At 41.1% G+C, this 246110-nt stretch overlaps 15 protein-coding genes and 3 long non-coding RNA genes across 24 annotated transcripts; 11 read left to right on the top strand and 7 right to left on the bottom strand.

Moving 5' to 3' along the window:
- Window positions 1-2686: 2686 nt before the first annotated feature.
- Window positions 2687-9816, top strand: LOC124145119 (NPC intracellular cholesterol transporter 2-like). 2 transcript variants are annotated; one of them, XM_046514809.2, is made up of 5 exons: window positions 2687-2792; window positions 3521-3596; window positions 6765-6872; window positions 7778-7947; window positions 9608-9816. In XM_046514809.2, exons 2-5 carry the CDS (start codon window positions 3521-3523, stop codon window positions 9692-9694), a joined length of 441 nt encoding a protein of 146 aa, XP_046370765.1. In that variant the 5' UTR covers window positions 2687-2792; the 3' UTR covers window positions 9695-9816. The 2 variants fall into 2 exon arrangements, with proteins under 2 accessions (XP_046370765.1, XP_046370760.1); XM_046514804.2 differs by lacking the exons at window positions 2687-2792; window positions 3521-3596 and adding an exon at window positions 5498-5657.
- A 6269-nt stretch (window positions 9817-16085) lies between these two features.
- On the top strand, window positions 16086-40936 carry LOC124146270. Its single transcript, XM_048403388.1, has 14 exons — window positions 16086-16276; window positions 17943-18050; window positions 19592-19761; window positions 20037-20099; window positions 24619-24715; window positions 26121-26237; window positions 26793-26906; window positions 30425-30541; window positions 31406-31516; window positions 31680-31846; window positions 33948-34116; window positions 39598-39702; window positions 40185-40360; window positions 40637-40936. Exons 1-14 carry the CDS (start codon window positions 16201-16203, stop codon window positions 40808-40810), a joined length of 1764 nt encoding a protein of 587 aa, XP_048259345.1. The 5' UTR covers window positions 16086-16200; the 3' UTR covers window positions 40811-40936.
- LOC124145097 (NPC intracellular cholesterol transporter 2-like) lies at window positions 26054-27793 on the top strand. Its single transcript, XM_046514783.2, has 4 exons — window positions 26054-26237; window positions 26793-26906; window positions 27047-27213; window positions 27655-27793. The coding sequence occupies exons 1-4, from the start codon at window positions 26156-26158 to the stop codon at window positions 27739-27741; spliced, it is 450 nt and encodes a 149-aa protein (XP_046370739.1). The 5' UTR covers window positions 26054-26155; the 3' UTR covers window positions 27742-27793.
- On the top strand, window positions 30363-32316 carry LOC124145108 (NPC intracellular cholesterol transporter 2-like). Its single transcript, XM_046514793.2, has 4 exons — window positions 30363-30541; window positions 31406-31516; window positions 31680-31846; window positions 32191-32316. Exons 1-4 carry the CDS (start codon window positions 30460-30462, stop codon window positions 32278-32280), a joined length of 450 nt encoding a protein of 149 aa, XP_046370749.2. The 5' UTR covers window positions 30363-30459; the 3' UTR covers window positions 32281-32316.
- Window positions 40937-41764: 828 nt separating the features above from the next.
- On the bottom strand, window positions 41765-42297 carry LOC124145137. The gene is made up of 2 exons (XR_006862517.2): window positions 42166-42297; window positions 41765-41951 (listed from the first exon to the last, which is right to left on the bottom strand). It is a non-coding gene; the product is annotated as an uncharacterized LOC124145137 (long non-coding RNA).
- A 2595-nt stretch (window positions 42298-44892) lies between these two features.
- Window positions 44893-68529, top strand: LOC124145088 (triokinase/FMN cyclase-like). Its single transcript, XM_046514772.2, has 16 exons — window positions 44893-45256; window positions 46074-46184; window positions 48651-48835; window positions 52359-52437; window positions 52989-53078; window positions 54811-54845; window positions 55320-55404; window positions 57159-57248; window positions 57956-58072; window positions 58996-59133; window positions 63189-63323; window positions 64766-64884; window positions 65353-65456; window positions 66438-66471; window positions 67093-67179; window positions 68013-68529. Exons 1-16 carry the CDS (start codon window positions 45052-45054, stop codon window positions 68163-68165), a joined length of 1767 nt encoding a protein of 588 aa, XP_046370728.2. The 5' UTR covers window positions 44893-45051; the 3' UTR covers window positions 68166-68529.
- Window positions 68530-68595: 66 nt separating this feature from the next.
- LOC125384495 lies at window positions 68596-72083 on the top strand. The gene is made up of 2 exons (XR_007223296.1): window positions 68596-69792; window positions 69826-72083. It is a non-coding gene; the product is annotated as an uncharacterized LOC125384495 (long non-coding RNA).
- A 3560-nt stretch (window positions 72084-75643) lies between these two features.
- LOC124145076 (triokinase/FMN cyclase-like) lies at window positions 75644-95900 on the top strand. Of its 2 annotated transcripts, none has more exons than XM_046514761.2 (16): window positions 75644-75817; window positions 77435-77674; window positions 77951-78061; window positions 80204-80388; window positions 80720-80798; window positions 81702-81826; window positions 83111-83195; window positions 83443-83532; window positions 85117-85233; window positions 86516-86659; window positions 87281-87415; window positions 88330-88448; window positions 89619-89722; window positions 90707-90740; window positions 91842-91928; window positions 94220-95900. In XM_046514761.2, the coding sequence occupies exons 2-16, from the start codon at window positions 77467-77469 to the stop codon at window positions 94364-94366; spliced, it is 1770 nt and encodes a 589-aa protein (XP_046370717.2). In that variant the 5' UTR covers window positions 75644-75817; window positions 77435-77466; the 3' UTR covers window positions 94367-95900. The 2 variants fall into 2 exon arrangements, with proteins under 2 accessions (XP_046370717.2, XP_046370708.2); XM_046514752.2 differs by lacking the exon at window positions 85117-85233 and adding an exon at window positions 84374-84490 and having other exon boundaries at window positions 75645-75817.
- LOC124145061 (5'-3' exonuclease PLD3-like) lies at window positions 95368-111984 on the bottom strand. 3 transcript variants are annotated; one of them, XM_046514733.2, is made up of 11 exons: window positions 111787-111984; window positions 110888-111116; window positions 105552-105640; window positions 102655-102838; window positions 101613-101736; window positions 100614-100744; window positions 99294-99482; window positions 98091-98230; window positions 97247-97415; window positions 96788-96887; window positions 95368-96304 (listed from the first exon to the last, which is right to left on the bottom strand). In XM_046514733.2, the coding sequence occupies exons 2-11, from the start codon at window positions 111092-111094 to the stop codon at window positions 96132-96134; spliced, it is 1506 nt and encodes a 501-aa protein (XP_046370689.2). In that variant the 5' UTR covers window positions 111095-111116; window positions 111787-111984; the 3' UTR covers window positions 95368-96131. The 3 variants fall into 3 exon arrangements, with proteins under 3 accessions (XP_046370689.2, XP_046370697.2, XP_048259928.1); XM_046514741.2 differs by lacking the exon at window positions 111787-111984 and adding an exon at window positions 111510-111750; XM_048403971.1 differs by lacking the exons at window positions 105552-105640; window positions 111787-111984 and having other exon boundaries at window positions 110888-111025.
- A 2399-nt stretch (window positions 111985-114383) lies between these two features.
- On the top strand, window positions 114384-116652 carry LOC124146547. The gene is made up of 3 exons (XM_048403499.1): window positions 114384-114717; window positions 115560-115621; window positions 116193-116652. The coding sequence occupies exons 1-3, from the start codon at window positions 114693-114695 to the stop codon at window positions 116451-116453; spliced, it is 348 nt and encodes a 115-aa protein (XP_048259456.1). The 5' UTR covers window positions 114384-114692; the 3' UTR covers window positions 116454-116652.
- Window positions 116653-121103: 4451 nt separating this feature from the next.
- On the top strand, window positions 121104-123198 carry LOC124146543. The gene is made up of 3 exons (XM_048403500.1): window positions 121104-121226; window positions 122012-122058; window positions 122635-123198. The coding sequence occupies exons 1-3, from the start codon at window positions 121202-121204 to the stop codon at window positions 122893-122895; spliced, it is 333 nt and encodes a 110-aa protein (XP_048259457.1). The 5' UTR covers window positions 121104-121201; the 3' UTR covers window positions 122896-123198.
- A 6123-nt stretch (window positions 123199-129321) lies between these two features.
- Window positions 129322-142806, bottom strand: LOC124145053 (5'-3' exonuclease PLD3-like). Of its 2 annotated transcripts, none has more exons than XM_046514721.2 (10): window positions 142384-142806; window positions 139368-139598; window positions 136257-136440; window positions 135594-135717; window positions 134379-134512; window positions 133065-133274; window positions 131408-131547; window positions 130525-130693; window positions 130184-130283; window positions 129322-129979 (listed from the first exon to the last, which is right to left on the bottom strand). In XM_046514721.2, exons 1-10 carry the CDS (start codon window positions 142398-142400, stop codon window positions 129780-129782), a joined length of 1509 nt encoding a protein of 502 aa, XP_046370677.2. In that variant the 5' UTR covers window positions 142401-142806; the 3' UTR covers window positions 129322-129779. The 2 variants fall into 2 exon arrangements, with proteins under 2 accessions (XP_046370677.2, XP_048259927.1); XM_048403970.1 differs by lacking the exon at window positions 142384-142806 and adding an exon at window positions 142181-142293.
- Window positions 142807-145400: 2594 nt separating this feature from the next.
- Window positions 145401-158770, top strand: LOC124145044. 2 transcript variants are annotated; one of them, XM_046514697.2, is made up of 11 exons: window positions 145401-145461; window positions 147977-148522; window positions 149068-149252; window positions 150473-150503; window positions 150770-150856; window positions 151497-151623; window positions 152990-153020; window positions 153338-153446; window positions 154108-154227; window positions 154499-154579; window positions 155377-158770. In XM_046514697.2, the coding sequence occupies exons 2-11, from the start codon at window positions 148018-148020 to the stop codon at window positions 155577-155579; spliced, it is 1479 nt and encodes a 492-aa protein (XP_046370653.2). In that variant the 5' UTR covers window positions 145401-145461; window positions 147977-148017; the 3' UTR covers window positions 155580-158770. The 2 variants fall into 2 exon arrangements, with proteins under 2 accessions (XP_046370653.2, XP_046370663.2); XM_046514707.2 differs by having other exon boundaries at window positions 145461-145548.
- Window positions 158771-162236: 3466 nt separating this feature from the next.
- On the bottom strand, window positions 162237-169129 carry LOC124145035. Its single transcript, XM_046514684.2, has 6 exons — window positions 168717-169129; window positions 167566-167722; window positions 166326-166496; window positions 164955-165070; window positions 163190-163307; window positions 162237-162739 (listed from the first exon to the last, which is right to left on the bottom strand). The coding sequence occupies exons 1-6, from the start codon at window positions 168992-168994 to the stop codon at window positions 162653-162655; spliced, it is 927 nt and encodes a 308-aa protein (XP_046370640.2). The 5' UTR covers window positions 168995-169129; the 3' UTR covers window positions 162237-162652.
- Window positions 169130-170579: 1450 nt separating this feature from the next.
- LOC124146263 (claspin-like) lies at window positions 170580-207434 on the bottom strand. Its single transcript, XM_048403968.1, has 30 exons — window positions 207282-207434; window positions 204032-204152; window positions 203132-203190; window positions 202832-202975; window positions 201553-201622; window positions 200656-200735; window positions 200244-200277; window positions 199671-199699; window positions 198721-198769; window positions 197073-197212; window positions 196467-196566; window positions 195612-195729; window positions 191164-191895; window positions 190506-190618; window positions 185015-185277; window positions 183791-183983; window positions 182876-182989; window positions 181776-181882; window positions 181069-181241; window positions 180537-180658; window positions 179089-179218; window positions 177806-177917; window positions 177193-177311; window positions 175724-175897; window positions 175363-175484; window positions 174317-174444; window positions 173520-173592; window positions 172782-172876; window positions 172194-172349; window positions 170580-171607 (listed from the first exon to the last, which is right to left on the bottom strand). The coding sequence occupies exons 1-30, from the start codon at window positions 207318-207320 to the stop codon at window positions 171482-171484; spliced, it is 4035 nt and encodes a 1344-aa protein (XP_048259925.1). The 5' UTR covers window positions 207321-207434; the 3' UTR covers window positions 170580-171481.
- Window positions 192357-194724, bottom strand: LOC124153021. The gene is made up of 2 exons (XR_006863600.2): window positions 193908-194724; window positions 192357-192480 (listed from the first exon to the last, which is right to left on the bottom strand). It is a non-coding gene; the product is annotated as an uncharacterized LOC124153021 (long non-coding RNA).
- A 4006-nt stretch (window positions 207435-211440) lies between the features above and the next one.
- Window positions 211441-215205, bottom strand: LOC124145028 (GTP cyclohydrolase 1 feedback regulatory protein-like). Its single transcript, XM_046514672.2, has 3 exons — window positions 215082-215205; window positions 214038-214132; window positions 211441-212966 (listed from the first exon to the last, which is right to left on the bottom strand). The coding sequence occupies exons 1-3, from the start codon at window positions 215115-215117 to the stop codon at window positions 212804-212806; spliced, it is 294 nt and encodes a 97-aa protein (XP_046370628.1). The 5' UTR covers window positions 215118-215205; the 3' UTR covers window positions 211441-212803.
- Window positions 215206-217666: 2461 nt separating this feature from the next.
- LOC124145020 (regulator of microtubule dynamics protein 1-like) lies at window positions 217667-231937 on the top strand. The gene is made up of 9 exons (XM_046514659.2): window positions 217667-218025; window positions 221074-221233; window positions 221842-222014; window positions 222422-222497; window positions 222695-222772; window positions 224162-224260; window positions 226231-226284; window positions 228175-228255; window positions 230406-231937. The coding sequence occupies exons 1-9, from the start codon at window positions 217748-217750 to the stop codon at window positions 230457-230459; spliced, it is 1053 nt and encodes a 350-aa protein (XP_046370615.1). The 5' UTR covers window positions 217667-217747; the 3' UTR covers window positions 230460-231937.
- The last annotated feature ends 14173 nt before the right edge of the window (window positions 231938-246110 follow it).

Genomic DNA, 246110 nt, shown 5'->3' with positions numbered 1-246110 from the left:
GTTTCAATACCACAAGTAGTCATATACCCCGTTCACATGCACCTCTATACATATGTGTGTATATGTGTATACGTGTGTAGCAATACATACGTGAGTATACTGGTCATGTGAACGCGTTTACTCATGTGTGTATATTTACACCAGGAGCAAATTTGCATCACGTCTGGAGCAGGTGCAAATGTAAATGTAAATTTGCACTGTGTGTATATGTTGCAATGTGAACGTTTATGTCAACGTAAAAGGATGATCTAATTAATAACTTTTCTTTTGCCAACGCCCATCTTCCCGAGGCAAGGGAGTTAACTGACTATAAAACTCCAGTTTTCCCCCTTGCCGAACTAGGCTGGTATTATGGTGTTAAATTTTGGCTGGACTAACGATGCTATGCATAGTTCAATCAAAATCGCGCACCGAAATCGAAATCAGGTTTGTAAACTGTCATGCAAATTTCGGTCGATTGCAGGATTTGTACAGCATGTGCACCAGCAACTCGTTGTCAACAGATATTTTCCAAATCTTTTCAAGTTTTTAATCATGGTGCTCACGTGATTTGATGCATTTCGCGATATAAGACCCGTTTTCTCACACTATAGATCGTGATTGTCGAAGCAAATGCAAGTGATACGAGAGGTGGAATCTGATTGGTCCATAGGAGAGGCATAGAAGGGACTTAACTCGTAACAGCCACTGGTGGCGCTATGATCGAGCCCAGGAATTCCAGCCTATTTCGGCAAGGGTGGAAACCGGACTTTTAAAGTTAGTTAACTCTCTTGCCTCAGGAAGATGGGCCCTCCAGATTCAGGGGCTAAAGGACAGGTCGCCACTGATGGCTCTACGTAGATAACATCACAGGCTAACATAATAAGCTGTTGTTCTCAGTGACGTCCATTATCACTATCACTAGACTTAAAACTCCGCTCCTTGATGAGTGCAACATGCAAACCATGGGCGGATACAGCTTTTTTTAAAAGGGGGGGGTGCACAATTAGGATCTATTTATTGTCTTTGGTGGTAATTTATACACCCCCCCTCTCTCTCTGTATCCACCCATACAAACGCTGGGTCACACTAACACATGCATTTGGGCTCAGGTTGTGGAAGATTAGTACATAGTACTGTGTCGATATTGACGACTCACCCTGTCCTTAGATTGCTGTCCCCTGTCACAATTCCAGCCTATTTCGGCAAGGGTGGAAACCGGACTTTTAAAGTTAGTTAACTCTCTTGCCTAGGGAAGATGGCCAACACCAGCCAAATTGTCAACAGTTGCCAATTTTTATGCGTTTATACAGAGTTGAGCGGACGGTGTTTTCTTTTGGTTTCAAGGAGTCAAACTTTGTGTACAAATTAAATCAAACACATGTTGCTTCACGCGCAAATTTTCGGTGAAGTAACTCTCTTCTCATAATATTTTGATTGGAAAACAACCTGTTTTGTGTTGAAAGTCGTAAACAGACCGCGAACATGTGTGCCTTACACAATTTACATACTTTATTTACACACCTAAGATGCTTTTCATGTGAACGTATAGTAAATTTACATATACGCACGTACACTCTCCAAAAAAGAAACGCACAGGTAGAGTTTTAGTAAATTTATTTTACCTAATAAAGTCGATATATTTAATACAATATCTTAGATACAAATATGATATTTTGGAGCTCGATAGCCACATGTTGTCGTTGAATAAAGGCATTGAAAACTGTTCATTGTCATGTCACATAAGGCCACAAGCTTGCGCTGAACTCAGTTTCTCGTGTGACCGTCCCGGGCAGCAATCACGGCTCTGCATCTCATCGGCACTGACTGGATAAGTGTACGAATTCTGTCCTGAGGAATTCTGCGCCATTTTGCTTGTAACGGGTTGGCCAGTTGTGGGAGTGTCTGCGGCGTGTTTTGACGTTGACGTACTCGTCGATCGAGTACATCACAGAGGTGTTCGATTGGGTTGAGATCTGGAGATCTCTACGGCCAGGGCAAGACACACCATGACACTAACGCCACCGAAATTTTGACAATTGAATGACAAATTATTGGCTTATGCTTGCCTTTTCATAGCAACTGCCACGAGTTACGAATGCCATAACTTGCACGTGCATATTGCTTTACTGTTTTCCTCCATGACATTTTGGAACAAGTGTGAAAACAATGCCGTTTAAGACATTGCAAATCGTTTTGACGCACCGTTTGTCGAATATCAAGCCACCAACATTTTCCAATCACATATATCCAATCTATATCCAGGATGTTTTGTGTATTCGGATTCAATGAACTACATACAACCCGTGCGTTTTCTTTTTTATTAATTATTTTAATAAATACTGACGTCAAACATTCTGGAAAGTCACCAACTTATATCAAGAATCCCCTCACAGCGTGTCCAAATTCTATTACCTTTATTCCCACAGAGATTTGTATACACCACTACCGTAAATACACCGTCAGGCGGACACACACCACATTGTCATTGCTAAGCAACCATGGTACTTGTTAATAAAATGTGATATTCTGAAAATCAAATTATTTTGTTGTACGTCTGCTGCTGGGAAAGTTAATATGGCCACAAATTGTTCAGCGTGTGCATATACACCCAACGTAGGTTAATAAAACCAGTGCTAATTGACACAGGTAGAAAATGAGTAACCACGACATTATTAAAACGATTATATAACAGCTGTTGCCATAGCGTCGAGATCCACAAACCCAGATCACACTCACTGTTTTATTATATAGTCTGTCAGCGCGAGACGCATGTAAAGTTGATTTCCCGCTCCTCCTCTCCAACCTGAAAGGTAAGCCACGTATTGTCGGGGCGCAGGTGTGGCCACGTTGCCTATGGCGTCGCAGGTCTTGCCAGAAAACCCATGCCCATGGGTTTCAAACCCAGATTCGCATTGCCAATATATTTCTGTAGGTTTGTCAGCAAAATACCCCTGCTCGTGGATTTTACCAAATTGTAAAATTCAAACTAGACCTGCATCGACTTGGGATTTCTTCCCACATTAAGCTGACATGCTGTGTTATAACCCAAATATTGTTAAAAGCGACATTAAACCAGATTCACTCACTCATGTAATCCCGTGAAGACCTGGGATGGGGACACTATTGAAGGTTGTGTTTTAATGTTTGTCTGCCTGTCTGACATTTAGAGAAAAAGACATTTTTTTCCAAATTATGTTAAAGGAAGCCATCGACCGGTACCCGAAGACTGCAAGCAACACATGGACTAAATGAATGAACGAGTTTCTGCACACGCCCCACATGTTACATCACCACTACAACGTCTTGATTTGACGTAACTCGTGACATTTGGACTAATATTAGAAAGACCCTGTGATACTTAAGATGGCTCAAATAAGTACGTCTTGTTTTTGCATAAAAAGCAGCGATGAGATTGTACGCTCAATGTGTACCTCTAAACACGACCGAAAGCTATATACACAACCAATTATAAAAAAACATGCATAGTAAGTTACCATTTGCGATGATGCATGTATGGATTTACGTTCTGATATTGCAGATGTTGCGGTGTGTCATTCTCGTTCTTGCGGCGACATCAGCAACGGCCGATATCGTCAAGGACTACAAAGATTGTGGTATGTAAAGAATACTATAGACCCACAGGTTATGCTCTGTCGCGCGATTTCATGGGCTACATACATATTTCGACAGGTGAAATATTGTTTAATAAACAGTGGGGCAAAAGAAACTTTACCTCTCAGTTGATTTTATCCTACGTTTGATTTTCAATTGAAAATATGTTAAGTTACCGATATCATATAAAAACAAAAATAAATGTGCTTAGTCAGCACTAAATTAATACTTAAAGGGGTAGGGCTTTTAGACACCTTATCCTTGACAATCAATAAATGTGATTTTTGTCGGTGCAAATTTACAATATTTGATAGGGGTCATATGCTTGTAATTCATTTCTTTTCCCAGACTTCATTTAAGTTTACGCAAAATTAACCATTTCTTTCAACTTTTAAATACACAACAAAAACAAGCTGTATACTTTCTTTTGCCCCTCAGTTTATAACGTATGTATGGTGAGGGTGATAGGGAAGTATTGGATATATTTATTTTCAGTTACGATTATATTATAAAATAAAACCCGAAAATAAACATTTGTTTGAAAGTGTTCACGGTACACTCGCCGTTAAGTTAAATGATACCGAATTCCACCACTCAAACAAGAAAGGAGCCCCAGCAGGTTAGGTGAAATGGAGTTTCATGTCGCGTTCAACATTAGTGACATATATGGCGACGTGTTTGCATGCATGAGCGCGCGCGTGCGTGCGTGTGTATGCTTGTTTGTTTGTTGTTTAACGCCACACTTAACAATATTCCAGCTATATGACGGCGGCCTGTAAATAATCGAGTCTGAACCAGACAATCCAGTGATTGACATCATGAGCATCGATCCACGCAATTGGGAACGATGACCGTGCATCAACCAAATCAGCGAGCCTGACCACCTGATCCCGTTAGTCGCCTCTTACGACAAGCACAGTCGCCTTTTACGGCAAGCATGGGTTGCGGAAGACCCCGTATCTTCACGGGTAGTGTGTGCTTGTACTAGTCCGGACTAATGCCGGTTTTATATTGCAGTTTAGTATGGATAGCCCACTCACACACAGTATACCGACTTCGATCCGACCAGTTCTTGTTTTATCCCAATAATGCCAGGCAGGGTAACAATAGGTACCATCTTTTAACGATTTACGGTATAACGCGGCCAGGGAAGCGAACCATCGACCTTCCGCTCCCGGGGCAGACGCTCTATCCACTACGCCGCGGCGGCAAGTCCCAGGCAAGTGTACTTGAAGTCGATCAAGTACCACTTTTTAAGTAAATTCAAATTTAACGATGTTCATGAGTATCCTTATTACACACAATGTCTCTGTTTGACGCTTGTCATATAATAGCTGTCTGAACCGAGACCAAGGGTAGAGCCCCCCCCCCCCCCCCCCCCCCCCCACACACTTTGTCTTTTTATGAACTGTCATTAAATATTAACATCTTAAAGTCTTACAGGGTATGTGCCTTGATCTCCGATTGACCTCAACACACCTAAGTCAACCCAACAATTATTGTAAGCAGAGCTCATAACATTTAGCAAGTCATCCACCCTCGTTTTGTACGGATGGATGTCAAAGTTCGTAACATCCTGAATTACACACTGGTCTTGAAATATAGGCCAATGTGTAATTCAGGATGTTTAGACCTTTGACGTCCATTCTGTCCCGCTGTCGCACGAGACTGGACGAGTTCATTGTAACACTTAGGGAAGTCAATATACTACAATCATAGACAATCATAGAACAAAGAATTTATGTCAGTTACTATGAAACATGGTCGGCTATGAATGGTAAGAATTTGGACAATGGTACTTATGAATTATATGGACCTTTTGCGAAATCGGGATCTTGAACGACCCATTACCCATGACCCCTCCCTACCTGTGGTAGATGCACCGATTGGTATGACACTCGTGAGCTCCTATGCTCGTGGCTGAATTGAACTGGCAGGAGGACAAGACAGACAGCTTGTGTGATTTATTCCGTTATATTCATCCAACATGATTCGAATTTTCTTGTTAAGTGTAGCTGTGTATGCGGCTATTGCAGAGGAAGTAAAAGACTTCAAGGATTGTGGTGAGACTGTTTGTATACACGCTATATCGGACTTAGAACGCGATTCGATCGTTGGTAACTCATATCTCCATCTAATACGTTACGAGCAGAGATGTAAAATATGTCATTTCTCTATAATAATTGAATCGTGTTATTTCACACTATAACAGAATGGAGTTTAGCTATCACAAACTTACATAAGCATATATACATTGTAAATAAACATTTCAATCTTAGGGTTTGTTTATTGATAACAAACTCGTTTGGTTAAACCTGCTTCGATTTTGAAGAACATTATTACCCCTGACTAGAAGCGTCATAAATCATTTATTACTTAAGGTTAGGGATGAGCTGCCCGAACCCAGGCAAAAATTGAAGCATGACTTACCTGAGAAAATCTTTCACTGGTTTGTGTATCAATATTTAGTAATAGAGAAATATCTCGTTGATTACCAAAGTAGATGTGGGCGTGTATCAGCGTGACGTCATCATATTATGGTTCACTCGCGTGGTGACCGTATTCCCTCGTCCGTTCGACCTGTGTTCATATCGTTTACGTCGCTATATGGCTGAAATAATGCCGATGCGACGTTAAATTTTAACTCATTCACTCATATCATTTACCATACTCTGGGTGTTTATGTCTTCATGGTTGAATGTTGTGTTTATCGTCGGTTGTGTATGTTGCAAGCTACTGGATGTTAGATGATGATGTACTTTATGATAAAACTCCCAAACCATCTGTCGCATGAAGTGTGCTCCCCGGGAAGCTGACTGTGTGCACTGATTCATTAATATTATTTTGCCGCCATGAACACGCTTCAGGGCATGTATACTGCTCCAAATAAGCATAATGTGTGTGTCTGTTTAAAAAAAAAAGATTTATGTTATTTATGTATTTTGTTACTTATTAATTTATCTTGTTATAAAAGATTTGTTTAAATTTGGTATAATAAATTATCATATTATTATTTCTTTGTTTATGTATTTATTTTATTATTATCATAATAATCATCATCGCATATTTGTCTCAAGGCCAGTGGGCTGTTTCCAATACGGAAAGTCGTTCATCGCGATGATTGTACTATTCGTCAGTTTACATATTCTTGTATTTTCTGTATGTTGCAGGTTCTGTCAGCGGAAAGATCAACACCCTTGACATCACGCCATGTCCCTCCTTCCCTTGCCAGTTCCCCAAGGGCAAGAACGTCACCGTCTCCATCACCATGACAGCGAGTAGTGTGACATTTAATGGATCTGAACGAACCATCCAACTCCCGTCCTTTCATATACACCATTTGTCTCCCTAGAGAATAAATAAAAAAGGAGTCCAACTCAAGTCTAGAATGATTTAGCAAGTCTACATTGCCTCAGCTCTCGGCTGAGTCCGAAATTAAGGATTGTTCTGGGCTCCATTTGGATATTATTATTTTTATATTTTGTAGATATATATTTTTAAATAAGACAACCTATTTTTGGAACGAGATGTCGGTCTTATACAGCATATATAGTGGTCATGTACTTCATCGACATTGGTAAATTCTCCATAATTTACTTGGCATAGTTGCGCCCTTTGGTGCCCGGGGTAGAATAGGTCTTTAGCAACCCATGCTTGCCGTAAAAGGCGACCATGCTTTTCGTAAGAGGCGACTAACGGGATCGGCATCAGTCCGGACTAGTACAAGTAGCCACACAAACACACACACGTACATGCACGTCGCTATATAAGTGCAATAATCTTGGACGCGACATTTAACCCCATTTCACCTCACCATTTAATCTTCACCATTTATTTTGCCTTTTACGCCCAATGGAATCTCGGCAGATAGTTGAGACTGATTATTCTCTGTATTATAATGTCATACCAGGCCCGTTAAGCTGAGTCGTTAATGCACTCAGTACGTTAAAAGCCATTCAAACTCAATTGAGGCATAAGATATACTATAGCGTGTAGAATTATATTTTTAGAAAATCTACTGTTACGTTTTTTGAAATATGAAATAACGCAAGTATACCTCTTTAAAAACACGATTAATTAAAATATGATGTCAATAATAATCTTTTCTTTAGCTTTGAGTTTCTAAAACGGCTACATGTGAACAACATTCCAGTCTTATAGGAACTGTCTCTTGTGTGCACAGATGCCAAGCTGACGGAGGCTAAGACCGTTGTCCATGGCATTATCGACGGCGTCAACACGCCCTTCCCAATCAGCCAGCCGGACGCCTGCCAAGACATGACCTGCCCCGTTAACAGCGGGTCGGAAGTCACATACACAAATTCCATATTCGTTCGGGAGGTCTTTCCTAAGGTAATGTCTTCGGCCATACAGCCCTGTGGGGAATTCAGGTCGGAACATGTCCCCAGTATGTTATGCCTGTCGTTCATGGGGGGTCAGGTGGTGAGGTGACTTGACTGGTTATGTCATCGTTCCCCGACAACGTGGGACGTTGCTTATGCGAAGAGATTAGTTTCACCTCACCTATCCTGGTCATTCTCCGACCGGGGGCACGGGTGGCCCAGTCGTCTCAGGCGCCGCGATTTTCTGTGCAGAGTTGCGTCCCTTGGGCACGCCAGAAACCTATGATTGTAGGTTCGAACCCCGGTTCGCCCCGATTATGTTTCTAGGCACCATGTCAGCACCATACCCGTGCTCGTGGGTTTCACCGAAGTGGTAAACGTCTGAGACATGCGTCACTTCGGGCTTTCTCCCACATTAAGCTGACACGCTGTGATATAACTGGAATACTGTTAAAAGCGGCGTTAAAACCAACTCATTCACTCACTCACCGCTGTGATAATTACAGCTGAAATAGTTTTGGCCTGAAACTACCAAAACATTCACGTGGAATCTATCATTTAAACACTGAAACACACACATAGACCTGCTATACAGAAACAGACACGTTGAAATGGAATGACCCTATCTCACATGATACATTTCACTAAAATCGGTGTGACCTTGTTATTCATTATTGGGGTTGTGTTGTGTTGTGCTCTTGCTGTAGGTTGCCACTGTGATGAGGATCGAGTGGTCAAAATAGCTCCCGGGTATGAATTTGCGAAATGTGACACTCGCAATTGGGCCATCCTTGCCTGAATTGAACCTTCCGCGTGTAAACCATGTGAGGAGCTTATTATTTCTGATCCCCCGCCGTGATATGGAAGCGGTCTAAACATAACTCACTCATTGTGTCAAAGACAACTGTGTACAGCTTCCAGTTGGGTGAACTGATGGTAAAGACCCCAAAATCTTTGTTGAAACGTTGCTATAACACGTTAAAACCTTTTCACTCACTGACCTCTCCACAGTAAAAGGGGCGGTCGGGTAGCCTAGTGGTTAAAGCGTTTCTCGTCACGCCGAATGCCCAGGTTCGATTCCTAACCTGGGTACGATGTGTGAAGCCCATTTCTGTTGCCACCACCGTGATTTTGCTGAAATATTGCTAACAGTGGCGTAAAACCACACTCACTTACTCCCGTGACCCGTGAAGATCCGGGGTAGAATAGGTCTTCAGCAACCCATGCTTGCCGTTATAAGCGACTATGCTTGTCGTAAGAGGCGACTAACGGGATCGGGTGGTCAGGCTCGCTGACTTGGTTGATGCATGTCCTCGTATACCAATTGCGTGCATCGATGCTCATGATGTCAATCACTGGATTGTCTGGTCCAGACAGCCCGCTGTCATACAGCTGAAATATTGCTGCGTGCGGCGTTAAACAAACAAAACTCCACAGTGGAAACAATCACACGACATCAAGTATCATAAATCTACACTATCCATCTGTTGTTGTGAAGGGTTGAAATTCAGACTGCTTCCTATTCCAAGGATGTTGACAGAATGTTATGTGATGTCATTAAGAATATTGAAAATACAATGTAATCGTGACTCTGGAATGCCCTAATGCCATTTGTTGCAAAATCGTTTTTCTTTTAAATCAGCACTCTGACTGGATGCCACGTTTTTCAGATCCGCCTGGTGGTCAAGTGGGAGATTCAAGACCAATCTGGAAAGGACTTCATCTGCTTCGAGGTTCCGGCGGAAATCACCGACTGAGCATGTGCAATATACGTCACGTTTAAGCATGTTGTATTTTTACAGGAATTTGTGTCTGATTCCATTCTTGAAGTGATTGTTAAGTTTGGTTTGTTGTCGAAACACTAAACTGTTACCGCTGTCATGTGTTTTGCGTTGATATTCGACCTAGTTAGAATATTGCCGTTTGATCGTTCGCTTGTAGAGTCGAGGGTTCGATTCCGAAGTATGTATCTGGTGTTCATCGCCTCGACATTGCTGTGATATTGCGACGAGCAAATAATCAATTTGTGGTGACCTTGTAAGTGATGTGTACATGTACAAGACTCCGCAACCCATGCTTGCCGTAAAAGGCGACTATGCTTGTCTTAAGAGGCGACTAACGGGATCGGGTGGTCAGGCTCGCTGACTTGGCTGATGCATGTCATCGTATCCAAATTGCGTGGATCGATGCTCATGATGTCAATCAATGGATTGCCTGGTCCAGTCTCGATTATTTACAGACCGCTGTCATATAGCTTGAATATTGCTGAGTGCGGCGTTGAACAACAAAGAAACAACCTTGTACAAGATGATGATGTGAACAGTACGTTTTGACAGTGTTGTCTTCACAGTATGATTTACGATGGAAGACAACGCTGACACCACGCAAAACCCAAACCGGTGAAGTTTAACTCACCTATAATGACATAGGGATCACCCCCGTGGTCAAGTGGATAGAGCGTCTACCCCAAGATCGGAAGGTCGGCGTTTCGACCCCGGCCATGTCAAACCCTGACTCAAAAACGATGACAAGCCAGGATAAATGCAAGGGCACTGTTTGTATGAGTGAGTGAGTATGGTTTTACGCCGCTTTTAGCAATATTCCAGCAATATCACGGCGGGGGACACCAGAAATGGGCTTCACACATTATACCCATGTCGGGAATCGAACCCGGGTCTTCGGCGTGACGAGCTAACGCTTTAACCACTAGGCTACCCGACCGCCCCCTGTTTGTTTGAGCGACATAAACATTGCCATGATCATATATATATCTTCTAAAAGCAAGCGTCAATTATGATTCATATCATAAGTATGTGATTATTAATTACTATGCATTAGTGATGATACCAGGTGTGCGTATCCTGTCTCCAGAAACACATGCAAAGGCAAGGTAATTCTTCACCTGAACAAACAGGGGAACATGTGGCACAAGTCAAAATAGGGAACTGTATCGGACATAATTTTGATCACCTGATGCGTCAAGTTTGAAAATGTCCTCCACATGACTGCAACAAAACGTTTTCAAACTGTAACACTGTTCAAACATCTTTTTAGCAAGAGTCGTGTAATGCTCTTTGAAGTGTTTGCAGAAAGGGCGCGTGAGTTGGGTTTAACGCATCTTTTAACGGTATTCCAGTTATATCGCGGCGTGTCAGCTTAATGTGGGAGGAAAGCCCAGAGTGATGCAGGTCTCAGACGTTTACCACTTCGTTGAAACCCGCGAGCACGTGTATGGTGCTGACAAACCTAGAAACATAATCGGGGCGAACCGGGATTCGAACCCACAATCATAGGTTTCTGGCATGCCCATGGGACACAACTCTGCACAGCGAATCGCGGCGCCTTAGACGACTGGGCCACCCGTGCCCCCTCAAAAGTCGTGAAATGTAGACACCAAAGGCGGGAGCTGCTGGAATATTGGTTGACATGAAGGGAAGGTTGAAGTCATCCCTTTTTGTGCCGTCTTGTGGTAACTTGTCTTCATGCAATGATCTAAATATGAAACAGACGAGGCAGTTTCCCTGGTCTCTTATTTCTAGTTTTGATGGATGAATTAGTGGAAGGGTTATCCGCTTTTGGACAATTATTGAAAAATATAAGATCATCGCTATACCTGAAGCTTAAGTTCCCATGTTTTGATTTTGCCACCACGAGCAGAAATGCTGGTTCATACGCATAAAGACATAGATCAGCTAGCAGCATATTTGGTCCTCTGGGATGCCAACTTTTGCCTAAATGTCCTATCTCCCAATTTCAGAGAGAAGTCCAGCATTTCACATATTGTGTTCTCAGTAAACTTGGGTGGTAATTGCTTTTATTTTTGATTGTCTTGTTTACCCTGAACCCTTGAAGATAGAGATGTGACACAACCTATTGGCAACACTTTTAATGACAAATGTCCCATGGATGAAGGAATCAAGTTTTTCCTAAGTTTGTCGCGTGGAATTGTGATTTATAAAGCTGCCAAATCAACTTTTGACATAACTGAACTTCGTTCTTTTCTGAGATTTCAATAACTCAAGAAATACATTTGGGGTTTTGAGACTCCACCTGATCTTAAAATCCACTTGCCTCAAATAATTTCTGGGAAAATAAAGATAGTTCTTCCTAATTTGCTGTATCTTCACGAAGCAAGGGAGTAAACTGACTCTAAATGTCCAGTTTCCACTCTTGCCGAATTGGACTGGATTTTCCAGGCTTGATCGAAGCGCACTCAGTGGCTATTACGAGTTACGTCCCTTCTATGCCTCCTATTGACCAATCAGATTCCACCTCGCGATCTGATCGATGGTCAAGATCTATATTGTTATAAAACGGGTCTTACCTCGCGACGTACATCAAAACACCTGAGCACCTTGATTAAAAACATGAAAAGATTTGCAAAATATCTGTCGACGCACAGTTGACGATACACATCCTTTGCAAATCCTGCAGTCAACCGACATCTGCACGTTGAAATCCATGTGTACGAACCGGATGTCGATTTCCTTACGCGATTTTGATTCGACTATGCATTGCCAAAATATAACTCCATAACTATAGCCTAGTTCGGCCAGGGTGGATACAGGACATTTATACAGTCCGTTAACTCCCTTGGCTCGGGAAGATGTGTTTATGTTAATCCTTGAGACAGTGATTTGGTGGTACAATTGCTGGACCAAGCAATATAAATCTCTTTATTAGAATGTTATGAAACTTTGGAGTCCATTTCAAAAGAGGAATGGACATGTTTTTCCACAAAAAAACATGTGCAGCAACACCGGACTTCTTACCTCAAACGTACCAAAACAGAAGCGTAACGCCACGTGAGAACTGCGGGATCGATGCAAGTGCTTGTATTGCAGGTGAGACGCTATGAATAGGGCCATAAAAGTGGGAGTCTGTGAACAAACTGAAGCACGGTGGAACAACATCGTCGTTGGACGTCTGGAAGCAGGAGAGCTGTAGCTATGGTATTCTATGTGTCCAGTGGTTAAAGCGTTCGCTCGTCACGCCGAAGACCCGGGTTCGATTCCCGACATGGGTACAATGTGTGAAGCCCATTTCTGGTGTCCCCCCGCCGTGATATTGCTGGAATATTGCTAAAAGCGGCGTAAAATCGTACTCACTCACTCACCATGTGTCCGGACGGCCTTTACGTGGTCTGGTGGTAGAGCGGCCGGCCTGAGAGCGGAGGGTCCAGGGTTCGATCCACACTTAAAAGTCGTTAAAAGATGGTTCTTCTTGTTGCTCTGTGTGGCATTCAGCATTAAGTGGCTAAAACATGGACTGTTTGGCTCGGAGTCAGTACACCATGTCTGAGTGGGGTATTCATGTTAAACTGTGGCATGGTATCTGTCACGTATTGAATCAACCACAAACGCGAATTAAGTTTTGATAAAGATTTATTCCCTCCCTTAAGTTAACTTTAAACCCCAATAACAATACTTAAATGCATACTAATTCCAAATTAACTAACACAACTAACCAAACTAGCTTAACTTATCCTATCCTACTTCTATTACGAATGTCCCCCTGCCAACAATACTAATATCTACTACTACTACTAATATCTTACTACAAACAATACAAATATCTACTACTAACAATACAACTATCACGAAATATCTACTTCTAACAATACAACTATCACGATACTACTATACTAATACTAATAATCTCATCTAACAATACTAACACAACACTAATACAAATGTTCTAATAACAACACAACTATTACACATTAATAACATCATGGATATACATAAATTAAAAAAAACAAAAAACAAAACAAAGCCACTCCACTGTCACTTTCCCATCAGCTATATACATAAACTCAAGAATTTCTGATGTCACTGTACAGTTCACAAGAGGATACTTCCTCGTGATAGGGGGCGGTCGGGTAGCCTAGTGGTTAAAGCGTTCGCTCATCACGCCGAAGACCCGGGTTCGATTCCCGACATGGGTACAATGTGTGAAGCCCATTTCTGGTGTCCCCCGCCGTGATATCGCTGGAATATTGTTAAAAGCGGCGTAAAACATACTCACTCACTCACTCCTCGTAATAGGGAATGGCGATCTTCACACCCAGGCGATGTTTTCCCCACGGGTCGAGGGTGCCTGTGTTGCTTTGATGCCATGGCTGTGTTCATCCTATGATATGCACTGCAACGGAGATACTCAGTGGGCTACCACTATAAAATCGGCATCAGTCCGGACTAGTACAAACAGCCACACACACACGTGCATGCCCGTCACTATATAAGTGCAATAATCTTGGAGGCCACGTTAAACCCCATTTCACCTCACCCATGTCCCAGCGCACCATGTCTAGACTTCCGTATCGTTATAAACAGCATAATGTATGAAATAGGAACCTGTGATACAACGGCAGCGCAGGACTGCTTCATGCGACTACGTCATGACAAAGGTGTACAAAATCATCATCTGCAGCAATTCCAGGACTGCGGAAGATGTCTGACCAGACTGTACGGAACTGCATTAACCAGGCGTGTCCCAGACGGCCTGTGAGACAACGTCGTCCAGAGTATGTTTAGTTTGTTAGTTTGTTAGTTTGTTGTTTAACGTCGCGCTCAGCAATATTCCAGCTGTATGACGGCGCCCTATATATAATGCAGTTGAGACCAGACAATCCAGTGATTGACATCATGAGCCACGATCCATGCCGTCGGCGTTCTATGGCACACTATCAACCAAGACTCCGAGCTTAACCTCCCGATCCATTAAGTCGCTTCTAACGACCATCATACGTTGCTAGAGAACGATCCTTATCCCAACGGGCGCATGAGTAAGTAATAATAATTACGCGATTTAGAATGATTTGTTTGAGCAACGAGTCACATATGTGTATGCCTCACTGATGCCTCTAAAATGTGATCACAAAATGCGGATCCGATTTTTAAACATGTCCGCCGGGGCAGCCATATTGGAATCAAGCCTGTCTAGTTGTACTGCATATTCGACATCTCAGACACCTCCGGCTTTTTTAACTTTGTGATCTCAGCAATGTTGTATCCAAATATGCTCACAGAACATTGATCGATCTGAATTCTCACATTGGAAGTGTGATATTCACCCAGTGTGTCATTTGTTTTACTGTGCAATTTAATGAATATTATGTGGTGATGTTTGTTTAGCAGAGACAGTTATCTATCTGCATATCCTTGATCCAGCGGTCTAAGGCACTGCGATTCGCTGTGCAGAGTTGCGTCCCTTATTCGTAGTTCTCGGTATGCAGTTCGTGGGTTCCAGTCCCATCCACATTCACTTCGACATTGATTCGTGGTGTGTCAGCACCATATCCCTGATCGTGGGTTTAAATTGGTAGCGGACATTAAATTGAAATTTGAATGGCGCATTACATTGTAATTTTAAAAGACACACAATTCTATATCTACCTAGCATATTAACTGTCTTCTTTAAACAGCTTCGGAGCGGTCGGGTAGCCTAGTGGTTAAAGCGTTCGCTCGTCACGCCTAAGACCCGGATTCGATTCCCGACATGGGTAGAATGTGTGAAGCCCATTTCTGGTGTCCCCCGCCGTGATATTGCTGGAATATTGCTAAAAGCGGCGTAAAACCATACTCACTCACTCACACTCCTTAAACAGATTAACTCTTTATACACTGGAATGTTTTGTCAAATCAAAATATTAATGGGGTATTTACTTTTAGCAGCGCTTTTGTTTTATTGTTGTTTTTTCTAGTGGTCTCACTTTGACTTAAGTTCCAATCCTACCTGTATTTCACACGATTTCAAGTGAGTATTTTGACATAATCTGGTTGCAAAACTAGGGCATGGTCTACATAATCTAGTACACTGACTAGATAACGGATTATCACTCAACCACCGAGTTATGGGCTGATAAGGACCAAGTACGGGACAAAAGCGGACTTGACCTTACACACAGACGAATGACCCTTCCATTTACCAACCTGGAATTAACCTTCGCATCATACGAGAACAGACTCGTCCACTTTTATAGGGGGTTTGGGCATGACACTCACGTCTTTCGGCTTTTGACCCAGTATCGTGGCCCCTATAACAAAGACATATACAGGAATGATTTCAATACCTTCATAATTAGATTCAGTCTACCAACGTGTTGCATCTGTTGAATAATATTCTCCTACGAATGCTTATTACCCCAGAAATGTGGACCATGCCAAACGACTGCGTGTTCCGGCCGTTCCTTTTAATGTCGGACTGGCCGGTTGATGCAACATTGTAGTATTTGATCATTTTATATTTGTAACAGCTAACCATGCTTCGCGCTTGTGTGTTATGCGTGATTGTCGCCGTGGCCCTTGCCGATCCGGTTCCTGACTTCAAAGATTGTGGTAAGCTTTGGCAATACCATACCTTGATTTCCATCAACTTGTGGATCTAATATAATACATTGGCTGTACTCAATATACCCCGCCCAGCTGTGTGCTCATGTAAATCTGAAGCACTGAACGGCAAGGGATAAATATTATAGGAGACTAAGCAAATTGGGGTCAAACTAGTTTGATATCAGTGGTTAAAAAGCGCACTTATTCTGGCTACCCAATTCTATGATTTATGAAATGGTTTATACAAGCTATGAATAGTCAATGCCTTTCGGGATTTTTTTTGTTCCATCCGGGATTCGAACTCACACTCTCAGAATAAGGCACCTAGTAATCACCAGCACGCAAAGTCAGCAACCTAACCCGCTCAGCCCCATGGCAGCTGGTAGTCTAGATCACGTACTTTGTGTACCCCTCTGATAAGTGTGAATTGACATAGCGGAAAGCTATGAATAGACGATGCCCCTCCCGGATGGGACTCCACCCAATACTAGAATTTGTACCTAACTAAGAAAGTGAAGTCCCAAATACAACATATGGTATATCAATCTAGCTGAGACAAAGCCTAACTTTCACATATCACGGCTCACAGCCCCCTTTCAAAACAGCTGAGCACATGCTTATTTAGACAAATTGTCGGTCTTCCTCATGAAGATCCGGGGTAGAATAGGTCTTCAGCAACCCATGCTTGCCGTAAAAGACGACTAACGGTGTCGGGTGGTCAGGCTCGCTGACTTGGTTGATGCATGTAATCGTATCCCAATTGAGATGTCCTCAGATTTTCACGCAGAGGTATCGTTTCGGAGTAAATGAATTATGAGATCCGTATCAAATACATCATCATCAAATAACCATATCTTGTTGTTTCTTTTTAGCCACCATCAAACATGAGTGTATACTTTCTTTGCCTGGCGACCGCCTCCGTGGTCTTGTGGTAGAGCTTCCGCCCGGAAAGCGGAAGGTCCGGGGTTCGATCCCCGGCCGCGTCATACCAAAAGACGTTAAAAGATGGTACTTGTTGTTACCCTGTCTGGCGCTCGGCATTAAGGGGCTAAAGCAAGGACTGGTCGGCTCGGAGTCAGTATACTGTGTCTGAGTGGGGTATTCATGTTAAACTGTGGCATGGTATCTCAGTGAGCTAGCACTATAAATCGGCATCAGTCCGGACTAGTACAAGCAGCCACACAAACACACACACGTACATGCACGTCGCTATATAAGTGCAATAATCTTGGACGCGACGTTAAACCCAATTTCACCTCACCTCACCTTCTTTGCTTGGCAGTTTATCGTCCGGATTTAAGAGGTTTTATTCTTTATATACCTGATTCCAGATGCCATGTTCAATCGAACCGTTCCCGTGAAGATTCCGGGATAGAATAGGTCTTCAGCAACCCATGCTTGCCGTAAAAGGTGACTATGCTTGTCGTAAAAGGCGACTAACGGGATCGGGTGGTCAGGCTCGCTGACTTGGTTGATGCATGTCATCGATCCCAATTGCGTGGATCGATGCTCATGATATTAATCACTGGATTGTCTGGTCCAGACTCGATTATTTACAGACCGCTGTCACATAGTTGGAATATTGCTGAGTGCGGCGTTAAACAACAAACCAACCAATCATTCAAACCGTTCCTGTTTCGATTGGGCCTTTATGATTCAGTGTATGTTGCAGGTTCTGTCAGCGGAAAGATCAACACCCTTGACATCACGCCATGTCCCTCCTTCCCTTGCCAGTTCCCCAAGGGCAAGAACGTCACCGTCTCCATCACAATGACAGCGAGTACGTTGACAAGCTGACTCCTTACCAGAGGGACATTGTAGCTCATTCAGTTATCCGAGACGCCACATTTTGCTTTGCAGAGTTGTGTCCCTTAGACTTGCCCAAATACCTATGATCGTGGGTTCTGATTATGTATCTTGTGTTTGTCAGCACATATACTTGCACGAGGTTTTCACCAAAGTGATAAACGCCAAAGGCTCGCTTTCCTCCCACATCAAGCTGACACGCCGTGGAATAACTGGAATACTGTTCAAGGCGGCTTTAAACCCAACCCAATTCTCGCAATTAGACCCTGAAGTGAGTGAGTGAGTTGGGTATAACACCGTTTAACATAATTCCAATTATATCACAGCGTGTCAGCTTAATGTGGGAGGAAAGCCCGAAGTGATGCAGGACTCAGACGTTTACCACTTAGGTGAAACCCACTGCACGGGTATGGTGCTGACAAACCTAGAAACATAATCGGGGCGGACCTGTATTCGAACCAACAATAATAGGTTTCTGGCGTGCCCAAGGGACGCAACTGTGCACAGCGAATCGCAGCCCCTTAGATGACTGGGCCACCCGTGCCCCTGTTAACAAACAAACGGTTACATGGTATTTTATGTAATACAAAGGGGCCCTAAGTATCTCTTAAGTTTAAAAAAACCCTGATGACATTCAAACTTGCTAACCTACATACGCGGATACTGCAGAGGGGGTGGGAGGGGCACGTATCCCTCATGTTAACGAATGACGAAGTGTGTTTAAGTGTCTTTCTGACACAGGCTGCTCTCTCCGAGTCACACATGAAACTAACTCCGCTAAAGGCGATGAGTGAGTGAGTGAATATGGTTGTACATATCTTTCAGCAATGTTCAATCAACATCACAAAATGAGGACACCAAGAATATCCAAAATTGTACCCATGATGGGAATCGAATCCGGGTCATTAGTATCAGATGTAGGTAAGACGAGCGAACGTTTAACCCACCAACTACCGCCAAACCAAATATAATAAGTGAGTGAGTGAGTGAGTTGAGTTTTGCGCCGCTTTTAGCAATATTCCAGCAATTTCACGGCGGGGGACACCAGAAATGGGCTTCACACATTGTACTTTGGGAATCGAACCTGGGCCCTCAGCGTGACGAGCGAACGCTTTTACTTCCAGGCTATCCCACCGCCCCCTAATATAAAGATGCGGGGGGAGGTGTGTTTGTGGTGTGGTGTTACACATCCTATGTGAAGCTGAATACGGGGGATGGAGAATTGTGTGAGATAGGTCCGATTAAGCCTATGAAATAATATATACGCTCTTAAATCTCCGGGCAGGTGTGTAGCGTAATAGTCGTTATATAAATGTAAGTCCTGCCGTGGGATTTCTGCAATGTTGCAGTCACCCACTCACTCAATACCTCAACTGCATTCGCCACCGTGGTCAAGTGGACACAGCGAGAGCGGAAGGTCCGTGGTTCGATCTCATATGGGTGCAATTATCTTGAACTTCCAATTTCACCTCACCTCTTTGCATTCAAAGCCTATCGATGACATCTATTATTCAGGTGCCCAGGTGACGACAGCCAAGACGGTAGTCCACGGCATCATTGCTGGCATCCTGACCCCCTTCCCCCTGGCCCAGCCCGACGCCTGTCAGGACATGACCTGCCCCGTCAACAGCGGCGTCGACGTGACCTACAGCAACAACATCTTGGTGCAGGAAGTCTACCCTAAGGTACACGATCGTCAGGGCAGAAATAACACCCATGTATGTTATGTTTCACGTTATACCTCCCGAGACTGGTAATGTAGCGAACAGGCTCTGCACATTTCGCACAATGGCTTATTTTATGATGAAGCTCTTCATTTAAATCACGAATGAACATAATTTTCAATATCTTGAAGTGTCATATGTGCTTGGTGTAAAAGACTAGATACACCGTGTTCTTCATGTTTGAATATCCGTCTTGAATTTTTTTGATGTCATCGTACATTGGCCCGTTGTTGCAGATCCGCCTGGTGGTCAAGTGGGAGATCCAGGACCAATCTGGACAGGACTTCATCTGCTTCGAGGTTCCGGCGGAAATCACCGACTGAATGTGTGCAGTGTTCGGTACCGGAAATGCTTCAGGGTCGTAGAAACTGTTGTTTTCTCTGAATTTTGTTCAGAGTTGGTATCATTTGGTTCACTAACTGTGTGGGCTACTGATACCAGTGGTTTCTGTATATTAAAACGTGTAGATGAGTGCGCCATTGTTGTTGTGGTATACATACTCACTCAAAGCTTTTCACAAACCGATTGTAGCGCTACGATCACCGTAGCCCCGTCTGTTTAAATGTCTACTCACGATAGTTGTAGCGCTACGATCATCGTAACACCGTCTGTTTAAATGTCTACATACGACAGTTGTAGCGCTAAGTGAGTGAGTGAGTGAATAGGGTTTTACGCCGCTTTTAGCAATATTCCAGCAATATCACGGCGGTGTAGCGCTAAGATCATCGTAACCCCGTCTGTATAAATGTCGACGTACGACAGTTGTAGGGCTACGATCATCGCAACACCGTCTGTTTAAATGTCTACTCACGATAGTTGTAGCACTACGATCACCGAAGCCCCGTCTGTTTAAATGTCTACTCACAATAGTTGTAGCACTACGATCATCGTAACACCGTCTGTTTAAATTTCTACTCACGATAGTTGTAGCACTACGATCACCGTAGCCCCGTCTGTTTAAATGTCTACTCACGATAGTTGTAGCACTACGATCATCGTAGCCCCGTCTGTTTGAATATCTACTCACGATAGTTGTAGTGCTACGATCACCGTAACCCCGTCTGTTTAATTGTCTACTCACGATAGTTGTAGTGCTACGATCATCGTAACCCCGTCTGTTTAAATGTCTACTCACGATAGTTGTAGCGCTACGATCATCGTAACACCGTCTGTTTAAATGTCGACGTACGACAGTTGTAGCGCTACGATCATCGCAACACCGTCTGTTTAAATGTCTACTTACACAGTTGTAGAGCTAAGATGGGGACACAGGTGCGGTGTGCTCGTCAAGTCGAAGGATTCGATTCCAACATGGGTCATTGCAATAGTTGCAACCATTCACTGTATGCCATGGTATGAGTATCCAAAACATCGCGATGTGTATCGATACACATAGGAACACAGGTATAATCTTAAGGATGACGGTATGAAAATGGTATATCAAACACTTTTCAGGACGGCTTAAACAAACGTCAAGATGATGTTAGATAAACGGATATATATATATATACAAAATACACTTGAAAATGAAAAATCACTCATGACCGTGTCTGTTGATGACCTAAACCAGTGCATATGGACGGCATATTTAAACATTGTGAGGTGCCCATGCTAGGCGTGCAAGGTCAATTGGAGCGCTGCTGGTGCAGCCCAGTTGTTGGACTAACATATAAGTACGTAGAAAGCAAATAAAATTAGGGGTAGGGTTACACGGCGAGAAGCCGGAGGTGAAAAGGAAATAAGTATAGCTGCTAGATTGGTTGGTTGGTTTCTTGTTTAACGCCACACAATATTCCAACTATATGACGGCGGTCTGTAAATAATCGAGTCTGGACCAGACAATCCAGTGATTAATATCATGAGTATCGATCCACGCAGAAGAGAAGAGGGTAAGTATAACTGCTAGAGCTGAGAGGGGGGTATCTATAGCTTCTAGAGTTCAGAAGAGGAGAAATATAGCTCCAAGACCTGAAAAGGAAATAAGTATAGTTGCTAGAGCTGAGAATATGATGACTACAGCTCATCAAGCTGAGAAGGGGATAAGTATAACTGCTACAGCTGAGAAGGGGGTATCTTCAGCTTCTAGAGTTCAGAAGAGGAGAAATATTGCTCCTATAGTTGAAAAGGAAATAAGTATAGCTGCTAGAGCTGAGGGATGGGTATTGCTGCTAGAGCTGAGAGATGGGTATAGCTGCTAGAGCTGAGAGATGGGTATAGCTGCTAGAGCTGAGAGATGGGTATACCTGAGAGATGGGTATAGCTGCTAGAGCTGAGAGATGGGTAGAGCTGAGAGATGGGTAAAGCTGCTAGAGCTGAGAGATGGGTATAGGTGCTAGAGCTGAGAGACGAGTATAGCTGCTAGGTCTGAGAGATGAGTATAGCTGCTAGAGCTGAGGGATGGGTATTGCTGCTAGAGCTGAGAGATGGGTATAGCTGAGAGATGGGTATAGCTGCTAGAGCTGAGAGATGGGTATAGCTGCTAGAGCTGAGAGATGGGTATAGCTGCTAGAGCTGAGAGATGGGTATAGGTGCTAGAGCTGAGAGATGAGTATAGCTGCTAGATCTGAGAGATGAGTATAGCTGCTAAAGCTGAGAGATGAGTATAGCTGCTAGAGCTGAGAGATGAGTATAGCTGCTAAAACTGAGAGAATGGTATAGATGCTAGAGCTGAGAGATGGGTATAGGTGCTAGAGCTGAGAGATGGGTATAGCTGCCAGAGCTGAGAGATGAGTATAGCTGCTAGAGCTGAGAGATGGGTATAGCTGCTAGAGCTGAGGGATGAGTATAGCTGCTAGAGCTGAGAGATGGGTATAGCTGCTAGAGCTGAGAGATGGGTATAGCTGCTAGAGATGAGGGATGAGTATAGCTGCTAGAGCTGAGAGATGGGTAAAGCTGCTAGAGTTGAGAGATGGGTATAGCTGCTAGAGCTGAGAGATGGCATAGCTGCTAGAGCTGAGAGATGGGTATAGCTGCTAGAGCTGAGGGATGAGTAGAGCTGAGAGATGGGTATAGCTGCTAGAGCTGAGAGATGGGTATAGCTGCTAGAGCTGAGGGATGAGTATAGCTGCTAGAGCTGAGAGATGGGTATAGCTGCCAGAGCTGAGGGATGAGTATAGCTGCTAGAGCTGAGAGATGGGTATAGCTGCTAGAGCTGAGAGATGGCATAGCTGCTAGAGCTGAGGGATGAGTATAGCTGCTAGAGCTGAGAGATGAGTATAGCTGCTAGAGCTGAGAGATGGGTATAGCTGCTAGAGCTGAGAGATGGGTAGAGCTGCTAGAGCTGAGAGATGGGTATAGGTGCTAGAGCTGAGGGATGAGTATAGCTGCTAGAGCTGAGAGATGGCATAGCTGCTAGAGCTGAGAGATGGCATAGCTGCTAGAGCTTAGGGATGAGTAAAGCTGCTAGAGCTGAGGGATGAGTAAAGCTGCTAGAGCTGAGAGATGGGTATAGCTGCTAGAGCTGAGAGATGGGTATAGCTGCTAGAGCTGAGAGATGGGTATAGCTGCTAGAGCTGAGAGATGGGTATAGCTGCTAGAGCTGAGGGATGAGTATAGCTGCTAGAGCTGAGGGATGAGTATAGCTGCTAGAGCTGAGAGATTGGTATAGGTGCTAGAGCTGAGAGATGGGTATTGCTGCTAGAGTTGAGAGATGGCTATAGCTGCTAGAGCTGAGGGATGCGTATAGCTGCTAGAGCTGAGAGATGGGTATAGCTGCTAGAGCTGAGGGATGAGTAACGCTGCTAGAGCTGAGGGATGAGTAAAGCTGCTAGAGCTGAGAGATGGGTATTGCTGCTAGAGCTGAGAGATGGCATAGCTGCTAGAGCTGAGGGATGAGTATAGCTTCTAGAGCTGAGAGATGGGTATAGGTGCTAGAGCTGAGAGATGGGTATAGCTGCTAGAGCTGAGAGATGGCATAGCTGCTAGAGCTGAGGGATGAGTATAGCTGCTAGAGCTGAGAGATGTGTATAGATGGGTCATATATACAGGTCCCATCAAACATGACGTTGAACGTCCTTAAGTGAACTGACATCAGCAAAATCCGAATAAATAGTCGCAAAATATATTTTGCGAGGGTTGTGTTTTTGGATTGCGCATTTTCCAACCTCGATGAGTGAACCTCGATCCCTGGTCGAATGTCCATCAGTTGTATCTCAGTAATTGTACCATGCGCAATATGACCCCCAAAACAATACCCTACTGTTAAAGAAGAAGGCGACACTCGGAAATAACTTAAAATTTCTTAAATTGTAAGAGAGTGAGTTGGTTTTAATGCCGCCTCGAACAGTATTACAGTCATATCACGGCGCGCCAGCTTAATGTGGGAGGAAAGCCCCAAGCGATGCAGGTCTCAGACGTTTACCACTTTGGTGAAACCCACAAGCACGGGTATGATGATAACAGACCTAGAAACATATTCGGGGCGAACCGGGATTCGAACAACCATGGATTTCTTGCATGTCCAGGGGACCCAGCCCTGCACGGCGAGTTGCGGCGCCTTAGACGACGACGCCTACCATGCTCCCCGCCGCTGCCCGTCCTAATTGTAAGAAATATTAGTTTATAGTAAAAGAAGATAATAATAATAATAATGGACGAATTAGGAACACGTTACAACTGGTAGTGAAGTATGAAAGTGGATGTTATGACTGCCACCGATCTTGATGGACGAAAGGGTAAGATTGGAAATTTCAAAGTTGACTTTTTAGGATCAGTAGTGCTTAATACCGTCACGACTTGTCAACAATTCATTCACTCGACGAGGCATACTGCGTATGAGTCTCCCAACGGCGATTTGAGTCTGTCCCACTCACCGTGCAGCGCCTGGCCAAGTTCAACCAGGGTGGTCGGCGGCATATGACGTTGAGGCACACGTCTCCCTATCATGGCCCATGGTCCCTATCACGTGTTAAATTGGGTAAAGATCTGGGTTCATTGCCGGCCATGGCATTTCTATGGATGTTGTGCTGCTGTGAGCAATGACGATTCATGCACGGTGAGCACGGGCGTTGTCGTCCTGAAAGCGAGAAATATAAACGTCAACACACACGCCTTGCATGCAAACTTTAAGGGTGTTAGTATGTTGTCCCGATAGTACTGTCCAGTGACCCTTCTTTGCACAATATGGTGTGGGGCTCCCTCAGTCACAGTGATGCCATCCCACGCCATGACCGATCCATCGCCAAATCTGTCACACGGTCACAGGTAAACGTTGGGTTGACGTTCATTTCGACGTCGCCAAACACGACCATGACTATCAAGGAAGTGCAAATTGAATCGAGACTCATCTGAAAACATGACACGTGACCAGTGCCGGTTACCCCAGTTTCGACGTTGTCTACACCATTGACGTCTGTTGGCAATATGACGATTTGTAAATGGAGATGATCTAAATGTAGACGATTTCCAATCGTCGGACCCGTAACTCGTACTCCAGTAGCGTGAAGAAATTTGAAGCAGTTTCATTTGCCGTTTGAGGTCGATTTCGTAGAGGCTGGTTTCGGATCAATTCACCCTGTACTCTTCTCGTTGACCTGGGACGCCCTGAACGGGGTCGATCATCAACATTTGGGTTTGTTCATACCTGTTCCATAGTCTGCAAATCGCAGACAGTGAAACAGAGAACGTATTGGCCCTGCACGCTGGCTTCTGTCGGGTTCCAGAATGGCAACAGCCCATACACGCGCGTGTTGCAGACGTCGATGCGCTAGTTCATACTGAAAAAATAAATAAAATCAAGTAAAGCACAATGCCAAGCAGAATCAATGAGATTGACAGAAATAATGTTCCACAGAGATTAATCGACCTTTCTTGAAAGTGTCAAAATCACGAAAGACACCGAGCCACGTGTGTATCGCTACTGCGTGCGGCACGTGCTCAAGCAAAATGTAGAATGCGTTTTGGTTTTACAGACATAAACATGTTTTGGTTTTACAGACATAAACGCTCTCCCAGAGGACGTTTGTCAAAATGTATATTTCATGTTTGTTTGTTTGTTTATTTGTTGTTTAACGCCGCACTCAGCAATATTACAGATATATGACGGCGGTCTGTAAATAATCGAGTCTGGACCAGACAATCCAGTGTTTGACACCATGAGTATCGACCTACGCATTTGGGATACGATGACATGCGTCAACAAAGTCAACGAGCCTGACCACCCGATCCCGGTTTATTTCATGATCCCCTGCTATTTTTGAAGAGTATATACAAGAAATAATGTAACCACATATACGTCCAAATGTGAAGGTCGATAAGAAGATAAGAGACCATGGCTAGTGTGCTGACCAAGTTTGTACACTGACATTAACCTCGTGGTTCAGGTGAAGTCGTGTTGGACCTGACTCAACCCTTGAATATGTTCCTGCATCTGGCGGCCATCCTGATTCTCACTGTGGGGTCATGCTCGGGAAATTCCGTGACGGACTTCGGAGACTGTGGTAAGTGACGTAATGGTCGGAATAACACCACGTGGGAGTCACGAACGAGCACCGTGACTCCTATCTAGACAGTGGACAAAGGGTTCACAAAAATCGTAATTTTGAAAAAAACATACATGTTTTGAACACATACTATGTTGACGTTTTACCATGAAGTGAGAAAACTATGCGGCAGGCAATCCTATAGTTTTACGTAAGAAAATTTAACATATCCGTTTTAGTCAACTCAAATCTAACGATGCATATAAATCTATAGCATTATCTATGTTTTTGGTTGGTTGGTTTGTTGTTTAACGCCGCACTCAGCAATATTCCAGCTATATGACGGCGATCTGTAAATAATCGAGTCGATCCACGCAATTGGGATCATGACATGCATCAACCAAGTCAGCGAGCCTGACCACCCGATCCCGTTAGTCGCCTTTTACGACAAGCATAGTCGCCTTTAAAGGCAAGTATGGGTTGCTGAAGATCTATTCTACCCCGGATCTTCACGGGTCCATTATCTATGTGATTACCCTTATACTACAAATGGCACGTATTTTCCTCTTGCAGGCTCGAGTGTTGGTGAAATCAACAACATTGACATAACTCCTTGTGACCACCCCTCCTCCCGGTGTAGAATTCCCCGGGGCACCAACGCCACTCTCGCCGTCAACTTCACCGCAAGTACGTCATGCAGGGTTCCCCGAATGAACAACTCGTCATCGAAACCTTGAAACATACTTTCCTAGCTATTTATTAAATACACATATACAACTTCCTGTTTAACCTGTCATTTAACAGCTTTCATACATTCTCTGTTGAAGATGGGCAGATTACTTCAGCTAAAACCTTCATATGGGGAATTGTTGACGACAATATGTACCCATTTCCGGTTCCGCTGGATGCGTGTGAGCACATGAAGTGTCCTTTACAGAGCGGAAGCCAGGCCGTCTACAACAACGTATTCTTCTTATCTGCAGTGTTACCACCGGTACGACCAAAACACACGGGTGGCCCAGTCGTCTAAGGCGCCGCGATTCGCTGTGCAGGGTTGCGTCCCTTAGGCACGGTAGAAACCTTTGATTGTGGGTTCGAATCCCGGTTCGCCCCGATTATGTTTCTATTTTGGTCAGCACCATATCCGTGCTCATGGGTTTCACCGAAATGGTAAACGTGTCAGACCTGCATCACTTCGGGCTTTCCTCCCACATTTAGCTGACACGCCGTGATATAACTGGAATACTGTTAAAAGCGGCGTTAAACCCAACTCACTCACTCACTAATCGCTTGATGGTGATGTGTAATCTCTTAATGGTAATATATAATCTCTTTATTGTGATGTGTGATCTTTTAATGGTAATATGTAATCTCTAAATTGTAATAGATTACTTTTTAATCCTGCACATATCAAATCCCTGTATTGACGTTTCAGATAAATGCGACGGCCAAGTTCGAGCTGGTTGATCAACTCGACAGACGAATTATCTGTTTCACTGTTCCCGTACTGCTCGCGTGGTGATGTCACCGGGTGGCCATATCATATATTTATAGTTAATAAAAAATTAAATGAAGCAAACGAATTTTAATGATTTAACAGCATCGTTGACGATATGACCTATCATTATCACATGGTCACTATATATTATCACAATGAAACTTACTCGACAGGGTTTTCACCACTACATCATTACTCCAACTTAAAAAGTATGTTTAGAAGGGGAGTGTTACAGGAGTGAGCGTATCATTGATATACGAAGCTCAATTACTATTACTATCACATAATGGAATTGTGATATCATTTTCAAAAATTAATATCCTTCCAGCTTTAAATAAATACATTATATTATATATTATAATAAATATATTACCAATTCCGTGAATGTTCTGACTCCCAGAAATACCACATGTACAGGAATTGACTGCGAATGAGTGAATATTGTTTTACGTCAGTCAGGAATATTCCAGCCGTATCACCCAATACTATTTGAACGTGAATTTAAAAACTACATTTTGTCATGCCGAAACTGTGTCAGAACTGCCATCTGCCTAATCTCTATATTTTTTCTTCTTTATATTTTTGTTTTTGCAAACGTTAGCTATGGAACACAAATAATACAACAGATATTACATCAGAAATATATTACTGAATGCCCGTCAAAGTACAACTCGGTCTTACATGTCTATGTTTCACCCTGAAGTATCCTGCTAAATGAATCATTAAGTATGAACAATATAAACATAGCTTATCGGCAGTTGTAGCAAGTACTTGAAACACTTCGCTGTGCACATCTGTCTCAGTTTCGCGCATTGCCCTTATTTTGTTATTGTGTGTTTGTTGAACAATTTAACGCGGTACTCTGCAGTATTCCAGCTATATGACGGCGGTCTGTAAACAAGAGAGTCTTCATATGATAAGATACATTAATTATTTTAAACTTCTCAAATCCAGTTTAACTTGCCAAGAAACGTTTAAACATCGCATTTACGGTAAATTTAAACGTTGCAAGATGTCCACGCTATGCCCTATGTTTACGTCCGAAGACTTAGTGGTAGAACTACAAGTGCAACTCAACTGTTATTTATAAAGAAATTTAAGTCATGTATGTGGTTAAATATATATATTTACATATATATGAAGAAACATAGAGTATGAGGTTGGTTGTATTAAATATATATTCTGAGGTAAGTAAATAAGACCCACTAAACTGTCAGGGCCTGTGAACAAAATTGAACAGAGAACACTCCCGTGACTCCGCCATGAAGGCCGGAAAATACCGGAAGTGTAAACAGGTAGTTCTGGTTGTAAATCAACTACCTGCCTTGGGTGTTGGAGAGGAAACCGTTGCTCCCGGCTGAGCCACTGCAGTGTGAGTTAGCATAGTAGTATTGTTCGCATCTCCAGGACAATACTGAGACGTACATAAACACCTCGTAAATGTTTGGTACATTCATTACCGTGGAAATGGAAAACAAATGTTTTGATTTGATCATACATGCAGTATATCTGTTACATAACCATTACCGATGTGGGTGTAATCGCCATGGCATGTAATTAAAAAGTAAGCAATGATCATGGTGTTGTTTATCGTCCAATAAAACACTACAGGGAGAAGAAACCATGCGGGGAGCTGCCAACTGTCTTATAAAAAAGTGTGACGTCATAGATTGCCTAATTAGAAACAATTACATTAAAGATTGAATATAGTTTGGAATTGTATTTATTTCAACGTTCTTTTAGCTCCAAAAACATTCTTCTTTTCATGTTTAACATGTTTTCAAAGAGGATTGATAAGAAAAAATGTCGTTCTGTGAATTTGATCTGCATCCTCAATTCCCAGGTACATTAACATCTATTATGGACATATATATTATATATATAGCAAACATTAAATGAAAGTACACAAAAAATTCAAACAGGTTGGCTCTTGATAAAGGTGCTCTTTGGTCCGACACAGCAGTATATCTAAAGAGTTTTGTCATCGGCAAGACCTCCAAAAAAGTGAACTAAAATTTTTAAAATTCAGAATTAATATTCGCAATGAATTTATTATTGTGTAATGTTCGCAAGAAGGTTGTAGCGTGGGATCGTGGAACATTGTCCCTGTTTAAGGCTATGTTAAGGTCTGCTGTTGCATGGAAGTCTACTTGGCAGTCTCGATCGTGTCTCGTTCACCGGAAAGATCGTTATGCGTCGCTAATGATCTGTCACGTGTCATCTACATATAACGAGAAGAGTAACTCACACGTTAAAGAGTTCCCGGCAATCTTCCGTCACCCTCAATCATCTCCGGTCATCTGCTATCAGGTCACTGGTATCAGGTCAATGGTCTTTTCATCTCTGACCTAATCGAAACCACCCCACAACATGAGTTTGCATAGCATGTGGTGTGAAATCATCTTGTAACATTTATGAATAGGTACTGACACAAACATCTTTAATTTCTAGAGAAATACGTCTCAGCCAAACTTTATTATGATAATGCTAATCTTTTCAAAATATATATTTTGCATTTTCCGAACTCGACGTGAAATGCAACATGTCGAATATCCATCAGTTGTACAACATCACTTACACCAGGACCATTGTCTCCTTGACATTTATCTGAAACAATGTCAGCACATAAACGTCCAAATTTGAAGGTCACCATGACGATAAGATACCATGGCTAAGTTAGTACACCGACATTAACCTTGTGGATCAGATGAAGTTGTGTTAGACTTGACGCATCCCTTGAATATGTTCCTGCATCTGGCAGCCATCCTGATTCTCACTGTGGGATCATGCTCGGGAGATTCCGTGACGGAGTACAAAGACTGCGGTTAGTGACGTAAATACTCTACATTTTCGGAATAACACCACGTGAGTGTCACGAACGAGCACCGTGACTCCTATCTATAAAGTGGACATAGATTGCATGAATTCTTTTTAATAAAAACATAAATTTAAACATATATTGAAAAAAGCTTAATGCAGACGATTTGCTAAGTAAAGGATACTATATTTTAAGTGTTCATGATGAGTTTTACAAATGTTATTCAAAATTATCCTATTTAGTCAACTCGGTGGTTTTAAAACGATGTATATTAGTCTATAACAGGTTTGATTACCCTTATTGCACAGAGATAATGTCTCAGTTTCACACAAGGCAGCAATTACAACACTTAGACGTTCAGTGCAAACGGGCAGCGGATTAGTTTAATGCAGATTGGCACCCACCATGTCTTTGTTTATTTGTTGTTTAACGGTAAACCTAGCAATATTACAGGTAAGTGGCGGCAGTCTGCACACAATCGAGTCTGGATCATACAAACCAGTGATTGATATTATGAGCACCGATCCTTATACAACCACGTCACCAAGCCGGACCACCCAATTTATAACTTCGCCTCTTACAACCAGTATAGGATGTTTTGGACCTACACTAACCCATCTTTCCGAGGCAATATATAAGCTTAATATATATGGACCTTTCTACCAAGTTTTGCTGAAAAGGCTAGTTGACGGTCTTGCCTCGATGATACTAACCGGCATTCCTACGTCCCTTATAAAGACTGACAGAGTACAACGTCAGAGATGTATACGCCCTTTCCCCAACATTTAGTAAAAGTTAATAACAGCTGGCAAAAGGGCAAATATACCTCGTGTATGAATTATCAGTATTGGGCGTACTTTCCACTTGCAGGCTCGAGTGTTGGTGAAATCAACCGCATAGACATTACTCCTTGTAAGAGCAGCGTCAGGTGCGGCATTCCCCGGGGCATCAACGCCACTCTCGCCGTCAACTTTACCGCAGGTACGTCATGTAGGCTTCCCCAAACGAACAACTTGGAATCTGAACATTCGACTTGAAACCTACTTACCTGAACTCCGATTTAATATACTTACGCTTTCCTGTTTAACTTGTTTCTCGACAGCAATTGTGATCTGACAGCACACATATGCATTCTCTGTTGAAGCTGCACAGATTACCTCAGCTAAAAACTTCATATGGGGAATTGTTGACGACAACATGTTCCCATATCCGGTTCCGCTGGATGCGTGCGACCACATGAAGTGTCCTTTACAGAGCGGAAGCCAGGCCGTCTACAACAACGCATTCTTCATTTCTGAAGCATTTCCTAAGGTACTACCTACACACAATATCATTAGAATGAGATCCCTTACTCAGTAAATGTAACGAGTAAAAGTTAATATAATAAAATCTAATTTTAAAGATCGACCGTATACAAATCGTTGATTCTTACAGCAACAACATAGGTCACCGTAGTTTTTTAGAGTTGCGTCGTATGAGGATAACAGATGTGGTTTTGATTAAACTGGAACTATACTGGTGGTTGATTCGTATACCTGCCTCACAGGTAGCTCTAAATACGTGTGCCCTTCTCCCGTTCTCTTTGTTTTTGCCTTAAAACTTAATTGTGATATGTAATATTTTAATCCTTAACATAGCAAATCCCTGTGTTTCAGATAAATGTGACGGCCAAGTTTCAGCTGGTTGATCAACTCGACAGACGCATCATCTGTTTCACAGTTCCTATACAGGTCTTGTGGGGATGACCACATGTATTTATAGTTAATACAAATCTATACGAAGCAAACGTGTTATAATGATTTAACGTGAGTGAGTTGGGTTTAACGCCGCTTTTAAAGGTATTCCAGTTATATCGCGGCGTGTCAGCTTAATGTGGGAGGAAAGCCCGAAGTGATGCAAGTCTCAGACGTTTACCACTTCGGTGAAACCCACGAGCACGGGTATGGTGCTGACAAACCTAGAAACATAATCGGGGCGAACCGGGATTCGAACCCACAATCATAGGTTTCTGGCATGCCCAAGGGACGCAACTCTGCTCAGGGAATCGCGGCGCTTTAGACGACTTGGCACCCGTGCCCCTAATGATTTAACGAGTCCTACAGAACTGTTGACGTAAAATCACGTAATGCAGGTATCATTGTCACATGGTCACAACATTATGTTGGACGGCTTGCTAATGATAAAGAAGATAACATATCTTTACTCCAAAGAATCATGAATGGAGACAAAGAGAGTATCATATTATTTTTGACTTAACTCGCGTTCAATCGTAAAATTAAGAACGAAATATACTGGTTGGTAAACATACTGTGACACCCATTTGAGTGTTATCTTTGGATCGCATGACCACTGTATATATGACATACATAATACCATCACCACGCGCTGCCTTCTTGAAAATGTCACAGGATCACTTTGTGAATTTACGTAACAGATTAATGTATCATTATATATCGAGGCAGTCTGTAAGTTATCAAATCCGTGCCAGGTCTTGATAACAACAGCAACAGGTCATGGCTTCAGCATGTCACATAATCAACCATGTAGGTCACTGTAACCACAGAATCCTAATTTTGTGTCAGCTCTGACGACACACCAGGGCCTTGTTTCGCGAAACGATTATAGCACTACGACTGTTGTATCTTAACATACAATCACGACAGTCTTAGCTGCGGTCGCTTTGTAAAACGGGGCCCGCTAACTGAAATCCACTAACAAAACACGAGGACGGTGTGGTAGCCCAGTGCATAAATCGTTCGCTCATCACGCCCACGGCCCGAGTTCGATTCCCAAAATAGCCCAACTCACACAATCTGTAGATATACATTATAGCCCAGCATTCAGTTTGATCATGATTAGGAATAATATGGGAGACACCACAAGCACAAATAATTGCGCCATGCGTTTGTCCTGGGTCGGATACCCGGATGAACCCTCTGGCATTTTTCCTCTTAGCGGTACATTCTGCTATACGAGTGCAGTTATCTTTCCCCTCACCTTACAGCCCTCCCAACGGCCAATCAACAACGCTAAGAGTTACTAGTTTGTTTGTTGTTTAACGCCGCACTCACAATATACCGGCTATATGACGACAGTCTGTTAATAATCGAGTCTATACTAGACAATCCAGTGATTGACATCATGAGCATCGATCTAAGCAGTTAGTATACGATGACATGCATCAACCAAGTCAGCGAACAACACAGACAAGGTGTTAGATGAGAATGTTACTCGCGTATAATCAGTGGATAAATCCATTGTCATGTGCAGAAGCTCATTGAAACCAATTGACCAATACCACCGATCTACGTACTAGCCTACATCGAGTTTATCAGCAGGACTAGGATGAGATAAATAGCCAGTGATGTCGAGTCAGTACTGAGTCAATAGCTTCATGACCGTGACGTGAACGATAAGATTTAGTGTCATCAACACCGACGCCGTGGAATACCGGACTTCTGATCTTGTAAGATTTGGCCAACTGCAAACACACACCGTCATGAACGTACTCGCCCTCGTCGCTGTCTTTGCGACTTTGATGTTCATGGGCCAAGCGGAGCCCATCAATTTCAAGAACTGCGGTGAGAGCATTTTATTTTCTACTGTCGTCCTTTAACGCGAAAAGACGCGTAATTTTAACAGGGCGTGACAAGATACCTTAGCCCAAGGCATATTTGCGAATAATGAGAGCTCATAATGTATTTGCACAAAGCGATCTCAACGCTTCAACTGTCGCAGCTCCCAAAACAGTTTTACTCGATGCGAAATCGTAGCTAAGTACTTATCCACTTTTACTTTTCGACATCTGCATGTCGCTAAAAAAACAATTGTAGATACTAGAGTCAAAAGTTTCCAAAGTCAGCAAGGAGTAGTTCTGAGAAAAAAGTGAAAACGTAAAAAGTCCTTTCCGTCCATATTCTCAGAAAATAAGTCAAATATTTAAATGTCTAAAAGAAACAATAAAAGGCTTGAAAATTATGATGCCAAATTTGGCTTTGTTTTTTGTTGTTGTGTTTTTTTGGGTATGGTAGAAAACAAAATCTACTAACTTAAAAGAGGCCAAAGTAGGACTATGCATGTTTATGTTTAATACCATATAATAATGTTCAATAACAGTGTTATTTTTTACCGAAAAGGGTTTTATGGGGTTCGTCAATAATATAATGACAACAGTATGTCTACCATGTACAGATTAGCCTTATTATAATGTGTCTAAGTGACAGAAATACACAATCCTATGCACAAACACTCCAAGTAAATTTATTTCAGACATTATGATAACTTTGTGTAAATGAATACAATGGAAAATAATATACTCTGTTCATACCTTTGACTTTGGCCCTAATGGAATTGTACCTTGGCCCTTTTTACAAAATTTTAGTTAACTATAAACTTGAAAGTCGGAACAGTACTATAAATTTATAGGACGTGGAGCCATGTCCAAGCATTTAAAATATGACACAAAAGGTTGAAACGTCCAATAATGACTTTGGCACCTTTTGACTGTGGTAACTGCAATTATTATTAGCGACCGGGACCCCGTTCCACAAAGCGATCGTAGCACTAAGTCGACTATACTCTGATACTTTAACATAGTCTCAAGTACAGCAGTAGTGGGGGCGGTCGGGTAGCCTAGTGGTTAAAGCGTTCGCTCGTCACGCCGAAGACCCGGGTTCGAATCCCGACATGGGTACAATGTGTGAAGCCCATTTCTGGTGTCCCCCGCCGTGATATTGGCGTAAAACCAAACTCACTCTCACTCACTACAGCAGTAGTGGCTCTACTATCGCCTTGAGGAACGGGCCACAAAATATTTCACGAAGTAACAACGGAGTTCTACAAAGCTACGATTTAGCAGATTTTACAACAGTCGAATCACAAGAATCGCTTTGTACAAGTCGGTCCATTCAGAGCGTCACATGAAAGCTAATAATGTACTTATCTTTATTTAGTGATTGTAGAAAAAAACATGAAGAAAATGAACACATTGCGTCATATTCACGCGGGCAATACAGCCATATTGTCCTACTGCGACCTTTCTGTACTTAACACTACAGTACACCGTGTACTGATATGGGACAGTCGAGGGGCACCTGACCTGTGACCCCAAGTAGATGCAGCTGATATCACTTATTATTATCACATTGTTTGTGTAGATCGCAAATACGTGCCAGCTATTTATGCCATATCTGCATTTAATATACTGAACCGCAAAAGAAACGTCACCCCAAGTAAAATTGCATGAAAAGTAGTCATTTCAATATCTGGGTAATTTTTGTCAAATTGTCCTCAATTTAACATAACCTTGTCCGGAAAAATGAAATTTGATGATAAAAAAACAAAGCAGGTGACAATAAAACCGATCGCCCAAACGCATCACGGCAACGGCAAGCTGGACAAACCGCCCGGCAAGTAGACAATGCATTTCAAGTCCACGCAAGGACCATATACAGGCTCCAGCAACGGTACCAGACCACCAACACTACATATGACGACCACGTAGTGGAAGACCAAGGGTCACCACCCGACGACAGGATCGTCAGATTGTGCGACAGCATCTTCAAGGTCGCTTTGTTACTGCTGCGGAAACTGCTCGACAGACCATGGGGACACACCAGCGACACATCAGTGCAGACACCGTGCGTCGACGATTGACGAGCAGACACCTCCACTGTCACAGGCCACACCGAGGACCCATTCTGACACCACGTCATCGCCGGGTCCGTCTTCAGTGGGCAACACAGCACCAGCATTGGCGCCACCAGCAGTTGAAAAGAGTCCTCTTCTCAGACGAGAGCCGTTACTGTATCTCAACAGTAGATGGCAGAGAGAGAGAGAGACAGAACTGGCGAAGCCGTGGGGAACGTTGTTCGGATGCTTGTGTTGTTGAGAGAGACTCGTGGGGTGGTCCGAGCATCATGTTGTGGGGTGGAATTGGTCTTGCAGGGTCGGCCCTGTGGTCTTCCAGAAAATCGGTCACAGCAGCTCGGTACATTCATCAAGTCTTGAGACCACACGCCATACCTCATTTGGCACGCCGCCGCAACCACGAGTTTCAGCATGATAACGACCGTGCCCACACTGCGAGAGCAACACGAGACTTCCTCCAGCAGAATGGCATCAGAACCATGCAGTGGCCTGCCCTCAGTCCCGATTTAAATCCCATTGAGCACCTGTGGGACGAGATTCAAAGACGGCTGAATGACGGCCGACCAAGGCCGACAACTGCAGCTGAACTGTGACAGGCGTTCCCCAGAGTGTGGGCTCAAGTGCCTATGGCCTTCATCAACCGCCTCATCCATTCCATGTATCGACGTTGCACGGCAGTCATCAGTACACATGGCTGACACACGAGATACTGACTTGTGATGCCATTTTCTCAGAGACTAGTGTTGTGTTTCACTTTAAGACCATTTGACACTTTAGTTTCAACCTTGATGATCAGTTTTGCCAAGTTTCGTCTTTTTAATATGTCTCACAGGATGTTTACAGTGTTTGGACAAATAAGGTTCCTCATATATCTATCCATGATGACGTTTCTTTTGCGGTTCAGTATATTAGGAAATGAATGTTTTTTATTCATAATCGTCCATTCATTTGTAATGGAATACCTCGTGAACCTCCGTGTTAGAACTACCCTTCAGCAACCCATGCTTGTCTTTAAGCACCATATACACGTGCTCTTTGGTGATACAAGTCTACGAGACCCGTGAAGATCCGGGGTAGAACCCTTGCTTGCCGTAAAAGGCGACTATGCTTGTCGTGAGAGGCGACTAACGGGATCGGGTGGCCAGGCTCGCTGACTTGGTTGATGCATGTCATCGTATCCCAATTGCGTCGATCGAGGTTGATAATGTCAATCACTGAATCGTCTGGTATAGACACGATTATATCTGAAATATTGCTGAATGCGGTGTTAATTATTTTTAGAAGCTTATAGCGCTATTCTTTGTCAGATTGTTTTTTAAACTTACAACAAATCTTCGCATTACATTACATATACATTGAAGGAATCTTATGGGGAAATCGCTATTGGTGAAATATGTCACCAATATTCACAACCCTATTTCATACATGTCTGTATCATTAACACTATGTAGAACTATGTATTCCAACAGTAAGATTCACATAGGAATACATCCAATCTTTCTATGTATTTATATTCATGCATACCAAGGAGGCGAAAATTTCTTCTTACACACCATTAACCCATTTCCGAATCACAGCTTGTTTCTTTGTTGTTTAACGCCGCACTCAGCATTATTCCAGCTACATGATGGCGGTCTGTAAATAATCGAGTCTGGACCAGACAATCAAGTGCAGTGATTGATATCATTAGCATCAATCCACGCAATTGGGATCGATGGCATGCATCAACCAAGTCAGCGAGCATGACCACCCGATCCCGTTAGTCGCCTCTTGCGATAAGCATAGTCGCCTTTTACGGCAAGTATGGGTTGCTGAAGACCTACTCTCCCCCGGATCTTCACGGGTCTCCGAATCAAAGACCAGGGTGCGACACTGTTCAGTGGGCGAATGAGTTGGTAATGTTTGCTCAACGAAGATGTCATCTTTATCAAAGACGTTGAAATTAAAAAAGACAAGTTTTAGACAAGGTACTCTGGTACCTATATTTCCTATTTCGCAGAGTTTGTCCGATGTTTGGCAGCCTATTGTATTGTCTGTTGAGTTGAATAGCTAAACTATATAAATGCGACTAACGTGGATGTATGTAAGGACAAAGTGGGAGGTGGGGTAGCCTGGTGGATCATGCTTTCGTTCGCCATGGTGAAGGCCTGGGTTCGATTCCACACAGTGGTACAGTTGTGTACACATGCTGGTGTCCTCGGTTGTGATATTGCCAGAAAGTTACTTAAAGTAACAAGGACGTGTGCTTATTCTAGATGTATTCTATTTCCACTGCTTCGTCAAACCATGCGTCTTTAGTACAAGGCAATCACAATAAAAACAGATCTGAGTTCTCGCATCCGCTAAACAAAGATCTGATGACATCCCATTACTGCTCACGTCAGAACGACCTTTCGGGAACAATATGTTGAAAAAGTTCTCGATTAAAAATTTCAAAACTGAACAAATGAACATTTCTGGAATGTTTTATGTATGGTCAAGACTGTATGTCAGTGCTCCCTCGGGTTATACAACGTCTCTTCCGTTCAAATGTCCATCCCTTTGAAGAGAGAGAAAGCGATGATTTTGACTTAATCAGTCGTACAGCCCGTAACTGCCGTTCGGAATACCCCGTGTTAATATTTTCGAGGTGGCATGATTATTGTCCGATTGTCACTTTCTTGATCTGGTAAGCGACGCTCTGATTGGTCGGATGAAAGGTCGTTTTGACGTGACTCGTAATGGGACGTCCTCAGATCTTTGTTTTGAGGTAGAGCGTAGGGCTGGGACGGGTAACTCGGGTCCCCGAGTCCCCGGGTCGGGTGGGTACTGAGTAGGACCCGGGTACCCACAGGACTTCCCGGACCCGTGGTTACTCACGTGATATATTGTTCAATGACAAATATTATCTAGAACTCTATGGTTACACTACAAGTCACTAATGTTCACATTTCTTTCTGACTGTGCACCCATTCCTTCTGATTTTTCATATGGTTGAATAAAGATATAACTTAATTCAACTTCAGTGTATGAATGACCAGATTGTTTAATACATGTTTCTAACTACTTTTTGCCAGGGCTATGCTAAAATGTTCCCAATCGGACATTTTGAGACACCTCCTGAGACCTACAGTGGGTACCCGGGTAGGGTCGGGTAATAGGGGGGTGGGTACCCGGGTAGTAAATTTGGACTCGTCCCAGCCCTAGTAGAGAGAACTATGATCTGATTTAATGAGATTGGTACAAGCAACCACTCCAACGTAAGAATCAGTTTCACAGACATTCACAAGGACATTTAATATAGGATAGGATAGGATAGAACTCCAATATTGTTCATGAATAAATATGGTTATGATCCATAATAACATAACGATCAATGTATGTAAATCTAAGTTTCACATCATGTTTACAGTATCACGTGTTTCTGATTCCAGATGCCAATGGTACTGTGACGTCAATGGACGTCACCCCTTGTCCCGTGCAGCCGTGTGCCTTTCATAAGGGCGACGATGCCAAGGTCAAAATCTGTTTCAAGTCACGTGAGTCATTTTCTTTAATTGTAATATTATTCTTCTATTAGATATTATTAATATTTGGTGGTGTTACTAAGTTACGTTGTATTCTAGAAGTGGCGTAATGTTTCATGAAACAAGGGGCGGTCGGGTAGCCCAGTGGTTAAAGCGTTTGCTCGTCACGCCGAAGACCCGGGTTCGATTCCCGACATTGGTACAGTGTGTGAGGCCCATTTGTTGTGTCCCCCGCCGTGATATTGCTGGGATATTGCTAAAAGCGGCGTAAAACCTCACTCATTCACTCATGAAACAACCGATGGGTGATGGTACTTTGTTTGAGACGTAATATTTATTGATTATTCAGTCATTGCTTCGTTATTTCTATTATATGAAGTGAGAAGCCTCATTTAACGGTGGTGTGCCTATGTTTATTTGAATACATCATACCAGTATCAGCTTGACAAACACAATTTTTAAATTATGTAAACCTGAAAAAATAACGATTTCAGCTGCGTCGTCAAGTAACTTGACAGCCGAGATTGACGGGATCGTGGCAGGGATTCCAGTTAAATTCCCCATGCCTAACCCTGACGGCTGTTACCAGTCAGGTATCGGGTGCCCCGTCTCCCAGGGCCAGACCTACTGCTACACCAACAACTTGGCAGTGCTGCCGTCATACCCCACGGTAACTGAGGATACTCCTTACATCATCTTTCATACCTTTATATACCCAGTCATATAAAACGTATATATACATAAAATAAATAAACACTCCTATCCACGGGAATAGAACGCCTTACTACCCTTCTATCCACGGTTATGGGGCGCATTACTACCCTTCTATTTCCGGGTATAGAATTCATTATTACGGTCCTATCCACGGATAGGTAACGCATAACTACCCTCCTATTGACGGGTATAGAACGCATTGCTACCCAACGTATTACACATATTGTTCCAGATCCGGCTTGTGGTTAAATGGTCTCTTTCTGGGGACAACAAGGTCCCTCTATTCTGCGTTCTCTTCCCCGTGGAGATAGATGATGCTGAGAGGGCGGGCCCTCTGTCCGTCGGGGACACACCCACAGGGGAAGAGGTTGACACGTTCAGTCGTGACGACGGAAGTACTAAGTGACTATTCCACCTGCAGCTACAGTCCTGGTTCATCCGCATCACCATGGTGACGACGCAGCATCAGTGTCCTCGGGAGCCTCACACTTCTTGTCTACGCCGGTAGTTGCTGCGTTTGCATCTTCCCGAGGCAAGGGAGTTAACTGACTGTAAGGTGTAGTTTCCACGTCAGTTAACTCCCTTGCCTCGGGAAGATGCTGCGTTAGTAGCTCAGAAGGACATTGTGTCAGCGTTATGGGTTTTGTAGATCGATGCTCTCGGTTCCATTTCATGATGTTTTTGTGTTAACCTAACAAGTTTGGAATGTATTTGTTTGTGTATGTGATGTTCGATGTTCTACGAGGCAAGGGAATTAACTGACTGTAAAAGTCTAGTTTCTACGTCAGTTAACTCCCTTGCCTCGGGAAGATGCTGCGTTAGTAGCTCAGAAGGACGTTGTGTCAGCGTTATGGGTTTTGTAGATCGATGCTCTCGGTTCCATTTCATGATGTTTTTGTGTTAACCTAACAAGTTTGGAATGTATTTGTTTGTGTATGTGATGTTCGATGTTCTACGAGGCAAGGGAATTAACTGACTGTAAAAGTCTAGTTTCTACGTCAGTTAACTCCCTTGCCTCGGGAAGATGCTGCGTTAGTAGCTCAGAAGGACGTTGTGTCAGCGTTATGGGTTTTGTAGATCGATGCTCTCGGTTCCATTTCATGATGTTTTTGTGTTAACCTAACAAGTTTGGAATGTATTTGTTTGTGTATGTGATGTTCGATGTTCTACGAGGCAAGGGAATTAACTGACTGTAAAAGTCTAGTTTCTACGTCAGTTAACTCCCTTGCCTCGGGAAGATGCTGCGTTAGTAGCTCAGAAGGACATTGTGTCAGCGTTATGGGTTTTGTAGATCGATGCTCTCGGTTCCATTTCATGATGTTTTTGTGTTAACCTAACAAGTTTGGAATGTATTTGTTTGTGTATGTGATGTTCGATGTTCTACGAGGGAAGGGAATTAACTGACTGTAAAAGTCTAGTTTCTACGTCAGTTAACTCCCTTGCCTCGGGAAGATGCTGCGTTAGTAGCTCAGAAGGACATTGTGTCAGCGTTATGGGTTTTGTAGATCGATGCTCTCGGTTCCATTTCATGATGTTTTTGTGTTAACCTAACAAGTTTGGAATGTATTTGTTTGTGTATGTGATGTTCGATGTTCTACGAGGCAAGGGATTTAACTGACTGTAAAAGTCTAGTTTCTACGTCAGTTAACTCCCTTGCCTCGGGAAGATGCTGCGTTAGTAGCTCAGAAGGACATTGTGTCAGCGTTATGGGTTTTGTAGATCGATGCTCTCGGTTCCATTTCATGATGTTTTTGTGTTAACCTGACAAGTTTGGAATGTATTTGTTTGTGTATGTGATGTTCTAAATGGATGTGTATAATCATGTGTGAGAACCTATACATCGGGTGGTCAGGCTCGCTGTCTTGATTGATGCATGTCATCGATCCCAATTGCGTGGATCGATGCTCATAATATTAATCACTGAATTGTCTGGTCCAGACTCGAGTATTTACAGACCGGCGTCATATAGCTTGAATTTTGCTGAGTGCGGCATTCAACAACAAACCAACAAACCAACTTTGTGTGTTGTAGGTGCGACTTGACGAAACGTCCGTCAAAGGCAAACCTTTCCGTTACATTAAAAACGAAAGAAACCCAAATTAAATTATCTGAGCTCCACACAAATATAAGACGCGTGTAGCATGGTCACAATTCTATTCACGGAAGGGAGATTTTGAACATCCATGGGGAAGTAATGTAATGGTGGTCAATCAGTTAGTCCAGTCACATGTACTCTTCATTTGGTTCGTGGCCACCATTGATAATATAGATGTATTCCCGGCTGGCTAAACCTTGCGTGTGTATTCAAGTTAACGCCGATGAACGCCGCCTATATCATGTATATATTCAAAAATTCATGTAAGACGTTAGCCTGTCCCCCAGACCCTAGAGAATAAATTAGAAAAGGAGTCCAACTCAAGTCTAGAATGATTTGGCAAGTCTAGATTGCCTCAGCTCCAGGAAATTAAGGATGGTTCAGGGCTCCATTTGGATATTTTATATTTTATAGATATATATTTTTAAATAAGATAACTTTATTTCTGGAACTAAATGTGATTCTTATAAGATTTCTTTATACTCCCTGCTATGATCCAACTATGCTAACGGGAAGACGTAAGTATACACTTGAAACTTGGATTTAACACAAAAAATTCAAACGTTATCACAACATTACTCGGTCGAAGCGGCGACTAACGGGATCGGGTGGTCAGGCTCGCTGACTTGGTTGACGACTCAATTATTTACAGACCACCGTCATATAGCTGGAATATTGCTGAGAGCGGCGTTAAGCAACATACGAACAAACAAACTACCGTATTTCCTCTATTAGACGCCGGGTCTCTAATAGAAGCCGGGTCAATTGTTCAGTGCAAAAAATAGAAGCCGGGCCTCTAATAGACGCCGGGTCGATCAATTGATACAATTAATGATCGCTTTCATAGTGAAATAGGGGCCTCCAATAGACGCCGGGTCAAAGGCCACTGCAAACAAAAGGTCCAAAACACAACTATGATACCCGTATCAAATACATCACCATCGAATAACCATTTCTTGTTTGTTTCATTTTTAGCCAACATCAATCAATTTACCTATGCTTGGAGGCTGAGCGTTCGCCTCCAATGTGTTATTTTTTATGTTTACTATGTATATATATTTGAAATAAACAATTACCGTTGTGACAAAATGAGAGTGTGGTTTATCTATTTTATATACACCACAATTAAGATGAGTTTTCATCACGTGGCTTATAGTTTTTTAAATGACTCGGAGATATGTTATCTCCAGGTGCTCTGGGACTCAACCATGTCAACATCGTGACATACTCCATTAATGGCGAGCAATACGCATACGTGTAACATTAATTTCTGGAATATTGCTAAAAGCGGCGTAAAAACATACTCACTCACTCACGTGTAACATTGTGGGCCTCGGACTTGGAAGTTCTATTCCACTAATCCAAGCTGTGGACATAGTTGGTCAAGTTCCCCCTCGGGTCCACTGGTCTTGGGGTCGAATCCAAGATCCAGTGAGCATTAGTCTTTAAGCACCATATACACGTGCTCTTTGGTGATACACGTCTACGAGACCCGCGAAGATCCGGGGTAGAACCCATGCTTGCCGTCAAAGGCGACTAACGGGATCGGGCGGTAAGGCTCGCTGGCTTGGTTGATGCATGTCATCGTATCTCAATTGCGTGGATCGATGCTCTTGATGTCGATCACTGGATTGTCTGGTCCAGACTCCATTATTTCCTTACCGCCGTCATATAGCTGGACTATTGCTGAATGCGGCGTTAAACAACAAACAAACAAAACAAACAAACACGTCTACGACCTGTGTGGGTTTTCCTCCGACATCAAGCTGACACGCCATGAATTAACTGAAAAAAACTGTTCAGAGGGGCTTTAAACACGACAGACTCACTCACTCACCCACCCACCCACTCACTCACTCACTCATTCGTGTCAGAGTTTTCAAGTAGACATTTTGTGTTTTAGATTATAATCAAGTTCAAAATGAATGCCATTAAATTCGTGCTTTAAATTATTATTTTTTCATTACACATGGGTAGTCCATATGCATATAAATCCATTTCAAGATCGGATACAATATGCTATAATACATTGGCGGAAACACTATTTCAATGGAAAGGTTTAGCTGTTATGAAAGAAGCTGTCATTTTTTTTTATCAAAAAGAATAAGAGTATAATTTTATTCCTACACAATAACATAACGTCATGAACATGGTACAATGATTTTTAAAAAAAATAAACATTACAAATTTACTCTGAACCGAATAGCTGACAAAAACATTCACCGACTCACCATTGCTAAGTTTGAAAATGTATGTAAATATAAATATTTTTATGTGCCGCTCGAGGTTTTATTGGGGACGAAACGGTTCCTTAAAGTACACAGCTTAAATAAAATTAACATGTCAAATGTACACCCTAAATGATACCGCAACTGTCTTTAGTTACAAAGAAGGGAGGTAACTGCCATTAAGTTGTGTATAGCAGCTTGTCGGATCTAAATGTGTCATGTCTACTTTTCATGTTTACGAGTAACAGATCGTAACTGAAAGGCTGTCATCTGATACATTTTCTGCAAACTCTCACCAAAGCATCTATACATTACTTCAGCACAATGTCGTCGTCTGGCAAGAAGTTGATCAATAAGGTTGATGCATGTGTAGACGAATGCCTGGATGGGTTGGTGGCGGTCAACCCCGGCCTGAAGAAGTTATCCGGACACAGAGTCATTGTTAGATCGGACATCGACTCGGTCATCAGCAAGGGGCGGGTCGGTCTACTCTCGGGGGGAGGGTCCGGCCACGAACCCGCCCACGGAGGTAGATATAACATTTATTACATATTTGTATGTGCACTGTTCATAATGGATTCAAATATTCTTCTTCTATTAATCATGTGGCCTATGTAAGATCATCCCCGTTTACCTGTATTTATCACTGTTAAACAAGGCAAAGTAGACACAATTTATGGATAACAACTTCTTTAATACTGTAAGGGTGACGTTTCGGTATAGATCCTTATACCGTTGTCAAGCAAGACTGAATGAGGAACATTGTACAGAATATATATAGTAGATGGAGGATTAACAGTAGAGTAACAGTAACAACAAATGCATACATGAGTGTTTGTTTGTTTGTTAATTTGTTGTTTAACGTGGCACTCAGCAATATCCCAGCTATATGACGGTCTGTAAATAATCGAGTCTGGACCAGACAATCCAGTGATTGACATCATGAGCATCGATCCACGCAATTGGGATACGATGACATGCATCAACCAAGTCAGCGAGCCTGACCACCTGTTCCCGTTAGTCGCCTCTTACGACAAGCATAGTCGCCTTTTACGTCAAGCATGGGTTGCTGAAGACCTATTCTAACCCGGGTCTTCACAGGTGCATAAATGAGTGGGATAACATGAGTAGGTATATAATGACAATCCGAGATAAATGCCTGTCTTTGCAAGATCAGAAATCATATGTCTGAACTTGGACCTCCTCATTGAAGTTAGGGAAGAAATTGCCTCCACAACCTGCTTTCTGGAACACCAGACTTGCCAAATACAATTTACAAGTTATTGTGAAAAGTGAATGAGTAGCATATACTTCAGTTAAATGTAGTCACAATGTCCATCTTGCAGGATACATTGGTGAGGGGATGCTGAGTGCTGCTGTTGCTGGCGCTGTATTCACGTCCCCACCCCCCAACAGCATTCAGGCGGCTGTGAGAGCCATCGGCAAAAACAACCCAGGTGAGACAATTGGTGTAAAGTGTTGATGCCTTCTGATAATTTATCTGATGCCTGTATTCTTCAACTGAGCACAGGGGGCACGGGTGGCCCAGTCGCCTAGGCGCCGCGATTCGCTGTGCAGAGTTGCGTCCCTTGGGCACGCCAGAAACCTACGATTGTGGGTTCGAATCCCAGGTTCGCCCTGGTTATGTTTCTAGGTTTGTCAGCACCATACCTGTGCTTGTGGGTTTCACCTAAGTGGTAAACGTCTGAGACCTGCATCACTTCAGGCTTTCCTCCCACATTAAGCTGACACGCCACGATATAACTGTAATACTGTTTAAAGTGGCGTTAAACCAAACTCGCTTACTCACCCAACTGAGCATGCTGGGATGATTTTGTGTTCACTTCAAAATTCAAACTGTTGTGTAGCCAGAGTTCTGTAACGAGGTACTTAAAGCCAGTCTATTGAATCTAAGTAACATAGACTAAAATTCAAAAGTTTAGAAAACTGAAAACATTGCTCAAGAAATGTTTTCGCACAGTACTGGGTCTACCTCAAACAATAAGAAAGTCATGATAATGTAGACATGAAGAGTATTAAATTTTGTATCTGACGGTGTAAACATAATTTCAAATATGAGATTGTTTTAGAAAAACAAACACTGCACTAAGGTATGTTTTGCGTAAGAAAACCAGCAAACGTTTAGTTGTACAGTGACAAGAGTGCTGGGTAAAGAAAATGTTTTGACAGCTTTACGTAAAATGTGAGTGAACAAAATACTGACTGACAAAATAATGTCGGAAGGATATAATGATATATCAAATGGATTTGTATGCTTACAAATGAGGTTACACATTCTATATGACACCTAATACAATGTGTACACCTCGACGAGGCATAGACACCCCCTGGGATCCAGATAAGCTGTGTATTGACATCAAATACGAAAAAAGAAATCATACTTCTCCCCATTAGTCTGGACCCAAGGGAGTTACTATATACTGAATACCCAAGGAAAACTCTGAATACCCACTGTGAATGATAACACTCAATCGCTCAGTAAGATATGTGGAACCCTGTAGGGCTGGGGCGGGGAACTCGGGTACCTGGTTCGGGTGGGTACTGAGTAGGACCTGGGTACCCATGGGACTACCCGTACCCGTGGTTAGTCATGTGATATATTGTTAAATGACAAAAATTATCTAGAACGCTATAGTTGCACTAATGTCACTTATGTTCGCATTTCTTTCTGACTATGCACCCATTCCTTCTGATTTTTTATATGGTTGAATAAAGATATAACTTAATTCAACTTCAGTGTATGAATGACCAGATTGTTTAATACATGTATCTAAATACGTTTTTGCCAGGGCTATACTAAAAATGTTCCCAATCGGACATTTTGAGACATATCCTGAGACCTACAGTGGGTACCTCGGGTAGGGTCGGGTAATAGGGGGATGGGTACCCGGGTAGTAAATTTGGACTCGTCCCAGCCCTAGAACCCTGCATCCTGTAAGTCGTATGATGATACACCACCCAAGGGAGGATCAAGCATTTTTTAAAGGGATGGGTCCAAAATATCAAAATCTTCTCTCTGATAATTAACTGCCTACAACATACTACATTTGGTTTTCAAAAGGGGAGGAGGGTCAGGACCCCCTGGATTGTGAGTTCCCCTACATTTGCACAGTATTGACCACGGTATTGTACACATACACCTCAAACAATACCTACATTAGTTTTTGTCATCTTCCCAAGGCAAGGGAGTTAGCTGAATATAAAAGTCCAGTTTCCATGCTTGACGGAATTTCCAGACTCAATCATGGCGCCTCCAGTGGTTATTATGAGTTATGTCCCTTCTATGTCCCTCCTATTGACCAATCAGATTCAGCCTCACATAGTCTCAGTCTCTCAAAATAGCGGCACCCAGTCAAGACAATCTGATCAATAATCAAGATCTATATTATAAGAAATGGATCTAACCCCCTGAAGTGCATCAAATCACTTGAGCACCTTGGTAAAAAAACTTTAAAAGATTTGGAAAATATCTGTCGATGCCCAGTTGCTGGTACACATGCTTTGCAAATCCTACAGTCGACCGAAACCTGCACATTGAAATCCATGTTGTTTATAAACCAGATGTCTAGTTTGTTACGCGATTTTGATTGGACTCTGCGTAGACTTGTTAGTCCAGCCAAAATGTAACTCCGGAATTCCAGCTTGGTTTGGCGAGATGATTTTTTGTCAGTAGTGCATATATATGACAACCTCCCGAATTAGTCCATTTGTATAGCATAACTGTTGAATTTGATGTTTGACATTGCCGCTAGTCTTAGACAGTTTGTATTTCTCTCAAAATGGAGTAACAATAGTAATACGAATTGTGGGTGAGTTGAATTTAGCCCATGGTGTCTCCTTGGGACCAGTATCAGTCTCAGGGTTAAAGTTGTCTATAGTTAATCCAACACCTCATGTGACAGGTGGGGTGTTGATGATCGTGAAGAACTACACTGGCGACCGCCTCAACTTCGGACTGGCTGCCGAGAGGGCCAAGGCGGAGGGGATCAGTGTCGATATGGTGGTGGTGGCGGAGGACTGCGCCCTGACATCCACAGACAAGACAGCCGGCAGGAGAGGACTGTGTGGGACAGTCCTTATACACAAGGTAGGAAGCCTCCTGTCAACCACTGTTAGCCTGACCCGAACATGCCTGGGCAGAGTAGTCCCTTCAAAATTAGACCGCCTCCGTGGTCTAATGGTAGAGCGTCCGCCCGGAGAGCGGAAGGTCCGGGGTTCGATCCCCAGCCGCGTCATACCAAAAGACGTTAAAAGATGGTACTTGTTGTTACCCTGTCTGGCGCTCGGCATTAAGGGGCTAAAACAAGGACTGGTCGGCTCGGAGTCAGTATACTGTGTCTGAGTGGGGTATTCATGTTAAACTGCGGCATGGTATCTCAGTGTGCTAGCACTATAAATCGGCATCAGTCCAGACTAGTACAAGCAGCCACACACACACATACACGTGCATGCACGTCGCTATATAAGTGCAATAATCTTGGACGAGACGTTAAACCCCATTTCTCCTCACCTCACCTCACCCTTCAAAATTCATGCATATCTGCTGAGGACAAGTTAAAATCCAATGATGGTTGTCCTCATTGTCCAGTTTCATTTGAGGGCTATAATTCTGAACCAGTCCTCAGAGCGTCAATTTTGCTACAATTTGGAGCTGAATAGAACTGACAGAAAATGTAAATGTAACGAAACCCCATGTGTGGCATGTGGGTGTCATACAACTTTGGTCCTATGTCCCTGCACATCACTTCTCAAGGGGCAGCGATATATTTGTGGATTTGTGTTGGCGCCATTGTGAAATATACAGCTATTTTCCAGATGTGGAAGACTTACCATCCCTATATACTATATAAATGGTCGACCTCTGTTTTTATGACAGTCTCCCAAAAGCTGGCCTGCTGGGGGTTACACACACATTATTGTCGACAGGCACATTTGTCGGGGCCTGTAAGGTGATTATAGTGTCACTCACTCAGCTATTTTCTAGTGCTAATTGAAGAGCTGATGTTGGATTTTCTGTTGTTGACTTTGTCATGTTCCACGCCCATGTGGTGTTTCACCCAGATGGTCAATGCTCGTGACTTCTTCAAGGTATGGTTACACATTTGATAAGATAAACCTGTGTGGCTTATTGTGTTGAGTCTGCCAAGGAGTGAAATTGCCTGCTTCTTTGTTTGTTATATGGCGTGAATTGTACCAGATGTGTGAAATGATAGTGAAGTTGTAATGCTGACAAATGTCTGTAAAATTAGTTTCAGGCGTGTAGATCAATGTCTGGTGTGTCCATCATGTTGACTGATACATGTACGACACCTTAATGGCATACTGTGTATTAACTTATTTGCATGTGTGCCCTTTGCGTTGCCCGCCATACTGCCTAAAGAAGCTGGTTGGTTGGCTTGTTGTTTTACGCAGCACTCAGCAATATTCCAGCTATATGACGGCGGTCTGTAAATAATCAAGTCTGGACCAGACAATCCAGTGATTAATATCATGAGCTCGATCCACGCAATTGGAACGATGCCATGCATCAACCAAGTCAGTGAGCCTGACCACCCGATCCCGTTAGTCGCCTCTTACGACAAGCATAGTTGCCTTTTACGGCACCTAAAGGAGCTACCCCAAAGGAGCTACCCCAAGCTGGGCCACATTGGTGGGTGCTGGGTCTTTGGCGTGAACTCTCAACCCAAGAACATCCCACAGATACTCTATTAGGTTTGGACTTAGCGGGCCAGTCCAATGTCCATATGCCTTGTCGGAGATAATCAGTAATGTCCTGGGCCTGATGTGGTCTGCCCTTTTCATCTTGCATTTCAATACTTCTGCTGATAATTCTAGCGAATGGGACGACAGGATGCAAAATTTCATCAACTACAGTGTAATCTTTTTCTGCGCATAATATTCAATTTTTTTCCACAAAATACTGAATCAGCTAGAGGGGGGTGCGCTTTATACTTTGGTGCGCTTTATACTTTGGTGCGCTCTATACTCCAGAAAATACAGTATTGCTGTGCAAATGTCCACTCACAATAACCAAGTCAGTTTGCCTGTCATGTGTGATGCCGCCCCACTGCATGACACAACCGCGCTTATACTGATCATGGTCAAGAACTGTTGCCCTGGTAACTGCATGTCGCTACATCGTCAACAACGATTTCTGCAATCTGTGAATCTGAGGCAAAATATTGATTCGTCTGTAAACATGATGTAATGTTATTAGCACACAGCCCGTCCCTGATGTTGTCTAGCCCACCCCAATCATTGCCAACTATGGTATGCTGTTGGGATCACACCCTTCACGGGACCCCATGCTTTCAGGCTGGCTGCATGTAACTGGTTTTTAACGGTAGATGTTGACATTCACTTTCCTGTTATCGTACAGAATTCTCCATTGATAACAGGAGCAGATTTGAATCTATTGCATTGTGCAATTTAGGTTATGAGACAATCTTGTCTATGTGTTGCCTTTTTAGGTCATGCCCAGATCTCAATGCACGCCCACCTGTTTGATGATACTTGTCCTACAGTCGAGACATACACTGTTTGATTATCCAAACATTCAGGCAACATGGATGTTGTCTTCCCCCATTCTTACACACACTTTTACTTCTGTGTGCACATGCATCACATGCTGTTCATGCATGATGCATATTTTCATTGTGATTAGATGTTGAAATATGTGCGTAGAAATTAGTGTGAAACCAACAAACAACCAACAAGTGGTGTACAATCATCAAATTTGTTACAAAATTCACTAAGTTTACAAATCAATACAAATTACTGCACAGCTATTACAGTGATAGTAAACAATAGAGTGGTAGTACAATATTCAATGGCAATAAATAATATGATGGCAGTGATCAGTATCAAGTACAAAAATACAGACGTGCTAGCAAAAGTCAGTGATGATAATATATATTCACCCAGTTGCAACAGTGGTCAAGCTTCCGGGATGGGCTAGGCAGGGAATCGGGGATGATGAGTGATCCTCACATGAAAGCTGGTTCCAAAGTGATGAAATGTGTGAGAGATATGTAAACATGCAATTGACCTTATATACAACCTAACAAACTACTGGAAATTCTCTACCATGCCCTCACCGCATAGAACATGACAGTAATTTGGGTAACATACGATCACTGTCCGCGGAATACTGGACCAGAAGTTTACACAACACACTAGCATCTTAAAATAGTAACTTCCTGACGACTGATCACTCTCCAAACACAATGCAATTAGCGTCTACCGAATCCCAACAGAAACAATGCAACACAGTTCCAATCATTGTAAAACAGTAAGATACACTGCCATATACCAGTATTCATTGCAGGGTAGGGGCAGTCTGGTAGCCTAGTGGTTAAAGCGTTCGCTTGTCACGCCGAAGACCCGGGTTCGATTCCCGACATGGGTACAATGTGTGAAGCCCATTTCTGGTGTCCCCCACCGTGATATTGCTGGAATATTGCTAAAAGCGGCGTAAAACCATACTCACTCACTCATTGCAGGGTAGTCCCTTTAGATTGTTTTTCTACCCTGTCAATGGTTTGTCTGAACCAGATTCAATTTTGAAAGCCTACACAGCTTTGAATAACATCACGTGTTCCTTGTTACAGATAGCAGGTGCCCTTGCTGAAGAGGGGAAGTCATTGGCTGACATTGCAACCATTGCCAGAGATGCTACTACCAAAATGGGTGCGATATTTAACCTCTCATTAACAATTCATTTGTGTAATGAAACTATTTATTTCCCAGTAAGGGTTTTGTATGTGTGGAATATAATGTATTAATGAATTTTTTTATTTATTTATATGCATTTGTGACTGGTCATATCTTACAGTGAACCCCCCAAATACAAGTAACATGGTTCCTTGCCCCCCCCCCCCCCCCCCCCCTCCGCTGTATCATTTTTTTCATGACAAATTTTATTCAACATGTTCATTCCGAGATGCATGAGGGAATGATAATCACTTTTAGAAGAAATAATTGTGTAAGATACCTGACCTTGGTAAAAATATTCTGTCCCTTCACTTCAGGTGAAGTTTTTGTTGGAACCAGTGGAAAAGAACAGATGTACTCAAAATGTTAATGTTGCTATTCATTTTTCGCTAAACGAATACAAGACACAATAACTCCCCATTACCTACTTTTGATTGGGGATGAATCCGATGGGGAGTGGATAAAACGTGGCAACATGTTATGACATTGGCCAGACATTGACTTAATACCCCTCTCTCTCTCTCTAGGGACTATTGGACTGTGTCTGTTTCCCTGCAGTGTACCTGGATCCGGACCTTCCTTCCACATCCAGGATGACGAGATGGAACTTGGCCTTGGTTAGCGCTTTACAATCTTTTTCTTCGACGTAACAAACAAGTGACTCAGTGAGCACATCAGTCTAGGGAGCGGCAGCTTGCTGCGCAGAGTGGTGTCCCTTTAGGGTACCAGGATTTTATCCTGCTTGAGCTGCATCGGAGTTTGCTAGTGTCGTAGCGAGGATCTTCGTAAACGATCATGTAGTCAAACTCTCTGACTAACTCAATGTATACTGAAACACTGAGTTTAAGATTAAAGGGTCTAAATGATGAGAAAGAACGCTTCTGTATGTATCCGTACAAGGGAATTCCCAAGGGTTTCCCCAGGAATGTGGAAGTAGTCCGTCAGTGTTTACGTCATTTCAAGAACACGGTCTCGTGAAAAAATGTATGAACGTCATATTGTGTCGTTCATACACTTATGAACGTCAATTTCACGGTAATGTGATGATCTCTTGTCCAATGGAAAAGCTGTATATCGTGTAAACTTCAATTAAAATAATTATAATACGTTAAACCTCATTCCTTGCACTTCTGAAGAATGTTTCCCATTGACATAACATTTATGACATATCTCTATCTTCCTGGATGTAGCCTGTGAAGATCCAGGATAGAATAGGTCTTCAGCCAGCCATGCTTGCTGTAAAAGGCATCTACGTATTATGACGTCATAAGAGGCGACTAACAAGATCGTGTGGTCAGGCTCGCTGACTTGGTTGATGCATGTCACCGTATTCCAATCGATGTAGATCGATGTTCTTGATGTCAATCACTGGATTGTCTGGTCCAGACTTGATTATTTGCAGAATGCTGTCATACAGCTGGAAAACTGCTGAGTGCAGCGTTAAACAACAAACAATACCAATCATTGTTGACTTTGTGAGGAGTTATTAGCGAGTACAATTAGTAGCAGACATGTTTATGTTTGTGTCTACATATGTGTAGCAATGGCATTTAGTCGCCACAAGATAATTTCAGACAAATTGAAATTTAGGTTGCATTGGCGACTGTTTTAGTCGCAACTTTGAGACTTGTTTGATTGTGTGCCATCACACCAAAATTGCTTTGGATGCTGCTCATCATATCAACCACTAGCTTGATTATTTACGGGCAATCATTGTATAGCTGGATCATATCAACCACTAGCTTGATTATTTATGGGCAATCATTGTATAGCTGGATCATATCAACCACTAGCTTGATTATTTACGGGCAATCATTGTATAGCTGGATCATATCAACCACTAGCTTGATTATTTACGGGCAATCATTGTATAGCTGGATCATATCAACCACTAGCTTGATTATTTACGGGCAATCATTGTATAGCTGGATCATATCAACCACTAGCTTGATTATTTACGGGCAATCATTGTATAGCTGGATCATATCAACCACTAGCTTGATTATTTATGGGCAATCATTGTATAGCTGGATCATATCAACCACTAGCTTGATTATTTACGGGCAATCATTGTATAGCTGGATCACATCAACCACTAGCTTGATTATTTACGGGCAATCATTTTATAGCTGGATCATATCAACCACTAGCTTGATTATTTACGGACAATCATTTCATAGCTGGATCACATCAACCACTAACTTGATTATTTACGGGCAATCATTGTATGGCTGATCATGTCAACCACTAACTTGATTATTTACGGGCAATCATTGTATAGCTGGATCATATCCACCACTTACTTGATTATTTTTATTGTACCATAATATATGTGTCTATATTCTCAAGGCATCCATGGGGAGGCTGGAGTGAAGAGGACTAAGGTAGGGATCTTTCAGTCACATTATAGGTTAATGACATTAGACCGGTCCCTCAGGGTATATGGTGTTGTGCACCCTGTGTGTGCACACACTAACATAGGATTACACACAGGGTACATCAAACCACACACTCCAATGGACCAGTTGACAAGAATTTATCTTACCAGCAAAATTTGCTACGTTATTCTTAAATCTCATCATCAGTATGGCTAGTGAATTTTTTCACTGACATCTTGACAGCTTTCATATACCACAATACTAAAATATCAAGCCTGCACTTCATTAATAGTACAGGTGTACTTATGATCTTTCCCTTGTGGATGACTTAATTGCTTTGGATTTGAACCTGTTATTCTAGCATAGCTAAGGAACGCATCTCTGCCCAGAAAGTACCTCTGGGCCATCATAGTCCCTGGCCTTGTATTTGTACACTGGTGTTTGTCCTAGTTTCATTAACCTCAGTAATATTTTCTACAGCTGGTGAGTGCAAAGGAGGCGGTCAAGCTGATGCTGGACCACATGACCAACCCCAAGACCACCACTCATCTCCACCTGTCCCCAGGTAAACCTTGATGACCCCAGTGCTGTCCCCCCCCCAGCATTTTTCCTGCTGTCCCCAGTGCTGACCCCAGTGCTGTCCTGCTGTCCCAAATGCTGTCCCCAGTGCTGTCACCTGTGATGTCCCCAGTGCTGACACCAGTGCTGTCCCCAGTGCTGTCACCTGTGATGTCCCCAGTGCTGTCCCCCCAAGTCTTGTTCCTGCTGTCCCAAATGCTGTCCCCAATGCTGACCCCAGTGCTGACCCAAGTCTTGTTCCTGCTGTCCCAAATGCTGTCCCCAATGCTGACCCCAGTGCTGACCCAAGTCTTGTTCCTGCTGTCCCAAATGCTGTCCCAAATGCTGACCCAAGTCTTGTTCCTGCTGTCCCAAATGCTGTCCCCAATGCTGACCCCAGTGCTGGCCCAAGTCTTGTTCCTGCTGTCCCAAATGCTGTCCCCAATGCTGACCCAAGTCTTGTTCCTGCTGTCCCCAATGCTGACCCCAGTGCTGACCCAAGTCTTGTTCCTGCTGTCCCAAATGCTGTCCCCAATGCTGACCCAAGTCTTGTTCCTGCTGTCCCAAATGCTGTCCCCAATGCTGACCCCAGTGCTGACCCAAGTCTTGTTCCTGCTGTCCCAAATGCTGTCCCCAATGCTGACCCAAGTCTTGTTCCTGCTGTCCCAAATGCTGTCCCCAATGCTGACCCAAGTCTTGTTCCTGCTGTCCCAAATGCTGTCCCCAGTGCTGACCCAAGTCTTGTTCCTGCTGTCCCAAATGCTGACCTCAGTGCCAACCCCAGTGCCGACCCCAGTGCTGTCACCTGTGCTGACCTCAGTGCCGACCCCAGTGCTGATCCCAGTGCTTTCACCTGTGCTGACCTCAGTGCTGACCCCAGTGCTGTCACCTGTCATGACCTCAGTGCCGACCCCAGTGCTGTCCCCAGTGCTGTCCCAAGTGCTGACCCCAGTGCTTTCATCAGTGCTGACCCCACTGCTCTGATACTGGTTGATGTGATGGAGCTGAAATTTGGCTTATAGGTTCCTGCTCATGAAGAAATTTTCTCCGTGATCAATCAATTTGATTTTTCCAAAAACCTAGCATCAATCTTTCTATATATAAACTCACCATATATGTTTGACCAATGTAAGGTTGAAGTATCACAAAGTCATTTCTCACAAGTCAGATACAACTGCAGACAGAGCCTTGTGGCTCTAGTTTCTTTCCTTGACAATCTCATTCTGTCAAATCAGTTGATGGTATGCACTGAGATCCTGCACCAAATGTCTTTGAAATGTTCAATGAAAGAGACATGTCAGTTGTTTCGGCCATCATCAGAGTGTCATGACCTGCTGTGTCTTGTCACAATGTGAGTGAGGGACAATGTCAGACATTGAATGACTTGGGTTCCTTTGCAGATTTTTAAAGTTTTCAGGCAATATCATGTCTTTGAAAAATTAATTGACCAAGATGCTGTGCACACTTCCAACCACACTCCACTTGTCTGTATCTGCATCCAGAGTTGCATCCCTTGGGCACGCCAGAAACCTATGATTGTGGGTCCGAATCCCGGTTCGCCCCGATTATGTTTCTAGGTTTGTGAGCACCATACCCGTGCTCGTGGGTTTCACCGAAGTGGTAAACATCTGAGACCTGCATCACTTTGGGCTTTCCTCCCACATTAGGCTGACACGCCGCGATATAACTGGAATACTGTTAAAAGCGGCTTTAAACCCAACTCACTCACTCACTCCCTGTATCTGCATCCATATTTTGCAGGCGACCGTGTGGCGTGTATGGTGAACAACTTGGGGGGTACTTCAGTCCTGGAGCTCACAATTGTCACACGAGAGGCACTCTGCTACCTAGGTACAGTTGATGAATAGAAGTCTCACCAGAGAGTCTTTTCATGTCAAATATATCAACAAGCCAGTAAAAGGTTTAAGCTCTGAAGTTTAAGAAGGAGTTCTAAACAAGTGTTTGATATTTTATATCAAAGGACAAGAGGGTGAGATTCTGTTTTTTATCCAGCATCATTCTTCCAACTTTTTCAGTTTGTAGACAGTAATTACCAGTGTTTTGAGTGTAAAAAATAAAGCTGGTACAAGGGTGTAGCGGTAGTGAGCACTGATATCAAATTTTAATGAGATTGCAAAATTATTGCACAAGTTAATGACTCTACCTGCCCTAAGTTTATGTTACCCGTGAAGATCCGGGGTAGAATAAGTCTTCAGCAACCCATGCTTGCCGTAAAAGGCGACTATGCTTGTTGTAAGAGGCAACTAAAGGAGATCCCATGATCAGACTCGCTGACTTGGTTGATGCATGTCATCGTTCCCAATTTCGTGGATCAATGCTCATGATGTCAATCACTGGATTGTCTGGTCGAGACTCGATTATTTACAGACCGCCGTCATATTGCTTGAATATTGCTGAGTGTGGCGTTAAACAACAAAACAAACAAAATCCTAAGTTTGTGTGAAACAATGATGTTGAGTCTTATTAGAATAGTTTGAATACCAGTAGTTTGCTGCCCCAGGTGGCGCTGTCAATGTGCCAGTGTGCTTGTGTTGCAGAGGGCAGAGGACTGAAAGTTGACCGCATGTACTGTGGGACGTTCATGACGTCGCTCCAGATGGCGGGCGTGTCGATCACCCTGCTCAAGTTGGATGACACATTGTGTCGCTGTCTAGGTAGGTAACGCAGTCTCACCATGTGGCTTGATAAATTGTGTTGCTGTCTTAGTATGCTGACTGAAAGTCAAGTGGCCTGTTTCTTGATTTCAATCCAAAATTGATACGGAAGCCATATTGAAAAAGCTATATTTGACAGTTTTCTGTTTAAATTTATGAATGTTTTGTTAGTTGTGTAATTCATCACATACTTATTAAGTTCTGTTTTGTTTTGTGCATTTTTTAAAATGTTGACCATGCTCTAATATTCTCTGAAAATTCATATTTGCTCCTGTAAACGTGCCAGACTGAGAGAGATGAATTTTTGCATGTATATTTCATCTAATGATGACATCATGTTTTGTTGAAATCATTACCGGTAGATTCTAGTGTCAGTCCTCAGCATGTATGCAGACCTTATTTGAATATCAATGCTGCAGCAACCTTTGTTAAGTAGCTGTCTTTGTTTTGTCTTTTTGTCCAGGTGAGCTACAGTGTCATGGCACTATTATTATCCTTTATGTTGTTATAAATGAATTCTGCAGGTTATATCAACACGTGTTGGCAGAGTTGGTCACAGACAGTTGAGTTTATGTAATAATTTGACATCTTGCCTTCTGTCGTCATGGTAACTCTTTTTTCTGTCCTTGTGATAACTTGAACAAATATTGGAAGATTTTACCCAGTATCATGTTTAGTGAAAGTTATTCATGAAACACATTTCATGCTTTGTGGTCGGGCAAAGAACCATGAACTTTGTACACAGTTTGAAAATTTCTACGGTTGATGTTGATCCTATGCTTGTCTCATGGTTAGTTATGGAGTTTTACTGGTCCCAATAAAAAAGTTGAGCAGAGTTCCGACACTTATTCTGTTTACTTAAATTCAATCAAGTTCTGAGTCTGTAGATTAGATGTAACTGGTGTGGTTGATTGTGTCGCCAGATGCTCCAACCTCCGCACCAGGGTGGTCGAAGCCGTACCTGCCCCGTGGAGTGACAGACAGACAGACACCAGGAGAGATGGCCTGTGATAACGCCAGCACTGTGGTCAGTGGTGGGGGGTCAGTCACCTTGTCAAAAGGTATGTACCCTCTGTTAGAAAGGAGATCAAGCGTTCCAGGATGAAAATGTTCTCATCATCAAATGTATATGTAAATATGAGTACATGTGACTGTATTAGCTGGTTGTGATATATACCAGAATTAAGTGGATGAAATATGTTCAGCCCATTTTGGCTGACTAGAATGGGCGATCTTTTTGTCCCAAAGGGCAATAACTCTCCTTTTGAAATGATATAAGCGACGGTCCTAACTGTCGCTTCCGGTCTGGTTCCCGGATCAATGCGCGCTGCGACAACTTCTGACATGTAGAGACGGAGCCAAGCTAAAGAGTTATCCTGTTGCACCTTCGTTCAAAAACGGTCGTTTACAACTGAATATTTTTAACTAGCACATATTTTGTAGTGATTATTAGTTTATAATATCAACATTTGTTGAGTCTTCAACTGCAAGACGAATTGTCACTTTGAAATATAGCGGGAAAAACGTCATGAAAAATGGTATATTGCCACGGTATTTTCTACGTCAGAAAACAGCGAGGCATTCTGTCAGTCTGGGCTAACATATTGCATCCATGAAATAATGCAAACTCATTTTATTTATCAGCCTTTGTGTTATTTCCCACAACAATTCAAGCATTCAAATTTCAACAAATACTACCATGGACTTCAATTTAATAAAATTAGTGATACGCCAACATTTGCAGCACACAGACATCTTTGACAGGCCTTTACCAATGATCTATATAGTAAGTATACATCCGTGCCTTTACAAATATTTTAAGAAGAAATAACGTTCAAAATAATAAAACAACTGATTTTAAATGTTACTTTTTATATCAAAATTAAAGTTGCATCTGAATATTTAAATTTAAATTATTATTTTAGAAATAGCCCAAATGAACATCTACCATGCATCTATTAAGCACTCAGTTACTCAGTTGCAATATACATACCAGTCATCATACATTGAAATAAGAGATTTTATTATTCTGCCCCTTATAACATGTGTCCCATCATTAAGTGCTCTGAGTCATCACAGGTGTTAATTCATTGATCCATCATTTCTTACAGAATTCTGATACTCATGCTCTTAAAAAAGTAGTTAATTACCGAGATGTGTCCGAACAAACAACAAATCATACTGACTAGCCCACAAAATGTGTATGATGCATAAATAGATCTAAATCATAGTTTTTATCTTCTTGTTTTAGTAACATTATATTTATTTTAATGTTGACAAATTATTTCCCATACAAACCCACACACTATCCTGCTGTATCTAAGTATCCTGATTTTCATTCGAGAGTGCTTCAAGACACCTGTAGTATAAAGTATATTTTGTAGATATTATTATCATATAGCAAATATGAATTTTATATGTAAATATGAATATGAAAGTTTATCATCAAATCTTCTGATGGTTAAATAAATGCAAATTAAACCCCATTCATTCCATGTAGATAAATGGATTTATTTATGTTATTTGTTTTTGCATATAACAGATTATACTTACATATGTTACTGTCAGTGTCTATAATCAGGCCCAATATGTATTTTGACTGAAAATTTCAGTCAATATGCATATTGACTGATTCACTCAGGTAAGGTATATATTTTCTTAAATTTTTATTCATTTATTATTGCCTGAAAAAATGGACCGGATTTTAGACAGACTGGCTGAAATGAATAAGACTGCATAATTTAATCTCCTCTATTTAATTTGAATCTATTTAGATCTTATCAAGATCAAAGTAACTTTTGTAAGAAATTAAATATGTTTTCACAATGAATTGATTGATTCTCCAAACCTGGAACAATACCAGAGTCGCTTTTTTATGTTACTTATCATTATTAGCATAATATTCAGTTCAGAAACAGATGACAGCTAAAAAGTAATGCACATGTAATCAAATACTAGTACACATGCACAAGTGCGCCAAGTTATTAAATAAAATAATAAGAGTCATTGTGCAAGGCAGATATCTTTTGGTGTGAAGAGAAAAAAGAATAACATTAATAATTTGTTTATGTTGGAATTTGAAACATCAGTTTAGAACAAGGAAACATAAAAAGCAAGGCCAAATGAAGTTAAGAATCAGCTTTATCTGTGTCACAATCATATGATTATTGTCAATGCAAACTGGATGTAGACACTGCATTGTTAATACCATCAACATTATAGAGATTGGCAATTAGTATGAATATATTGTTTTATTTTATATAAATTGTAGTTGGTACAAATACTCTTGAATATGTATTTTAACTAATATATAGGGTCCTCTGTGTCTGAATTTTTTTTTCTACTTTCTAAAATTAAAAAAAGGCCAAAAGAATATATATCTTTCATTGATCATATTGAAAAATAATCATGGTAGTATCTGGCAACAAACAGCTACCATTCATATACATAAAATCCTTGTATACAACATGCACCAATTAACCTTAAAATATCAAAACAGATTTCAGTGATTTCCATTTCTTTTATTTTGAACATTGTATCATGATATCTAGTTGATGACGTAATTGTACAGTGCCTGTTACTCTTACAATTTCTTGAGAACATTTCTCATTGCTCTCTGTTATATATCTGACAAATACTTACACGTGTTGCTGTCAATATTCACAACATTGAGGCTACGGGCAACGTTGCATAAGACCTTCACATTTCGCGTACCGTATCGCCTCACCGTTGTACATACTGAAATGCATGTATATGATGTAGCCTGCTCGGCGATGCTACAACAAAGATATAGGAACGTATACAATAATCTACTTAATTTTGATATTCATACATCAAGGGCAACACTTTCAGTACCGATTGCAAAACGCCAACAAAGCGACATGGGATGAACGATCAGCTGATCTCACCGCATCGCTTCGAACGCCTATCTAGTGGATAACTATACAATATAATCAGTCGTGGTCATCCCTGATGTATCATTAAATCAAGGAACATTTATTTCCGGACATGGCAATAGATAAATCATTGTTTAGGCGAAAAGATATGCTGTCCACACACAAGCGTGACCGTTGCCGACAGAGGTGAAGGTTATACTAGTTAACTGTCTATAGGCGTCATAGTAACATGTAGTGCTCGTATCGCGCATACCACATGCGCCGTCAGTTTAAGGTTGGACCGTCCGGGTCAGCGCACCTAGCGGGTTAGTGAAGGGAAGATAAATTGAAAAAGATCGCCCATTACCCCATTTGTAATCAGCACATAAAATTACAGCCATATCTCTGTACTTGATGTTGTTATTAATGCAGAATAACAATTTTTGTGTGTAATAGTAGTCAGTTGTATAACTTCATATATTTCAATGATGATTTCTTAATGTTTTTAACAGTTAATAAGAGATAATTTAGTGGATTACAAGTCCTCTTACATACTTGTAATTGTCTTAAGATATCATTTTGATGTGGAAGTCCATGTCAATCTAATTAAAATCAGATCTTAATTCTTGCTACCACTAAGCAAAGATCTGAGGACATCCCATTACGGGTCACGTCAGACCGACCTTGCGCGAACTTTGACCGACCACTGGAATGACCAATCAGAAGACAGATTTCTCATGCTTTACGGCACTAATTTCAAATTGGCGACTACGCTTCGAAACATATTTTGACAAATTCTCGATTACAAATTTGAAACCTGAACAAAAGAACATTCTGGAATGGCTAATAGATAGTCTAGATTGTATGGATGTAGTCGTTAAACCTGTAACTATCGTTCGAAGTTTTCGAGGTTGCATGATTAGAAATCACATTCCGACTGTCACTTTCATAATCTGGTAAGCGATGGTCTGATTGGTCGGATGAAAGGTCGTTCTGACATGACCCCTAATGGGATGTCCTCAGATCTTTGTTTAGCGGTAGTGAGAACTGAGTTCTCATTTAAATGAGATTGAAGTCCATGTATGGTTACCATATTTTTCAGAGGAAGGTGGTATGGTAGCCTGGTGACTGTTGCTTTGACTCATCTAGCCCTAGACTCTGGTTCTTTTCCTTGCTTTGTGGGAAGCCAGTGTCCCCCAGAATGATGTAGTGAGTGAACCCTTCCGTCTCTTTGGTTTCAGAGGAGGGTGGCGTGCTGTATGACGTCCTGGCTGCAGTGAGTCTGTCTCTTATGTCAGCAGAGAGTCAGCTCAACTCGCTGGACCGGGAGGCTGGGGATGGAGACTGTGGGACCACGGTCAGTCGGGGGGCTAAAGGTGAGTCTTGTGGGGGACAGGGAGACTTGGGGGGAGCTACAGGTGAGTCTTATAGGTGATAGGGTGAGTCGGGGGGCTAAATGGGTCTTGAAGGTGATAGGGTGAGTCGAGGGGCTATAGGCAGGTCTTGTAGGTGATAGGGTGAGTCGGGAGGCTATTGGTGAGTCTTGTAGGCCATAGGGTGAGTCAGGAGGCTATAGGTGAGTCTTGTAGGTGATAGGGTGAGTCCGGGGGCTAAAGGTGAGTCTTGTAGGTGATAGGTGAGTCGGAGGGCTAAAGGTGAGTCTTGTAGGTGACACAGTGAGTCTGGGGGCTAAAGGTGGATCTTGTAGGTGATAGGGTGAGTCGGGGCTATAGGTGAGTCTTGTAGGTTATAGGGTGAGTCAGGGGTCTATAGGTGAGTCTTGGAGGGGACAGGGTCTGTCAAGGGGCTATAGGTGAGTCTTGTAGGGGACAGTCAGTCAGGGGTCTATAGGTGAGTCTTGGAGGGCTAAAGGGTCTGTCAAGGGGCTATAGGTGAGTCTTGGAGGGGACAGGGACTGTCAAGGGGCTATAGGTGAGTCTTGTATGTGATAGGGTGAGTCAGGGGTCTATAGGTGACTCTTGGAGGGGACAGGGTCTGTCAAGGGGCTATAGGTGAGTCTTGTAGGTGATAGGGTGAGTCAGGGGTCTATAGGTGACTCTTGGAGGGGACAGGGTCTGTCAAGGGACTATAGGTGAGTCATGGAGGGGACAGGGACTGTCAGACGACTATAGGTGAGTCTTGGAGGGGACAGGGACTGTCAGACGACTATAGGTGAGTCTTGGACGGGACAGGGTCTGTCAAGGGACTATAGGTGAGTCTTGGAGGGGACAGGGACTGTCAGACGACTATAGGTGAGTCTTGGAGGGGACAGGGACTGTCAGACGACTATAGGTGAGTCTTGGACGGGACAGGGTCTGTCAAGGGTCTATAGGTGAGTCTTGGAGGGGACAGGGACTGTCAGACAACTATAGGTGAGTCTTGGAGGGGACAGGGACTGTCAGACGACTATAGGTGAGTCTTGGACGGGACAGGGTCTGTCAAGGGACTATAGGTGAGTCTTGGAGGGGACAGGGACTGTCAGACGACTATAGGTGAGTCTTGGAGGGGACAGGGACTGTCAGACGACTATAGGTGAGTCTTGGACGGGACAGGGTCTGTCAAGGGTCTATAGGTGAGTCTTGGAGGGGACAGGGACTGTCAGACGACTATAGGTGAGTCTTGGACGGGACAGGATCTGTCAGGGGTCTATAGGTGAGTCTTGGACGGGACAGGGTCTGTCAAGGGTCTATAGGTTGTCTTGGACGGGACAGGGTCTGTCAAGGTGCTGTTGGTCTTGAAGATAAAGAATTTATTATGTGAAAATTTCACTTAATATCCCATATCAATTTGTTAATCCATTATGATGTATATGTTACAGCCATCCTTTCCAAGCTCGCTACGAAGAACAACCCAGGGCTGCCGGTCACGAACCCATCTTACCTGGCCCTGTCTTTGGCAAACATTGTGGAGACGAACATGGGGGGTTCGTCGGGAGCCGTAAGTTGAGCTAACCACCCCTTGTGACTCTGTGCATAAGTCAGTCTAAGCTAATGTTCTTATATCAAGAAAAATAAGTCAGTCTTAGCAAATGTTCTTATACCAAGAAACGTGACTGTGTATAAGTCAGTCTCAGCAATATTTCAATATTTTTTCATCAAACTTTGCAGGTCTGTCAGGTACATGCTGAACTGGTGCCTTTTGCTATTTAGAAATTTTAGAATTTTTTTACATTTCTATGGCAACAAGATGGTCTTAGGTTCCAAACCCTTCTTTTTTTTACAATTTCCAAGACAAGTTCCACCTTGGTTAAAAAAGGTTAGGGTTTGTTTAGATTTAATTATGTCATAAAATTCTGCAACAGGGGCAGGGGATATAGCCACATTAGTGGCAAACTCTTGTTATTATTATTATCATCATCATCATCATCATCATCATCAATATCATCATCATTATACCATTTTGCAGCTGTACAGCTTGTTCCTGACAGCTGCGGCGAAGTGCCTGACTACATCAGCAACAGCTGCATCATGGAGCGAGGCGCTGCACCAGGGCATTCAGGCAGTCACTAGGTCAGTTCACCTGGTACATTGTGATGGCAGGATGACAACAACCCCATTACAGACACCAGTCTCATACTCACAGCCTGCTGGAATATTGCTCAAATAATATATTCACTGTTAATTTCTGACATGTCATTAATGTAATAGTGCTATAGTTGTTTTCGGACGTGATCAAAGAAACATTCATTTATTTGTCAATAAAACCCATAAAGATCCAGGTTAGAATTGTTTTTCAGCAACCCATGCTTGTCTTACGAGGCGACTAATTGGATCAGGTGGTCAAGCTTGCTGCCTTGGTTGATGCATGTCATATCCCATAGATTGATGCACTTGATGTCAATCACTGGATTGTCTAATCCAGACTCGATTATTTACATACAGCCATCATATAGCTGGAATATTGCTGAGTGCAGCATTAAACAACAAACAAACAAACAGCATTTGTCAATAAGTGGGACTTTCAGGATAGTTTGCACTTATGGTATGTTATGTAATCCTTCAGTAGGAGAAGAAGAAGACGTTTATTTGCATGAAGGCCTCAGGCCCATATACAAAGCCAAATACACACAGCATCTGCAAACATTATACCATATATAAATACAGACATTATCCTTCTGTAATTCAGGAAGATACGTTTGAGAGGCTGTAAGGTTGTGGAGTAGGGTAGTGATTCAAGTGTGTGCTGGTCACGACGAAGGCCTGGACTTGACTCCCACACGGGTACAATGTGTGAAGATCATATACACCTTTATATGGCTGGAATATTGCTAAAAGTGGCATAAAACCCAACTCACTCACTCACTCACTCACTCACTCACTCACTCACTCACTCACTCACTCACTCACTCACTCACTCACTCACTCACTCACTCACTCACTCACTCACTCACTCACTCACTCACTCACTCAGAATTTTGTGGAATCAAGTAAGTGTGTGTGAGTTTGCTCCATAGTGTTAGAGTTTTGATGTTGTGTTCTTTTGTGTGGCAGGTATGGAGGAGCAGAGCCTGGGGACAGAACCATGGTAGGTCCACACATTTACAATAACATCACAACCATCCTCAAAATCATCCACAGCCCGGTTTGAAAAACTGGGGATTATAGCGATTTCCATGTCCGTCCGTCTGTCAGACGTTTCTAGAGCAGAACTCCAAAACTGTTAAACTGTTATTTCTTGTTGAAACTTTCTATATAGATGAGTCTAGTTGGGAACTGGGATTTTTATTCCATTTCTTTGTTTTGTTTTCATGATTTTTCAGGATGAAAACAAGATGATTTCCGTTTACTGAGCAGAACTCCTAAACCGTTGAATATTTATTGTTGAATCTTGCTATTCCATTTATACACGATTTTCCAATTGTACCAGACCAGGGGGATATGTCATCTCCTGATGACTCTTGTTGACTTTTAAAGTTTTCAGAAGAGTTTTAGAAGAGGTGAGGTGAAATGAGGTTTAATGTTGTGTTACTATTGCACTTATACACATGGATGCACAAACATGTGTGGCTGCTTGTACAGGCGGACTAATAATGGCTTTATAGTGATAGCCTACTGAGATACCATGTATCACTTTAGCATGAAAACCTAACTCCCTTTAAAGTGATGTAGGTGACAAAACATGACAAGCTATTCTTTTTGTGTACAGCTTGACGCCCTCTACCCCGCCAGTGTGACCTTGAAGGAACAGCTGCCCAAGTTGCCTCCCCTGGAAGCATTTGCCAAGGCTGTCCAGGTACTGGTCACATTAAGTGTAGCGAAGTGTTCTCACTAGGACTGAGACGGGTAACTCAGGTACTCGGGTTGGGTGGGTGCTGAGTAGGACACGGGTACCCACAGGGCTACCTGGACCCGTGGTAAATCACGTGATATATTTAATGACAAAACTTATCTGGAACTAATATTTGCATATCTTTCTGACTATGCACCCATTGCTTCTGACTTTTATATGTTTGCATAAAGATAAAACTTCAGTCAACTTCAGTGTAGGCATGACCAGATCGTTTTATACATGCTTCTAAATACATTTTGCCAGGGCTACTGTCAAACTTTTCCCAATCAGACATTTTGTACCAATCTGTTGAGACCTACAGTGGGTATCCGGGTAGGGTCGTGTAATAGAGGGGTGGGTAGCCAGGCAGTAAATTTAGACTCGTCCCAGCCCTAGTTCTCACTGTCATTGTGTTATCATGGCCACGCCATGTCAAGAGATTTATTTGATTATTCATCTCAGGATGAAAGTCGTGGTGCCTATGTCCTTTTGGGTGTCTCCTCAGAAAGAAGAAGTCAAGGGTATCTAACTCGCTTACTGACTTCCAATCCAATTTTTCACATCATCAGGCATATTCGCATGTATCATTACAAATTTGATATTTAGTAAATATGTTGATATATGGAATTGCACACATAATTTCGTATATATTTTGATTTTTGACCATGCTTTTTGACTGAATATGAAATATTGATGTTTAAGAAATATTTAGGTGAGCTACAGAGACATGTGTCTTGTGTTTTGTGATTCCATCCCCAACTGCTGACACTTGACCATGCAGTGTGATGTTGTTACAGGCAGCGCAGCAAGGTGCAGATGCTACAGCCAGGATGAAGGCAGGGGCGGGCAGGGCCAGCTACGTGGAGGCGTCGAGACTCACCCAGCCTGACCCCGGGGCTGTTTCTGTCACCATCTGGCTGAAGGCAGCACTCGACAAACTCACACCATAATGACATAGGAAACATGCCAATGATAAAGATACAGTCGTATTAATGTGAAGTATTATATTATCAGGGGTTAAATATGATCCAGTGCTTTTTATTTCAATATTTTGGGATCCCATTTATTTTTTGCATTTATACCAAGGAGAAGTCTCTACCTGGGTGTAATGTACCAGGTGATTATTGGAGACCTAGCACCAAATAGTGTCCAGGCTATTATTTGGAGCTTTCTTCAGACTGGCACTTATCATCTTCCTGAGGCAAGGGAGTTAACTGACTACAATAGTCCAGTTTCCACCCTTGCCGAACTTGGAGTTCCATATTGGCTGGACTAACGAGTCTATGCATAGTCCAATCAAAATAGCACAATGAAATCGAAATCCGGTTCGTAAACTGTCATGCATATTTCGGTCGATTGCAGGATTTGCAAAGCATGTGCACCGCCAACTTGTTGTCAACAGATACTTTCGAAATCTTTTCCTGTTTTTTATCAAGGTGCTCACGTGATTTGATGCATTTTGCAGTGTAAGACTCGTTTTATCAAAATATAGATCTTGATTATCAGTTAGATCGTATTGACTGGGCGCCGCAGCCATTTTGTCAGGAATCTGATTGGTCCATAGGAGAGGTACGGAAGGGACATAACTCGTAATAGCCACAGGTGGCGCTACGATCGAGCCCAGGAATTCCAGCCTAGTTCGGCAAGGTTGAAAACTGGACTTTTAAAGTCAGTTAACTCTCTTGCCTCGGGAAGATGGGCACTTATTGGAGGAAATATGGTATGCTGCTTCTGGTATGACTATGTTGCTCTTAGGTGTGTCATTATGTAATCAGTGATGCTGGTCGTGATATATGTACATGTAGGATCGTGTTTACTTCTGAAGATCAGACACATAATTTTTCAAAAAATTATTAGATTATCAAATATATTTTGAATGTCAGTGACCTCATTTGTCAGTTTCCTTCAGGCAAATCTACAAAGAAGGAGCTGTAGATTTAGTACAGAATCAGAGTTAGAAATCTCTTTGTGAGCATGTTAATGTGTGGCCACATTGCCAGTGTTATGTTCTTGAAGGTGACCTGTACTTGTTGATCTGCTGTCAAAATCACTGCCATTTTCCATACATCAAAACTAATTGTATGTTTTAATCAATATCTTTGTTAAATAATGTATTACATTTAAATTACTTGATATTGGATAAGGTTGTTTCATAGTTGTCACACTCCTGTACTGTTCACGATCACTCTTCATGATGACTTCTGAATGCTTCTTTTCTTAAACTTCAGGCATATCAATGATCTGATAACGTTCAATAATGGTCGAATAGCCAAGTCCCTTTCTCTGATTTACCCACCTGAACTAGAAAGTGAAGAATTGCCACTGATTGGTGAATAAGAAGGAGAAATGTGTCATGCTTCTCATAAATCAGTGCCTAAGAGGGTTGTATGTCATCACAAATTTCAAATGACTGATTGTATAAGAAGGATGAATGTCCTCTTTCTTCTGATTCAGTGAAGGAGGACAAATGTGTCCATCAACTTCTGATTCTATGTGCAAGAAGGACCACTGTGTCTATCTTCTGATTCAGTGTATAAGAAGGTTGAATGTGGCAGCTCTGATTCAGTGTATAAGAAGGTTGAATGTGGCAGCTCAGATTCACTCAAGAAGGTTGAATGTGGCAGCTCTGATTCAGTGTATAAGAAGGTTGAATGTGGCAGCTCTGATTCACTGTGTAAAAGGTTGAATGTGGCAGCCCTGATTCACTGTATAAAAGGTTGAATGTGGCAGCTCTGATTCACTGTATAAGAAGGTTGAATGTGGCAGCTCTGATTCACTCAAGAAGGTTGAATGTGGCAGCTCTGATTCACTGTACAAGAAGGTTGAATGTGGCAGCTCTGATTCAGTGTATAAGAAGGTTGAATGTGGCAGCTCTGATTCACTGTATAAGAAGGTTGAATGTGGCAGCTCTGATTCAGTGTATAAGAAGGTTGAATGTGGCAGCTCTGATTCACTGTACAAGAAGGTTGAATGTGACAGCTCTGAATCACTGTATAAGAAGTTGGTTACAGTAAGACTATTTCTCCATTGTCTCCCTGTGACAGACATGAACATTCCCTGATTACAGAGCTGGACTTGGGGTAAACCAATGATATGTTTTAGACCTTTACTTGTTTACATTTACCTGATAAGGGTTATTTGTATAACATGGTGCTTTTTCATGTATGGTGTTATTACATCGATATGGTTTTGGATGATGTTGATGTTCTTCTACTGGTGTTACATGCATCTTCAGTATCATTCAATGAATAATTGTTAATCCTTTGTTCCATTCTCTCTGACTGCGGAACTGATGATCTTGTCAGGCTTGTGGTTAGTGGTGATATATGCTACTCCACTTTTGTTAGGGATGTTTTCATCTTTCAATGATCCACAAAACTGATTGTCAGCATATGACATATCTGATTATCCCTATCAAAAGTTGAGTAGTATTGTTCGTTATGTTATTATAACATTCACTTAGATATTTCTCCAAATGTGCACGCTAAAGAAGTACATTCCTAATAACAGATTGTGATTGTGTATTTTGATTTTGTTGTTTTTGATATTTCTCCAAATGTGCATACTCAAGTAGATAGTACATACCTAATAACAGATTGTGGTTTTGCATTTTGATTTTGTTGTTGTCAGCAATATTCCAGCTGTATCATAGAGCAGTCTGTAAACAATCACATCTTGGTCAGCCTGAAAAGTTGTTGAGATCATGTTCAGTATTCCATGCCTCTGACTTTTGTCACCACACACCTCTTTCCATAACCTGCAAGAAGACACGTCCCCCAATCGATGAATGTTATGTGCGAAAATACGACAAACCAATCAGAATGCGCGTATGATTTCAAGTTCTTCGTCAAAGAATCCCTCAGAATATTTTTAAATTTTACATATGTCTTGCATTTAAAAATATACCCAAGACACAGTTATATGTGTTCAATCATACTGTAAAATTCTGCAGTCCGGATGTGCTTTGAATTGCATCTGAAATATGTATCATATGTGGGGAAATATATGTAAACCATTACGCAACTATTTGACAAATGTTTTAGGTATGCCCGTTTGCACTCAGACGGAACCCGGTCACAAAATAGGACATGAGAGGAGCACGAGTCGCTATTCTGCTTGTCCCGGAATAACACGAGTTGGTCACGAAAATGCCTCTGAGTTACAGTGACAATGAGTCAAGTCACACATGAACACCTCCCCACAGTTAGTGGGTGTTTGTTGTTTTACGCTGCACTCAGCAACATATTCTAGCTATATAATGGCAGCCTGCAAATAATTGAGACTGGACCAGACAATCCAGTGATTGATATTATGAGCAATGCTCCAAGCTGTCGGGGTAAGATTACATGCCTTCAACCAAGTCACCAAGCCTGACCACCCAATCCATTAAGTAAGCTCTTGTGACTAATTGTAACCTTAAATCCCCACTGATGCCCAGTTAGTAGGCTCTTATGACAAGGGGCTGCGGGGTAGCCTAGTGGTTACAGCGTTCGCTCATCACGGCTAAGACCCCGGTTTGATTCATCACATGGGTACAATGTGTGAAGCCCATTTCTGGTGTCACCAGCCGTGATATTGCCGGAGTATTGCTAAAAATGGCATAAAACCATACTCACTCACTCACTCTTATGACCATCATGAGGGACTCGAGGCCTACTCTGATGACCGTGCATGACCACAGAGGGTTTCTCGTTGACTATATCAGTTGTTGCTGTACCTACTGTATCTACCAGTATGTTTTGAGGAATGCTTATTTCACACAGTGCACTAACTTGAATGTATTTGCATTGTTGATGATATACATGTTCAGATGGTACATCAGCCTGCTACAATACTATGCAATATAATAAAATAAATCATTTTTTTTTTTATATGCTTGTATGTTTTGTTTTCTTTCATTTTGTTTGTTTGTTGTTTAATGCTGCACTTAGCAATATTCCAGCCATATGACGGTGGTCTGTAGTTAATCAAGTCAGGACCAGACATTCCAGTGATTGACATCATGAGCATCAATCTATGCAATTGGGATACGATGACATGCATCCACCATGTAGATGTCTGGCCAATTTTAACATGGATCTTCACCTATACTAAGAGATACTAACTGCAACACACCAAACAGTTCTTGTAATTTCGTAAACCGACTATGCTTGTGGTAAGAGGCGACTAATGGGATTTGGAGGTCAGGCTTGCTGACTTGGTTGATGCATGTCATTGTATCCTAGTTGCATGGATTGATGTTCATGATATCAATCACAGGATTGTCTGGGCTCTTATTAGAATATTATTTTGGTGGAAAAAAAACAGAGTTGAAAGATAAATTTCGTGGTTGCTGACAGCCTGAAATGTTTATGTTCGATAGATATATTTTTCTAGAATTTAATCGCCCATAATTAAGGGTGCATATAACACACGAGTGCGTATTGTACGGGAATAAATAAGTCTTGTGAACATTGATCAATCGGAAGGGGTGCTAATTGGGATTGTTCACTAGCCAATATATATGCAATTACCGCCGTAGGCGCTTATTACGTCGAATACGGTATATGACGTCAGCCTGTAATCCAGTGATTGATAATATGAGCAATGATCCACTTTGGAGTGTGATGACATTCGATCAACCAATTCACTGAGCCCAGCCACCAAATCTTAAAAGTTGCCTGGTACCACAAGCATAGTTCTCTAGTTACCAATTCTAACCATGATTCCCCAGGGGGCGTCTTGTAACTGTTTGAACTGGTGGGCCAACGACTGCAGCATCTTACTCTGTTAAACATGACTGGTTGTGTTAGGTCTGTTCTAAAGGTTAGATAACCGCGCCCATCACTCCATCAGCGATCAGCATATGTTGGTAGGGGCCTATTCAAACCTGGAATCTCCAAGGGGCCTCTGTGTTCAATGGAAAGGTCAACACATGTAAGGTGAAGGTTAATGTACCATTCCTGGAAGTATGTAGGACGTCCATCCAGGCAAACTCAATCTTTAGGCTTTAAATGTTTGTGTCCAATGGATGAGATGCGGGAGGCAACGGTCTCGCATATTGCTTCCCTCAAAGGTTGAAGCGATTTCCATGAAACTATTTCAGTTTGAAATGACATGATGTGTGTAAGAGACGTTAAGAGGTTCTGAAGTGTATTTGGTCTCAGCAAAGACTAGTGAGTGAGTGAGTGAGTGAGTGAGTGAGTGAGTGAGTGAGGTTTTACGCCGCTTTTAGCAATATTCCAGCAATATCACGGCGGGGGACACCAGAAATGGGCTTCACACATTGTACCCATGTCGGGAATCGAACCCGGGTCTTCGGCGTGATGAGCTAACGCTTGAACCTCTAGGCTACCCGACCGCCCCTCAGCAAAGACTAAATATTAAACGTCAACGTCAGAGAACAATTAATCTAGGTCATCTGCCGAAACAGAGTAAACGGCAAGAAAGCGGTGAAATTTACATGAATCATCACTGAAAATCAGTTATCAGACAGTTTATTTCAGTAATTTAGGCATCAAGGCCCATAGTACGATGCAGATTGGATATTAACATTTGTCACGTGATGTAAATGATCAGATTTTAAATCAAGTTACACATTCCTCCATTATAAAGACATGTTTTAAGAATACAGAAACTGCATGGATCATATCAGGATTTTCAGAGTTTAGCAGATTTATCATTAACTGACGGTCTTTAAAAGTACCTTGCAACATGGGGAGAAATTTATACCTTAAATGGGAATACGTTTCACATATAAGTAAGACATGGTATTCATCCTCTACTTCTCCGAATGAACACTTTGTACAAATATAGTTCACAATATCACCGTCTTTGGACCTGCGACATATATTTACATTAAAATTATGTAATGAAATTCTTAGTTTACAATAAGCTCTGATTAAACGTTTATCATTTAAACAAGTTAAATATCTTTCAGTTTGTAAGAATGATTTTACTTTGCTGTAATTGCTAAGATAAAGTGATTCAGAAATACTTTGGTCCCACTGTTGACAAAATATATCCTTCAGTCTTGCTTAAATGAATATAAAAATAACTGTGGATCTTCCACATCTTGAGAAATCCATACATATGAAAATCAGTAATGACACCAAGTGTTCGCGAAAATGGTATGCAGGACCTGCTCCACGCGAAGCACCCACCATTAACACAATTTGCATCCAAAGTAGCTGCCTGTTGCCTGACGCCACGCATCTATCAAATACGTCATGTCCGTCAAGTGTTGCGTGTAAATACCCATATGTTTAGGTTTAAGGGGAAACGTGTTTATCATCCAAAACTGGCTCCCACAGGAGATATCGCTTGGATGAGATCAAGCGATATCTACACTGTAGATATCGCTGCAATGAAATTACATCACAATGCTTTGCAGACCATTGTGACGTCACTGATTACCATGACGTCACAATCAAATGACATCACTAATGGCTCTGCTACTGAAGCTGTGAGCAGTACTTTTTACACTTAAGACACTGCTTATTACTTTCTACAACTTGAAAAAGTAGGAAGAATGATATTGGATGATAAATAAAATCTCACCCTCGTGTCTTTTGATATCATATGTATCAACACTCGTTGATAAAGTGGCAAAAATCCTCGGCAAGCCTCGGAATTTTTCCACTTTTATCAACTTGTGTTGATATATTTGATAAAAAAAAAAAGAGGGTGAGATTCTCTATGTATCACCCAAGGAGTTGGTGACCGCTGTTGGACCAGGAGGTATCCATCCCTGCCAGCTCGTCTGGAAGCAGACCTGCCTGGGTGGCTACGAGTGCCAGAGCTGCATATTCCTAGCAATGACCATGGCTGTTGTCTTGGATGTTAAACTCTTTAAACGTTGTGACTTGTGATCCCAGATACAAACGGGAGTTGTTTGTGGGGTGTAGTTTTTAGCAAACGTTTGCTATTGCAGTTGTCAGTTTCAGTTCATTTAGTATTTATGGCAGCCCTGGATATTTGAAATTACCAGTTGTTTGAGGGAAATGCGTTTAAGTTTACTAATAACAGACCTCTGTGGAGAATCTTGGTTAATATAGATCCCTAGCAACCTAGATATGCTGGTCCTAAGGGGCAACTTAATGGATCGGATGATCAGGCTCGGTGACTTGGTTGGTGACGTGGCATCGTACCTCGACGGCGTGGATCGTTGTTCATAATATCAATCACTGGATCGTCTGGTCCAGTTGCTGAATGAGGCGTTAAACTCCATGCACGCACACATAGGCACACTTCTAAGAGATGGACACTATCACATGGACTGTGCCAAAGGGATGTAAAAGTACTCTTTAACACGTCCATTTTCAAAAAGTATTTGCGTAGAAATGAAACACCACCTACATGCTGTAGCTTATCTTTCGAGTTGTATTGTAACTGGATGACACTGACTTAGACATGACAACGCATCTTGTTATCAAAACACCAGCTGGAAGATACACAACTAGGTTAAGCGACGTCTGTGGCATCGACACTCTCCCCGGCCTTGACCCACGACTGACTCGTGTTGAAACGTGCAGTGACACATACCGTACACCTGGGTACAGAGAGTGAGTAGCCAGGCCAGGGTACAGTGCAGTGTGACAGGGGACAGCAATCTAAGGACAGGGTGAGTCGTCAATATCGACACAGTACTATGTACTAATCTTCCACAACCTGAGCCCCAATGCATGTGTTAGTGTGACCCAGCGTTTGTATGGGCGGATACAGAGAGAGAGAGGGGGTGTATAAATTACCACCAAAGACAATAAATAGATCCTAATTGTGCACCCCCCCCCCCCCTTTTAAAAAAAGCTGTATCCGCCCATGGTTTGCATGTTGCACTCATCATGGAGCGGAGTTTTAAGTCTAGTGATAGTGATAATGGACGTCACTGAGAACAACAGCTTATTATGTTAGCCTGTGATGTTATCTACGTAGAGCCATCAGTGGCGCCCTGTCCTTTAGCCCCTGAATCTGGAGCGCCCATCTTCCTGAGGCAAGAGAGTTAACTGACTTTAAAAGTCCAGTTTCCACCCTTGCCGAACTAGGCTGGAATTCCTGGAATTTTGCTCGATCGTAGCGCCACCATTGGTTATTACGAGTTATATGTCCTGCTAAGCCTCTCCTATGGACCAATCAGGTTCCACCTCTCGTATCACTTGCATTTGTTTCAAACAAAAGGGCGGCGCCCAGTCAGGACGATCTGGTCGATAATTAAGATCTATGTTGTGATAAAACGGATCTTACATCGCGAAGTGCATCAAATCTCGTGAGCACCTTGATTAAAAACATGAAAAGAATTGGAAAATATCTGTTGGCAACGAGTTGGCGGTGCACGTGCTTTGCAAATCTTGCAATCGACCGAAATCTGCACGAAAGTTTACAAACCGGATTTCGATTTCTTTGCGCCATTTTGATTGGTCTATACAAAGACTCGTTAGTCCAGCCAAAATGTAACTCCATTATACCAGCCTAGTTCGGCAAGGGTGGAAACTGGACTTTTATAGTCAGTTAACTCCCTTGCCTCGGGAAGATGGGAGCGCCGGACAGGGTAACAACAAGTACCATATTTTAACGTATTTTAGTATGACGCTGTATCATTGGACCACGGTGGCGGTTTCATACTCTCTTGAAATCAAAGAAGATATGAAGCATAGCATATAAGAAACGGTTCCTTATATAGAAATTAATTTAAAACCAATTCGGTTGGCATTTGAACAAGCAATCAAATACAGCGAAACATTGTAACTCGAAGACATTTGGACAGTCGAAAATATGAATTGAAATATCCGTAATTAAAATAAGAAGAAAAGAATGGAAGTATCGATGTTTGATGGCGATAAGGATTTTGTCATGTTAATCGCCATGTCGAGTTAATGACATTCGAGTTGATGAGCTTTCAGTCTGTAGAAAACTTTCGACGACACACAAATTTTAAGTCTATTCATTTAATTATCTCCAATTAACGCGTTGTTTCACATACGGAAGGTAGAGTTGGAAAGTCAGAGTTGCGACCCTTAGGCGTAGCAGACACCTATGCTCGTGGGTTTGAATCTCAGATTCGCTTTGATTATGTTTCCATGTGTGTCAGCGCCATACCCGCTCCTTGGTTTCATCAAAGTGGTGAACGTCTAAGGTATTTGGCTTTCCCCCTTTAAGCGGACACGCCGTGACATAACTGGAATACTGTTGATAAAAACAGCGTCAAACCAAACTCACTCACTCATTTTACCACCTTCTTCAGTCAGCACTAGCGCCCACAACGAACACTGCAGTATGAGCGGAAAAGGGAGCAAGAAGCTGATCAACGCCGTGGAGCGATGCGTGGACGACATGCTGGAGGGCTACGTGGCCGTCAATCCCGGGGTGCGTCTACTACACGGTCATCGCATCGTGGTCAGGGCCGACGTCGAGGACTACGCGAAGTCCGGCAAGGTGGCTGTGTTGAGTGGGGGCGGGTCGGGGCACGAGCCAGCACAGACAGGTGAGAACAAACGGATGCAAGTATACTACTCAAAATCAGCTAAAGAACATCCATATTTGGAAGGCAGTGTGTTGCAATAACCACAAGTATATGACAGATTAACTAGTCATATGAAAAACTCGGGTGTCCCTTAACTTAGGCATAATATATTTCAGTTTCGATATGGAACCCTGGATAAGGTTAGGATGTAAATTAAGATTGCAAACTGAAAATCGGTTCTTAATCATCCCAAATAAAGACGATACAATTAAGTGGGATTTTTTTCCCTGTGTCCAGGGTATGTTGGGCGTGGCTACCTGACGGCGTGTGTGGCAGGGTCGGTGTTCGCCTCTCCCCCACCCCAGGAAATACTTCCGGCCATCAGAGCTGTGGCCAAACGGAACAAGGGTATGCGTGGTGCTCCGTCTCTAAACTTGATAACTACCTGTGTGTAGCGTTGTAGTAAGAGTTGCTACTTTTCATTAACTAAACTAAGCGGCAAAAGAAAGTATAGGTTGGCAATTTGTTATCTTCCTAAAAACAGCGATAACTAGTGGAAAGTGGGTATTGGGAATATGACTGCCCAGGAACAGGTACCAAACAACACCTCACCCGAACGCGCCACCTTTGACGGCGCTCGTGCGGTGACAAAAAATGGTGAAACAGGTTTCCCGCCTATGGCATAAACTGCACGTGCATGTTACCTGTATAAATGCGTTCGTCTGCAGGGTATAACCACACGTGATGAAAGCACACAAAAGAAATGCCACGGCTGTCACAGGAGCAGAGAGAGAGAGGGAGAGCCATCGGTATGGCCGAAATGGGGGCAACATAGGTCCAAATTGCAAGAAGGTTTGGTTGTACACCATTGACAGTAGCCAGGCTGATTCAACGGTACAGGCAGACAGGGAAGACACAGGACAGGCCTAGACCCGGACGACCCCGAGTGACAACACCACTGGAAGACGGTCAGATTCGGCTTATTCCCCTGCGAAACAGATTCGTAACGGCGACGGCGAAGGCAGCAACATCGTTGGGACATCCCATTAGCCAAAGTACAGTACTACGACGACTTCGTGCTGCTGGAATCCGAGCGTATCGTCCTTTCCGAGGAATGGTACTGACTGCTCAACATCGACGCCTGAGACTGCGATGGGCGAGGCGAGGCGAGGCGAGGTTCGACGCTGGCAAGTGAGAAATTGGCGTCGAGTGCTGTTTACTGAAAAAAGTCGGTTTAACTTGTTTCGAAATGACGGCAGAGAACGAGTTTATCGACGCAGAGGGGAACGTTTGGCTCAGGCGTGTATTCGAGAGGTCCATCCATTCGGCGGGGGAGGTGTCATGATGTGGGGCGGTATTTGTGGAGATGAGAAGACTGATTTGGTGATTATACAGGGAAACCTGAACGCTGTGCAGTACAGAGACCAAGTGTTGCAGCCAGTTGTGCTTCCGTTCTTACAAAACCAACAGCAGGGGATATAGTTTCAACACGACAATGCCAGGCCCCATACTGCAAGACTGACTCGGAACTTTCTAAACCAGCAGAATGTTGACGTTTTGCCCTGGCCTGCCCACTCACCCGATATGAATCCTATTGAACATCTGTGGGACCATCTTGACAGACAGATTAGAGCACGCCATCAGCCTCCCGTCAACAGACAAGAATTGCAGCAGGCCCCGAGAGACGAGTAGCAACAGATTCCAGTCCACGTCTTCAGAAGACTGACGTCATCGATGAGGCGGTGTATCACAGCATGCATTGAGGCAGCTGGAGGTCATACACGCTATTGAAGGCAACTGTGTCGACAATGAACTTGTAGTGTGTCTGACACTTTTTAGTTGACATTTCAGACAACTTTTGAAAATGAAATTTCTTACCCCACCATTGTTTACCTTGAGCTTACATTACCTGTGATTGCACAATTTCACTCAAACTGTAGTTGATCAATCATTTGTTACCCCTCCCTAGATTATATTATAATTCACAACAAAACCTCTTCTTGTTATTTTTTTTATCGATCATGGAACTCGACCTATACTTTCTTTTGCCGCCCAGTTTATGAAAATTAGAATGTGTACTTAGACATTCTCTCCATCCTATCCTTTGTTCTCCATCTGAAACAACGAAGTTGATGTCGCAATGATGTGGAGTTCTCGTTAACGTCGTGCTTGGAGATAGGGATAGAACATCTTTCTCACAGTGATAGTCATAACGGTCCCCAGCAACACATGCCAGTTGACTAGAAGAAGCATTATTACAATTTGACCTGGGCCCCGTTCCACAAAGCAGTCTTAGCACCAAGGCGATCGTAACTCCCATACTTTAACATAGACTTAGACAGTCGTAGTGCTACGCTCGGTTTGTGGAACAGGGTCCTGGCTGATTTGTGTCATCATGCACCGACGGCGTGGATCTATGCTCATGCCATCAACCACTAGTTTACCTCAGTTATATGTAAAACATCGTGATCTGAGTAGGAAAATCAGATGTCAATAATTCTTAATTTCCTGTGCTATTCTCCGTTTTTTTGTCACTGCGTCTGTGCACAGGCGGATGTCTGTTGTCCGTATCCAATTACACGGGGGACCGGCTCAACTTCGGCTTGGCCTATGAGAAGGCTCGGCAAGAGGGTATCAAGATCGCTATGATTGTTGTGGGCGAGGACTGCGCCGTGACGACGAACGACCGCACCGCGGGCAGAAGGGGACTGGTCGGATATATCGTTACAAATAAAGTACATACAAGTCTTTTATCTTGTCTCAGCAACCTGACCACAGACGTCAGTCTTCCGGCTAACCATACTCGTACAATACTCATTCACATGAAAACAATGAAATCGAAATAAATTTCGTTTCTGAAGTTAACGCGTTCTGGAATATGAAATAAATAACTGTGGCAATACGTGTCATGTGTTAGTGGCTTGTGGAAACCCGTGTTGAAGCCCCTTGTCTTGATTTGTCTAAGCAGTTGTAACTCTATGGCCCAAGCATTATCCTTATCAGTAGCGTGGTATCCATGTACTCCAAATGGTCCACATTGTATATAATATGTTCATTGTTTGTTAGATTGCTGGAGCTTTAGCAGAGATGGGTCGGAGTCTGGAGGACATCGTTGAGATTACCACTGCTGCCATCAAGCAGATGGGTAGGTGGAGTGAGGTGACACATGTGTGGGGGCCATTTGTAAACACGTTTTCATGGCCACATTATAAGTTGTAGCAGGATCACGAAGGGTGCATGGGGTTTTGTGCGTCCCTCGTTAGGTTTCATATCACGAGTCCAATCACGAGTTATCTTACGGGCATGTTTAATGTGACATTGTAAAAGAATAAACACTTATTCAAAATTGATAGAAAACAGCTTTTCGATTGCGCTGAGGTTAACTTGTGCTATGTCACGTGACTTCCATTGACTCGCAAAAAGCGTGCGGCCTTTTGCTTTGAAGTGGGGTATAAGGGATTTATTCTGCCTATCAGAAATCCACGTGCAGCCTGTATTGCTAGTGGCGGTGTATAAGAGATTTATTCCCCAGCTGACAAATTTATTCCCCTCCAAGGCGGGTTACACAGTGTTTTATCAAGATATTGTGGACAAATCAGATATCATTTTCACACAGAGGTGTGATAAATACCCATATTCGCCAGGGCGAATTGAGAATGACTTGCAGTACTCATATTTGTATCGCGCTGTCACAAGTATTACAGAAACAGTCCAACCAAATAGAAGGACAAATTCAAGAAACTCAAGAATCATTATGTTGCGATGATGACACCATGTGGTCACGAAACACGTACCGCCATGGCTATACCATAACAGTGTATCTTTTCTCTATGGCCAAATCATTGATCTAGACGACACCCAAATTGATTAGTCAGGCCACCTTACCACCATAGATGCATGTGTTCATGCATAGACGGATCCAGGGAGTAGGGAGTAAAATTGACTGAGGATTTTCATATTTTGGACCCCTACCTTTAGAAAATGCTTGATTCGCCCTAGTTAAGAAGCAGTTGTTAAACCTTACTGACTCAGTGACTCTCTTACCCAGGGACTATCGGCTTGAGCTGGAGTGCGTGTTCTGCACCGGGGTCTGGCCCCACGTTCAGCCTCGGAGAGGATGAGATGGAGCTGGGGCTCGGGGTGCACGGGGAGGCGGGCGTGAAGCGCATGAAGGTGAAGAATAGGGCACAGCTTATGGAGGGATGCCATGTCAGACTACAGCTGGTCTCCAAGGCGATCTAATAGTTAGTAAGATTGAGGGATAGACGTAACGCTAAGATCGCATCGCGAGACCGGGCCCTGGTTGACAGAGTATGCCACAATCCATCGCAAACTAGATGAGCGATTTTGATTGGACTATGCATAGACTCGTTAGTTCAGCCAAAATGAAACTCCGGAATTCCAGCTTAGTTCGGCAAGGGTGTAAACTGGACTGTTTTAGTCAGTTAACGCCCTTGCCTCGGGAAGATACGATTTCGGTCGACTGCAGGGTTTGGAAAACGTGTACCGTCAACTGGGCGTCGAAATATATTTTGAAGCAAATGCAAGTGATATGAGAGATAGCATCTGATTGGTCATGAGGGGTGAAATTGAAGGGACATAACTCGTAATAGCCACTGGTGGCGCTACAATCGAGCACAGACCCGGATGTCTGGTTCGTTAGGCGATTTTGATTTGACCCTGCATAGACTCGTTAGTCAAGCCAAAATGTAACTCCGAAATTCCAGCTTAGTTCGGCAAGGGTGTCAACTGGACTGTTATAGTCAGTTAACTCACTTGCCTCGGGGAGATACGTGGCATTGGGCATGGAAAGAAAACTGAGCTATCACAACCCTTTACCCTCCGTGGAAATTTAGGGGAAAACATAACCCCCGCCTGTCCTGAGAGCCAATTATAACGTTACTTTGTACATGTGTGGCTGCTAGTGTACAGTCGAATCCTAAGGGCGGTGGTCTCTGTTATCATCCACTAGTGTGCCTTACCACGGTTGGCTGTTGTATGGAATCCTAGAAGGGACATGGTCACATTGTCGCCCTTACAAAAACAAGACAAAAAGTGTCAAAATTTACCAAAGCGCCACAAAGCGACAACGTGACATTTTGGCCATTTGTTGCATTGTTGCGCTTAGATTCACTTACAACACATGCGCTCTATTAATACATAAGGCGACAACGCGACAGTGCGACAATGCGACATTATCAATATGCCGCTTGGTCGCGCATCTTAACGCCTTTTTGACACATTTTTGATGGGGCGACAATCCGACATATTTTGACGTTGACACTTGACCTATATTTTGACACTTTTTGCTTGTTTTTGTTAGGGCTAGAATGCGCCAACGCGACAATGTCCCTCCTAGGATTCCATACTGTTGTCATCCTGTAATATAGCCGAATATGGAGTAAAACACCATTCACTCACCCTCTCACTGCCACTAAATGAGGTTCCTGTTGATAGATGACGAGTGCCAAGGAAGCAGTGAAGATCATGATAGACCACATCATCAACCCAGATAACCCCACACACCTCAAGGTTACCGAAGGTGAGAGTCACTACGATGTATTTTCCAGCCGTAACGTGATGATATTGCAACTCCCAAATTATCGCAATTAAATTATAAACAATATTATAAAACTGACAAACGTGGTTACGCACATTGGGTCTCTGAAATGCGGCCTCTAACATTGAACTGTCTTTGCAGACCAATAGGAGTCCTCTATAAAAATGGCGGCCATTGTCTTCAGTATCCAGTGTCCAAATAATTTAACAATTCCTAATCCTCCATACAGGTGATCGTGTTGCTGTCTTCGTCAACAACCTCGGTGCCACCACCGACATGGAGATGAACATCGTCGTGAGAGAAGCCATTCTGTACCTTGGTGAGATTCCTTATCTATACTACTCAACAGAAGTTAAGGACCGGCCGATACTTTCATATCACTATGGTTGAGCTGCCATGCCAGATTAACGATAGTAATATGAAATAATCAGGTTGTCCTTAACTTCTTTCAGGTAGTAAATGAAAAGGGTGAAGTCGGGTGTTGATTGCAGTTTGACCTATATAAGCGTGCCGCAGATGAAAACATCCACTCTCGGCTTTGCATTTTGTCTTACAGCATATATGATGAACCCGTGAAAACCCGGCTTAGAATAGGTCTTTAGTAAACCATGCATCTTGTAAGAGGCGACCAACGGGATCGGGTGGTCAAGCTTTCCGACTTGGTTGATGCATGTCATCGTATCCCAACTGCGTGGATTGATGCTCGTGATATCAATCACTGGATTGTCTGGTCCAGACTCGAGTATTTACAGATCGCTGTCATAGAGCTGGAATATTGCTGTGTGCGCCGTAAAACAACAAACAAGTATATATGATGACAACTGTGAATAAATAAGTAATGACGAGGTGCACCTACCTGATAGTAGACCCATGAAGTTCAGGGGTAGATGATATAATATATGTCATCAGCAACCCATGCTTGCCGGAAAAGGCGATTATGCTTGTCGTAAGAGGCGACTAACGGGATCGGGTGGTCCGACTCGCTGACTTGGTTGATGCATGTCATCGTATCCCAATTGCGTGGATCGATGCTCATGATGTCAATCACTGGATTGTCTGGTCCAAAGTATTTACAGACCTCCGTCATATAGGTGCAATATTGCTGAGTGCAGAATTAAAGAGCAAAGAAACAAACCTGATAGTAATAGGACATATTACAGAACACATTGGTGCATTGGTTGAGCGATGTTACTGTCACAACTTCTTGACGTCCATGGAGATGGCGGGAGTCTCCATCATGCTGCTGCTGCTGAATGACACTCTCACTCAGTGTCTGGGTAAGCTTGGTGGCATGACGCCTGCATGATGAAACCAATGTGCACGCTTAATTCCTGGCCTCCAATATTACCGTACATCCACCTTTCGAAGTGAGTTGAGACTGACGCCCGCTTTAGCAATATCCCACCAACGTCACGGCGGTATCCTTCTCAGACATAGCTGATATATTTCTGACTGTGGCATTTACCAATATGCACTCAGTCATCAAGCGCCAGTTCCAAATAACCCTCCCATGACGGGAAGTAAGTTACCTCGGGTTTGTTTCAAGGGCTTTCGTGTGACCAGGGCCCACTTGTACAAAGCGATCTTAGCGCTAAGACGATCCTAACTCCCATACTTTAACATAAGCTTACGATAGTCTTAGCGCTAAGTTGCTTTGTGCAAGCGGGCCCAGAGCTTCATGTCCAACAAAGAATGACCAAAAGACCTGGGTCCACTTGCACAAAGCGATCTTAGCGCTAAGATAATCATAACTCCCATACTTTGACATAGGCTTACGATAGTCTTAGCGCTAAGATTGCTTTTTGCAAGTGGGTCCTGTACCTAAAGCTTATGTTACCTGGCACGATTTATGATAAATATGTATATGCATGCAAGAAGCTACCTCCCAAATCTGGCTTTGTAGAGAGTCTGTGCCTGCATGTGGATCGCGCCTACAAGAGCCCCTTTAAAACCTCCCTGGAGATGGCTGGGATCTCACTGACCCTGCTTCGCCTGGATACCACACTAACACAGGCTCTCGGTAAACCGACATCCTTCATTATCCAGTGTATTATATATATCCAGGCCTACAGAAAAACAACCAACAGAGAGCTACCATCTGCGTGATTCAGTGTGTTGGTTCCAGTGAAACCGTACCGGGTTTTCCCCATCACGCTGAAAATAGCCGTCCAATCAAATTGCTCTAAAGCGAGAGAAAGGATGAACTGGGTTTGAGATTTTGAAATGTGACGTCATTTCCTAAACGAAACTTTGGTGGTGAATAGGCACAGGGCGCTTATCAGAATAGAATAAAAATTTGATACACTGGATAATCGAGGATGATAATGTGATTACTGGGTGTCGTTGTACAAAGCGATCTTAGCGCTAAGGCGATCCTAACTCCCATACCTTGACATAAGCTTCAAAAGCCGTCGTAGCGCTAAGGTTGTTTTGTACAGCGGCACCAGGTCTCTAACGTCGGTACAGTGTAACCTCGTTAGTCTGGAAACCCACCTTCTGGACGATGACATTTTGGACGTCTATATGTGATTTGTTTAAAGTACAACGTGCCCATGAATCGATAATACGACATTTGTTATTCCAAACGAATTCAAAGGCAATGGTTCCGTCCAGATTAATTAGGTTTCACTGTATGCAGCTGGGTTGTCACGGTACACCTTGTTGCGATACGTCAACCATGTTCAGCGTGATGATGACATTGATATTCAATGCACAATATTCACGTAAATTTACATTATAAATTTATTTTAAAAAACGGCAAAAAATAATATAGTTTGTAATCTTGAATCGTTTTTTTACGTAAGAAGTACATTTAAAATAATTTTCAGACCATATATTCATGACCTGCTTAATCATAAAGAAATCGCTTGTACATTGATGTTTCATTGTATCTCCCACCTTAATACTTGGGTGAACAGTGTTTGTATACTGGCATGTCAGCTGTTATGTTTCTTTACACTATGAATTTGTGGACGCAGGATATATATCATGGTAAAAGTAACAGGAATGTTCACTATATATTCACTATATACTAGTATTCAAATATGTACCATTGTAGTTTGAGAGCGAAGGGGAGTATCTGGTTCTGGTCAGTCATAGCATCCATTTCAGTGGCCGTTAACGGCAAATTTAATTTTGTTCTTTAATCTAGAATAGACATCAATTTGTTTTTATATTGTACATAATAATTATTCAAAGTCTCTTCGTTAAGTGTGAGCAATTAACGCGTTGTTTATTCTTGCTAAGTAATGAAAGAAATTCATGTATCCGATTGGAGAAGTCATCACATTTGTCTCGTGCAGATGCTCCAACAGACTCCCCACATTGGCCACGCCCACTTCTTCCATGTGGGGTGTCCGACAGAAAGACTCCGCCTCGTCTGGTGTTGGACTATGTTGAGGTCACGCCCACTACTACTTTGGTGGGCGGGGCTGTAGTAGAGCCAGGTACGTGATAGGATGGTTATCGAAGTCATATAAATATTGGTATTGAATCTTTTATGATAAATAAATGTAACATTGAAATAAGTGAGAAATCAGGTCCAACTAGTGGCAAGATCGAAACCAATAGATTTCATTTATTGTTCCTAAAAAAAACGCCGACTCGTGAAGATCCGGGTTAGAATAGGTCTTCAGCAACCCATGCTTGCTGTAAAAGGCGATTATGCTTGTCGTAAGAGACCACTATTGGGATCGGTTGGTCAGGCTCGCTGACTTAGTTCATGCATGTCATCGTATCCAAACTGCGTGGACCGATGCTCATGATGGAAATCACTGGATTGTCTGGTCCATATTTACAGACCGCCGTCATATATCTATAATATTGCTGAGTGCGGCGTTAAACAACAACCAAGAGAACAAACAAAAACCGTCATTCTGTAGTATATGCCTGGGTCCTAGCACTGTGACTAGTAAAAACCCGTTACATATTCCAATCAAAGGCAGCATCTCGTCACTCTATTTCCCACACCTTGACAAATTTTTATCGTCACCGGTCTGAATACCATATTCCTTAGCATGTGTTCGTATTTACGTGAGTTTGACAGTTGTCACTTCTACCCATGTCAGATTACGCAGACAAACTGTTCGACATTGTCGCGCACGTGTCCGAGAAACTTATTCAGAACGAGGCTCGATTGAACCAATTGGACACCGAGGGCGGAGATGGGGACACGGGAAGTACGTTAGCACGAGGAGCGCGAGGTGAGTGCCTGGCAACAAAACAAGAGTGATTAAAAAAGAAAACGAAAGAACGTCTCTATTAGATTGGTGCGTTGAATGAATGCCAAGTAGGAGAAAGCGTTGTGGTTTGAGAAATGGTAAGTAATGTTCTTACCAGCTGCTGTTACAGTAGCGAGGGTGCCAACCCCTTCCTCCTCTGAATCCCGAATACCATCTACATTTTCACTCTGAATGTCATTGCTCACCGTTAAATCCCAAATACTACTCAACACAAATGTCAAACGCATTGAGAAAAGGTGCGATTTGAAATTAAATTACTGAAAAAGTATCGAAAAAATAATATATTATGAGGGATAATTTTAAGTACACCATTAATTTATATATAATGCGTGCCAAATACGATTTTATTTTCGTCCCACGTACCATACTAGTGAGTCCCGAATGCCGTCTGAATCCCGCGTACCAAAATGGGGTTGGCAGCCTCAGTAGCCCTGAAATACCTATCTCTTCAAGGTGGACTTGGCTCGGGCAATTTTAGCATTCCCAACAAATTTGATTCAGATCATTCAAACACTACTTTATGTGTATGGTACACTCCTCCCCTCCCCTCCCCTCCCCTCCCCTCCCCACCCGTGGAGATTCTGGGTCAGAATGGGTCCCCAGCACATTACGTTGGTCGTATCAGTGGCTGTAGAATGGATCGGGTAGAGAATAGGTCTTCAGCATTCCATGCTTGCCACAAGAGGCGACTAGTGGAATCGGGTGGTCAGGTTCGCTGACTTGGTTGATGCATGTAATCGTATCCTAATTGCGTAGATCGATGCTCATGATATCAAACACTGGATTATCTGGTCCAGACTCGGTTATTTACAGACCTCCGTCATATACAAACAAACAAAATAAACAAATTGTAATGATCTGATGTCTCCCTTCAGCCATTTTAAAGCAGCTTGGTAACAAAGATAACCCTGGATTGCCTGTTGATAAACCATGGTCCCTGGCACAAGCCCTAGCGTCCACGGCTGAGAACCAAATGGGCGGCGCGTCCGGCGGAGTGAGTAGTTTAGATTTAATAATGATAAATGCACAATTCCATTCTAATTCTAAATAAAAGCGCCCAAACAAAGTCCATTGTACGATTCCGACTATATGATAAGCACATGTTTATGAATCACTATCAAAACGTGATGACACCAGGTGTTCGCGAAAAGGTGAGCGTATCCTGCTCCACCTGTGGCATCCGTCACAAACACATGCAGAGGCAAGTGTCCACCTAAAAAACCCACAGGAACACGTCAAAATAGGGAATAGCATCATGCATAATGTTGGTCATTCTGTTGTAATGGGCCGGGGACGTGTAGATCCCCATTACCCTATGTCTGTCACAAGAGTCGGCTAAATCGGGTGGTTAGAATGTGTTGTTAATTGTGTTATCGTGCTCCGACGCGGGTAGTTGCTCATGCTATCAACCGCAGTTCAACCAAAACTCAATTATTTGCAGGTTGCTGTGATATAGCATACATATTTCTGAAGCAAAAGGACCTGCAATGTCATCAGAGTACCCAATATTGCAAGACGTGATTACAAACACGAGGGACTTCTTTATGGCTGATTCTTCATATATACGGAGTTGACAGAATCTAATTAACGGGTTCTTTTTAGGTTTTTTTTCTGGAATATATTAATATTGTTCATGCGGCAACGTACTGCAATTGCCGCACATTGTTGTCAACGAAGGAAAAAGACCTTGCAGAATAATACATTACAGACTAGATTGAAGTACTAGATTGAAGCCGTGTCGATGATATGAGGAGCTTGGGTGGCCCGGTTGTCTAAGGCTGTCTTAGACGTGCCATAATGTTATGAGCGTGGGTTCGAATCCCAGAATCGCCCTGGTCATGGTTTTGAGCATGAGAACCAAAGTTGTCAACTTCTAAGACCTGCATCACGTCATTCTCTCCTCCAACTTTACTCAGACACGCCGTGATATAGCCGGAAGTATGTTTAAAGCGGCGTTAAACTCATTAACATTGTAACGCGGGGCGGTGGGGTAGCCTTATGGTTAAAGCGATGGCTTGTCACGCCGAAAACCCCGGTTCGATTACCAACATGGGTACAAAATGTGAAGCCCATTTTCCGGTGTCCCCTGCCGTGAAATTGCTGGAATATTGCAAACAGCGGCGTAAAACCATACTCACTCACACTGTAACGCTCTTCACTACAGCTCCACAGTCTACTGCTGACCTCAGCCTCCAGCAGTCTGAAGAACGCCGTGACGGCAACAGCTTGGTGTGACGCACTCACTCACGGCATAGACACTATCAGAAGGTGAGGCCATGACATTCCCTTACAAATTCTGTATTTCTTTTATTTTGTTGTCACCATTTTATTGCCTAATACACAAATGATTCTCTAAATCTTTATTTTGCTTTATATATTTATATGCTATATGATCCTTCAACATTTAGCACTTTCTTGTTACACAATAAATAAAGGTTGACATCCGCATGGGGTGACTAGTGTCTGATTTAATATATTTCAATAGATGAAAGCACTACGTATACCCAATACAATGACAAGAGGTGATCCACTGCTGCAAAAGTATTGTGGGGATCTGTTGAGTTGCTGTATCATTTCTTAAGATCGTGTTAAGTGTTTGTTTGTTTGCTTGTTGTTTAACGACGCAATCAGCAATATTACAGCTACAAGACGGCGGTCTGTAAATATTCGAGTTTGAACCAGCCAACCAGTGATTGATATCATGAGTATCGATCTACACAATTGGGATACGATGACATCAACCAAGTCAGCGAGCCTGACCACCTGATCCTGTTAGTCGCCTCTTAAGACAAGACCTGTTATAACCTGGATCGAGAGTGTTAGAGATTTCCTTTGGGAGTAAAGGGAGGTAGCTCATTATATAGTCTGTAAAGTTATTACCATTTACTGATCAGTATGTACTAGCTGTAGAAACGAATGTTAAAGTGTATACGACTATATATATCCTAGGGGGTTTACATTGCAGATATGGTGTATATCACTATATGCTAAATGGTGTACATTGCAGATACGGTGTACGTAACTATATGCTAAGTGGTGTACATTCCAGATATGGTGTACGTAACTATATGCTAAATGGTGTACATTGCAGATATGGTGTATATAGATATATGCTAAATGGTGTACATTGCAGATATATAACTATATGCTCAATGGTGTACATTGCAGGCATGGTGTATATACCTATATGCTAAGTGGTGTACCTTGCAGATATGGTGTAAGTAAATATATGCTAGATGGTGTATATTGCAGGTATGGTGGCGCTGAGCCCGGAGACAGGACGATGGTGAGTTGGTACACAGGCTCCATGTGTGAAACTCTTTCCTACCTGCAATACATTATCGATCATTATCAATATATTATATTAATCCCCCGCCATGAAGTGGAAGGGGGATATAGGAATTGGTGATGTCCGTCCGTCCATCCGTCACGTTTCGTTTCCGGAGCAGAACTAAAAATACATGAGAGATATCTTGACCAAACGTGGCACATAGGTAGGCCTAGTGGTGAACTGGTGCCTTTTAATAGTTTGGGAATTTTGGAAAATTTATTTTTCGAGTTTCCATAGCAGCCGGACTTGTCATATTGGCGGGGGATATGAATATTTCATGCTTGTTTAGGAACTGAATATCACTTTGTAAGTTCATTGGATTATGAGCCTTAGACTGAGGGCCAAACTGTATGGACGTCGGAGCGTGCGATACAATGCACACTCCATATAGGTTGATACTTTGAGAGATTCAAACAAAGTGAATGCCAATTCCTATAATTTTTAATTTATTATTTTATTCCTTGAATGTATACACAATTATATAATTATATTTAGTATGTGTGACTTCATGTTTACAACCAGCTGTGTCGCGGAAACAAATAATTCATCAAAAGGAGAGGTGACATGAGCGTGTATACTCTGATGTGACCGGCCAATCATTCAATGGAAAAGCCGTATAATGGTGTAAACGTCATATTAATATAGACTACTAAACGAGCTCCCGTGTAATACCAATTTTATGAAACGAGTGAATAGTTCTGGTATCTGGCGAGCGAAAGCGAGTCAGATACCACAACTATTCACGAGTTTCATAAAATTGGTTTTACACGGGAGCGAGTTTAGTATTCTATATATATTTGAAGTTGATTCAGAATGTTGTTGAAGACAGTGTTCTAAAAGAAGCTCTCAATCGGTATATGTCCTATTCAAAATAATAATTACAATTCCCATGATGGAATTCAAAATAGATACTTTTTGGGGAGGTGTGTAAAATAATCAGGCATGTTATTGTTAGGATATCAAATGCCTTTGCGAAGTTTGATGCAGAAATCATTTGGACATGCACCAGATTACCAGTTGCTGACGTTAACTGTCCCCTCACACGTCTCTCCATAGCTGGACCCTCTGTGTGCTGCGCGAGATGTGCTGTTAACAAGATTGCAAGAAACAGCTCCCGTTCAAGCCTTCACAGAGGCGGTTCAGGTAGGTGATGGTTTAGGGGTCTTGATGGGGAAATTATCTGATGTATATATATGATGTATTTTCATACCACTCAAGGTTGGGTCTTAATTAAATAAGCGAATGGATATATCGGTTCTCATAATATAACTTATTATTACTTGTGTGAGCGTGTGGCTGACGCGCTCCTACCGCGGCCTTCAAATGAGTGAGTTAGGGTGTTTTAAGCAGCCTTTAGTTATATTCCAGCAATGTCTCGATGGGAGTCAAAGAGCTTCACACGTAGCACCCAATGGCAACGTTACCTTAGTCTCCGGCATTAGGAACGAAAACGATTTAATCACAAGTTACCCGTCCCACATAATAATAATAGGCCTGAAAAGTGAAACAGAAGGCTTTCTGTTTGCTGCTCAGGACCAGTAAACCGTAAATGTGTGATTTTGCATGAAAATGTCTATATGAAATGTAGATTATGCAATGAATTTAATGAGACTGCCCAACTCATTGTCAGTGGATGCTCAGCTTTGCCACAAACACAGCATCTTAAGCAACATGATGGCGAGGCTCGATTCTTTTCTTACCGTCTTCGCTTTGTTTGTGGTTTTAATTCATAGGTCCATCCATGGCACGACCCAGAATATGTTGAGGGCGTCATGGAAAATGATAATTATTATATTCTTTGGAATAGGCTCGTATACAGCCTCAGACCTACACATGCCAACAAACCAGATCTTGTTCTTTATGGGAAATACAATGAAATCATTTATAGCATTGTATTCTCTATCCCTTTTGATACTAATGTAATTGGCAAGATTCAGGAAAAACATGCCAAATATGCGGACCACGCTTGAGAAATGTCACGCTTGCATCCCAAAGTACCAAGTTGTCCGACTCCCCATTGTTCTCGGTACCTAAGGTTTGGTACCTCCCAATCTGTTGACTGACATTGGGAGAGTACCCGGGTTTGTTGCCAGGAACACAAGCCTTCTGACACTCTGGGTAACGCAGAAGACTGCAGTGATGGGGAGACTTCACATTCTTCGAAAGTTGGTTTGACTAGGCAGCACTTCCTGGGAGAAGTCCCATTCGCAGTCTGAGCTGCGTGTAGAGGGGGCAAGGGCCCTGAACTGATGATGAGCCTGACGGTGCCAGGATTACCCCAACCCTCTTTTCTGCATTTATTAATTTTTTATCTGTAAAATATAATAATTGAGTGTCTAGGGTGATCAGCGGCGATGACAATGTAAGAGACGATATACAGAACAGGTTTGCCCGGCCAATGCGGATGGATTACTGTGATCTCACATATAGGCAGGCGGTAAAAAAAAATAAATAGATATAATTCTGGAAGAAAGAAATTTTAAAAAGATGGGTTTTTACAGCTGTCTTGAAAGCTGCCTGAGGAGATTGTCCTGATGGAAATTGGGAGATGTTCCACAGGGCTTGAGCTGCTGCAGCGAATGCTTAGCCTCCCATGACGGTTCTGGTGGTCAGCTGGGCCCAACGATAGGAGTCCCCAGATCGAAATGACAATATGGGACAATGACTCTCATTGCTCACCCCTGAATCCCGAAAACCACATAACACAAACCTCAAAAGCATTGCGAAAAGAGTGCGATTTGAAGTTAAATTACTTAAAAATTAAAATACATAAAGGACATTTTTACGTACACCATTATTTGTTTTTACATGTTGGATCTGCGTACCAAATATGACTATACTTGCGTCCCGCGTGCCACACGGCTGAATACCTCCTAAATAGAACCCCGAATCCTGCGTACCAAAAGGTTTGCAGCCTCATTTATACATTATGTACGTTTTTTTTATATGTATTCATGTACTGTTTTACTGCCATGTCCTATGGGCCTGTTGCCTAAGACTAGAGTGCTGCCTCCGTGGTCTTGTGGTAGAGCGTCCGCCCGGAGAGCGGAAGGTCCGGGGTTCGATCCCCGGCCGCGTCATACCAAAAGACGTTAAAAGATGGTACTTGTTGTTACCCTGTCTGGCGCTCGGCATTAAGGGGCTAAAACAAGGACTGGTCGGCTCGGAGTCAGTATACTGTGTCTGAGTGGGGTATTCATGTTAAACTGCGCATGGTATCTCAGTGAGCTAGCACTATAAATCGGCATCAGTCCGGACTAGTACAAGCAGCCACACACACACATACACGTGCATGCACGTCGCTATATAAGTGCAATAATCTTGGACGCGACGTTAAACCCAATTTCACCTCACCTCACCTCACCTAAGACTAGAAATAAAGCGACATTTAACAATGGTCTCCGATTTATGTGTGCATGTGTGTTCTGTCGCAGGCAGCCGAGAAGATGGCAGAGGCGACAGCGACGATGAAGGCCTATGCTGGACGGGCTAGCTACGTCAACCCCGACCGTCTCACCCAGCCGGACCCCGGGGCCACGGGGGTGGCTATCTGGCTCAGGGCCATACTGGAGAAATTGTAAGGAGCAGCTGAGACTATTTGAACTAAAACGGATTGAACAAACGAATGTTACTGTCGCCATTCAACACTTATTCCCATGCCGTCCAGAGTTCTGCTATTTTCATGTGTATGAGATGTGGCTCGTTCAGATGGACATCACCACAAAGTACACAAGAAATCTTGCAGTGTGACCCCTCTGTCCTGTCTAATCCGTTTTCCTTGTTAAATTGTTATTTTGACTCGTTCAAATTCGTTACGTATGTACTAAAGTACTGTCGGAAATGCTAGAAAACTGCTTTTTGCCTGTTAAAAAAGGATATAATTTTTCACAGACTGTTGTTATTGAAATATCGAGTTACTACCGATCGCCCTACCCGTGGTTTGAAGTATTTCAGTCACAAGGAGTCCTATCGACAAGTTTACAGGAGACAAATTCGAACGAAAACCGGAAGTTCACATTTATTCTAAGTCCAGTGATGACAGTCTGAAACGGACTATAGAAATATGCGCACGTGACTCTATTATAATGATAATAATGTAGTCTTCATAAAACATCTAACCCATAAAAATCATTTTGAGAAAATTCTACATGTGCATCTTCTAAAATGACAAAATGACGCTGCGTTTTGGGGGTTGACATTGCTCCCATGATTTTTCACTTGCTTGATAACGGTGTTGGAACCTACACCGAAACGTCGCTCTTAATTGTAATAAAGAAGTTGTTCATCCATAAATTCTTATCCTTCCTCAGTCAGTTAGGACAGGCTAGATTAGGACAATTCGCGTTATTTTGATGTATGCTCTTTTTATAGTCCTATGACTCGTATTTATTACATAAAGCCAGAAAAGCAGTTTTCTAGCATTTCCGACAGTACTTTAATATACCGAGTTCACGGCTATCCTATGTTTATATGAAAAAGGACACGCCACTCGTCCAAGGAAAATCGTCTGAATTGACAATTTTCCAGGTAATCGTTCCCAGCAGTAAATGATTGGAAAGCGTGTCAAGTCAAGACAAGAACATTTACAAGACAAGAACATTTACAAGACCAGAACATTTACAGGACACGTTACTGCCAGTTGGGATCATTATTGCATCATAGTAATAAAGCTGACCGGTGTTCCATAACGTTCCTCACATTGTATACACCGCCAAAAGAAACGCGAACTCTAGAAACATATGGAGCCTTGTGTACGTTAAGTAGATATGTTTTGAATGTGTACCACTTAATGACAACACTAACAATCAGTCAAGTGTTACCACAGAGTGTCTGTATTCTTATCATGATGTGCTGCACGTGATGTCCAAGCTTTCACACGCTAATCCTGCACAAGACAAATACTGCATCTTTAGTCATGGATCAATGACGTGAAATGTGATGCGTTCATGAGCGTCGGTTCACACGAACCAATCTAAGATATCTTGAATAAGAGTAATTCTTCATATATTAACCAGCATGTATGGTATTCGCGATTCTTTTGGTGGTGAGTATACTACACGGAATACACCAGGAATACCGAGGGATAAAGTATTAAAGTTTACATTATTTGCATTCCACTGTTGTTGTTGTTGTTGTTGTTGTTGTTGATGATGCAGTTATTGTTACATCTTCAATATCCAGGAAGTTTCACGGAGCGATGTAGGAATCCAGACGCCATTTTGGTATCAACCTTGACCTTGATAACTCTTACTGCAGCCTCTTGACATCTTTCTAAACTCTGTGACTGCAGCACTGAATGAAATGTCTTGTCCTGACACACATATCGCATGGCTGTGTTTGGCTGGACTAGTTAGTTGAGTAGGAGAGAGGATGGGAGTAGTTCGAGTTCCAGTCGCGGAGGAATACATTCTCCAGCTGATGGCGTAAGGACATGGTGTCGTTGTCAGTCTGTGGCTGTTCCATTATGAAACCTATCCCCGCTGTATATACAAAGTACTCCCCTGACCAGTTGGAGGTTCCTACAAGAAAAGTTGTTTTTTACAGCGTGTAGAACAGTTGACAGACTTCATAAACGAAATCAGTAGCTGTATTTGTGTCTGTACGTATACTGATATCAGAACTTGTATGAGTTGATTCACTGTCACTGATCAGATTTATAATATATATGTGCCGACATTTAAAAGGTGATCCATATGTTGGTTAAAGTCTACATCTAGACGTTCTACTTCTGCTTAACGTGTGAAATTGTTACAAAATTGTTGGGTCGTACAAGTGACCAACTCTCCTAGCCTTGTTCCAAGGCTACACCGAATCAATGGACGTATTGTAATTCTATCCTATTAGTATTAGGCAAATAGGAAAGCGGGCACGCCTGTCTTTTATAGGGACAACATCGTCTTATTTTTTTTAAATCTAGAAATTAGGATAATAATCATTTCCTAAGAGACTTGTGCAAGTCTACACGTCCCCCTCCATTAATGCTGTATATGCCTCGTTCTCACCTATATATGCGTGCTGATCTGTGACCATATACTTGTTGTGGTTCACCCGTGTATATGGAACCTGGTTCTGATCAGGGTTGGCTGGGAACTCGAATAATCTCTGATGGAATAGAGAAAGGTGGAGCATTTATTAAACACTGCACACATACCAATACTGGTCTTAATATATGGCGTTGTTTTGGTACTTGATCTATTATCATTTTTACGGGTGTTCAACGTATAAGTTAACAATACTACGTTACATTAGAAGCGCATTTAAGGTAACACCTTTTTTATTTTCGATTTAGTAATTGACGGACAGGAGTAAGGACAACAGAATGATTTATACTTTAAGTAATTTTTAGAATCTCATCCTACCGGGTACCCATTCACTGCTGGGTGAACAAAAGCATGTTTCGAACAGTCTCCTGTCTAAGGAGACACCAATGGGACACCTCATTTGATGTTATTACTGCTCACCACTTCCAAGTCTACCCGTGTTTGCACCGACTGGCCGAACGTCTCTAGGGAGCGCAGGTACAGGAACATGTCGGGGTTGGAATGTTGCCAGCGACTGGCGAGGAGGTAGACGGTGACGTTGTGGTCGTAGGCGGCAGTCTTCAGTGCGTCATTCAAGACCGGCCAGTACCTACAAGAGGCAAAGTTTGATGTAAGATACAGAGAACGAGTTCAACATTGGTTTGTGTGTTTAACGCGCACTCCAGCAATATTCCAGCTAAATAGAATATGGAATTGACAATCCAGTGATCGATATTATGATCAACATCCAATGCCGTCAGGGTCCAATAACACGCCTTCAACCGAGTCTTACCACCTGATCCATTAAGTCGACTCTTGCGACTAGCACATCTTGCTGGGGAGCAATTCTAACAAGAATTCTGAATTTCTACATTTGTATCATTCAGCCAGGAAACCCATCATGACATTTGGACCCGTGAAGATCCGGGATAGAATTGGTCTTCAGCAACCCATGCTTGCCGTAAAGGTGCGTATGCTTGTCGTAAGAGGCGACTAACGGGCTTTGGTATCCCAATTGCGTGGATCGATGCTCATGACGTCAATCACTGGATTGTCTGATCCTGACTCGATTATTTACAGACCGCCGTCATATAGCTAGAATATTGCTGAGTGCGGCGTTAAACAACAAACAAAAAACGGTGTGACACACACATACAGCCTGATCACAGAACAACGTCGGTCTTCACCGGGTACTGTCCATGTTCAGTACCTGTTCTAGGCACTGTGAACACATCTATTCCGACACCACTGACGTACTTCCCAAGACGCAAGTTTGCCCATTCACCTGTTGTGTGCGTCGAGTTGTATAAAGGGCATATAATCCATGACGGCGATGTAGATGAAGTCCCTGGCCTTGCTTATGACGTCCAGGATGGCGTCAAGGTCAGTTGTTCGACCTTCAGGGCAAAATGATGGTGGCGAGCTCTGGTGTAGAAAATGTATCATATATCCCATGTTCAAAATATATTTAAAAAATTATAATTTAAATATATTTGGTATTTACTCCAGTTATATGTTTCATCAAATGTATTATTATTATTATTATTATTATTATTATTATTATTATTGCGTGTATCGATGCTCATGATGTCAATCACGGGATTGTTTAGTCCATACTCGATTATTTCCAAACCGCCGTCATATAGCTGGAATATTGCTGAGTGCGTCGTTAAACAACAAACGAACAACGGTGTAACATACACCCAGCCTTATCACAGAAACGTTCACTCACTCGAACGACGCGACGCTGTAACGAAACGACACACATGTTGGAGAGACATTCTTTTGGAAGTTACTGATATGATAGACCGCCTCCGTGGTCTAGTGGTAGAGCGTCCGCCCGGAGAGCGGAAGGTCCGGGGTTCGATCCCCGGCCGCGTCATACCAAAAGACGTTAAAAGATGGTACTTGTTGTTACCCTGGCTGGCGCTCGGCATTAAGGGGCTAAAACAAGGACTGTTCGGCTCGGAGTCAGTATACTGTGTCTGAGTGGGGTATTCATGTTAAACTGCGGCATGGTATCTCAGTGAGCTAGCACTATAAATCGGCATCAGTCCGGACTAGTACAAGCAGCCACACAAACACACACACGTACATGCACGTCGCTATATAAGTGCAATAATCTTGGACGCGACGTTAAACCCCTTTTCACCTCACCTCACCTACTGATATGATACGTGGAGATTGTGACGTTCCCTCCCAAACGAAGCTATGTCAGAGAATGGGTCAAGAGCGTACATTATGAATCCACACACGTCGTCTGACAGAGGGGTGCGATAGGGGTAGTGTGTGTTTAATTACCAAACAAACCTTCTCATCTTTCATGGGCATAAGGGGTGGTCGGGTAGCCTAGTGGTTAAAGCGTTCGCTCGTCACGCCGAAGGCCCATTTCGATTCCCACATGGGTACAATGTTTCTGGAGTCCCTATATTACCGGGATATTGTTGAAAGCAGCATAAAACTTCACTCTAACATTCCCACTACTGACCGAGAGATACACCGCTCCCGTGTCGACAACATGTGGATTGCCCTTCTTGAATGCTGGTGAGAAGTCACGTGACCAGGAGGCTGGGACGCTGGCTTCCTGTGAGGCCAGTTTCCAGTAGATCTGGAAGATCTTTTCCATGTCGTCTGCTAGACAACTGCAGTTTTGCACTAACACTCCCAACTCTTTCACCTAAAACAAACACGAGAAGTCAGTGCACGTCTATATTTTTCCACTGCAGGGTTACCAACAAATTTGTTTGTTTGTTGTTTAACGCCGCACTCAGCAGTATTACTGCTATATGACGGCGGTCTGTAAATAATCTAGTCTGGACCAGACAATCTAGAGTGCATCGATCTAGGCAACTGGGATACCATGACATGCATCAACCAAGTCAGTGAGCCTGACCACCTGACCCGTCTCTTACAAGCATAGTCGCCTCCTACGGCAAGAATGGGTTTGCTGAATTATCTATTCCAACCCGAATCTTCACCTGTTCAACACGTTCGTACACGACATGGCAACTCTCACCTGAAACATTAAAGTTGGAGATTTGTTAAGCCATGATGATAAGCATACGCCTGCAAGTCAGCCTTTGAAATTCAGACTAGTCCGCTAGCCCGAGGCAACTAAATTGTGCTGAGAACAAGTAGATGGTGGTCGTCTTCATTGACTTGTAGCATTTGATTGCTATAATTCTGAACCACTTCTCAATGCTTGAAGTATTGTGCGAACTGGAAAGCAGCTGACAAAATGTAAACATAGTAAACAGGCAGGACAAGTAACAACATCTGAGGACAAATAAGGTCTACACTAGTCCTCTGTGGTGGGTGCTACCGGTAGGGAAGGACATGCGTCCTCACTTTGCAATTTTTGTCAATACTGTAAGTAATATTCCGGATTGGGGGAATGGCTTGTTTTTAAAATTGTCCGAAAAGAGGTGGGGTAACAAAAATAAGTCTTCAACGTAATGGACAAAGGGCATACACATCTAAAAACAAAAAAGTTCAATGACACGTCGCATAAATAGTGTGTATGACCAGACCCTCTGCTCTGTCAATAACTGTCCTCGGTATTCCTTGAGCCCTGAGTCGCCAGACCACTGTCTGTCGACTATCCATATGCCCTAAGGTGTTCGTCGCTGAAGATGTCATTGTCAAGAATCGATTCCGGAGATGCAAAGTACGCAAGTAACGGTCTTCCTTCGGCGTAGTTACCCTGTTTGGACGATGTGTTTTTCATTGATTTCGTTTGAACTTATGTTTATAAATCTTTGCAATTTCATATTTAAAGTGGTAAAGTTTCGTTTGGCCGTCAGTGTACCTGGGTGTAGGATCTCCAGTCCATGTTGGCGCTGCCGACATAGAAGTGTTGTTCATCCACCAGCCACATCTTGGTATGGAGGATACCGCCTCCAACCAGCCGGGTGAAGTTGATGCTCCGCACGTCCGCACCTTCAACACAGACACCACACCTGCACCACAACAAGCTCACGTATGTTCTCATAGATCGTAGCAAACAACAAAGAATCACTCACACGCCCACTTTTCCAAAGGGGTATTAAATTGATCCTTCCTTAGAGTAATATGAGAGAAATTGTATGTACGTTACATATATCGACATGCACAACGCTTGGCAACACACATAAGGAGAAAACGGAGGCTAAAGATACACAACAGTTTTGAAGAAAAGGTTAAATCTGATGAACGTTTCAGTCTCAGACAGGCGTGCATGTTTTTTTGCGGAAACAGAAACAGTCCGTACGTGAATGCGTGGACGTAACGCCGCTTTAAAACACGCTGTCGGGTTAATGGGAGGAACATCCAACGACAAGCATGTCATGATCAACCGATGAATACTTGAAAATTTGCGAATCTTCCAACAAGCAGACCTTGACAAGACTTAGAAGCGTTGTTGCGCCATGAACCACGCAAGCCTATGTTGGAGAAATCACTGGAATGTATTGATTTTATTTTCGAGATTACTTTTCGAGGGATTTCATGGATTCAAACATGCTATGATGGATATACAATTTCTCTATAAGTTTGTATAATGATCTATAGTTTCGTCAGTTGTTCTTGTTAACATTGGCTCAGAATCAACTGCAACAACAACAGCGGTGCGTAACGTTAACCATGAAGATTCTTGACATACATATGTACAGTGGAACCTCCATAAACTGGACTTAAACATTTTCGCTGAAATCGTCCAGATTAAAGAATCATGGGTACGAGTAAGTTTACCTTGCATACATTGCCAGCAGTAATCGTCCTGGATTTCCGGAAAAAACAGGGTTCAGATTATTGATTATTATTATCAAACCTGCTGCGGCAAGTCTCTCTGTGTCGACGTCTGGATACTCTGCAGATGGCTGATTCTGTACAATTTGAATTTTCACTTGACCTTGACTACCAATGTCATACAGGGCGTCAAACACAGCTTGTCCCTGTAATGACAAAAGAGTGCTCAGACCGACCTAACGCCCGTGTGTGTCAACCAGAACAAGTCATTCTCAAAACCACGTGGGATTCCGGGCAGCAACTTGTGGAAGGAGACAACTGAATAAATCTAGTGGTCTGACTCAGTGATTTGGTAGATTGCAAGTCATCCTCCACCGAACTCGTGGAGATCCGGGTTAGAATAGTTTTTCAGCAACCCATGCTTGCCGTAAAGGGCGAATATGCTTGTCGTAGGAGGCGACTTACGGGATCGGGTACTTAATTGATGCATGTCATCGTATCCCAATTGCGTAAATCGATGGTCATGATGTCAACCACTGGATTGTCTGGTCAAGACTCGATTATTTGTAGACCGCCGTCATGTAGCTTGGTGCGGCGTTAAACAACAAACAAACAAACAAACATCAGACACCGACGGAGTGGGACGTTGTGTATTTAATTTATCACTGGATTGTGTGTTGAAGATAGATTATTTACAGACCGCCCTCATATAGTTGATATTACAAAGTTGGAATATAATATCAAACATCCCACGATATGTTTCACAAGGCTTTCTAGTAGCGCAATGACTGCCGTACCTTAACAAAGATCTACGACAGTCGCAATGCCAAGAATACCATGAGAAACGAGATCTTGGTTTGAGAAGCCCGAAACAGTGAGTGAGTATGGTTTTATGCCGTTTTATGCCGCACTATTCCAGCAATATCACCGCGGGGGACACCAGAAATGTGCTTCACACATTGTACATGTCGGGAATCGAACCCGGGTTTTCGGCGTGAACGCTTTAACCACTAGGCTACCCGACCGCCCCGCCCGAAACATGGTTGAGCAGCAGAAGCATTTATGTATATTGTGCTGTATGAGATACCTCTATCCTTGTTCAGTGGTCGTGTGCCCCTGCTCACCTGTCTGGAGCTGGGGTCCATTGGTGTGGTGTCATTCTTCTGCAAAGTCCAGTAAAAAGACGCCACGGATATCGTCTGCTCTGCGCTCTGGATCAGATCCAAAATGGTAGGACCCGTGCTTGGGTGTGGCTGTTCATCGTCTTGGTAGTGGAGACTCTCAGGAATGGACTCCACCAACGTAAACCTGCAAAGTTTCCAATTTCTCGTTCTTGTTGTAGTGTTCCATTGCACATTTACGACAACAAGATTATGAGAGGCTTAGCGTATTAGACTCCTGTGCATTTCGCCGAACATGTCCCTATCTGGAAGGATCTTTTTTGTAATACAACCGCCAGCAGGTCAGTAACGTGTGGCCACAGACACTCCAGAGTTCCTCACCTTTTGCCGAGCGTTCCCCAAGGCAGTATCATGTAACAATATGGTACCTAGCCTGTGTGATCGACTCGGGATTTAGGGGTAAATTTATATAAATTAGAAACAAAGTGGAGGGTTAGTTTAAGGGAATGGGGTTGTTCTATAATGTTCTAATCTCCAGACAAAATCCCAGACATTCGGTTCGAAAACAATATGGATTTCAACTTTCGGATATTTTCCCATTTTTCATGTTTTTAATCAAGTTGCTCAAATGATTTGATGCACTTTGCGAGGTAAGACCCGTTTAATTACAATATAGATCTTGATTATCGATCAGATCGTCTTGACTGGGCTCCGTCCTTTTTGTTTTCAGCAAATGCAAGAGATATGAGAGATGGAATCTGATTGGTCAATTGGGGGGACATAGAAGGGACATAACTCGTAATAGTCACTGGTGATGGCGGCGCTACGATCGATCCACGAAATTCCTCGGCAAGGGTGGAAACTGGTCTTTTATTGTCAGTTAACTACCTTGCCTCGGGAAGATAGACACAACTATACAGCTGAAGAGCTAAAACAGGGGTTATTACATTACTTGAATTTCCCATACTCCCTGCGAATTTCAAAGAAGTATAAAGCGGAGACAAATATAACTAGGTAGTTTCTATTCGGAACCATATTGACTTACACAAATGAGGTTTCGTCGCTCATTAACATACATCTGCATTGAGCCAAAAGCATGTCCGACCACTTTCTAAAATAACACGTTTAGTTACCATCACCCAAATATATCGAGAAAAAGTAAGTCTTTGGAAGGCATTTAGAAATGATACACATAAGGAAGAGAATTTATGGATGTTAACTTCTTTATTATGAGGAACACAACGTTTCAGAGTATATGCTTACTCCTTCATCAGGTGAATGAATGATTCAGAGAGCATACATATGTACATGTAAGCAAAAGTAATAACAAAAGGTGGAAACTTCACAAGGGATGCCAACACATAATTGGCGCTGAAAGGTGATTAGCAATAGACAATGGGAGCCAAAAGAATTCTTCCTCGTGAGATAAAATAGTTATTATAAGTACAAATTAGGTTACTTCGGAAACGCCATTTCGAGGGAACACCACTACAAATCAATATAACGTTATAATAATAGGCTATTTATATTGCGCATATTTCCACACCACTCTGAAAAGCGCTATTATAACCCCGGTCAATGGATCAATGTGCACTCAAGAATCATTCTCAGCTTCCTGGGGAGTATACAACCCAAGCTGCCTGTCAAGCGCTAGAAGGTTACCAACCACATTGCCATCTCATCCTACCGGGTACTCAATCACTGCTGGGTGAACAGAGGCACATTTCGATCAAAGTCACTCGCCCAAGGATACGCCACGTGTTACATGTGCATCAATGTGGGGCAGGAAAAGAAGTCCTAGAAACTCTCAGGAGCCAAGCTGCCGAAACTCGGTCCAAGGACACTGCGCGACCGACTTTGCTTAACTTCACCTGATTTGTGACCTGTGCGCTGTGCACAGGACCACGTGCCACCACGTACAATATTACAAGACATCGGTAGCGCTATATTCAGAGGTATTAAAATATAGTTTTCTAATCTCTCAATTTATAAAAAATATAGCTTTACTGGTTCCTTTTCATGCAACATTTAAAGCTATTTGTGCTTTCTGTTCGAAAAATGTTAGACGGCAAAAGCGATTTCAACATAGCGGATCTCCCCGCAATTTATCCGCACGGGAGCTCAAGGCTTGTTGGACATGGTAACAGTATCCATGGTAGACGTGACTTCGTATATCTATCTACAAAATAAAAAATAATAATATCCAAATGGAGTCAAGAAAAATCCTTAATTATAGAGCTGAGGTAATCTAGACTTGTCAAATCATTTTGTACTCCTTTAATATATTCTCTGGTGTTAAGGTGAATTGGGGTTTAACGTAGCGTCCAAGATTATAGCACTTATATAGCGACGTCCATGCGTGTATGTGCGTGTGTGTGCGTGTACTAGACTGGACTGATGCCGATTTATATTGTTAGCTCACAGATACCATACTGCAGTTTAACATGAATACCCGTCTCAGACACAATATACTGACTCCGAGCCGACCAGTCCATGTTTTAGCCCCTTAATGCCGAGCGCTAGAGAGTACCATCTTTTAACGTCTTTTGGTATGACGCGGCCGGGGATCGAACCCGGGACCTTCCGCTTTCTGGGCAGCCGCTCTACCACTAGACCACGGAGACGGTCTTATTCTCTGAGAGACCCACTAAAGAAAGTATACACTTTAAGATTGGTTTTGAGCAAAAAGTTATCAATACGTTACTGCATACTTAAGGTCAAGTAATGATATCCGTATCAAATACACCGTCATCGAATAACCGTCTCTTGTTTGTTTCATGTTTAGCCATTACCAAATATGGGTGTATACTTTCTTTTGCTTGGAAGTATATTTGAATGTTTCGTCTAGACATGTGTTGGATCATCAGACCAAGACACAAATGGATGAATATACTACTTGCCAACATTGGTCGCTGCATCCTATGTCTGAGTGTGCAGTAGTGACCTCCTCGGCTGTCTGGGTACTTCCGTTTTGGTGATCGGAGTGAAGCTACACAGAGAAGGTGGTACAATCTCAGTAGTATAGAACGGGTCGCCAGCAACCCCCTTTTGGTTGATCCGGTTGATCCAGGCGCATCCGAAGGTGATTGGCTGATCCAAGTCGCGTGATCGGATAGGATGACTCATGCATCAACAGCGCGTCGGGAAAGAGGGGGATGAAAGGTGTGTGTTTATAAGGCAGAAAAGAATTCGTAAGAAAACAAAAGTAAAAGGTTATGAATAGAGCTATGTGTATAGCGTGCTGCCCTAAATAGACAGACCGTACCCGTCAGCCCAGTTTGAATTGAGCGCGCTTGACAACTCACGTGGACCTATATTCAAATAACCCGCGCTCGCTAGAGCGTGCGACCTGGTTTGATGAATACAGGGTGTGTGTTGAAAGTACATCATACCACAATAGAGACGGGTTATGTCAACACGATATACGCCGGGTAATGTAGGAATAAAAAATGTACGTCTAGCTGGATCAAATTCATCTTGTACGGTCTACACGTTGTATACCATGAACGTTAGACAACCTGTATGGAAAAAATATAGACAAAATAGATAAGACTTCACAATCAGCAAGCTAGCAGTGTCGTTTAATTACATTTAGCGCGCAACAACGAGGTAGTCACGTCACCCTGCATTGACTATAACGCTGAAGGCAGCCGGATTTCGAATCACCCCTCGCTGCGTACTATTGTGAACCATTTGTAAAGAATTATTCAGCCCTGTCCCGACTTGCATAGTTGATGTTTCAATGCTAGCGTTTCCATTTAACGTGATGACAAATAAGCCCTACGGTTTGAGTTTTAACCGTGTAACATGATGTGCACAGTTTTACTTCAGAACGTGCTATTTTGAAAATAGATAGAAAACTGATAAGTACATGTACCCGTGTGACGGCACGAAGCTAGGTTTGTTGGGAAAGTGATGGAAGCAATCTATAGGACATTTTCATGTTTACAATACTCACCCTTAATTCGAAGAGAGAACAGAGTTTATCATGGAAAATTGTTTGACGAGGAAAATGTTTTATTGGAAATATATGTCGAAGTAGGTTTATTCATAGCTAATGTATAGCAGAGAGACTAAGCGACCGACCGCCCATAACAATGTCAACATACCCCGGCCTTACAATTAATGTCAACATACCAGCCTCGCCTGAAGCTTCCCATTCATAAATTGTGTGAGCAGTGTCCCGTATTCATGATATGTCAGGGAAGATGTGTTGTACATTTGTTATTTTTAAAGGGAGTTATTTCAGAGAGGCGGGACTGACCAACCGATCCCCGTCAGTCGCCGATAAGCATGGGTTACTGGGCCTGCTGCCTGTGGAAGCCAAAGGTGAAGACCATCAAGGATTATTTACCAGTGTGTATTGTAAAACCAAATTAAAATACACATACTGATCGCTTTTTTAACATACTCACAAGTGTGCTGTGGAGAAAAGAGTGTCTTCCAAGATTCCCTGCACGTGTAAGACAGTATAAACTCTACAGTAGTGTAGCCCGACAAACAGTTTTACTCTCGCCAGCAAACGTATTGGACGTGAACAACATGAAGAAAGCATCAGAGATTAGACTTGACCCTAGAGATATATTTAGGAAGACTACGTTGAGAAAATCACAACAGAGAAAGAAACCACAAGCAGCACAAGAAGTCGACGCTGAAGACAAAGAAGAGACAGGTTACACCTAAAATGAAAACGATGACAACCAAACAGGTATCGAAGAAAACACCCCAACCCGTGAAAATACAACATGTGTCGGAGGTGAAGGCTGTGGTGGAACGGGCACTTGCTGCCTTGAAGCGTCAACAGAGTCAAGGGTATAAACGTAAGCTTCATACCCTCTAATCGCACACCATATTGGATCACCATGGGGGTTGCCACCTGTCCGGTCTGTGAAAAAAAGTTTTCAAGGAGAGATGTCATGTTACGACACAGGAGAAATAAACATAGCATACCGCCTCCGCCGTTACAAGCCCACCCACCGCCGCAAGTCCACTGGCCAGCGGCGGCGGCGGATGTGCTTGTAACGGCGGGTTGGCTTGACGCAGCGGCGGCGGTAGCGGATGGGCTTGCGGCGGCGGTGGCGTTAGCGGGTGGCCTTGTAATGGCGGGTGGATTTGCGGCGGCGGCGGCGGATGGGCTTGCGGCGGCGGCGGTAGCGGGTGGGCTTGTAATGGCGGGTGGATTTGCGGCGGCGGCGGCGGCGGCGGTAGCGGATGGGCTTGTAATGGCGGGTGGATTTGCGGCGGCGGCGGCGGTGGTAGCGGATGGGCTTGTAATGGTGTGTGGATTTGCGGCGGCGGCGGTAGCGGATGGGCTTGCGGCGGCAGCGTTAGCGGGTGGGCTTGTAATGGTCGGTGGACTTGCGGAGGGGGGGTGGGCTTGTAACGGCGGCGGTATGCTATGTTTATTTCTCCTGTGTCGTAACATAAAATCTCTCCTTGAAAACATTTTTTGACAGTCCGGACAGGTGGCAACCCCCATGGTGATCCAATACGGTGTGGGGCGGTCGGGTAGCCTAGTGGTTAAAGCGCTCGCTCGTCACGACGAAGACCCGGGTTCGATTCCCGACATGGGTACAATGTGTGAAGCCCATTTCTGGTGTCCCCCGCCGTGATATTGCTGGAATATTGCTAAAAGCGGCGTAAAACCATACTCACTCACTCACTCACTCCAATACGGTGTGCGATTAGAGGGTATGAAGCTTTCTTTTATACCCTTGACTCTGTTGACGCTTCAAGGCAGCAAGTGCCCGTTCCACCACAGCCTTCACCTCCGACACATGTTGTATTTTCACGGGTTGGGGTGTTGTCTTCGATACCTGTTTGGTTGTCATCGTTTTCATTTTAGGTGTAACCTGTCTCTTCTTTGTCTTCAGCGTCGACTTCTTGGCTGCTTGTGGTTTCTTTCTCTGTTGTGATTTTCTCAACGTAGTCTTCCTAAATATATCTCTAGGGTCAAGTCTAATCTCTGATGCTTTCTTCATGTTGTTCACGTCCAATACGTTTGCTGGCGAGAGTAAAACTGTTTGTCGGGCTACACTACTGTAGAGTTTATACTGTCTTACACGTGCAGGGAATCTTGGAAGACACTCTTTTCTCCACAGCACACTTGTGAGTATGTTAAAAAAGCGATCAGTATGTGTATTTTAATTTGGTTTTACAATACACACTGGTAAATAATCCTTGATGGTCTTCACCTTTGGCTTCCACAGGCAGCAGGCCCAGTAACCCATGCTTATTGGCGACTGACGGGGATCGGTTGGTCAGTCCCGCCTCTCTGAAATAACTCCCTTTAAAAATAACAAATGTACAACACATCTTCCCTGACATATCATGAATACGGGACACTGCTCACACAATTTATGAATGGGAAGCTTCAGGCGAGGCTGGTATGTTGACATTAATTGTAAGGCCGGGGTATGTTGACATTGTTATGGGTGGTCGGTCGCTTAGTCTCTCTGCTATACATTAGCTATGAATAAACCTACTTCGACATATATTTCCAATAAAACATTTTCCTCGTCAAACAATTTTCCATGATAAACTCTGTTCTCTCTTCGAATTAAGGGTGAGTATTGTAAACATGAAAATGTCCTATAGATTGCTTCCATCACTTTCCCAACAAACCTAGCTTCGTGCCGTCACACGGGTACATGTACTTATCAGTTTTCTATCTATTTTCAAAATAGCACGTTCTGAAGTAAAACTGTGCACATCATGTTACACGGTTAAAACTCAAACCGTAGGGCTTATTTGTCATCACGTTAAATGGAAACGCTAGCATTGAAACATCAACTATGCAAGTCGGGACAGGGCTGAATAATTCTTTACAAATGGTTCACAATAGTACGCAGCGAGGGGTGATTCGAAATCCGGCTGCCTTCAGCGTTATAGTCAATGCAGGGTGACGTGACTACCTCGTTGTTGCGCGCTAAATGTAATTAAACGACACTGCTAGCTTGCTGATTGTGAAGTCTTATCTATTTTGTCTATATTTTTTTCCATACAGATTGTCTAACGTTCATGGTGTACAACGTGTAGACCGTACAAGATGAATTTGATCCAGCTAGACGTACATTTTTTATTCCTACATTACCCGGCGTATATCGTGTTGACATAACCCGTCTCTATTGTGGTATGATGTACTTTCAACACACACCCCGTATTCATCAAACCAGGTCGCACGCTCTAGCGAGCGCGGGTTATTTGAATATAGGTCCACGTGAGATGTCAAGCGCGCTCCATTCAAACTGGGCTGACGGGTACGGTCTGTCTATTTAGGGCAGCATAGCTCTATTCATAACCTTTTACTTTTGTTTTCTTACGAATTCTTTTCTGCCTTATAAACACGCACCTTTCATCCCCCTCTTTCCCGACGCGCTGTTGATGCATGAGTCATCCTATCCGATCACGTGACTTGGATCAGCCAATCACCTTCGGATGCGCCTGGATCAACCGGATCAACCAAAAGGGGGTTGCTGGCGACCCGTTCTATACTACTAATCTCAGAGACCTCCTAGATGGACCTGTCGGTCGCGGTACAGTTGTAAGTTAGTCATAACATATCAGTGAAACATGTATCAATAAAATAGATTTTTGTGTTTATAATCAAGTTGGTGTGCAGTGACGCCTTCTTATTGTTAATAGCCATTTTGGAGACATAAATGCGAAGTTTAATTATTGCGAGCAAAGGCCACTCGCATTTTTCGCATTTATTTCACGCTCGCGTTATTTTCAAGATTTATAGTATACATATCAAAAACTGGAAACGAGAACAGGTTCTGAGTTCGGGACAGTGAGGTAGACTAGTGGACACTGCTTTTGTTCGTCATGACGAAGACCCGGTTTCGATTTCTTACACGGGTAGAATCTATGTTTTAATCCCGTTCTCGATATCCGTGATACCGATGGCAAAATTCCACAGCAATGTAAAAATAAATCGGTTTATGGTTTCTGATTGGACCACACCCGTTAAGATCCGGGTTAGAATAGAACCCATGCTTGCCATAAAAGGCGACTATGCTTGTCTAAGAGTCGATAAACGGGATCGGGTGGTCAGACTCACTGACTTGGTTGATGCATGTCATCGTATCCCAATATAGCGTGGATCGACGCTCAGGATGTCAATCACAGGTTTGTCTAGTTCAGTTTCGATTACAAACAGACTTCCGTCACATAGCTGGAATATTGCTAAGTGCGGCGTTGAACAACAAACAAAAATGTAACTGGACCTACTCACATTAGGCGGCGCGAGAAAGTGGACAAGAAGACCGCTAGTGAAAGCAATACATAGGACGATGGCCAGGACAAGGAACAGCACGATCTTTTGTGACCTTGTCATGTCTGACCTCTCCAGACCATCCTTCTCATTCTGCTGGTTAGACTTAGTAGTAGGCGTCTCTCCCTTAGAACGCTCTTCAAGGCTGTAGCTCTCCTCTCGGCCCATGGCTCAGTACTGGATCTGTTTCCTAGGTGAATAAGTGAATGCTGGTTAACACCGCAATCAGCAACAAAAATATACGGCTGCCCGTAAACAATCGATTATGAGCCAGACACGCTGGAGTACGTGGAATGATGGCGTGTGCGACATCGGCTCCACAGGAAGCGCTCGTCAAATCTCCATCATCATCATGACGGTAACCACACGATCCCAATAAGTCCCAACACGATGAGGCCAATCGTTGGTGTGTCTGGTCCCGACTCCATCAAGTAAAGAAATGTACAGGCCGCAGTCATATACCTGGAATATTGCCGAGTGCGACGTTAAACCACAAACATACACTGTCATAATCTCTATATCTTTAATCTAATCAATATACATTGTGTACCCATTCACAGAAGGACAATGCGTACTGAGATACCTTGCCTATGTCTTGTGGTAGTTAAGTCATTAGAGAAGTCACCCGGTCTTCCTTTGCTAGCGTGATGCAACTTGTGTATACCATATGTAGAAAATGAAGGCATATGGATCGCTTTAACACCACAGTGGTTTAATCTTGAGGATTGTCGGGGAGGTTCAGTAAAGAGGTACGGCCAGGTGTGCTACATCTTCCATCGTTGCACTGAAGCTATTTGAGTGTATCACGAATATATTATCGCTTTTAAATGACTACTATATTGTATTACAGTGTAACGTACCTTCAATGTTGTTTAGAGGTTCAACGTATATGCTGCAGCTCACGACTTCCCTGTTTGAAAACACTTGACGCTGATAAAATCTGCGTTGTGTTATCGGAGTCGTTCGGAATCTAAACAACACAGGTATACAAAGGAGCTGATAACATATTGACGGCATTGCCTAAAAGTCGGGCCGGGCCGGGCCGGGCCAAGACGGGGCAAAGTGTTATTGGCTAATTACTTCATTATCGGCGATCATACCTACATATTATTGATGCAACATACACACATGACATTACTGAACAATAACCTACCAAAAAGTGCACCATAATTAAGTTATTCGGAGTAAATCACTTGAAAACCAGAAAGTGGAGCTGTGTGTTAGCGTCGCTGATCTAGGTAACATGTAAAAGAGCAATCGTTCAACGAAATATGATTTGACACGTATCAAATACTTCTAGCTATCTTGATACAGATTTCCATCTGTCGGCATAACGTTTATATTTTTAGGATAATACTATATCTAAGTAAATACCACTTTATAATGTCACTGTTCATCGTATTTAAAGCAGACACGTTGGTTAAAGTAGACCTCTTCTCCCTGTACTCTCAACAGTCACACAAGTGTTCGGTCCGACTTGGCCCGGGCTGTCAAAATCAACTTTAAACTCGCATATGTATCATCAAATGGATTGACATCTATAAACTAGTATAATATCTACCAAAATACCACTTTATAGTGTCTCAGATCGCGGTATTTAAAGAAAACAAGGTGCTCTAAGTACAGCCCTTTTCCCTCTACATTCTCAACATAGTCTCAATCAGAAGTGTTTGGCTTGTGTTGGGTCCGCTTGGCCCGGGCTGTCAAAATCTACTTTAAACACACAGATGTATCATCAAATGTGTTTACATCTATAGATTAGTATCAAATCTACCTATATACCACTTTATAATGTTATCAAACATCGCATTTAAAGAAAACTGGTTCCCGGCTCCCGATGCCCAACGTCAGTTGACCTTTAGGTGGTAACGCACCCATCCAAAGAGTTACTTCCCTTTGACCATAGAAATTATCATCATTTCACTTTCTCACAAAGGCATGCAGGTGCACCATTTGAACAGGTGTTTAACCTATCTAATTCTGGAAAGAAATTGGCATTCCAAACATCCCATCCACCCACATACTGAGCAGTTTACACGGACATTACTTAATCTTCACACTAGGTTTTTTAGGGCAATAAATATGTGAAACTCATGAGTTAGTGAGTCCACCTTTATGACTCTTGAGGCATTTGTTACAATATTTAGGAAATATATTGATTGCAAAATGTTTGGTAATAATCAAATCATGGAGTAGAAAGTTGTACCACGAACAATACATAACTTCTGACCACCATGAGGAAACAATGCATGGAGTGTGGCAGACGTTGTACCACAAATCATTTTGTCGAGTTCTTTCCTACACCGGATTAATGTCATGGCCCCACAGCATTGTGTTTCCAAGGCTCCAAACATTTGTTACACGCACGCACGCACGCACGCACGCACGCACGCACGTACGCACACACTGTACCATGAACACACAGAGTGACAAAGATGAATAAATCCTCTGGTTGCAACTTTTGTTGACTAAACGGTCTACATTTTGGTACAGTTGCAATATGTTTCATCTTTGACAACCAGGCTATTCCTGGTAGGCCCAGGATACAAATCAAACATTTAAAATGAATTTAAAACGAATGAGTGAGTACGGTGTTACGCCGTTTTCAGCAATATTCCGCAAATATCAGTGCGAGGGACACCAGAAATGCGCTTCACACATGTACTCATGTAGGCAACTGAACCTGGGTCTTCGGCATGAGGAGCTAACCCTTTAACCAATAGGCTACCCACCGCCTCCTATTGAGAAGGAGATTATCCATCTCTGGCAGTCTGTGTTCATGTTTCAGAGTGGTCAATAATATTTTGGAGGCTTGGGAACATTTTGTCATAACATCCTGACAATGATTAGAATAGATGCAAGAACTCGTCTAAACGGTTATGATGCAACGCCTATCATATTTCATACAGACATTTCAACATTGATATCACCTTGGTGAGGTGAGGTGAGGTGAGGTGAGGTGCGGTGAAACGAGGTGAGACGAGGTGAAATGGGGTTTAACGTCGTGCATATTGCGACGTTAATTCACGTGTGTGTGTGTGCGTGCGTGGCTGCTTGAACTAGCCGGTTTTACAGTGCTAGTCGATTTACAGACCGTTATATAGCTGGAATATTGCTGGGTGCGGCCTTAAAGAACAATTTAATGTTTTAAGTGTGTTGCCATGGTTAGGTCATGCATGTCAATCCAAGTCAGGGTACTCCAGTAGACAAGTATTGCTGAACATGCCCCTGGTCATGACCTGAAACTAGTGTACCAACCATGCAGGGTCTGCTGATGGTACCTGACATATCGATATACCAGTCCCCGTGGGTTCCCGGTCAGAATAAATCCCTAGCATCCCTTATATTGCTGGTTATGAAAATGGTCATAGTATGATCACTATAGTCACTGTCGTACCATAAATTTGACGGACCCTTACAAGCTGCTGGTTGAATAGTAACTAGTAACACCCAGAATCGTGACTGGAGGAATTATTTCAGCTCATAATTAAATTTGCTCCATTTATATGATGGCTCGACTTAACTTCTCTCCTCAAAATACAGCCGAGCTCCTTCTCTATAACACCCCAGTGCAAGCGCAAATGAAGTCGGGAGCCAGTTCACGTTATTTTGTAATATCGCGTGATTTTACGAGACTTCATGTCTTCCTTGACGACGGTTGTCACTTTGATGTTACATCGACGCCATTTTTGATGCTAAGTCTGCACTTTGCTGTTCTGAAAGCGTTATTTCCCTAACCTTTATTGCAATTCCTGAACCTGTCACCATGAATGCGAGCACTTATGTTCAAGGTACAATTCTAATTACGCTTCAGTAGATTCCGTACCTACACGTTGGTATATTAGTGTTGATGAGGCAGTGTGTATCATGGCTCCTGTACTGACCTTCGAACACTGCATGCTGGGGCTAAGATGTTGAATGTAGGGGCCCTTGTGTACCTTGAACTTGTAAACATTATTAGAAAATGTGGGTTCTTGTTTCTTTTACATCTCATGACATTCTTTAGGCGCCTTTCCTACCATGGTAACATGTTGATTTGGTTGTAAAATGAATTCCGTTAATTTATTAATAGTGGTTTACATGAAGTGTTTGTGAGCCTTGGGGAAGTGTTTTGGGTGGGAACTGCCCCTACTGAAGTTACAAATAGCCCAAGTGGAACACACCCTGTCCCCGACTCCCTTTTTTATAAACCTGGATCTGCCCATGATTTCTTATAAAACTCTCAGAACTGACACAGCAGTCTGAGCCCAAATCAGTATTTTATTGCTAGGCTGAATCCCTTGTATTTTAGCAAATAGACTTAGTTTAGCAGTGAAAGGTATTCTGTAACTTATTATCCCTTTTATTGTCTGAGGGGTTCAAGTTATAAAGTAACAGGGAGATATACTTTGCAGTGTCTAGGCTAGCTGTGCTTAGCTCTTACAATTACTCTTTATCCAAAATAAAACTGGAACATTTTGGAAAAGGGGAACCCTTAAAAGATCAGCGATATACCACCTATCTGTCAGTACAAATAATTTATTAACTGCAAAATGATATATTAGTTGCTAGTCACCAGCCAAAGGTTAGGGACCACCAACATACATTCTGGGCGTTTAATATCCTGTATGTTTATTCTTCTGTTTCCCCACAGTTGATCGGATGATCTGGTTCCTCCAGCCTCTGTCCCAACTGACTTATCCTGCCCCTTGCCATGTAGGTGTCATAAAGGCTTGTCTTTAGCAATGCCTGTTTAGCACTTCCAAGAGTTTTCACTGATATGTGGAACACCTGTGTACTGGTCCCTGTTTTCATAAAGCTGTAACTGAATGTTTATACTATTTTCCTACCTTAAACCAACAGTATGCAATTAATAAAACCCTATTATGAATGTTGAGAGTACTTTGATTCAAAGGCTTCAGTAATTCTGTAAAGTTTGTCACATTTGTATTTCCAAGAATATCCTTCATGTTATCAACTTTACTATAGATGCTCATCATGTCAATCACTGGATTGTCTGGTCCAGACTCGATTGTTTACAGACCGCCTTCATGTAGCTGGAATACTGCTGAGTGTGACGTTTTTAAACAACAAACAAATATTTACCTTTCGGTATCTACTATATATATCATCTTTATTTACCATGTTTCTTTTGTCACACCTTTTCTGTCTTTACCACCATAATCTTTTATTTGCTGCAATAAAATTCAATGATTGAATAACCTTTTCCATCTACATAATATTCATTCCTCACACTAGATTCTTTCCACTACCTCCCTATCTATAGCAACCCACTTCAAAGTCCCTGACCATCCCTGCCCACTTGTCCCACCTGCCCGTCCCCCAGACCCTTCGCCCAAGCACTGTCCCCTCTGTGTCCCTCACCATCGCTGGTCAGTACATCGTGGACGACACTGACTTTGTTGAAGTAGATCTCGTGGATGAGGAGATCATCCAGCCAACCCACTCCTTCCTGAAGGCCTTGCTATCCAGGGTAGCCAACTTCTTCAGAAGAGTCAAGAGTGTGTTTAAGAAGAAGGATGATTAGGCAGTGAACTCTTAACACATATGTATATACTTATATACAAAACATTTATGAATCATTTTAGGACTGTTGAGGCATTTGTTACAATATTTGGGAAATACATAAAATCTATCTCTGTTTGTTTTTGGCTATTTCTTTTATGTTAATGAAATACATTATTTGTTACAACATTTTGTTCTGTTTTTATTTGTTCCTTTTCTGCTATTTTCTGGCTGCGTTCTAAACTAACGGGGGGCACGGGGGGCCCAGACGTCTACTAAGGCGCCGCGATACGCTGTGCAGAATTGCGTCCCTTGGGCACGCCAGAAATCTATGATTGTGGGTTCGAATCCCGGTTCGCCCCGATTATGTTTCTAGTTTTGTCAGCACCATACCCGTGCTCGTGGGTTTCACCTAAGTGGTAAACCATTGAGACCTGCATCACTTCGGGCTTTCCTCCCACATTAAGCTGACACGCCGTGATATAACTGGAATAACTGTTAAAGGTGGCGTTAAACCCATCTCACTCACTCACTCTAGACTAACGCATGGTGATCACACATGTAGTCCATAAACAGCTGCTGTGGGACGGCACGCAGGTGCACCATTTGAACAGGGTCCACTTGCACAAAGCGATCTTAGCGCTACAATTATTGTAAATCCTTAAGATCGCGATCTTAGGTTTCGGCTACAATCGTCATCCACTTGCACAAAGCGATTGTAGGCTAAGATCATTGTAAGCTACAATCGAAACTTACAATTGGTCCGGACCAATCTTAAGTATCTAAGATCGTTGTAGTCCCTGAATAAACTTGACAAAATGGCGTGCAAGGCTTAGTCTGTTTCACATAAATAATCTGCTTTACGTTCAAACATTGCCTCTCTTTTTTTCTAAACTTTATCATTCGAATCGACACTTTAACAACATGAAGAACGCACCACAAATTTAACGTCAGAAATATCGTTAATTACCATAGTTAAATACGTAACTATCGAGTCGATAGCTAAAAGGAATATTCCCATCCGACTCAATATTGAAAGAAATATAAAACAACATACCTTTTCGCTAAACAAGGGAAGGATAAAAACCTAAGTCGTCACGCAAGCGATTTGCAACGTCCGTGACCTTTTCGATAACTCAAGGGCAGCTAATCTTAGTTTATACTCTAGATGGGAGTGGTTTCCCTTTGTATAAGCCCGTAGAGTACAATCTACCTTACCCAGTGTATCAATGTTGTTGAATCGCTGAGCTTCCCCTATATATTTTTGGGGTCATATTCGTGTCAGTTATTTTGTCGTTAGTTTATCATGAAATTAATCTACAAATAAATACAAGCTGAAGAGCAAATCATACATGTTTAAATCTAAAATCAAATGGGACGGGGACGAGCGGTTAATCAGAGTTTAAAAGAAAAAAATACAAGTATTCATCAAACAAGCAAATATACATGATGAAACATTTGATTTTTTTTGCAAAATATCCCATAAATAGCAAAAATAAAATTCACATTTTAAATAAAAAAAATTTTAATTAATACCTAGGGAATATATATTAACAATTGCTTTCTCGAAACATTACTCATTATTCTTATTTCCTGTCTATGCGTTTTTGAAAGTTCCCGTCTTTCTGTGTTTTGAAATGGTAGTCATAACATCCTTTGTTGTAGCAACGAAACGAAAACATGAAGGATATATTTAGGATTTTACGAAAAACTCCCCCAAATAGATGACGATCATGCATTTACACGTTGGGTTTGAGGAAATATTATTATTATTTATTTTAATTTTCATAATAATTGTGTTACTAAATAATGTATTTATTCGCATTTCAATACTTTGAATAAAAACATGAGTAGGTATTTCTCTTGTTGAAATAGAAAACAATTCCTAAATCACGACAGTATTAATGCCGACAAGAATATATGCCTTCATTCTAGTAATCGTTTCCTTCAAATAATTGGGAAAAGTGCGATGGAGGGAGGTACGTGTTGCGTGTCGTTACCGGTTCCACTTATTGTATGCGCAGCAAACTATGCCCGTTTGCAGACAACTATAGACAGGAGTCGAGTTTAAAATATTCGTACCTCCACAGTTGAAGATTTCAATCTTAGCTAAGATCGCGATCTTAACTCCAAGCCGTCTAACAATCGCGCTAAGATTGTTCTGTGCAAGTGGAATAGGACAATTGTATGGTGATTGTAAAGTTGATTGTAGCCGCCTAAGATCGATTGTAACTAAGATTGTTCTGTGCAAGTGGGCCCAGGTGTTTAACCTATTTAATTCTGGAAAGAAATTGACATTCCAAACATCTCATCCACTCACATACTGAGCAGTTTACACGGACATTACTTAATCTTCACTCAAGTGTTTTTAGGATAATAAATATGTGAAACTCATGAGTTAGTGAGTCCACCATTAGGACTCTTGAGGCATGTGTTACAATATTTAGGAAATATATTACTTGCAAAATGTTTGGTAATAATCAAATCATGGAGTAGAAAGTTGTACCACGAACAATACATAACTTCTGACCACCATGAGAAATTAATGCATGGAGTGTGGCAGACGTTGTACCACAAATCATTTTGTCGAGTTCTTTCCTGCACCGGAATAATGTCATGGCCCCACAGCATTGGGTTTCCAAGGCTCCAAACATTTGTTACACGCACGCACGCACGCACGCACGCACGCACGCACACACTGTACCATGAACACTGTACCATGAACACACAGAGTGACGAAGATGAATAAATCCTCTGGTTGCAACATTTCTTGTTGACTAAATGGTCTACATTTTGGTACAGTTGCAATGTGTTTCATCTTTGACAACCAGGCTATTCCTGGTAGGCCCAGGATACAAATCAAACATTTAAAATGAATTTAAAACGAATGAGTGAGTGAGTACGGTGTTACGCCATTTTTAGCAATATTCCACGAATATCAGTGCGGGGGACACCAGAAATGCGCTTCACACATGTACTCATGTAGGCAACTGAACCTGGGTCTTCGGCATGAGGAGCTAACCCTTTAACCAATAGGCTACCCACCGCCTCCTGTTGAGAAGGAGAGTATCCATCTCTGGCGGTCTGGCTGGTTTTATGTTTCAGTGTGGACAATAATATTTTGGAGGCTTGGGAACATTTTGTCATCATATCCTCGGCTAAACGGTTATGATGCAACGCCTATCATATTCCATCCATACATTTCAACATGGATATCACCTTGGTGAGGTGGGGTGAGACGAGGTGAAATGGGGTTTAACGTCGCGCATATAGCGACGTTCATGCACGTGTGTGTGTGCGTGCGTGGCTGCTTGAACTAGCCGGTTTTACAGTGGTAGTCCACTGAGATAACATGCGGCAGTTTTACATTGACACCCCATTCAGACACGTTATACTGACCCCGAGCCGACCAGTCGTTGTTTTACCATATTTTAACGTCTTTGGTATGATGCGGCTTGAGATCGAACCACTCACCTTCCTCTCTCGGGTCAGACGCTCTATCCACCAAACCACGGAGGCGATATTTCGGTCACGCCACTCCATGAGATAAACATGTTATTTGATAAGAAAGGACAAATATCCTCTTTCCTTTACCGTTATAATAAACTAACAAATCATTTGAAATTATGTTTCACTTTTTTACTATTTACGTAACAGAAGTAAGAAAGAATGCTTGAAAAAAAATAAGTATTTATTCGAATTTCTTATCCATCATTGATTACCAGTTTTAAATTTTTAACGAAGCCCCAACATTAATTTTATATTTCCTAATCTGAAATATTCATATCATGATTTTTTTTTCATGTTATATCTTTTCTTTAATGAAATAATATCTGATCATCTGATAAAATATCAATAAGATGTTAAAGATTATATATTCTTAGCTGTCTCCTACTTAATGTTTTAACCCGTGAAGGTCCGGGTAGAGTAGGTTTTTATCAACCCATGCTTGCCGTAAAAGGCGACTATGTTTGTCGTAAGAGGTGACAAACGGGATCGGGTGGTCAGACTCGCTGAATTGGGTGATGCATGTCATCGTATCCCAATTTCATGGATCGATGTTCATGATGTCAATCACTGGATTGTCTGGTCCAGACTCGATTATTTACAGACCGCCGTCATATAGCTGGAATATTGCTGAGTGCGGCCTTAAAGAACAATTTAATGTTTTAAGTGTGTTGCCATGGTTAGGTCATGCATGTCAATCCTGTTTAAGCAAGTCAGAGTACTCCAGTAGACAAGTATTGCTGAACATGCCCCTGGTCATGACCTGAAACTAGCCTACCAACCATGCAGGGTCGGGCTGATGGAACCTGTCATCTCGATATACCAGTCCCCGTGGGTTCCCGGTCAGAATAAATCCCTAGCATGCCTTATATTTCTGGTTATGATCACTATAGTCACTGTCGTACCATAAATTTGACGGACCCTTACAAGCTGCTGGTTGAATAGTAACTAGTAACACCCAGAATCGTGCCTGGAGGAATTATTTCAACTCATAATTAATTTTGCTTCATTTATATGATGGCGCGACTTTAACTAATCTCCGCCGAGCTCCGTCTTTAACATCCCAGTGCAAGCGCAAATGAAGTCGAGAGCCAGTTAACTTTATTTTGTAATATCGTGTGATTTTACGAGACTTCATGTCTTCCTTGACGACGGTTGTCACTTTGACGTTACATCGACGCCATTTTTGATGCTACATTTCCACTTTGCTGTTCTGAAAGCGTTATTTTCCAATCCTTTATTGCAATTCCTGAACCTGTCACCATGAATGCGAGCACTTATGTTCAAGGTACAATTCTAATTACGCTTCAGTAGATTCCGTACCTACACGTTGGTATATTAGTGTGATGAGGCAGTGTGTATCATGGCTCCTGTACTGATCTTCGAACACTGCATGCTGGGGCTAAGATGTTGAATGTAGGGGCCCTTGTGTACCTTGAACTTGTAAACATTATTAGAAAATGTGGGTTCTTGTTTCTTTTACATCTCACTGACATTCTTTAGGCGCCTTTCCTACCATGGTAACATGTTGATTTGGTTGTAAAATGAATTCCGTAAATTTATTAACAGTGGTTTACATGAAGTGTTTGTGAGTCTTGGGGTAGTGTTTTGGGTGGGAAGAATCCCTACTGTAGTTACAAATAGCCCAAGTGGAACACACCCCTGCCCCCACTCCCTTTTTTTTAAATCCTGGATCTGCTCATGATTCTTATAAGCTCTCAGAATGTACACAGCAGTCTGAGCCCAAATCAATATTGTATGGCCAGGCTGAATCCCTTGTATTTTAGCAAATAGACTTAGTTTAGAAAAAAAGGTAACTTATTATCCCATATTTTGTCTGAGTGGCTCAAGTCATAACGTAACAGGGAGATATACTTTGCAGTGATTATTACCATTAGTCTTTATCATTTTGGAAAAGGGCAACCCCTAAAAGCCACCTATCTGTCAGCACAAATAATTTATTAACTGCAAAATGATATATAATTTACTAGTCATCACCCAAAGATTAGGAACCAGCAACATACATTCTGGGCGTTTAATATCCTGTATGTTTATTCTTCTGTTTCCCCACAGTTGATCGGATGATCTGGTCCAAACTGACTTATCCTGCCCCTTGCCATGTAGGTGTCATAAAGGCTTGTCTTTAGCAATGCCTGTTTAGCACTTCCATGAGTTTTCACCGATATTTGGAACACCTGTGTACTGGTCCCTGTTTTCAATAATGCTGTAAATGAATGTTTATACTATTTTCCTACCTTAAACCAACAGTATGCAATTAATATAACCCTATTACAAATGTTGAGAGTACTTTGTTTCAAAGGCTTCAGTAATTCTGTAAAGTTTGTCACATTTGTATTTCCAAGAATATCCTTCATGTCATCGTCTTTACTATCAATGCTCATGATGTCAATCACTGGATTATCTGGTCCAGACTCGATTATTTACAGACCGCCTTCATGTAGCTGGAATACTGCTGAGTGCAGCGTTTTTAAACAACAAACAAATATTTACCTTTCGGTATCTGCTATATATATATATCATCTTTATTTACCATGTTTCTTTTGTCACACCTTTTCTGTCTTTACCACCATAATCTTTCATTTGCTGCAATAACATTCAATGATTGAATAACCTTTTCCATCTACATAATATTCATTCCTCACATTCCATTCTTTCCACTACCTCCCTATCTATAGCAACCCACTTCAAAGTCCCTGACCATCCCTGCCCACTTGTCCCACCTGCCCGTCCCACAGACCCTTCGCCCAAGCACTGTCCCTTCTGTGTCCCTCACTATCGCTGGTCAGTACATCGTGGACGACACTGACTTTGTTGAAGTAGATCTCGTGGATGAGGAGATCATCCAGCCAACCCACTCCTTCCTGAAGGCCTTGCTATCCAGGGTGGCCAACTTCTTCAGAAGAGTCAAGAGTGTGTTTAAGAAGAAGGATGATTAGGCAGTGAACTCTGAACACATATGTCTATACTTATATACAAAACATTTATGAATCATTTTAGGACTGTTGAGGCATTTGTTACAATATTTGGGAAATACATAAAATCTATCTCTGTTTGTTTTTGGCTATTTTCTTTATGTTAATGAAATACATTATTTGTTACAACATTTTGTTTTGTTTTGATTTGTTCCTTTTCTGCTATTTTCTGTCACCGAGCGAAAACGCCACCGATCGGCGAAAATGTCACCTCGCATATTGACCACAACACGTGGTCCAGTTCAGCTTAACAAGAATAAATTGAACTAAACAGAGTAAAGTTGTTTTGCCCTCGTTGGGTATAGATGTTGATCACACATTATGTTTTTGTCTGTTTGTTGTTTAACGCCGCATTCATAAATATTACAGCTATATGATGGCGGTCTGTAAATAATCGTGTCTGGACCAGACAATCCAGTGATTGTCATCATGAACATCGATCCACGCAATTTGGGTACGATGACATGCATCAACCAAGTCAGCGAGCCTGACCACCCGATCCCGTTAGTCACCTCTTACAAGCATTGCCGCAAATTATGTGTATCTAACCTATACTTCAGTTATATACTCAGGAGGTGAGGGGAAGAGGGTTTAACGTCGCGTCCAAGATTATTACACTTATATAGCGACGTGTTTGTCCGGACTTATGCCAGCTTCCCGAGGACTGGACTTCTATAGTCATGTTAACTCCATTGCCTCGGGAAGATGGACATTGCCAGTTTTACAGTGCTAGTCCACTGAGATACCATGCGCAGTTTAACAAGGATACCCCACGCAGACACTAGATTTATTTTATCCCCTTTTTGCCGAGCGCCAGACAGGGTAATTACACTGAGAAAGAAAGGTAGTGAGTGGATAGTTTTGCGCTGCTGGCATCACTATTCAAGCAATATCTAACAACATTGCATAATATTAACACACTCACTCCAGTTATATTGCCACGGTCTGTGAATAGTTGACGCAGGACTTGGCAAAATATGACTAAAATCACGAGTAACAATCCAGTAGTCATCGGGGACCATGACACACAATCAGCAAGAGTCCCGTTCCAACAAAGCATATCGGCGCTAAGACAATCGTAACTCCCTTAGTTTAGCATAGATTTGCGACAAACGGAATGCTACGACGATCGTAACTCCCATACTTTAACATAGACTTGCGACAAACGGAATGCTACGACGATCGTAACTCCCATACTTTAACATAGACTTGCGACAAACGGAAGCTACGACGATCGTAACTCCCATAGTTTAGAATAGATGTGCGACACGTTGCTTACAAGTCACATGGCAGGTTTCATAAATTAAAAAAAAAATAGCTTTCTATAATAAAGAATCTAAAGCATGTCGCAGGAGTCCATTTGAGACCTGAAAGAGTGAATCTGTTGGATGTGTCGTTTGAGAGACGTATGGCTGCCAGTGCAGCAATTTTGGACCATAGAAGATGGGCTAGAGGTTTGATCTTTGGATCTGCATTCGATTTGTAGCAAAAATAGTTTTCATAAATTGAAATATTGCTGCCATATTTGATTGTGGACTTGCACACAAAACATTTAGAAAAGAAAACAACGTCCATGACATATCATCCAAGTTTCAGTACCAGTACTGTAGCTTCAGCCTTAAATACATAAACACACATGGATGCTGCTGTGGACGTTCTGAAGATGGTAATAAACTGTATCACTGCACATTCCTCGGGTTTGCACATTTCCCAAAGATCACAGATAACTGCTTATTTTACCTTGGTACAACGAAACAATTTGCTCAGTTGACTCAAGTTCTTGTGGATATACCTCATCATCCTCATATGGTGTAATGTCCACAACAAAACGTTTCACTATTATGCAGTTCCTGCTATGTGAGGCTCAGAACTAATCCATCAACCCCCGTAAGTACTATCTCAGTAGTCTGGTTCCCAGTTCAGCACCAGAGCAGCGTACACAGGAAACCATGTTATGAGCAACACCACACAAGGTTGAGATACGATGACTCCCAATAAGCCATGCCCGACCAATCCAGTCACTTTTACAACAAGCAGGTCACTTTGGCCTGATTCATCCCCAATCACCAGGGTTTGCTTACCATGAAGATATCTCATTTTGTTGATCAATTTGTTAACAAGTCGGCAAAACAAACAATAACCCATTTTGAGAAAAATGGAAAAGTTTATTGAAAATATATTTTTATATAAACATGGTATTTTACAGATCATAACTTCATGTGAAATTCTGAGATGGTTGATGTTGTGTTTGGACCATGCGAAATAGATTGCCTTGACATAATCTATGACATCTGATCTGCATTGAAGGCCACTTTAGACAAAAGTAAGAGTAAACTGACAAGAAAACATTGTTAGCGAGATTATACAAGTAATGACATGCAAACACTAAACACACAAAATTGTACATCGAAATTCCTGCTCCAATAACACTCATAAATATGGATACTATAAAACCTAAACCCAAATGTACACCTTAAACATGTACACAGCAAAACCTGTTCATACTCAGGTAGAAGCCAAACAGTATTTCCTGTTAGGCCTCACAAAGCCTGATATCAAATAAAAAACATGATACCTTGTGCAACTTATCAGGCATGTTGGACAGAAACACTATGTTTTCTGACCCATGAAGATCCGGGGTAGAATAGGTCTTCAGCAACCCATGCTTGTTGCAAAAGGCGACTATGCTTGTCGTAAAAGGCGAATAACGGGATTGGGTGGTCAGCCTCGCTGACTTGGTTGATGCATGTCATCGATCCCAATTACATGGATCAATGCTCATGATATCAATCACTGGATTGTCTGGTCCAGACTCGATTATTTACAGACCGCCGTCATATAGCTGGAATATTGCTGAGTGCAGCGTTAAACAACAAACAGACAAAACATAATGTGTTTGGCACTCACCGTCTTAGGGACCTGGGTGCAGTTGTACAAAACAACCATAGCGCTACGACTGTCGTATGTTTAGGTTTGTGAGTTACCTTCAGGTTAGGGCTAAGATCGCTTTGTACAACCTGGTACCATCATTATTTCAGGCAATAATGGAGTGAGCATTTTTCGTTAAATGCTGCAAACTGATAAATTCAAGCAGTGTGATGTCAGTCTGTAAATAATCAAATCTGGACCAGAGAAACCAGTGATCGATATTATGAGCAACGTCCCATGCCGTCAGGGTACAATGACAAGCAATCAACCAAGTCATCGAGCTGGCCACCTGATCTATTAGTTCACCAATGACGACCAGCACATGTTGCTGGGGACCAATTCTGACCTCAAATCCCAACAGGGTGGTGAGCAATGGGGTTACATTTAGAAATGTCCCTTCATTTCCAACTCTTATGTTAATCACAAATACAGACAATGACAATACCCTGTGTAAGTTTTGTTAAGTTTCCCCCTGAGTACTGCACGCAAAAATTCAAACCAATGCCTGACCATTCTTTTTTCATATACACATGTGCCTTCCCTAAATGTAAGTGCCTTAGTGATAAACAGATATCCTGACAAACAAAATCCTGTGTTTCACTTACTGGTACATTTGGGTTGCATCCTCCAAGAAAACAAGAAAGAAAAAATGGTCTGGGATAACATACAAATCACAGGCGGATCTGGAGCCCCCCACTTTTAAAAACCAAATGTAGTATGTTGTGGGCAGTAGAATTGACAGAGAGGATTTTGGACCCCTCCCTCTTAAAAAAACTTGGAAACTGAGAAGGTATTTGAGCAAGGAGACGAACTAACTACAGGGATGGGAATGAATTTTTTCCTTTTCAACTGAAACTTCTATGCACCAGAGCGCTGTCTTTAATTTGGGGGTGTTTAGGGGGAAACCATCAGATTTTGACAAATTTGTGGTCACTAAAATTTGCGGATCCACGGAAGATCCTCATCACTGTAACTACAACATACTTCTACGCATACCACATTTCATACCTAACAAATATCTTAGCATGTTCACTGACCGTCAAATCCCAGTTTGCTCATATTTGCATGTAAACAGCATTTAATCATTAACTGGTTGTTCTTTCACAAAATGTTGGAATGCCATTGTGATAGTCATGACAAGTGTTGTGAGGACAACAGCGTGAGGAGACTAACATTATAGGGTATACTTTACAGATATGTTGTCAATAACATGGGAGGCACTTAAAGGGCAAGTTCACACGGAAATGAACCTATTTTCCTTGTACTTTTTCCACATTAAAAGTGTTAACCTAGAGGTGTCAAAGACAAAAATATAAAAATATCACAATTAATTAACATATTTTTCGCATTAAAACGATTTATATTTTTCACATTTACCAAGTGTTCTATTTCCACAACAAAAACACCATGGCTTATGCCCCTTGCAATATGACGTCATTGGTGCCAATTGATAAACATTATGACGTCATCATGCTTTGTTAGAGCAGCTTCACGTGGTGTAGGTCCAGGTGTGTGATTCTAGCGTCTCAGATGCCAGCCAGCATAGTGTTATGCTGAGTCACCACTGCGCCGGATTGTGTCGTAGGCCATGTTGTTTTACCGCAAACTGGTACTTGATATCTTTTGCGTTGAAAATAGACAGGGACCCAGTTGAATTGGCACCAATTACGTCATAATCTAAGGGGGATAACTCAGGCATGTTTAGCTCGAAAAACGAAGGCCTCATAACGGCATATCATTTTCACACTATTGTGAGCTTCCTACTTTCACTGTGAAAAAATGAGTGTATATTTTCAAACACAGATACTAATTAATTCTAAAATTGCGTTTTGTTTAGAAAAAGAAAGAAAGTGATTTTTGCGTGTACACTTCCCCTTTAATGACATGGAAGGCACTAAATGACATGGGAGGCACTTAATGACATGGGTTGCACTTAATAACATGGGAAGCACTAAATGACATGGGAGGCACTTAATGACATGGGTTGCACTTAATGACATGGAAGGCACTTAATGACATGGGTTGCACTTAATGACATGGGAGGCACTTAATGACATGGGAGGCACTTAATGACATGGGAGGCACTTAATGAAGCTAAATATTCTATGAGGTAGAAATACTATAAATATGAGATGTGACATCATAATAACACAATAAAAAACGATACTTTCAATGGTGTTGTTTTCTTGATACATTTAATATGTTTAAACTTGTAACTTGTAGATGAAAGAGAGTGTCATTTGTGTGTATTGAATACCAGCACCAAGGCTCACTGGTGTTAAAGGTGATGAAGTTGTTATTAATTTCAATATGAATATCTCTTCTATTCAGTAATTCTGAAAATTATTTCATTTGTTTAGTTTCTCTGTGTGGTCAGTTTTATCAATTTCGGAGAGAAATAAACTTTGAACATTATTTTTGCTAAACACAAACCACTTGGAGACAAACACCATTGTGTGGAACTTTCATGTGTGGAACTTACAGTTGTCTCGAAGCAAAAGCTTGGTCCCTGCGTATTCATTCTTTATTCATCAACTCAAAAGTATGTATGTATGTGGATCCCTTCAACTGTGACACAACAGAGTTTGACTGTACATACTTATGGTCTATAAAGTTTCATCTGGCTGTGCCATTTTCCATAACTGAGGTGACATGAAAAGGGGTTTAATTAACGTTCATGATTATTGCACTTATATAGAGACATGTGCGTGCGTGTGCTCTTGTTCTAGTGTGGACTAATGATGCAGATATAGTTCTAGCCTACTGAGATACTATGCCACAGTTTAACATGGATACCACCCAGACACAGGATACTGAATCTGAGCCAGTTAGTCCTTGTCTTATCCTTTAATACACCAAACACTAGTTCGAATAACAAGTACCATCTTTTAAGGTCTGTTGCTATGGCGAGGCCGGGGATCAAAGTATCGCCCGGGGAGACTGTATCCACTCAACAACAGAGAGGGTCTTTTTCATAAGTAGTTGTGCCCCATTTCAGTAACATCATGATTGACCAGGTCAAGGACATATTTAAATTGTAAACAATTCCGTGTACTTGTATACCTGGTAGGTGAGGGAACATTATCTACAGATACTGGCATACAGTCTTAAGTTTGGGGCCGCCTTTCATTATAAGGGATAACTTGTAATTATGATATTGCCATATGTTGTCATACTTTGTTATGCAGCCATGTTAACTAATAACCCACTATCTTGATACACTTTGAAAGACAATATCCCTTTACAGCCCTGGTAGGATCCTTATTGGTGCTATTTCTAATATTGGCACTCCATTTGTTCTGAACTATGGGAAACTCCACACACATTCTACAGTAAACTGTTATAACGAACTCAAAGGGACCACTAATTTTAATTCATTTTAACCGTAGTTTGTTATAAGCATATATACAGCATATATGCAGCAAATGGACGGGCCCCAAAACAGTTTGTTATAAGGGTGTTTGTTATATCCATCAGTTTGTTATAAGGGTGTTTGTTATATCCATCAGTTTGTTATAAGGGTGTTTGTTATAAACGTAGTTTACTGTATGTCACAGAGTTCCATTTAGAAATATAGAAACATGAGAATACTACCGAAGAAAGTTACAGGTAAGTGTAAAAATTTCGTCTCTGAAACAAATATTTTATAAAGATTTTGTTGTAATTAAACTTTGTCTTTGAATACATAATCATGTTTATAGAAAGGAGCCTAGAAAATGTAATAATTTTCAAAAACAGAATAAAAATGATATCTAGCTGTGCCAAAGAATGTAGACTTGCTTTGGCATTTTGGGACATTTTTCTTTCAGAGTCTGTATAAGACTAAGCTGCAATTACATTCTTCATGTGAACAAAGGATGAGAGAGAGAAATATTAGCATCTTCATGAGATCCAGTTTCTAGGCTTGCTTCTGTTCTTCTTCAACATCGAGGGTCGGAGCAGTTCTTCGGTGCAACACCCTCCAACGGTTTAGAGTACTGGGAGTTCCAGTCTCGGAGGAAGACATCCTCGAGTTGCTGGCGGATGTCGCCCATGTCCCTGCTGCTGCTGTTGCTGGGTGTGAGGACAAAACCTATGCCTGCTGTGTACTTGAAGTAGTCACCGTACCAGTTGGATGTACCTGGGGAACAAAGGACCATCTCATCATGGACAGAAAACATCTGTAGAGGGGTGTTGCTGAGGTGAGCAATGATCAACCCCACTGGGATGCTATGACACACTATCCTCAAGGTCATAAATCAAGATGACTCTTGTGACAGGCAATGGGACCTATTCTGACCTGAAGCCTCCCTGGACTAAACTGACTCATATGTGTGATACATACCTATATAGGCATGCTGGTCTGTCACCATGAACTTGTTGTGGTTGACTCGGGCATAAGGAATCTTGGCCTGGGCAGGCGTTGCTGGGACCTCAAACATTTTCTGAAAATTTAATTAACTTTAGACATCATCATCATCATCATCATCATCATCATCCCCATCATCATCATCATCATCATCATCATCATCATGCAAATAGGCACTAGCCTGCTAGGCAGAGTTTGTCTAAAGGTACATTGAGGGGCCTAGCAAGATTTCCATCTTTTTAGGGTGAGTCCTTCTGTATCTTAACACTATTCCGGCTTGTAAATCTTTTCTTGTCATTGGGAGATTTCCAGCCTACCACTTCCAGCTTGATATGTGGGCAACACACGTCGCTCACAGTCAGTAGAGACCTGAGGAAGGTGGGCATGTCCTCGTCAGTGTGGGCCCACTTACTCCCCAGCATCCGGACTGTCACGCCACGGTTAATGGCTGCATAGCGTAGCTCATCGTCAATTATCGGCCAAAATCTGGAGAATAAAACAAAAACAGCGCAGTGTATGGTAGAGCATTATATATATCGCAAATCGGTAACTAAGGTAACCAAATGAATGTCCAATGATGTGGTCAGAACTAAGTAAAAGATCTGAGATTCACATTAAGAAAAGCACTGACCGCCAAAAAGATGCTGACCAATCAACTGTTTAAAAGTATGTAACTTAAATTAAACATACACACATCAATAACTGTCTGAGTAGTGGAAAAGAATACATCCATTTTCAACATAATCACACAGCTCATAGGTGGTTCAGAAGTATGTAAGGGGTGGTCGGGTAGCCTAGTGGTTAAAGCGTTAGCACGTCACGCCGAAGACCCGGGTTCGATTCCCGGCATGGGTACAATGTGTGAAGCCCATTTCTGGTGTCCCCCGCCGTGATATTGCTGGAATATTGCTAAAAGTGGTGTAAAACCATACTCACTCACTCACTCACTCACTCACACACTCACTCACTCACACACTCACTCCTCACACACTCACTCACTCAGAATTAAAACGTCAATGCCTCAGACTAACAAGTTTCAACTGTCTGATGAAAAGATTCCACAAGCCATAATAGGCAAAAATAATGATCAAAAGTATGAATGGCATCACTGAAAACCAGTGACAAGCAACTCGTATGTCACCCTTTGTGGCATCAAGAGCATGAAGAATGCAGCAAGAATCAAACAGTATTTGTCCTTACTTTCTCGGTGTAGAATATGCAATCATGGGCAGATAATCCATGACAGCCACATACACAAATCGTCTTGCCGCCCTGATGACAGCTATAATGGCCTCGATGTCTACCGTGCGCCCCTCAGGACAGAACTGTGGTGGTGAACTCTGTTGAAGAACAGACAGTCAAAATTATAGAAACAAACCCCAAATTTACCCAACACTACACAAACTGTGATCAATGAAAGTGTGTACGTATACCCTGTACTATTCAATGTCGTTAAAGAACACCTGATTCTTTCATATTACTACAGGAAATCTGACATGTTTGTTGTTTAACACCGCTCTCAGCAATATTCCTGCTACATGACAGCAGTCTGAAAATAATCTAGTCTGTACCAGACAATCCAGTGATTGACATCATAAGTATTGATTTATGCAAGTGGGATAAAATGACACCAACTACGTTGGCGAGTCTGACCACCCAATCCCGTTAGTCGCCTCTTACAACAAGCATAGTCGCCTTTTATGGCACCATGGGTTGCTGAAGACCTGTTCTATCCCGGATCTTCACGGGTCTTATAAGAAGATAAGTAACTGCCTGAAAAGGTAGTAAATAATTTCTTGTTTTGTCTTGTATATACTACTCAAAAGAAATTAAAGAACACTGGATTCTTTCATATTACTAAATGTCTTTGTAAAGTTGATTCTCATATTGTTTGGGTTGAGTCCCGTCCAGGATTCGAACCCACACTGCCAGAGTGAGGCACCTAATCACTAGCACACAAAGTCAGCAATCTAACCCACTCAGCCATCAAGGCGTCCACAAAGATAAAATCCGACAACTGGTAGTCTAGATCACGTACTTGGTGTACCCCTCTGACAAACGTAAATTGGCACGGCACCCATTGCAAAAGTTATGAACACACAATGCCATTTAGAAAGTGGTCAAATGCAACAAATGTTATATTTTGGATAACACTTTCTGAGTAAAGTACAGATTCTCATACCAAAAAGAAATTTGTACTTTACAAAGAAAGTGTTATCCCAAACATAACATTTGTTAAATTTGACCACTTTCTTAATGGCATTGTGTGTTCACTGTATTTACTGCTTGGTTGTCAGTTGGCTCTCATTAATAAAATAAGCTTGGTGACTAAAATAGTTAGATACTGAAAGGAACTGGAGTACAACATCACTTGTCTATATGGACATCATGACTTCCCTGTTTAGGGTGTAGCGTAACTCCTTACAGTGATACTGGAGTCTGTCTTGCTTCTGATGCTATCATCTGTAATACTACATGTTTATGTATTCCCGTGTTCAAATCACAGAAGGATAGTTTGACATGTTTTTATGAGCCATCTGTAAGTCAACCTGTCCATCACAGAAAAAGGCAGCAGTTTTGGGTAATTGTTCAATGACGTCCTTGTTGCAGCAAGTTTTCATATTTTGTTGTTCAGACACATTAGGACAATTGGAATATTTTCAAAACAGTCTTGTCTTATTATTTAATTTCTAAAAATATTAATTTGTTTGTAGCCTAAATAAATGTGGCTCCTTAAATTTTAATGTGGCTCCTTAAAGTCTCAAATGGGCCCCAGAAGACAATCTAACCTTGGAGTGCTGGACAAGCAGACGGACAACTCTCTAACTGACACCAACTTTCTAAAAGCTCTACTCACTGACATGTACACAAGTGCTTGGGTATCATTGCCACCATTGTAAGAGACCACTTCTGGAGTTTGGCCATTGATGTCGGTGTTGTATGACGCTGGCCAGGTTCCGGGTATTGTCACCTGGTCCTGTGCCAGGTACCAGTAGGCATCAAATATCTTCCCGATGTCAGTCGCCAGACAGCTACAGTTCTGCACCAGAACACCCATCTCTTTCACCTGGAGCATCGGAGAGAGGGAATGAATAATGGAAAGAGGGAGGGTGTGAAGTCGGGTCAAATAGGTGTCAAAAGGAATCGCACGCGTCATGGAAGTGGCCATTTGTTCATATAAAAATAGGATTTCCAAAAACTTGGATTCAACAGGAATCAGGTTGGCAAAAACAGAATCGGAATCAAGGCACTTCAAACACTTTCTCACACCGGAGTGAGGGATTGAACATTGATGGAGGGAGGGAATGAGTGATGGATCGAGGTGGAGAGTAATGGGTTGAGTGACGATCAAAGCGCTGAATTATTACTCTGGTTGATCAGTATATTAATTTTTCATTCTCAGCTCCCTGGGGAGTATACAACCCAAGCTGCCTGTGAGGTGCTGGAAGGTTAATAGTCACATCACCATCTCATCCTAGCGGGTACCCATTCACTCCTGGGTGATCAGAGGCATATTTTGAACAAAGTCACTTGCCCAAAGAGACACCACATGTGTTACATGTACTTCAGTGTGGAGCAGGATGGATGCCCTAGAAACTCTCAGCATCAAGGTGCCTAACACAGTCACTCAACCAACTACTCTCCATGACCAGCGTTTGCATAACTTCACCTGATTTGAGACCTGTGGGCTGTAAACAGGACCACGTGCCACCATGTGATTGGGCAACAATCAAAGACCATTTACTGTAGTTTTATTGTACGCATCTTCAGGTACTGGATGTATGCTAGGGGTCAAACGATACAGCAAGGTCATGATATGATACGTATCACGATACAATACAGATCACAATACGCATATTTACGTCAAATCGCATGGAAACTTCTTGACAATAAATATTTCAGAAGAGGTTCAAAAGGAAAAGCTAGCTGTAGACACGTTTGTAATGGCTATTTTTAGCAGTGAACTTTAACACATTTTGTGATATCTGACTGACAAAAACGCCAGGGGTCATTAAACGAGTAGTGAGTAATATATTTCAGCAAGTGTATCGTCTTGTATCGATACAGGAAAAAATTAATCATATATCGTATCGTCACATGAAAACTCACGATGCACTGGTGCACCTATGTATCGTTTCATGCCTGCAGTTATGATACTTGTCGAACCGACCTGTGTGAGTGACCGCCAGTCAGTGTTGGCGCTGCCCACGTAGTAGCTCTTCCTGTCAATCAGCCACATCTTCGTGTGAAGGATCCCTGCCCCCACCAGACGGGTCACGTTGAGGTTGCGAACCTCTGCATGTGCTGGCAAAAAAATTTCTTTATTTTATATAATTTTCGTATGAGTACACATAAAGTGACTTCTGCTTAAAAACAGAGGAATTTGTTGTCGTCCCTGGCAACACAACAGCAGGGAATACTTGCATGTCAAGGAAATTCAATGCAGGGATTTACCTCGGATTCCAGCCCAAGTGCCCTTGGTAGGCAAACAGGGACAAAATCGAGATATTGTTCAAAATTTAATTATTTTAACGAACCTCTTTTCTTAAATTCTGAGGAATTGGTAAATAACTAATTCAAATTGGGTATTTTTTACCCTGTAGCAAGCACATTACAAGAAGTAAAATCTTTTTATGAAACTGAACTCTGTGTGTGTGTGTGTGTGCGTGCGTGCGTGCGTGCGCTCGCGTGTGCATATTTGTCTGTGTGTCGTGTCTGTGTGTGTCTGTGTGTGGGCAGATGCTCTATCAACTAGTGTCCATAAGGTATTGACAAGGGATGGGTATTGGAGGTTTAAAGTGTATCAGTATTCACAATATTTTGCAATGAACAAGGCCATATTTTTAATTCAGAATCAATCTGATACATTAAGGAATGAAATGGAACAAAACAAGATGCTTGTACAACATAATGTTTACTCATTCAATAAATACGCAGCCATCTTGGGTCCCGGATGCTCGCGCCTGGGCAGCGAAGACATTTGGCAAGTATATAACTTTGAACACATGAATAAAACTCCCAATTTGAAATCACCAGACATATCGAGCGTGAAAAAAAGATATTGTGATACGTATCGTGGAAAGGATGAACCTCAATTTACTGATATACCGGTAATACCGCACACCCTTAGAATTGACGACAAGGCATTTTCTGTGTTAATAGGGTACTGACTACTACTGGCATTGTCTACACGGCAGTCTTTCTGTGTAAATAGACTGCTTGTTTAATACACAAGTATATCATAACATTGCAGTTAGCAAACAAGGTTGGTGTCTGAACGCCTTGAATCAAACATCCCAGGACTGCCTAACTGAGTTAGTGGTCATGACCCCATATGGCTTGTACTAGCCCTGCACTCTCTACATCAGCAACACCGTCAACTCACCATACTCCTTGAGATATTCAGAATCATGCTGAGGTTGCGATTTATCAGCAATATTCTGTACAATCTTTATCTTCACCTTCTGTTCCTTTCCAATTTTCATCAGTGTGTTAAACAACAACTGACCCTGAAATAATAGTAAAAACAATGTTATTATCCAAATAAGAGATGGAGGGAGGAAATTACGTCATTTGGACCTTGAAATTAATCTTTGATTACCGTTTTCGACGTAATAAGCGCCGCCCCGCTCTAATAAGCGCCCACGGCGATATTTTCAAATATATTGGCTAGTGAACAATCCCAGTTAGCACCCTTCCGATTGATCAATGTACTCAATTTGTGTACATTTATACGTGTATAATACGCACTCGTGTGTTATATGCACCCTTAATTACGGGCAATTAAATTCTGGAAAATATATCTGTCGTGTATAATACGCACAGACTTTTCTTTTGAATCATTTCAGGCTGTCAGCAGACACCATAAAAATTTACGATCTTTCGACTCTTTCACCAAAATTATATTCTAATAAGAGCCCCCTATTTCTAATTTCAAGAGCGCCCTGGGCGCTTATTACGTCGAATACGGTACTTAATTATCCAGAACACTACTCCACGACTGAGATAAAACTTCAAGCACTTCCCAGCATGCCATAGTGTCACTCACCACTCTGCTGCTGTTATCATGATCGGGCACGTCGTTAGTACGGAGTGTCCAGTAGTAAGACGCAATTTCAATGGTCTCATTAGCACTAAGTATCAGCTCCATCAACGCCTCGGCTGTGGGCAAATGGACTGTCTCATTGGCTGGGAATGTCAGGTTCTCCGGAATGCTCTCCACCAGTTGGATTCTTAAATAGAAGAACATTTTGTTTAACATTACTGCACATACATAGAAACTTGCATGCACATGTGTGTGTGGCTGTATGTACAAATCCAGGCCACTGAGATACCATGCCGCAGTTAACAAGGATATCCCACTCAGACACGGCATACTGACTCCGAGCCGACCAGTCCTTGTTTCATTCCCTCCCATATTTGCCGAGCACCAACCAGAGAAACAACAAGTCCCATCTTTTAATGTCTTTGGCCAGGGGACTGAACCACCTCCCTTCCTCTCTGTGTGCATGTGGCCAGAGGCTACATAACATATTTGTAACAAATAACAATGCAGGGAAACATACTCATCAGTGTTCCCGCTGACTTCTGAAACTGCCAGTCATGGTGGACTGGCAACTCTGCAAATTACCAATCCCACCTAATTTTCGTCAGTCCCGACTTTCAACAAGTAAATAAACATAAAAATTACCTTGTTAATTCTTTCAACATCATGTTCAATGTAATGACGTCATCTGAAGTAACTTACTTAGATCTACATGTCATTTACACAGAGTTCAGTTTTCTCTTTACCGTATTCGATGTAATAAGCGCCCCGCTCTAATAAGCGCCCACGGCGATATTTGCTAATATACTGGCTAATGAACAATTCCAAATAGCACCCCTTCCGATTGATAAATGTACACAAGACTGTTTATTTGTGCATAATACGTTTGTTATATGCACCCTTAATTATGGGCAATTAAATTCTGGAAAATATATCTGTCGTATATAAACATTTCAGCATAAACCACAAAATTTACGCTCTTTGAACTCGGTTGTTTTTCACCAAAATAATATTCTAATGAGCGCCCCCTTTTTCTAATTTTGAGAGCGCCCTTGGCGCTTATTATGTCGAATACGGTATTTTGAATATTTAGAGTCTAAGTTGCTCTAAATATATATTTAACATCAAAGCAAAGCGAAATGTTATTTCTTCGCACTAAAAAGGGGAAACCCTGATGGTAACAGACAAGCTGACTTCATTGAAGAAATATACTTAGGTTTATGAGGTACTTTATTACATGAATTACCCAATCTCATTAAAATCAGATCTTGGTTCTCGCTGCGGCTAAACAAAGATCTGAGGACATCCCATTACGGGTCACGTCAGACTGACCTTTCGCGAACTCTGACCAACCAATGGAATTACCGACAAGAAGTTGATATTAGCCAATCAGAAGGCAGCTTTCTCGTGCTTTACGGCACTAATTTCAAATTGGCGGTTACGCTTTGAAACATAATTTGACAAATTCTCGCTAAAAAAATTGAAACCTGAACAAAAGAACATTCCGAATGGCTAATATATGGTCTAGATTGTATAGATTCAGTCGTTAAGCCCGTAACTATCGTTCGGAATACCCCGTTTTAATGTTTTCGAGGCTGCATGATTAGAAATCACATTCTGACTGTCACTTTCATGATCTGGTAAGCGACGGTCTGATTGGTCGGATGAAAGGTCGTTATGACGTGAATGAGCAATGTTTAGCGGAAGCGAGAACTAAGATCTGATTTTAATGAGGTTGATGAATTACCAGTCAAAGCCTAATTTTACTGGTAAAAAAATGGTAATTACTGGTAAACAGAAACACTGACTCATATATATAGTATTGCGCACAGTCAAACAAGTTTTTAGGAGTCTGGAGGTGGGGTAGCCTAGTGGTTCAAGCTATGCTTGTCTTGCCAAAACCTCAGGTTTGATTCTCCACATTGTCACAATTTGGGAAACCCATTTCTTGTGTTCCCTGTCATGAGATTGGTAGAATAATGCTAAACATGCTAAAAGCAGTGTAAAAGCAAACTCACTCACTTTAGAAATCCTGATCATTTAATTGATTCTGGAGGAATACCAACTAGAATTACAAATCAAATCAGAACAATACACTACCGGGTTACTGTTATACAGGAAAGGGTGAGTGAGTCAGTTGGGCTTAACGAGCATTTCAGTCACACCATCATGACCACGGCGTGTCAGCTTAACGTGGGAGGAAAGCCCGAGGTGATGCAGGTCTCAGGCATTTACCACTTTGATGAAACCAACAAGCACAGGTATGGTGCTGACAGATTCTAGAATCATAACCCAGTATTTCCGCTGGCTTTTGAAACTCTAAAAAAGAACAGTCCCCCCTAATTTTTGCCAGTCCCAACTTTCAACAAATAAAAAAATGTATGAAAATTATTTGGTTTTAATTCTTTCAATTTCATGTTCAGTGCAAAGATGTCATCTCTGAAGTAACTTAGTTAGATCTATACGTCATTCACACAGTCACAATTTTCTCTTTGTTTTTTAATATTTTGAGATGAAGTCGCTACAAACGGATATTTGACCTAGAAATAGACAAGGGGTAACAGACAAGCTGACTTTGGTAAAAAAATTAATATCACTGATGTTTTTTGTTCAACAACAAAGATTTACAAGTACTTTATTTGCCAGACCACAGGGACTGGCAGTCACATGAATTACCGGTCCAAGGCTAATTTTACGGGTAAAAAACTGGTAATTACCGGTAAATGGGAACACTGATAACCAAGATTCAAATAAACACTGGATCCACGAAGATCTGGGTTGGAATAGGTCTTCAGCAACCCACACTTGTCGTAAGAGGCGACTAATGGGATCAGGTCGTCAGGCTTGCTGACTTGGTTTATGCATGTCATCGTATCCGAATTGTGTGGACTGATGATCATGATATCAATCACTGGTTTGTCTGATTCAGACTCGATTATTTACAGACCCCCATCATATACCTATGATATTGCTGAGTGTGGCACTAAAAAACAAACGAACAAACAAGCAAACAGGCCGATGTCATATAGCTGGAATATTGCTGAGTGTGGCGTTAATCACACCCAAACGAAAAAGGCATAAAGAACCAAATTAACTCTCTATTTAAATTCTCACCTGCACTGGTCATGGCAGACATGGTTGACATCATGTTCGAACCAGGCGTACGTGATGATGAGGCCAGCTACGATGGAGGCAAGGAGCAGCAACGCCAAGATGAAAATAAGGCAGATCTTGGCAGGGCGACACTTGGAATCCTTGCCTGGATATGTAGTATTCCTTCCAGGCTTAGAAGCAATAAGAGGAGCTGTTTCCTGCTGTACACTCATTGTACCTTGTCTGAGATTCCTGACAACAGTGGAAAATAAAATGGAATTTACGAATAATTCAGAATTTACAATTCAACGATCAGTGCACAAAGTGCAACAAACCAAGAAGTCTAAATATATGACTACATACACTGCCTGAACAAACCTTTCAATTTCAAAAAGATAATTCAAACTAACTGATTTTTATCACTAAAGAATCATTCTTACTGAACATGCTGAAAGTAGGTCAATCTATCAACAACACAATCTGACCCTAGTCAATCTGTCTTCAGGCAATCTGCCCCATGTCGATCGCTCCCAAGACGATCCTTACCTTGTTCATCAGTCCCTAGACGATCCCTCCCTTGTTGTTCCCTCCCTAGACCATCCGTCCCTAGTCCATCCACCCCTATTCAATCCACACCTAGTCGATCCCTTCCTAGTCGATCCCTAACTTGTCCATCCACCCCTAGTCGATCCCTCTCTTGACGATTCCTACCTTGTTAATCGATCCCTAGTCGATCCCTCCCTAGTCCTTCCCTCCCTAATCCATCCATCCCTAGTTGATCTCTCCTTAATCCATCCATACCTAGTCCATCCCTCCCTAATCCATCTGTCCCTAGTCAATCCCTCCCTAGTCCATCCCTCCCTAATCCATCCCTCCCTAATCCATCCATACCTAGTCCATCCCTCCCTAATCCATCCGTCCCTAGTCCATCCCTCCATAATCCATCCCTCCCTAGTCCATCCCTCCCTAATCCATCCATCTGTCCCTAGTCAATCCCTCCCTAGTCCATCCCTCCATAATCCATCCCTCCCTAGTCCATCCCTCCCTAATCCATCCATCCCTCCCTAATCCATCCGTCCCTAGTCAATCCCTCCCTAATCCATCCATCCCTAGTCGAACCCTCCCTAATCCATCACTTGACGATTCCTACCTTGTTCATTAGTCCCTAGTTGATCTCTCCCCAATCCATCCATCCCTAGTCCATCCCTCCCTAATCCATCCATCCCTAGTCCATCCCTCCCTAATCCATCCATCACTTGACAATTCCTCCCTTGTCCATCCGTCCCTAGACAATGAATCTCCACCTAAATTTCACTTTGAATGATCCATCCCAGATAGCAGTCTGTACCAAAACCTTTGGAGTCTACTCATCCAAAGTTGGCTGTAAGGATCATTTAATGTTCTTTTTGATGTCATTAGAATATTACAAGCTGTGCTTATTATATCTTACACAATTTTAATAGACTCGGGCTTTGAACTAGTCACAAACTGAGGTGGTAAAGTATGCACTGGATGGTCCATCTACAGAAAGTAAATAAGTATAATGCTATGTTGTCATGGTTACATATAAGTAGTTATTTGAATATAAATGACAATAACTTCAGCGTCTAATGACCATGTTGACATGTTGAAGTTAGTAGTACTGTAGTTGAGATGTAGCAGAGTTTTGTGTATATGAAGTACTAAACAAAGTAGTAAACATTTGTCATAAAATGTAAGCAGGGTATTTGTGAATGGAACATACAAAAATACCACAACATCAATATAACATTACCGACACTGTAAAGTGGAAATGTTGCTCAGGGTGAGGTCAGGTGAAATGGTGCTTTACGTCGCTTATATATTACTGTATGTGTGTCTGTCTGTGTATGTGTGTATGTGCACACGTGTGTGTGTGTGTGTGTGTGTGTGTGTGTGTGTGTGTGTGTGTGTGTGTGTGTGTGTGTGTGTGTGTGTGTGTGTGTGTGTGTGTGTGCATGCGTGGGGGCAGGCAGGCGTGCCTGCTTGTACAAATCCGGACTAATAGTCCGAGCGCCAGGCACTGTAACAACGAGTAGTTAGTAATTTATGTTTTCAGGTATACAGAAAAAAATGTACCATGTATTGTATCGTTGCATGAAACTCAATATATTGTTTCACCCCAAATAGAAATGAATGAAAAATAGCTGTTTTTTGTCATATTTTGTTTATATTAATGAATATTTTTCATGATTTTAATCATGGTGCTCACATGATTTGATGCACTTCGTGTTTTAAGACACGTTTTATTTCAATATATATCTTGATCACTGATCAGATCATCTTGAATGGGCACCACCATTTTCGTTTGAAGCAAAGGCAAGTGATTTGAGAGGTGGAATCTGATTGGTCAACAGGAGGGACATAGCAGGGACATAACTTGTAATAGCTAGTGGTGGAGCTAAGCTAGGGACTAGAAATTCCAGCCTAATTCGGCAAGGGTGGAAATTGGACTTTTAGAGTCAGTTAATTCCCTGGCCTTGGGAAGGTGCAGTTTTCATGCCTAATGTTCTCTGCAGTTCTCTGCATTTTTCCAAGAAAACTGATCTCTGAGGAGACATTCATTAACAAATTGTGTAATGTTAAACACAAAAATATTATAACTACACATGCTATTTACAAGGTTTCACAAAGCTAACAGTTATTTTGGGTTATCTGCATCAAAGGTCTTTCTCCAACGTGTGGATGGATTATCTCAATATGTGTGAAAAAATCAACCTGTGACACAAATCCTGTGACAAACCAACTTGTAAACAGCTCTAGATCTTGCCGACAGCCATGATAGGGCCCGAAAGTAAAGACATGATCCTACATACCTTGGCCCCATTCCACAAAGCAATCTTAGCGGTACAGTGATTGTAACTCCCAGACTTGAACATAGCCTTACGATCTTTGTAGCGCTGATATTGCTGGGACGGATCGACTTGGGGATGGATCGCATTAATACTAATACTGATATAGCATTCAGCTTTAGAGGTTTGGGCCACTTGCTATCACTAAGCCATGTTGATACCAGTACCTTTGTCTAATCGTCATGACAGCTTCCTCTGTTATCAGTTTCAGGTATTATGGATAGTGAAAATTTTCAATTGAAACAGTTTCCCGTGTAGTCCAAGCACTTTAAATATTACTGTGTTGTTTCTTCCTCACACATAGACGTCATTCTTCACCCGTTTGTGAAACATGTCAATACCAATCAATGTTGGACATAATACCATGTCAACACTTTCAGATGAAACAGTGTCAACATGGACACATATCGATCCATGTTACATATTTCCATATCACACATTGTTCTCCATTTCATGAAACAGGTCATTCCCAATCGGCGTTTAACAAATATCATGTCAAAACACGGCGACAACGAAAGAAGGAAATTTGCATTCTTATCATGATAACTCTTATCGTCTTGCCCTGGCTTGAATAGACCTACGTAGAGCCGACTTGTAGATTTATTGTGCTTACCTTTAAAATAAATCAATATAAAAAATAAGAATCAACCGTGTCTATTATTAAACATGATAACGCTTACCAGATAACACCGTTGTAGTTGCGAATGCAATATATGTACAATAACAGGTCTGTCACGAGACACCAGAACAAACGGGGGCGCCCGCAAAGGTAAACTGGGTTCCGTCTCTTCATAACACCTAGCTTGCGCACGTTGACGACACGCATAGAGAGAGCGCAACCAGCTTACTAAACGTACATGATGTCAGCTTCACTCTGATTGGATAGTTTGGGGGAACCCGCGTAGAGTGTCCCGAAAGATATATTAAATATAACTAAGGATGTACAATAAAGATCAGTGATTTGCAAACAATTGTATTATCCATATAGGTACATATTTGTAAGATTGTCACTCTAATAGAGTAACATTTCATAAAGGAGCAAGATCAGAGTCAAGCATCGACGGGTTTTCTAAGTATTTCGAAAAGAGGTGTTGGTCACCCAGGCACTCAGCGCGTGTTCTTTTCAGAAAGCCTGTATTATAATTAGGTGGAAACTAACCTCATTTATTTATTTATGTATTACAATAACAAGCTACCAAAGAGCTTTTACAGATTAGAATTATATCTTTGATATCGTGATTGAGATAAACATGTAAGCTAGTTACAACAACCAATAATTAAACTACTGACTGAGGGAGAACAGCCCTATCCTTTCTTTTATTGTTTGTTGTTACAGTGCGTGAGGTTTATTTATTTGACCGCTAGTTCTTCGTATAGTGCACGGAGAAACATGTTGGCAATATAAGGGAGGGGGTCGGCACCACCAGGTAGGGTTGTCCCCATTCACTGATGCATCTGAATTTACACCTGACGATATCATGCACGTCACGCCTACCCACGTTGTTTTAATGCTGTATCGATTTTCAACAAGTTACATTGTCTACGTTTTGTAAAAACTCGGCCTCATAACTATTTGGGCTGGTGTTATTAATATTCTCCACCATTTTATAAATTGTTGTTCGTTAATATATTGAAACAGGTAAGATGTACGGAATCACTGATCAATAGCCCAGAGGCTCGTGGAGGAATAAATTAACATGTATGTTTTTACCATGTATTGATGTTCCATCTTGTCCATGGTCTCGGATGACACTCTAGTATGTAGACATAATAAAGTTAAGCAGGACTGATTTATTCAAAGCAAATTTACAAATTTATCTAAATCATAAACAAAAGTATGACATGTTCCAATTACTGCAAGAACGTGCAGATATTGCCAAAGGTAATAGCATATACTTTATATGAAACATAGTATATACATATATAGTATACCCGTGATGATCAGGGGTTGAATAGGTCTTCAGCAAACCATGCTTGCCGTAAAAGGCGACTATGCTTGTCGTTAGAGACGACTAACGGGATCGGGTGGACAGGATTGCTGACTTGGTTGATGCATGTCATCGTATTACAATTGCGTGGATCGATGCTCATGGTGTCAATCACTGGAATGCCTGGTCCATACTCGATTATTTACAGACTGACGTCATATAGCGGTGTTAAACAACAACAAACAAACAAAACATATAGTAAACGTTGCTTACCCGAGTGAATCAACAGTGAATTTAAAGGTCAGGCTCACAGTGAAGAATGACTGAATGACGTCCGTATTTATGTACAGGGGCTATTCCATAGCACAATGTGGATAATCTCATTTTCCGATTACAATGGCGATGAAGTTGTTATCGCAAACTTTAGTGAAGCTATCTCGACTGAATCGTATCATTTAATTTGACCGATGCATTGATGATAAAGGTGATTATATTGTGTGAAATTTATAAGGTTTTTGTCCTTGTGAAATCCGAGGCAAGTTATGAATTTTACCCTTGGCAAGTTTACGTAATTGGAACGTGTTCGGTAAATTGGTAATACATCCACTCATCCAGGGAACTATAGCGTCATAAATTATTGTAAAACCTTTTTCCATTGTTTCCTATGTTAAAATCGTGGATGATGTTAGGGATCATGATTGTTTTGGGGGATATTTTTTTGTAGTGAAGACTCAGCGCACAATTTCACAAAAATATGCCCCAAAATATTCATGTTCCCTAACTTCCTTTGTTCAGTATATTTTGTGTGTGTCTTGGGGGGCCTTTAGGCTTCTATATGGTATACACAGCGCCATATATCGATACCAATTGGTATGTAGTCTCTGGTGGAGATCAGTCAAAAGACCATCTAAATCAATCAATCAATCAATCAATCTGGGAGATTTAACGTGCGCTTTCCGACTAATGCGTATCTCGCACACGGTCATCTAAATCCGCCTGCATTCACTTAAGTACCATACAGCAAGGCCCCCTCGCATTTAATCATGAATTAGTTTCAAACAATAATTAACAAAAAATTAGTCTACGCCATGCATGTGCCGCACCCTTTTCACAGCTTTTTGTCAATCATATTGAAATATCCAATAGTAATCATCTGGGCTGACTGTATTTACTCTTGACATTTTTTGTTTTCTTTTCTTTTTAAAAAAACAAACAAAACATAATTCGTTTCCTATTCATTAACTTCCGGGTCGCAATTTGTATTAACCGGAAACTACCGGATGGCGTCTGTGGTTTCGGTCGTGACATGCCCACAAGGTGGGTGAACGTGATATGCGGTGGTGTTATACCACGTTTTCGCTCTTTCGTTGCTGAATAGATAACACATCATCTTATATCCATGAAGTAATTGTTAAAATTTCATAGCCGTACTGAATTTTGTTGATACTAGCGAGGTAAAGTTCATGTTTGAAGTTCCCATTTTGAGTTGAAATCTCGCACAGTCAAGCTCGGCTCCACAGTGATGTGATTTGTAATTTGTATCTCGAAAAGGCACATCAACTTATGTGGTGTAGACTGTAGTCATGTTTACAAAAGAAAAAGGTTTAAATGGGTTAACGCTCACTGGAATTAGCTGTTCTTTATCCCAAGGGTGCAGCTGATCTTCATAAGCATAATCCTTTCCTTGCCATGTTTAGGCCTATCCCAAAGACGTATATAGATGTATATATGTTTCCTGTAGGCTGTACCTTGTTTGTATGTGTGTTTTCACCAAAACTCTATTAATCATGTCCATAAACCGTGTCACTGCAGGTTTTCTTTTCACAAACAGCAAATAAGTATACAGTATATATGTAGAGTAGTTAACTAAGTAAAATTGCTGGTGGAAATATTGGGGTAAGTAAAAGGTTATTCTGGTCCCTAATAACAACACCCTCACAGTATTTTACTTATGTCATTGTTGGCAGGTTGTGATATTTTTGTAACTGAAACAAAATTTGTATGCTTAGAAATTTTGTTCCCCAATAATGTGTTACCCTTAAAATAAGAAACTGTCTTAACCCTTTTTCGTATTTCTAAATATTCATTTATAAGACTATATTATCATTTATTAGGTTTCAAAAACGACTATTCATTCATAACACAATATTATCGTTGGATTATGGGTTTCCATCATACTTTTTAGATAGCCATGTTTATCACGATTTCTCTCATGATAACGAGTTGTATGATGTTACAGTGGAGCAGTCCATTCTTCGCATAGGTAATATATTGTATACTGCAGAAACGGTGCTGCCAACCGTCACATACATTTATCACTCTGAAGTGCTTGCTTGCACCTCTGAACTTAAATATCACATACGGTACATTGTCCATTTTTCAAAGAAATTGAATGTTTTTTGATATTTTAATTATATGACGGTGCCCAGTCAAGATGGTCTGATCGATAATCAAGATCTTTAGTGATAAACAAAACTGGTCTCACCTTGGGACAATGCTTCGAAACACTTGAAAATGTTTATTCTTAAAATTTACTAATGCAGATTTCACTCTATTTAGCTTTGGAAGGGTATTAAAGAAAGTTATTTTCATCAACGACAAGAAGAAAGTTCTATTTATGTAGAATGTTTCAACATGTTTAATGCATTGTTGATGCAAGCGGTGCTCCAGATAATTTTTTAACCAAATGAGTACAGTACTGCTCCTTTGTCATGTTTGTAGAATTAACAAGTACTGGTATGATATTGTGCCGCCATCATTCAAAGACTGTGTGTACTCCCTTTGGATTTTGGTGCCAAACTAAGTAAATAATACTGAGACGAGATAATTTGAGTGTGATATTATTAGCTAATGACAATGCAGGATTGGGAGGAGATCCATTTGCTGCTAACACGAAATGACATGTTCCCGTTTAAGCCGAAGGTAATGCCCGATTGATAAACAGAAGTTAGCCACTGTTTTGAACAACGATAATTGAGCATGTTGAGTATAAATAGGCAAGTTACATTGGCAATTAATCATGACAGTGTATAGTATTTTTTCCCCATGTATTAGATACGGTTGTAATTTGCATTCCGTCTGTAATTGACAACTTTTCATCCTGATAAAACACCAATACAGCAACTGTCTGAAGCACTGTGCAAGACTAAACTACAATAATCAATATTATTAATTGCCCTGACAAAATATCATCCCTTTGCTTCTATCTTGGTTAAACACCTGAGGTATTAATGATATGCAACTTGTTATTTAATTGTTCAATAACAAGATAATTATTGTTTGATGAAGTCTATTAATGTTTCATTCTTTGCACCTGCTCACACACATGTTCTTGTGCTGGTGATCATGGAGATAATACTATTTATACTTATGACATATATGCATCTGCATAATTAAAATAGTTTATATATATAAATAGAGTATTTCGCCTGTAACTATGGTAACTCCAGTTAAATACATTATGCACATAATTCTTTCGAGAGCTGGGGGCACGGGTGGCCCAGTCGTCTAAGGTGTTCGTTCGTTCGTCGAGGTTCGCTGTGAAGAGTTGCATCCCTTGGGCAATTTAGAAACCCATGATATTGAGTTCGAATCCCGGTTAATCCCGATTGTGTGTCTAGATTTGTGAGCACCATACCCGTGCTTGTGGGTTTCACCCAAGTGGTAAACGTTGACACGCTGTGATATAACTGGAATACTGTTCAAAATGACGTTAAACCCAACTCACTCACTCACTCTTTTTACCATCGAATGGGTCCGGTCTTTGCTTTCACATACTGACCTCATCAAGAGCAATTATTTGTATTATACTTATTGTTTTCTCTCTGGATAGTATCAGTGTGGAGGTAGGAACAACCAGAGAGAGCTGGAACAATGTCTGAAGATACAACTGAAGGTGAGGGGCAGCTGTTTGGAGAGAGCTCGGTTGACTTGACTACCACTCCCGTTACAAAGACTGAGGGTGAAGTAGAACAGATTAAAGGGTTTTCATCAGAAAACAGGGAGAAAGAGACTACTGAGGAAGCAGACCATCAAAGGGGGAGCGGGGAAGGCGGTGACAGTGAAATTCTCAGTGTTGCTGATGATGCTGGAAGAGATGAAACTGTGGATGAAGTTCAGTGTGATGGCGGCCATGTAGGAAGTACCATCACAAAGGATGATCATGATGGTGGTAAGGTGGATAATGATGCAAATCAGTCAATGACCAGCAAGGGAGCTGAGGCTTTGACAGATGAGACAGGAAGTGGGGAAAATATGGAAGGGAGTGCAGTAGATCCACAGCCGCCTGAGGATGATAAACAGGAAGTAGCTTCAGGGGTGCGTACGCAGAAGGAAGGAAAGAAGAAGAAAAAAGATAAACAAACTGTCATTGACAATGGTATGTTTGTTTCTCGATGAAAATAACAATAGTGACAACAATGAATCTTTGAAAAAGCTTTGAAGAAAAATATGTACATACTACACAGGAGAAAGTCATGTTTGTCCAAATTTGACTGTTTAATATATTTATTTCTACAATTATTTTCATGTTATTTGATGACAAGTCCAGTGTAAATAACTGTATGTAAATATGTTTACACAGATCTCGATTAAAATTTGAAAACTGAACAAACGCACATTCCCGAATGTCTAATATATGGTTGAGATTGTATAGCAGTTCTGGAATACCCCGTGTTAAAGTTTTAGAGGTTGCATGATTAGAAAATACATTCCAACTGTCACTTTCATGAACTGGTAAGCGATGCTTTGATTGGTCGGATGAAAGGTCGTTCTGATGTGACCCGTAATCCTCAGATCTTTGTTTAGCAATAGCGAGAACTAAGATCTGATTTTAATGAGATTGGGGACACCCCTAAATTTCCTACACTACATAATCAATGTTAATTATGTCAACATTTCAAACTTCTTGGTTTCATATCTCAGATGAGGAAGTAAATGTTGGAGATTTATCCCAACTGACAGAAGATTCTCGCAACATTCTGTTTGGCCGCGCCTTGGTGTATGAACGTGACAGCAAGAAGAACTGTGCCCTAAAGTGTTACTTGGCCTGCCTGTCCCACCTGACTCCTCAGTCCAACTTTGTTCTGCTGCCACAGTGTCTCAGAAATGTCAGTACACTTCTATTCTGCATGCCTCTGAAGATGTAGGTTAGAAATGTTTTTTAACAACCCATGCTTGTCATATGAGGCGACCAATGGGATTGGGTGGTCAGACTTGCTGACTTGGTTAATGCATGTCATTGTATCCCTATTTCGTAACGGATGCTCATAATGTCAATCACTGGATTGTCTGGCCCAGACTTTATTATTTACAGAAAGTTTTCAGTATGCTGGAATATTGCTGAGTGAGACGTTAAACAACAAACAAAACCAACATGTTTAAGCAGTTCTCATGTCCATATGTTGTGAAGGAGTTATGTCATGTGACAAGTAGGCACATTCAGCATGTTAACTGTTCCATGAAGTGGATGAAATAACTAATCAGCTGCTAATTGATATAGGAAATGCCCACACACATAATGTGAACTCTCAACATCTACTGAATGCCGTATTGAATCGTAGACCATTCGTTGTGTGCTATGATGAATAGATAAACCACTAAACTTGTGAAGTTCACTTAATAATTTTCAAACAATCCTGATAGTTCAACACGTCAGTTTTAAATCATACATATTCAAGTACACACACGTCTTCTCATGTCTTCACATTCAGCCGCTAACCGCACAGGCCGCAGACACCTAAACGAGTCTACTGGCGGTAATGAAGGCCGGGAATCAACCAAGCGCTAACGGTGAAGTGACACCAATACAAAGGATATTCAAAGTCCTTTTACACACGCTTCAGTGACTTTGCCCACCCACGCGAAAAACGGGGTCCTGCAGTAGGAATTGAAAATCCACATCCCAAAGAGGCCACCCTGACTCTTCAGAAATTGATCATCTCTCTATTTTGAACCAACAAAATGTTTGAAAACTTTCTGAATACTTCATGTGTCTTGTCAGCTATTGTAAAACTTTACTTTCCGAAATTGTAATAACAATACCCATGACACTAAGCATGCTAGGCAATAAACATGTTGTAGAATACTAGTATTTTACCATATTACCATCATTAGTGGCAGTTTGATGGACTATAGAGTCAAGTGTGTTGGTGTGTCCCAGAGTGAGTACACAGATAATTTATTTTCACAAGTCCTTGTCTATGAAAATAATCCCACTTAATCAATTTCTGGTGTTTTGAAGATTGTTAAAGCGTGTATTACCAGTATTAATCATCAGGTGGTAATTATGCTTTTTATGAAAAATATTATCTTGTTTCTTACGCTACAGATTGCTGATCTTTACTACAGAAAAGAAGAATGTATCCTTCAGACTGATCACGAGGATTGATTTATCTGACTTAGAACCATGTATTACTCCATTTTGTATTTTTTATATGTTCAAGCGTAATTTGATGTGGAGAGTCCACATGTCTACAATCTGATTTATGCTTGGTATGTGTGGCTTGTTTCCACTTAAGATTCTATCAAATAATTATACTTGGTAACCAGGATAACACAATGATCAAAGATATATTTATCTCCCTTAGTTTACTGACTTTATGTTTCTCCTTAACCACTACACAAGATGAAAAGGCAATTTTGTTTATCCAAGCTGAGAAGCTCTTCTATGAAAATGCCTTGGTTGATACAAATGAAATACAACAGAAGATAGGTGAGTGACAGAGTCTTGCATTATCATTAACAGGATCTATCAGACAGATGTTAGACCACATTAAGAAATAGGTATGAATTCAATGAGTAGACATAAACAAATCTGTAATATATGATCATGATGACTTTATCGTTGTTTTGTTGGGTACATATTTTTAGAAAGTTTATTTGTATGTGTTTTTAGGGTGAGTACAAAGTGTGCTACATGTATATGTGAGAAGGGTCATTTTGGGGATTGTCCCCTGTAAAGATCTGAGTTAATTGGTCTTCTGCAATCCATGTTTGTTGCAAGACGCGACTAAGAGTATTGTGTGGTCAGACTTGCTGACTTGGTTGATGCATGTCATCATGTCCCCAATTGTGTAGATTGATGGGCATGATATCAGTCACTGGATTGTCTGGTCCAGACTTGATTATTTACAGACCACATATAGCTGGAATATTTCTGAGTTTGATGTCAAACAACAAACAGACAAGCATTTTGAGGATTGTGTGAGGATGAACTGAGAAACTTGCCTTACAGGCAGGCTTTTCTAGGACATTCATGTGTGGGAATGAAATTATTATCTAATCTTTACAAGATTATTAACATGAATTTATGTGGTAGGAATTTTCATCTTCATCATTGTCCATATCCACAGAGTCGTTGCGTCAAGGGGCAGGTAACTCTGATTCATCCCGATCTAATGAAGATGCTAAGATAGCTGCTGACTCACTTCGGGCAGATGAATATGAACATTTGGCCAAACTCTGTGTTGATAAGAAACAGTGAGTATATTGTAGTAAAAGTATTTTGTTTAGGTTTAAATATACTGGTACATTCAATATTTTGGACAGATAGGTTTAAACTTGAATGGTACTTGGCCTGTTTTACTGGTAAGTTACACAGAATTACCAGTAAATCTTAGCACTGAATATAGGAGGAATACTGAGAAGGGTTTGAAACATTGTTATAAGCCTGAACATGATAGTTCTAGTAGAACTGAAAAAGTGATCTGTTTGACATGGCATTGCTGACTGAGTGACCATGAAAACAGCAATGGGACGTTTTTAGACTTACGTGTGTGTGTGGAAAGGACAAGGGGGATGTGTCAGTGGTCACATTTCACTGTGCAGAGTTGCATCCCTTTAAAAGCCATACCCAAAGCTCCTCACACATGTCACAGTGATAACCTGTTCACAGAGCTCTATATATACTATTGTGTCTGCCGGTCAGAACTCCTCACTGTACTAGGGTTCCTACAACCATGCATGGAGTTGAACTTGCAACAGACTGGTATATTTTCAAACAAGTGATGACTGTCATGTTGTGAAGTTGAATACTCTCCCCACAGCTAAATTGTTTTGTTTGTCCAGTTGAATGTAATTAGATTAGTTGACCATGTTAGTGAGAATACAAGGAGGATGTTATGTCTTTTACGTAAGTCTGCAATCTCGATCCAATCTGTTTAAACAAACAAATGTGAATTTGTCTGGGAAATGATCAGTCTGTCCTAAGACTTTTCTCAATTGACTAGTATGGCATTCCCAAAGACATAGACAAAAATATTAATAATTTATTAATTAATATATATTTGGGTTGGAGGGAAACTGTTCAAGATTCTTGTAATGGCCGCTTGCACACTGGTGGTAGGCTATGATACTAGGTGGGTAACGAAAGAGTCACTCGCTGGGAAGCAGCATGGCCGTACCATTGAGGTTTAAATTCTCACATTATGATCCTTACAGCCTCTGCAGCACTGTACCTTATATACTGTGATCCAACTTAACTACTTCATAAGCAGTATCAAACCACTCACTCACTCACTCACTCACTCACTCACTCACTCACTCACTCACTCACTCACTCACTCACTCACTCACTCACTCACTCACTCACTCACTCACTCACTCACTCACTCACTCACAGTAATATTCATTGTACCAAATATTCTTGAAAGAAATATAAAATCCCTGTAATTGAAGTCATTATCAAATGTTACAGTACAATACACAATTTAATTATGTGTTATACATGTTGTATGGCGAAACAGTCTTTGATTATTTTTTATTCTGCTGCAATTTATAAAGAATAAGATGGACATGCATATTAGTTTTGTCTAATTTGCTATAGACTGCTTTCATATATTTTCAGGCCCCAACTGGCTCTTGAGTATGCTGGAAAGGTGAGTTTTGCCAAACAGGCAAATGCGAACTACATGAGAACATTTTTTATAGGGAAACATTCCACTGTTTCTAGATACATGTAACATTAATATTTCAGTGATTTATCTAGACCTGTTCAGAAGTCTGCAACAAATGTCCAAACTGGAAATAAACCTTTCACAACTCATAATATTCAACTAATGTTACAGCATTGTAGAGGTGACTTGTATTTTACAGGTGACAGGGCTAGTAATGGTATATGCTTTTTATTTAGTTTTTATGACATTACATTGACAAGGTCTTTTACAAACTTACCAAGAACTTTCATTTATCTAAGGCCACAAAGCTGCGGCAGAAGATCTATGGAAATGATAATCCCATCACCAGGGAGAGCCTGGACTTTTTTGCCACATTATATGCTGAGGTCGGCAAGCAGCAGTATTCAGGTTAGTGCAGACTGTTAGTAAGGCCAGGCAAATATGCTGGTCAGCTGGCATGGTCACCTTGATAAAATGCTAGAATTGCTCCCCAGCAACTTATGTAGGTTGTTAAAAGTAACTTAACGGATTAGTTGTCAGACTCAGTGACTTGGTTGATTATGTGTCATCGTACCCTGTTGGCATTGATCGTCGCTCACAATGTCGATCACTGGATTATTTATAGGCCACTGTCATGTAGCTGTAATATTACTGAGTGCAGCATCAAATAAACAAAGCTGGCATGGCAAGACAAGTTCCAGTGAAAATCAATCAGGACCCGATGATTTATGATTAATGTAGTCTAGCTGTAGTGGAAAATATCAGTTATATTTTTGTCTACCATACACAGAATGAGAGGCCTTTATGGACAGATGTGAAAGTGTGAAATTTCATAAACTTCAGATTGATCAGGGTTTGGATTACTGGGGGTCCTTGAGGTTTGCTACTCTATTATTTGAATCAAGGAAGTGCCTAAATCTTTACCTTTCAACGCTAGGGCTAGAACCCCTTGACCTTCAAGTTTAATTTCGAACACTGCTGATGTTTTGCAGTTGTCTGGCAAAGTGAGATTTATGTGTCTTTTTGTATGAGACCTACAGCATGTACAGTGTTTGATATATTAATACAGATTCCATAACACAACTGAATGATTCCGAGGGGAGTGAGGGGGCATCTGTAAGTCCAGCCGTGACCCCCTCCATGGAGCGCTCTCCATCCTCCATACTGCGCCAAAGGAGAACAGGAGATGGTGAGAAAATACAGTGGACATCAAGTCATTCAAACACCACTGAAGATATTATAATTGTGAAAATGATATGTAAAGATATCATGTAGAAATAAAAGTCTAAAAGTTCTTTTATCCATTATGGTTGGAAACCACGTTGCTTTATTATATTCCACATGAGTTCAAAAGTAAATATGAATAAAAGTTTGGTGTGGTTAGTTTTAAGCACTTCAGTGTACAAGTATGTAAAGTTTGTGTGTTTTCATAAGAGAGTCACTTGTTTGTTTTGTTACAGACAAAGAGAAAAAGCAGGTTCGTTTCCAGGAGCCAGAGGGAGGGTCATCAAGCACGGGATCAGACAGCACCAGGGAGCAAGGTATGTAGCGATATAAGGACGGACCTCTGAACTAAGCATATGTATGTCCACAATAGGATGCGGATTAAAAGTTCACTGAGGGGAATCTTAAGTTATCAAAGGTCCGCAGCAGCCTATGCTGGTCGTAAGAGGTGACCAAATGGATCCTGTGGTCAGACTCAGTGATTTGGTTGATTGTCTAAGTACATTGATGATGTGGATCGTTGCTGGCAAAATTGATCACCGGTTGTTCACAATATCGATCACTGGATTGATTATTCATGGGCAGCCATCATACAGCTGGAATCACATGACCTATTGCATAACACAAAAGTAAATATACAGACAATTAACGCTCACCCGATTCCATGATGCTGGTTTGGGCTGCATCATTTACAGCATATGTGTACAACAACATTTTTTACAACAGCAGCCATTCAAGAATTGTGAAGGGATGTCAGTCCAGACAGTGTGAACTTGAAACTAATGGTTGATACACAATATTTTAAGTTCTCATATTAAGTGAATTGTTTGATAGGCATTACTTGGAAGTTAACAGATGACCAAGTAGAGACAATCTATGGACAACAACTTCTTTATTTACTGTTAAGGGGATGTTTTGGTATAGAACCTTATACCGTTGTCAAGCAAGGCTTGCTTTTACAGTAAATGAAGAAGTTGTTGTCCATAAATTGTTTCTACTTTCCAATATTAAGTGTGCAGTAAATGTGTTACTTCCGACCCACATGGTTATGCATTTCCCATGAGTATACGATACTGATAGCACTGACAACCTTTACGTTGTTTCTGTTTGACAGAGGAGTTCATATCCCACACTCTGCTGTGGGTGCTGTTTGCCATCTGTTTCCTGTTGCTGTGCATCTTGGGACTGTGGCTGCTGTGCTCCATGTCGGACACCTTGGCCTGTCAGTGGGTGAAGGGAGAACTGCACTATTTCTACATGCGCATCAAGTACTACTACTACCAGTATGCCTCAACCAAGAAGATCAAATATGCTTGACTTCATCACGTTGAGATGATTGTCAGTGAGTGTTGAATCAAAATATTTTTAGGTCGTGACACTTTAAAGAATTTCTGAAATATTTGAATAGGACGTATAACATGTATAGAATAGCTACTGATCAAACTTGGACAACTAATTCAAGGTGACTAGATGCTATTTGAAAAAATGTGATAAGTACAATTGTACTGACGACAAAGATATGTTTTGCATTGGGTTACCAGATGGGTATTTATTTCTTCTGCTGCATTGGTTGTCAGAAAGAGAGATTAATAACCGAGTGTGTTTCTGTCATATATCATAAATATCATATATTAGGAGTATACATTGTATTCTGCAAACCTATGGCAAGCATAATATGTGTTTTGTTATTCCTAATATATAATATTTATGATACAGAAACATGTATGTAACATTAAAATTTTGAAATACTGTAACCTATACGACCCATTATATGTTGGTAATTTTTGTCATTCTTTTTTGTGCCAAGTGTATACCTGGTCCAGTCACCAGCACTTAAAAAAGTATCTTTCTTTCTGAAAGGTAACTGAGCTTGCTGAACAGATCGTTTACAATTTTAGTTGAAGGTATATTTATATTTAATCACTGTTTGTTGTGAGCCTCCAAAGGTATAACTAAGTTTTAATATTTTATTCATTTTGAAAAAGTTTGTCTGACCATGTGAAAAATGCCTGTACTTAACCTATCGTAAATATTTTGCAGCAATAAGTAGCTTCTGTTCAGCACAAATCAATATATATTTTGTCGTATTTTGTAGTATTACTGACTTTTGACAAGAAATTGACATGATTCAGCTAGTCACACATTTTACTTTTCTTGTATGGTTGTTCAGGCGGATGAAATGTGTAAAGGCAGATTCTTTTTATGCTGTTACATATCTCCATACAAAATGCAGGCAGTAACCAGAAGAGATGTCTGAAGTCTGTTAATGGCCATGTTGAAGGTCTGTCAGAAACATCAATAGGCTGGTGATCTTTGAGGATGTTATGAGTATGTTATCATAGTCAGGGGTGAGTATCTTCTGCGGATTCGCGAATTTTAGTGACCACAGATTTGATAAAATCTCATGGCTTCCCCATAAACACCCCCAAATTATGGACCACGCTCCATTGCAAAGACGTTTCAGCTGAAAAGGAAAATACTCTTTCTCATCCCTGCATAGTGATAGTATTGCTAAACATAAAAGTTTTAAAACAGAACCTTATGAAACAGGCATGCTTTAGTGTTTGTGGCAATTTTCCCATCACTACCAGTCGAAACTACTATCGCCATACTTTTATTAGTGGAATGTTGACTACCTTTTATGATTTTTTTCTTCTTCTAATTACCTGCATGTCTCAAACTGAATGGTGTAGAAAATTGTTAGTACTTTTTCCTGTTCATTTAAACTATTGATAGTGTAGCGTATCCCTTTTAATATTTGATATTTTAACTTGTCATTGTTTGAAATTAGGAGAGCCATGGGGTCATTGAAGATTGCTGCAATATGATTTGAACCCTGTACGTTTGAATCTGTACGTTTTAACATCGGGGTTATGACAGGGACCCCTTCAATATCATGCTTAACCTTGGACGCTGTCATTGATGTATTGTACATCAGACAATGTTAATTGTCAACAGCTTTATGGAATAACAAATGGTTTATACTACATTTCTTTTGGGATATGTGTTTAGTGTCACAGGATAGGTCATGGCATGATATTGCTGGAATATTGCTGGAGTATTGCTGGAATATTGCAGGAATATTGCAGGAATATTGCTAAAACTGGCCTCAATTCTCTCTCTCTCACAAGATGTCTGTCAGTATTGGAATATGAGCTGGTAAGGGCTGTATGGATGGAAACACCTACGTTCCTCTTGAGAATCTGCAACAGTACTGTTACATTAATATTCTTTTATTCACACAAAGAAATATTTTTGTTTAACTATGTCAGAAGCTTGTGTTATCATGTTTAGACAAAAGGTCACAAGGCAAAGTTTTTGCAAATGGAGCAGACATCCCATAATTCTCCAGCATGATCTTAAGTGATTTTTAGGAAAGCACTGCCAAGTCAGCCCATGAGATATCGTGGATGATATACAGATTTAAGATCAACAATGATTTTCTTTTTGTTGAAGCCTCGGCTGTACAGTTGAAAGATAATTCATAGATTATCATCCCTTTGAGAAAATACAAATGGTCTTTTTCATTATGCTTATTATCATAAAAGGAAGACTGACGAAAGTGGAACAAAGAATATTTATCATTCCACAACCAATATTAAAATTACTATTGGTAATAATTTTTGGGAATCCTTCAAACAGTGTTTCATTAAAGCATCATTAATAGCAACTGAAGGTGTCACCAACAACCAAGCATTGTTTGTTATTAATTTGATTCCTTTTGAAACAAGATGTATGAAGCACAGTATCGAGGCTATAGTTTCATTAAGATTGTTCCAATCTCAATTATTGCATGGCTGCAATTTTCATGCCTTTGTTCAAACATTCCTACAAAACTAAATGATGTTTCACACTGTCAATATTAAGTAACACTATATGTGATAATACCTACAGTATTTGATAATCAAATATTTTTTTATGCTTGTAATTTTTATGATAATGTTACCCATGGTGTTGTTCTTACACTGTCTGTGAGAAAACATGCTGATGTAGTTACCCTATTGTTATTTATAACATTTTTTACATACTATCTTATTGTATTGTTACCCATGTCCTGTTCTTTGTAACTTGTTACCATGGTTACACATTTACATACCACAGTTTAATGACTTTTAGTTGAAAATGTTTTTGTACCCTACAATCATAAAAACATTCAAACAAAAGAATGTTTAAGAAGGGCATGTTTTCAATCAAAATGTTTGCCATGTTTATGGTAGGCACATTAGAAAACAGTTTTTGTCTGTTTTTTAAAACCTTTTTATTTTCATATTTGTGGACGAAATACAGTTAATTAATATAAAAGTAATATGTGTGTATCTGACACTCAAATTAATCCTGTTTGTCAGAACGAAATCCATACATTCTTTACTGAATGATCAGAATCTGTTTAAGTTTGAAGCAAATCGGTGACACATTGAATACTGAATTATGTGATATATGTAATGAATGCTGTCTTTGCTGCTATCTCTACTTAGAATAAAGCGGGGGGCACGGTACAGAGTTGCTTCCCTTGGGCACGCCAGAAACCTATGATTGTGGGTTCGAATCCCGATTATGTTTCTAGGTTTGTCAGCACCATACCCGTGCTCGTGGGTTTCACCGAAGTGGTAAACATCTGAGACCTGCATCACTTTGGGCTTTCCTCCCACATTAAGCTGCCACGCTGTGATATAACTGGAATACTGTTAAAAGCGGCGTAAAACCCAACTCACTCACTCACTTAGAATAAAGCTTTGATGTCACAATTATTTCAGCTGTAGATTACCTGTAACAAATTGAAGATTTACAGATGCAATGCAAATTTTAAGGTCAGGCATTAATTCTGAGCACATGCATTATGAATGTACTGGCTACAATGATCAAAACGCACAATATGCATGTGCAGTATGAATGTACAGGCTTGTTAAAATGCAGCTCGGATATCGAAAGCACAAAGTTAAGGATTCTCATGTTTTATGAATGTACTGCATGAAGTTTCCGTGCACCATATTTATGTTGTAATAATTTTCATTTATATTGAGTTATTTTAACTTTCAGGCTGTATTTTAAATCTGATTATGCTGTATGTTGTTGCTTGAATGCTGTATTTTAAGTCTTTTTAAGCACACGTAAGTGGACATTATTTGTAATGACTGTCCAGGTACTTGAGCGTTATCTTTAACGGGGGCACGGGTGGCCAAGTTGTCTAAGGCGCCGCGATTCGCTGTGAAGAGTTGCGTCCCTTGGGCACGCCAGAAACCTATGATTGTGGATTTGAATCCCGGTTCGCCCTGATTGTGTTTCTAGGTTTGTCAGCACCATACCCGTGCTCATGGGTTTCACGGAAGTGGTAAACGTCTTAGACCTGCATCACTTCGGGCTTTCCTCCCACATTAAGCTGCTACGCCGTGATATAACTGGAATACTGTTAAAAGCGGCGTTAAACCCAACTCACTCACTTATTATCTTTAACAGAATGGAAAACTGTTTTTGATCATGTGACTTACTGAATATATTGCTTCATGGTAACTCCCATCAATATTTGCCTTCCATATTTCGTAAACTAGAAAGAAGCATGTTGGGGTGTAAAAAGAACATTCATAGAAACTGCAAATTGTCAACAGCACAGAATTTATAATTGAAGCCAAGTAGAGGGAAGATAGTTATCCTCGAATACAATTGGTGCAGTTAAATTGTGTGGTTTCTTTTATGTCATTATCAGTATGAATAAGTTTTCTTCTCAGATCTTATTCTTAAAGATAATGCTGTCATGGAGGTATATTTTGAAGTTCATGTTTCACTTAAACTAACAGACTTTGTTTTTGCATGTTTCGTCTTTTGATTTATATATGTAACGTTACTATTTTCACAACTATATTGACTGGAACTCTGTCATGTTCATATAAGTTTACATTTTCTAATAGTGTATATGTGATTTTGCACAAGTAACACACATTTCTTTGATTTGTGACATGTTTAGGAGGAGAAAAGGTGTTTTGTGTGCATCTTGTTGATGTCATGTCTGAGGAGCTGTACTGTATGAATCGGATGATTACAAAGAATCCAAAACTTGTTGATTCAAGGACATTGCACTTTCAAACATGTGAGCTTTGAATCATATTGAATCATTTGTTGATATTTTTAAGAGTTCATGTAAGGTTTATATATGTACGGTTTGCTCAAATCATTGTCAGCATGTGTGAAAATCAAACTTATTTCGTTTCAGAGATGTGACAATGTTTATGTATTGCAATTTGACAAATCAAATTTTTGCATTTTGATGCTTTTACTTTTGATTTTATATTTTTGGGGACGTCAGTGTTTAAGCTGACAGTTTTTATACACTAGTTTGTTGTATGTGTGTTTCCAAACTAAGTCCTATTTATTTGGTGAAGGCTTCACATGCACACACACATGCTCACACACGCGCATGCACACACACACACACACACGCTCTCACACACATACACACACACTCATGATTTGTTGAAGGGATATTCAATATGAACTTGGGATGATTACAAACAGTGTACAATCATATACAGTCAAAATCAAACAAAATATGATTGCTTGAGATGCTAACAGTTTACAAACATGGCCTTCAATTCTTGTTTACTCTGCATACATTCTGGAAAGATGATGATTCTGTGCTGACAGTTTCTGTTGTGAACCAATGAATTTTTCAGTTCATGTAAAGTGGTAGTTTGTCGTCAGCAGAAGTTCCCGTGGCCTGTGACCTGTGAACACCCTGGTTAGAATAGGTCTTCAGCAACCCATGCTTGCCGTAAAAGGCTTCTGCTTGTTGTAAGAGGCAACTAACGGGATCAGGTGGTCAGGCTCGCTGACTTGGTTGATGCATGTCATTGTATCCTAATTGTGTGGTTTGATGCTTAAGTCAATCACTGGATTGTCTGGTCCAGACTTGAATATTTACAGGCGGCCGTCATATAGCTGGAATATTGCTGAGTTCGCGTTAAACAAGTAACAGACAAACCTGTGCTTTCAGTGTTCCAAACTTCTTCCTTGATTTTCATTCTTCATATATTCCATTTCAGTATGTATAATACATGAACAATAATGGTTAGGGGTTCTACAATTCTTGTTTATTTATATGCCTTCTTCCAAACTGTTTTAATCCTGATGTTTTTATTTATTTGTTGTTTGTAATATTATGATGTCAAAACAGTCTTTGAGCGAAAAGGACCAGTCAAATGAAACATTATCTGAATGAGATAACTCTGAGAGATGTCAGCACTGGACAATATATTAACAGTGTTGACAAATCAGGAGGCTAGTTGGATTGTCATTGATTCTAGGGGACTAGAATGGGGTTTGGGGTTGGATGTATTTCAATAAAATGTTTGCTTATTAAAACTATTCCCAAAGGGCCTGTTTGAGATTTTCTAATTGCAAAATAGGCCACCCTTTTTACATTGCTTGGCTATTGAAACAAGGACCTGGTAATACTAGTTGTGAAGTTTGTGAAGGCTAATACATATCACACTTGTTAAATACTTTTACAGAAATTTAGCCATTTATCATTAACATCTTTGTTTTATGAATGTCATTTACTGTTATTTTCTACATTATTCTGATGAAACTGTTTTCTTCATATTTCTGCATGGTAAAGATGTAGGTTCCTGGATCATTGGTCTGTTTGTTGGTTCATTCAGTTGCTCTGACCAGTTGAAGCCTTGAGTATTGGTGAACCACAGAACCCTTTGGCAGTACATTGATACTTTCCTGTCTCTGCATCAAGTTGGCCATATGTGGAACCTATTGAGGATGTGTCTCGCATGTTGTTGATGCTCTAACAGTCCTGCTTGTATTGTACAGTATTATACACTCTTCCGACACGGAAATGCTACCGGACAGTAGGAAGCTGGACTTTCATACTGGTATGCTCTCTTTGTATTAATTTTGCTTCACAAATAAACTGCTTTTCAAAACACATGGTTGTTACATGTTTACAGACAAAATTACAGAATGGTCGATAATAGTTTTATTAACAAAATATTTCAAATATACCACTCAAAAGAATATTTTCATGTGACTATAGTTAATGTCATGCTCTTTAACTTCTTTTGAGTAGTATACAGTCACATCACAGACAGCTCCTTACATCAGGAAATCCTATGAGCATAGGAATGTACGAGTGAATGTTGTTTTATTCTGCATCCAGAAATATTGCAGGTATGTCGATTATAATCGATATGAACTTGGCAAACCAGGAGCTGATGGCCTCAACGATGACTGACTGACCTCTCCAACCACATTTTCATCAGAGCTGGAACCTCCACAGGATCATAGGCAGGATGTCCCAGTAAATACTGAAGACATTTAGCAAAGTTTGTGGTGCCTGCTGCATGTCTATCAAGCTGGGCCAGTGTACAAGTTGTTGGTAGTGACTGTCAGTTTCCATAAGCCTTGGCTAAAGAGGGCGACAGTTTGAAGGCCTTCCTGTACAGGTCTGCTGCCTCCATGCACTCCCCACAAGCCTGAAATAATAGTTCACACTGATTCACATCATTTAAACCATAATGGTGACGTCATGCTATTGTTGATGCAGTTGATTCTGAGCCAGGAATTCAATGGTCATTCTGGACATATATTTTAAACAAGTTAACTGACACAACTATATGTAAATATGCAAAATCATGGAGAAATTATATTCATGGCTTGTTGATTCTACTTCTGGAATCAACACATTCTCATGATTTCTTCATTAAACCAAAAACACCCAACTCAGATTTCCTAATTCTTCAGCAATATTTGACAAAGTGTAACCATGGTAACAAAACATCACCGCTGTTTCAGCAGCAGACATCAACACTTAATTTCACATTGTACTCCAACAGGATCTTTAGAGAACCGGGCTAGCTCACTGTCTTTAAACATGAGGTGTTTAACACTTATGTGCACATTTTTCAAGTGCTGTCGTATCTCACCTCTTTGCGTTCAGCATCTTGTACCATCAACAAGGCCTTCTGGTCCGCCTCGGAACAAGTACGGGGACTCACATTGCGGAACATTATGTCAGTCCTTAGAATATACTTCCGGCCATCCCTAAACAACAGAGTATCAATAAATCACAGTATGCCTTTTGTAATGTACTTTCATTGATCAGAGTAATTTTGATTTTCAATGCATTTTCAATTCAGGATCAATGTTACATGTTCATTACTGAATATTCTCTGCAAACACCAGTGTCAGCACTGACACCAAACTCATGTTACTGCAACTGTGTCTTGTAAGGGGTAGGGTGGCCCAGTCACAATGTTACTGCAACTGTACCTTGTAAGGGGTAGGGTGTCTTGTAAGGGGTAGGGTGTCTTGTAAGGGGTAGGGTGTCTTGTAAGGGGTAGGGTGGCCCAGTCATAATGTTACTGCAACTGTACCTTGTAAGGGGTAGGGTGTCTTGTAAGGGGTAGGGTGTCTTGTAAGGGGTAGGGTGTCTTGTAAGGGGTAGGGTGTCTTGTAAGGGGTAGGGTGGCCCAGTCATAATGTTACTGCAACTGTACCTTTTAAGGGGTAGGGTGTCTTGTAAGGGGTAGGGTGTCTTGTAAGGGGTAGGGTGTCGAGTAAGGGGTAGGGTGGCCCAGTCATAATGTTACTGCAACTGTACCTTGTAAGGGGTAGGGTGTCTTGTAAGGGGTAGGGTGTCTTGTAAGGGGTAGGGTGGCCCAGTCATAATGTTACTGCAACTGTATCTTGTAAGGGGTAGGGTGTCGAGTAAGGGGTAGGGTGGCCCAGTCATAATGTTACTGCAACTGTATCTTGTAAGGGGTAGGGTGGCCCAGTCATAATTCACTGTGTAGAGTTGTGTCCTTAAGGCAAGCAAGAAACCAGTGAATGTGGTCTTGAAGCTCATGTTCAGCCTGATTATGTTTCTAGGTTTGATGTGGGTTTCACCAAAATGGTAAACATCTCAGACCTGCATCACTTTGGGCTTTCTTCCCTCATTTAACTGACGCACTATGATATTTATATCTGAAATACGGTTCAAGGCATGGTAAATACAGGTACATTAAGCTAAAAAAAAATAGTCTTGGTTCTCAGGCACTGCCCGCATCATCATAAAGTTCACTGCACGTTTCATTTTTATTTCCATTTTAATTTCTTTTTTTTTAAATCCTTAAATATTCCAAGTCCAACGGTAGTCATTACAGTATTTCAGTATTTTACTCAGCAAGGAATACATTTATGTAGGGAGGCCCTTTCCCAGGTTGATTGTACACAATTGTTCATCTGGTTACACAACTGTTTCTTTGGTTACACAACTGTTTATTTGGTTACATACTTGTTTAAACACACCGCCATCCCCAAACCCCCAACTCCAACCCCGACACAACCTGGCAACCCTTTATTTTAAAAAAACATTGCCTGAGAACCATTTCTTTTATTTTTTTAAGCCTTACAGTTTGTATGTTTTACGTCACTCATTCTGGTTAAGTGTTTGACAAAATGGGAAATGACATAAATGTAGGCACATAATAAAGTTAATTAATAAAGTGCATATGGACCAAAAATTGCTACACTGATATTCTAATAACCAATGACTTCTGTAAGATGAAAACATATCTACATAATGCAGTATGGAAAAAAGTAAATCATCAGAGATATGTTTTTATATACAAAGAAGAATCTGATCTTATGATCTACAGCACTCGTGTGTCAGGTTGTTGAAAGGTCAACGCCTGGCATTCCACTGACCCCAGTTTCTCCCCCTCATGTAGGCGGTGATGGTTGAAGACGATGGCCATGCCCGGCTCAGGCCGGATGCGATACAAGACGTTCTTCTCCTCTGCGCAGAACTTGCCAGTCTCATCCTGAACACAAACACAGTTTCTCTAGCTTTGTCTTTTTCTTATGGTTTGTTCTCCATTTTTTATTTTAACTATTTTGCCTTTGTAACATTCTGTATTTTAGGGCTACAACTGTGAAAGTTTACATATTATGTCTGTAGCCATGGTATAGATTTACCACAGCTAGGAAACATGCCACATATACACTTAGAAAAAGGTAAATTGTTGTTATTGGACTACACTTTTAACTGGTTCCTCTGCTTTGTATCTTATGGTATGACCCAGAACAGTGGTGACCACCTAAAGGAATATAGTGTGCTTGTATCAAATGTCCAAGAGATATCGGTAGTATGTTGGACCTTTATCAAAATGGCATATCAATCAATGAATGCTGTATATTTGTTTGTTTGTTGTTTTATGCTGCACTCAGCATGATTCCATCTATATGAAGTCAGTCTGTAAATAATCAAGTCTGGACCAGACAATCCAGTGATTGACAGAAGGTGAGGTGAAATAGGGATTATTGCACTTATACAGCGATGTGCATGTGTGTGTGTGGCTGCTTGTACTAGTCCGGACTAATGCCGATTTTATAGTGCTAGCCCACTGAGATACTATACCACAGTTTAATACCCCACTCAGTCTCAGTAGACGGACCATAAACCAACCAGTCCTTGTTTTAGCCTCTTAATGCCGAGCACCAGGCAGGGTAACAACAAGTACCATCGTTTAACGTTTTTAGGTATGACGTGGCTGGGAATTGAACCCATGACCAGGCAGATGCTCTACCACTAGACCAAAGAGGCGGTCTGATTGACAAGACCATCAATATACGCAATTGAGATATGATGACATGCATCAATCAAGTCTGACCACCCAATCCCGTAGGTCGCCTCATATGACAAGCATGGGTTGCTGAAGACCAGATGGGACTTGTTGTTACCCTGTCTGGCGTTCGGCATTAAAGGGCTAAAACAAGGACTGGTCGGCTCGGAGTCAGTATACTGTGTCTGAGTGGGGTATTCATGTTAAACTGCGGCATGGTATCTCAGTGGGCTAGCACTATAAATCGGCATCAGTCCGGACTAGTACAAGCAGCCACACATACACGTGCACGCACGTCGCTATATAAGTGCAATAAATCTTGGACACGACGTTAAACCCCATTTCACCTCACCTGCTGAAGACCAATTGTAGTCCTTATCTTCAGGGGTCTGCGAAGATTAGATACACATAAAGCTTCACAGGGAGTACACTTCTTGTACGAGTTGCTACCTACCTTGTACAGAACTTGTTTCTCATCCACAAAGTTGGTGCTTCCCCCACTCAAGTCTCCATTGAGGTAGAGCATCAGAGTCTGGAGTGACCGCTCGTCCGTGCTGCTGGAGAAGTGACCGTCAAAGTGGGGGCTGAAGTGTCCCGCTGGCAGGTAACGACATAGTCGGAACACCTGGAGGAAACAGGTAAATGAGTCATGTCATTTGGAGTGATTTTCCTCATTGTTTTCCACGGAATGAACCATAATAAGTGCCATATAAAAACATTGTTTTCCACGGAACGAACCATAATAAGTGCCATATAAAACATTGTTTTCCACGGAATGAACCATAATAAGTGCCATATAAAAACATTGTTTTCCACGGAATGAACCATAATAAGTGCCATATAAAACATTGTTTTCCACGGAATGAACCATAATAAGTGCCATATAAAAACATTGTTTTCCACGGGACGAACCATAATAAGTGCCATATAAAACACTGTTTTCCACGGAATGAACCATAATAAGTGCCATATAAAAACATTGTTTTCCACGGAATGAACCATAATAAGTGCCATATAAAACACTGTTTTCCACGGAATGAACCATAATAAGTGCCATGTAAAACATTGTTTTCCACGGAATAAACCATAATAAGTGCCATATAAAAACATTGTTTTCCACGGAATGAACCATAATAAGAGCCATATAAAACACTGTTTTCCACAGAATGAACCATAATAAGTGCCATATAAAAACATTTTGTGAACTGAATAGTAATCAGCAAATAAGTACAGAATACAGAAATGTGTGACAGTATTTAGGAAGGGGGGTAATTAATTATGGCATGTACAGTATCTTCAACATGTTCAAACCATGGACTATTATGTTATCTTGTTCAACACGTGTGGACCTGGAACCAACACAGTGGTGAGGGGGGGGTTTACACCACTTTGAACAGTATTTCAGTTCTATCTTGGCATGTCAGATTGATTTCGGTGAAAGCAGGTCCTACAACGTTTCTTCAATGAAACCCTCAAGCACCATGAGCACAGGCATGGTGTGGACAAACCAAGGATCATAAACAGGGTGACCCAGGGACTTGAACTCGCAATCACACATTTCCTGCGCACCTAAGGGATGCAACTCTGCACAGTGTATAGCTGCAAATTAAACGATTGGGCCGCCTATGTCCCCAGATCCAACAATGAATAAATGCTTGTTTTTAGGGTCTGTCTGGTGCACGTCCTGTACTGACCGGATTGAGTCCCAATGGTTGCCATGTCCCCTGGAGGAGGTAGTCAATGCCTTGTATATGCTTCTGTTTGGGGTCACCGTCAATGACAGTATTGGACAGGAAGGGCTCCAGTCTTGCCCACAGAAGCTTCGCTAGCTCCTGACTCCTGAAGGAAATTCTAAGAAGAAGATACATTTATACAATTTTTATTCTTAATGTGTGATATTTATGATACGGAAACACTTACAACTAACACTTTCTCTATCACATCACTTAAACAAGCAAACAAACAAATTACAAAGAAATTTAAAGAATTGTTATAAAAAGAGTGATAAAAAGAGACTCTTTTACCAGAATTCAAAACACTCGGGTATGAGGAGAAAACATCTCAGATTTTCTAAAGGATTTCATCAATTCATACTGAAAACAGAGACTTTCCAGTCTAGTAAATTTTGTATCCATATATCTGTATATAATTCACAAAAAGCAAGTTACTAAAAATCAGAATAACCACACCTATTTAAAAAAGTATGTTGCTGACGAAATAGACATTATTGTTGACATGACGTGATGACGTCACAATATTAATGACCTCACGTTGCCCCTGTATTTGTCACACCTTGTACACAAGAAGCTAGGGCTGGGACGGGTAGCTCGGGTACTCGGGTCGGGTGGGTACTGAGTAGGACCCGGGTACCCACAGGACTACTCAGGGCCGTGGTTAGTCATGTGATATATTGTTGAATGAGAAAAAAGCCATACTATAACTCCATCGTTACCTACAAATCGTTAATGTTCGGATATCTTTCTGACTATAGGCACATTACTTCTGACTTTTATACGTTTTGAGTAATGATACAGCTTCAGTCAACTTTAGTGTATGCATGACCAGATCGTTTTATGGGTGTATCTCTTGAGACCTTCAGTGGGTATCCGGGTAGGGTCGGGTAACAGGGGGTCGGGTACCCGGGTAGTAAATTTTGACTCGTCCCAGTCCTACAAGAAGCCGTTAATAATCGTTACGTCTGAACAGCTGGTGAATGAGAAAGAAATTACTTTTGATGCCCGTTTCATAAAAACAGTGTGACACACGCACACGCACACGCACACGCACACGCACACACAGACACAAGAACACACGCACACGACAGTGATGTGAACGGTGCAGCTACCGGTGACAACTTCTGTATTCTTCCTTCACGCCGATGAGAGGTTCAAAACCCACTTCCTCTCCCTTGTCAATATAATGCCGACACTCCTGATTGCTCAACAGACCGTGAAGCAGGAATCCCTCGTCCCCGAAGTCTAGGATGTCGGTCCTGTTGACCGATTCCTGGGCGAACCCGTCCTCCTGTGGACAACACACATGCTTCAGTTCCCCCGCATCGTATAGTATCTCGCCCTCCTCGTTGGCGCCGGCTTCGGTCCCCGCTACAAACTCGGAAGTCATGTCTGATACAAGAACTCGTATCTGTGTATCAAATTCAGATTACATCCTGGCATGGTAAGAAACCTCTGTTGTGATTGCACAACCAAGCAGGAAGATGAAAGTTTGTTTACATGTACGTTACATGTGATTAGAGTTATCTCCCCTCCCTTTCAGCCTACCAAGCTCCTCACAGCAACAGCACCCTCGTTACACTCCCTGGAACGGGCTATCGCTGTGAGGAGCTTGTCAGCCTTTATAGCTGATCATAAAGAATGAACATTCTGTAATATAAGTGGCATAGCGACGATTGAAAATATTGAACTTTTAAGAGATGAGGCAAAACAAGAATTTTCTATTATTATTATTATTATTATTATAAAATTGTTGATTTTATGGGATTATAGGCCTGTGGGATAACCGATAAGTCACTTAAATTCTCCCCAACTCAGTTCTTGCAGGGCAGAACAGGACCGCATCCACTCTTTGTATACAGGGTATGTGATATTGCTGATAAATTATTTCAGTAAGGCAGTGTGTGGAAGGAATATTTTTATACGGAATGTTTTTTTTACATCTATATATTTTTTCTTCTCTTTTTGACATTTGTATGACTGATCTTAATTTAGAATAATTTTACAAATATTAATATTACTTTTCCATGTTTATATTCAGATCAGAATTGTTCTGCCATAAAATAGAAACAGATTTACAGCTTCATTGGCCATGTGGTCTCAGAGATGAAGAAAGTTGAATTTGAAAACTGACTGATCAATGAAAGCCAGGTCTATCAATTGCAAGTATTAACTCCGAGTGAATACTGATGGTTGAGTATGTAGGAATAGTATCTGTAGGAAGGATAAGAATTTGAATACTTATATCCTGTTTTGTGAAGAGTGTTTCCAGGTTCTTACATTCGGCTGTCATCAGCAGTAGAACACTGAAGCATCAGTAGTTATCAAAGGTATTGTTAGGTTTTCCTACAGCGAGATGTTTCATCATGCTGCTGCAGTCGAGTGAAAGTAGTTCCATTACATGTGCCATTACATGTGCCCCTCAGGTGGTGAGGTGAAATCAGATTTACCACACTTATATAGCAAGTGTATTCACATGTGTGTGTGTGTGTGTGCGTGTGCGTGTGCGTGTGTGTGTGCGTGCCTGCATACGTGCACGTGCACTTGTATTAGTCTGGACTAGGCATATTATATACTTGAGGTCTTCTGTAAAACTTGACTCCAGGGCCCATAGAACACTCCTGGGCCATAAACAGAATTGGCCCACCCACCACATGGTATATCATCCAAGCCTTGATTTCTCCACCTTTATATAAAAAGTTATAAAAACACCTGATTTTCTGTTGTAGCTATCGACCCATGAAAAATCAGGGGTAAAAGGCGACTATGCTTGTCGTAAGAGGCAACTAACAGGACTGGTGGTCAGGCTCGCTGACTTGGTTGATGGATGTGCTTATTTCCCAATTGTGTTGATTGATGCTCATGATGTCAATCACTGGATTGTCTGGTCCAGATTCGATTATTTGCAGACCACTGTCATATAGCTGGAATATTGCTGAGTGCGGCGTTCAACAACAAAAATACAAACAAACAAATGTTGTTGCTATCTTTATTTCACAGTATTTTATTTTATATTACATATACATCTCTGACACTATGTACAACAAACTATCAGACTCATAAAATCAAATAAAGAACACATTTGTGATTCATGCATCAGATTTAGAATCTTTGTGAAACCACTGGACAGATGATAAATAAACAAATATATACATAATATATACATAGCAAGCACATGTGCACTGACATAAAAAACAACTGACCTGTGCCTGCTTTGAATGTACAAGCAGTTCAATACTGATTGTGACAAACATACTGGTTTTTTTTTACATATTTTATTTTTCACATATAAATAATGATCATCTTTTCTTTCAAATGATAACATGTTATCTATACATATTTGAGCTATTAAACATATGTCCCCTTTGTTATCTTCCAGCATGCCATCTCAACAGTAGTCCAAACATTTTGTTGGAGTGTAGATGATGTGAAGCGTGTGAGTGGATGTCGTGAGATGCCAACATCAGCAATGTATTGGCCACATGATAGCTGCTTGTTTGTTTGTTGTTTAACGCCGCACTCAGCAATATTCCAGCTATATGATGGCGGTCTGTAAATAATCCAGTCTGGACCAGACAATCCAGTGATTGACATCACAAGCATCGATCCACGCAATTGGGATATGATCACATGCATTAACCAAGTCAGCGAGCCTGGCACCCGATCCTGTTTGTCACCTCTTACGACAAGCATAGTCGCCTTTTACAGTACTGTAATTAATTGAATCGAGGCCAACCACACATGTGGCAAACAGCACAAGTATCCACATCATCAGTCCGTACACACGTCACACAAAACATCTTCATTCAACAAGCATGGGACCTCTCGAGATGAGGTGACAGGTTATGTCCTATGAGTAGGCTGCTACACTGTCATGTCACCTCTCTAGGAGGTTGAATATACTACTGCTGGACTTTGACTCGTGTGTCTTGGTTCTCTGGCGTTTAGCAGGAGGCAAGTTAGATGGCCTCTTGTGCGCTGCTGGACGGGAAACTGGCTTTGACTGAAAGTATATATATATACATATGTTCAACACCCACCAAATAATTTAGAACATTTAGAAGCAATACTGATAATGTAGAAATTAAATACAAACTCTACACACAGCAAAAAAAAACCAAACAATGGAGTCATTACCATATTTTATGATTAAGTGGGACTCTCAGACAGAAGGCGTGTAATGACTGCTTGAACTAACAATGGTCGATGGCACAATCATTAATGACTGATCAAAATGTCAATACCTAACATCAAAACTCATTGAAGACACATAATATGTGCAACCCCTCAACACAGCTTTATTTTGTGTGGAAAAGCTTGCATTATAATCAAGAAAATATGGCAGTTTAATGTACTGATTAAAAAAAAAATACTTTCAGCTTAGTAAGTCCCTGCCACACAAAATACAACTTTAAGAATATGTTCATAGAGCTAGCTCCCACAGCAATCGCCTCAACCAAATGTTAAACAGGAATTTCAATTCTTCCATGTTGATAATAGTCTGCTTTGTGGGAAGAAAAACATGCACATCACACTATATGCAGTACAACTATTACAATATCAGACAGGTGCTTGCTTATAACACAAACCTGTAATGCAGCTTCAGATTTTTCAGGGGAGACAACCTGGAATACAAAGTTTTTCGAATGTCTCGTGGCATTGGGATTGACTCCAGATTTTGTTCTTTCGGCAATCTTTGCCAGTGCTTCTTTACCACGTGTGAGGAATGACCCTTTCCGCTGATTCTGAAACAAATGTGCACTATGAAAATATAAAACTTCCAAGAATGCATGGTTCAGTTATTACAACCTTACATGCATTTTTTACTTCCATTGGACTTGGAATATTTGAGGATTTGTTTTGGTTTTTAAAAAATGGAAACAAAAACGAAGCGTGCAGCGAACTTTATGATGATGTGGGCGGTGCCTGAGAACCAACTATTATCTTTTTTAGTCTTAACAAAGACTTATGACAATCGTAGCTCTACGATCTGTTTGTGGAACAGGGCCCTGGTCTTGTACATCATGATGAAGGATTGGAAATAACCATAAAGCTACTCCATTGATCTAAGTCACTCATAACATGGAGGTGTGTGGCTCAATTTTTTAGTCCGACACAGGTTCAATAAAAACTATCAACAAATACACAGCCTGGTGGTGTGTAAGTAAAGTACGCACCGCTGGTTTCAGTGCCGGCTTGGCTGGGCTGGGGGCAGCCTTCTTCTCAGCCTGGGGCTTCTTGCATTGTCTCTCAGGGAGAATCTTCACGGGATCTGAAAACAGAGTTAACTTTCTATGAAAGAGCAAGCATAACCAACATTTCCAACTGTTTGTTTGTTGTTCAATGGCGCACTCAGCAATATTCCAGCTATATGAGGGCGCCCTGTAAATAATCGTGCATGGACCAGACAATCCAGTGATTGGTTGGTTGTTTTTTTGTTTAACGCCGCACTCAGCAATATTCCAGCTATATGACGGCGGTCTGTAAATAATTGACTCTGGACCAGAAAATCCAGTGATTGATATCATGAGCATCGATCCACGCAATTGGGATTGATGACATGCATAAACCAAGTCAGCGAGCCTGACCACCTGATCCCGTTAGTTGCCTTTTTACGACAAGCATAGTCACCTTTTACGGCAAGCATGGGTTGCTGAAGACCTATTCTACCCCGGAATCTTCACGGGTCCAATCCAGTGATTGACATCATGAGCATTGATCCATACAGTTGATATACGATGACATGCAATCAACCAAGTCACTAAGCCTGACCACTCAATCCATCTAGTTGCCTCATACAACAAGCTTAGGTAGCAGGGGACCACCTATGTTCTTACCCGGAATCCCCACGGATTCCCATCAGTTAGAATCATCTTCAAGTATTTACTTTTTCACGTCAAACAAAACAAGGATACCTTTTACTTTCAAAGCAAACTTCTTTCCGAGCTTGAAAAACTGGCTGTTTGCATTTTCATTCTCATCTTTTTCCTGCAAACAAAAAGATGATACACATTTGTTTCATTTTATTGTTTTCTATTAAACGTCACATTCACATTCCAATTATTTGAAGATGGCCTGTAAATAATAAAGTCTGAACCAGTGATTGGTATTAAGATCAAGGTCTCATCCTCGCAGGGTATTATGGCACATAATCATGATCATTGACATTCTAGCAGACTAGGCAATCTCATTAAAATAAGATCTAAGTTCTCGCCGCTGCTAAACAAAGATCTGAGGACATCCCATTACGGGTCACGTCGGACCGACCTTGCGCAAACTTTGACCGACCAATGGAATGACCAATCAGAGGACAAGCTTTCTTGTGCTTTACGGCCCTAATTGCAATTGGCAACTGCGCTTCAAAACCTATTTTGACAAATTCTCGATTAAAAATTTGAAATCTGAACAAAAGAATATTCTGGAATTGCTAATAGATGGTCCAGATTGTATGGATTCAGTCGTTAAACCCATAACTATCATTCGGAATACCCCGTGTTAAAGTTTTTGAGGATGCATGATTAGAAATCACATTCCGACTGCCACTTTCATGATCTGGTAAGCGACGCTCTGATTGGTCGGATGAAAGGTCGTTGTGACGTGACCCCTACTGTGATGTCCTTAGATCTTTGTTTAGCGTAACGAGAACTAAGATTTGATCTTTATGAGATTGACAGACTAGGTAAATACAGTGTAAATCTCCAACATTCCATACCCTTTCTTCCTGTAAAAACTTCTCCCTCTCAAATCTCTCCATCCTCCATTTTAACTCGTCAGCATCCTCCTCTGGTGCGTCCTCGTCAGACCCCCCACCTCCAAACATGTCCTGCTGGGTATCGTCATCTGAAACACCGGCATGTAAGTCCATGAACAAGTACATCCTAGCCAGTGACATCGGTTTAAGCTGTGTCCGTCATATCGCATTGTGTCTGTTAGCATGGAAGGAAAGACCAATGTGACTCGGTCCCAGAAGTTTTGCCAGTTCCGTGAAACCCATAAGCATAGCAAAGGCAAATCTGGAATTCAAGCCCTCGAACAATGGATCATGGCACAGTTGAAGAATGCAGCTCTACCAGTTTTGTAAGCACAATCGTCAGGAAGACGACCATTCTGTATTACATATTGTGGAAGTCTCGGTTGGAGTGAGTGAGTGAGTGAGTGAGTGAGTGAGTGAGTGAGTGAGTGAGTGGTGTTTAACGCCGCTTTTAGCAGTATTCCAGTTATATCACTGCGTGTCAGCTTAATGTGGGAGAAAAGTGATGCAGGTCTCAGACATTTACAACTTCGGTGAAACCCATGAGCACGGGTATGGTGATGACAAACCGGGGCGAACCGGAATTTGAAACAACTATCATAGGTTTCTGGCTAGCCCTAGGGACGCAACTCTGCACAGCGAATCATGGCACCTTAGATGACTGGGCCACCCATACCCCCTTGGGTTGGAAGTTAGCCAACTAAATAATAGTAATAATTATGAAAGAAACAATAACTAAAACAGACAAAATTACCAGTTTAACGATGCTGACAAAAAGTTTAATTCAGTTTCTACTTATAACCCACTTGACCAGGCTATAACAGATTATATTGCATTCACTAGAATGTCATGTCATGTCTTCCAACAACACTTTCGATTTGGTACATTAACAACTAAAGTAAACAAATTTTCAAAGACCCCACCCCTAAGTTAAGTCAGCTTATCTTATTTCCAGCTTCAATGATTTCTTGAACCATAAATATGAAAGCATTAAAAATGCAACCTACCCATATTTTTCCATCTAAACCTTCTCATCCTGCCTCCCCCTTCTGAGTACAGATCTCCATCCGGCAGGTACATCTCTTGTAGTCGAAGAATCTCACGCTTGTCGGCATCGATAGTTTCCTTCCTGTTTACGGGTAACAATATACTCATGAAGTCCTAGATGACAATGATGATTATGAAATTACGTAACACTACCTTTAATGAATCAAGCCGACACTAAAGTCACTTTTTCAGTATGATTTTATAAAACAGAGAAATATTTATAAAGGTAATAATGAAAACTTCATGAATTACATAATATTGAAGGTATTTATTGTGAAGCATGAGAATGTCTACACAGAGTTGAGATGTATATGTACTCACAGATGGGCTCGTCCAACCTGGTTGCGGAGCTCGTCCTCGGTCATCGCTACATCCTGGTCCCCCAGCTCCATCTCCATGATGTCCTCATCCTCGGGGAGGTCCAGATCTTCATCACTCTCTGCCTCTGAACCGGACAACTCCGCCTCATCCTCGATAAACTCTTGTCGCATTTTCCTGAATACAAAAAATCCACAGTTTTCGTCAGCAATGTGTTCTTGGTACATCACTTCTTACTTTAACACTGGGATGAAATAACACATGCTGACAACTGTAATCTATTTCATCCAATGTGATACACATAGATGCTATCTTGCTGATAACTATTAAATATTATCTTAGATACATATCCAGCATGGACCACACAATCCAGTGATAGCTGTCAACCAAGTCAGTGAGCCTGACAACCCGATATCATTAGTTGACTCTTACGACAAACAAGAGTTGCTGAAGACCAAATCTAACAAACAAGATGTTTAAAGGAAATTAAAAGATAAATTGAAACAGCATAATGAATGATTAAAACCAGGGAAAAAAAACCAAACATATGCTTAAGTTAATTAGTGCTAAATTGTTATCATATAATGTTTTAGTCATAATATGATCTCTGTGAAAACTTAAGACTGGATATGATTGATAGAGGAACTGTGGCTGTCTGTAAGGAGACAATTAGAACTGAGCTGCATGCAATAGGTTGGGAGAAAAGTTGAGGAATTCCATCACCGATCATGAAACCTGAACAAAACGAGCGAAGGTTGAACTGGTGCTTAGAGCATAGAAATTTTAACAGATGAAAGTTCTGTGTGGCTTTTTCCTAATACACTAAAATTCTGGACCAAACAAACTGAAAAACCTTTGTATCTGCGCCCAAAGTACAGTCCAAAATTTCACGTGTGGGGTGGCATATCTGTGTTAGGGGCAACGCTCCTGTGTGTATTTGAAGGGAATATGATCAGTGAGCAGTACACAGATATTCCCGAGGGACATTTACTTCCATCTGCTCAAGTATTCTATGGAAATTCTTGGATTTTCCAGCAAGACAACGACCCAAAACATCGTTCAAAGCATTCTCAGGCCTGGTTTCGGACCCAAAATATGACATTATTAGATAGGCCAAGCTACAGCCCTGACCTCAATCCAATAGAAAATGTTTGGGGGCTTATGAAGGAAAGTGTCAATAAAAATAATCTGACAAATATTGCTGAAATGAAAGAAGAGGTGGTCCGATATTGGGACAGCATGAACCACGACTTTCTAACTTCTTTGATCAGTAGTATGCCCTGCCGCCTTGAAGCCTGCATTGCTGACCATGGTGACTTGACGAATACTTAGTGTTCACCTGTCTTTGAAGCTGGAGTTATGTTGTACTAATATTGTCATACTGTACAATGTTAACTGTCAATACTAATCTTAACATAATATCCATTCAACACAAACACACAAAAGAACAATTCTCACACAGCAGTTCTTACCCTGTTATCTTCCCTCTGAACCCTCGGAACGATTTTGTCACTTGTTGAGGTTTCTGAGGAATGTCTCCATCAACCTCATCATAGTCTTCATCAGGATTCTCATCATCAGCTAGCTCATCCTGCACAAGTTGCAAGTGACAAGGAATCAGGAAACAGCTTGATAAAAACACATTGCCTCAGAAAATTTCTCCAAGATATTATTCTTCATGAATTACCTGCCTCATAACATTCTTAGGAAAATGATCAGTCAATAGTCTAAAATATTGGCCAATCTTAAGCCCGACTACATGAGTGTTGTAGATCTCGAGCTTCAAACAGATGTTATACAAAGAGAACGCAAGATCAACATCAAACAGATTGAGTAGTCAAACCTTATCAACCAATCTTAAACCTGACTAAATGAGTTTTGTAGATCTTGAGCTTCATACAGATGTTTTACAAAGAGAACGCAAGATCAACATCGAACAGATTGAGTAGTCAAACCTTATCAACCAATCTTAAACATGACTAAATAAGTTTTGTAGATCTTGAGCTTCATACAGATGTTATACAAATGGCATGTAAGATCTCCATCAAACAGATTGAGTATCTACTGGAATATTTGTAGTCATACCTTATCACTGTCCATTTGAGCCTCATTGTCGGAGAGCAAGGTGAAGGACGTATTACTCTCCTCATCTTCCTCCAGCTTCCTCTTGCGTCCCTGAGACTTGCCCTGAGTGGCCCTGAAGTACATGGTCAGTTTGCTAACAAATGTTATGCCATGATCTTATTGTTTGTTTGTTTTGTAACGCATCACTCAGCAACATTCAGGCTGTATGTCAGCGTCTGTAGTGAGTGAGTATGGTTTTATGTCGCTTTAGCAATATTCCAGCAATATCATGGCAGGGGACACCAGAAATGGGCTTCACACATTGTACCCATGTCGGGGATTGAACTCGAGCGTAAGCTTTACCCACTAGGCTACCCGACCGCCCTTCAGCGTCTGTAAATAATCAAGTCTGGACCAGACAATCCTGAGATTGATATTGTCCGCAACGGTCCATGTCACTGGGGTACAAGGAAACGCTATGAACCAAGTCATTGAGTCAGATGACCTGATCCATTTGGCCGCCTCTTGCAGCCAGCAGAGGTTGCTTAGGACCAATTCTAACCCTGAATCCCATGGGTATGTGATGCCTTGAGAGTGAGTTGGGTCTAACGCATCTTTAACAGTATTGACGTGTCTGCTTAATGTGAGATACATCAATGAACTACAAGAGTATCTTGTGTCAGATTCCAGAATCCCCAACATCCTCTCTATCTGACACTGAACAAATATGTGAGGGAACTAAATTACTGACAATGATGCATCAGTAGTCTGCTGTAATCTATCATGAAACAAGGGCAAAAGTGAGCATGGCTCACTAATACCCCCGACCCACCTAGTGTGTCAGTAGTTTCAATTTATATAATGTATAGGGTTAAGGTTTGAAAAATTCATAAAAAAATGGAAAATTAATAAAAACAATTTTTTTCTTTTGACTGTACTAAGTTTGAGATGAATCCACTGAATAGTTTAAGAGAAATCGCGCTGACAAAGTTTTCTGACGGACGGAACCTTGGTTTAACTATATACCCCCGACCTTTTCGTGATGAAGTAATTTTCCACACCTATGTGTATCCCCGTGTTATGGATTTTTGGACAGTTGTAGTTTTCTCTCTAATCACATGAACAACAGTAAAACATCTCATTCGCTCATAAAAGGCGACTTTCTCTGAATAGCAAGCCATCATCTGAGTATTTACAATTTCTGTGTGATGTTATAGCGAGAGCAATTGCATTAAACATGGCCGTCAGAAAACGTATATCGGAAACCTATGAACCGACAATACTTTCTAAGAAGTGTTACTCACTCTCCTGGGAACATCCCTGAACACAGACCCAGCAACTCATCCATGCCACCTTGTGTTGCATCAGCGGCAGAATCTGCGTTGTTGCCAAACAGCTGCTTGCACGACGACTTCTTACTGTCATCTTGACTTTCTGGAAGATCAAGATTGAATATGATGTCAAATGGATATGTAAATATTGTTAAAAAAAAAAAAATGGGTGTTTTTAAAGCACAAAAACATCAGTAATCCATGAAGAGACATGGGGTTATGTTACTCAAGCACTCATTTGGCCAAAGTTGCATACATGGCCCTTGTGTCTTGAAAATTAAAGTGAGTGAGTGAGTATGGTTTTACGCCGCTTTTGGCAATATTCCAGCAATATCACGGCGGGGGACACCAGAAATGGGCTTCACACTTTGTACCCATGTCGGGAATCGAACCCGGGTCTTCGGCGTGACGAGCGAACGCTTTAACCACTAGGCTACCCGACCGCCCCCTTGAAAATTAAATGGATTTCCCAGCATCTATCATCCACATCTACTGTGAACAGATTTATGTACTTGTATCCCCGAGGCCACTAAACATGCTAAACGGATCAGGTGACTTGGTGGATTGCATGTCATCAATTCCCAATTGGATCGATGCTCATGATGTCCATGATTGTCTGACCCACACTTGATTATTTACAGACCAGCCATACAGCTGGAATAATGCTCAGTATGGTGTTAAACAACACCCACCCACACCTAATCATTAAAGCTGAAGATTGTTAAAGTAACCCTCATCGCTATGGACAGCATACGTCAGCAAGTATATAAGAAACATTTCTACTGAAGTACCAAGTAAAGTGTCACACCCTGTCGTAAAGTGTCACACCCTGTCGTTCACACAGAATGTTGATTGCAATCAGAAAGAAAAACATTTTAAAACAGGCCTCAAAGTAGCCAATTTGACCTAAATTTCAATTTGTCTACTGTCTAAATTCAGACGTAGCCAAATGATTACTTTGAAAAATATCTTGTGGCAACTAAATTCTATTGCTTTGTATTTGAAGACACAAAAATAAATAACAGCTGATTGTGGAAAACATGTCTGCTCATAATTGTACTCTCATATAATACCTCCTATAGTCAACAATGAACAGAAATACATATATATTGATGTACAGTAATTAGAATTTTATTTCAGTTGACAGTGCTCATTGGATAGACTAGTGTTATGACTTGTACATATTATAATAGTTATTTGATAAAAGATGTTTTCATATGCTTTTGGCTACCTACAATCATGACAATATTGGCTTGACTTCTTGATTTTACCACTGTCAACCTGAAAAAAGAATTCTTGAAGCCATACGGCTACTTTGTAAAAAGCAACTTCGTAATATATACAAATAATTCGGGAGAGTTGGCAGTTATGTGTGAAGTGCAGTGTTTAACAACAAATACACAGCAGGACCAGAAACTTACCTACAAACTGGCCAGAGCACAGGCCCATGAATTCGGCCATGTTGTCCTGGGTGCTAGATATGTCTTTCAGCCCGAGAGAGGCTTGTGATGGCTTCTTGGTGGTGGACTTCACTTTGAAGAACCTAGAAGATGACGAACATGTGAGGACTCTCCAACTAATTCTTATACCTGAATGAGGTTTGATTTGTTTGTTTGCTTGTTGTTTAACGCCTCACTCAGTAATATTCCAGCTATATCACGGCAGTCTGTAAATAATTGAGTCTGGACCAGACAATCCAGTGCATCAATCAAAGGAATTGGGATACAATGACATGCATCAACCAAGTCAGCGAGTCTGACCACCCGATCCCGTTAGTCGCTTCTTACGAGAGCACAGTCGCCTTTTACGGCAAGCATGGGATGCTGAAGATCTTAACCTGGATCTTCAAAGGCCACTGAATGAGGAATGGAGTGAATAGATGAGGTGTGTGACGTGTGCTGTACACAGGACGATGTGGCATATAATGACTTCATTGTAACATTTCTGGCCTACCCATCAGCATCCAACATCTGAGACTGCGAGTCTTCTATGAGGAAGTTGAGGCCCTGGGATGGCTGGACATCACTGGCGGGGTACATGGAGGAGGTGAAGGGCTCTGCTGCAGTGCCGTACAGATCCTGGGAGTCCTCGATAGGAAGCGACAGGCTCGACGTCTTCTTGGGCTTCTGGAGAGGTGGATTAGTCAAATAGTTTGTATTAGGAATCAGCTATAGAAACTAACAGTTTTAGTCCACTGGTCCTTATGATAACATATGGCAAAACCCTTAAAAAGGACATTTTTTTCACTAGTCCTTATGTTACCTTTACTATTTGTCAGTTTGGCAAGGACTAAAGGACTATTGCCAATTTCAAATGCTGGGTATGCAATTATAGACCACCAACTTTATACATTGTGATACGTTTCTGCTTCATAAAGAGGTCATGTATGGACAGCAAACAGTACATTATTCATAAATAATTGAGTCTGGACCAGACAATCCAGTGATTGACATCATGAGCATCTATCCACCCAATTGGGATATGATGACATGCAACTAAGTCAGCAAGCCTGACCAGCTGATCCTATAAGTTGCCTCTTACGACAAGCTTAGTCACCTGAAGACCTATTCCACCCCGTATCTTCACGGGTCTTATTCATGAGAATGTCTGACACTGAAATATCACCTTTTTTCAGTCAGTGAAGCCAGACTGCTACTCACCTGTGTTTGTGTGGCTGTCAGGTGTTTTGTGAGGGGGGACATGAGGTCGTCGTCTTCTTCCAAATTGTCCTTTGGAGATACCCCTTCTGTTGGAATCTTGAAACTGGCTGGAAAGAAAAGTCAATATAGAGAGTGAGTGAGTTGGGTTTAACGCCGCTTTGAACAATATTTCAGTCATATCACAGCATGTCAGCTTAATGTGGGAGGAAAGCTCAAAGTGATGCAGGTCTTAGACGTTTACCACTTTGGTGAAACCCATGTGAAGGGGTATGGTGCCGACACACCTAGAAACAAAATAAAGTTGAAATAAAAACACTTTTGAACTAATTTCTTGTGTGAGTCAGATTGATTATAAATTCATTCCTATGGCGACTTTAATCAACTAGGTGTTTGCAAGTACTTGCAAAAACAGAAGGAGACAATTCACCACCATTTCCTTAAAGCTCCCAAAACATTTCTTTCAGACCTTGACCTTAAACATGACCACTATCACCAAGTCTCTGGATTCTACACGTAAAAATGTAACAGTAACTGGCAATGACTGACAACCATCACAATTACATAGATGACCTTGACCTTAACTTGACCAAACCCTTTTCAAAGCAGGGCTCCATCCCAGAGAAAGTATATATGGGTACCAAGTCTAATGACAAATGCATAAAATTTTAACCACAAATCTTTTCGTGAGTTTGTTCTATCTTGTGACCTTGACCTTTTCATATGCACACAATTGTGTGACCTTGACCTTTTCAAATGTACCAAAAGAATTAATGCCCTTTGGCCATTTGGAAGTATTCAGGGGAAGAATAATACCTAACACAGGCTTTGAAATTCGGGTTTTTAAAGACTAATTCACAAGTCCTAAGAGTTTGTGGCTAGTCCTGCTTGAAAGAGACAAAAATGTTTTCTATGTTTACAGTTATTCAGCTCGAATTTGTAGCAAAATTGAAGCATTGAGAACTGGTTCAAAATTAGAGCCCTCAAAGTTACTAGATGGCAGTGATATCAATAATCTTTGTGTAGTTAACATGAGAAACATCCCCTGCAGCAGCGGAGACAGCAGTGAAATTCCACCCAAACCTTAAAGCTATCCTGTTTACCTTTGCTTGGTTCCTGTCTGGTGGCCTGGGCAGGAGGCAGGTTGCTCTCCTCGTCATCACTGATGGTCAGCTGGCGCACGTGTTTCCGCTTCTTCTTGGAGCTGGACCGCACATCTGACACAATGACACACATGATAATGCCACAGTAATTGTACCTTTCATCATGTTCATATTACCTGGGATTTATCTTTGGCAGACGAATGGGGAAAAAACTTAATTTTTATAACAATTGGGATTTTCTAAAAATCCTTGTTTTCTTTAATTCAGGAGTATTGTCATATTTCATTCAATGCAAACATATGAAACTAAACATTAAACTTAAAAAGCCTCTTCTTGTTTATTGGTCCTGTGACATGAAAGTCACCTCTACAAATCAATAACATTTGTTATTACAATAAAAAACATGACTTGGCAGTTTTACTGACATTTGCTTCAGATCTGGGGCCAAATGGGTAGGTCCAAATAAATCTCAGATATATCGACAACATAACACACATTTGGTACACCTTTCACCCATAGTGCTCAAATACTGACTATTTGGCATGAGCCAAACCCTAAACTCCCAAAACCTTGACTTCAACTCCAACATATTTTGAAGTTATCAAAAACGTATTTTTCTGAAAATCCTCATCAAGATCAAACTTTGCACTGCTTCTCTCTAATTAGTATGTAAAGTGTCCCTTACATTTGTTAAAGGTTGCACACAAAAACGTCCTGTAAATAATCAAGACTGGACCAGACATTCCAGTGATTGATATTGTGAACAGTGATCCATGTCTTTAGGGTACGAGGACACACAACTAAGACAGGATCCTGACCACCCGATCCATTAACTTGCCTCTTACGACTAGAACAGACAGGGAACCAATTCCAACTCGGAGGCCCCACAGGGAAAAACAATCTGTCTGGTCTTACTCTGTGAAAGATTCTCAAGGTCATCGTCTGCATCGTCATCAGATGTGTCCAGCTTTAGTTTCATGGTGTCTCCCTCCTCCTCTTCACTATCTTCAATGTCATCATCGTCATCAGCACGCCCGGCATTGACGTCCTTGTCAGGGTTGTAGTCGTCATCATCTTCCTCTGCCTCCCCGTCCAAGAAAGGGTTTGCCTGCCACAACGCATAAGACAGTTAAAACACAGTAAAACTCATTCTAATCATGTGAAACTGGGGTTGTCATTTTTGGCCCTTGCCAAGCAGCAAAGGATGATAGTCTGCTATTGTACAATCAACCAAGTCACCGAGCCTGCCCAACCAATCCATTTGGTCGCCTCTTACGACCAGCATAGATTGCTGGAGTCCTATTATAACCCAGAATACCCATGAGAATCCGAGTTTTGCCAGTGTTTGCTCATAATGATAATTAATCATGATCATGATCCTGTTCCCAAATAGTCTCGGGTTCTGGTGCAGTTGAGCTGGTCACAAGGGCAACTAAACAGTATGGGTGAAATGATACAGCAAGGTCATGATAGGATACGTATCACGATACATAGGTCATGATGGGATATGTATCGCGATACGCATATTTACGTCGAATCGCATGGAAACTTGACAATAAAAAAAAAATATAAAATACTTCAGAGTAAGTTCAAAAGGAAAAGCTAGCTGTAGACACATGTTCTTCGTGGCTATTTTTAGTAGTGAACTTGAAACGCTAATTACAATGCATTTTGCGATATCTGACTGACACAAATGTCAGGAATCATTAAACAAGTAGTTAGTAATTTATTTCAGTGTATCGTCTTGTATCGATAAAGAAAGAAATGTATCGTTTTGGCTTATGAAAACCAATGACTTAACCCTAATAAAAAGTAGATGGATAGGTTCAGCTCTTCGGACTTGTGGTTATGAAACAACTTGTCCGTCTGTATTGTTACTAGTCTCGGACTAATGGCCCTCATTAACAACTTTTACCTTTCAATACCAGAAATCTGCGCTCAACTGAGGGAGCATGTGTGGCTTCTGACTCCCTCAAAACTTGGCAAATTAGCTGGCAATATGAATGTCTCCAGTAACCGATCCTTGGTTAAACATTGAAATCATTTCAATATTTTTAAAGATCCAGAATCCAAAACATAATGGTGGACAGTGGGTTGTACCACTGACCAGTTGAATAAAGTCCTGTTACTGTATCGTACCTCTCTTTCTTCAACTTCCTCCTCTTCCTCAAATTCTTCCTCCCCAAACTCGGCATCAAACTGATCATCCTCAATGTCAGTGTCCGACTTCTCCGACATCTCATCAGCGTTGTCCAGGATTCTCTCCTCCTCCGTGTCAGTGCCGCCCTCGAAACCCTCCTCATTCTCCAGTGCATAGATTTCCTGCCGCTTCTGGCGGGACTCCTCGCGCTTCACCTTCATTTTGTTCTGAAGTTGCTCTTTCAGGGCCAGTAGCTTGGCTCCTTCAAACACAAAAAAAATAAGAAATTAATGTGAGATTAGAAATGAGTGAGTTTTAGCAATATCACTGCTGGTGACACCAGAAATATTTTTCACAAATTGCATACTTGATGGGAATCAAACCTGGGCCTTCAATGTGATGAGCAAAGACCTGAACCACTTGACTACCCCCCAACCCCCCCCGAAAGGAGGGATAAAAATGGGTTTTTCAGATTAAAAACGATGTTTTATTGGTCTGTTTTCAGTCGTACAATTGGGTATCTCATACCTCTAGTCGCACGTTAAAAGGAAGCTAGAAGCTGGAATGTAAACAATAAACTTGTTTCCGTCCGGTTGCGCATGCACCTCCCGATGACATGCCACAAATCTCGAAGAATAAGCCATCAAGCAGGACTGGACTGGATTACTTCCCAGTGGGGATGGCTGGGTGGGAACGTACGACTGAAAACAGACCAATAAAACATCGTTTTTAATCTGAAAAACCCATGTTTTAGTCTGTTTTCAGTCATACAATTGGGTAGAATTCGACGGAACACTGGAAGGAGGGTCTGGAAAGTAATCCGGAAGTGACCTCTTGCACGTCGAATGTACCAAGTTCCTCACACCCGTAGTGACAATAGAACATTCGACCAGATGCACGGACGAGACAAATTGTTTATCACGAACGCACAACATGGTTAATGCTCATCGACACACAACTAATTATCGATGCGACAGGACAACTGCACGCGTCAGTTGAACGGCGATCGAAGTGGTCGACGTATAGTTTAGTTACAGAGCAACTCGCAGTATACAAGGTAACTAAACAGCATCTTTAATGCTCTTCGACCCACAAGTAAGTATCGATGCGACAAGGCAGCTGCACACGACAGTTGAATTGCAATCGAAGTGTGGACGGCATATAATTTAGTTTCAGAACGACTCGTCGTATCCAAGGAAACTAAAACTGCATGTTTAATGCTCTTCGACCCACAAGTAAGTATCGATGCGACAGGACAACTGCACACGTCAGTTGAGGTGCGATCGAAACGTGGTCGGCTTATAATGTAGTTACAGAACGACTCGTCGTAGGCAAGGTAACTAAAACAGCATGTTTAATGCTCTTCGCCACACTACTAATTATCGATGCGACAGGACAACTGCACGCGTCAGTTGAACGGCGATCGAAGTGGTCGACGTATAGTTTAGTTACAGAGCAACTCGCAGTATACAAGGTAACTAAACAGCATCTTTAATGCTCTTCGACCCACAAGTAAGTATCGATGCGACAAGGCAACTGCACACGACAGTTGAATTGCAATCGAAGTGTGGACGGCATATAATTTAGTTTCAGAACGACTCGTCGTATCCAAGGTAACTAAAACTGCATGTTTAATGCTCTTCAACCCACAAGTAAGTATCGAAGCGACAGGACAACTGCACACGACAGTTGAATAGCGATCGAAGTGTGGACGGTATATAAAGTGGTTCAGAACGACTCGTCGTATCCAAGGTAACGAAAAATAGCATGGTTAAGGCTCTTCGACACACAACAAATTATCGATGCGACATGACAACTGCACACGTCAGATGAATTGCGATCGAAGTGTGGTTGGCGCATAATTTAGTTACAGAGCAACTCGCAGTATACAAGGTAACTAAAACAGCATGTTTAATGCTCTTCGACCCACAAGTAACTATCGAAGCGACAGGACAACTGCACACGACAGTTGAATTGCGATCGAAGTGTGGACGGTATATAAAGTGGTTCAGAACGACTCGTCGTATCCAAGGTAACGAAAAATAGCATGGTTAATGCTCTTCGACACACAACAAATTATCGATGCGACATGACAACTGCACACGACAGATGAAATGCGATCGAAGTGTGGTCGGCGCATAATTTAGTTACAGAGCAACTCGCAGTATACAAGGTAACTAAAAAATACGAGCAGTACTTCTAGTCGGAGACAATGTCGAAGGCGACCTGATCGAGAGGCTCGTAAGTCTAACTAGACAGGTAGCGCAGAACGATATCGAGGTCCCAGGCCGGCAGGCGGAATTAATGTGACTCATCTTCAACCATGAAGGCACGTAGAATTTTCTGCAATTCCGGTATTTTAGTGAGCCTGTCGCCCGTAGGAGACGGCTCGTCTAGGTAGAAGGTGACCCTGATCGCCTGCCGACGGAGCCATTCTACGACCGTCTTCATGATCCGTGTGATGAAGTCTTCCCCCTACCGGCAGCTCGTCTAAAGGTAGTAGGCTCCGACGACGGTGACGGCGGGGAAAAGGGACCTCATTACCTCCCCCGCCGGCTCGCTGTCGACAGCATAGCAAGCGGTGGTAGCTGGAGACGAACAGCAGTGTCCATGGAACCCCAATGCCTGTCTACTACAAGAATCTTGGAGGGCGCAGGTTTCTTGAAGAGTAGCCCCCAATCCAAGTCCCTACTCATGGGTGACGAAAACGGCATGCCATAGATCGGGTAACGCGATCGAACAGGTGGTTTGCTGAAACTCTGCCCCGGCAGAGCAGAGGCAAGTTCTGGTCCATATCGTGAACCATGGCTCTGAAGACATTGGGAGGAGAAGACTGAAGAGACTGCGGCGTATCTCCAACCTTTAAGCCAGCACACGTCGGTTTGTCATCATCTTTTGATAACTCAGGCAGAAAAGTGAGATAGCCAAGCCATAGCCAGGCTGTCGTCACAATCCATCGTCGACGTCGATTGTGTAGATGTAGATGAAGGTACTGGTGTATTGGTCGATGGTCCATGGACCTCTGACGTAGTCGAATCCTTCTTGGTCGACGCCCTGGAGGTGAGTACCGCCGTCGTGATCTGGGCTATCAAAGCTGGGGCGATATGAAAGTGAGACGAGGGTGTCGATCGGTCATTATCTCTACGACACTGTCGTCACAATCCATCGTCGACATCGATTGTGTAGGCGTAGATGAAGGAACCGGTGTACAGGACGATTGTCCATGGACCTCCGACGTAGACGAACCCTTCTCGGTCGACGCCGTCAAGGCGAGTACCGCCGCCGTCATCTGGCCTATCAAAGCCGGGTCGATATGAAAGTGAGACGAGGGTCACGATCGATCATTATCTCTACGACGGTGTCGTCACAATCCATCGTCGACGTCGATTGTGTAGGCGTAGATGAAGGAACCGGTGTACAGGACGATGGTCCATGGACCTCCGACGTAGACGAACCCTTCTCGGTCGACGCCGTCAAGGCGAGTACCGCCGCCGTCATCTGGCCTATCAAAGCCGGGTCGATATGAAAGTGAGACGAGGGTCACGATCGATCATTATCTCTACGACGCTGATCTCCCAAAAACTCCCTTCGAAGGCGTCGCACGTCCCCGTGGGGGCGAGGGCTACGATCTCTAACTGTAGAAGTACTACGATCCCCATCGTAGTTATCGTCCGAATCGAACTCCCGACGACCTCGAAGGCGACGAACGTCCTCGTGTCGTTTACTGTCACTCGACGAGGCCCTCGACCTGTCGTCCCGTGAACGGGAACGACTTCTAGAGAGGGATCTGTGTTCACTGTCGACCCGCACGACGTTCCTATCGTCGTTGGTAGGACGAGAGACGGACCGACTGGGGACTGTAGTCCCCTCGTGGTCCTCGTCACCACCCGGTCCCGTCGTAACGGGGGTGGCTGAGTGACGCTCTCGATCAACCGATTGACGAAGATCAGTCGTGCGGGTAGTATCATCAGCAGGCGGGTCCCGTGTCTTGTCAAAAAACATAAGTTGACTGAGGCGGGTCTTTTTCAACTGATTTCTTGGGTGTGGCCGACGCGCCACCCCCAGGGCCAGATGTAGGGGGTGCAGAGTCCAAGGATCCACCCGATGACCTCCTCTGCCTGTAGCGCTGGTCAGTAGCCCGCTTCGCCAACGCACGAAGATACAAGTTAAAGTTGATAGAAGACAAATGCTCACATTCTTAACAACGTTTATTCCACGAACACGTTGAAAGCCCGTCCTTATTTATGCAGGAAGGACAATACTTGTGAGGATCTACTTTAGACAGTTGTCCTTGACACGAGGCACAAATGCCCGACATGTTGCCACGTGTATAATCAAGTGAAACACGTGTTGAACCCAAACAATGGATTACCAATGATTACATTCCAGGAGTCTACAGGTAAGACATAGTATTATTACTGTATTAGAACAACAACTGTAGACACACGATACGGACTAGTAGAATACAAACTAGCAGTCTATCGCGAAAGTCCTTCTCGAGCGACCAGCTCAGAGGCGCGCTGAGAGATTTGTGGCATGTCATCGGGAGGTGCATGCGCAACCGGACGGAAACAAGTTTATTGTTTACATTCCAGCTTCTAGCTTCCTTTTAACGTGCGACTAGAGGTATGAGATACCCAATTGTACGACTGAAAACAGACTAAAACATGATTAAGCCTGGGCCAATCCTTGGTTGTTAGCGTTGGGCAAGGAGAATAACTCACCCTTCACATGATCACTTGTAGTAAACACCCGAACTTCATTATTTCCTAAAGTAATTAACCTGTTGTATTAACTGTAACCAACCGAAGTTCATGCAGCATGTTGAGTGTTTCACTGCGACTGCATGACAGCTATGTCTATGATGAAACACCATAAACCATGTCGTACATTCTAACCATCCCATTCCATAAGACAAGCATGTGGTACTTGGTTTAAACAGTTACCTCCCTTTGTCTATTAACCAAGTTTCAACTAGTGGTGATTTGGGGGTTCACACATGGGGAAAGCATCCATGCATCATGAATGAATGCTTTAACCAATGCTACCAAACTGCCTGACAATAACTGTTAACCCAAGAAATATGCTTAAACACTTTGATTGGCATGTTAAATTGAGACGTGTCACGGCATGCTTGGCTTGGCCTTCAGCATGACCAGCGAATGCTTTAACCACTGGATACCCACACCCTAACAGTTTGAAGTTCTTTCATAATGATATGTAAATAGTCTCAGAAAGAAAAAAACCCACTTGAGACATTTAGAGCGAACAGGGCCCCATTCCACAGTTATCTTAGAGTTAAGACAATCGTAAGTCTCATACTTTAACACTGACTTACGACAGTTGTAGCTCTAAGATAGCTTTGTGGAACAACACACTGATCTCTTAACTAATTAGTTAAAAACACACCTTAAGAAGTTGAAATAGCAGTTGAAGAAGACACAGACTCATTACAATATACTCCTGTTTTCTGCTGACCTATGACCTCACCTGGTCTGTCCAGCTTCTGTAGTGTATTGTCCTCCTCCTCGGCCACGTGGTACGTAATGGACGTCAGTTTCAGCTCCGTCGTATCGTCAGACACGGCTGCTTTCTCTACAATACTGCAACACATGCACCATAATTGGTTCAAGTTACTGGTGAGGTGAGGTGAAATAGGGTCTAACATCGGATCCAAGATTATTACACTTGTGTACATATTGTGACGTGCATGCATGTGTGTGTGAGTGCGCATGTCTCTGTGTGTGCCTGTATGTGTGCGTGCGTGTGCATGTCTGTGTGCATGCGTGCGTGCGTGCGTGCGTACATGCGGACGCTCTACCACCCGACCATGGAGGCGGTCTTCAAGTTATCCACATGAATACATATTTTATCTAATTTCTAAATAAAAAGTTTCAACTGGGAAATCTAGCTCTGGGTAATATCCAACTTGCTAAGAAATGTTGTCAGTGGTCAAAGCTCATTTGAACATACAGGTACTTCTCATTATTCTGTCTACCTTGGTCATACAGCTAACAGCTAATACAAAATAAACACAGCTTCAATGCTCCCCTTTGAACATGTTGAAATAAACATTTCAACAAAAAACATGTTTTCAAACAAAGACAGCATTTGAGTATTTCTTGAATATAAATATTTTCATGTTTACCTAATATCAACATCTTTGGCATGTTTGTGTTGCTTCTTTTTAGAATGTTCCAAAAATCGGTTCATGAGTTTATCTCTACCAGTGTACACTGGCTCCGCTTCACCATCGTCATCCAGATCAATGAAGGAGTCCGGCCCACCGCTCAGCTTGGGCGTTTCATTCTTCAGAGAGGACAAAGCTTGGATTTTGGGCGTCATGCCAAGAGTTACCTCACTATCAGGAGTTTCTTCCTTGCCATTAGCACTATGGTCCCTGTCCCCAGGAAGCTCATCAGGAACACATGCACTATCAGTCTGTTTAGTGTCATTGTTACTATCTACATCAGCATGTTCCAAGTCTGTAGGACTTTCTAGGCAGCTGTTATCTTTATGTACGTTTTCCACCGTCACTTCTGAAGTTGTATCGGGATCTACATCCATAACTTCATTCACAGTTTCTGTAATCATTTCTTCAGGGTTTGTCGGTTCCATTTTATTTACAATATTGTCATTTATACGAAAGTTCTCATCCAAGTCAGGGAGTTCATCGCCTTCGAAGTCCATCTTTTTACTGAGGGCATCCTGGTGTGTGGTTTCATCCTTGAGATCCTGAGTCTTTGTGACTGGATCTGAGGTGGGCGTGGCATAATTAGGGTTGGGCGTGGCATCTGTATCACTGTGTTGAGGCTGACTGGAGGAGCATAGGACAGCGGGGGAACAGTTGGCAATCACATGTTGAATCACACTGGGTTTCCTGAAATAAAAAACATTTCTCAATTTCTAATTATCTCAATATTAGTATGTGCCTTCGACAGATATTTTACAAATTCTTTCATGCTTGTAATGAAGGTGCTCACATGATTTGATGCACTTCGCAGGGTAAGACCTGTTTTATTACAAAATAGATCTTGATTATCAAGCAGATCGTCTTGACTGGGCGCCGCCATCTTGCTTGAAGCAAATGCAAAGTGATATGAGAGAAGATAGAATTTGATTTGTCAATAGGAGGGACAAAGAAGGGACATAACTCGTAATAGCCACTGGTGGCACTACGAACAAGCCTGGAAATTCCAGCCTAGTTCGGCAAGGGTGGAAAGTGGACTTCTATAAACAGGCCCTGGCCTCGGGAAGATTACCAAACTAAGGGCGTGCTACGTAACGACAATTTGAAGTTAAGGCCAGACACTGCACCTTACAATTGACAAAATGCTTCACAAGTATTTGTTAGTTTTAATTGGTTACAACTTTGAGGTATACATATTAACAATTGAAATGGAGTCTTTTCCAGGTGATGTTGCCACCGGTTGCCATGGAAACATCCAAGATGGCCGCCGCAAGCCTGAAAAAGATTGAAATTAGTTTCAGTTTTTCTCTAAGACCAATAAAGATATTTATATAATTTCAATTGTATAACAAAGCTTGTATGGTGTTGGGTACAATGACAGAGAGAAAAACTGAAAAAAGACTGGTATATATTTTCAAAATAATTTTTCAAAATTTCACATTTTTTAGGTTGATTTTTACCCATAATTTATTTTTTAAAATCAAAATGGCAAACAAATTTTAAAAAGTCTCTCTGTTATTGTGTAAAGTAATCCTCTGCCTATATGTACACCAAATTTCATTCAAATCGGGCCAATAATGGTTGAGATCTATGTTCACTAAGATCCAAAATGACGTTAATGGAGAAAATGAGGAAATAAGTTTGTATATGGTTTTCTTCCTTCAGCACCTATTAAACACTTACAAAATCTTAGTTTACTGATGGGATGTATTCAAGATACTTAAAACAATGCATGTACAAAGAAATAACAGGACTTAAAACTCCCCAGCACCATACAACAAGCCTTCAGCTGCCTCAACATGAACTCGGTCCCTTTTTTTAGCCTCCCACTTTGCACTACGTTCTATCTTAGATGTCTCCTGGCTTTGCTTCCTTGCTTTGAGGGTTCTCACATTATCAAGTCTTTCAATAGAAGCTGCTGTTATTTCATTAGCTTCTATTGCAAGCTTGTTAATTACCTGAGTAATGTGACATGTACCCTCATTGAACGAAGCTATTGCAGACACCACTGCCCGATGCAACCGCCTTGCACCCACAAAAATGGTCTTCGGACAACGGGACTAGATCACGGAATGCAAGCATTCATTAGCATTCTGTGTCTTGCCTTTCACCATCCTCTTAAGGAGGTTTTCATCAGACATTCTTTGATATACAGGTACCATCTTTTCTGCAATTTCTGCATCGAGACAATGTCTGATGTTGACAAAACTTCCTTAGTATTTTCAACAACAACCTGTGAAAGAATGTTTTGTTTTTGTTGAAATGTCTTAGGATGGAGACCTTCCATTCCAAAAACCAGACAAAACATTTTCATTGCAGCATGACCAAGTCCTACCTCTGACAGAGCATAAAAATGTCATTAACCTGAAAGGGATTGGTACCAGATTGATAACCTTACCTTTGTGAAGTGTAATTTTTGGCAACACACATCTGACAGTTTTGACATGTCAACATAACGTTTACAGCAAATCCAAATCTATCAAAATTGTCACTCTTTTCAAACAACAAAGACCCCTGTTCGTGACATGATAGGCATTCAATCTCTTGAAAAAATAAATTCATTTGTCTCATGTCAATTAACATCCATTGAGGTTTTGGTTCATCATTGTCAAGCACGGGAGATTTGATATTTTCAGCAGCTTTAAATTTTGATAGTTTTATGTCGCTGCGTGAAGTTGCATTCAATAAAAAAGAATTCTCACCTTCATTGTCTCCAACGGGGATGTTTTCCCCAACGGCGTGGTCCCCGGAATATTCCGATGCATCTAAAACGTCCAAGCTGTCAGAATCTGACACAGGGATGATCGCGCTGTCAACACGGGTCGTAACTCTAACACCGCATTTCGAACGTGCCTGCTTCAACTGACTTGCCCTTCGCCCCCTATTCTAACCATAGGCGTGTTGTGACCCGTGTTTTGACCTCATTTTAAAAAAATACAACAATTTTCAGTTAAGAAAATATCAAAAACGATGTTTGCCTGTCAATCTTTTCGCAAAGCAGCCGCCATTTTGTATACCTACCGGAAAAGACCGGTGTTTTGTTGCTAAGCCGAATGGTGCATTGTGGGATACGTTTTACTTTATTTGGATCGAACGAATATTCCCGAATGTTGCATTACGGGATATTTCTCCTTAAATGGTAATTTACGTACGAATGTCTCGCGGGAAAAACCGACGATAGCCTCACGTGGAATATCTATTTTTAGAATGTTTTTGCACAGAAAGATGGCGGAAACGATCAGCTTTCTATCGATGTATAACATGAAGGGGTTCGTTACAGCTGCGGGGGCGTTGTCATGGGTGAAAGTTCAGGTTTTTCCACATTGATTACGATCATATTTAAAAACAATACCACACATTATGATTTTAATAACGTTTTTTATTCAGTAAATGTACACAATATCGTAAAAAACATGTTGCATCACAAAGTACATGTATTATATATGCGAAAAAAATCAAAATCTCGATTTTGACATATTGAAGCAATTATGTTAATTTAAGGTGCCGTGTCTGGCCTTAAGCCTTCAGTCAGATGTAACTCTGAACGCCAGACAGGCATCAGATAACAGTGTAGCTGACAAACAATACCCTGACAGTTATAAACTAGCTACAGATGACCCCGATGGGAAGAGCCGACTGACGGTATGTTGCCCGACAAATGCAACTGTGAATCATAGATAGATTATTTTGCGGTAATACATGCCCAAAATCAAAGTTATGAAAAATCTGAGTATCCCCCAAATAATTTAAGTACCAAGTTATTGGCTACGACCTAACAGAATCTTTCAAGACTCGGGCTTTTCAGCGTTAGAAATTGGCACTAGTCCTATAGACATTGCCAAACTGCTCAATAGTTGAGGTATCAGAAGGACAAGTAGAAATTTGCCCTTTTTAAGGGTTTTGCTATATGTTATAAAGACTAGTGGTCTAAAACTGTTTGTTTCCAACGCTGGGCTTTGGACTAGTCAATAGTCACACACTACAATATTGGCATAAGGATTATCAGTGATTGAGTTAGGTAAGCCTTTATTTTTGTCATTGTTTGTAGCTGGTCCTGCTTGAATGAGACAAAAATGTTTACTATTTTTACATTTTCTGTCAGAACTGATTCAGTTGAGAACTGATTCAGAATTACATCCCTTAAATGCTAATAGTCAATAGTACACCCACAGGGGTGTAATAAATATTGTCACCACTAGGTTAGCAGACCTTCTTATACCATTAGCATGGGTTTGATTCAAACTGAAGAAAATGTGTGAACAACATTCTTGGCGTCTCCCTCTGAGGCATTGCAGCCCTACATCTCCGATCAGTGAAATGCAACACTCACTAATAAAAGACCACGTCAAATACCTACTACTCCATGAACCAACAAGTATACAGAAGAAAACAACAGTTTATCTTACTTGAATTCTCGGACTGCCCTGAGAGCTTTGTAATCTTGTTGTTTCTTTGTCGCTCGTGCCAGAAAATCATTGAGAGACTTGGGCGTCGGCTGGTGATATGGCAATGATACCTGAGACTCTGAAAAAAACGTAAAAACGTGTCACAGAGAAGTATTTAAATCAGAGAAACAGCTATTGTAGTGTAGTGAAAGTAGTTTTGAATATATGACATTTTCATCAATATTCCAGCTATATCATAGTATCTTGTACATGGTCCGGATCAGGAAAACCGTGCAGCCTTCGAAATTTACGCTAGTCTTCTAGCCTGAGACTACTAAATTGTGCTGAGGACAAGTTAAAATAAAATGCTGGTAGTCCTCATAGATAAGTAGCATTTGAGGGTAATAATTCTGAACCAGTTCTCGTTGTTTTATATCATGCTACAAAATGGAACTACATAAATCTGACAGTAGTAAACAGTTTTATCATGTTCAAGCAGTGCTAGATACAAAATCTGTCGACTAGTCAAATAATGTTTCCGTTTGTCGAATGGACTAGTCTTAAAAACAAAGGCTGCGGTGGTAGATTGCCTGAGAAGTGATCAATATTCATCCACTTTTTACCAGGGTATACACTGTGATCAACAGACACCTGATTATCATTTTACAAGGTATTCAATCTTTCAGGACAAGAAATATACTGGGGTATATCATGTTACTAAATCCCCACAGAAAACAGCTATACATAGATAAGAGACGAAACATAGCACGACAGACAATCTGTGACTGGGATGACTTTGAAAATGTCTGTATTTGTCTTAGTTTCTAGCTGCAGACAGTGTTCAGTCCCTCTGCCTGTATGCTCTTAATCACTGACCTCGGACAAGCCTTTGTGATTCACTGTGGATGTCCATTAAGTCGTCTCCTTTTGGTTTAGCCTTCCTGTCTTTTCCCTGGCGAGGTTTCTTGGCTGCTCCCTGGATAATTGAACTTCTATCAGTTATTGTTTCTAAATTTGTTATTCCTAACACTTAATATGTTTGTTTGTTGTTTAACACCGCACTCAGCAATATTCCAGCTATATGATGGCGGTCTGTAAATAATCGAGTCTTGACCAGAAAATCCAGTGACTGACATCATGAGCATCGATCCACGCAATTGGGATACGATGACATGCATCAACCAAGTTAGCGACCCTGACCACCCAATCTCATGCTTCTCGTGAAAGGAGACTAACAGGATTGGGTGGTTAGGCTCTCTGACTTGGTTGATGCATGTCATCGTATCCCAATAACTGTGTGTGCAAAACTAATAGGTAACAAGTACAAAAGATATAGTTATATCACTTTAGGTAATCATAAAGCTGCTTGATAATGTTTAGATCATTTGTAAAAACATCCTTTTTGTTTCACTTTGCGTTTATGAGGCAGTTACTTTTTATTTTATTTTTCTCAGTAACGATAAGTTGTCAATAATGAAATACCTTCATTTTCAGGAGTTTGGCTTTAAGCTTGGGATCAAGGTTGTCTTCATCAAATCCCTCGTCATCCGCATTATTATCCTCATCACTGCTCTTTCCTCCACTGCCGTCACTGTCCCCGTCCCTAGGGGATGCTGCTGTATCTACAAATATATACATTCAGCTTTACTGATAAGGATTTGTAATAGGTTAGACAAGTCACATTTGATTCTTTAACTTACATAGAGTAACGTACACTGCAGTTGAGAATATGAATCGGAAAGTTCACAAATCATAAGTTTAGTAATCATGTTAAGCTAAATGTTTTCACAGGTAGTATTATCAATCACTTCATGTTTTACTGTTTCTTCAGATATTTCCAGCTAAAACCAGTACTTTTTTCTATTATTAGCCATTACATCACATCACATCTAAATTATGTCACGTCCTCACTTCCACCTTTCAATCACTCACTCTGCCTTGTCATAGCTGATATCTTTGTAATCACTTAATCTTAATGAGTGAGTGAGTGAGTGAGTGAGTTACTATCAATTTATGCTGCAGTTGGCAAGATTGTAGCTGTATCATAGCAGCCTATTAATAATCCAATCTTTGCCAAGCAAACTGATGGTTCCACTTCCACCGTTACAGCATGAACAAGGATTCAGGGTATTATGACACACCAATCTCATTAAAATCAGATCTTAGTTCTCACTACATGTTGTACCACTAAACAAGGATCTGAAGACTTCCCATTACGGGTCATGTCAAAATGACCTTTCATCCGACCAATCAGACTGACGCTTACCAGATCAGGAAAGTGACAGTCGGAATGTGTTTTCTAATCATGCAACCACGGAAAATCTAATACAGGGAATTCCGGAAGACAGTAATGGGCTTTACAACTGAATCCACACAATCTAGGCCATCTATTAGCCATTCCAGAATGCTCTTTTGTTCAGTTTTGAAATTTCTAACTGAGAATTTGTCAAAATATGTTTTGAAGCATAGTCGCCAGATTGGAACTAGTGCCGTAAAGCACAAGAAAGAAGCCTTCGGATTGGCTCATGTCAACTTCTTGTCAGTCATTATCTGATTTTAATGAGATTGGTTGACACTACAGCTGATTATCGATATGATTCATATCACGATACGGACCAACAATACCGCTGGTATGACAATACACCACATCAAATAGTAAGAAATTATGAAATCACTGAAATACCGCTCTAAAACCTCTTTCTTCATACATTTATGTATAGCATCACAAAAAGTTTATCAAAGAAAAACACAAGAACAAAACAAAAACATGCTTACAGGGGGTGCTGTGATACTTCTGCCATTATGGGAGGTAACTCTATTAGTTCCTGTGCTATTCATAGCGTATCGGGATCTCACAAACCACAAACTGACGATTCAAGTATCGTGTGTATCTAAGTATCGATATCGTAGGTATTGGTGCATCGCGATAGCCCTAGATGACACCCGGTTTATTTGGCTCTTACAACGTGCATAGTTACTAAGGACATATTCTGCTCCCAAATGGTGATGTGAAAATACCAAACTATAACAGTTTCTTGGGTGGGTACACGTAAGCTGAACAATAAAATGGGACAACAAGATTCTGTCTGACAAGACTTCATAAATTCTCCAAAACCGTATGTTTACTAACCAGAATCACTATCTTCTGCATCAAAGAGGTCACTGTTGAATATATTCATCTGAAATCAGACACCAATTGTTGTGAAACCATTTATACATACCTTGTTTCAATAAGTCAGCAAGAGTGTGAATGAATTTTAGGCAGCATTCAGCAATATTAGAGCTATACCACAGCAGCATGTATATAATATTTGGGTGTTGTCCTACACTGCGCTCAGCAATATTCAAGGCAAATGATGGCAGCCTGTAAACAATCAAGCCTGAACCAGACGATTCACTGCTAGATATTGTGAACAACATCCATGTTGACAGGGAAAGATGCCACATTATCAACCATGTCACCGAGTCTGACCACCCGACCCATTAAGTCTCCTCTTATGACCAGCACAGGTTTGTCGAGGCGACTAACGGGATCGGGAGATCAGGTTTGCTGATTTGGTTGATGAGTGTCATCGTATCGCAACTGCATGGATCGATGCTCATTATGTCAATCAGTGGATTGTCTGGTTCAGTTTCAGTTATTTACAGACCACCGTCATATAGCTGGAATAACGCTGAGTGCGGCATCAAGGAACAAACAACAATAATTAAGCCTGGCCAGGGTCATCAGAAATGTTCCATAAAGTCTGAGTAAAATGCAAGGAAATTTACCAGGTCCCATGGTAATCACCTGCTTCAAGGTAAGTATAGTTAAATGTAGTACATTCTTCAACTGATATCCTACTAGAAAAATAACAAGTCATTTGTCAGAAACATGCCATTTGTGTTACAGCCATTGGTCCTATGTCAGCCGGTTGCAAAGGTATTATAATGTCATTTTTCAAATTTAGATTTAAAGCCAATCCCATCTGTCAGGTTGACCTCTTGCTGCTTTGCAAGAGGACAATCTCCATAACCCAATGTTGGATTTCAATAAGAGCATCTCAGACCTGTTTTTACACATTTTGCATCTATGCTCACCTTTTTTTGAGAGGCATCTTGTTTGGGATCTGAAAAAGTGAAATCATATAAATGTAATCACACATTATTATGAGCTTGCCATTAATAAGTTGTACTCATTTATTTTTATAATAGTCACACCATTTCCCAGCTTCCTGGCTCACAAACATTACTAGTGAGCGAAGATATTCATTTGAACAGGGTTGATGAACATCTTGTTACTTCTGACATGTTCAAGGGATAACAATAAGACTCGTGGAGATCCGGGGTAGAATAGGTCTTCAGCAACCCATGCTTGCCATAAAAGGTGACTATGTTTGTCGTAAGAGGCGACTAACGGGATCGGGTGGTCAGGCTCGCTGACTTGGTTGATGCATGTCATCGATCCCAATTGCGTGGATTGAGGCTCATGATGTCAATCACTGGATTGTATGGTCCAGACTCGATTATTTACAGACCGCAGTCATATAGCTGGAATATTGCTGAGTGTGGCGTTAAACAACAAACCAGCCAACCAACCAACTCTCCTGAGTTACAACCAATTACATCTGTACAATTCCTGAACCACTGGGGATGCATGTAAGCTGCATTTACCTTCATCCTCACTGTCAACAGCTTCCTTGTTTGCCTATAGACAAAAAACAAACATATCGTATTGGCATAATTCGTAAAATCTAAGTATTTTTTTACATTTGTATACTTATCCTGCATTGCATTTACTGACCTTACGACAAAGAAGACAGCGCCTCGCGATGGCCCTGGGTGAAAAAAAGAAATGCTGTTTCCGACACAAGTCCACTTTTTACAGGACCACCTCCACTGTCATGTGACAGATTGTCCATGTCACATCCAATCCATGTTGCTGCGCTGTCTTCTTTGTCGTAAGGTAAGTAGTCAATGCATTAAGGTGTAATGTAGGGTAAGTAAAGAATTACACGATTTATAACAGCAAGATTTCACTTGTGAGACACATGAAGATCATCACTGTACATACAGCACAAATTACCTTCTTTTTCTTGATGACCTCTGTCAGGCTGTCACTTTCTTCTCCACTAGCATTGCCTTTTTCATCAACCTTCATTGAAGCTGAAAACAAAAAGTCACTAAATAAACATAAAACTCATATCAGGTAGCAGGTAGTTTACCTAATAGTTTATTATTATACTTATATTACACAATCATATACCGCAGGTATCTGCTCAAATTTGTTTTATTTTCCCCCGACCAGTGGATCCATTCGCATTCCAGTTATCATTCTCAACTCCCTGGAGAGTATACAACCCAAGCTGCCCAGGGGCGCTAGGAGGTTTTCACATCGATCTCACATATTGGTTACCCATAGGCACATTTGAACTAAGTCACTTGCCCAGGGTGACACCACAAATTTGACACTTGTGTTTCGGGTGGATGTACGTATTTGTGTTTCCACCATTTGGTCATCTACCATTGGATGAATGGGTTCTTTTGAGTGCACAGGGTGTATGTTTGTACTGTACACTAAGGCGAGTGACAACAATGTAAGGACCTGTAAACGTTGTTGGTCCCAAGGCTGAATAACAACCCAGTCACAAGTGGAATAAGATCTCAGCACCTAGCGCTTTTGACCGCTTGCCCAATTAGCCCCCAATATATCATCACATCGCTCCTACTTAGTAAATAAACAGAACAATATCATGGTGTGTCAGCTTCTGTCGGTTGAAAGCCTCAAGTTGTAAAACCCTGAATGGGACACAGTTCAAAATTAAACATAAAAGTCAAGTGGTCCATGCAATGACCATAATGGTCCAGTTTAGAAATCGAGAGGGACCCCAGATTCAAATACTATCTGCGAAAGCCTCAATGATCACAGGACCCCCTCAATTTGGAACACTGTAGATCATATGAAACACAAGCTTCAACTTACAGTTTGACTGAGCATCCTCATCGTTGTCTGAATCACTATCCATGATGCTGGAGAGAGCCTCGGAAATTGTCTGGAACCACCAAAGACAATAATGAGTAAGTGCTGGGTCTGTAATATTTGTGGTTGGAAAATGCGATGTAACAAGATATTCTTAGTGGTATGCACAGACCATGTGTTAATAGAATTATCTCCCTTAGAAAAAATGTTTTGTTGACGATTTGTTGTGTGGAACACATGGTTGACAATTGGGAAAACTGCGATGGGTTGATGTAAATGAAGAGGAACCATGGTGTTCACGGAGGCTTCGATGTATATGTTTGAGAAAATATATTTGTTGTGTGGTGAGATGGCTCCCATATTTGACATGCATCAGAATAAACACTCAATCTTTGAGTTTGTGTTTTCTACGAGTTTCAGGTGTGAATACGTCCCTAGTTGGGTAGCGCTCTAGAAAGTGAAAGCGATCAAGACCCGGCCAAACAGGGGTACTCATACCTTCAACAATGATCCATGCAATTGGTGTTTGTTGACCTATTTCACCTAAATGTTGATAGTTTTTATTTAAGTTTGAAATCAAAATGATAACAAGGAATCTCAAAGTTAAATGAAAGTAGGTGTCTTCAGTATAATATTGAGTCTGTTTGGCTTTATGCCACCTCTGACAACATTCCAGCCAAATTCAAGCAGGAACCTCTGAGGAGGTCTAGGTAGTCTTGCCTGAATTTCAGATTTTGTTTTTGCCTCTAAAATGATGACATTAGCGCTGTAACGATTCACCTATACCTACAATATCATTGATAGTCAGGTAAACACGATACTTGAATCGTCAGTTTGTGAGATCACGATACACAATAAATAGAACATGAACTGATAGAGTTACCTCCCATTATGGAAGAAGTAGCATAGCGCCACCTGTAAGCATGGCAGAACACAAGGACGAGGACGTGCCAACTGTTACATTAATAACCATCCCTTAATTTAACACTTTTTTGTTCTTGTGGTTTTCCTTGTTAGCGTTTTTGAGATAACAACAAATAAATGTTTGAAGATAGAGGTATTAGTACTGTATTTCAGTGATTTCATAATTTCTTACTATTTGATGTGGTGTATTATGATACCAGTAGTATTGTCAGTCCGTATCGTGATACGTATCGTATCGCAAGATACCAGGTGACACTCAGCTCCACTTGACATATTATTCTTTGATATCTACACAACACGAAATTAAATTGGAATGGACTTATTAAAAGTGCCTTTGTATTTCATTCAATAAAAGTACCTTTTTCTTTGCACCATTTACATTTGTAGTTTTAATATTACTCTCAGCTTCTTCATCAGACATGCTCTCCCCATCTCTGCTGGCATGGTCCACATCACCATGAATGTCCTTGCTGTCATCATCGTCGTCGTCGTCAATCATCAACTGTAACATTAACAAGCATAACTTGTACACACGTTTTCAATACTTGTTTATTACTTGTCATTGCTTATAAGAAGAGTTTCTCTATCCCTTTGAGCAGATTTCTTGGTGCTTTTGATAATTTGTCATGGCTGTCTACAAATGAAAATACACACTCACATGTTTCTTGTTTTTCTTCTTTATGACCACAGGCTCATCGTCACTGTCAGAGTTGAGGTCTACAATATCAACAACACGATTGAGTCTGGGTTGGACAAATAACATTTCCCCATATATAGCAAATAGTGCTTCAGACACTGTTGAACAGACACAGGGGTAGACACCATTGGTCCCATCTAACTAGACCGAGGTCATTTTGCCTTTTCGGCATGTTCGTTGTACTAGCTCATTTAACATACTAGATTTGTGGAGGTAACAAGTAGTCCCTCCAACTTTTCACTAATCCTGGACAAACAGACTACTGACCGTGTCTATCCCTGGAAAATTTGCTGGTAAACAATGTAAAATATCATAGTACAGTGTTCCCGATGGCTTTTGAAACTACAAGTCCTGGTGGACTGGCAAGTCTAAAAATTTACCAATCAGTTCCAACTTCAACAAATAAAAAATTACCTGGTTATAATTCTTTCAACATAATGTTCAATGCAATGACATCATCTCTGAAGTAACTTAGTTAGATCTATACGTCATTCACACAAAGTGCAGTCAGAATTTTCTCTTCTTTTATTCTTTTTAAAAATATTTCGAGATGATATACCTATTTGAATATCGCCACTGTTTTGTTCAACAACAAAGATTTATAAGATACCTTATTTGCCAGTCCACAGGGACTGGCAGTCACATGAATTACCAGTCCACGCCTAATTTTGCCATAAAAAACTGGTAATTACTGGTAAACAGGAACACTGATCATGCTGATAGTAACCATGGTAACACTAATCATGCTAATTTCTCACAGTCAAAACATTTTTATCACAAATATGCCACCAATTTCATTCTTTTAAGGCATAATTAGACAACATAAAAAGGGTTAAATGCCACCACAATCGACTGTCTTACCTGCAATATCTGGAGATGTTCCTGTCATTTCATCATCCATCCCTGAGTCCATTTTCTCACTGGTTTCATCCTCCATCCGCTTTCCCGGGGGATCCTTAGTGCCCTCAGCAATCGGGACAGCCTGACATGGATCATCAGGTTGCATGATCATAATGCGCACATGCTTACATGCAGAAGGTCATATGTACATTTTTAATCATCTTCCAGGAGGCAAGGGAGTTCGTCAAGGATGGAAACTGGACTTTTATAGTCAGTTAACTCCCTTGCCTCAGGAAGATAATTTTTACTTGGTTTCAAATTTCTTTCACAGTTCTATCGTTATATACTGAGTTATTACATGCTTTTGTAATTGATGATTTCTTTGTGTCAAAGTGGTCACAATAAACAATGATAAAGTGATCTTACACGTCTAAGGGGTTTTACCTCTATTTATTCTAATGTTGGATACAGAGAATAGTTATTAAAATGATTAAGGGTCAAAGTCCACCTTAATTATATAAAGGTCAAATGAAGGAAGTTGTTTGTTCTTTATCATTGAAAATCTGTGATGACCTGACATTTCCTGAAAGGTGACATATATATAAGAACCTCTTGCCATGCTTGCACGTCTTGCAGGTGTGCTCTCTCCTACCAAACACTGTTAATCATCTTAATATTAGTTTGTTTGTTGTGACATCAGCCTGCCTCAATAAAATATGATAATAATATAAATCATATCATTTTTCATATGCTTGTGTGTTTTGTTTACTTTAATTTTGTTTGTTTGTTTGTTGTTTAATGCCGCACTCAGCAATATTCCAGCTATATGACGGTGGTCTGTAAATAATCGAGTCTGGACCAAACCATCCAGTGATTGACATCATGAGCATCGATCCACGGAATTGTGATACGATGACATGCATCAACCAAGTCAGCGAGCCTGACCACCCGATCCCGTTAGTCACCCCTGGGTTGCTGTAGATCTATTCAAACTCGGATTTTCACAGATAAATCATGTTAATAGTATTTAAAAGATGATAAAAGCCACATCTAAAACAAGTCCTTAAAAATTCCACTTTCAATTGTCTTTGGAACAACAGTCTAGTATGGTTGTGTGAATATATCTACTTCAAAGGCTATAGCCTAATCACTGTTATAATTGTTAATTGACATGTAAAACAACATGTAAAAAAATACATATCTAAAGTAAAGGTTTATGTGTATTCAAAGGCAAATATTCTGGAAACGAAAGAGATAAAACGTAATGAAGATGTGGACTGTAGCTATCTATGACTAGTATGAGTGACCATGTGGATGTCTGATGATAGTAACTGGCAGCATAGTGCGTACCTACTATTTCACAGCAAATTGATCAGCCGGTAATTATGCTGATGCTGGATAGCGAACGGGTATGGTTTTTAATGCCGCTTTGAGGAATATTCCAGCAATATCACAGCGGGGGACACCGAAATGGGCTTCACACATTGTACATGTTGTAACCATGTTGGGAATCAAACCCGGGTCTTCAGCATGACGAGTGAAAGCTTAAACGACGAGGCTACCCGACCGCCCCGATGCTGGATAGTAACAAGAACAGCACATGCAGTAGACTGCAGTATTTGGGTCCCCACTTCGGAAGGAACGTTTTTACGTGTTTACGGAAGTTGTCGATTGAAAAACGTTCCACGCATGCGCAGTTCGTTATTTACGGTCGAAGCGAGAGGATTTGTTGGCCGCCATTTTTCTACCGAACGCTGTCTGCAGTTCAGTATTTTCTTACACAGACAACACACTGGGGGTGCAAGGGTGGTTTGTCCCCCCTTGTCGAAATATTAAAGCAAAAATGGGGGGTAAATCGCACGACGGTAAGTTCATTCTGTTACTTGAACAATATATTTTGTTGGGCGGACAACACAGCGGGGTTCAAGGCAGGTACAACCCCACCTTTATGACATTTTTAAAGAAAAATACATGGGGTAAAGGGGGAGGATCCCCCTTTTTCAAATAAATCGCAATATGGTATAACTTCATTCATGAAAGCATGTGAATTTTCATAGGAAAATGATCATCGATAGATACTTTCTCATTCAAACAAATCATTTGAAACGTTGAATTCGTTTTGACTGTCATATAGATTCTAGGACCTAAGTCTGTGGATCCATCTAGACCTAGTTCAATTTCTTTTTCTGCTTCTTTTTCATCTTTTTCTTAAACGATCATTTTGCTTCCTAAGTTTAATAAATGTAAACACGGCCGGTGAACTTAGAAACTGATCAATTGAACAACTGAAATATTTCTTTTCTGATAATGTTTTGAACAAAATAATTGTCATACATTCCCGCATTCGCCCCATACCTATGCAAAGATGTCTTCACTGTACGCCAAGTCGACTCTGTTTTATTTGTACAAGCCACACTTTATGAATTTACAAGTTATGAGCGAAGTTGCTTTCGTAGTAACGAGTCCATATAAGGAAAGTCACATGATCAGACACGTGACGTCTTACGTCATTTATGTCCCGCCCACAAACAACAAGAAGTTGACAGTACAATAATTCGGCTTCACTTTCCATCGTAAAACTCTCGACCCCCACAGGGGCAGAGTTTTAGACCATACTTTTCATGTCCAGCACATTTTTTGGGTCCTTTTTGCTAAAAAATGCCTCCTAACGGATTTCGGCACGCTTGCGCGTGCGCGCTTATATATAAGCGAAACTGACGAAGGCAGTGGTTGCCTTACGGAAACCCCCGAAGTGGGGACCCAAATACTGCAGTTGACCCAGTTTGTACCGAGCAGAGAGTATTTGAGTTAAGTGATAATAAGCTAAACAAAATTTTTAATTTACCTTATGCATTCATTGTCCCCACCATAAAATCGACTATCATATTAACCCCCCAAAACAATATGTGACCATTTCTAAATCGAAAAGAATGCTTGACATGACCATACTGCCCTCAGCTAGAGTAACATTAGCCTGAACATGTGAACCGCAAGCGTGTCAATCATTGTTTAGAAAACTTGTCCGAAAATTTACAAACCACTTTGTCTCTCGACTAAAAGTATTCTGATATTTATATATCTCAGCTAAGTACCGCACAATGTCGTATCTACAGGGTGAATGCAGGTTCATGAAATAATATAATATCTTTCTCCATCCCCATAAACATGAACAAATGACAACAAATAGTCATGAACGATGAAGCAGACGATTTTCTCTCATCATTAATGTTACATTGTCTGTGTTGTCCACATAACGACTAAAACTAGATACCTCTTTTGTATCCTCAGCTTCTTCTAACACACCAGTCATGTCTGTAATAATATAATCCGTAAGTAAGATCGATGAAATTACTTGTTATCTTCTTGTCAGATTTGGCGCAAGACGATCATTTAGTATTTCCCGCTGTAAAGTTACACGCATGCGTATAACCAACTTCCGTGTAAAGGGCAATCACTCTGTGTCAATATCGATAGTGTTCTACGAAGTCTAGATTCTCTTACGAGAGTTCGATTCCAAATAAAATGAAAAAAAAATCGTTCATAACCTATTTTTGTAGGTTTAGGCTGCTGCTAATAGCTGCCTGACTCTGATTTTTTTCATGACAATAAATGTAGGTTTTATGTTCACAAAGCCTGGATCAGTGGATGTGGGTCAGGGAACTGGTCACCATCATCTCCTACCATAAACAAGTAAGACTGCTATATCCTAAACAGTCAGAGGTATCAAATCACAATTGCACCTCGGACTGAAACTGCCAATTTGACATCTGCATCACTTTGGAAGCTAACATTGATAGAAAAGTACTTCTTTCTCCATCATTGTCAGTATTTTTGTACATAGAATTCCAGGTGACAAAATGTAGAACAGTTACAGTATTCAAAGTATGTGTGGCAATGCATTTTGACGAAGAGAGTGTATTTGAAGTTTTTTGGACCACAGAGAGCTTGAAATTTAGCACTTTTTGCTATATATGACTGACATCATATATGTTCTGCATCAATATGAATGAGCAGTGTGACGTCATATAATAGCGACGTGCTATGCATGTACAACTAAACAGTACTTGCAGGCACTTTCAATAACAACTAAAGTATAATGATTAAAAAAATGTTTTATCGTCCCAAACTTTGTTTTCATTGGACTTGACCAATGCCACATCACTCAGTATCTTAGCTGACACCAAAGAGTTCTTGTTTCATTTTGTCATGGGTGAGTGTGTGAGTGAGTATGGTTTTATGCAGCTTTTAGCAATATTCCAGTAATATCATGGTAGGAAACACCAGAAATGGACTTCACACATTGTACCCATGTGGAGAATCAACCCCGGGTCCTCTGCATGAAGTTAACGCTTTAAAGGGGCACTAATCTCTGGCTTCTTCTCGGCTGTCTGACTAGCTCACTAGCTGCTGTGCGTCGATTTGCTCACTAACACAACTGGGCGTGACAAGAGACTGGGCTACTGTCTGTAAAGACAGCATAAATAAACTTGGAGGCAATATTTTTTTTACGCATTTTTGAACACTGATTGGTTACCAGCGATCAGAGACCATATATGGTGTAGTCAACATGCAATGTGCCCCAGCTGTCACTATGTATGGATACCATGAATCAGTACACATTTTGTGAAATTTTAATCTTTGGGTTTATAGATTTGCCCAGGGCCAAAATCCACTTTCAGAAAATAAAATAGAATGGGCAAATCAATAAATTCATAGTATAACATACAAAATCCTGCTGCAGGAGTAGTTTAAATTCTCAAAGAGAGAAGCGACACTGGTGCATTGTCGGCAAACTTTGCACTATTTTTTTCCTTTTGCTTGTCATAATACAGTACGTAAAACATTATGTTTATGTTTTATTATTTTCTCATACAGAATATTAGACTTGACTCAGTGTGATGTTGATGGGTATAAGTCTCTTGTCAGGTGTCTTTTTTTAACTTTAAGAGTGAGTCTATGGAGTGCATTCTCAGTCTAAAGACTGGGTTTTCTCACAAAATGTTGTGTATGCAGTATTGAGATATCGGGTATCAGGTGGTTATCCTCGCTGTCTTGGTTGATGCATGACATCATATCCCAATTATGTAGCTAAATGCTCATGATGTCAATCACTGGATGGTCTGGTCCAGACTCGATTATTTACAGACTGCTGTCATATAGCTGGAATATTGCTGAGTGCGGCATTAAACAGACATACAAATAAATCTTTGTAGTACCCGGTTTGAAGATGTCAGATGGAAGTCTGGAGGCCTAAACAGAAGGGTGTCTGATGGCAGGGTATGAAACTCCCAAAAATTTCAGCCAGACCACAGGACTGGCTAGCTGAAATACCCTGACCAAAACCTGCCTGCCCACTATAATCATATGTTTCTCCGGATAAGCTAACGGGGTTTCTTTTTGGTTACATTCATCTTTACATGTGAATTAATGCTTATCATTGGGAAATATTTAGAATATTTTCACATATGAAATATAACCCGACCGTCAGGCAGGGGGATTTGAAAATCTGGCAGCCCGAGTTGAAATCAACCCAGGTAGGTATTTCGAACACTGCTGATGGACCGGTCTGGAGTGATTTAAAGTGGCTTGAAGGATAGAGAGTCAAGGCTAATGAAAATCATATTAAAATGTGATGTAGAAAGTATTTGCCTGACACCATTTAATACTTTGTTCTGCAATTTTCTCCGTTGTATGTGAGCTAGTTTGCGAGCTAAAAAGATGTAAACCACAAAATAAAAATGTGTGGCCTTAGTATATCTTTAAACAAACTAAAAAAAATGGTATTCAGACAGTTCTTTTTATTAACAAGACAAATAATCATTTATAATAGGAAGAAAATGAATATTGTACAGCTTCATATGTAAAATAATTGCTGAATATTGCAAAACATGTCACACACACATGTGCCTGAGATCAACAGCTCGTGTTCCAGTCAACATTACAGAACATATCGAGGCAGGTAGCAATGTCTTAAGTCTTTGCAGAAGAACAAGATTAAAGATGAGATCTACCCACTCACACCAATTTTCCAATGTTAAATGACATGAATAGTTACATTTATTTCCTGTTTAACAAATATATAACAGTGCCACATGGCTCTGTGAGCACATACAAAGAACCTAAGTAGTCTTTGAAATTCACGCTAGTCTGCTAGCCAGAGACTAGTAAATTGCGCTGAGGACAAGTGAACCTGCAATGAAAGGAGTCCTCATAGATTAGAAGCTTGTAAGGGTTATAATTCTAATCCAGTTCTCAATGCTTCAATTTTACTACGAACTGGAACTGAATAATAGTGACAGAAAATGTAAATATAGTAAACATTTTTGTGTCATTCAAGCAGGACAAGCTACAAACTCGGAGAATTAGTAAAATAGTGGTTTCCCTGGACAAGTAAAAAACAAGCTAAATTTCTGAGGCTGTAAGTATGTATATACATGCTTCTGACATCTATTGATCCTCTCCATATAAGTCAAAAGAAAGGAATTGTTAAATTTGGCTGAGCAAAAAAATGCAAAGTCATTAATTAACACATACATATACTCACATACAAAATATAGATAACCATCTCACATTCTCTCTTTTTATTGATATTTTTTTCATAACACCATAACTGATAACTGGATAATTTGGTTCAGCACTGCTTTGAGCAGTATTCCTCTTATACCACAGCATGCCAACTTTATGTACCGGTAGTCGTCGAGCTCAAAGTGACAAGGTTTACCTTATTTGTGAAACCCGACCACATGCAAGTATGGTGCTGACAAACCAAGCATCATAAACTATGAATCCAGGATTCAAACCCATTAACATCGGATTCTGGCATGACAAAGAGATTCTTAGTAACGCAATTTCTCGTGCCTTAGATCATGTGTACTCTATTAGGTTACTGTCTAAAATGGGGAAATGAGTTCTAATACATCATAACCATGGTACCTTCCAGACTGGTCCACTCTCATTATCTAAAAACTCATCACTTAAATTCGAAAAATTCGAAACCTTATTGATGATGGTAAATGCACAGGATAAATATGATAATACAGAAAGGCATTAAATTCATGGGCAAACTAGTTCAAAATATTACAGTTACTCTTTACATAGTACTCGACTTTTGATAAAAATATTTTTATCTTTCCATGACACACAAATTTGATTTTCACGTCAAGTGTATATTTACATAGAATGACCTAACTGTTGTTCTCATCAAAAGTAGAATAGTATGCTTTGTGAATACTGCTAACCTAACTTAAGACACATGAGGGGGCATGGTTGGCCCAGTTGTCTAAGGCACCGTGATTCGCTTTGCAGAGTTGCGTCCCTTGGGCGTCCCAGAAATGTATGATTGTGGGTTTGAATCCCGGTTCGATTTTGTTTCTAGGTTTGTCAGCACCATACCTGTGCTCGTGGGTTTCACCAATGTGGTAAATGTCCAAGACCTGCATCACTTCGGGCTTTCCTCCAACATTAAGCTGACACGCTGTGATATAATTGGAATACTGTTAAAAGCGGCATTAACCCCAACTCATTCACTCACTTAAGACACATGAGTAAACCAACACTATCTTGTCTATGTAATGTCTGGAAACGACAAACTGAGCTGCAACATGCTGGAAGATTTGACTGTAAAACATATACATATACTAATGGAAGAGAATATATGGATGTCAACTTCTTTATAATGAGGAACACAACGTTTCGGAGTGTATGCTTACTCCTTCACTTCTAAATGCCTTTCAGAGACCATATACATATACTGGAAATAAATAAATTCATTACAAGACCAAATGTAAGGTTAAAACTGAGGACCTGTTTTCTTTAAATTGACACCAAATTCACCCTCTTCTCAAACATGTCGAAAGGTCCTAACTGACATGTCCATAGTCGTTATATGTTGTCTCCAGGCTAAATGTTTCTCATAGAAATAAACAAATAGAAAAATACATAGACAATGACAGACACAGCAATGAACAAGAACCAGTTACCAAATTGTTATTGTCCAATCATAAGTCATCAATATTAGAAATAATGTTTTCAAATTTGTATGCACTGCAGGGTGGTACCACAAATAAGTGTCCTGATTGTTTGATTGTATAGCATTATGAAACTGGTAAAGTATAAGTAAAGGCCCATTTGTATTGAGGTTCATTGCAAAATAAAATTGTCCACGAGAAAACTAGACATATTCATATTATTTCAAAACATTTATGTTAACAGCACCACATGCAAACCCTATTTTGGACTTGGAGCTGCATTAACGCTGTCTGTCCTGTATGAGATGCAGCCATGGAAATATTATCACTCACAGAGATACATACACCCTTCACCCTTCAACAGTGCTTAAAATAACTCCTTGACTCTTGTGTCCAGATAGATTTAGATGGACTAGTAATCCATCTATCACATCATGGTAGCAATTATATTCCCAGTGTCTGATTGTGTATGGTGTTACTCCACTTTTAGCAATATTCCAGCAATATCACGGCGGGGGACACCAGAAATGGGCTTCACACATTGCACCCATGTGGGGAATCGAACCCGGGTTTTTGGTGTGACAATTGAACCTTTAACCACTAGGTTACCCCACCACCCCTCAATAATATTCCCAACTTATTTCACATAATTATAATAATACTTGAATTTAGCATTTACTTTTATTGATTTCGGTGCAAAATGTTATTTCGACCACTGTTCTCCAGATCACAGCCACGAAAAACACATATATACGCTTGAATACTATGTTGTTGCTCACAACAGACTTCCTTGTTGTCCTACACAATCAGACCATCTTGTCCCCACTCAGCTGGCCTGATTCTTATTCTTATCATCCTCTAATGCCTCTGGTCGGTGCAGAGTCCATATGCAGGTTTGCCCTACGCCTGTCATGCTGACAACTGAGAATCCCTTCTTCTCCAACTTGTTGAGGACGACACGGGGCGGGTCAGGGCTCTTGTACTCCAGACTATAACACACAGAAGTAAGGACAAACTTTCAATAACTGACGACACGGGGCGGGTCAGGGCTCTTGTACTCCAGACTATAACACACAGAAGTAAGGACAAACTTTCAATAACTGACGACACGGGGCGGGTCAGGGCTCTTGTACTCCAGACTATAACACACAGAAGTAAGGACAAACTTTCAATAACTGATGACACGGGGCGGGTCAGGGCTCTTGTACTCCAGACTATAACACACAGAAGTAAGGACAAACTTTCAATAACTGACGACACGGGGCGGGTCAGGGCTCTTGTACTTCAGACTACAAAACACAGAAGTAAGGACAAACTTTCAAAAACTGACGACACGGGGCGGGTCAGGGCTCTTGTACTTCAGACTACAAAACACAGAAGTAAGGACAAACTTTCAAAAACTGACGACACGTTGCTAAAGTCGTTGCTATGGAAACTTGAAAAATAATTTTTTTTAAAATCCCAAACTATCAAACGGCACCAGTTTACCACTAGACCTATTAATGTGACAAGTTTGGTGAAGAAATTTTGTATGCTTTTCAAGATCTGCTCCAGAAAAGAGCACTACCACCATTTTCAGTCTAAGTCAAAGTCGTTGCTATGGAAACTCAAAACTAATTTTTTTTTAAATCCCAAACTATCAAAAGGCACCAGTTCACCACTAGACCTATCTATGTGCCAAGTTTGGTTAAGAAATCTCACCCTCGTAGCTTTTGATATGAAATATATCAACACTCATCGAAAAAGGTCTAAACTTCTTCATCAAGCCTAAAATCTTTTAACTTTTATTGAAAGTGTTAATATATTTGTTGTCAAAGGACACTCGTATCTTATCCTCATTTTATCTGCCATATTTATAGTGTATAAATGATCTAATCATATCTGCATTCATATTTACAAAATGACAATGCATTAGTTAGTAAGTTCAAGGTATAAGCCTACAAGGTCAATTTTGAATGTTTTGAAAAGAAAGCATTTACCCAAATATAAAAAAATATCAGACTGTGAACAGAAATCCTGATTAAGATAATTGAAATTTAATTAATTTGGGCTGTTCTCACAAGTTGTTTCCAAGCTGTTTGTACAAGGATGCACCAAGATAGTCCATTAACTGGAGGTCACTCCATTCATCTCCAACAACTGTCGGACCATTCTCCTGGAAATAAAACATAACTGTGATCAACACAAGCACAGTGATTTACCTTTGTCTGTATATTTGCAAGTTTTAGGAACCCTCGATATTTTGGGGGTCTTTGCGTTTAACAGGTTTAACAGGGGTGGGGTGGGGTGGGGTGGGGGTGGGGGTGGTGTGGTGTGTGGGGTGGGGGGTGTCTCAGGGTGACCACTGCATCAACAACAAGTATGATACAAAGTATGCGTGATACCTTATGCTTATTTCCGATGGGGATTTTTTTTGTTTTAAATCGAAACGTGTGATTCAGTGGAGAAAATCTGGCACTGTCTGTCCAACATTGATTGTATTTCTAATGAGAATAAAAGTAATACATCAACATGATTAATCCACAAGATTCAATTAAAATATGGGTTCAATCATTTCAACATTTATACTGTTTTGCATCGGATGGGATGCATAGTTTACGTTATTTGCGTCCATTCTTATTTTTTTATGCATATGGGATGCAATATGTTGTGTCTGGTAAAACACTACAAGCATTATGAATATAGGCCACATATATTTTATCTCTGTTACAATGCAGGCCACAACCTGAGAGCTACAAACACTGATAATGTGAGCGTTGCCTGGTGAACGGCAGTCTTTCCTTAAACATGTGTTGACTGTGTGTTAAAGGTAGCCTTATTCCATGACCTGTTTAATCCTGAAATAATGCTGTCATCCTATTTTCAGTGCATGCTATCACGCACAGCATTTTATCCACAAAAGTCCCAAACAGATAGGCCTACATATCACTGTTGAGTGCAGAAATGGACTTCATTGTGTCGTAGAAAATCACTTCACGTATTATGCACCTCCGTCTGTTACCTGGTGACTGAGCAGATGCATAACATGATTTTGATAGAAATGTCGGCCGGAGCATGTAACATGATTTTGGGGTAACTCCCATTTTTTTCTATCTCAAACGTACCAGTCGTATCTGTGTGCTTATCAACATGTACGGCATTGTCACGGCTGTTTTTCTGTCTATTTTTAATTTAACCTCAGCGTCAGACTTGGTCTCGTCTAACTTCCTTGTCTAGAGTTAACTGCCCTTGTCATAAGCAGGTGCGCGTCGTCTGCTTTGCACACTAGACTTGGCGAGGCTGTATTTGTATGAGTTTTTCCCCCCATGAGTTTTTTTAACGTATATCCCGAAAGCTTATGAAAAAAAACCTGTGCTATATGGGTTGTGTATATATGCTAATAGACAATGTTATAAATAAGAACATCGTCGCATTTATTTTTGCTTTTAAGTATATATTTTATACAGTATGTATACATTGGGGTGACTATGCGAAACATTGCGATAGTATGACCAGTGCGTTTACCTTCTCACAGACCCGTGAAGATTCCGCCCCATGCTTGTATGGTGGCCGAGAGGGGACATCGCTTAATTTCTCGCTCTATCGCTTTATCGCTTTCTCGCTTTAGCGCTCTATCGCTTTCTCGCTCTATCACTTTCTCGCTTTCTCGCTCTATCGCTTTCTCGCCCTATCGCTTCTTCTAATGACTAAACATAGTCATATGAAGGAATCGGATGTTCTTTAACTTCTTTTGAATAGTTTGTGCTGTAAATCTTGAAATTAACGTTAGAGTTAATTATAAATGAAAAAAATAAATAGCGTAGACATAATTACCGTATTCGACGTAATAAGCGCCCAGGGCGCTCTCAAAAATTAGAATATTATTTTGGCGGGAAAAAAAAGTTGAGTTGAAAGATAAATTTCGTGGTTTATGCTGACAGCCTGAAATGTTTATGTACGACAGATATATTTTTCCCGAATTTTATGCCCATAATTAAGTGTGCATATAACGCAAGAGTGCGTATTATACGCGAATAAATTAGTCTTGTGTACATTAATCAATCGCAAGGGGTGCTAATTGGGATTGTTCACGAGCCAATATTTTAGCAAATATCGCCGTGGGCGTTGATTAGAGCGGGGCGCTTATTACGTCGAATAAGGTAATTATACTTTGCATTTATGTCTCAGAAATGACTGTTGATAAGACGGCCTCACTGAACACTTTGAATAGCGGAAATACCAACTTGAAAATAAACCAATCAACTATCTATTTCCACATTACGGTTACTGAGAACAATATGTCATCCAAAAACTAGAAATTACATAAAGGACATCCGATAGTATTACCATTGCTTGGGTGAGGACTTTGATGACATATACTCCGCAAACAGAATAAACGTTGATATAAGCGTTGTTTTTAGGAAAACACTTTTGCTTTTTGGGAAGTACGTACTACTCAGCGCTATTGAGCGGTGTTTTTGCTATTTGTTTTGATAACTTGGCCTGGGGGCGGGGGATCCAATAGCTAAATAGGGCCATAAATCAATTAAATTCTTTTTTACGCAGAAATACGTGGATTGTTATAAAAGCACATATGTCTGTACTGTTAAATTATATTTCAGTAGATAGTGAGAAAATTTCAACATTCCGTCCATATGTATAATTTGAAACGGCGACTGGAAAAATCTCAGCTCTCTTTTATGATTAAAACCCACAAGAGGGAATTTTGCTATACCGCGAGAAAGCGAGAAAGCGATAGAGCGATATCCCCTCTCGGCCACCATATGCTTGACGTAACAGGCGACTAATATTGGAGAGGGTCGTCAGGTTCGCTGACGTGGTTGATGCATGTCATCATATCCCAGTTGCGTAGATCGATGCTCATGTCAATCGCTGGATTGTCTGGTCCAGATTCGAATATTTACAGACATCCGCCATACAGCTAGAATATTGCTGAGTGCGGCGTAAAACAACAAACAAACAAGTAAACCTTCTCACAAGGCAGAATTCGTGACTTCATTCGTCATGATGAGAAAGCCAGGCATGATTTATAGTCGGTTCACAACTTCACACACCAAAGCCATACACACAATCTGGACATTGATTGATTGTGAAGTATTTGAGAAGTGGTCGCTCTGATTACTGTCTGATAAAGTTTTGAGCGTGTTTCTTAAGACAAAGTTTTTGTTTTTTAATGAAATGAATGGTAAAACGTCTATATAGATACATGTAAATGATAAATATGTTGGTTATCAGCATCGCCTACTTCAGTTTACAGACATCCAAACTATTAATATTTTAATTTGACGTATAGCAACTTGACATGAATAGTTCGGAGTGTTCGATCGATAGTTACTCCACTCTATTTTGTCTACAATGTTGTTGTTTTTTGGTTGGAAATCGTGTGTGTTAAAAAAAAACCATGTATAATGTTGATATACACATCATATGGTTAGATCTTTTTCTGTACGAATAACCGTTTCATAACTGCTTTTTTCATAATCAGTATCTTTTCAAAATAATAGTAAGTTCATTTTTAATCTAACTGAGGTCATTGTTGTACCAGTTCATTTCCAGTGGACTTGTCTGAACTTATTCAACAACGATTTTTTTCATGTTATGTCGCGTCACATTGCTTACGTTTACTCATTAAAGACTTCAGTAAGTCTAGTTGATTGTAGGAGTTATCTGTCCTTACTAACCTTTGTTTTATAGGTGGCGCTTCAATTTTCCAAAACAATCAGAGACAATCGGCGAGTTCTTGCGGCAATATCCCTGCTATTATAATGCAATGTCATTTTTCCGACAACACGCGGCGATTATTTCGGGTATTGGAACCACTGTAATATTTGGTACAGGTGCCACAATTTTGTATTTTCGCCTGGCGCACGTCGCACGGGAGCTTGAGCGGCTGGGAGCCACTGTCGCAAGTCTCAAAGCTGACTTTGCAGAACTAAGAGATCGACTTTCTACAAGCTCTGGTCGAAGAAGAAAGAATCCTTCATTTTATTCACTTGCAACAAGCAGCGGAGATGACGATGAAGAAGTCTATCTGGATGCTTACGGAGGGTAATGATGTGTTTACTGCTTGCCACGGCGATCAACAATTTATTATTCTGTAAAGTTGGAGTCAGGCAAAGGAGTTACTTCCACTGGTTTTGTCACAGGACTAGTTTTCTCCTTGAACTTGCAACTGAGCAAATAATTGAATAGTTAGTGCATGGACATGTACTATGATCTTTCAACACTAGTTGTATGGTTACAGTTGTGAATTGGTTCCTTCATCACTGACGTGTAAACCTTAACACGCCTATATATTTTCCTGATCCCATTAACACCTAACGTTACTATTTATTAACTCTTAGCCCTCAGTCCTTTGCTTTTTGTTTAGGGTTGTGAGTAATGTATGCCCAGTGAATCTATTGTAAGTGTAAAGTTGAATTGCCTTTGATAAGCATGGATACATTGTCATATACATTCTATTTGTATGCTGGGTAGCAACCAGTTTTTGCGGAAGAAAAATTATCACCAAGCCCCCCACGTGATAGTGACTTGTGTTACCTTCTACTGCAAAACTGACTCTTGTTAGGAAATATTAAACAACACCTGATCATGCTGATGGAGGGGTGTCACATGACTATTTCACACGTAACCAAAAATCCAACAACACAATACAATACATTATACACATTCATAAACCATTGAGATTTGTATGTAAATGTTTTCAGGACTTTTCCAGTGATAAAAAATTATGTATAATATTAATAATCAGAATGTAGAACATGCTGAATGAATGTGGAAACCCGCTCTGTGATGACACTCGGAATATGAGATTTACAATTGTTATGTAAGCACCTAATCTGTTGACAAATTAATCTGTTTACACAAGAGACAATCAACTGGTGCTCATTGCGTCCCGCATCAATTATGTCTACGGTCTTCTGAACAATCTTTATCTGTGTTTCTCATGTCTGTGAAAAAGTGTTTATGAAATATTTGACTTATTAAAAGTATGACACTTTTTACATGACCTAAAGTTCGGTTAGATGTATATTTTATTTTATGAAGGCTTGAAATGTAGGGTGACATGGTTAAATTCATAAAAAAAATCATCAATTTCTGTTATATTCTTTGATGTTTATTTCATGGGACTGTTGTCACAATGATGAGTGGGGTCATTTTTGGCAGGACAATATTGGGCTGTTGTGGTGTGATATAGAGATGAAAGGGAAGAGAGTATTGTGTCACCATTTACAATTAGATCTCCATAATGCATCATGTAATAGGATCCTGTTGATATCCTGCTATGACATCCTTCATGCTGTCATTGTAATGCTATACTCAGGATAATATGACCAGGATGGCGACACAAGGGTCATCATTTAGTGTTGAATGTGAAGTCAGATATCATGGATAAATTTTACGGCCAAGGCATGACATGTCTGTGGATGTTAAAGGAAGCAGTGAAATCTGTTCAAATATCGTCCTTCACATATGCTGTCTCCTGGTTGTAGATACATTGTTACACCGGCACTGTTCGAATATGTGGTCTGTGGATCTGAACATGCTGAATAAGGGTGACTATTTTTAATAGGGCTATTTTCACTATTGCGATTGTATTGCAGTCCCGGACAAATTCTGCAATTCTGTTATCATGAATTAAAAATTGAAGAAAATGTTACTTACCACAGATTTGCAGAAAAATTGTGGAATTTGCCCTTTATTATCAATCAATACACTATTTTTTGTAATTTTAAAACTTTTTTTATCAAATTTTGCACTTGCGTTATGCTGAAACATTTCACATGCGATTCAAACATACAAATTTGTAATAAATAATTCTCAATTTTCAAAGGTCTTGTATTAATAGTGCCACATTAACATAAAGGTGACATATTAAACCAAACCTGAAATGTCTCAACTTTAGAGATTAAGATTTTTAAAGACAAAAATTAGTTTGTATCAATTTTTTAGGGGAAATGGTTTAGTATTTACAGCAGACTTTTGGTACGTTTACCGCAGAATTTTGATAATTTTACCACAGAATTTGGGACTGGTATTGCAATAGTAGCCCACACTGTTGGAATAGCATTGCAATAGTATTGTGATAGTAGTAAAACCAATTTTGTTAATTAATGTAATCAGGTAATAGAAATGAAGTATTGCTGACAGTCTCAAAGATAGACATTGTCCTCCCAGTTGCTACTCAAATCAAAGGGAAGTAACTCTAATCTGAAGTTGTCGTAATCCTTGCTTCATTTATAATTGCAACTATTGAAACTATCGATTGTTATGTTTACTATTGACGATACATTTGGCATTTTCAAATTCCTATCAATACAGAACTGTTGAGAAGCAAATAATTGCCATAGTTCGATCGTTCTTTAGATTGTTAAACTCCTAATGTTGAAGGTAAACATCAAACTTGTATATTCATCACTCATTCGAACTGTTCATGCTGTTTGGGCACCTTACAGATGTTTATCCAACAAACGTCGAAAACAGCATTTCTTGTTAATTCAATCTTTTTAGTAGTGTCAGAGTAATGTCACTTTGCATGCATATTATTAATCAGTATTTTGTTCATGTAAAAAAGTATGATAGTGCAGATAACCTCTTACTGCGATCAAAGTATGAGTGACCCTGAAGATCTGGGTTAGAATGGGTCTTCAGCTACCCATGCTTGTCGTAAGAGGCGACAAACGGGTTCGGGTGGTCAGGTTTGCTGACTTGGTTGTTGCATGTCATCGTATCCCAATTGCGTAGATCAATGCTCATGATGTCAATCATTGGATTGTCTGGTCTATTATTTACAGACTGCTGTCATAAATATTGCTGAGTTCAGTGTTAAACAACAAAGGTTTGAGCATGTTGAGTGTTGGTTGGTTTGTTGTTTAACGCCGCACTCAGCAATATTCCAGCTATATGACAACGGTCTGTAAATAATCGAGTCTGGACCAGACAATCCAGTGATTAATATCATGAGCTTTGATCCACACAATTTTTCATCAATCAAGTCAACGAGCCTGACCACCCAATCCCGTTAGTTGCCTCCTACAAGCATAGTCGCCTTGGTGTGAGTTTGAAAAAGTACATCCATATTTCAATGCTTTCCAGAAGTGACCTTGAGTCTTTGAAGGAAGTGGCTGCAGAGCTCCATGACAACTTGAATAGCACTGCAGGACATGATATCTTTACTCGTGTTGACCGCTTGTTTGATGGGGAAAACACAGACCAAGAGGAGGCATACCGACTGCTTCTCAAGAGCAAAGCAAGGGTAACTGACCAACCATTTTACTCCCTGTGTTTCTCAGGAGGGACGCCGGGTTAAAACTACTCCCCAGCAACTTAAACTGGTTGTAAGAGGCGATTTAACTGCTGGGGTAGTCACACTCAGTGACTTGGTTGACTGTGTGTCATTGTACCCTGATGGCATGGATTGTTGCCCACAATATCATCAATGGATTATCTGGTCCAGATTTGATTATTTATAAGCTGCTGTCATATATAGCTGGAATATTACTGAATGTAGAATTTATTTTAAAAAAACACCGAACAAAATTTCCAGGATAGAATTGGTCCCCAGTGAGCGATGCTTGTTGTAAGAGGTGCCTCAAGGACTTGGTTGATTGTGTGTCATCATACCCAAATAGTGTGGGACGTTGTTCAGTCACTGGTTTCTCTGGACCAGACTTACCATAGACCTAAATTATTTTGAATTGTTACAGTAGTACATCATGTACATATTTGGGACTTTCCTAAAATTCACTTAAAATAAATACAAGAAATGGTCCAAGCATTATTCCCTGTTGATATTTATAAGCTTGGGATAGGAGTGATTTCTTAGGACAAAACACTTGATTGGAATGCTCTATATCTTATCAGCACCCTACAGATGTTGAGTTCCTCTGGAGGCTGTCAAAAGCATGCTACCTAGTTTCAAGAATTGAGGGGACCAGAGGAAATGATGAGAAGAAAAAAGAATTGTTGTACATGGCCCGAGACAATGCTGGTGATGCTCTAAAACTCAATGACAGCTGTGGAAATGCCCATAAGTGGTGAGTTAATGCAGTTGTTTTTACACTGTATACTGAAAAGAAAATCAATGATTTCTATGCAAATGCCCATGAGTGGTGATTGAGGTAACACTACTACTTTAATACCGTAGTAGAACTCATTGATAGCTGCGCAAATGTCCAAGAGTGGTGAGTTGTCACCACTATTATTATACCATAGAACTAAAACTAATAATAATATGTTGCTTGGCAACCCAGTTCATGTTAACCAGTGTTAGAAATTAAGAGGGTTCTTAAGATTGTTTGCTAGTATTGTATACTTGGGACCCACTAAATCTTTCTGTACAATTTATGATGACAATTGATCGCTAACTTGTCACACATTTGTGTACTTTTGCTGTTAAGTAATGTTATCAGATTCTGTGATTGAAAAGACCCCATCTTTCCAGGTTTGCAATAACTCTTGGGAGTGTTGGTGATTACGAAACAACGCAGAACAAAATCAAGAATGGGTTTTATATCAAGGTAACATGTTTTCTTTGTTTTCTTCGAATGTTTGAAATGTATGTATTTTTATTCAGTGTCTATTTGTTAATCATTTTTTGAAAGGAGCAAACTTAATCCTGAAAATCTACATGATTTATGAACAAATATTTGAACATATTGAGAAAAACTGTTAATAATTGACATTTAAGATGACATGATTTTCTCTTCTGTGTCAGAAACACATTGAAAAAGCGATAGAGCTGACTCCTGGTGACCCCTCAAACCACCACATGCTGGGCAGATGGTGTTTCAGTGTGAGTACTTCCCACCATACACACAACCAGCACATTAGTAGTGAGGCAGTGTTTGAAATAAGGCATGAAAACCTAGAGGACTTTGTTAAAATTTGTACACTTGTCATTACCCTTATGTTAAAAACAAAAATTTGTTGAGGTCTTTGATTGAAATAGTAGCTGACCTCAAAGACCCAAGGAATGATCTTTATTTTGAAATACTGGTGAATGTTCCAGTGTGAGTGTAAGCTTGGCTCTAAGATCTGGAGTTTATATACATGATGAGGAGTGAACATGTAACAACACCGGAGCTAACTATGTTGAAACATGTAACAACACTAGAGCTAACTATGTTGAAACATGTAACAACACCAGAGCTATGTTGAAACATGTAATAACACCACAGCTAACTATGTTGAAACATGTAACAACACCAGAGCTAACTATGTTGAAACATGTTACAACACCTGAGCTAACTATGTTGAAACATGTAACAACACCAGAGCTAACTATGTTGAAACATGTAACAACACCAGAGCTAACTATGTTGAAACATGTAACAACACCAGAGCTATGTTGAAACATGTAATAACACCACAGCTAACTATGTTGAAACATGTAACAACACCAGAGCTAACTATGTTGAAACATGTAACAACACCAGAGCTAACTATGTTGAAACATGTAACAACACCAGAGCTAACTATGTTGAAACATGTAACAACACCAGAGCTATGTTGAAACATGTAATAACACCACAGCTAACTATGTTGAAACATGTAACAACACCAGAGCTAACTATGTTGAAACATGTAACAACACCAGAGCTATGTTGAAACATGTAATAACACCACAGCTAACTATGTTGAAACATGTAACAACACCAGAGCTAACTATGTTGAAACATGTTACAACACCTGAGCTAACTATGTTGAAACATGTAACAACACCAGAGCTAACTATGTTGAAACAAGTAACAACACCACAGCTAACTATGTTGAAACAAGTAACAACACCAGAGCTAACTATGTTGAAACATGTAACAACACCAGAGCTAACTATGTTGAAACAAGTAACAACACCAAAGCTAAGTACGTTGAAACATGTAACAATAACAGAGCTAACTATGTTGAAGTATCCCAATTGCGTAGATTGATGCTCAAGGTATCAATCACTGGATTGTCTGGTTCAGACTCTTATTTACAGACCACCATCATATAGCTTGAATATTTCTGAGTTTGGTGTTAAACAACAAACAAACCAACAAACAACTGTGTTGAAACACCAGAGCAAAAAAGACAACCAGACACAAATCGAAAATTGATAGTGAATGTTCAGAAGAAGTCTGTACATGCCAGCAACAGCAGCAGTGATGTGGAGTGATGATGATTGAAGTGTTTGATTTTCCAGGTATACATGCTCTCCTGGATCGAGAGGAACCTTGCTGCCACACTCTTTGCCACGCCTCCAACTGCCTCCGTTGATGATGCTCTTAGGGAGTTTCTCGAGGTACAGTGTGACCAACCATTTTGTGAATTGTGATAAAAACATGGATTTATTCCTTCTGGATTAGGTATTATTTTTTATCATCATCCCAAACTGGTTTCCACAGGAGATATTGCTTGAGTGAGATCACTTTGAAATTGAATCACTATGCTTTGCAGACCATTCTGACATTATCAGTTACCATGACATCTTAATAAAATGACATAGCTTATCTCTCTGCCACCAGAGCTGGGGCGGGGGGGTAGGGGGTGGGGGGGGTGGCACGGCTGGCCAAGTCGTCTAAGGCGCTGTGATTTGCTGTGCAGAGTTGCGTCCTTTGGGCTTGCCAGAAACCTATGATTGTGGGTTCGAATCCTGGTTCGCCCCGATTATGTTTCTAGGTTTGTCAGCCCTATACCTGTGCTCGTGGGTTTTACCGAAGTGGTAAACTTCTGAGACCTGCATCACTTTGGGCTTTCCTCCCGCATTAAGCTGGCACGCCGTGATATTACTGGAATACTGTTAAAAGTTGCGTTAAACCCAACTCACTCACTCACTAAATTGGTTGACTGTACTTTTTATCCCCCGCCACAAAGTGGAGTTGGCGATGTTGGGATAGAGTTTGTCTGTCCGTCCATCCGTCCCCTTCTCAAAGGGAACAAATTTTCTCAAGAACTTTTGAAGTTAGAGAAATGAAATTTTACACTCTGATATAACTGGTCATGATCTTAAATTGGTTCGAAAATTGGTGTCTTAAATTCTTTTTTTTACAGAGTTATGGCCCTTCCTCTATGCTTTTCAACTTTGCTCATAGTGTGTCAATTTTTGTCAGAAACTACTGAAGTTGCATGAATGAAAGTTTGAATGCTTATCTAAGTGATACTTGTCATGACGGAGTTCGAAGATTAGGGCCATAAATTATTTTTTTTACAGTTGCAGCCCTTGATCCATGTTATTTTACTTGGTGCATAGTGTCTGCAATGGGGACAAGGTTTCCCTGAAACCACTGAAGTAACATCAATGAAACTTTGCAGGCTTATCTAAGAGATACTTGTCAAGACTTGAGTTCGAATAAATTATTTAATATGCCATAAATTATTTTTTTTCTAGAGTTACTTCCCTTGCTACATCTTTTGAGATTTTGAGCATACACAGTTATGACCCTTGATCCATGTTATTTTACAAAGTGCATAGTGTCAGAAACTGCTGAAATTAGCTTATCTAAGAGATGCTTATGAAGACTGAGTTATTTTTTAGTTTAACATTTAATCATTTTTTCTGATGACACAAAGTGGCCCTGGTGCCTGTCTCTCCTTAGGCCACACATTTTTAGTTTTATGTTTCACGGATTCATGCCAGCTTTGCCACACAAGGTCAGTCGAAATAAAAATATAAATAGCGACGCCCAGTCAAAACGATCTGATTGACAATCAAGATCTATGTTGCAATAAAACGGGTCTCACACTGCGAAGTGCACCAGATCATGAGAGCACCTTTATTAAAAACATGGAAAGATTTGCAAAATTTGCTTTGCAAATCCTGCAGTCGACTGAAATCTGCACATTCGAATCTGTGTAATTCATTATGCAATTTTGATTGGACTGTTTGGACTCATTAATTAAGTCCAGCCAAAATGTAACTCCAGATTACCAGCCTAGTTCGGCAAGGGTGGGAACAGGACATTTATAGTCAGTCAACCCCCTGACCTCGGAAAGATGCCATCCAACAGGACCAGTAGATGTTTGTATCTGCTGTTTCTTTGGACTCCTGACAATGTCCTTGACCATGTTAACTCAATCCACATGAGTTGTCCTTCATCCATTGGTTTATCCATCCAATACCTATCCTCCGATTAACTTTCTACTTACAATTCATATATGAGTTTTAGTGTTATTGTTAGTTTTGTAACGTGTTAGATGGACTGACTGTGCTGGGATCGAGGATTCTGAAAATTGAGTGACAAAATATGTTTCTTTCTAACATTGTATTTTCAGGCTGAGAAGTTAAACCCTGGCAGATGGAAAGAAAACATGCTGTTCATTGCAAAGGTGATAAGTCCAAATAATGTAGACTGGTAATGATGATATCCTCTCTGCAAAAGAGGCCCTACTCATTGGGACTCTGGGAATTGGGAATACTGAGTGTGTCGCAAGCATTCTTTCTCCGTGTCAGAGGCAACTAAATTGTTTTTATCCCCCGCCGCGCGAAAGCGCGAAGCGGGGGATATAGTATTCACGACCGTCCGTCCGTCCGTCCGTACGTCCCACCTGTTTGTTGCCGCGATATCTCAAGAACTAAACACTGGATTGTCTTCATATTTGGAACTATGGTGTATATACAGACTCCGCAGACACCAGTCGGTTTTGGTGACCTTGATCCCATTTTCAAGGTCACAGCAGACAAATCTGCTTTTAGAGTTGGAAAACGGTGTTGCCGCGATATCTCAAGAACTAAACACTGGATTGTCTTCATATTTGGAACTATGGTGTATATACAGACTCCGCAGACACCAGTCGGTTTTGGTGACCTTGATTTCATTTTCAAGGTCACAGCAGACAAATCTGCTTTTAGAGTTGGAAAACGGTGTTGCCGCGATATCTCAAGAACTAAACACTGGATTGTCTTCATATTTGGAACTATGGTGTATATACAGACACCGCAGACACCAGTCGGTTTTGGTGACCTTGACCCCATTTTCAAGGTCACAGCAGGCAAATCTGCTTTTGGAGTTGGAAAACGGTGTTGCCGCGATATCTCAAGAACTAAACACTGGATTGTCTTCATATTTGGAACTATAGTGTATATACAGACTCCGCAGACACCAGTCGGTTTTGGTGACCTTGATCCCATTTTCAAGGTCACAGCAGGCAAATCTGCTTTTAGAGTTGGAAAACGGTGTTGCCGCGATATCTCAAGAACTAAACCTCTCGATTGTCTTCATATTTGGAACTATAGTGTATATACAGACACCGCAGACACCAGTCGGTTTTGGTGACCTTGACCCCATTTTCAAGGTCACAGCAGGCAAATCTGCTTTTGGAGTTAGAAAACGGTGTTGCCGCGATATCTCAAGAACTAATCGCTGGATTGTCTTCATATTTGGAACTATAGTGTATATACAGACACCGCATACACCTGTCAGATTTGGTGACCTTTTTCCCATTTTCAAGGTCACAGCAGGCAAATCTGTTTTTGGAGTTGGAAAACGGTGTTGCCACAATATCTCAAGAACTAATCGCTGGATTGTCTTCATATTTGGTACTATGGTGTATATGGCGGGGGATATTTCGTCACTCTGTGACAAATACTTGTTTTGTTTGTTGTTTAACGCCGCTCAGCAACATTCCAGCTGTACGACGGCAGTCTGTAAATAATCAAGTGAGGTCCAGACAATCCAGTGATTGACATCATGCCCATCGATTAGCAATTGGGATACGATCAACCAAGTCAGGGAACCTGACCACCCCAAATCCTGTTAGTCGCCTCTTACGACAAGCATGGGTGGCTGAAGACCTATTCTTACCGGGATCTTCACTGGTTGGCAACTAAATTGGTTTGGGTGGTCAGGTAACTAGTTTGGGGACCTGGTTGATTGTGATTAAATCAATCAATGTTGTTTTTTTCTTCCCCAGACTAGATTATTTACAGGCTGCCGTAATACAGCTGAAATATCGCTGACTGTGGCATAAAACAAACAAAATGAATGCCAAAGAGTTCAAATTCCTAGCTGCTTGAGCTGTCCAGTAAACATTGTCCATCTTTGCACTCACATGTCCTCTCAAGTTTATTGGTCCGTATCTTATTGTTCATGATAGAAAACTTCATACATGACAGTGTTAAGATAGAGTCGACTGAAACATGTGGAGTTGATCCCTCCTCTTAGACTCTTTGTAAATAATCTTTATACGATAATGTTTAGAGTTTGTGTGTGTCTACAGAGCTACATTGAGAAGAGGCAGTACAGTGAGGCCACAGAATGGCTGGAGAAGGCAGAGAAAATTGAGATCAAGAGTGCTGACGTAAGTGCATATATTTAGTTCTCACAATGCTACTACTTCACACAGACTTAACACTTTACAGTGTTAATATAATATCTTTAAAATGGTCTGTTTGTTTCCAGTACTTGTACATGTTTAAGAAACCAAATATGCCTTGATACTGTCAGCTAAAACCACTCACCTATCGAACTTTGTCAAATCTATTGTAATACATCATACATGTTTGTTTTGGGTTGTGTTATATACAATCATGATAGACTACCGGCTACCTTTTGCTCACTTTCTCCACTGCTTTCCTGTCCGTTGTTTACAATTGAGTGAACAGCTGGTGAAAGGGAGATTACTCATTCAGGCTTCACACACAGGTGCCTCATTCGCAAAGATGTCTGTGTCAGCATGTCCAGTTGTTTAATCATGTTAATTGTGATGTATTTTTGATAAGACAACAGTGTAGTTTTTAAAAACAATATTACATTAAGTAATATGTTACCACTGTTATACCGAGGCTGTTGTCTCCCACAACTGCTGCTATAGTGAAATCTACCACAGAGATGTCAATTACCTCATGCAGCACGTTCGTAGCCACCTAGCTGCCATGTGACACCCTTCACTCTTGTCTCCTTCGCTTGCGTAGCAAGATGTGTAATCCTCTGCTGAAGCGTTCCTCAAATATTCGAATTAAACAAACATGTCTGACATGAAAATGTCCCCGGTTGCAACCCCCTCTACCCCTGCTCCTCGGTGTTGCGGAGTGTGCTGCAAGTTCTTGTCGTCCCGGGATCCCCATGATCGTTGCCCGCGGTGCAGGGTTCCTTGCGGGGACACCCAATGCACCCTGTGCGAAGGTCTGGGGCCTGCGGAGTTTGATATAATTATTTGACACTGTCCCCTGATTTTAAATGTGCGAGGAGTAATAGACAAACACCGAGCCAATATCCAATTGATGTGTAAATGATACAGTAATACCTGATCATTTGTCTGTAATGTTGACTCCAGTGGGGACTGCAGGTAAAAATAATCAAACAAACAATACCTCATGCATGTTGACAGATGGTATTGTGTGAACAAAATGGCTACTCCCAAGTATCGGCCCATGAAGATCCGGGGTAGAATAGGTCTTCAGCAACCAATGCTTGCCATGAAAGGCGACTATGCTTGTCGTAAGAGGCAACGAACGGGATTGGGTGGTCAGGCTTGCTGCATGTCATTGCATGTCATTGTATGATGCTCATGATGTCAATCACTGGATTGTCTGGTCCAGACTCTATTATTTACAGACCGCCGTCATATAGCTGGTATATTGCTGAGTGTGGCGTTAATCTTAAGCCTGCTGAATTGTTTTCACACTTCTTAGCCCTGCCTGCTGGATTAATTTGGTAAATAGATATGGTGAGTTTTGTTTGTGGGTGTCCTTATGCTATTCGCCTGTCGAACTGGTTCGACAGTAGAAACACGGGTAGTGACAGACTCTGCCGAACTGGTTCGACAGTAGCATCGAGAGCTTTAAACAACAAACAAACAAACTCCCAAGTATCAATGACTGATGCCAGTAGGGTTTCAAGGTCACAATATAGGTCCCCAGCAATCTGTGCTTGTAAGATGCGATTATTTGGATCGGTTGGTCAGACCTGGTGATGTGGTTGATTGCATGTCGTCTTCCACAGTTGTGTGCCAGGACCATATGATTGTAGGTTTGAGTCCTGTTTGTCTTAATTATTATCCTGCTGATTGGTTTCATCACAGTGGCAATACATGTAGTAGAATAACTGCCTCACTTCGGGCTTCCTCACAGACTGACGAGATGTGACTGAGGCACTCTCCAAAGAAGGGTAAAGCTGACTCATTCCCTCATGCCTTGATGCTGTGTTCTTTATGGGGTGGTGGGATAGCCTAGTGGTTATAGCGTTCGCTCGTCACGCTGAAGTCCTGGGTTCGATTCCTGACATGGGCACAATGTACGAAGCCCATTTGTGGTGTCCCCCACCGTGATATTGCTGGAATATTGCTAAAAGCGGCGTAAAACCATACTCGCTCACTCACCCATGACAAAATTAAACACAAACTCTTCGGTGTCAGCTAAGAATAAGATACTGAATGATGGATTTGCTGGATTATTGCTAAAAGTGGCGTACAACCCAACTCACTCACTCACTGTGTACTTTTCATTACAGGATGAAGAACAACAGACTGAGATCCAACAACTGCTGGTCAAGTACAGGAGATAATGCCAATGACTGATAGGAACTTGCATAATTGTGGCCTGATGTATGTAGTGGATATTATTCGTCTTAACATCTGAGACATGTATGTGACATAACCTTTCTTTGATTAAGAAAATACTTACATCTACATTGTGTGAGAAGGGTCAGGGACCCCAAGGTCAGGAAATAAGCAATATCATGAGTTTTGTAATTTGTATGATGGTAGAATATATTGTATACATTTTTTACTTCTATGAATTTTAGTACATATTGTTGTAATTGAAAACATTGAGTATTGAACAGTTTGATCTAGATGTACATTACCCTTCCAATGTTTGAGGTAATGACTACCCCAAATGACAATGTATGTGAGCTATTTATTACTTTATCCTGTTCAGAGTGACGAAGAGACTGAATTTATGTAAACCTAGACGGACGGGACTCAACCCAAAAAAGGGAATCTGTACTTTACTAAGAAAATGTTATCCCAAATATAACATTTGTTACATTTAACCACTTTCTAAATGGCAATTTGTGTTCATAGTTTTAGCAATGGGAGCCGTGCCAATTTACACTTGCAGAGGGGTACACAAAGTATGTGATCTAGACTACCAGTTGTCAGACTTTCATTTTGGGGTTAGATCGCTGACTTTGTGTGCTGGCGATTAGGTGCCTCACTCTGGCAGTGTGGGTTCGAATCCCCTACGGGACTCAACCCAAAAGGGTATGAGAATCTGAATCTGTACTTTACGAAGAAAGTGTTATTCCAAATATAACATTTGTTACATATAAACCTAGAGTTTAACAAATGGGAAAGTAACTATTGTCATTGTGCCAAACAGATACTGAACAAATTGTACTAGAATACAGTGTGTACTAAACCCATGTTTCACACTCTACCTTCTTTATACGAGAATGCAAAAGCAGTACCGGGTACATCAGAAGGGCAAACGAACAAAGATTTGATTGGTATGAGTGTTTTCTATTTCATCTCACTGACTCATGAAAGGTTTGGATTATCATTTACAATGCTCTATCAGACATGAACTGAGAATAGTATTCATGTTTAAGCAAGTCTTACATCATACTGTCCTCTTGTCCACGTGTTTCAGATGAAATGTATAGCTTCATGAGATTGTAGGAGACTTATCTTATAGGAGTATTAGTCTACAGAAGGGTCGTGGTTCAGTTGCAGTAAACAAGGGTTGTGAAATGATATGTTTTGTATACCGGTTCTCCAAAATGGTATGTTTGAGCTTGCCAAATGATTCCTCTGGATAATCAGCTTATTTAGGAAGAGCCATTCACTGCAAGTTGAGATATTAATCATGTTAATACAGGGTTTTACATGATTCATTAGGCACAAATGTATCAAACATCTCGAGGGACTCACAGTAATATTCGGGGTGGTCGGGTAGCCTAGTGGTTAAAGTGTTTGTCTCACCGAAGACCCGGCCTCGATTCCCGACATGGGTACAATGTGTGAAGCCCATTTCTGGTGTCACGCCATGATATTGCTGGAATATTGCTAAAAGTGGCATTAAACCATACTCTCACTCACTCACTCACTCACTCACTCACTCACTCACTCACTCACTCACTCACTTTCTCACTCACACAGTAATATTCATTGTACCAAATATTCTTGAAAGAAATATAAAAGCCCTGTAATTGAATTCATTATCAAATGTTACAGTACAATACACAATTTAATTACTTTACAGGACCCTGTAAGCACCTTTGAAATTAATTATTAAAACCTCGAGACCCTTAGTTTTGTCGGTCAAGGGAAAACCCTGATTAATATATCATTGCACAGCCGTTGTGTGTCAGTGTGTAATATTGCACATCACAAGGACATGTGCTGTGGTAACATGACGCCTCTTGTTAAGTATGATGATCCTGTATGCCAATTGTGTACAGCAGGGGAATATGTCAGATAAGATTCTCCTTATTGATGACCTGTATCTTGCCTGCTATCAGGTGTCCGACAAGCAGTTTATGAGTGAGTGAGTGAGTATGGTTTTACGCCGCTTTTAGCAATATTCCAGCAATATCACGGCGGGGGACACCAGAAATGGGCTTCACACATTGTACCCATGTCGGGAATCGAACCCGGGTCTTCGGCGTGACGACCGAACGCTATAACCACTAGGCTACCCGACCGCCCCTAGTAGTTTATGTGCATGCCAACCTTGTGTACTGTACCTGATTGTGTTAGTGATGATGTTCTGATAATAGTATTTATGCTGCTGTATACATGTCTTGGTTTTAATGACAGGCTGTTGATCAGGGAATTAGACCTTCTAGATGTTGTGGAGATATAGATAGGAAGATTTAGCTAAAACATTACCATCGGCACAGGTTGAACTGCTATTGTTTGCTTCAGATACCCGAGACTCGGGATTGAGATTATGATAGCACTGACTGAGAGTGTTGTATTTACCAAAGATATTTTCGAAGTGATATTTAGTCCTTAATTGACGTGTACAACAATTTGATGTTTTTACTTCTCTAATCTAATTATGACTCAATCTTTGCAGCTTGATTGATTTCACCACTGGAATTAATTAACCGTTACTTAGCGACATAAAGTAAGATGGTGTTGTTGCACAAACTATCATGTTCCTGATGTAACGTTGCAGTTTGCTCAAGTTGATGGTATAGTGTTGTGGCATAATTTACAAGTTTATTTTTTAGAAACAAATACTATTTGTATAGTTATTGCTTAAAAGGAGGATTGATTTCCAGTTTTGTGGTAACTCTATGACGTCAGTGTTTGAGAACTGAAACAAGTATTTTTTCAGTAGATGATTTTGTTGTGATGCTTGTGATTTTTATTTCTGTAACAATTATACAAAGAATCCAGTAGAGGCGGCGTTAAAAGACGAAAACATTGGGTCCAAAAAGAAGGGAATACATTTTGCATTGACTGATGGTATGTTTGATAGTGTGTGAAGTTTATGATGAAAAATATCATTTTTAGTTATTCATCTTAAAGCTCAGCATTAGACTCTTAATTATTGGGCTTTGAACGAACCACAAATAATATTCCTTTTACCTGTATGTAGGAATCAGATCTATAGCAGGTCACAGATCTATAGCAGGCCTCAGATCTTTGGTGATTCTCTGATCTGTGGCATGTGTCCTATCCTATCCTATCCTAACAATTAATCAAGAACTTTATACAACTTATGCCAACCTAACCTACAAATGGAACTAACCCAAACGATAGTTAAGGGTTGACAGATAGTATATGGTAAAACAAGTGAGCAACAATTAAAAAAAGAAACGGCGATCCTCTGTGATATGTCCTAGCAAAATATGTGTAGTCAAACCTCGCTTATCCGGACACTTGTGTTTTCTCAAATATTGTGCGGTTAAAAAAGCACTGTTAGTAATTGAAATTCACTGTCCAGATCATTTTTTCTGGATAAAAGAATCATGTTATGTACCTTAGTATTTATTTAATTTCACGTAAATATCGTCCTGTAGGTGAGGTTTAAGGGGTCCATTGTATATGGCATCATTTTACATGAGAGTGTACGATTCTGATATGAATAAACAAATCTCTCACAGATGGGTTATCCACCATAGATTTGGCTCCTACAGACATGATACACCATTAAAAGTTTGATTGTCCTGGTGAAATAATGTTTAAACCATAAGCTGCAAGTACCTGTGATATTGATGGTGACTGGATACGAGGTTGATACGTGTGGCAGCTCAGCATTCCCGTATTACCTTCTGTCCCGGTCATTATTCCACAATACGATTTTCGGGTTACATGACCATAACACAGGGGATCCAATCGCATTGTGGAACTTCGATTCCCATGGTCAAGATGTAGGATATGGCTTTTAACAGCTGTACTTGTTGATTGTTCTGAGATGCATGTTTTGTTGATATCATATACATCCTACATGATTGTTTACGTATTACCACCAGTGTCTTAAGGTGGGCAGATTGTTGAAGAATGCTTGGGCATAATTCTTTTGTATTTTGTATGTCTGTTATTATCTGGTGCGCCCCGATTATGTTTCTAGGTTTGTCAGCACCATACCCATGCTTGTTGGTTTCACCGAAGTGGTAAACGTCTAAGACCTGCATCACTTCAGGCTTTCCTCCCACATTAAGCTGGAATAGTGTTAAAATCGGTGTTAAACACAACTCACTCACTCACTATTATTTGGTGACCATGCCTGTCGTAAGAGTCGACTAACGGTATCAGGTGGTCAGGCTCACTGACTTGGTTGATGCATGTCATCGTATCCCAATTGTGTGGATTGATGCTCATGATGTCAATCACTGGATTGTCTGGTCCAGACTTGATTATTTACAGACCACCGTCATATAGTTGGAATATTGCTGAGTGCGGCGTTAAACCACAAACAAAAAACAAAAATTATGTGGTGACATTTTGACATTATCTCAAGTTCTCAACAGAATCTAAATATTTAAGTTCATACTCTGGATTATATCTGATTTATGTACACACAAAAATAAGATGTTCAATGATAAAAAGTTCTGAGCACCCCTGACATAAGAAAGGTTTCTGCCCAAGAACTAAGTATTGTTATTTTTCAGTCTTTTGTCTCATTTCAGTAAAATAAACCAGGATTGAATGTTCAGTTAGGTTAAAAAAGTAAACATTCAATTAGGTTAAATAATGTTTGTTTCCACATTGATTTTGTGAGTGTGAGTGCGATGTTAACATGTGGGTATGTTGTGTATTGTTGATGAAGGCAGGTGTATGTCTGATTTCTATATGGACCATTTTCTCTCATCTAGTATATTGCTGATATAAATTGAGTATCACATGTTGTTGTTGTTGTTCTTATCACTTACACATCATGCCGGATGAGGGAAAGAGTGAGTTGGTGTGACTGAATGCGTGGTCTCATTTGAGGCTGTGTAGCCATGCATATTGAATGCTCACGCCTGGTGCACCCATGGTGATTCCGGGTCAGAATATGTCACCAGCAACCAATGGGGGTCGTAAGAGGCATCTTAATGGATCGGGTAGTCAGATCTGTGGCTGCATATTCTCACCCCATCAGATCGTTGTTCATAATATCAATCAATGGATTGTATGATCCAGACCAGTGCTTGTCGTGACAGGTGACTAACGGGATCAGGGGTGGTCAGACTCGCTGACTTGGTTGATGAATGTCATCTATCCCATATTGCGTGGATCGATGCTCATGATATTAATCACTGGATTGTCTGGTCCAATTATTTACAGACTGCCGTCATATTGCTGGAATATTGCTGAGAGCGGCTTCAAACAACATACAAACAAACATATTATATGGACCATTAATTGCCTGACTCTATCTATCTATCTATCTATCTATCTATCTATCTATCTATCTATCTATCTATCTTTTTCATTAACCATAAAGAAAATTATATTAATCTTTTTTTCATTGAATGTATGGATCAGATAATCAGGCGATAAACAGACCAGCACAATAGTGTAGCTGGAATATTGCTGATTGAGACGTTAAACAACAAACTTTCATATTTGGTGCATTTGTCACGGACTACCCGGACATCGTTGTCTTCGTAGCGCTCTTGACGGAAGGTGTTTTTTTCAGTTTAGGAAATTGGTGGAAATCACTTGCTGCCAGGTCTGTCGAGTATGGAGGGCGAGGAAGCTCTTCGAGCATTGTCACATTGTCGCACAGCAGCCTTTGCAAGTCGTTAGGTGTGAGAAGAGGCGTTGTCATGAAAACGTAAAACTCCAGCAGTCGGCATTCCTCGCCTCTTTTCTTTGATAGAATCTCTCAGGCGATGAAGCAAATCAGCATAGTAGGCACCGGTAATCGTCTTTTTTAACCAACAAGGATCACAACCTTTGCATCACAGAATACAGTGGCCATAACTTTCTTCACTGATCTTAAAGACTTTTGAATTTCTTTGGTGCCATTCCATGGATTGACATGTTGACTCTGGATCATAGTGGTAGATCCGTGTTTCATCACCCATCACAAATCCCTTTTGGAATTTGACGAAATCCTCCTCAATTAGCTCTAATTTTTCTCTTGTAATGTCAGTTATTTTTTCATTAAGATCAGAATTTAGAAACTTTGGCACACAACGAGCAGATATCTTATTCATCTGTAAATGTTCATGAATAATAGTTTCAATTGATTCATGGTTTATACCTGTGTCTTCCTCAAGTTCAGCAATTATCATACGTCAATCTGACAGTATAAGTTTTTCTATCTCCATGATTGAATCTTCACTGATGGAAGTTGAGGGACGTCCAGGCCTAGGGTCGTCATCAAGGCTTGTTCTCCCAGCGACCCCGTGAAGATCCGGGGTAGAATAGGTCTTCATCAACCCATGCTTGTAAGAGCGGGATCGGATGGTCAGGCTCGCTGACTTGGCTGATGCATGTCATCGTATCCCAATTGCGTGGATCGATGCTCATAATTTCAATCGCTGGATTGTCTGGTCCAGACTCGATAATTTACAGGCCACCGTCATATAACTGGAATATTGCTGAGTGCGACGTTAAATAACAAACAAACAAACAAACAAACAAACAAGCAAATTATATGGACCGATAATCGCCTGATTATCTGATACCTATATTTTTATCTTTTTCATTAACCATAAAGAAAATTATATTAATATTTATTAATAATCAGGCGATTTATGGTCCACAGGTCGGCTGAAATATTCAGACATTTCCTCACATCAACACCAAAGCATTTATATATCACCTTCTGAATTACTCAAGAAAAGCACAGCATCAAACAGTATTGAATTTGTAAATGGTATATGTTCTCTTATAAAGAGAAAGAAAAGCATGCCACTTTACAGAAAGCCATCTTTTTTTCAGTTTAAAACGGTGATCCTTATTTAGTTAGGATAAAACGGGGAAATATACAGTAAGTCCCTACGGCGAACAATATAGGCATAAAGAGAACTCGTTTGCTCGCTTCTTTGAAAGACGAAGGATAAAGATACAAATTATGAAGGGTAAATCGATCTGCGTTTCTACGACTTTAGATATAGCTCAGCTATAAAGGGAACAATCAATCCATGTTCCTGATAGCGACCATTTTCTCCATTGACAATCGTTTAAAGTTGATGTTAAGCTTAAGTTACACTTAAAAATCTTGAAAAAAATCGTCAGGATTGCGTGACAAATTTACTAAGCAGCTTGTGGTTGATCACATGTCACGTTGCACATGTTTCCCATGTCACGACTGGGGTCCCGATTTCAGTTACACGTTGAATGGTGCCAGCGTCTCTGAAGATTTTTAATCCAGCGCCTTCTCTGTGCACCTCACTGGCAGCTGAAGGCGACGAGAGACTATTCAATAATTCACGAGTTATTCTGCCAAGCTTTGAGTAAATCAAGATAACTGTCGGCGATACAGTCGCCAATACACAAGGTGCGTGGCGGTCACACGAGACGTCAGAAGGGACAAGTCGTGAGAGGTCGTTCACCCATGCAACTATAGTTACCGTAGTGTCCCTTGATACAGGCACGGGGGCACCTCCATCAGGTGGTTTAGAGATCGTGCGTGCAATTACATCTTACGCAGCATGTAAACTGGTTAATTTAACAGGACTCCGATTTTCTTCTCCAGTTGTACTCTCTATAGCTTGTGCCTCTACGTATCTATTAAAAAACACGTATACAAACGAGTATAATTTTAAAGTCATAAAAAATAAGAAAATGAAAGATTTGTCGCCTCACTTAGTAATAATCCAGCTATAACACGGGGGCTGAAAATAATCGAGTCTGGACCAATACAAAGCAGTGGTTGACATTATGAGCACATCGTCGGGATACAATGACACGTAATCAACCAGATCATACATTGTGACCCTCCGATCCTCATGGTCACCCGTGAAGATCCTGGTCAGAATAGGGCTTCAGCAACCCATGCTTGTCGTTAAGGCGACAATGTCTGTCGTTAGAGGCGACTAACGGGATCGGATAGTCAGGCTCGCTGACTTGGCTGATGCATGTCATCGTATCCCAATTGTGTGGATAGATGCTCATGCTGTCAATCCTTGGATTGTCTGGTCCAGACTCGATTATTTACAGACCGCCGTCATATAGCTGGAATATTGAGTGCAGCGTTAAACAACAAACAGACATGGGGTACTTGGTACCAACTCTGCTCCGGATTCTCCACGGCCCATCGTTATTGATTGAACATCTTAGGTGAAGGGACAGAGGACATACGGTGCGTGTCACTGTGAAAGTCGTTTATGTTGTGAGTGACGCAAACCTGGCCTTGAGAATGACCCAAAGCATCCTATCGGATAAGGCTTACGAGGAGACCATTATCGGAATGGATTCTTGATGCATTCTCATTCACTAGTTAATCTAATGTATTGCTTTTTCAAACTAAACAGCCTTTGAGGTGTTTTCACAACATGATGCTGTGTCTGTGGACCATGATGATCAATTTGATGATAAACTGCAATGATGACAAAGTCAGTGCGCCTTATGGTGGGATTTAGGGATCGGCCATTAAGCTGATTTGTTTCCGTGATTTGTTTCGACTCGGGCATACTTGTCACTGTCTAGGTGTGACTTTGTATTTATTTTAGCCAAACGTTGTTGTTGTCCCTGGGCCACATGGTCGTTTTTTGTTATTCTCGAACGGATGTCTCCGTCAAAAAGGTTACTTCGAAAATTGTTTCGCCAAGAATTACAAACCCACAATCTGTTCCAAAACCGATAGACTCACCATTCAATAAAGCTTATCAAAGATTCATCGTCTCTTACACCGTGGGGATCCGAGAGAGAATGGATCCGAAGCACTCCACGATTGTCTTAAGAGCCACGCCCATGGGGACTCCGGGTTAGAATATTTCCCCAGCAACCTCTGCTGGTCGTAAGAGGCGACCAAACGGATCGGATGACTTGATCATGCTCGGGGACTTTCTTGATGGCGTGTCCTCGTACTCCAACGGCATGGGTCGTTGCTCACAATATCAACCACTAGTTGTTCTGGTCCAGACTAACTTATATACAAACCACCGTCATTTAGCTCAAATGTATAGTGCAGCGTTAAACAACAAACCAACCTACGGTAGAGCCGACGTTGTTCATGCTATCAACCACTGAAGTATTTCATCCAGATTTGACCAGCTTTTACAGGCCTGATATAGCTGGAATATTGCTTTGTAAGGCAACCAGTGCTTGTATATGCATATTTTTCAGGTATCATTCAATGTAAAGAAATTTATCCGGCAAATAGGCAAATAAGAATAAAAGTTCATGCTTCAAGGTATGAATTCTCTTTTCTGAAAAGAAACCAAGCAATAGCAATTAATTCATAAAACACCTTTCACTCACGGGTTATAGTATAATTCAACATTGCTATCGAGTATTAGCGAAATGTGTGAGCATATCCTATTCTACTAATAGAACCTGTCGCTCAGGATGGTCGAGATCACTCTACGCCGTGAAGATTGCCAAAGTCCCAAGAAATAGTTCTCTCCTATACAAAGTAATTTTCAATGTTTAATAGCCTCTAAGCTAAATTGACAGGTGTATCTTCAGGTTGTCGTGCGTAAGATATTGTCCTTAAAGCGGCATTTGCGGAAGGTGTACGGAGCTTAAACGAGCTTATACGAGTGATCTGACAGGTCAGTATGACCCAATGATAACACACAAATGTCATTGGTTAATGCGTAAAATATTGACCTTAAAATTTGAATTTTGATTGTTTGCTGCTTAACACCGCACTCAGTAATATTTCAGCTATATGACGGCGGTCTGTAAATAATGGAGTCTGGACCAGACATTCCAGTGATTGATATAACGAGCATCGATCCACGCAATTGGGTTACAATGACATGCATCAACTAAGTCAGTGAGCCTGACCACCCGATCCCGTTATTGGCCTCTTACGACAAGCATAGTCGCCTTTTTTGCGGCAAGCATGAATTGCTGAAGACCTACGTGTATTCTAACCCGAATCTTCACGGGTCTGTCGAAGAAGAGAGCAAGAAATTGGAAATACCATGAAAGGTTGTTTTTCAAGATTCCGAAAAGAATGCCCCGAAGTTCGTTGTTTGTATTTCAACACCGCATTCAGACATATTCCAGATATATGATGGAGGCCTGTAAATAATTGAGTCTGGAGCAGACAATCCAGCGATTGACATCATGAACATCGACCTACACACAATTGGGATACAACACCATGCAATCAACCAAGTTACCGAGGCTGACCACGCCTCGTAGGAGAAGCATGAGTTGCTAGGGACCTTTATTCTTACCTGGAACCCCCACAGTTGTCCAGAAGAGTTGTCGGTCAACCGAGATGCTTATGTCATGTGCGTTGTTAAAGCAGTGCCGGGATTTATGATAGACATGTGGAGGACATTCCAAATTTGATGCATCACTGACCAAGATGATGTTCGACGCATTTCCCTATTTTGTACCATATATTCTCGTGTTTTAGGCGAACATTTGACTTGCCTTTGCATGTGTTTGTGATGGATGTCACCGGTGGGGTGGGATACTATTGCCTTTTCGCGAAGAACTAGCATCATCACTTTTTGATAGTGATTCATAAAATAATAATTTTGATGTAGTTGGAATCGTACTATGTCCTCGATTTCATATAGTGATGGAAAGGGGTTGGTCGCTTATATTTATTTAATGTTAAAAAATGTCGGTGCCGATGTCCTTCCTTTCCTCCCCAGGAGTTATGTATTGAAGACAGCATAGTGTCACGACGGACACTGATACATTCAATGAGCTGGGCAGACCTCACACAAAAGAGGACCTGACGTTTGTCGAAGTCATTCCACTGTCGGAGCTGAACCTTACAGGAGGGAAAGCAATGCACTTTGGATCCATGTGATTCAGTCGAGAGATCATCACCACTGAAGTCATCTTACAACAATCTGGTGGAGTGAGTGAGTGAGTGAGTATGGTTTTACGCCGCTTTTAGCAATATTCCAGCAATATCACGGCGGGGGACACCAGAAATGGGCTTCACACATTGTACCCATGTCGGGAATCGAACCCGGGTTTTCGGCGTGACGAGCGAACGCTTTAACCACTAGGCTACCCGACCGCCCCCTGGTAGAGTGTACATACTCTCTGTGCAGTGTTTCGTCTCTTATGCGTGCCAGAATCCTATAATGGTTGGTTTGAATCACGGTCCGCCTTGATTATGTTTCTAGGTTTATCAGCATCATCAAAGTGGTGAACGTCTAAACCATGCATCACTTTGATCTTTCCTCCAACACGTTAACCGACACGCCGTGATATACCGTTCAAATAGGCGTTAAGCCAAACTCACTCACTCACTCACTCACTCACTCACTCATTCGTATTAGATGTGGTACACATAGGATAACAGGTGCATCGTTATTCAAGCACCTTGGGTATTGTGTAAAATTATCCCCACTGTTGATACGCTATTAAAGCAGTGAGATCGATTTATGAAAACACTGTGGGGACATAACACGCATAACAGGGACCATATATTCATTATTTAACCACTGTCACTGATGTATAGTTACAGGCACATCATTCTGCTGACACTGGGGGTGGATGTCCTCTGATGATTCTGGGATTGTCAGCACCATGCTCGTGGGTTTAATAGACATTCTTAGATGTAACTGAAATATGGCGTTAAACCAAACTCATTCGATCCTTCATTCGTGGAAGCACTGTGATTTATGCATGAAAACAGGTACACAACAATTAGCGATCACCCAAGAACAACACTTTGAACATTAACAGTAGCCGAAGTACTCTCTGTGTAAGACACCCTGACAATCATGCAGACCAATATAACATTGGAGAATCCCCGTGGAATAAATACGGTACAACTCTCGGTGCTGCACTCGCGATGTTTGTCCACTCTCTTGTCAAGTATGTTGATCCGACTCCATGTTTCCAGGCTATTGCGTCAGCAGCATTGCTTCTTGCCGATCTTTACTTTGATGGCGTCTTTTAATGGAAATATTTCTTGCGGTCAGCCGTTTGAAGAAATTTCAATGGCATTTGATGCAAAGAATTGAGAAAAGATCAAAACAAGCGCAATCCATGAAACTGTAAAAAAAACACCCTGTAAACGACCATGTAGTGTTTACAGAAATGAATGTGATCACGAAATGGGTTTGTTGGTTAATCACTACTTCATAATGATTTCTCGTCTTATGATGCATGTGATATGACCTGATAACGCATTGTTGAGACTGAGACAGCAAAAGTGAGGTGAACGTAGCTGATGAGTTGTATTTCCGAATGAGATACTTATGCTGAGGTGTACGTAGATGATAAGTTAGATTCTCGAATAAAACACACATGCTGTGGTGTACGTAGCTGAAGAGTTGTATTTCCGGATCAGACACTTATGCTGAGGTGTACGTAGCTGAAGAGTTGTATTTCCGGATCAGACACTTATGCTGAGATGTACGTAGCTGATAAGTTAGATTCTCGAATAAAACACACATGCTGTGGTGTACGTCGGTGAAGATTTAGGTTCCAGAATGAGACACCTATGCTGATATACACGTAACGTGAGATTCGGAAATGAGACACCCTTACTGAGATATATGCAGCTGGTGAGTTGGATTCCTGAATGATACATCTATGCTGAGGTGAACGTAGCTTGTGAGTTAGATTCCAGAATGATACACCCATGCTGAGGTTTACGTAACTGATGGGTTAGGTTCCAAAATGATGCTGTGCTGGATGACTAGGAATCCTCAATAATGAACGTGTCTGAATAGGTGTTTGTAAATACTTACCAACACCACGCATTCATGATCAAGGGCAGCTTGTCAGAGGTTAGGCACAGTTGACTATTGATTATATTGGTAAAACTTTCTTCAGAAAGGTTAAGTTTTGTAAATGTTCTCTATTGCTTTTATTTCCCCTGTAGCCTATCAGTATGTCCTCCTCAGATATTTTACAGAGAGACAGATGTTTTCCTAAGTAGGAATAAATAAGGATTTTTGAAGATCAGACTAAATGATTTGGGGTTTGCTTGAAGTCGACCTCAACTAGATCAGCTTATGACTTTGTGGCTTTCTCGGACGCCCAATGTACTTTCGTTGGCCATTATCGATGCAGTCTAATTGCTGGTTAAATATTGAATGTATACCCAGTCCCATACATTTGTCTGGTGTAAAGTCGTGTAAAGACAGGTTCCACCTAGCCTGAGGCACATGATCCACGTACAAGATAAATCGCTTATTCACGGAAGAAATCGTCTTTATCCACCTACAGCCCAAGTTTATACAAACCTCACAAGACAGCATGCACATGGTGTACTCAAGAGAGTGGAAGTTCCCGAAAACATTCCCCACACTAAAGAAAATCCTTCTATTGATATGTGATTGGTTGAATCGGTTGTGTTTGATCTCAGGTGGCGCATGGCCAATGTTCTGTCACTCGAGGCTGCTTCGATTCCTGTTGATCTGTGTGTATCAAACTCCATCCATTGCAGTGTCATAGGTAGAGGTGCGTGTCGATCCTGGTCGATAATGGACATCCAATGCATTATCCCTATTACTGCCTACTCTTATCCAAGTCAGGTGACACATTGTTATCGATTGGTACAGCACTTGTGGTGTATGCTGTGTTGTGGGTTACCATCATGGAATCAATGTCAACTCGTGTCTGATACTACCGAGATCACTCTTCGCCAACAGCCAACAGCCTCTTATTTGAAAAGGAAATTATGTAATCAGGATATGTCATAAGAATAAAAACCTGATGAGACAGTTATCAATGTAATCTGCAGCATAGAACGAAGTATGCATTGATTTTGTACGTTCGTAACCGAGACGACAAATTTTTGTCTTTGACAAATCCCCTCGCAGTTTTAGTCATGATTGACTGATAGCATAAAGTTACTGTACCTTGCTACACTTTGACCTCATGTGCATAATGCAATGACGTCAGCTACAATTTCACTGACGTCATAGGACAATGGATCATATAACTTCAATCATAAAGTATACCAATGTCTTCAAAAGTGAAGTTCAGATAACAATTCTGGAAAGTAACTGTGAAAGGTTTTATCCTTTCATGTTAAAAAACGTAAATGTAAATAATGCTGTTCTCTGTCTTCAAACGGCCGTCACTTCTCCATCAGGGTAAAGCCGAGCAATGGATTATTGATATTACCATCGTGTGTGTATGATTCAGATTTAATGAAACTCGGGGAATAGCCTACTGGGTAAATATAAAACATTGTCGCCAGAGAATAACTAGTCTCAATTATCCGACGAAACAGATTTCATTGGGCGTAAAAGCAGAATGATCCTTATTTACGTACACAACGTGTACTCGTGACGATACTACTGCTCGTGTGACTTAAAATTTAATTCAATCAGCAGGAAAAGCTGTTTCGGCAGATAATCGAGACAAATTATTCTCTGGCGTTGACGTTTGAATTTCAAACAAGCTTGCTGGCATTTACCGAAACCTCGGTTAAAATATAAATGACACTTTCTGCCAGTTGATGTAGCTTCTCAACTAAATATGGGACTAGTGCTCAATAAATTTAGTTTATAAAATGTCTGTAGGTTTAATGGCTCTGTCCTCAGTTTATTCGAGGCAGTTGTTCGTATGTCACATATTCGGTCTGCACGGCTGGCTGTAAGCTGTGCCAGGATCCGCTGCTCTGGTAGTTCCCGGATGTCTGTCACCTCGTTGTGGTTAACGTTGCCAACCTACATTACGCTGGACATTCTTCCAAATTAAGCTCATACACCGTAATATACATGAAATACCGTCCAGAGCGTAAACGCCCAATTTACTCAGTCGTTTATGAAACACTTGAATTCAACTCAGGAACCATCACTGGATACACAATACTGTAAATCATGAAATTGCGTCATCAAATTAATGCGAGTGTCGGCAACTTGACTGAAATTTGTCACCAAATGAATACGAGTGTCGACAACTTAGGCTGAAATACGTCACCAAATTAATGCGAGTGTCGTCTACTAAGGCTGAAATGCGTCACCAAATTAATGCGAGTGATCTACCTTTGAACTCTAGAAGCCAACCAGCAAACATTAAAACCAAGACTGTATAAACTTATTATTCCAGCATATAGTATGGAGTGAATAACAGTTCGACTGAATAATACTGTATACTCTATGCAATTGACACTCACATTATTCGCATTAGTTTCATGTTTTACATGCCACCGCGACTTAGGAGTAAAAAATAATTACGTCTCTGAATAGTAACTATATAAAAGCCCTGAAGTCTAGTGAATAGAGCGTCTTCCCGGAAGGTCGGTGGTTCGATCCCCGACCCTGTCATACCAAAAGACGTTAAAAGATGTACTTGTTGTTACCCTGACTCTCTCTCTCTCCCTCCCTCTCTCTCTCTCTCTCTCTCTCTCTCTCTCTCACACACACACACACACACACACACACACACACACACACACACACACACAAAGCACACAAAGCACACACACACACTAATACACACACAAAGCACACAAGGCACGCACGCGTGCAATAATATTGAACGAGAGGTTGAACCCCATTTCACTTTACCCCCATCCTTGGTTAAAAACAACCTGCTACATCCATCTGTGCTATAACAATAGTTGACTGTTTCACAATGTCTAAAGTGTAGAAATAAAATCAATTCAAGTCCAATTCGTACTTCTGTCATGTGTTCTGCGAAAGACTCAA

Source organism: Haliotis rufescens, unplaced genomic scaffold (genome assembly GCF_023055435.1).
Source record: "Haliotis rufescens isolate VD_foot unplaced genomic scaffold, xgHalRufe1.0.p SCAF_3, whole genome shotgun sequence".
NCBI classification, from domain to species: Eukaryota; Metazoa; Mollusca; class Gastropoda; order Lepetellida; family Haliotidae; genus Haliotis; species Haliotis rufescens.
Note: the sequence above shows the minus strand (reverse complement) of the source record. Positions and strands in the feature narration are given on the sequence as shown.

Bases quoted from the DNA above. Each gene is read 5' to 3' on its own strand.
- LOC124146547 (XM_048403499.1), top strand. From the start codon at position 114,693: ATGAATGCGAGCACTTATGTTCAAG. The intron at 114,718-115,559 runs GTACAATTCTAA...GTTTCCCCACAG, and splicing joins TGCGAGCACTTATGTTCAAG to TTGATCGGATGATCTGGTTC. The intron at 115,622-116,192 runs GTAGGTGTCATA...CCCTATCTATAG, and splicing joins CTTATCCTGCCCCTTGCCAT to CAACCCACTTCAAAGTCCCT.
- LOC124145088 (XM_046514772.2), top strand. From the start codon at position 45,052: ATGTCGTCGTCTGGCAAGAAGTTGATCAATAAGGTTGATGCATGTGTA. The intron at 48,836-52,358 runs GTAGGAAGCCTC...TCCTTGTTACAG, and splicing joins GGACAGTCCTTATACACAAG to ATAGCAGGTGCCCTTGCTGA. The intron at 65,457-66,437 runs GTCAGTTCACCT...TTTGTGTGGCAG, and splicing joins GGCATTCAGGCAGTCACTAG to GTATGGAGGAGCAGAGCCTG.
- LOC124145028 (XM_046514672.2), bottom strand. From the start codon at position 215,117: ATGCCGTACATGTTGATAAGCACACAGATACGACTG. The intron at 214,133-215,081 runs GTACGTTTGAGA...TTTTATTTCCAG, and splicing joins TAAGCACACAGATACGACTG to GAGAATGGTCCGACAGTTGT. The intron at 212,967-214,037 runs GTGAGAACAGCC...TGTGTGTTATAG, and splicing joins AAACAGCTTGGAAACAACTT to TCTGGAGTACAAGAGCCCTG.
- LOC124145076 (XM_046514761.2), top strand. From the start codon at position 77,467: ATGAGCGGAAAAGGGAGCAAGAAGCTGATCAACGCCGTGGAGCGATGC. The intron at 77,675-77,950 runs GTGAGAACAAAC...CCCTGTGTCCAG, and splicing joins GCACGAGCCAGCACAGACAG to GGTATGTTGGGCGTGGCTAC. The intron at 80,799-81,701 runs GTAGGTGGAGTG...TCTCTTACCCAG, and splicing joins TGCTGCCATCAAGCAGATGG to GGACTATCGGCTTGAGCTGG.
- LOC124146263 (XM_048403968.1), bottom strand. From the start codon at position 207,320: ATGACTGGTGTGTTAGAAGAAGCTGAGGATACAAAAGAG. The intron at 199,700-200,243 runs GTAAATGCAGCT...TCACTTTTTCAG, and splicing joins TGTTGACAGTGAGGATGAAG to ATCCCAAACAAGATGCCTCT. The intron at 181,883-182,875 runs GTAAACAGGATA...TTTTCTTTCCAG, and splicing joins CAGACAGGAACCAAGCAAAG to CCAGTTTCAAGATTCCAACA.
- LOC124146543 (XM_048403500.1), top strand. From the start codon at position 121,202: ATGAATGCGAGCACTTATGTTCAAG. The intron at 121,227-122,011 runs GTACAATTCTAA...GTTTCCCCACAG, and splicing joins TGCGAGCACTTATGTTCAAG to TTGATCGGATGATCTGGTCC. The intron at 122,059-122,634 runs GTAGGTGTCATA...CCCTATCTATAG, and splicing joins CTTATCCTGCCCCTTGCCAT to CAACCCACTTCAAAGTCCCT.
- LOC124145097 (XM_046514783.2), top strand. From the start codon at position 26,156: ATGTTCCTGCATCTGGCGGCCATCCTGATTCTCACTGTGGGGTCATGC. The intron at 26,238-26,792 runs GTAAGTGACGTA...TTCCTCTTGCAG, and splicing joins GACGGACTTCGGAGACTGTG to GCTCGAGTGTTGGTGAAATC. The intron at 26,907-27,046 runs GTACGTCATGCA...TCTCTGTTGAAG, and splicing joins CGCCGTCAACTTCACCGCAA to ATGGGCAGATTACTTCAGCT.
- LOC124145044 (XM_046514697.2), top strand. From the start codon at position 148,018: ATGTCTGAAGATACAACTGAAGGTGAGGGGCAGCTGTTTGGAGAGAGC. The intron at 150,504-150,769 runs GTATCCTTCAGA...CCACTACACAAG, and splicing joins TTACTACAGAAAAGAAGAAT to ATGAAAAGGCAATTTTGTTT. The intron at 153,021-153,337 runs GTGAGTTTTGCC...CATTTATCTAAG, and splicing joins CTCTTGAGTATGCTGGAAAG to GCCACAAAGCTGCGGCAGAA.
- LOC124145119 (XM_046514809.2), top strand. From the start codon at position 3,521: ATGTTGCGGTGTGTCATTCTCGTTCTTGCGGCGACATCAGCAACGGCC. The intron at 3,597-6,764 runs GTATGTAAAGAA...TGTATGTTGCAG, and splicing joins CAAGGACTACAAAGATTGTG to GTTCTGTCAGCGGAAAGATC. The intron at 7,948-9,607 runs GTAATGTCTTCG...CACGTTTTTCAG, and splicing joins TTCGGGAGGTCTTTCCTAAG to ATCCGCCTGGTGGTCAAGTG.
- LOC124145053 (XM_046514721.2), bottom strand. The intron at 136,441-139,367 runs GTGAGAATTTAA...CTTCTATTTAAG, and splicing joins GTCTGCCATGACCAGTGCAG to AATCCAACTGGTGGAGAGCA. The intron at 133,275-134,378 runs GTCGGTTCGACA...CCGATGCTCCAG, and splicing joins ACTGGCGGTCACTCACACAG to GTGAAAGAGATGGGTGTTCT.
- LOC124145061 (XM_046514733.2), bottom strand. From the start codon at position 111,094: ATGGGCCGAGAGGAGAGCTACAGCCTTGAAGAGCGTTCTAAGGGAGAG. The intron at 105,641-110,887 runs GTGAGTAGGTCC...TTCTCTGTGTAG, and splicing joins ACTTTCTCGCGCCGCCTAAT to CTTCACTCCGATCACCAAAA. The intron at 97,416-98,090 runs GTGAATGGGCAA...TGCCTCTTGTAG, and splicing joins CAACTCGACGCACACAACAG to GTACTGGCCGGTCTTGAATG.
- LOC124145020 (XM_046514659.2), top strand. From the start codon at position 217,748: ATGTCATTTTTCCGACAACACGCGGCGATTATTTCGGGTATTGGAACC. The intron at 224,261-226,230 runs GTACAGTGTGAC...TTGTATTTTCAG, and splicing joins CTCTTAGGGAGTTTCTCGAG to GCTGAGAAGTTAAACCCTGG. The intron at 228,256-230,405 runs GTAAGTGCATAT...TTTTCATTACAG, and splicing joins TTGAGATCAAGAGTGCTGAC to GATGAAGAACAACAGACTGA.
- LOC124146270 (XM_048403388.1), top strand. From the start codon at position 16,201: ATGCTTCGCGCTTGTGTGTTATGCGTGATTGTCGCCGTGGCCCTTGCC. The intron at 18,051-19,591 runs GTACGTTGACAA...TCTATTATTCAG, and splicing joins CTCCATCACAATGACAGCGA to GTGCCCAGGTGACGACAGCC. The intron at 34,117-39,597 runs GTGAGAGCATTT...TTCTGATTCCAG, and splicing joins CATCAATTTCAAGAACTGCG to ATGCCAATGGTACTGTGACG.
- LOC124145035 (XM_046514684.2), bottom strand. From the start codon at position 168,994: ATGACTTCCGAGTTTGTAGCGGGGACCGAAGCCGGCGCCAACGAGGAG. The intron at 163,308-164,954 runs GTCAGTGGAATG...TCTGTTGTTTAG, and splicing joins CATGAGGGGGAGAAACTGGG to GGATGGCCGGAAGTATATTC. The intron at 162,740-163,189 runs GTGAGATACGAC...CTATTATTTCAG, and splicing joins AAGATGCTGAACGCAAAGAG to GCTTGTGGGGAGTGCATGGA.
- LOC124145108 (XM_046514793.2), top strand. From the start codon at position 30,460: ATGTTCCTGCATCTGGCAGCCATCCTGATTCTCACTGTGGGATCATGC. The intron at 30,542-31,405 runs GTTAGTGACGTA...TTCCACTTGCAG, and splicing joins GACGGAGTACAAAGACTGCG to GCTCGAGTGTTGGTGAAATC. The intron at 31,847-32,190 runs GTACTACCTACA...CCTGTGTTTCAG, and splicing joins TTTCTGAAGCATTTCCTAAG to ATAAATGTGACGGCCAAGTT.